At 41.2% G+C, this 251,019-nt stretch overlaps 2 protein-coding genes, 1 long non-coding RNA gene and 1 other non-coding gene across 4 annotated transcripts; all 4 read left to right on the top strand.

Annotated features, from left to right (window-relative positions):
• Positions 1-12,792: 12,792 nt before the first annotated feature.
• SNCAIP (synuclein alpha interacting protein) lies at positions 12,793-176,342 on the top strand. The gene is made up of 12 exons (XM_055549763.1): positions 12,793-13,001; positions 93,549-93,651; positions 109,155-109,227; positions 130,538-131,409; positions 133,010-133,189; positions 138,895-139,008; positions 149,805-149,930; positions 154,715-154,884; positions 160,907-160,999; positions 161,570-162,638; positions 163,902-163,972; positions 175,786-176,342. Exons 2-12 carry the CDS (start codon positions 93,595-93,597, stop codon positions 175,868-175,870), a joined length of 2,910 nt encoding a protein of 969 aa, XP_055405738.1. The 5' UTR covers positions 12,793-13,001; positions 93,549-93,594; the 3' UTR covers positions 175,871-176,342.
• LOC129642594 (small nucleolar RNA SNORD44) lies at positions 46,380-46,421 on the top strand. Its single transcript, XR_008709846.1, has one exon. It is a non-coding gene; the product is annotated as a small nucleolar RNA SNORD44 (small nucleolar RNA).
• Positions 78,521-79,492, top strand: LOC129629649 (neuropeptide Y receptor type 1-like). Its single transcript, XM_055549775.1, has one exon. The coding sequence runs from the start codon at positions 78,521-78,523 to the stop codon at positions 79,490-79,492; it is 972 nt and encodes a 323-aa protein (XP_055405750.1).
• Positions 176,343-181,071: 4,729 nt separating the features above from the next.
• Positions 181,072-213,226, top strand: LOC129629639 (uncharacterized). The gene is made up of 2 exons (XR_008703301.1): positions 181,072-181,451; positions 213,100-213,226. It is a non-coding gene; the product is annotated as an uncharacterized LOC129629639 (long non-coding RNA).
• The last annotated feature ends 37,793 nt before the right edge of the window (positions 213,227-251,019 follow it).

The raw sequence follows: 251,019 nt of genomic DNA, 5'->3' as shown, positions 1-251,019 counted from the left end.
TTTGAAAAATAGAAGAGTATAAAAATATATTGAGGGCATTTGTCATAGCACTAGTCTAACAGCAAAAGCAATGTAAAACAAAGAAAGTAGAGATAGACTAAATATTTGTCAATAATTGAAATATTGCATGTGTTATCATTCAGTCGTGTCTGACTCTTAGTGACCCCATGGACTGTAGCCCACCAGGCTCCTCTATCTATGGAATTCTCTAGGCAAGAATACTAGAGTGGGTTGCCATTTCCTTCTTCAGGGTATCTTCCCGACCCAGGAATTGAACCCTGGTCTCCTGCCTTCCAGGCAGACTCTTTACCAACTGAGCCACCAGGGAAGCCCTTTAATTGAAATATTAGTCATCAGCTAAATAAAATGATGTGGACCTTATGCTTTTGCATGAAAAGATGTGCACAGAATGTTTTTGTTTAAAAAGGAATTAATTTGGGAACCAGATGCATTACTTTGATTCCATTTTTGTTAAAAGCCAAAGAAATATTTTTTGAAGGTTGGGAAGAGTTTCTGGGAAAGTACATTTAAAGACACACTTGAAGGATAGGTTTGAAATGTAAGATTTGGATTTTTATTTTTAATGACTTCTTTACTAATGATTTTTAAAATGAGTATATATATTGTTTTATTAATTTTAAAAACCATCATTTTTTTTGTTTAAAAAATAGGGAAATGGTGAAATACAAAAAAAATATAAAATAAAAAATAAAGCTGAGAGGTATGATTTAAAAAACTGCACTTTTGCATTCAGACTACCTCCTATGCCAGAAATGGTTAATTTTATTGCAGTTATTTAGTTTGTGTTCAATTCTAGAGAGTGAGTTAAGATTGACAGAATTTCCATGAGTATAATTATGTGTGTGTAATTTCTGCTAATACATTTGAGAGAAAAGAGGAGAAATTACCTAATCATTTCCATTTTTCTTTTTTTTTTTCATTTTTGGAGGCCATTATTATGCTTTCTATTTTCTTTCCTTTCTCTTTTTTTTTTTACACAGTTTTTATTTGCACTCAAACATACTGTATTAGAATCTTTTGATTGTAACAGACAGAAACCCAGCTCAAACTAGATGATGCTGAAAAGAAAAGCTTAATGGGAATTTTGTGATCATATAAGTAAGAAATCTGGGGGGTTACATTTTTTCATCAAGATTTCTTTCCTTTTACATCTCTTAGTACTACTTTTCTCGATACTGCCTTCATTCTCAGTCAGGCTCTCTTCAGAGTAGCAAAGATGGCAGCCACAACTGCCCAAGTCTTACATCACCCTCAGCACTAACAGCCCCAAGAGAAGAAGAAGGAATGCTTCTTTTTCAATAGCCGCAACCAGTCCTCCCAAACCTACGGCCAAGAGGATGAGACGTTCTGATTGGCTCGTCTTAGTCACGTGCCCATTGCTATGGCCAGGGAGGCAGGTCAAGTGATAAACACATCTATCAGCTGAGGAAGGGAGTTTTCCCAGAAGAAAAGATAATAGTTGTTACAAGAAGGGAGAAAGTCTGCCAAGTAGGCTAAAACAACAGATATACACTAAACGTGTGATTTAAATTGTGTCGTTCTCCATAGTAAAAAGTAAAAGAGCCTCCCTCATCTTTTTGGTCTTCCTAAATTCTTGAAAATTTTTCCTCCTTAAGTTTCTACAAGTTCTGTGAAAAATCTCTCTGAATTGGGAGACAAGATTGCCTGTGTTTTTCTTCCCCTGTGTATCCTGTTATGATCAAAAGGTTCATGCTTTGGTTTACCCAACTGTCCTGCCATTTGCCTTCCAATGGTTTATCTCAAAAGGAAGCTGGTAAAATGAAAGATTTTGATTTTTAAAATACTTTATTTGAGTGGGGGTAGGGGGAGAAAACACTGTTTCAAATGAGGTTTTTAAAAGGCTTGAGTTGGCGAGTTGTTGCATAAAAATAACTTATGTTCTTTTCCCTGAGCCAGCAGTCCTTTAAAAAAAGCAGGTGTTCCGGATACTGGAGATGACAAACAGCTTTATAACTAACACAAGGAAGAGCAGAGAACAGGGAACTTTTCTGCCAAGTGTTAGAGCCAAGGGCAAAATATTCCAAAATGGACTTTTCTGTAACCATTTCAAAACAGAGGAAGCCAGAGGATTAGTAAAACAGTAAGTGTACAGTCTGGTCACTTTGAAGCCTGACATATTAGTCAGTTTGCTAAGGGAGTACATTTATGCAGATCTTTTCAAGGGAAAAGATTTTTCCTTCAGCCAAGTATGAAGACACAATAGTTTTTTTCTGTATCCTCAGTCATGCTAAGCATCATCAACATCTGTTGCATAATCTACATGGAGTGTGGCTATTGTCAAGAAGTTTGCAGAATACTCATTAGCTTAGAATACCTTAGCTTATTGATTGTAAAAGGCTTCTTTCTGCTTGTTTAGTTGCTGTATTAGAAGAAAGAAAGGAAGGTTCAATATAATTTTGGAGAATTATTCATGCTCCCTTTTTAAAAAAAATCTAAAGCAATCTGAAGGACAGTATATTCTGCACCCCCTCGTTCACTTGGCACAAGGATAAAACAGTGTTTTGTTTTATTTTTTACGCTCCTGGTTTCCTTCTTTGGGAACATCTACAGCACATCAATAAATATTGTCTAACACTTGTCGATGAGTTTTTCTACCAAGCATTAATTTTTCCAATACTGTGTAACCGTCACATCCATCTCTCACCTCCCATCCAAACCTGAAACTGGCTACCCTCCCTCTGACAACACTGCCATCCATTTTGATGGAACGGTTTAGGATGGATGCTGGGGAGCAGGTATGATGGGGTGATTTTTCACATTCCCTAGAACCGAGCTGTCCAATAGAAATATAATGCGAGAGAAATATTCATTTTTAAGTTTTGAAGTGGCTGGATTAAAAACAGATTACAGGTGACATTCATTTTCAACATATTATTTAACCCATATATTCCAACAGTACACAATTATTAATGGATATTCTACGTTCTTTTCTCTGCACTAAGACTTTGAGATCCAGGTGTCTATTATACTCACAGCACATGTCAGTCAGGACTAGCCATGGTTCAAGAGCTCAATAGCAACCTCTGACTAGTTGCTGCTGTATGGAGCAGTGTAGCTCTGGAAGGACCCTGTAGGTTATACTTAGAGCATCTGCTGTGGACCTGTTATGCTTTCAAATAATGTTATATAGTTCTGAGTATCAGGATACTGTGAGCAGTAGAATTTCTTCCCCCCACCCAAATCCTCATTTCCTCGATTCTGTACCAAGATTCCATGTTCTTTCCCCCTGGTCAGTGTAGCTTCTAAAAGCCATTGCCAAGGTCATGATGGTTCTAGAAAATGTGGAAAGTTAGAGTCCAGGAGAAGCGTTCCAAATTTATAGGTCACAATTCTTGTTAAATTCCATATAAGAAAACACAGTGTTTAAAATGCATCTACCTGATTATTTATGATTCTCATAGATTTTTTTTTCACCACCCTCATGATTTTCTGCTGACTTGCTCTTAAATGTGTTTTATGTTCCAGTCTCAATTCTCCAGTGTTTTGGAACAATTGACCTCTTTTCTGTTATACCTGGCCACACATTTCCACTAGCACTGCTTGATCCCCACACCAGGGAGTATGCTGTAGGAGGTTTGACTTTCTTTGAAGACTTGCTGTCTAGGAATTAGCACAATGTGGTTATATTGTTCTCACAGATGTTTTATAAGCACTTTAATAAGTCAACATATCCACTTGTGTTTCCCAAATACATGGTTAATGGTGGTATTGATGATAGATTTTGCTTTTGTATCTGTGTGTACCAGGCCAAGTGGTAGATGACGTGTGTGTGTGTGTGTGTGTGTGTGTGTGTGTGTGTGCATGCGCTCAGTCATATCCAACTCTTTGCAACTCCAGGAACTGTAGCCTGCCAGGCTCCTCTGTCCATAGAATTTTCTAGACAAGAATACTGAAGTAGGTTGCCATTTTCTCCTCCAGGAGATCTTCCCAACCCAAGGATCTAATCCATGTCTCTTGCATCTTCTGCAGTGGCAGGCAGGTTCTTTACCACTGAGCCATCTGGGAAGCCCCAACAGCCCTCCTTAAATCACTTAGTTATTTGATAATAACTCTTAACACTTGGTTTCTGCATGGTCAATGGATTGATACTGAGCAGTCTGGGCTGATTCTTCTACCTGGAACTTCTCTCACTGTTGGCATAGTTGTCCTTTTTTCTTTCTTCTAATTTCAGAGGCCTTCCCTGACTGCCCAATATTATAGTATATCCTCTTTGTTTTTCTTTTTTCCCCACAGTATTCTGTTTTTGCCTTCACAGGTCTTGGCAACACTGAAACATGCTTGTTTATTGACTACCTATAAGATCAGTCTAGTGTGTCTATTCTGTCCAATATCCTCAACAATTAACACAGTGCCTGCTGCTGCTGCTGCTGCTAAGTCGCTTCAGTCATGTCCGACTCTGTGCGACCCCATAGACGGCAGCCCACCAGGCTCCCCCGTCCCTGGGATTCTCCAGGCAAGAATACTGGAGTGGGTTGTCATTTCCTTCACCAATGCGTGAAAGTGAAAAGTGAAAGTTAAGTCGTTCAGTCGTGTCCAACTTTTAGCGACCCCGTGAACTGCAACCTACTACGCTCCTCCACCCATGGGTTTCCAGGCAAGAGTACTGGAGTGGGTAACACAGTGCCTAGTGCACAGCAAATGCTCAAATATTTGCATAAATATGTAACCAAGTATTTGCATTTTTCCAAGGACTGTATTTTTCCATTTATATGGCTATAGCGATAATATCTCAAAATCATATTGACAGCCCTAGAGTTAAATGTGGAAGATACTCCTCTCACTAAAAATGTTTCATTGTTAAAAGTATTTCCTCTTTGTCTATTTCTAAATTATTAGTCAAATCACCATTGGAGGTCTCAGTTGAATGTTAAATGCTATTTACAAACCAAAGTTAAATGTGAAATTGGAGGCTAAAAGTTTTTTTAAACTTTAAATTGTCAGAGAACCAATGGCAATACTAAAACATGAAATGAAAGGTTTTCTCAATGTCACATGATCTAGATGATTATAATAAAAGTAAGTTTGTGGACAACTATTCACATACCATATAGCAATCTAGAATGTACTATCATTGTAGTTTAAGAAAAAAAGAATTCTAGTGCTGTTTAATGCCATGACACAAGTAGAGAAATAGGGATATTTCCATCCAACAAAGCAGCAGTGAGCTCTAGGGTCCATTTTTTTCCAGTGAATTCACCCAGGTGCCATAGGTTTTCTAGAGTTCATTTATTTAACAAATACTGAATTCACCCAGGTGCCATAGGTTTTCTAGAGTTCATTTATTTAACAAATACAATTAAACTTTTAATTGTTTACTTTTAAGTCTTCTTAGAATATTAGCTTATTTAATGCTGATAACAATCTTTTGAGTAGGTACTACTAACCTCTCGTTTCATAGCTGTGAAAAGTAAGGCCTGGACACATGAAGTGACTTTGAAGGTGGTAAGAAGGGAAGCTGGGATTTAATCCCAGGAGGTCTGACTCCCAGATCAGGGTGCTTAACCTTTATACTGAGGGTTACTTTGGACTTTGAATTTAAAAGCATTCAGTCCATCAACAATTACATCTTTCTGTATTCTTCCCACAAGCCGCCTTTAAAACATTTCCCATGATTTACAAGGACCGTTTTTCATCAGCCATCAGCTTTTCTCATCCTGTCCAATATGCATTTAGCTTTTCTTTCCTTGATTTCTTCTAAAGAGGACCATATGTCCCCAGGATGAGGAATTGGAAACTGGAAGCTATAAATTTATAGAAGAAAGTAAAACTCGTAAGATAGTCATATCTAGGAAGACTGAATATCTTCCTTCATTTTCAGAACTGGACTTTCTGCACCAAAACTGTTTGGAAATAGGATTTATTCTGGTTTGGAACAGTAGGGATTATAATTATTATGCATTTCATTCACTGACAGCTTTCTTCTGTACTTAGAGGTAACAAATTCAAATGTCTTTGCATGACTTATCCAAGGGGGAAAACTTTCTGTTCTATTAATCCCTAGAAGCTGATTAAAGATCAAGTCAGAGACCAGTCTATTATAGTTTTAATCCTCATAAACTCTAAATCACTTTACTCCATCTCATAGCCATGGAAATCTGTAGAGCCATCCAGTTATCTCCAAATGCATGTTTCCAGTGCTGAGGTAGAATAGAGGAGAAAAAAAGGTGTATTACTCATAAAGACAGTAAAAACTCTGAATCCAAGCACATACATATCACAGCAATATTCAAAATACAGATTATGTGCATGCTAAGTTGCATCAGTCATGTCCGACTTTTTGTAACCCTATGAATTGTACTCCCCCTACTCCAGGCTCTTCTGTCCATGGGATTCTCTAGGCCAGAATACTGGTGAGGATTGCCATGTCCTCCTCCAAGGGTATCTGTCCAACCCAGAGTCTCTTGGTCTCCTGCATTGGCAGGCAGGTCCTTTACCACTAGCACCACCTGGGAAGCCCACAGATTATATACTGTAGTAAAATCTTGAAAACATAAAAGAGAGACATTAGAATAGATTCAACGTCAGTTTACATCAGTGACTGGAGTAGCTATTAATGAAGATGGGAGAGACTCTAGAATTTAAAAGGGGGAAAGGATGATTTTAAAGACAAAAAACAGACAAGTGAGAATGATTTTACTCAGGCTCTTGAAATAAGAACACCCCAACCCTGAGTACCAGAGTGTTTCTGATGGGTGATGTTGCATTAGAACTTTGTAGGGAAGGACAGACATGTTACAAGTGAGATGATTTACATTTGGGATGGTTGTAATCAGAGGAAGTCTAGGTCAGTTAGCTGAACAGGAAACGTTTCTCTCTGTGTCTAGGAAGTTTCAGAGGGACCCACAGTTGTAATCTCAGCTATTCATTCATGAGACAAAGAATGGGAAGTTGGAGAGTCTGGGTCTGATCTTGTCAGCACATTCAGGCAGAAAGGGGAAAATCTGTGTTTAGGCTTGTCCTGGGTAAACAAAGAATCATGTGCAAATCTTATGAAGTCATTAGAAAGAGTGGACCGTGGGTTTTATCAAAGTCACGGGGAGGAGGCTTTTTGTGGTAAGCCATTGCCCAGAACACAATAAGGTGGGTACACTTCTCAATGATTGTTAATTTGTGGGAGCACAGGGCTTAGGCAGTTTCACCATTGTCAATAGCAAACGGATTCAGAGCAGAGGCGTCAATGGACACATAGTGAGATGTGCGTATGCATTAGTAGCTTGGTTGTGTCCAACTCTTTGCAACCCCAAGGACTATAGTCCTTTAGATTCTTCTCTCCATGGAATTCTCCAGGCAAGAATATTGGAGTGTGTTGCCATTTCCTTCTCCAAAGGATCTTCCCAACCCAGGGATCAAACCTGGGTCTCCTGCATTGTAGGCAGATGCTTTACCATCTGAGCCATCAGGGAAACCCTATAGTGAGATGTGCTGTGACCCAAAGGAAGATCAATTCAAATAGATCTGAAGGCAACAAGCCGAGGGAAAAGGTTTTCCATAAAAAAGTATCCAGGAAAAAGGGACCTACTGAAGATGATGTAAGTGGAGTCCCTAGAAAAAGACCAGTCCACTGAACCCAGGTTGCTGCAGAAACATCACTTTTAAATCACAACTGTAGGTTTGCAGATGAAGCTTAAGAATGGGCAGTGTCTCTCAAGGCCAACATGAATAGTGCATCCAAAATCAACTATAGGTAGAATAAAGCACAAACCTACACAAATCTGACTATTGGGTTAAAGTAATTATAGTTAAATCTAGCCATGAATACTTGTATAAAGTTTGAATCCAGAGTTCCTCTAGGTATCTTTACACCAACTTTTGCACCCTGCTGGTAGCTCGTTATGGAAGAGGAACACAGGGGAAAGATCACAGTCCCAAATCAGTTGATTTACTGAAAACCCCTTAATGCCTCGTGGATAGTTGTTTGTTTGTTTTTGGTATGTTTTTGCCCCAGGTTGTCTCAGAACAAACGGCAAGACATTCATCTCCTAATTTTGTGCATGGTCTAATTTTTCCCATTTAAAAATCCCAACAATAAAATCGCCAATGATCTGTAAGGATGGGTAAAGTACAGTAACAGGATTAAATGGAATCTCATGATAATCTCAGCAAATCAGATTAACAATGCATAAAATTTCTCCTATACCTAATCTTCTACTGACATTGCAATATTATAAGCAGCTAAGCTGCTAGGCTTGAATTTCATCCCCCTCCCCAATTTTAACTTTATTAGAAGTGCTAAAATGAAGCAAAAGGCTAAAACTCGCTCCAAGAAGAGAAAAAAGAAGAAATATTGCAGGGAAAAAAATCACTAGACAGTGAAGACATGATCATAGATAGAAAACAGGTCAGGTGAGAATGCTAAATTCCTAATCAGACTCAGCTCAGGCATACAAATACCCATAAGTACAGACCTCCCACGTGACGCTAGTGGTAAAGAACCCGTCTGCCAATGCAGGACACGTAAGACACAGGTTTGATACCTGTTTTCATACCTGGGTCAAGAAGATCCCCTGGAATAGGAAACGGCAAGCCACACCAGTATTCTTGCCTGGAGAATTCCCATGGACAGAGGAGCCTGGAGGACTACAGTTCATGAGGTTGCAAAGAGTCGGACATGACAGAGCGACTAACACTTTCACAGCAAAGATAAGCTCTATCTAAAGAAGTTTAAAGTTTGTCTGAAGAAACTCAAAAATGTTCAAAAGTTCGGTTACTAATCATTCTTTGTCAGTCACATTTCTTTGCTCTTGATTTTGTGGTTATTTCAGAAGTTAGAACTGCTATAGAATTTATAGTTCTGTTCATCATCTATTTCTATACTTCAGCTCTATGGCTTTTTGTAAAATGCACAAAGACTTTTCTCCTGTTTTATAAGATCTACAGTCGGGTGTAGTACGTTCATACCTCCTCATCTTATTATTTACCAAATGTCTGGTCATATTGTAGGATGCACTTCCTTGTCCTCTTGTGAGAAGTGGAGCCACATGACTAGTTGTGGCCAATGAATTGTAAGCAGGAGTGACCTGTATAATTTCTGAGCTGGAGTATTTAATTTCCCATATAAGACCTTCAAGTTCACTTTCCCTCACTAGAGTGACCAGCAATATTGCTGTTAGTGGCTGTTTCATTAGGCTGGAGTCTTAAAGTGAAAAAGATATGAAGCAGAGATGCTGCTGATCTGGAATTACCATATAGTGAGAACAAGAAATGCATTTTTAATGAGCTGTGGAAGTTTTGGCTTCTTGTTGCCTGAATGTTTGTTACTATAGTATAACCTAGCCTATCATGACTGATACAATTACATTTGCAAGTGAAGTATAATCTGATTCTTGATACATTGTTGTTTAGATGCTAAGTCTTGTCAGACTCTTTGCAACCCCAGGAGGACTATACCCCTCCGGTTCCTCTGTCCATGAGATGTCCCAGGCAAGAATACTGGAATGGGTTCTGTTTCCTTCTCCAGGCGATCTTCCCAACCCAGAGATAGAACTCATGTCTCCTGCGTCTCTTGTATTGCAGGTGGACCCTTTACCCACTAAGCCACCTGGGAAGCCCAAAAGCATGGGCCCAACTGAATTATAGGTTCCAACCAGAAATCAGAAAGAACCCCAAACAGGGCTTTCTTCAGTGATTCACACTCTGCAATGAGAAATAAAAATCAGAGCTTTTAAGGCAGAGTTGGATGTCTTATTAAGCAAATCAACACTTAAAGAATGGGAAAAAGAAAAGAAAAAAGAATAGTTTCTATTTGATCGTTGGCAGTGTTGTAGCAGGTTTATTCAATTTTTGTAGCACAATAAAGATATATTATGGAAACTGGGTAAAAAGAAAGAGGCAGCTGTTTAATTGTAATAATTGAATGAATAATTAAATGGCAGCTCTTTGGCAGATGATTTACAGTGAAATGAATTTCTGTACTAATTATTTTCAGTAGCTAACTCTTGAATATAAAAATCTGCTTACTGATGAAGATCCAAATATGAGTAATATGAACTCCCTGGCATGAATGGAAACTGACAACTGAATAGTAGGGGAGAAGAAATGGACATGAAGCAGAAATAAGTGCTCTAAGAGTTGCACACTCCAAGCTGTGACAGGCCTGGGAGTTCTAAAAAGGGGTAAATGATCTAGTAGCTATGGCTGCTAAGCCATTCCATAGTTAGTACTAGCCTGTAGAGGCAGCTGCTTGAATAGAAAACTGAGTATCAGAGAGTAGTTGGTAGTAATAAGCCACTGAAGGAGTGGGCAGAGCAACTTATTAACTTGATAAAAAGTCAACATTATTTTGAGAAAGCCGGATTTCTTGCCATCCAATGTAAAATCTAGCAGCTCTATTTCAACTCCAATTACTTCACTACTTCCACACTTTGGTGTATCAGTTTGTGGTTTAGGATTTGGCAAGACTGTGCACAGGAGAAGCAAACCAACAAATGGTCCAAGTGAAAGCAAACTCATTGCCTGTGTGTATAAGCATAGGTTTAAGGCACAGTGTAAAAATAATCACAGGGAAACAATGGTAAATATGTAATCAAAAACATGTTAGAATGAACCATAACAAAAGAAATTTTTTTAAAAAAAGGAGAAATTTCCTGAAACAATGTCTCAAAGACTGCTTTTTTAGACTATAGCATGCTCTTCTTTCGCTACACAAAACCAATATTTTCTCTCCTCAGCAATGTTTTCTGTCCATGTAACAGGATCATACCCATTCTTTGTTGAACCGTTTACACTGAGGTAACCCTGGCTTACTTACTGTTAGATGTTTAAGGCAGTTGGAAGGAGATAGCCATGTATAACTCTTCAAAAAATTACTCCTTCAATGTTAACACTAGATTTTTCAAAAGCAGGCTGTCAAAATATTTAAGAGGATGGCAATAAAAGTGTGTTGTGTATAGAACATATCAAGGGTGACACCAACTCCATCCATATCTACTGGATGGAAGCAAGACGTGCTTTTCTGAGAGTTTATAGTAGGCAAAAAAAAAAAAAAAAAAAAAAAGAGGCATTTTTATTTTAACCAGATGTGAAAGAATTAAACCCAATATTTTCAAGTATTTTTTAGTGCCATATGATGTCATCTGATTTTATATTTTCTGAGGGATAGTGGGTATTTTCAAATTGTTAAGCCACTTTCCATGTATGTACTTAAAGTCTTATATATGATAAATTACAGTAAACAAATTACCACACCGGCAGAACATACTTTTGGCTGTTTATGTAAGACAGCAGAGAGAGAAATTTAGTTTCTCAATCGGAAATGGAATCAAAATCATGTGAAATGTCTTCTGCTGGCCTTCAAGACAGTCCTTATTTCAGAGACTATGTATTCCTCATCCAAAGAGGTCCAGGGCAGGGAGGGCTGGGTGTGTCCTCCGAACAGTACAAGGGCCTCTTCCCTGCAGTGCCAACACAGCAGCCCCCGGACCTCGTAGGCACTACACTAGTCATCCAGGCAACCACAGTTTTTAAACAACCATGCCCTTCCTTTTTTACTGGTAATATGTTTTCAGTGACAGCCTTACACATGCTATATCTCACCGCCACTAACCCAGATGGGGTCAAATTTCCCAGAATTGCTGCGCCACTCTTGTCCTCCAGAGTTGGCAAGGGAACCAGGCGGCCCCTAAGCAGACAGACGAGAGAACTTGCTTCCTCACACTTTTCTCTGGAGCAGCATCAGACAAGCGGCCACACCCAGGAGCAGGAGAGTGGCCCTCAAAGGCTTTGCTGAGTGAGCCATCTCTCCCGGGGTGGGGAAAGAGACTTCTTAAAAAACCATTTAAAGCTTTCCAAAGGGCAAGAGCGAGACGATCGCGAGCCAAGGTTAGCATCAGTGGTTCCACTCCTCCAGACTTCACTTCGGAAATAAGGAAGGAGTCAGTCACCAGTGCTGACTGACGGATGCCTCATCCAGCAGCTCCCCGCCCTCTCCCAGTTAAGACAGAGCTGCTGAGAGTAAAGTTAATATTACTAAAGGGCCGTCGTTGTATTAAACGTTGTTGAATTAGAAACACCATCAGTTCAGACCAAAGTCTCCTCCATCCACCACCCATACTCAAGCACGGAACATTCCGGGCAAAGACCCCCCAGCCTTCCTTCCTTGGCGAAGTCCTCGAGGGTAGGCGAGACCGGGTTGGGGGCGGGCGGGGAGGATTGGGGTTTAGGACTGTGCCAACGCAAAATCCTCTGCCAAGGGGCTCCCGAAGCAGGGCAGTTTCCCAGGACCGTGCCCACGTTCCGTCGCCCCCTCCCCGAGTGTCTCTGCCCGGCCGAGGCTGGAACCCTGGAATGGGTTGGGGACCAATGAGATGGCAGCGGTTGACGCAGGGATCACGGTGAGGGGCGATTTCATCTCCCGGGGGTGGAGGGGGAGAGGCCGCCCAGCGGGGGTGGGGGGCGGAGGAGAAAGGGGGTAAAAAGTGGGAGGGGAGGAGATCGGAGACAGCCAGTTGAGCAGTAAAGACCCAGAGGTGTGAGAGCCAAAGGTAAAGAAGAAAAGAGCAGGTTCGCGGACGAGGAGGCGGCGCGGCCAGGGCTGGGGGCTGCCGCGAGGAGGGCGCCGCGGGGAGGGCGGGGGAGGGTCGCCTTCAGTCAGGCCGAGCCGGGCTCGCGGGCCGGGGGGCGGGCGCCGGGCGCGCGGCAGCGGCGGGAGGGCGCGGCGGCCCGGGCCGTGGATACCGCGCCCCCGCCCGGCGGTGCGCTGCGCTCGGCGCTCCGCGTCCCTCAGCGCCAGCTCCGAGCCCGCCGCCCCGGGGCTGCCCTCCTCCCGCTGCCGCGCGCCCGTTGGGGGGCCCGGGGGGAAGAGGCGCCGGAGGCCCGGCCGCATTGTGACGTAGCGGGGCCGCGGCAGCGCCTCCGCCGCCCGCCGGCTCCCGCGGTTCCTGCTCCCGCCGCCGCCGTCCATCTGTCCGTCCGTCCGTCCGTTCGTCCGCATTTTTGAGCAGCCGCAGCGCCGGGCGCCCGGGGTGAGTCCAGGTCCCGGGGTGGACGCCGCGGGGAGACGGGGGTGGGGCGCGACGGCGCGAGCGACTGAGCCTTTCCAAGTTTGCACCGGGCGACCCGGGCGGGGGTCTCCCCCGCCCCGCCGCGAGCCCCGGGGGTGGGCCCCCTTTGTGCGGCGAGTCCCGGCGGTTCGAGTGGCGGCGGTGCCTCTGCAGAAAGGGTTTCGGGGGAGGTCTCTATAGTAACGTTGGCGGCGCCTGCCAAGCGGCTTCTCTTCTTCTTGAGGGAGGGGGGAGGAGCCCCCACCTCAGGTTCCAAAGGATTGCTCTTTTCCTTTGCCGGTTTCGTGTGGTTATTATTCTTCCTGCCACCTGGGATGGTGTGGGAGGCAGGGATGGGCAGTGCCGGGGCTCCTAAGAACTGAGGTAACCAGGGACGAAGTAATAGTAATAGAAACAGTACCAACAATAATAATAGTAATCGCAAAAGAGGGACGCCTGGGGTTGCCGCGCGGCCCAGGGGGAGCCCCTCGCTCTTGGGCACCGCGGCCCCCTGGCTGCCCGGTCCTCTAGGACTCCGACCACCACCCTCGGGCGCTGTCCTGTGTCCGCCGCTCGTCCGGGTCAATTGTAGCCAGGAGTGTTTCTCCCCTGGCCTCCTTTCGCGATGATGTCTCTCATCTGCAGGTGGTAAGCGAGGTGACTGGTAATTTGGCTATTGTCAAATGCCACGTTTTGTTTATTTCATTTTTACGAAAGGAAAAGAGGGAAAATTATGAGCCATTACTGGCAGCCATACAGTTTCCACAGGAAATACTAGCATTCTTTGAGGAACACGCTACTGCTTGCGGGGAAGAAAGTCTTTAGGAAACAAAAAGGCAACAGCATTGTTGCTCATTTTCAATGGACCGCTAGGAGAGGGGAAACGTGGTGTTTTTTCCTGTGGGAACAGGCTTGCCTTGGGAAAGTTAATTAAGGAAGCTTACTGTCGGTGGCCCGTTTTTCACTTGCTGGTGGCTGGACCCCACTCCTCCTGGCTATTACTGACAAGTGTCCATCAAAGAGCTGCGAGGAAGGGGAGAACCATTGCAGGACAGTCTCACCACACACCATGTGCTGCGGAGCCCAGCCAGGGTGCAGTGTGCAAAATGAAATAAGGGCTGTCTGGGGACGTTTATGAGGATTGCATGTGTGCAGAGTATGTCAGTTCTCCAAGGTGTCACTCTAAACACATCATTTTCAAGCATGGCTTTCCCTGCTGAATCTGCAGAAAGGCAAAAACCTATTTCTCTTATTATGGAGCAGACGTCCCAGTTGGGAATGGGTTGAAATATGTATTTCATTTGTATATATTGAAATTTTCAAAGGCAGAGAGGATAAGGTTTAGGAAAGCAGTATGCTAATGGGTTCACATCTAGAGAATGTCTGTTGGGTATTTCTGATGCATCTCAACGTTAAATTACGTTCAGCCTGGCTGGAATGAAGGGAGACAACCATCAGGTGCCCTTTATTTGAAAAAGTGTGACATTTTGTCCCCATTGCAGAAGTCTCTCTGGAAGGCAGTATTAACTGAAGATTACCCAAATATGTAGGAGTTTTAGGTCTAGACACAGAAAGAAGATGGTGCTTCTCTTAAGGATCTTTGGACATCTCAGTTAGAAATAAAATATAAAAAAAATAAATAATATAGCTTTGAACATAAACTTCATTTTATTTAGGGCAAGCATTTCATGAGGAAAGGTTACAATATGGTAGATCTGAAATGATGCTGCAGTTATTGATTTGACATTTACTACTGCGTATGGCATGCTGCGATTCATGGGGTCGCAAAGAGTCGGACATGACTGAGCGACTGAACTGAACTGAACTGTGTATGGATATCCAAAAGGAAGGGACTAAGGCAAATGAATTTCTCTGTCTACTGTGTCATAGCTCTGCTACTTTCAACTAGTTGTTCTTGTGCAGGTGTACAGTGGAAATTCAGAACAGAGGCCAAGAAACTTTCTGTGCACTGTTGTCTTGGAGGGAATTGCAGCAGTATTTTACTGCTCTTAAGAGGAGGAAAGCCCACATAAACATCTAATACAAACAAATGATCTTTGGTATTATCAGAGAAAGCCTGGAGTCATTTTTCTTGCCAGATTGAAGGCATTTCTTGTCAAAAGAGGAAATCTCCCAAGGAGCAGGTGCATCATTATAAGAAACACAAGGGAATTTTTCCTTTAAATGCAAAAATCTAATTGAATTGAATAGCAACAAGAGAATCAAGCGACACTCTTAGAATAGAAGGTTTGCTTTTGGCAGTCTGTCAGATTAGGGTTGCAAACCACATAGGAGAAATAGGTGTCTTGGGAGAAAAATAATTTCCTGGTGAAAATCAAACATTTGCTTCTGTGAAACTTTTACCTTTACATGCTTGTTTCCTTGTGCCCCTTAGATTGGTATGCAGATTCTACTTGCAAGAATTAATTTTCTGGAAATGATTCAATGAAGTGGGTTACTAATATATATACTATGCGTGATTTATGCCTATAGATAACTGGATTTTATATTTTATAATTTATATATCTTATCACTCCTTTTTTAAGCTTTTAAAATTATTGATCAAAATATGTGTTGAAATGATTAATTTTTTTATTTTTAATTGATATGATTGACAGCTGGGTCCTGGAAAAGTGCTGATTGATTACTAAATAGTCATTCCATATACACTTTGTACATACATGGGGTATAAAAATATAAAATGCAGAGTCTCTTCACGAAGAACTTACAAGGGGAAAAATAGGATACATGAAATATTAAGTAATGATACAGAGCATGAAGGAAGATATTTTATGATTAATTGCCTAAGACAGTGAGCAGTAAACGAAAAGGAATTCCCATGAGAAAGTAACCAAGTCAGCTTAGATGTTTTTTCAGTTATCCATTGCTGTGTAACAAACCATCCCCAAATCATTGCTTAAAATGACTGTATTGCTTGCAATTGTGTGGTTGGTAGTTCGAGTTGGGTTCAGCGAGGTGGTTCTGCTGCTGCTCTTGGCTGAGTTCCTCTGTTATCTTCAGTCACCTGGTAGTTTGGATGATCTAGGATGGCCTCATTTATGTCTGATAGTTATTAGGTCAGGTTAACAGGTAACTGTGGCATGGGCCTCCCATTCTCCAGCTGACTAGCCTGGGCCCGCTTGTCTATGTGACAGACAAGCAGTATTCCAAGAGCAGCAAAAGAACAAACCCCAGTTTAGGGTGATTTTTAAGCCTCTGCTTGCATTATATTTGCTATTCCTTCCTCTCAGCCAAATCAAATCACAGGGTCTCCCCAGATTCAAGATGGTATTGAAAGACTCCAGTTGCTGTCAGCGGGAGCTGCAAAAATCTGTGGCAATTTTTTTCAACCTAGTATGTGTATGAAAATAGTTGTTCCAGCCAATGTTTTTGTGCTGAGGGATAGTGTACTGTAAGCTAGTGTACTTGGAGACAGCCCAGAATTGAGGTTAGGGAATTGCCCTATAAATCATTGTCCTGTAATCTTTGTTCTGTAAACCACAGAAAGAAAAGGAATGACAACGATAATAAAATTTTAGCTATATCCTATGCTAGTGGTGTGAGGATGGTTTGGAGACAGTAGGCTGGTAGCAGAGTCAGCAATCCATTGTTGAAGGGTGAGGAAGGCTCTGACAAAGGTGGAGGCAGAGAGGAAGGAAAGGAAGGGATGGATCTGTGCATTTGGGCTAAGTTGTTCTGTCGTGTCCTGTCCAACCCTTTGTGATCCTATGGACTGTAGCCGGCCAGGCTCCTCTCTTCATGGGACTCTCCAGGCAAGAATACTGGAGTGGATTGCCATGCCCTCCTCCAGGGGATCTTCCCAACCCAGGGATCGAATCCGTATCTCTTTCATCTCCTGCATTGGCAGGTGGATTCTTTATCACTAGTGCCACATAGGAAGCAGGGATCGATCTGGGAGATCCCACATTTTGGATTAGGTGACTGATTATACAAGGTTAGCGAAAGCCTAGAGTCAGAATCATTATGAGATTTAAAAAAGCTTAAGTGACTGAAAGAATGATTGTGCTGTTGTGAGAAATAGAGAAATCAATAAGTGATTTATTTGGGGGGAGGTAAAAAATTCAGTGCCAGGAAGATTGATTAAAAGAGATAAATGAACGTGAGAATGCTTTATAAGCTGCAGAGTATACTATGAATGTTACAATTGCTTAGTGTTTAAATCACAGTGGATTGTGTACAGTTATGTTTCTCTAGTTGTAAAGCAACAGAAAACAAATGCAATCTGGAGGATATCCTGAGAGTCAAAGGGAAGTCAGAGCCATTCTCAGGATAGAAATGGAACTCCTCTTGGGCACTGGGGAGTAGAAACTGAAGGTCTTGTTCCTGAGGCACACAGCTGGCTGTCGGCCCTTGGAAGGCTCTGCCCTTGCGCTTAGCAAAGCAGGAAGAACTCCTTTGGCCTAGTTGGAGTGGCAGGCACACTGCTGAGCCAGAAGCGTTCATTGACAGCCCTGCTCAGATAGCACACAATGGGGCAGTAGGTGGGTGCTTCCTCAAAGGACTTGGGAGCACCGCTGTCAGAATTGAGAATGGACACAGGGTAGCAGAACCAACAAATCCCTGCCAGAGATGAACACTTGATGATTTCTTTGGGCCTGGCTACTGGGAGAAGAAGGAAATGACAACCCATTCCAGTATTCTTGCCTAAGAATCCTGTGGACAGAGGAGCCTGGTGGGCTGCTGTCCATAGGGTCGCACACAGTCGGACATGACTGAAGCAACTTAGCATGCGTGCATGCATTGGAGAAGGAAATGGCAACCCACTCCAGTGTTCTTGCCTGAAGAATCCCAGGAACAGAGGAGCCTGGTGGGCTGCTGTCTATGAGGTTGCACAGAGTCAGACACGACTGAAGCGACTTATCAGCAGTAGCAGCTACTGGGAAGTGGGCAGGGTAGGAGGTGACACTTTAGGCACATTTACATAGAGATACCATTGCTTTCGTGACAGTTAACACCCATGCTAGTGGCAGGAGAGAGCCAGCACGGTGTAGGCTCCTCTGTAAACGTCAGTGGATGTTTTATTAGAGGGGAGAGGAATGCAAAACATGTTCTTTTCTGTCTTTCACCTGAGGGTTCAGTGGAGGTGCTGCTTCACCAGCGTTGTTTTATAGGTGGCCTGTCTGAAATTCAGGTGGCCTCCCTACCATAGAGTGCAGCTGTCAGGCTGGCCTGAAACATCTGGCCTCGCTCATATCCCACAATTCGGCTCAGCAGCACACACAGCTGTGCTTTATGGAAGGGCCTGGGATGGACCAGCTCAAACCCGAGCCCACACTTTTTTATATCCCAGAAGATATTCCATAAACATTAGTGAGTGAATGTGCCATTATCTGCCACAGTAACATTTTCTAAAGCAGTCTGGTCTGGATTTTCATTATTCACAGAAGAATAGGCTATAAAGTCCCTAAATACCTTTTGTAGATTGAAATGTTTTAAGGTACTGGTGGTGCTGGTTTAGGTGCTCAGTCAGGCCTGACTCTCTGCCACTCCGTGGACTGTAGCCCGCCAGGCTCCTCTGTCCATGGGATTTCCCAGGCAAGAGTACTGGAATGGCTTCCCATTTCCTCTCTGGGATTTTCATTATTCACAGAAGAATTGGCTATCAAGTCCCCTAAATGCCTTTTGTATATTGAAATGTTTTAAGGTACTAGTGTCACAGAAATACAGGTTTTTATAATGCCAGTTACAAAAATAGACCCTGGGGTTTTTTTGAAACACAATTGTCTTTACTTTTTGTATCTGTCAGGACTCTTGGCAGCAAGTCACAGAAACCCAGTGTTCAAGTAGGAAGGAAGGGACATATCCTGGCTCCTATGTTGGAAAAGTTCAGGGAGGACCAAGTTCTGATTTTCTCTCTTCTTCATGGTGGTAAAATGTTCATCAGCAGCTTTAAACTTAATCCCTGTGGGAAAAGAGAATAATTCAGGATTAACTCTAATTAGACCACTTTGATCATATGCTCATGCCCAAACCAGTTTTTTTGGCCAGAGACGGAATATGCTCCTTGGCTCTGCCTTGATGATGGGCGCAGTCCTGTCCTGGAGCCTTCAGGAGCAGGAGGGGGAGTCTATGTGAGGGGTGGCTGGGTGCCAGGGAAGGTGCATGGGAGGGTGGGCAGGTTTATGGGGGAAGGGTGGTCAGTAAAGCCCTCCTAAACCCCGTGACCTGAGAGCAGGAAACGGGTGGGTTTTAAAGAGAAAATACTGAAAAGAAGAGAGTGGAGGCTGTGCAAGCAGAAGCAGCAGATACCTATTGTTCCATCTGTTTTCCCTGGAGGACATAGTGTATCTTGCTAAGCCACCAAGCCGTAAACCTGGAGATGGCCCTGGTCTGACCATCTTCCTTTTCACTTCCACCTAATCAGTCACCAGGGCCTCCAGATCCATCTCTCAGTCTTACTCTTTTCCCCTACGTCGGCTTAGATCAGCGATCCCCTACTTTTTTGGCACCAGGGACCAGTTTTGTGGAAGACAGTTTTTCCAAGGACTAGGGTCAGGGTAGGGGGGTGGTTGGTTTCAGGATGATTCAAGCACATAGCAATTATTGTGTGCTTTCTTTCTATTATTATTACATCAGCTCCACCTCTGATCATCAGGCATTAAATCCTGGAGGCTGAGAACCCCTGGTTTAGGTACTCACTGTTTTTAACTCCTTCACTCCTCACAAGTCACCTCTGAAATGCTGCTCCCAGTCTCTCCCTGCTGAGCTATTCTCCTTGCCACTACCTGAGAGTCCCTTCTAAAGAGCAAAGAGTTAAAATTGAACCACGTGTCCATGGCCAAATAGTACAAACTTCCAGCGGTAAAATAAAAGCCATGGGGCTATAATATACAGCCTGGTGACTATAGTTAATAATACTATATTGCATAGTTGAAAGTTGCTAAGAAAGTAGGTTTTAAAAACTCATCACAAGGAAAAATGTTGTAAGTTTGTGTGACAGATTTTAACTAGACTTCTTGTGATTATCATTTCATAATATATACAAATATCAAATCATTATATGGTGCACCTGGAACTATTGTAATGTTATATGTCAGCTGTATCTCAATTAAAAAAAAAAAAGAACCATTTGAAATTTCATAGCTCTGGGGAAGAAGTCCAAGCTCTTGACCATGAAGTCTGGGGTTCCCCACGATGTGTGCCCTGCCTCCTATTGAACACGGATGGATGGGAGGAGGGTGCACAGTGACTTCTAGCTGCCCACGAATTCCCCATGCTGTGATGACCTCTCTAGCACTCAAGGTCACCAAGTGTCCATTTTCTCTCTTGTTTTCATGCTTTTGCGTCTGTTGTGGTCTCTGTGGAGTATTGTTTCTCCTTTCTTGACCTAGTGAAAAGCTGCTCCTCCCTCCTGACACAACTCAAGTGTTATTCTTTCAAGAAACCTTTGCTGGTTCAAGGCCCTGCCTTGGACTTGACCCTGTGGGACAGCATTGGGTATACTTTCTGTCTGTGCCGTCACTCTGAACGTCTCGAGCCAGGCATTGCCTTTCCTCGGTCTTTGTATATTCCTGTGCTTAGTAACAGTGCCTCTCATAGGGATGTTTTTTTAATTGAATGAATGAGATATGTGTACTGAGTTGTTAACCTTCAGGTTTTTAAGGTGATTTTTTAGATCACCTTAACTTGATTCTGTTTCCTTTAACTTGATTCTCACATTTGCTTCTCGGAACATTGGACATGAAGACAGGTTACTTTTGAAAATGATGCTCAGACACTTTTCCGTCAGTTCTCCCAACTGCTTGTTTCCTACTTGGTCACTAAAAGCTACCTTAGAAAAGAGCTGTAAAAATGCAAGTGGCCCAAAGTGAATATCAAGGCTAGAATCTATGGCTCAGAGATCAGATGAGGAATATTTTTTCTTCCTACCATAAAGAGGCTATCTGTTAATTAATATCTGAGGTGCTTACTCTGTGTTGGGTACTTTCCAGCTCAGAGGCATTCCACTTATTCTTAGTGAATCCTCACAGAAGCTCTAGGAAGGAGGTACTAAGTGATCATCCTCTCTCTCCATCTGAGAAAACTAACATGTAAAGAGTTGAAGCAGCTTGCTTGCCACTAAGCTGTCCCTTCCTGGGGACTGAAAAGCTGCCAGACCCTCAGCTGGGCCATTGAGGAGTAGACCCCATCTCTGATTGGGCTCTTCTGAGTCATCTGTTATGATGCTTTCGTTGTTTCTCTAAAATGAAGTGACCACTTCCTAAGAGTAAAACATTCCAGCTGCCTCCCTTGGCCATCCGTTATGTCAGAAACACTGTGGGAAAAAGATGTGTTTAAAGAGGTAAGGACACCAGTTCTATAGGTAGTTGAAATCAAGATGAGTTTCTACCTCAGGTATTCCCATCATGTTCTTGTGCTTCTGCTGTGGCCAGACAATAGAGGCCTCTTACAGAGGTTGTCCTGTTGTGTGTAATGCGTAGGTCTCTTGAACAGGCATCGAAGAGGCTTCATTCTGAGAACCACACTGAAACATATACTAAGGATACACAAAATGAGCTAAAGATTTTGGAAGCCATAGAATGTTTCTTAACCTGTTTTGAGTCTGAGAGCCTTTTGAGGCTATGATGAAAGCGATAGATTCTTTCCTTAGAGAAAAAAGATGTACACACACACACACACTGTGTATCTGATTTCAAGAGTTTCCATCTGTGGATTTCCCCCGGCTCCATATACTCCAGGTTAAAAACCTGCTTAAAAGCTGTAATCTGGAAGAACGGTAATAGCCATTGTTGAGTGTTTACCATGTATCACATGCAACCATTTATTGTGCTCACCATGTGCCAGTCCTTTCTGAAAAGCACATCATAGCCAACCAGCCCCAGAGACGTGCATGATGAGCCCTGTTTTAAGCTGTCCTGAGTGAAGTTCAGAGAAGGAACTTATTCTTCACCCAGCTGCCAAGTGGTGAGGGTGGAATTAAAGGCTGAACCCCGATCTGCATCACTGCCCCTTCCTGCAGCCTCCACGCCCATTCCTCTTACTGTGTGAGACATGAAACCTGGCTAGGGAGACTCCCAGCCTCTGTCAGTCCTGACGGCCCTCAGCCTCTCTGTTGACAAAGTTGGTCTAGTGGCTGCTTCTGCCACGGGAGCCTCCTGTAATGCTGGAGCAGATGAAGGCTGGAAAGGGGGACACATAAGCAGAGTGGTTTCCTCCCAGGCCCCCTCTGCAGGTGAGAAGGCAGAGGGACCAGACGGCAAGCCACAGATGGAATGAAGACAGGCTGACTGGTCGGTCTGGTCCCAGTAGAGCATGGCTCCCTGGAAACCAGAGCCTGCTTCTCATTTATTGATGATGTGACTGTTGTCCTTGTTTTGGCCTTCATGTAGAGGTGTGTCTGCTGCAGATGAATTCGATGATAAGTGCTCTTCAGGGAGCACACACACCATCAACCTCTTCTCTTTGCAGCCCCTCATGAGGTCCCCTGTGTTTTCCCTTCTCTCATTCTATGGCTCCTTCTCTCCTCTCATCCGCAACACCCCAAGACAGCCTACTGGGTTTTCTCCTCAAGCGTCCGCTGGTGACCAGAACTGCCTGCTACAAGTAATAGAAGCCATGGTTTATTTCAGATTTTCCAGTAGACATGGTGGGAAAAGTAAAAGGAAACAGGTGAAATTAATGTTAATGTTTTATTTGGGCTTCCCTGGTGGCTCAGTGGTAAAGAATCCACCTGCCAGTGTAGGAGATGCAGGAGACTCAGATTCGATCCTTGGGTCATAAAGATCCCTTGGAGGAGGAAATGGCAACCCACTCTGGTACTCTTGCCTGGAAAGTCCCATGGACAGAGAAGCACGGAGGGCTACACAGTCCATGGGGTTGCAAAGAGTTGGACATGACTGAAGCTATTGAGAACATACGCAGAGCACACGTGCAATGTTTTACTTAACCCAGTATATCCAAAATATTAGCATTTCCCCATGTAACTGATATTTTTAAATATCATTAATCAGATTCTTTGCATTCCCAATCTCTTTGAAATTTGGATGTATTTTAAAAATGTTAATTCTTATTGAAATATAGTTGATTTACAATGCTGTGTTATTTTCAGGCATATCATGAAGTAATTCAGTTATACATATATTTACATTGTCTTCCATCATAGGTTATTACAAGATATTGAGTATAGTTGGGTGCACTTTATTCTTAACTCAGACCAGCCACATTTTCCATGCTCACTTGCCACGTGTGGCTTGTGGCTCCCACTGCAGCCTGCAGGCTTGGGCTCTGAAGAGGCCTTGGGAGCCCCAAGGGCAGACTCAGTCCCAACCACCAGCTGTGTCTCCCCAACACTTAGCTTCATCTCCTCTGTCACCCCATAAGAGGTGTTGTACTCGATTGCCTGCGCTCTTGAACCTGGGCCCTTGAGAGTAGGCAATGTGTTGATCGTCTCTCTGTCCCTGGTGTAGAGTGCAGTGTCTCAGAGTCCACAGTTGGCATTTGTGACCTTGAATGCATTAAAGGAGGGGGAGGTTGTATGTAATCTCAGGAACTGAAGAGACTGGTATATGAGGCTCACCTCCCAGCCCTGGCTCCTGCCTTTCAATCCCTGGTGCTTTCTGGTGCCACAGAACCACACTGGAGTCAGACCGAATGGACAGTCAGAAGGAACACTATAGCCTAGAATTGTGCTGTAAGCTACACCTCCTCTAGTATTGAATCCTAGGGGAACTTATTGCAGTCTAGCATGTTAAATCATAATGGTCTTATTTAACAGAAGGGGAAAGAAGACAGACAGACCAAATACCAAAACAAACCTCATCCACTGGACAAGCCTCCTACTGAGATTGCAAAGGCCAACTGACATCTAGAATATTAAATCCACAGAGAAGGGATAGGCTGCATCAGGGAGCTGTTGCAGTCGTGATGATGAGCTTTCTCTATGCTTCCAGTGGTTTGAGAGTCATGACCACGCCCCCTGAGAGAATGGGAGATTTATAGCCCAAGTTAGTGTGCCTTTGCACATACAGTATATAATTTTTGCAAGTGCTCCTAACCAACTAACATTCATACGCTTGTCTGTCTGCTTTACCCTAATGATAAATGCTGTGTAAAACAATTCATTCAACCAAGTCTCAAAGGTTGGTGCTGCCACAATACCATACAAACCACATATTCACATAAAGTCAAAAGTTTGAAAATGGGAGAAAATATTTGTGTTTGATCTATTAAGTCATATAATCATTTTAAGGACCTCTTGTCTCAGAAAAGAGTATGTTGCCTCAGAGCAACTCAAAGGGTGCATTGAAATAGAAAGTGGAATCAGGCCTAACCTCTGTCTTCCAGTTGATTCCCATTTTCAACCTGGAAAGCTCATTGACCTGCTGGCGGTTTTTGTTTCTCAGAGTGCATACAGGGAAAAGTAAATCCTGCTGTCACAGACTATGTAGGAGGAGGATGAATGAAGTCTAGAGAATGTTTTGAACAATTTCTCAAAAAAATTTTTATTTGGAACAGTTGGAGGGCAAAGTAGCTGCCAGTATTTTTGCAGAGTAAATTCTAAAGAACTAGAAACATCATAGCATACATCCTATTGTAGATAACCAAACACTAACCATGTTTAAGTAATTTGATGATCTCTTTTTAATAAGTCAAGGACGGTTCAGGACAGACAAAGCTTTTCATCTATTGGCTAGAGTTTTGGGAAGGCTGCTTTCATTTGCATGTCTTAAAAAGAACCCGTGGCTCTCCTTATCTGCAGTGTCCTTCATCCTACATGCGGCTCTGGTGTTGCTGTGTTGGTGTAATTGAAAACCTATAAAAGGCCGAGAGCTACTTTTGAATTGGCTCAGTGAACTTGGACTGGATTTGTCAAAGTGGTGAAAGGTTTAAAGGAATTTTCATAAATGAGGTCTCCAAGCTGTGTTTTAGCCATACAGTTCCAATGAACTCCAAGGCTCGTGAACTCGGAGAAAAGCGCCTCTGAGAAGGGCAGTCATATCAAGATGGAAATAAATGATTCATTTTTACTCCCTGAGTTCTGCAGACATAAGCACACTTAGCCGCTGATCATCATAATTTAACAGTCCTGTTGTGCACTAAAAATACAATTTAAAAGTCTAATCTTTAATTAAGTTGAGTACTTGCAGATTAACGTGGTTACAAATCTCGGGCCCTGAATGTAGCACAGTATTTACTCTTGTTGCTAGGAAATAACAGCTCTTTACAAGCTACAGATTGACTTGGTAAGAAGAGGGACATAAGCTTTTCCTACTAGGGGACTTGATCAGTTCTTCTTTGTTTCTGTCTCATAATGTATGTGAATGCATTTCATGCAGCAGAGGTCTTGCAACTTTTGTTGGCCACAGAAAGCCCAGGTATGCGCACTAAAGCAAACATTTCGAGGATGTTTGAAAGATCTTACCTAGAGCTCTTGGACAAAATAAGCCTCATCAAGTATTTGAGTTTTTAATGAAATGAATTTGTCCATTCATTAGAATTACCAAGGAAATAGATTGTTCTTTAATGTAGAATTATCACGCAGCTAATTGATGGCTTTGCATTCTCGCCATTAGTGGGAAGCTGTCAAATTAGAATCAGCATTTAATCCAAGTTGATGGTTTTCCAAAATCATTAAAACTTGCATGTAGGAAATCAACTCTGCTATTCCTTTTTCCCCTTTCCCTCTCTTTGGCAAACCTCACCGCGTGACACATTGTACAATAGTTTTTAAAAATGCAAAGCTAATGCTTGCACAGCATGAAAGGGGGTAGCGATGCCAGTTCATTTGCCTTGTTCCTGAAAAAGACGAAAGATTTCTATGTGCTATTTCAGTCAAGATTAGGCATGAAAGAATGGCCTCCCCAAGCTGAAAAGCAGAACTAAGAAAAAACCCACAGGGACGAATTTCTGTTTGATCTGTTGGAGGCAGGCCCTTTTACACAGGGCTGATGTTTCAAAGCAGAGGCCCTTCCTAAAAGATGGAAAATAGCAGAACACTTGTTTGTGTTGAGGAACAGCTTTTGATTGGCTTGTGCTTATTACAGGATTTTGCCCTAAATCCAAACTCAGAAGTATCTGGGGAGATTATATCTTTTGAGAAGGGTACTGCTGAGGGACAGGATCCTGACTGCACCCAGCGTATGTGCTCATGACCTCTCTTGGTGAGTGAGTGCATGCATACATAGTCGCTTCAGTTGTGTCCGACTCTTTGTGACCCCATAGACTGTAGCCTGCCAGGCTCCTCTGTCCATGGAATTCTCCAGGCAATAATACTGGAGTGGTTGCCATTTCCTCCTCCAGGGGACCTTCCCGATCCAGGGATCAAACTCGTCTCCTGCATTGCAGGCGGATTCTTTGCCACCTGAGAAGCCCTGCTCTTGGGGATTCAGTTCAGTTCAGTTCAGTCACTCAGTCGTGTCTGACGCTTTGTGACCCCATGAATTGCAGCACGCCAGGCCTCCCTGTCCATCACCAACTCCCAGAGTTCACTCAAACTCACGTCCATCGAGTCAGTGATGCCATCCAGCCATTACATCCTCTGTTGTCCCCTTCTCCTCCTGCCCCCAATCCCTCCCAGCATCAGAGTCTTTTCCAGTGAGTCAGTTCTTCACATGAGGTGGCCAAAGTACTGGAGTTTCAGCTTTAGCATCATTCCTTCCAAAGAACACCCAGGTCTTATCTCCTTTAGAATGGACTGGTTGGATCTCCTTGCAGTCCAAGGGACCACACTTTAAATTTCCCTCTGGATAATTAAGGGCTCATTTCTGTTAGAAAACCTCTGGTTGATTTTGGTAAAAATGTTTTCTCAGCCTGTGCAAGTACCTGGCACAGTTTTAGGTTCATACTTATGATTAATACATGCTGGCTGGATAAATGAGTCCTTCAGCATGTCTTGCAAGTAAATGTATCAATTATAAGACTGAAGGTTTACTTCAATGCAGTAAATAGAGGTTATAAACGCTTGTCTTCTCAAAAGATATCATTGTGTAACCTGTGTAATTTATGTTCAGAGTATCCCTCCGAAGCAGGATACTGTCAAACACTTGGGCAAAATACTATGTGATGGAAGGTCTCACTGCTCAGCCACTAGTTGGAATAGGGAAGGAATTGTAAGAGTCTTAAGACCTGCTTTTATGGAACTTTTGATGTTAAAAGGGAATTTGGAAATTTGATAGTAGTAAGATGGAGAGATAACAAAACTGGCACACAGGTTACAAGCTTCTAGAGGGTGTTGATTATTTTTTGTTATTCTCACTGTCACCTGAAACACCCAACAGCATGCTTATAAACGGCGTGGGTTGGAGATGGTGCGTGAAGGCAGACTGCTACACTGGTTACGAGTCTCAGAGCACAGGCTGGCTTAGTCTCTTACTGTGCGTGTGTGATCTGGGGCAGCTTACTGAACCTCTGGATATTTTGATATGATTTTATCTTTCACTACCAGATATCTGCTGATTATTTCACTTACTCTAAGTTTGGGATGATTGGTATCAAATAGATTCTAAGCCACTCTATTCCTTTCTCAGCCTACTCTGTGTGCTGAGATATTTGGACTGAATCAGCAGGCTTGTTTTCTGGTTTCTGATTGGGTTTGGTCAGTGAGAGGCATCAGCAGGAGATGAGCTCCTGGCACTTGAGCATCTCCCTAAGGCTACTTTCTGAATTCTGATAACTATGCCCTCCTGCGGCTACTTCATACTGATAACTGCTCCCCTTTGGTCTTATTAGCTTAGGGTACTACACCATCTCTTGTAGTTTCTTCAAACCCAGCCCACACCTTTGCAAATGGTCTCTTTATTAAAACACCCACAAACTGCATTTGATTGTGCCACTCGTTTCCTTGTGGGAACCTGGCACAAGTGGTTACCTGTTTCAGAGGTCATTGTAAGAATGACATGTTTTAGGTAGGATTTAAAACAATGACCAACTCATAATAAGTATTCAACAAGGTTAAATATGATTATCATCAGCAGTTGTTGTCTGTTACAAAATATTGGGTTTGTCATAGTCATTGTGATTATGATGTTTTCAAGTTTTTAAAAGACAAGAAGTAAATAACTACCATGTTCCAGATGTTAAAAGTGGAAAAAGTGAAACAGAAAAGTCAAGAGCTAAGGCACTTGCCGGGGTCCAGCCCTGGCTGATCCAGGGTATTCGAAGGAGAGACGGCGTAGGTGACCTATTTATTTAAATATTTATCAAAGATATAAAGAGTAATAGAATGAGGATAGCTCAGTAGGAAAATTCAGTGGAGAAAAGAGGCTGAGTAGCTTGGTTTACGCGGGAGACCAATAAAACTTCAAGACAAGAAGTTTGCACCACTTACGTAGGCCGCAGGCGTCCTTCCGTTCTCCCGAAGGAGAGGAGACACTGAGGCCTCCCCAGTCGGATCTTAGAAGCCCAGGCATAATTAGCAAGCATGGCGGGTTCCGCGCTCCAGATGGAAACTCAGCCAGAATTTGAGAGAGAGAGCGACATGGGGAGACCAAGTTTCAGTGAATAAGGCCCGCACTTTATTTTCCAAAGTAGTTTTTATACCTTAAGTTATGCATAGAGGATAATGGGGGAAGGGGTAGAGTCATGCAGTAAGCCAGGCTTTCTTCCTGCAAACTTATCATATGCAAAAGTTTAGGTGATTTGCGTCATCTTCTGGCCCAGAGGCCTGTTAACATTTTAAGACCCTTTCTTCAGAAAACTTATTTTTCTCTAAAGGTGATTGGTCAGGAGCCACCCTCCAAAAGCATTAGATAAAGTTGCATTCCTATAGGGCAAAGGTGTGGTGGGCTATAACAAGTAAAAGAATTAACTCAAGGGTCCGAGATTACAAACATTAAAGCTACTACTTACACCAATTATATTAATCAATACACTGCCAGGGACACAGCAGGTAAGGGATATGGAAACTTAGCAGCAAACATTGGCCCAACAAGTGAAAAACCCTTCACCAATACAATTTCTAATCAGTCTTTTAACTGCTCAAAGGAATCTGTATTCAGACAGTTTAGAACATCTCATGCTTCTCACAGTTGGGAGGCTCTGAACAATCACATGTGGCCAGAAAAACCTATTCAGGCAGGCTAGAGGACTTCCAAAGGAATTTGTAGGTTGAAGCACTGTCACACCCAGGAATTATTAACTGGAGCTGTAAGCTAACTCTTTTTTCAGAGAGAGGTAGTTGGGGACAGCCCCCCTGTAAAGTCAGAGGTGTAGGTGAGAACACAAAGCAGAAAGTAGGCAGACTCTGGTTTTGGGGGTAGATGCTCGAGAATTTCCAGGGGGACTCCTGAGGCTCAATCCCGCCTTTGCGTATGCCGAGCCTCCTTCCTCATGACCTTTGCCATGGGCGGAGCTCCTGCTCCTGGCAGTGATAGAATTCTAGTTGAACTATTCCAGATCCTGAAAGATGATGCTGTGCAAAGTGCTGCACTCAATATGCAATATGCAATATGCACTCAATATGCAATATACCGGCTCCCAGCAGGCACTCAGTGCTTCCATTCTAGAACTGAAGAAGTGAATTGAAGATTTTTGTCCTTGTTTCTTTGTACAGGGTACAGAGTCGCAATAGTGTCTGGAAAAGAAAGTTACAACTTCAAAGTATTTACTAACTTAAAATATAACCTATTTGGAGTAAATGGATATGCTAAATGTAATACAGCCTATTTGTGACCGCTAAATAATAATTGGGTTGAGTCATGGACACCTCAGCATCTTCACCTTAATTACTGTAAAAGCTGGGGCTCAGCATTTTCACATTTATACCCTCTTGGTGGTGTGAAGATACATGATCCTTAGCACTGAATTTCTTACAGACTCTTGAGGGTAGATCTATTTGTTTATACTCACAGCTGAATAAAAGACCAGCATTATGATGCTTGTATAGTACACATTTTTCTTTTCTTTCTTTTTTTTTTTTTTTTTTAAATTTAGAAGACAGAGGCAGCCCCGAAGGGAGCTAGGCTTCCTGGCTCCTTCCTGTCACAGACATCTCCCAAAGCAGAAAGAGAAAGCCCACATTTTTCTTACTACCATTGAAGTGTTCTCATTCCTAAGTCATATAAAATAGGCCACTCTGTGATAATTGGAGCCATCTCATCTTTAACTTATAGTACACTCATTACACTGTTTGGCAATAATGAAAACTAATGAATTCCCTGAAGGAGCAGTGATCAGTTTGAAAAACTAAACATCCTACAATGTCTTTCCATTTGTCATAGTTGTTGAAATTTCAGAACATGTGGATACATCTTTCAATATCCTGGAAAAATTGTATACGTATTCACTAAGAAATTAGAAAGAAAGTGAGTTTCAGAAATGTCTCTCTCTCTCCTTTTTTTTTTTTTTACAGTTAAGTAGAGTCAAGGAGAAGGCAATGGCACCCCACTCCAGTACTCTAGCCTGGAAAATCCCATGGACAGAGGAGCCTGGTAGGCTGCAGTCCATGGGGTCGCTAAGAGTCGGGCATGACTGAGTGACTTCACTTTCACTTTTCACTTTCATGCATTGGAGAAGGAAATGGCAACCCACTCTAGTGTTCTTGCCTGGAGAATCCAAGGGATGGCGGAGCCTGGTGGGCTTCCGTCTGTGGGGTCACACAGAGTCGGACACGACTGAAGTGACTTAGCAGTAGCAGCAGCAGTAGAGTCAAGGGGGAGAAGGCGATGGCACCCCACTCCAGTACTCTTGCCTGGAAAATCCCATGAGCGGAGGAGCCTGGTGGGCTGCAGTCCATGGAGTCGCTAAGAGTTGGACACGACTGAGCGACTTCACTTTCACTTTTCACTTTCATGCATTGGAGAAGGAAATGGCAACCCACTCCAGTGTTCTTGCCTGGAGAATCCCAGGGACGGGGGAGCCTGGTGGGCTGCCGTCTATGGGGTCACACAGAGTCGGACACGACTGAAGCAACTTAGCAGCAGCAGCAGCAGCAGAGTCAAGGGAGGGTTAGCAATCTGAAAGGCCTTTTGATGTCAGTCCATATGAGGATTTATAGATTCTCCCTTCTATTCAAGGAGCTAAGTGGCAAAAACAGATATCTTGTTCCCAGAGAGGCTAATGGTTCTAGAAGAAAGGATTGTTGTTTGAACATTTGGATCTCTTTTTATTCTTTAACATTTTCTTCAAAAGTGCATCCAGGTAAGATTGATGTTGTCTTTCTTTATAAAGAATATGCCTTTTATATATTGGGCACTTAACAAATGGAAACTTTCTCAACTATATGTTTATTTATTGTCTTAAGTTGTCCTTTATGGAGGAGACATCATATCCAAGTGCCATAGCGATCTCCCACTTGACCCTCATGAAGCCTCCCATTGCTTCCTTCCACCCATCTACTTCTGTTTAGATTTTCTCTCTTCCTATTTTTTTTTTCATATTGAGTGAAATACAGTGGCATAGTCACCAAGAGGAACTAGTAGTATATTCATTGTAGTTATTATTCTAAATGATAACAACTGTTTTCAGCACATCAGTTGTGTTGACATGCATACCAGCAGTGTGGGAATAAAAGTTCTTAGTAGATCATACTAAGTGATCTTAAAAATATCACAGTATACCCAAGAACCTTCCATGGCTGCTTGCCAAACAGATAAGTTGAGTAATGGATGGTGTTTGCAGATGAAGGACATGTTGCTTTACCCTCATTTGGTAAACATGCTTTAATACTCTTTGCTGGATAGAGGCAGTCATTTCCTTCTCTGAACTTTCTGTCTAGTGGAGGACATAATTGGCTATCAATCGTAGAGGCATAGGCCGAGTGGTGTAGTAGGAAGGGGTCGGGAGTAATGAAGTCCACCTAGAATCTGGAGGAAGGTGGTCAGATTATCAAGGTTTCTCAGGAAAATTGACATTTGGTTTAAGAGTTTAAGGCCAAGTGGGAGATCACCAAGCAGAAAACTTCAGGAAGAAACGCTCCTCAGCGTTGGGCACCATGTCTCATTCATGTCTGCCATATTCCCAGCACTTGTGTCTAGCTCATAGTTACAGCAAAATAATAGTGTTGACAAAGCACTCACTGTAGGCCAAGCAGGGTGCTAATTTATTTACATACATTCTCTTTTAAGGGAAAAAACAAAATCAAGCTATGATTTAGAGAAGGAATGTGGAAGAAAAGTAAAGATTGGGCAAGAGATTTGCTACAGGGAGTTCAGAAAAGACAGTATTTTATCAAAACAAGTAAGAATTGAAAAGATATCTATACTAGGGTAGGGCCTTCCCAGGTGGCGCTCGTGGTCAAGAACCCGCTTGCCAGTGCAGGAGATGTAAGAGATGAGGGTTCAATCCCTAGGTCGGGAAGATTCCCTGGAGGAGGGCCTGGCAACCCACTCCAGTATTCTTGCCTGGAGAATCCCCATGGACAGAGGGGGTCGCGCAGAGTTGGACATGACTGAAATGACTTAGCATACATGAACACGTGCACATATAAGAGTAGAGGCAGTAGAAATCCAGTGGAAAGAATTCTTCATAAGATGGTATGAAAAGCCCAAACAAAACTTTCTGGCCAGCCCAATGTTATAGTGATTCCTAGAGGTATTGAACGGATGGCTAGCTAGGTGACTGAATGGAAGAATAGAGAACCCAGCATGTGCTCCATACATAGAACCTGCTGTGAAACTTACTTTGTTTAACTTACAAGTCTGATAACTTTGGTGCAACAACTTCATTAGGATGAGAGGAAAAGATGTCTAGATGCAGAAGTAAGCTATGAGGCAACAGCCCGAGAGGAAACAAAGGTACAAGCAGACATATCCTGAGAGAGTAATTGTGATGGCTCTTAAAAGAGATATTTAAAATTAAATGTACACATACGATTATTAAATTAAGCCCAAAATTGCTCAGGTGTGGAAGTATGTAATGTAATTCAGAATTCTTTCAGGGTCAAAAAGTGAAGCTTCCAGTGGTCATTGTAAGCTGAAGGATTGTCAGTTGGGGTGTTGTTGTTCAGTCACCCAGTTGTGCCCAACTCTTTGTGACCCCGTGGACTGCAGCACACCAGGCTTCCCCATCCTTCACCATCTCCCAGAGTTTGCTCTGACTCATGGAAGTAATGGTTAAAAGTGAGGACCCTGGAATCAGAGTGCCTGGCTTGAGTTCTGGCTCAGTCATTTACCAGCTATAGGACCTGGAAGAAATGACTTTACCTCCAAAGTGGAGGTACTTTCTTTGTTGGGGTGTTTTAATGATTCAGTGAATAAAAGGAAGCATGTGCTTCTGGAGCGGGCTGGGCTGTAGCAAGCAATCAGTGAAGTGTGGGCTCAGCTCCGTGTAGACCCGCACGACTTAGTAAAGGTGGGAAAGGGAGCAGTGACTGTATTCGCACTTACACTCATGGATTTCAATGGGCTTTCATCATGTTTGGTAGATGTGTTAATATGGGTGAAGTGTTGCCTTGTTTCATATTTAAAATGACAATTTTGTTTCATAAGATACACTTCAAGGGACTTTGTTTTTGCTACGCTTCAGCCTAAGTGCACTTTGTTTTCCCACATACTTCCTGAAAATAGTTGATCAGGTGAACAATGAAAGTGATCAGTAATCATTTAAGACACAGTGTATGAAAATATGATACCTAGTTAAGTCCTTACGGTGGGCATTTTTGAGTTCATTGGTGTTGAATGTTCATTAAATAGTCCCTTTTACTATTCATTATTTTAGCTAATTAAACATCTTAATAGAAAAAATCCTTGAAATATGCTACTTTTCAAATGTTTCCTAAGATATAATTTATATATATTTCAAGATAAAAATATTGTGTCCTTAAGGAGAATTGCCCAGAAATAAATATATATTGATTTAATGACTAACTGATAATGAACACAGAATTAACCTGTAGGATCGACTTAACAAGTCTTTTCTAAATGTCTGCTTTTTATCTTCGTCTTCCTCAGTTTCTTTGATTGATGCAGACACAAAGCATTTGGTGCGTGTGCATGTAAGCTAAGTCGCTTCAGTCATGTCCAACTCTTTGTGACCCTGTGGACTGTAGCCTGCCAGGTTTCTCTGTCCATCGGATTCTCCAGGCAAGAATATTGGAGTGGGTTGTCATGCCCTTCTCCAGGGGATCTTCCCTACCCAAGGATCAGACCCACACCTTATGAGACCTGCACTGGCAGGCGGGTTCTTTACCACTAGAGCCACCTGGGAAGAACATAACATTTGGTGGCGCTTCTCAATCCACTGTCATTCTCTGTACCTTTACCTTATGTTATTTTTTGTGTTGTAGCACTTATCCCAACTTAACATAAACTAGCTTTATTTGCTTTTTATCATCCATCTCCCCAACCTGAATAGAAGTTGCTATGTGCAAGACTTTTATTTGTTCACTGCTATATTCCCCAAACCTACCATAATGCCTGGCAGAAATTCAGTAAATATTCGTTGAAAGAAGAAATGTACATATGTAAGTTTGTGCTTAGTCAAGACTCCTAGACAAGATTGTGCTGCTACGTGGATGTATTTTTGTAAACATTGTTTACTGAATATAATGTAATGCTTATTCACTAAAAACTCAAAACAAAATTTGGGAAATACAAGGAAATATCAATAAAAAAAATGTTAAATCATTCTCCAACCCTGAGAAAATGATGACATTTTGTTGTGTTATCCCCTTCATGTATTTGACGTCACATCATAATTATGTGCCATCCTGGATATATTATTTTGTATGCTGGATTTCTTTCACTTGTATTATATCATCAGCATCTTTCTATACTTTTACAAATATTTTCTAAAGACTTCTATTTTAAATAGTAGAGTTGAAATCCTTTTCTTCTACCTCCAAACAACATAAGTAATGAAAAAACAGAGAAGAAAATCCATCTGTGATGAAACAAGTCATTAGCAGCAACCCCAGAGCACAAACTTTGAAGTACACCTGCCAAGTCTATAACATATGGATACAGGTGACGGAAGACTTAAGATCATCTTGGACCTTGAACAAGGTGCAGATTTCCTTCAAATCAAGTACACTTCTATCCAAGACATCTCTGGTGTTTCCTTAATTAACCTAGAGCTGTAGATAGACTCTGGGAGAAGTTGGAGTGACTCTGTAAATATCCAGACATCACCACTGAAAGGTGGACAAGATGGAAACTAGAGGAGAAGCGATTCTGAGGTGCCATGTTCATTTTCCTCTCCCAACCTGCTAGCTGGGGGTGTCCAGTGGAAGTGAAGTGTGAGAAGGAGGGCGGGGAGGCAGCTGTAGCCTGTAGGGGGCCCACTGGGGCAAGCAGAGGGAGGAGCAGGGGGCAGCAGAAAGGAAAGGCTTTCTGCAAGAGCTTGCCAAGGCTTTTAGGGAAATGCGTTGCTTATTTCAGACTGAGAATGTACTGAGACACTGAATAATATTTGGTGAACTTAAAAGAGTGAATACTTTCTGCTTATCCTGTTTGATAGAGAGACACGGCCACTAGGGAGAAACTAACCCATTAAGATTAGAAATGAGAATGAAATAGCTGAGCTTGTGCAAACTTCATGTAGTTTACAGAAAGAGGTTAGCACAAAGATAAGGGCCATAAATCAAAGATTAGGCACAAAAGGGCATGTTTCTGCAGCTGTAAAATGAGCTTTGCAGCAAAAGGTGAAGCTGAGCTTTTCAAATTGCTGGAATGTCACTGTTTGTTTATGAGGCAAGATAAAACTCATTTTTAGATAAATGACTAAATTGAAATACCATAATACGTACCATTCAGGTGCCGTTATGGTTTAAAAATGTGACTATAAAAATGTCACTTTATTACAGAATCTATTTGTTGGTTGGGTATTTTCCAAGTCCTGTCTACTTAGTGTATTGACTCCCACTAGGTTTTACTGCTGCCCGCCTTGTGTAGCCAGTACACAGTAGCTATTATAAAAGCAAGATAGAGTTCTTTCTACCTCACAGAGCCCTGAAGAGTTTTGGGAACGTAGGCGAGAGCTCATGTTGTTGTTTATGGTATTAGATGGAGTAGAAATAAAGGCCCTTTGCTGACAAAGACCATACGTCATTTACAGAAAAGCAGTGGGTTCTTCAAAATTCAAGTTTGTATTTCATTTGAAACTTGAAAATCTTATATTCTAGTTGTTTCCCATTTCCCTTGCACAGCTCTGCCAGATTTAGGCAAGGCTGAGTTTACTATGTGAGTGTGCAAGCGCTTAGTCGTGTCTGACTCTTTGCGACCCCATGGACTGTAGCCCACCAGGCTCCTCTGTCCATGAGATTTCCCAGGCAAGAGTACTGGAGTGGGTTGCCATTTCCTTCTCCAGGGCATCTTCCCGACCTAGGGATCAAACCTGAGTCTCTTGCGTCTCCTGCATTGGCAGGCGGTTCTTGACCTGCCTGAGCTGGTAACTCACTAAAAAAAACCGTTGCGTGACTGCATGACAGTAGCAGGCTGCATTTTGTGTGCCTCGCTGGGTAGTCATGTTCACAAATTGCACTTTACATTTCATCATGCTACCAGTAAGGTTTTTGGAGATAGTTGGGAATAAGTCAGAAACAATGGGCAAGTGGAAGCTGTGTTTGGGTATGGAGGCCACTAGGAAGAGCAGGTTGATATGGAAAACTGAGCTTTGGGAAGCACAGAGCAGTGGATTAAGAGGGTAAGTCAGGTGATGGTATGAGAGGATGCTGTAACAGGCTTGCATCCTCTGAAGAGGTGATAAGAAGAATTCAAGGAAATGAAAATAAAGTGGCAAACTAGTAATAGTAAAGTTCAAACCATATGCAGGCACTGTCCTAGATGCTTTACAAATGTTAACTCACCTTCACCATAGCCCAGTGAGCTAGGAATGATTAACATCTCCACTGTATAGGTGGGGAAAAAAATTGAAGTGAAGGAAGTTTTAAAGCATTTTGCTCAAGTTACACAGTTAACAAGAGGCCCAGCTGGGATTTGAACCTGGCACCTCAGATCCAAGCCCATGCTCTTGGTCCTTATATTGCTTTGTCTCTCAGATATCTGTGACAAATTAAGATGCTTTGTAAAAGTTTAAGTGTTCACTGTACAGACAAATGAGTTGGCAGTTAGGTCTTTGTTCAAGGTCAGCATTTGATTCATATTTGAGACACTTTCAGGGTAGAAGTAATGAGTAAGAGTAGGCACACAGGGTCGTATCAGTGGACAGAAGTTAGTGAAATTTAAAGAGGAAAATATAGGGTGGATTAGAGAAATTATTGTAATAATGAAGCCTCATCTTCACACTGGGTTCATATTAGACAAATTGTTACATTTAGAAGTTCTAGTCTGTAACTGAAAAATTTCCTTTATTGAAAATATGCAAATATTGTACAGTTTTACATTTCTGTTGTTCAGTCACTAAACTGTGTTTGACTGTTTGCAACCCCATGAACTGCAGGCTTCCCTGACCTTAACTGTCTCCTAGAGTTTGTTCAAACTCACATAGTGTGCTTAAACTCATGTACTTTAGGGTAGTCCTAGAATAAACAGCATGTGAACTATTTCGTTGTCCCCTATGCAAATGAATTAGCCACAGAATTTAGGTAAGTGTCCAGTAATTAGTGGATTTTTCTTTTCAATTTAGGACACTTAGCCAAAAATTATGTTGACCCTCTTGGTGTGGATTTAGTTCAGTGTTTAGGAAGTATTATTAAATTGCCAGAGATATTATTAAATCACTATAGGTTTGGCCAGAATGTACTTTTAGATGTATTTGACAATGTGCCTTCACTTTTAACAACTAACACAATTAAAAGTGTAGGAGGAAGACTTTTAGGCAATTTAAATACATATTTTCAAGCATGTTTTTCCTGTTTCTTTTTTCTTGACAACCAAGATATTGTATAATTGTTTTTAAAATAAAAATAAAACCTAATGTTTTAAATTCATTTTTAGCAGAATGTATTTGTTAGGGAGAGCAGTTTTATAGACAAATTTCAGTTGAACAATTGTCAAAGAACCAAAGGATAGGCTTCTTTATATGCCATATGTAGGGCTGTGTCTTGACAATGTCAAAGCAACTGCTTAGTTCAATTAATGATTTGATTCTGGAATCAAATAAGAAAAACTAATTATTTGGTTAAACTAATCTGTTTTTGTTATTTTCTTTCATCTTCTTCAGTCAAAAGTACCCACTTGTAGTTGTAGAGAAGCTGATGCACCAGCTCTTACAAAAAATAAAAGGTGCTTCATTTATGATGTTGCAGGAAGCCTGACCCCAGTAACCTTTAATACTGGCTAGTTTTGGCAGATGGAGAAGGAAATGGCAACCCACTCCGGTACTCCTTCCTGGAAAATCCCAGGGACGGGGGAGACTGGTGGGCTGCCGTCTATGGGGTCGCACAGAGTCGGGCACGACTGAAGTGACTTAGCAGCAGCAGCAGTTTTGGCGGATGGTTACTCTGGACTGTAGCTGTTGTATTCTGGGACTCCTGGGAAGTAGACCGTATGCCGGAAGTTTATCAGAGAGTGCTCTTGGGGTCAACACCTGTGGAAGGGAGTGGGCAGGAGAAGCTAGGCTCTGATGCCCAGCTCTCACCAAAGGCCTCAGTCCATCAGCAGAGAGTGGAGGATCTCTCTTTAGCCAGGGGCGATTCCCAGAGAAGAGGACAGCTGAGGGCTGTCGGGCAACATCATTCCCAGCAACTGGGGATGATGTCCTTCCATCCTAAACTGGAAGCAACAGTGCCCTCTAGAATAAATGACTAAAATATTTTGAAATTTTAAGAAGGAAAAAAAAAATCTGCATCTTATCATTTACTTTCAAGTTATATATAGTGTTATCACAGAAGCCTCATTTTACAAGGAAATGAAACCAAGAAAAATTTTATTTGAAAAAGTCTTTTGCATAGAAAAGGGAAGTGGTCATATATTTAGTTACTGGTCATCAGAAGAATGTACTTGTGTGTGCAAGAGTGTGGAATAGATAAATAGGATGAGCCACTTTTAGTCTTGTGCACTGTATTAGGAGCTTGAAAGTGAAAGTGGTTCAGTCATGTCCGACTCTTTGTGACCCCATGGACTCTACAGTCCACGGAATTCTCCAGTCCAGGATACTGGAGTGGGTAGCCTTTCCCTTCTTCAAGGGATCTTCCCAACCCAGGAATCAAACCCAGGTCTCCCACTTTGCAGGTGGATTCTTTACCCGCTGAGCCACAAGGAAAGCCCTGTTAGGAGCTTAACCTATCATTTAATCTGTGGAACTCCTCTGTGAAGGAGGTACTGTTCTCTTGATGGTATTGGTAAATAAACAGACTCAGACAGGTTAAATGATGTCTGAGATCACACAGCTAGTTTGTGATATAGTCATGACTCGAAGCCAAGTTCATCCAAATCAAAGCCCTTTTTCAGATCCCATGCTATACTGTTAGTTCTAATCCTTTAACTCTAGCCAGAGATTTTCTGCTTCAGTGGTTAACTTTCTTCCCTTGTTTTAACCATGTCTCCTTATCCGGGTTTAGGTCCTCACAAATCCCAGAAATTTGCTTTTGACCCTTGAGACAACTTCTACTGGTAAAAGGCAAATATTTTTATCCTCCCTTATCAGGGCTGTAGTGTGGATGACAGTGGACCAGCATCCTATGAAAACGGGTCCCTTCTGGGATGATTTCTGCCCCGTACTTCTGTCCCCATTTAGTAGATGTGTTAGTGGGTAAAGGAAATTCACAATGCTAAAATATGCTTAGGAGTCAGAGGTGAAGCTGGGTGTACCAATTCCAAATCCCATGCTTGATCCCCGCTTCAGTGAGATTAATATGGGGAAGGAGGTGTGTGTGTGTGTGTGTATACAGTAAGTATAGAAACACTCCAAACTTTGAATGACCCCACATTATAAGCATTTCATTTATGATGAGGGGTTCTTGGAACCAGTAGAAAGAAATCACTTGGGGTACTGCTAGGAAAAATATAAATATATACACTTGCAAGTATATGCTTTTTGAAATGAATTTAAACCATTTAAATTAGAATAACTTCCTTTGGGCTTCTCATTTGATTAGAATGCCTGGACAGTGTTCTTTTACACTGTGTTCTGTATTTTGAGGAGCTATGGTTGACTGATCCCCACAGTTGAATCAGGTTACAAATGACACAAAATTTCCACTACTCCATGACAGTCGGCGTCCTCTGATTTGTTTTCGACAGCACAACTGAAGTAGGCAAGATTCTCTTGTTACTTTGCTTATTTGAGTAGAATACTGCTTGTGTCAGATAGTCCATGAGGACTTTAAGACATTTGTCAGATTTTCATATAATATTTCATCTTCTATAGTAAAAAAAGGAATAAGGCAAGTCATTGTAATATTTTCAGTCACATATATTCTTTGATAAAAGTAAATGACAATCTCAATCTGAAGTATTTTATGTCTTTTCTCAAGCAGTGATTACTTTATTTGTATGACTTTGGTTTCTACGCAAATCTTAATTTAATGGAGGATTTCAGGAACAGTTGAATGAAACAGATATTTCGACATGATTGATGCAGTGTCCCATATATATTGTATAACTGCATTATAAATTACTTGGGGCTTTAATATTGAAAACAGATGAAAGTATGTTTGCTTTTTGAAATGAGAAAAGAAGGATATTCGTATACAAACTTGTAGAGGTTTGACTATATCATGAATGCATGTCTTCATTAACAACCATAACTCAGCCTCCCAATTTATCAGCATTAATCTAAATGGCTGTAAACTTAATTATCAGTACTAGTGCGGCAGTCAAGACCAACTAAGAATTTATTATTTTTTTATTGTTCTGGGTATTAAAATGGTCACAGAACTACAGTAATACTGTTTCATATCTATCCCTACATATATTAAATTACGCTGATACTGATAATTTATAAAGTTTATGAATGAGAACCAAATTAAAGATGCCCTTTGAGTTCTCTTTTTCCCCCCATAGTGAAGTTAGGAATCAAGTAGTAATATAATATCTTGAGAATTCATATATAATGCACAAGGATTTAATGAAGACTTTCAGGTTTCACTGTTATTTTAGATCCCTATAGTATTTGAAGGTGGTTTTGTATGTCATTTGAATCTCTTGGCCTAAGTCTTCAAGGGAATGTTCATTTCCTAAAACCTCTTTATGGGATAAACATAAGCGTTTATAAAAGGATTCATGCACACCTCTGCTTCTAGGGTAGCCTAAAGGCGTGTGCATATACAGGCAGGAAGGAATCAGATACCAGGAGGGGGACTTGGGTCTTATACAGGGGGAAGGGGTGGCAGCTTGCGTATTGGTGTCCTGATCTGAAGGAAGCAACTGGGTTTGTGATCATTTTGAAAAGTAGTACCAATTTCTCTACATCTGATGTTCAAGAGAAGATAAAAATATGGATGTTTTTGTAAAATTCCTTAATTTTAGAACACTGAGAAGACCAAATCAATCCCTGATGTGGGCTGCATATGGCCCGAAGGCATCCAGTGTTCTCATTCCCATCTAAGTCGTGGGAAACTGGAATTCTGATTGTCTTCCATTGGACATACATGGAATGAAAGTTTGAGTAGGAAACTAAGTATCTTAATAGAATCTTCAAAATGAAATCAGAGCCAGCTTTGGATAGATTTAAATTTTCTTCTTCAAGTGTGAAAAATCCTCCAGTTTTCTAGGTTAAGCCACATATATTTTAGTCCAAAAAGGAGGTGGGGTATAGGAAGTTGGAATCCTGTTTCATTTGGGATACTGTCTTTTTATTGATTGGTCCAAAATTGAATACCCAATTTCCTCTTTCACATTTATATCTCAGCATGAGATTTCCTTTCCTGATTTAAGCCTTTGTGGCCAGTTTTTATCTGATCATTTGTCTGTCTGATACCCTTGATATGTTTTTGTAACATTTTTAACAGAAAATGTAAGTGCTATTTATGGAAAGCAAGCTGGTCGGCTGTGAGGGGTCTCTTGTGATTTCTCAGGTTGTTTTCACATTCGACTGATGCTGGCTTCTAGAACAGAAGTCTGGGAACTAACAATGAATGTTAGACCACTGAACATAGGTTTCTTTCCTTTCCAAGTCTGTCTGCAGGGGCAGAGAGAAAAGATGAATGAGAATGGAAAATATATGCATGTAGCTGAGCAGGAGGTTAATTATATTAATTTCAGACTCAACCCAGCCTGAAGACAATATAATAATCTTATAAAAAATGGAATGCCAGCAAGGAGCCAAACTTCTATTACCTTTTTCCTTTTAAGAGCACAATATGTTATAGCAATCAGGAACTCATAAATTGCCCTTACAAGCAGTTTAGAAAAAGTTACTGTGTGAAGCCTACTTAGAGTTGGAAACTGTGGAGAGAGTCTTTTCCCCCTTTGCACCTGAGGTGTTTTTTCCATGTGTTGAGTTTTGTTTCAGTTGTTCAGTAGAGAACATGGGAATTCTGCTGTGTTTCTCAAACATGTGATGGATGTGAAGGGGTCAAGCTGAAACTGAGTTACTTTGAATACTGAGGAGACAAATATAAATAGTACTCTGAAGTATGATTCCCTGAATATATATGTGAATACAGAGAACCATCCCATTTTCCTCTCCTTTGGACGAGGATCCCTGGTAAGAATGAAGTAGGGGATGAAGATGGGAATTCATGTAGGGAGAGATGAAATATTCTAGTGCCTTCCAACACAGACCTCTTCCTTACCTCACCAGGGAAGCTTCCGTTCCTTTCCTTCATCAATAAATACTAAGAATCACCGAGTAAAAAACCAGTGATTCAAAGTGTTGACACCTTGAAGTAGGGGAATGTTTTTCAAATAATTTACAGCAGCTATGAAAGTAATTTAAAAAGTTAATCTGCCCTTTAAGTATTCAGCTTTGTCAATTGTGCATAATATCTCAATATTTACTATTACTTTATGCTACAAACATAAACAATCATTTCAATGACCGTTTTTTATTAAAATATGTGAACACTTATATTTCATTATTTCAGAGAACCACATGAATCCCACAAGTCCGTGGAAATTTTAGAGTGCATTTTACTGCCTCGTCACCTGTGTCTAGACAAATTTATTAGGCACTTGCTGATGGTGAGTAATACCTGTTTATTAAGCTGGTTTTCAGGCTGCTTACATGAGAACTTCCATAAATTAGCTCTAGTAACCTTAGGATTTAAACTTAAATAGAGATTAGGCATTTATAAATTGATTCTAGCGATCATGAAGTAAGAGGGAAGATATATATTTTTAAATGCATTTTTGGCTTGAAACCCCTCCCTTACTTTCAACCCCAGGGGCCTGCTCTACCATAAAAAAGGACATATTTAAACATTAGAATCTCTAGTGCCAGAAATTTCCACTTTACGTCTTGGCTAACCAGTGAGGATAGTCAGCACCTTGTCTCTCTTAAAACTGACAGGGTACATTTTTAAAGTGTTGAAAGAGAAGTATACAGACTTTACAGGTTGAGCAGTCTCAGTTTCCTGGCCTCGATGAAGATTTTGAAAGTTAAGTTACTTTCAGTTGTCAGGATAACGCACTGTGGTCAGTAAATGAACTGGCTATTTAGTCATTGGCATTTTCTAGTTAACACATACAAATTGGTAGGGCATACTCTGAAATAACTTTCCTGGTCGCTCAAATGGTAAAGAATCTGCTTGCAATGCAGGAGACCCCGGTTTGGTCCTTGGGTCTGGAGGATCCCCTGGAGAAGGGAATGACAACCCACTCTAGTATTCTTGCCTGGAGAATCCATAGACAGAGGAGCCTGGCAAGCTACAGTCTTTGGTGTCACAAAGAGTCAGACATGACTAAGTGACTGACACTCCTCCAAGACTCTGAAATACAAAATCAACATTACTTATGGTTTTATGGTACCTTAATCCAAGGAACCATCTACTTCCCAGTACGCAATTTAGTGTATTAAGAAGGCAAACCATTTAAAGACTCAGATTTATTAATCTTTTGGGTATTAGCCCAGCCCCAAGTTTTAAATGAAATCTGCCTAAGTGTGGGCAAATGCAAAGAACCTCCAGGGTTTTGTTTTGTTTTTTAGCACTTTTATTTGCAAAACTGTAGGATTGTCTATTCCTCTTATCACTGTTTAGAACTTTGGTCTGTCTCGTACCTCCTCAGAAAAGCAATAAAACCCTTTGTCTCTTGGGGTTCTTTAGGAAACTGCATTGTTTGGGGAAAGGCTCTACCATTTTAAACCCACCTTTGGTATCTTGGTGTCATGACTTCCCTGGGAGCTCAGATGGTAAAGTGTCTGCCTACAATGTAGGAGGCCTGGGTTCGATCCCTGGGAAATGGCAACCCACTCCAGTACTCTTGCCTGGAAAATCCCGTGGACGGAGGAGCCTGGTAGGCTATAATTCATGAAGTCGCAAAGATTCGGACACGACTGAATGACTAAACTTTGACTTTTCACTTTGGTATCTTGGAGATGCTGGATAGGAGTTACATGGTGTGTCATGGGAATAGCCAGCACACAAAAATGAACAATACCCCATCCAAAATTTAGTTGTTTCTAAAATCCTTTGTCTCTCATATATTCACTTCTTGATTATGTTGCAGAATCAAAAGTTAAAGAAGTATTAAATAAACTGTGAGAAAGTTTAGCAAATTTCAGTAAAATACGCTGTCTTCTAGCCACCTCTTTCTCTAGGAGAGTAGAACTTCCATAGGTGGTGCTTCATGAGATGTTTTGTATTTTAGCTACATTTGCCCATCAGCTGCATGTTCTCACAGCAGTCAGGATATTGATTGCTAGCCATCGATATTAATACACCCAGAGTGATAATTTTGTGGTTTCTCCTTTTCTCCTACCTCTCCTCTCCTGCTATCTTATTATCCAAGTCACTCAGTCTAAGGGTAGAGAAAACTGAGATGGGTGAATTGGGGATGGAAGAATGGAACCAGAACTGCTCTGTGTCCCATCTTCCCAGTGGGAGTTACTACTCATTGCTCAGGTAGTATCCATAGGAAGGACAACTACATGTGTCCAGTGACCTCTGGCAAGCAACAAGCTGGCATCTCTCACAGTGACTCACATCACTGGACATGGATTTGGGTGCTGAAGAGAAGGCAGGACCATTTCAGTCCATACGCAGCTAGTTGTATCCATAATGCTGTCAGTAATTACCAAAGCTTTATGGAGTGCCCAGTCAAGCGCAGGTACTCTAGTATCTGTCTAGTTACTTAATCCTCATGACAGGGGGACTTTGATGACCATTTTTCCTGATTGACAGATAAAACAACTGGAGCTTATAGAGAGGCTAAGGAGCTTGCCATGGCCATTCTCCAGGTCAGTGGTGGTGAAAGGACTCAATCCTGGTCCCAAACCCATAGCTTTAAAACAGCCTGTGTGCTCCCAACTGTGTTCTTCACTCAGCAATATGTATAATGCATCCCACAGTGTGAGATTCTTCATTTGTCCCTTTTTTTCATGGTAACACTGTGATAAACAGGCTGTGTTCTTTTTCCAGTGGCAGAATGTTTAAGATATATTGTTCTTATCTTAGAGATGTATAGGGGATTTTTTCAGTTGATATGTGAAGATCTATCTCTATATTTTCCTTAAGTAAGAAACTAAATAGAATGTCTTTTTTCTTCCTTTTCCTCCTAACCTTGTGATTACACTTGCATTGGAAGAGATCCTATGGCAGATGGCATCTGAGAGTAGTTTTAACAAATATGTTCATTATAAACATTGTATGGCCTTCGTATCAACCAGGTTTTCTAATGACACAATAAAAACAGAACATTTTAATGTTGAAACCTACTTAGGTACTTAGCTGTCAAACTAAATGGACTGTAGCCCATGAGTCTCCTCTGTCCATGGGATTTCCCAGGCAAGAATGCTAGAGTGGGTTGCCATGCCTTCCTCTAGGGAATCTTCCCGACCAAGGGATCAAACCCACATCTCTTAGCTTTCCTGCATTGGCAGGTGAGTTCTTTACCACTCGCGCCACCTGGGAAGCCCTGCCAAACTAAATCAGCCAAGTATTATTTTCTGCTAGCCTCTTATGTGGATAGCTCAGTGTCCACTTCTGGAGTTTAACCCTTGCCAGTCAAGTCGTTTTTTCATGTCCCCCCTTCATCTCACTATCCTCCTAGCAATCACTACAGTCTAGTCTTTTTACTCAAGTGGAAACTTACCATTATATTAGGTACATTTTTTTAATTCAATAATTTTCACTGGAGACTGTTGAAATTAGTGCAAGTTTTAATTACTATTTGAAAGAATAGATAGCTTTTATATGTAAGCAGTTACTTAAACTGAACTAATGAAACATTAGTAATTATATCTTTATTTTTGCCTTAATGAATCACTGAAACTGTTTTGTAAGTAAACTCTGCAGAGATACTCTTTTTTTTTTAATTTTATTTTATTTTTAAACTTTACATAACTGTATTAGTTTTGCCAAATATCAAAATGAATCCTGGAAAATCCTATGGACTGAGAAGCCTGGTAGGCTACAGTCCATGGGGCTGCAAAGAGTTGGACATGACTGAGCAACTTCACTTTCCTGTGTGATGATAAGCAAATGCTGACTGAATATGAAGAGATACTCTTTAAAATGATATTGTTTGAAAATGTTTTTGGTTTTCTCTTAGGTGTAGGTATTGAGTATTTCGGAGAGGCCAAGCATGCTTCATCATATATGGCAAAGCCTTTCCTCCTTGGTTCTCCTGACATTTGGGGTCAGACCACTCATTGTTGTAGGGGCTGTCTGTGTGCATTGGGGGATATCGAGCTGTATCTTTGGCCTCTACCCATCACATGTGAATATGTAACCTCCTCCCAGATATGACAGTTAGAAATGTCCAGACATTGTCCCATGTCCTCTGGGGCAAAATCACCCCAGACTGAGCACTGTTGCTCTGTGGTTCTCCCGCTGAGAAGTCTTAGTTAGAGAGGGATCAAAATATCAGCTCTGGTGATGACCAAGCTACAGAAGATAAGGTGGCTAAGGTCTAAGACCAGGATAGGTTTCTTTTTCTTTTCTTTTCAGACACCTTTACCCAAGTGTCATCTTACCAGGCCTTCTCTAGTCACTCTGTTAAAAACTAGCACAACCCTATGACTCTCAGCCTCACTTGCTCTATTTATCTTCCTTGCACTGTAGTTATATATTGCTTGTTGTTTTTTTTTTTTTCCCTGTCAAAATGTAAGCTATAATTACCTTCAAGGCTCATTTCAGAAAATTTTAAATTGCCTTTTAAAAAAAAAATTTTTTTTAATGTAAGTTACATGAATGCAGGAAATTTGTGTTTTATTTAGTCCTATAAGTGCAGTACACAGACCCATATCTGACCCATAATTTGTAACCCGTGAGAAATTGTTGACTGAGTGAGTCAATTATTTAGAGACACTTTCTATAAAAAAATAGAGTGAGGATATTAAAGATCACTAATATAGCTGAAAATAAATTGAGAGAGTTGTTAATGGAAAAGAAGCACAACTTCAAGTATAATAAAATCTACCTAATGATTTTATAATTAATTGTTTCATAATTGAGATTTAGGTTTTTCCTTCATTTGATGGAATTAGTTGTACTAGAGTCCATTTTTCATGTCAACCAACAACGGCTTCAGATGAGAGAAAGCCTTGAGCTGTAAGGAAATGAGGAGAGAAAGTCCAGATGATGCATGAAGTCAGAAAACAGTTGGAAAATACCAACATTTCTTATACAAGCAACCATTGAAAAATGTGTCAATAAGCAAAAGCCTGTCATTAGACGGTTTCATTGGAAGGTATGGAAGAACAAATACAGCATTCCTTAAAATGCTTGTTTTGTAGTTTGAGAAGTAACAATTGAAGTTGGAATTTAAAGGAAATAATTTATTTATTGAGTTTAAAATTCTTATTCTGTATTTTAAAATCTTTTCTTGCTTTATGCTTACTTTTTCAGCTCCCTATTTTTAACCAATTGCAAATGTTTTTAAGTACCATTACACTCAGTCTTTTGAATTGAAGTAGTTGCCTTTAGTAGAAAATCTGAATTTCATCATAAAGATGGAACACAAAATCCTTGGCTTAAATATAAGGCTCAGAAATGAATGGGATAAAATGATGTCAGCTTAGCAAATGGTAAATATACACATTCCACCAAATGTGCTTTTGTCTTGAAGAATTATGGACATGTGTACCAGGCACTGTGAAGACTGCAGCCCCTTCAGGCTGTATAGTGAATACCACCTGAAATTTTATATGACAGGAATAGCCAACCTGGTCATAGGCAGACACCAGAATTCACTAGCATTATCAACAAAAGGTCTGTGACAATTGATCTTTCAAAAAAAGTGTTATTCTCAGATTTATTGCTGTTGGTTGATTAGGGTGCCCTCATGTGTTTCCTAATTATAGTACCTATTTAATTCTTTCAAAGTACCTATCAGTTCTTACTTTTAAACATAGGGTCAATATAATTAATGAAAATACTGGAATTTTTTTTCTCATACATGCTTCTTGAGATATATGTAAAGTCCTGAAGAGTCCAAGGCAGCTCTGGGTCAGTGGATTGGGCCCTGTTTATCATGAATTAGTTACAGAAGTAGAAGAACCAAAGGAACATTCGGTCCTATTCCTCTTGTTTGTTGCGGTTTGGAGGGGTGTTGGCTCACCTGGTCTTATGTAGTATGTGGGTGGTATGTCCTTGCCTGAGACCTTTCTCCGAGGCTCTCTGTCCAGTGTTATTCCCATCCTCCATTTGTGGCATAACGTGGTCGTATCTTATCCCTCATGGATTATAGCATAGCTCAACATCTGGAGCCAGAGGTTTTGGTTTTATAATAGAAATAGGATGAGTGGAGGTGACAGGAAACAAAGAGATTATAGAGTAGCCTTTCATTCCCTGAAATTCTGTCTGATAGTAGAACATTTTGGAAATGTGCGTGTGTGCATGCTCAGTCGCTTCAGTCATGTCTGGTTCTGGAAACCCATGAACTATAGCCCCTCTGGCGGCTCTGTCCATGGGATTTTCCAGGTAAGAGTGCTGGAGTGGGTTGCCATGCCCTCCTCCAGGGGATCTTCCTGACCCAGGGATTGAACCCACGTTTCCTGTAGCTCCTGCATTGCAGGTGGATTCTTTACCAGCAAACCACTGGGAAAGCCCCATTTTAGGAATTTACTCAATCAATGGACATATTAAGTTTCCATTACATGCAAAACATCCTGATGTGTGATGTGGGGGATACAGAGATGAGTATGAATTGCTTTTTTTCCTGCCCTCCAGGAAAGCATGTCCTCTAATGATTTCCTTCCTTGAGATGGTCTACTACAACCCATAGCTACAGGTCTTTCTGGAAGTGTTAGACATTCAGGAAAATCATGCTCTTGTGACTTTTGCACATCCAACAGGATGGCTTACATGTATCATTTGATAGCATTTTTGTACTTCTTTAGAATTCATCCTTGCAAGGACTTTTTTAAAACTTAAAAATGTATTTCATTTATCCCATGATTTGCTCTGTGTGGTTTTATATTTTCTAAGTACATTAGCATCACTAGAACATGTTAAAAGTAGAATTCCAGTGTTAAAGATGAGGGGATAGAGTTTGTCTCAAATAGCTGATGATGTTTCCAGAGTCAAAATAAAACTTCCTCTTTTCTCTTCATTCAAGTAGAAGGCAGTTTGACCAATGAACTCAATGTCTCTCTCCTGCAAAACATGGATTCATGGACTAATAGAGTTTTAAAGCTCTAAAATTATTAGAGGTAATTTCAGAGACAGCGAAATTAGTAGACACTGAAATACACATCTTCCTGCTAGTCACTGAGTAATAGGAATTTCACATTCTTATCTGCTTATCTGATCATTTCCTGGGGTTTAGGTGAATGAAAGTAGAGTTGATAAATGAGCTATTTGATCTATTTTTGGCATGTCCAGTGCCTAAGCATAAAGCTGAGAAGTCAATTCTAAAATCTTTTAGTAGTCACAAAAAAGTAATAATGTTGACTGCTGAGATATATTATGAACTGTGGGGTTGTTAAGAGACACTAATGACATGGATATAATTATGGATACAATGAAAGCAGTTGTCAGTGGATTTTGTAGGGTTTCTTTTAAAATCACATTAACAAGATTACCGAATAATTAGAACACAGTTTGAGGCAAGCTTTGCAGGAATGATTCCCAGATGTGAGTGAGCCAATTTTTATCACTAGATTAAACTCAGTATTTTAATGCAGCTGGAGCGAAAAACATATACTTCAGTAGGACTTACAGGAAGCCAGAGTTGTTTGACTTTCTTCATTTTACTCACAAATTATTTGAAAAGATAGACTGAGTTCTTTGTTATCCATAATATATTACAGCTTTCTGGAAGGTCTGTGTGAGTAGTGCTTTTCAAAGCTTGCTGGGATAAAGTGGTCATCACAGCATCTTTACCGCAAAGAACATCTGCTCACCAGCTCTGCTTTCTTTGGTTGTAGGAGTACTTTAGGAGATGATTTCTTTTTTGTCTCTTGACAGACTTCTGTGCTCGAGGCCTGACTGCAGAGATAACAATAGTGTGTGTGTGTGTTTGTGTGTGTGCACACAAGTATAGAGTATGCTAAAATCATAAGCCTGACCATATAAGAATTTGTTGTTTCTCCATGTATCCTGAAAGTTCTTGGTTCTTTCACATATGTGCAGATATTCTCAATTTGAAAAAAAATACTGATTTTCATTTGTCTCCCTTCTGATTATGCTCTCAATTTCTACAGATGTTTTACATTTTTAACTAAAATAACACATTCATCCTGGTACCTTGGAATGATGAGCATTGTATTCAAGCAGTTCTGTTTGTGTCTTACTTGTAGAATATTGTGAAAATAAATATCTAATGGTTTTTCATCTAAAATAGAACTGTGAAGTTTTTGTGGGAGAAAAAAGTTGAATTTGGCAAACGTTTATCCTGAATTTTCCTCTCATGCCATTGCTTATTAAAAACATAAAAATAAGTGCTTCCCTCCCTATTTCTCTTTTTCTCAGCCTTTGAATATTGAACATAATCAAACACATTATGAGCAAAGGAAACTACTTGTATTTTGTTTTTACCTCTTAAATTAATTTTCAATAAGTAAAAAATACCACAAATATTGATTATATTTATATTTTTCTCAAATTTCTGGGATCCTCCCATTATTTCCGATTCGGAGGGACATATATCTTTCATTCAAAATATATTAACAGTTGATATACAAATGGGAAAATCTTAATTTTCCAAGCATTTTATATGTTCCTTAAATAAATGTGGGACATAGAAACAATATAAAGTTTATTATCTCATATTTGTTAAGACATCTTTGTTCCTTAAAGGGAAAAAAGATATATGAACCTGGCTTTCAATTTCTGGAACATTATGGTCTAGAGTATTACTGTTGTTCATTACCTTGATGTTCTTAAATAATGTTCTGATAACAAGAGCCTTCATTGTCTAAGCCCTCACAGTTTGGTTACAAGGTGAACTATCATAAGAAGAAAATATTTACTGATGAAGTGACTGGTTATAAAAGTAGCCTTCTAAAATCTCACTAAGCTGATGTTTTTATTAATCAGTTTTGGGCTGATCATAAAATGCTTACAACAATGTAACATACAAAAGAAATGCAATGCTAAAAATATGGTACACATGCAATCCATATAACCAATTGATTGCAAGAATTCATTAATTCTTGGACTTCCCTGGTAGCTCAGTGGTAGAGAATCCACCTGCCAGTGCAGAAGACACAGGTTCGATCCCTTAACTGGTAAGATCCCACATGCCTTGGAGCAGCTAAGCCTGTGCACCCCAACTAGTGAGCCTATACTCTAGAGCTGGGAAGCCACAACAGCTGAGCCCACATGCCCTAACTCCTGAAGCCCCAGTGCCCTGGAGCCCATGCTCTGCAACAAGAGAAGCCACTGCAATGAGAAGCGCAAGCACCACAGCTGGAGGGTAGCCCTTGCTCGCCACAACTAGAGAAAAGCCCATGCAGCAGCAAAGATCCAGCACAGTCAAAAATAAATAAATAAATAAAATTATATATATAAAAAAAGAATTCATTAATTCAAAACAATTGATGTTGGAAAACTGCTTGAATCATATATAAATCCATTGATAAATGAGGATCCAGCAGAGTGAGACCAATGAACAATTAAAAATGAGAGAACAGAAATGGATGAGGACATAAGTAGATGCTTCATATGAAAATTATTTTAGAATCAAAGGGCAAGAGGAACCCCTGGGAAAATTGATGACATCTTTGAGTATTCTTTGAAATAATAGCTCTAGTTTAGGCTGAACTGTAGTGTAATTTTGTCAGGAAAGAAAAATTATGTCTACTTGCTTCAATCTTTACTCCAGTTCATTGCTGCAGTTATAGCTTAAAATTTTCCTTATGATATAATTTTAATGAATTTATTTAAGATAATAACCCAACATTATGTTTTTCACTATTTCAATGAAAAGTGGCTTAGCCTTTTCCTGTTACCAATTTTTGTCTGATAATGAAAGCCTCATGATAAAGTCACCTGAACTATTCATCACCAGATGGACTCTGAATTATCCATCACCAGTAATTATGAATAAAATGTGCCTCAATTGTTTCCTTCATTAAAAGCCCAAAGTATTTATTTGTTTCATCTCAAAATACTTATTTAGCACAGTAATTCTCAACTCTTGTCAGGCTTTAAAATGACTTACTCCCAGGGTCCACTCCAAGAACAGCTAAATCAGAATCTGAGGGTTGGAGCTTGAGAAAAACTTTTTTTGTTTGTTTTTAAGACTTCCTATGAGATTCTAGTGAGTACCACTGATAGTACATCAAAAGGTATTAACTTCCAATGATTCACTTTGCAGAATCAAAAAAAAATGAATATAGCTGTTTTCTTTCTGCTAGCACTGTTTTAATGTATTAAAAAAGTTCTTAAGTTTTCCCTTACATAAGTCAAATTTGAAAAAGTAATGGTAACCTGCTAGATATTGACAAGAAAGAGAGGATTCTTAACCATAATAACTCATTTCTGCATTTTGAACTATATATTTCTTTAATTTTTTTTTCTGCTATTAATTACTCCAAACACTCTCTTCCAACAACACAAAAGAAGACTCTACACATGGACATCACCAGATGGTCAACACCAAAATCAGATTGATTATATTCTTTGCAGCCAAAGATGGAGAAGCTCTATACAGTCAGCAAAAACAAGACCGGGAGCTGACTGTGGCTCAGATCATGAATTCCTTATTGCCAAATTCAGACTTAAATTGAAGAAAGTGGGGAAAACCACTAGACCATTCAGGTATGACCTAAATCAAATCCCTTATGATTATACAGTGGAAGTGAGAAATAGATTTAAGGGACTAGATTTGCTAGACAGAGTGCCTGATGAACTATGGACGGAGGTTTGTGACATTGTACAGGAGACAGGGATCAGGACCATCCACATGGAAAAGAAATGCAAAAAAGCAAAATGGCTGTCTGAGGAGGCCTTACAAATAGCTGTGAAAAGAAGAGAAGTGAAAAGCAAAGGAGAAAAAGATATAAGCATCTGAATGCAGAGTTCCAAAGAATAGCAAGGAAAGATAAGAAAGCCTTCCTCAGTGATCAATGCAAAGAAATAGAGGAAAACAACAGAATGGGAAAGACTAGCGATCTCTTAAAGAAAATGAGAGATACCAAGGGAACATTTCATGCAAAGATGGGCTCGATAAAGGACAGAAATGGTATGGACCTAACAGAAGCAGAAGATATTAAGAAGAGGTGGCAAGAATACACAGAAGAACTGTACAAAAAAGAGCTTCATGATCCAGATAATCGCTATGATGTGATCACTGACCTAGAGGCAGACCTCCTGGAATGTGAAGTCAAGTGGGCCTTAGAAAGCATCACCTCGAACAAAGCTAGTGGAGGTGATGGAATTCCAGTGGAGCTATTTCAAATCCTGAAAGATGATGCTATGAAAGTGTTGCACTCAATATGCCAGCATATTTGGAAAACTCAGCAGTGGCCACAGGACTGGAAAAGGTCAGTTTTCATTCCAATCCCAAAGAAAGGCAATGCCAAAGAATGCTGAAACTACCACACAATTGCACTCATCTCACACGCTAGTAAAGTAATGCTCAAAATTCTCCAAGCCAGGCTTCAGCAATACATGAACCGTGAACTTCCAGATGTTCAAGCTGGTTTTAGAAAAGGCAGAGGAACCAGAGATCAAATTGCCAACATCCCCTGGATCATGGAAAAAGCAAGAGAGTTCCAGAAAAACATCTATTTCTGCTTTATGGACTATGCCAAAGCCTTTGACTGTGTGGATCACAGTCAACTGTGGAAAATTCTGAAAGAGATGGGAATACCAGACCACCTGACCTGCCTCTTGAGAAACCTATATGCAGGTCAGGAAACAACAGTTAGAACTGGACATGGAACAACAGACTGGTTCCAAATAGGAAAAGGAGTACGTCAAGGCTGTATATTGTCACCCTACTTATTTAACTTATATGCAGAGTACCTCATGAGAAACGCTGGGCTGGAAGAAGCATAAGCTGGAATCAAGATTGCTGGGAGAAATATCAATAACCTCAGATATGCAGATGACACCACCCTTATGGCAGAAAGTGAAGAGGAACTAAAAAGCCTCTTGATGAAAGTGAAAGTGGAGAGTGAAAAAGTTGGCTTAAAGCTCAACATTCAGAAAACAAAGATCATGGCATCCAGTCCCATCACCTCATGGGAAATAGATGGGGAAACAGTGGAAACAGTGTCAGAATTTATTTTTGGGAGCTTCAAAATCACTGCCGATGGTAACTGCAGCCATGAAATTAAAAGACGCTTACTCCTTGGAAGAAAAGTTAAGACCAACCTAGATAGCATATTTATGAAAAGCAGACATTTTGCCAACAAAGTCCGTCTAGTCAAGGCTATGGTTTTTCCAGTGGTCATGTATGGATGTGAGAGTTGGACTGTGAAGAAGGCTGAGCACTGAAGAATTGATGCTTTTGAACTATGGTGTTGGAGAAGACTCTTGAGAGTCCCTTGGACTGCAAGGAGATCCAACCAGTCCATCCTAAAGGAGATCAGTCCTGGGTGTTCATTGGAAGGACTGACGCTAAAGCTGAAACTCCAGTACTTTGGCCACCTCATGCGAAGAGTTGACTCATTGGAAAAGACTGTGATGCTGGGAGGGATTGGGGGCAGGAGGAGAAGGGGATGACAGAGGATGAGATGGCTGGATGGCATCACCGGCCTGATGGACATGAGTTTGAGTGAACTCCCTGAGTTGGTGATGGACAGGGAGGCCTGGCGTGCTGCGATTCATGGGGTTGCAGAGTCAGACACAACTGAGCAACTGAACTGACTGAATTACTCTCTTTAAAGAAAACATCACAGTACTACTTGTGTTCCTGAGAGGTTGAGGATCTGGGAGGCAGGGCCTCTTCAGACTTGTCACACTTCACTTTCTCTATTCTTTTCTGCATCTTACTGTAGACACATAAGTGTACCCTGCAGGAGACCCTGGTTCAATTCCTGGGTCAGGAAGATCTGCTGGAGAAGGCATAGGCTACCCACTCCAGTATTCTTGGGCTTCCTTGTGCCTCAGCTGGTAAAGAATTTGCCTGCAATGTGGGAACCCTGGGTTCAATCCCTGAGTTGGGAAGATCCCCTGGAGAAGGGAAAGGCTACCCACTCTAGTATTCTGGCCTGGAGAATTCCATGGACTGCAGAATCCATGGGGTTGCAAAGAGTTGAATACAACTCAGCAACTTTCACTGATTCCCTAAATCTACAGTGGTGCCTCATTGAGCTGAAATACTTCTGATGGAACTGCCTTGCCTGTGACCATCCTGTTTGTCTGTCTACCTGACTTGCCTCCTCCCATCTTCACCAGCCTGTAGACCGCCTCTGAACTTCCACACCCTTCTGCTCCCCCATCAGCTGAATGGTCTTTAGAAAGAGCCACTATACTGTATTTCTCCCCATGTGAATAGTACAGTTTTCTCATATTAGATACACAGTAAGTTCTTAAGTTAGGAAATTATGGAAAAGGATCTAATGGCAGGGAGAATCTCAGTATTTCATTCAGCTGTAATAGAAGTTTATTCTGTACAGATTTATTTCAGGAATTGCATCTTCTTGATCATGGCACATTTCTACATTTGGAATAAGTTAAGCACAGCAGTATCTGAATTCATGAGTCCATCTCACCTGAAAGACTTGTAAATGCATAAATGTGTTTGCTGATTTTTATGTTTTAATAGAAAGAAATATGACAAATAATTTTGTAAGTTCCCATTAAAAATAGAAGATTTCTTCTTTTATTATAATTCAGTTTCTCAGAATTAGTTTCAGCTTATATAATTTTTAATTGGGATGACATGATTTTTAACATTATTGTTTTATTTCAGTACACTCTAAATAGATATTACAGTTGAGATTTCTGCATTTCTTTTGTCCACAAAGAATAATGCCTCACAAGATGTTTACAGTTAAAAGAGTTTTGCTTGAATCATTGTTCATTACTAGAAAAGTCTCAGAAATCACCTTTCTATACTTTAGCTCAGACTGACTCACTGCTCATTCCTGACCAACTTTAATTGCAAATGTTTGGGGGCTAAAACTGTGTTATTTTAGGGTTTTTGTGCTTATGTGTGCAACAAAGCCCAGGGATCATGGAAAGTATATGATGGGGTGGTCACGAGATGGACGTCCAAACCAGAGTCAGGGTGCTTCCTGGCAAAGCCAAAGAAAAATGTGGGTCCCAGATGAGAAGGTGAGATGAAAAGAAGGAAGATGAGATAACGGTGTTCACAAGAGATTGGGGTGGCACTGAGGGATTTCTTGAGGCTTAACTGAAACCAGAACACCAAAGACAATGTAATAACATTTAGTATTTATTCTTGCTAGTAGTCTTGAGTGCTGTTTACTTTCTTTGATCCTGAAGATCTTTGCTAGAAACATTAATTCTGTATCTAGGGCATCAGTTACTATAACCCAGATCTTATTTTACCTCTAACATTTTCTATTGATTCAGCATGTACACTTTGGTGTTCTTTTGGATATGAAAGTATTATCCTTTTTCATGCTTTTCTTTTTTTACCATAAGTTTTGTGGTGTCTTCTCTTCTCATTTTACATATTTCCCCCCATTAATAGATGTGCTTTTTGACTCCAGAGGAAAATTAAAAATGTCGACTGATTAAAGACATTATTTCGTCTGTAGTGGTTGTGTACTTGGCATGGTCAGTAAATATTTTTTTTTTTGTTTTGTGTTTGATGTCATTAGGACCTAAACAGGCCTGGACAAAGGGTACTAATCAGCAGCATGCAGCATCTCTGTGTTTGGACCCAGCCCTCTAAGTGGGATGTTTGTATTGACCTCATTGAGGAAGGCTGGCTGCTTAGCAAATTTAGCCAAGCCTGTCCCAAACTAGAAGAGTTTGTATACAATATGTGGGCTTTAAAGCAGAAAACCAGATGATGCCCTTCCTCAAAAGAAAGGATTTGTCAGTAATGATGACCTGTTGTTTCCCCAAAAGCAAGATACTGTGATCTCACCCACTGTTATCCTCTAGGAGGCAGGCATGTCTGATTCATCTAATGGCTGTATTGGAAGCAACCAGGCTTATGACAGATGGGCAAAGTGCAGTCTTGAAAATCTTGGGTGTTCAGCGTTTCTTTATGATGTTTTCACAAATGTATTAAGTTGGTACATGTAGTAATTTCTGTGAAAGTCATTAATTACTTTTATGCCTCTGCACCTCTTACTGGGTTTTATCCATTGCCTCCCAGAAAAATGAGTTCCTTGTATAACCAATTCTACCTTGTCATCGAAGATCACACTACTGCTTGCATTAAAGGCTCAGGGGTCTTTGCAAAATTTCCAGGAATGTTTTTAAACTATTTTTTTTTTTTTACTAAGATGTCTTTTTTAAAAATCCATAGATAAAATAGCTTTCTTTTAAATTATTGGAGTTTCCATTGGACCCTCATTAATAGGATTAAAGTCCAAGTTTCTGTTAAGTTATCTTCTCTGATTACTGAGCTTTCTTCTTCTCTTACTGAAGGACAGTTGTAAATATGGCATTATAGTGGGCTTTTTTTTGATTTGCCAGATTTTGTGGTAACATAAACATTAGAAACCTTTCTTCATGGTTCTATATAAGGATTAGAAAATAGTTCCTCACTACAGAAAAGGTTCTTGGAGGTTTTTAAAAAATGTTTTTTAACCTTTTTAAAACTTCATATACTTTTGTATTTATTGATTTGATATTAATGCATTGCATATTAATATAAAGGCCATATACTTTAATTTTGGGATAAGATTTGACCTCACAGACCTCCTGAGTCCTATTGTAATGAAGGACCAAACTTGGAAAGTAAATATTATTTGCCCTGTCTTATATTACCTGAGTCTGAAAACGGAATGAGAATTGTTAACATTTTAAAAAGTGTGCTCAATTTGATGGCCTGTTTCTTTGGTTTACTAATTAGCACTCTTATGTACAAAATCAAAGATTTTTATTTACTTTATTTTTGTTTTCTTAGATAGCAGAACTTTTTAAGGAAGTGCTTTATTTTGATCTTACTATATCTTTGATTATTTAAGAAAATAAGGCAAAAATTTCTCACTTATGAAAGAACTAAGTTTCTTTTTAGTTTTTTTGTGTCATTTCTGCTTATTTTTCAATGTTTTCTTGTTACCAAATATTGCTTGAAATTCATCTCTGATCCTAGCTCAATGAAGTGTCTACATTTTCTCTGAAAACTTTGGAATTTTGCTTTCCCAAATTCAGAACCTAAATGCAGAAAAGTAAAATAATAAATCACCAGGATATCTTTTACACCTAAAACAATTTTTGAGATTTCACAGATACTGGAATATCACAGAGATTTATACTTTCATCTTATAAAAAGAGAAGCGCTAGAAACAGTTTTGCTTGAAATGTTACTATTGTAAAAGTTTATAGGACGAGTAATGGCACCCCACTCCAGTACTCTTGCCTGGAAAATCCCATGGATGGAGGAGCCTGGTAGGCTGCAGTCCATGGGGTCGCTAAGAGTCGGACACAACTGAGCGACTTCACTTTCACTTTTCCCTTTCATGCATTGGAGAAGGAAATGGCAACCCACTCCACTGTTCTTGCCTGGAGAAACCCAAGGGACGGCGGAGCCTGGTGGGCTGTCGTCTATGGGGTCTCACAGAGTCAGACACGACTGAAGCGACTTAGCAGCAGCAGCAGCAGCATAGGAAGAGTTGTCTAATAAAAATAGACTCTCAGCCTTCCCTATGATACAACTGTATAAATTGTTATTAATATAAATATTAGTATAGAATTTCAGAAATTGCTTTATGGGAAGTTCCTGGATATTTGTCAATTCTCCCACTTTCATAATATTTTCAACAGCCTTTATTTGTGGAGCAATTTTTAATTCACAGCAAAATTGAGAAGAAGATATAGAGATTTCCTGTAGACCTCCTGCCCCTATCCCTACTTTCACAGCCTCCCCCATTATCAACATTCCTCACCAGAGTGGTACATTTGTTAAAACTGATGACCCTATATTTGCATAGTATTATCACCCAGCATTCATAGTGTACCTTGGTTTGTTCTCAGTGTTCTACAGGTGACAGATTTGCACAAGTGTATAAGGGCCTGTATCTGCCTTTCCAGTATCATACAGAGAGTTTCACTGCCCTTTAAATCCTCTGTGTTCTGCCTGTTCCTCCAGGCCTCCAGAACTTTTTCTCGCTCACCGTGAACCTTGTAAAGAGAATCAGTCTTTTTATTCCTCACAGTTACAAGCCAAGAAAAAAATCATTGTGAACAAATGACAACATAAAACAACTTTGGGTTCCTTGAAAAGAAGATATGAGTCCATATTTAAACAAATATTTCTTTTTGTTGTCTTTATGCATTTGAGTTGCAGGCTACTCACTTTATACCTTGCTTTACAGATAAATATATAGTTAACCAGAGTTGATACGCCATGGCTCTAAATGAACAGTTAATATAACTGTGGACTCTGGAAAGTTTGTCTAGAACAGATCTGGAATCACCACCAGTTTCCAGTTACTTATCACCAGTGGATGAAGAACCCCATCAACATGGAAAATCCTTTAATACACATTTAGACTAAGATGATATTGCCTAGGCTGTATCTGCTATGCTTCTGTTTATTCCTGAGATCAATTATATTGCCTTGGCTGTTTTCAAAAGTATTTTTCTTGTGTATTGCTTTAGTAGTTAGCATCATTAGAATTAGAGCTGGAAGGAATGAACAATTATACACACTATTATGGATGAATATTCCAAACAACAACGTGTTGAGCAGAAGAAAGCAGGTACAAGAGGATATACTTTGTGATTCCATTTATGTCAAGTTAGCAAGGCCAACCAGCCTGTTGTGCTAAAACTTAGGTAGTTGTCAGTTAGGATAGGGGAAGGGCAGTGACTGAGATGGGACAAGAGGGAGATGGACTCAGTTTGTGAAAATTCATTAAGCTGTACAATTATGATTTGTGTATTTTTTAACCAAAAGCTTGAAATAATTATAGCAGTTATAAGATAATTGAGGGGAAGAAACAGCTGCTGAGTTAAAGCAGGAATAGGAGGAGGGCCCAAGATGGGGATGGGGTGAGGCTGAGCCAGTGTGAAAACCACTGGTATAACCCAAGCACCATGTTTTGGAGCAAAGAAAAGAAGGGTTCCCCTAGAGACAAATTATACAGCTACTTGATGACAGCATTTATTAACGTATTTAATAACGCATGCATATTGAGCATGTACTGTGTCCTAGCTATGGGGCAGGATGCCTGTATATAGTTGAAAACCAGAGTGACCATGCCAGATCCTGCCCTTTTGGAGTTGCTTTATTTTTTTATTTTTTCAAAACAACTCATGATTGTCTTTATTCATTTATTTTACATTTTTATTGGAGTATAGTTGCTTTACAACATTGTTTTAGTTTCTGTTGTACAGAAAAGTAAATCTGCTGTATGTATACTTATATCTCCCCTCTTTTTTGGATTTCCTTCCCATTTAGGTCACCACAGAGCATTGAGTAGAGTTCCCTGTTCTGCATAGTATGTTCTCATTAGTTATCTATTTTATACATATTTTATACATAATGGGCTTCCCTTGTGGCTCAGCTGGTAAAGAATCTGCCTGCAATGCGGGAGACCTGGGTTCGATCCCTGGGTTGCTAAGATCCCCTGGAGAAGGGAAAGGCTACCCACTCCAGTATTCTGGCCTGGAGAATTTCATGCACTGTATAGTTCATGGGGTTGCAAAGAGTCAGACATGACTGAGAGACTTTCACTCCCTCACTTTTATATATCATAATGTATATATGTCAACCCCAATCTCCCAGTTCATCCCATCTACCCTCCTTTCCTCCTTGGTATTCATAGGTTTGTTTTCTATGTCTGTGTCTCTATTTCTGCTTTGTAAATAAGATCGTCTATACCATTTTTTTTTTTCGGATTCCACATGTAGACATTAATATACGATATTTGTTTTTCTCTTTCTGACTTAGAAGTCAGGTTTTCTAGCTGACTCATTTACATGACCCACCCTGCCTAGTAGACATTTGAGTTTGCACTTCCTTGGTTCACATTCACCTTTCTCTTTCAGAAAGCTGGGCATTTCATTTTGTTAAGGCACAGGCTAGAATTTCCATTTTTTTTCCTACTTGTTGCATGTTTTGTTGTGTTCAAGGAAGAATGTTCTGAGAATTGTGTTTAGTTTAATATTTTTTGCAAGAGACCCTGGTCTTCCAGAGAGGCTGTGATAGGGAGCAGAGAGAATTCTTGCTGCATCCTCCTCTTGGCCCATAGACTTGAGTCCCCATCATGTCTGTGTGGGTAAACTCATTCACAGCACTTGGCTCCCAGGCTTGTCATTTGATCAGGCTCTCATCTGCATGTCAATGAGGCTTAAAGCCCATGGAAAGAATTAACTGGTCTTGGATGTTTATGCAGCTTTTCAGCAAAGGCAATTGAAAGCAAAGTTGCCCTGACTGAGTTGATTGTCTTGGAGCAAATATATAGTGAAGTAATCATGTTAATATTATGTGACTAGGGTTATATGATATTTTCAATGATCAGCCTAGTAGGAGTTTAAACATGAGCAAAAACACAAACTAATCAAAAACAGTAAATGAAACATCCCTTTTAAAGCAGATCAACTGGCCTTTTATTTATTTTTATACTCTTTTTTCAGAGTAAAGCATAGGACAAACTCAGGTTTCTTTGGAGTTTATGAACCATGTTTTCTATTTTCTATTGCATTTTAAAACCAACAATATTAATTTCCAGTTGTATTTCTTTTCTGTTAAGTCTAATTAAAGAAAACATGTTTGTTTTTCTAGGCACATTCCCAAATTTGCAAGTGCCAGGATACAAATTCTGGTTTTATGTTCCAAAGGAATGTTTAGGCTTTGAGATCATACTACTCTTTAGTAGAATAAAAGTTAGTGTGTGAGGAGGGTAGATGCATTCTTTGTTCAAGAGTTTAACCTCATACCATAGACGTTTCTAGAGGGGTAAGCGAATTCCATGCAAAGACTTGTCTGTTCCTTCTCCACAGGTTATATAAACACACAACAGATTCAACTCAGATTTAAAATCGTGTTTCAGAGGCCATAAATTTATTAGGTAAGACACCTCAAAATTTGTACATTCTCTTTTGTTTGTGTTAATGTTTCTCATTTGTAGGATGGCCTCCCCTAAAAAAAAAAAATCTCAAGAAAGCTTGATTTTCAAGTTCTTTCAAACTGAGAGATAGCCATGTAAGATCCTTCATGATTTTCCTTCTGAGTAAAGTTGAAGCAACTTTGTGCCAATACATAATGGTATAGAGCAGTGGTCCCCAACCTTTTTGGCAACAGGGACCAGTTTTGTGGAAGACAGTTTTCCCATGGCTCAAGGGCCAGGGGTGGGGTGAGGAGAGGTGGTTCAAATGCATTACATTTATTATGCACTTTATTTCTATTATAATTATATCAGCTTTACCTCAGATCATCAAGCATTAGATCCTGGACACTGCAGACCCCCTGGTATAGAGTGAAGTCCTATTCTATAAAGTGATTAGGTTATAAACTTGGTGCGTGAGGCAGAAAATATGTCTAGTCACAATAACCCCTGAATGCCTGTTAAATTGCCCTTAAAATCCACCTTCCCATAAGCCCAGTGCTGTCAGTTTTTCCTCCAACATTGGAAACAGTGGTTTGTCTTTGCACATCAGATGATGTAGGGCCACATTATAGGGAAAAGTAACACTAGATCCTGCCTGACATGGTGGGATTCCCACAGCATGAAATGGAACCAAACCAATGGTTGGAACAGCCAATTTCCTATCTTGAGTCTCATGTTCATTTTCAGGCCCAGACTCGTTGAGGAGAATGGTGAGTAGAATTTCTCATGGTATGCCAATTGCCTTCCTTTCTTCCTCCCTCTCACTATAGAGCTGAATTTAAGTTAATGCCTATATACAATGATACCACTGTATCTGTGAGGCCCCTCTCGGGCTTTTTCTGTGCGTAACACACCAACAGACATGTCAGGGAAAATATGTTATCAATTCCAGGGTTAAACACTTGAAAACAATACAGTAATGAGAGGTTGAAGTGGTCTGAACCCCAACTCTCCTACTGGATAGCATATGATTATGGTTTAGAATAACTGGTTCTGAAGGTGGGTGGCATTTACGCATGTATAAATATATGTAGATTGTGTTTAATACTGTGCCAAAATGTATTTTGGCAACAATAGATGTTGTAAGAGCTGGCTTCCTTTTTAAAAGGTCATTACGCAGTTTATATGCCTAAAGTTCTTTCTGACTGGATTGGAATAATTGGGCATATTTTACTTACAATTTTATACACACACACACACACACAAACACACACACAGGCTTCCCGACATGTTGATAAGGGCTTTTATGGTTTGACTGCTTCTGAAGTTTGAGCACCATTTTTTTCTCACACTGTTCGACAGTTCAAATGGCACTCCATCCCCAGTGGCTGGTGATACCGGGATTAGCTCTACAGTTCCCTTTCAAATCAACCTCCTTGATTTCTTGCTTTCCTTTCTCTCACACACATGCACTTTCACCACCAATCATGCATCACCAAGGCCGGTTGGCCCCACCCCCTGAGCATGCTAGAGTCTGGCCCTGGTGTGGTCCTAGCCAAGCCACTGCAGCATCAGGCCTGACTCTGGGTTCCCTCCTGAGTGCTGTTTCTATTCTTCCATTCTTGCAGTTTGGTCTCTAATCAGCAGCTTGTCTGATCTCATTAAATGTAAATCAGCTCGTGATACTCTCACTGGTCGGAACCATTCACTGGCTTCCCTCCACCATCAGAGTAAACTTCAGACTCCTTTCCATGGCCATAAAGTCATGAAACCCCCACCCCTCCACCTGCTTCTCAAACTTGGTCTCCACAAACTTGCTTGCTCCTATTCTCCTCCACATTAGCCTTCCCACTCTTTGCTTCTGTTGCATTCCCTCTCACTGGAGATCTTTTGCACTTGCCGTTCCCTCTACTTAGAATCCTCTTCCCCTACATTTTGTGTGCCTTGATGTCTTTTGTTAAGAAAAAGCCCTTTCTTGATCCACCGTAATTTAAAAAGTCCATCCTCTCCCCCAGTCATCCTCAGCCTGCTTTTTCTCTTTGTTGCTCTTACCCAAACCTGAAAATACTTCATATACTTGTTTGTTTATTGTCTGATTAATCCATTGGAATTGTGCTGTCCTGTTTGGTAGCCATTAGTCACATGTGGTTATTTAAATTTAAACATAACAGATTAAAATGAAATAAAGTCTAAAACTGAGTTCTTCAGTTGCCATGGCCATCTTACAGGTGCTCAGTGGATACTAGCTGCTCGTGGCTACCTCATCAGACAATGTACATTTAGAGCATTCCCATTATCTATATGTATACACAATGAAATACTACTCAACCATAAAAAAGGAATAAAATAATACCATTTGCAGCAACATGGATGGACCTAGAGATTATCATACTGAGTGAAGTAAGTCAGACAGAGGAAAACAAATATCATATGATATCACCTATATGTGATATCTAAAAATATGATACAAAAGAACTTATTTATGAAAGAGACTCAGACATAGAAAACAAACTTTTGGTTCCCAAAGGAAGTAGACAGAGGAGGGATAAATTAGGAGTTTGAGATTAACAGATATATAGTACTATATATAAAATAGATAAACAAAAGAACCTATTGTATAACACAGGGAACTATATTTTAACAAATGAGTTTTCTTAGGGCAGTGAGCCTGTTCTTGCTTATTCACTGCTGAACGCTCAGTGGCTGTGTCTGACACATAATGCTCGATAAATGTGTGGCAGGAAGAAAGAAGAGAAGAAGGGAGAGGGAAGGAGGAAGGGAGAGAGGGAGGGAAGAAGGAGGGAAAGAAGAGCCTTGTATCTTTCAGGAAGAGATATCTTTATCACTTTAGTGTTTGTCTCCAGGCCTTCTGTATCCCAAAACAGGCTTAAATTTCAGGCTTACAAAATTTCTTTTTTATATATAAGGGAAGCCTTATATGCAATGGAATCCCTTCAAATTCCCCTGTGTTTGCCACCTTTTGTCTCTTCTTAGAGTCTCACTTTGGAGACTCCAGCCTACAAAGAGAGACATTATCAGACTTCCAGGAGAAACGCACATTTTTCCTGGTCTCTGTCTAGTATAATAAACCATTTTCCTTCCTTTATCTCTAGGATGTATGCACAATGTTTTTTTCTCTCAGGCTACAGTTCTCAAAAGTTAGAAATATGGAATGCGTGTACCTGCAGGTTATTTGTGTAACTTTTCTGAACTTACCTTGTGGAAACCATACTTCTGAGAGGTGTCTTGGCAATGTAAGAACTCGGCATCACACGGATTGGTGAGATGTTTAGCGTAAGGATTGTAGCTGAGTGTTGATTAAAAGCAGCACTTTCCTCCTGGCTTGCTTCAGAGCTAAGACCCTTATAAATTGTTGCTATGAACTTTTGAACTCAGAGAAACTTCTGGATGTATGTAATAAGACGTAAGGTGATCCAGAGCTAAGAATTTGTGTCTTCCTTGTAACAAATCACATCTATTAAAAATAAGTCTGATTCTTTGCTTTTTAAGATTTTGCTCTAACTTAATGTTTTAAAAATTATCTGAAACCTTTAAATACACTTTCTAAAGTGTTTTTTAAAGTTTTAGTTTTTAATATACAATTGTCTAGATAGGAAATGATGCCATATAGTTGATATAAAAATAAGAATGGTTTCAAAAACAGTACTTTGTCATTTTTGTTTTAAGACAGAGAAATCTATCATTTAAGCCCAGAATAATTTACTAAACTATGCTCTGAAGCCTAGATTCTAGTTAGATTTGAATTATCAAAATAATGTCACAGCGTTTAAATTTCTGAGTAGTTTCACATTGAATATTCTTTTGCCCTGAGTGACAACATGAGATGTTTAAATCTTAAACAGAACAAATACACTTTGCAGATTCTCTATGCCTTTCTTCACAAAGCTTACTGAATCAGTGAATACCTTTATTTAATAAGATCTTATGAGAGAAGTGTAATAGCTATTAGAAAGCCATATTAATTTAATTTTTTTTTTTGGAAAAAGGTAGAGCAGAATATGTCTTTAAAAGCCAAGTGCTCATCAGCCCATGAATCTGTAGTTTTAGAGATAAAGAGCTGGGTCTCTAGCATGTGTTGCTGTTATTTGTAGCCACACGTAATGGTGCCTTCAGCTTCTTAAGTGGAGGATCTGTGCTCATGGGATTCTTGGGTAAGGACATGCTGCAACTTGGAGAACCTGCTGGATTTTGAGCACCTCTTTATGCAGTCAGAGTTGATTTTTTTGTACTTGTGGCCGGGCTCTTTCATGCAGAAGTGGGAAAACATTGTTCCAGCGAGCACCTGTAAACACTTTCCCACCATGCTTTTTGAATTTTAACATTTGATGTCAAATTGCTTTTGGCTGCTTGAGACCTAAATATTTAGTAACATAGCCAGCCTTCCCCTTCAAAAGAGTATCCCACAACAAGCAAATGCCTGGAAGTGCTTCAGCTGTCTATAGCAGCACCAGTTGAACAGAATTCCTGGAGCCTCTTGGAGCTCTGGACCTTCTGTCTTCTCATCAGGCTAGTTGTTCAGCCAGTCCCAGAAATTAACATTGCAAGTGTCTTTCTCATGAAGATTGGTAATGAATAGGGTTATATTAGAGAGTGAGCTGAAAACTACTGGTTCCCACCAACTCCAGCATTCCGGCCTCAAGGCCGGAACACAATCTCCTCAGGGCCTTAGGAATATTATTCACTGTAGATTGTAATCCTTTCTCCAACAAGGACCTGCTTTGTAAACTAATAATTGGCACTTACCCCCATGTCTCAGTTTTCCTGTCTCTGAAACGGGGATGATTATAACTACTTTGCAGGGTGGTTATAAGTTTTACAAGTTAGGCATGTGAACTGCCTGGCAGGTGGAAGCTGCTCAAAAACAGTACTGTCTCTTTAGCTTCATGAAATTCGTTAGCTGGAACTCTACTTGAAGAAGAGAAATGGCTTTTTGGATCCCTTTCACTTAGCACTTAAGTTTTATTTTGTAATATCTCCAAGTATTCTCAGGAAAAAAAAGTATGATTATGTGTACCAGAGGCCCTTATTATCTGAGAATAATCAGGAGAGGAATAAAAGCCCGCTTAAAAAGTGAAGTCACTAAAAACTTGAACATGTTTTCATAGTAAATAGTAAAACACACAAACAAAATTCACATCATTCGAATCTCTCTTGAAAAATTAAATAGAAATTGTGGAAATAAGTCCATCTATGCCTCAGTCTGTATTTAATGAGACCTAGGTTAGATCTTTAGAATGAATTGCCTGTTAATTCTTTCAACAAAATTACACATTTATGTTACATGACATCCTTTATTTTGTGTTCGTCTTTGCAGTACATAATGATGGTCATTTTTGCAAAAAAAAAAAAAAAAAAGTCCTTGTGCTTCATCAAGTTACCCAAAGCCTTATCTTTACCTTTTACTCATCAAATCATTCTCTTGTGAAACATCTGTTACACCATCATCCTTGTTGATGTGTTTCTGGAATTATTAACCCCTCTAACGTTTTTCCAGTGACCTGATGTGTATTTTAAGCAGTTACTCAACACAATTTCAGACTTCATGGATCCTGATCTTTTGCAAGCTTTGCAGTTTTGCTTCCAGTCCACTTGCATTGTATTCCTGTTGCATTGAAGGAGGGTTGGAAACATCCCACAGCCCGTGTGGGACTGGTTTCCACAGATGTTGATTAATGGATAGAGAGAGATGCTGCTTGTAAGCAGAGTGGGATGTTGAGGGCAGAGTGGCTAAAGCAGCCCATTCATGAATATTTTCATATTATGATGACTTTTCTATCCCTCTGTAACCTGGAAACTGTGGGAAGTTGAATAATCAGGCCTCCTTGAGTGGAGTTATTGTCATCCCTTGATGAAGAGCTCTCTCACTGACCTTAAGGGCCTCCGCATGATCTTGTTCAGCATGTTTGCTCATGCTGTCCCCTGGGTTTTCCAGATCAGCTTTTCCATCAGTATCATTTGATCTTCTACTTCCACATAATCAGTTTCAAATGACAGACCAGACGTAGAAGACGAGAGAAAGATCTTTCATATTTCCTCAGCCCTATGTCAGCACAGTCAACTTCTAACCTTCTATAAAACTGGCTGGTAATGATTTTGAAAGGGTGACCCTTGTAATTTTCCAGCACTGAAAGATGGATACAGTTTGGGAACAATGGAAAATGGAGGGTAACATGTGTGAATGTTTTCAATTCCAGCTGCAGAATCCTGATTTCTTAATCATCACTGACCTTGATACATTGATTAATTTTTTTTATTATCACTGGGGATATTGTAGTAGATCTGTAGTGAAAATAATAATAAAAGCAATAACAACTAATTTCTGTTGAGCACTGTTCTGATGATCTTGCCTCTGTGATCTCATTAACTCTTTACAAAACCCTCAGAGTTACCATATGATCCAGCAATCTCACTCCTGGGAATATATCCAGATAAAACTCTAATGTGAAAGATACATGCACCCCAGCGTTCAGAGCAGCATTGTTTACAATAGCCAAGACATGTTAAGTAACCTAAATGTCCATGAATAGATGAGTGGATAAAGAAGAAGTGGTGTATATGTGTGTGTATATATATATATATATATATATATATATATATATAGGACTATTACTCAGCCATAAAAAGAATGAAATAATGCAATTTGCAGCAACATGGATAGACCTAGAGATTATCATACTAAGATAAGTAAGTCAGGCAGAGAAAGACAGATATCATATGATATTATTTATATGTGGAATATTTTTTAAATGATACAAATGAACGTATTTATAAACCAAAAATAGACACACAGATTTCAAAAACAAATACAGATACCAAAGGGGAAAAGGGAAAGGATAAATGAGGGATTTAGGATTAACATATACACACTACTATCTACAGGTTCCCTGGTGGCTCAGATGGTAAAACATCTGCCCACAATGCGGGAGACCCAGGTTTGATCCCTGGGTCGGGAAGATCCTCTGGAGAAGGAAACGGCAACCCACTCCAGTACTCTCACCTGGAAAATCCCATGGACAGAGGAGCGTGGTAGGCTACAGTCCATGGGGTCACAAAGAGTTGAACTACTATATACAAAACAGATAAACAACAAGGACTTACTGTATAGCATAGGGAACTATATTCAATATCTTGTAATAACCTATAATGGAAAAGAATCTGAAAAATGTGTATATATTCAGATACTTGTATATATAGCTAACTGAATCACTTTGCTGTATGTGGGCTAGGTGTGTGTTAGTCACTCAGTCGTGTCTGATTCTTTGCAACCCCGTGGACTAGGCCCTTCTGTCCTTGGGATTCTCAAGGCCAGAATACTGGGGTGGGTTGCCATTTCCTTCTCCAGGGGATCTTCCCAACCCAGGGATCGAACCTGGGTGTCCTGCATTGCAGGCAGATTCTTTACCATCTGAGCCACCAGGGAGGCCCTGTGTATCTGAAACTAACACAACATTGTATGTCAACAATACCTCAATTAAAAAAAAATTTTTTTTAAACCTCAGAGGTCAAATTCCTATTTACAGATGGAGATTTGAGTCTCTATCACTTACATGCCTGTGATCGTTGGATGATGGAGTAGAGATCTGTCAAGAGTGTGAGGTAAATATAAATGTCATTGTCCTCTGAGGTACAAGGATTACCACTATAAATCACCACAGGGGATATGTTGGAAATTCAGAAATCGGGGTATTTTTTGACCCCAGGAATGGAGCAGATGGTGGAGAGCCAGGTTTGTCCTCTGTGAAGCTCAAAGATGTGCAGGGAACTGCTGACTGAAGAGAACTGAAGTGAGTTAGAGCAGGGAAATTTTAAGGCTTATCAGTAGAAATGGAATGTGTAAAGTCAGAGAACTCATAGGAACGTATACTGGTTACCAAGTGCAGAATCAGCTTAAATGGGAGAGGAGGAAACTGGAGAATGTCGACATATGACTAGGTAATAAGGGAGCGAGCCAAGGACTCAATTGGAGCTTGACGAGTGAAGCAGCAGTCCAACTGAGGCTGAACTGAGCAAGAACCATGCTCAGAAGCCTTGGAAGTGCTCCCACCCACCCCACCCCACCCCCGCCACAATGATATAATGATAACAAAGGCATGCACATGAGTTGAATAATGTAGCAACTTGTGCTCCAACTATCTTCACCTTGGAGGATGGAGTTTGGAAAGTTTGATAAGGGTTTGAGTCACAGATGAACTATATGGTTGAGAGGAAAAGAAGTTATGTTTGAAACATTGAATTTCTAGGTACCATGGCTTCTCTTGTTTGTCTCCCTAATTTTGTTGCACTTACTGCCAACAGTTCAGGAAGTCACATATCCATGCTGTGTAGCCTGTTCTACCAGTTGTCATTGCTTCCCAGAAGGGACTCGGTGTGCAAGTGACAGAGTTCGTTCCCTGGGAGACTCTGTGGAAGGAGGCTGAGACTGACCAGGGCCCCGATGGTTGAAATTTGCTCCCTTCACCTCACCTGGAAGAGTCAAGCCCAGGAAAAGTGGAAACGAATGTGGAACTAGAAGTAAGCCTGAGTGTTTAAACTGAGGATCCAACATGACTTAAGTACAAAGGGGAAAAGGAAGAAAGAAAACATAATCCCTATTTGCCATAGCTCCTAGGATGGTGCAAGAAACTGGTGACGACTTGTAGTGCGTCTCTTGATTGATTTTAAATGATTTGAAGCTGAAAAATGTCCTAGAGCAACCCACCACTTTTAATTCATCTAAAAAAATAAGCATCTGTGTTCAACAACTTCTTGTTCAGATATTTGACATAGCTGTGAGACTTTTTTTTTTTTAATTGAAGTATAGTTGATTCACAATGTTGTATTAGTTTTTGGCATATAGCAATAGTGGACCAAAACCTTTGACCTAATTTTTTATTAGACCCTTAAAGGAAAAGGAGGAAGAATATCAGACAAGTCCAGGTGTTACTGGATTTAGTAGTAGAAGCTGACCTTAGAAGAAGTAGAAAGTTGTGGTGGGTTAAGAAGTAAAAAGAGACATGAATGCAGATGCCCTTCTTGAGATGTTCAGATGAAAGGAGAGAAGAGATGGGATGGAATCCAAAGCTGGGATGGGGTTTTTTGATTATTATTTATTTGGCTGTGCTGGGTCTTAGTTGCGGCACGGGGCATCTTCCATCTTAGTTGCAGTTGTGAACTCTTAGTTGCAGTTGTGAACTCTTAGTTGCAGTATGTGGGATCTAGTTCCCTGACCAGGAATTGAACCTGGGTCCCTTGCATTGAGACCACAGCGTCTTAGCCACTGGACCACCAGGAAAGTCCCTGGGATGGGTTATATTTGTCGGGTTGGTGAGACTTGAGGATGTGTGTGGTCAGGTGCAAAAAGACAAGAGTGATGGGTTTAATCCTTAGACAACAGAGTAGAGATATAGACCAAGGGACTTAGGGCTGGAGTCAAGCCGGGAGAGGGTGGGGGGAGTTTTCCACAACTGCCTGCCAAGGAACTGAGCTTAGGCTGCAGAGACAGTGCATTTGGAATTCCAGCCTTTGGCAAAGAGCCATGTAGCACCTTCCACTTACAAGCAGAAAGCACCTCTATGACTGTCTTACGATTTTAAGAAATAAGTACTCACAAAAACTGGCAGTTATACAAGACTTTGTAGCCTTCAGACTGGGTTCATGATTTCATTTGACCTATGCTAACCTTATTACACACACCATACACACACCTCATATGCATACAAACATATGGGTATGCTTGTTTATACACACACTTATATACATACACATAGAACTATATATATTTCATTGTCTCTAAAAGAAAGTGAAAGTCGCTCAGTCATGTCCTGCTCTTTGCAATGCCATGGACTTCCATGGAATTCTCCAGGCAGGAATACTGGAGTGGGTAGCCATTCCCAACCCAGGGATTGAACGCAAGTCTCCTGCATTGAAAACAAATTCTTTGCCAGCTGAGCCACCAGAGAACACCAATATATAAGTGTTAGTGAAAGTCATTCACTAACTAACTGAATTCATTAACTAACTAAGTCAATTCACCGGCTCTTTGCAACCCCATGGACTGTAGCCTGCCAGGCTCCTCTATCCATGGGATTCTCCAGGCTACCCACTCCAGTATTCTGGCCTGGAGAATTCCATGGACTGTATAGTCCATGGGGTCACGAAGAGTCGGACACGACTGAGCGACTTTCATTGTCTCTGGGAAACCTTTATTAGGAATCTGAGGCTAAGAGCAGATATGACCTGACAAACCTTTCACAGTCTGTTCATGATTTAACCCAGGTCTTATAGCTTTGGATTCCTAGAGACAGACTTTGCCGTTCTCAGAGGCTGGCCTAGGGAGTGTCGTGTGTAGGTTCCTAGGAACATGTTTGGATTCCCGCAGACAGACTTGGCCATTCTCACAGGCTGCCCCAGAGAGTAAAGTCCTGTGTAGGTACTGCCCGCTCCACTTTACTTCCTGCTTCTGCAGGCCTTTCAGCCTCAGACATGGGGGCCACTCTTCTCGGCCATGGCAGCTCCTCCCCTCCTAGCTTCCTACGTTCTGATGGGGAGGCTCCCCCAGATTCTGCCCACAAATCTTCCCCATCTTGGGCCCTTTCTTTCTACATGCAGCAGGAAAGACCCCCACCATAGTCCTCATTCCAGCAGACTGTTTCTTCACGGCCTGGTTCTCCAATTCTCTCAGCTTTCTCTGCTACCACATTTCTTTCAGCTTTGAATCCAGTATTTGTCCCCATTCCCGCTCAAGGCCCTGCCCACCCCCTGCTCTGTGGAGCCCCGTAACCCTGGTGGGACTCATGATTCAGTCAGGCACAACTGAAACCAAGCAGGCAAGTTCCTCAGCTCTACTGAAGCTAGCAATTCCTTTTCAGTTACTGAGAGGATTTGAGGAGAGAACATATGCAGAGGGTCCAGCTCAGTGCCAGGCTTAATCAATCCGAGCTCCCTTTCCCCACCAGAGTGGCCTGGAGCTCTTACCCGCATTTCCCAGCACTTAGCACACTAATATAATTAGCAACATTAGTATATCTAAAAGGCAATTACCATTTAATTGCTCTGGCCCCAGCCAGCCTGAAGTTGCTCTCCAGTCACTTCCAATTTGGAGCTAGGGTGTTTTCAGTCTTACCCAGGCCAATCACAAAATCACTGCCTTGGAGAGAATTGAAACAACCTACAGGCAGCCATTGATTACGAGATAAAGGATTTGGTAATTTCCTCCATTTCGTTCTATATAAAAATGCACATATCAATTTGTTCCTGGCCACAGACAGCTTCAAGCAGCATCTCTCTGTGACTTAGTGGATTATCCTGCTTGGCAAGAGCAGCGCCACCCTCCAGAAGGTGTGCCCTTCCCCCATACATGCTATACTGATCGTCACAATAAATCAGTGCCCTCCTGTAGATCCAGACTTAGAATCAAGTTTCAGGCATCTCTTCTTAAAAGACATTGATTTGTATTACATACTCAATTTAAAGGAGTAAATGCCCTTCCCTCAGCCTGCAAGATTTGTTTATCTTAGCGCTACTGTGAGAACTTAATGCCCAAATGAAGGCAGCGTGTTTTATTTCTTTTACTCCCACCCGACATTGCATAAAGTTAACAGCAGCCTCTAATCATGAGGAACCCAAAGTAAATACTCTGAGATTTCGAATCCAGATCTTTACTATTAGAATCGCACATGTGCGTTTGAGGAAACCTAGATTGCCTTAAGCCACACGGAAAGCATTTACATCTGAGCCACTTTACATGTGATTGCAAGTTAAAGTAAATTCTAAATAACTTTAGCAGTTTGCGATTTGGAAAACAGCCTGGGCCATATAAATTCTCCTTTAGTTCTTTTTCTGTTAAATCTTATGCCAAAGTAAATCGAAGCTGTAGAGAACCTTTGAACTCCTCAGTTCTCAAATGACCTCAGTGAAGTTGGATTGGCAGAGCCAGTGTTTAGTTTCCAAAGGAAACAGCTTTTTTTTTTTCTTTCCTCCTTGAAATGTACACAGGACGGTTACCTTCCTTAAGGGAGGATGCAGTCCTTGGAGGAGGAGGATAATAGGTGGGCTTCCTGGGCCCCCTGCTCTGGGCCCTATTCCTGCCTCTCAGAAAGGGGCTTTCTGCCGTCAGCAGCTCATCACTGCAGTTCCGGGGGAGCCTTGGGGTTGGCACCCAGGTTTCTTAACACCTCTGCTTCACAAGTCAGTCAGCTTTGCTTTCCCCCTTCCCTTTCTCTTTCAAAAAGATCTGTTGAAAGTAAAAGGTCTGAGGTTCTGTGCCACCTCTTCCTGCTGGGTCTCCACGCTTCAGTTTCCCTTCCTGTGAATTGGAGATTAAAAATGGATCTGGCCACAGGGGGTCTTCCCTTCTCTTGAGTGTTTTATTCTTGTACTCATGACCACACAGTTTATCACATTGTATTATTCATGATTTATTAGTTATTAGTAAATAATTTATTTAAATTTATTTTAAATAATAAATACGTGTGTGTGTGTATGTGTATATATAGTAGGTTTGAGTGTGTGTGTGCTAATTCGCTTCAGTCGTGTCCAATTCTTTGCGACCCCACGGACTGTAGCCCACCAGGTTCCTCTGTCCATGGGATTCTCCAGGCAATAATACTGGTGTGGGTTGCCATGCCTTTTTCCAGGGAATCTTCCCGACTGTGGGATCAAACCCACATCTCTAATGTCTTCTGCACTGGCAGGCAGGCAGGTTCTTTATCACTAGCACCACCTAGGAAGCCCCATTCATGTAATATAAACAATATATATTAACATAGCCTTAAACTTCAGTGTGTTCTTACAACTAGACCGCACACCTCTTGAAGGCAGGGACAGCGGCCTCCATTTCTGTGCATCACCCTTGGAGTCCAGTGCTGAGCTGGACACACAGTAGTTCTCGGTAGACGACCAAGTGAGCAGTCTTACAGAGGTGCCTCCTTAGCCATACTGTGCCATGGTTAACAAAAGCGTTATCCATCAGTCAAGACAACATTCACAAAGATCAGTTTTACTCCCCTTATATTTTAATGTGTGCTGTTTTTAATAGACACCCATCAAGATATATAAATAACCTTGAAGGGAAAAAATGACATTTATATTTTACACTTTTGCTGTGCTGCCAAGGAACATATTACATGTTTGCTAATCCTTTCAAAAACAAATGTTTATGTAAGCCTTTAGAGAAGGGGGTTTAAAAAACATTTTTACCCTTAGCCCTCAGCTCTGAGAGTATTTGCCATAAATTGTTACTATGTCAGCATATTTGAAAAATAGCATCACATAGACAATTTCTTAATTCCCTACTGCAAAATTACATCTTAAGGTGGCTGTATGTTGTCTGCTATTTAGGGTTGTTTTTCAAGAATCTACAGACTCACTCCAGGTGGTCATTGTGCCTCTGCTTAAATATGGTCAGGAATGGGGGCCTCTCTTCTGCTGGTACCAACCCTTTTCTCTTTCATGTAAGGCATCTTGAACTGGTGTACAGAATGTTTAAAGATCTTTAAACATTCAAGAGTGTAAATGATATTCAAGAGTGTAAATGCCCTTAATGTATGTTATTATTATTGAAGGAGAAGGGAGAAGACTGCTATCCAAAAAATCTACATGACTTGTGTATTATAAACCCAAGAAAACTCTTATCAAGAGGTGCATATTATGGGCTCTGTAGGTTGGGTATACCAATTGTAGATGATTAGGAAACTATCAAGAATCATCAACAGAAAACCCACAGTCTGACAGCACTGTGGAGAGGTGGTGGTTAAGAACCAGTGGTTTCAGAATCAGTCATACCTGACTTTGATTCCTGTATCTATTCATTACCAGCTTTGAGCAATTTGCTTTGCTCTCTGGTCTTTTACTTTCTCGTTAGTGAAATAAAAATGATATTAAGGATTAAATGAGATCACATTTATAAAGCAGAACACCAAAACAGTGTTTGGCCCAAATTTATGTTAAATGGCAACCAATATGAGCAGTATTATTGTGTTATTACTGTATTATTGTTATTATTATAAATTCAGAGGTGCCTGTTTGACTGCAGTTGACACTGAGGTAATGGGTATTTCTTAGGGAAGAAAAATGTGGTGTGGGGACTCTGAGTTGGCTACCTGTCTTAACAGCCAACTGGGGATAAGGAGTTTAATAGGAAGTGTCATCCCCCAAGCTTACCTCCCTTGGGTGGAATTGTAAGGTCCAACTTTCCTACTTGTTAACACTGCTATAAACTGCTTACACATACCCTTATTGAAAGGGTTCAGTTCAGTTCAGTCGCTCAGTCGTGTTTGACTCTTCACAACCCCATGGACTGCAGCATGCCAGGCTTCCCTGTCCCTCACCAACTCCTGGAGCTTGCTCAAACTCAGGTCCATTGAATCGGTGATGCCATCCAACCATCTCATCCTCTGTCAACCTGTTCTCCTCCTGCCTTCAATCTTTCCCAGCATCAAGGTCTTTTCTAATGAGTCAGTTCTTTGCATCAGGTGGCCAAAGTATTAGAGTTTCAGCTTCAGCATCAGTCCTTCCAATGAACACCCGTGACTGATCTCCTTTAGGATGGACGCGTTGGATTTCCTTGCAGTCCAAGGGACTCTCAAGGGTCTTCTCCAACACCACAGTTCAAAAGCATCCATTCTTCCATGCTCAGCTTTCTTTATGGTCCAACTCTCACATCCATACATGACTACTGGAAAAAACATAGCTAATACTGATCTTATCATTATGTAGGTAAAATACCAGCTCATATCTTATCACTCTATTCTGTATTTTTTGGTCAGGCCAGTATTGTCCTGGTGAAACAATTCCTCCCCCACCAAAAGCCCTGAGTTGCAGCATTTGCTGATTTCCATGGTGTAAATACTTTCGGGATATCCAGTTTCAAGCTTCCAAGCGACTGCTCCATAGTCGCTGAGCACAGAGTTGGGAAGAGATGCGCACAGTTGCTCAAGTCAGTGCAAGCTGGCTCCATAGCACCACTGGGTCAGAGGGAAGCATGTGATGCGACAGTACAAGATAGGATGATTTAAAGTGAAATTTACAAGCATATAGAATAGAGGGAAAATAGTTTGTCCTGGGAATGACCAACAGAATTCATCCAGAAAGTGATTACTTGAGCAGCATGTTTCACTGCCGTTTTTCCGTCCTTGCTCTGTACTCTGTAGTCATACTGAGGGCAGAAATCTTTTCCTAGCTGCTTGTGCTCAATTGGCAGTGGGGTACGGAGGTGCAGGGTTGAGTGGTGGGTCTCCCTAATGACTTCTGAACATCAGATTGTTTCTTTAACCAGTAGTTTAAAGATTTGGTCTTGGACATAGTGCCCACGTTTGTAAAAATGTCTCCCTTCTTCCCTTCCCTTCTCCCTTCCCTTCCCTTCTCCCTCCCTCCCTGTCTGCTTTATTCCCTTCCCTATGACCTCACAAGTATTTTCTATCATCTCTTTTGTAATCCTAACAACCCCCAAGAGATCATCAGAACAGGTAATACTACTCCTGTTCTGCAAAAATGGTAGAGACATTAGAAAACTGCTATACTTCATAAATTTCTATCATGTTATTAATGTCATCGGTAATACATAATTTTGTTATTTGGAAACCTTCATTGTTACTCAAACACCCCCACTTCAGTAGTATTTTTTGAGTCGAGAGGGTCATTTCAACCTCTGGCCACCTTTCCGTTGTTGTCACACAGTTAATTTTCTTCTCTCCCTCATGGTTGTTGGAAATTGTATCACGCTGTATCTAGGAAATTGCATTACAGTGCTATAAATACATTTCTGAGAACTTTTAATTAAGTGATGATACCTAGAACTTTCTCATTATAGTTAAATCCCTAGAGATGATAAAACAGAATCCTCTTGAGAAGCTGTTTTGTTTCCAGTGGCCCAGCACTGGAACAAACATAATTCTGTTACAAACCATCTCTGAACTATTAGAGTGACACCAGTGAAGGAGTGTGTCAATGTAGTGGCTTCAAAAAACCCAGGTCTTCTTACTAAAGACTTCTTCAAAGTTTTCCAAGTGCCTTATGACTCAAACTGAAGAAGAAGCCCATCTGAGCTCACTGACTCGCCATTTACCATGAAGTCCTCTGTGGATGTGCTTGAAATCATCACTTGCATCCTGCTAATCCTTGTGAGCTTTGTCGGAAACCTGTGTTTATTTTATTCTACAAGGAAGTGTATGACTGGGCGTCTAGAGACATCCTTTCTTCTGATTTTCAGTCTTATATTTGTCCACCTCATTAAGAACCTGGTGGTGAATGTCATGAAAATTGTTTATTCTTCTGGTTGTGTGTTGGATGCAGCTGGCTGCAAAGTTCTGCGCTTCACGGCAGCCCTGACGACATCCCTGGCCATCTGGTTCATGTTACACTTTGCATTGCTCTACCACCAGAAGCTGTACCAGACTGTCCACCCCTTGAGTGAGCCTCCAAACCCGGACCATCAGAAGCATTCCTTAAAGGTGGTTTCTGCACTTTGGGTGACAGGCGTGGCAGTATACCTCCCAGTTTTACTCTATACTAGAAAATCAGAATACCTGAATGCAGGAAATGATACAGACCCCTTGTCAACAAACAGGATTCACATGGATTGCCTAACTGACTTTGGAAACAAGCAAGTAGAGTTTTACTATGAGGAAGTGTTTTTGGTTCTGATTGATATTCTTCCTTTAGCCACCTTAGTCTTTGTCTGTTTCTGGATGTCTTTTCTGCTTTCAGAGAGAAAGAAGATGACATATGGTGACATCTGGATTGGAGACGATGATTCAGAAATTGAAATCCTTAGAGGGGCCAAGTTTAGTATTTTATTAATGTGGCTGATCACTCCACTTTGGATTTCTCATTTTATCTTAGTCTATTTCTTGAAAGGCTTGGCAGCCTGTGTCTTTTTTCCAGCTCTTCTCACAGCCCTCTCTTCAGGCTTCTCTGCGCTCAGTCCTTTCCTGCTTATGCTGGTGAATTACAGAATGAAGTTGGTGTCCTTCTGTGATGCCAAAGAGAAAAAATGCACACCACCGCCTGCAAATGTTATTCTCTCTCCATATGCTTAATGGCAAAAAAAAAACTCTGCTTTAACTTTGGGGAGTCAGACCAAACTTCCACAACCCTCATCAACAGATAATTTCTGAAAGAAGGACTAAAAGACTGACTTTTCCTCCAAAAAAGACTTCTGAGGGAAACAGTGCAAGAAGAAGATATTTGAACCTCAAGTTATTATAAGTTGAAGAAAAATAGTCATCTCAACATTGGTGATTTCAGACAGTACCACAGTTTTTAGTGTAGGACCCAACAATGATCATAGTCTGGAAGTGAACTCAACAGTGTATTAAGTATTTACTCTGTGTAAGATACTATGTTAAAAAGCAGCGTATTGTAAAAACTGAGGATTACACTGCGTAGCTGAATTCCTTTAAAGGTACTTAACAGTAATCTTGTGTTTTCATCTTGTGTTTTTTCTTGACATGCTATGACATATATTGGAAGTGCATTAGTTTAGTATACAGTGTTCATTTTTGCACTTTTAATCACGATACCTCACCTAAACTAGAAGCAGATTCTTTTCATTTGCCTTCCTCTAATTATCTTTAGTAAATTTGGCTTGAGAAAACCATTGGATGAAACAATCAGTGCTTGGTAAATCATATTCTTTCTGTATGTACAGATGTGCAAATATTTGGCTACTACAGACATTTAACCCACTCTTCCTTCTTAATCACCTTAACATGCAACTTTACTCCTCTTCAGAAAAAAAAGAGATATTTATTTTAATAGACTTTATTTCCTCTTTTGGTTATTAAGTTGGTACATTTTAATTGGAAGAATTGACAAGTATCCATAATAATCTATTTTTCTGAACTTGGATTTAATAAAAATAAGCACATTATAATTTAAAATACATGACCAGGATTTTATTTTTTACACTTAGCCAGTGTAGCCATTTGGACTGCTTCAGATTCAATAAATAATAATTTTATATATCTTATGAGGCATATATGTTGTATAAGCATTGAATTTTAAGTTAATTTTTACCCGATCCTTGCATTTCCTTTTCCTTCTTTATGAATAGACTTAACTTTATGAATAAGCATGGCTGCATATGGTTCTAGTGACTGGATGCCCCTACGTTGGGGTTCTTGCTCTGAAAAGGTTCCTTCTGAAGTTTTAAACCTGGATCTCATTAACAGGAGAAACGTAGAACATCTTTGTTGCCATGAAGTGCTATGGAGAAAGGAATTTGTAAAGTAACCAAGGCCCATATTTTGTAGGGTTCGGTAGGCCGATGTCTTGTCCCTTGCATAGCACTGAGAATTAAAATACACACACACACACAGACTGAAGACCTTCTGAGGTTTCTGGGTGGTCTTCATGGGAAATGCTTAGTTGAGTCCACTGAGGAAGTTTAATCAGAAGGGCACTATGCATGGATCCTATATAATGAAGTTAACATCTGTGGAGATGGGGGATGTGGGGAAGAGGTCACCATCTTTTAATTAAGTGCAGATGTAGCTGGGGCTGGGACCAGCCATTGATCTTAGGTAGTAGCTCTCAAATGTGGTTCTGGGACCAACAGTATCGGTATCATCTGGGAACTTGTTAGACATGTAAATTCTCAGGCCCCAGCCCAGAGCTACAGTTTGGGCAATTGGACCCAGCAACTTGTTTCTAATAAGCCTTCTGGTTGATTCTCATGCAGGCTGAACTTTTTGAGAACCACTGGCCTAGAGTTACTCAGAAGTTTAATCCTCACAATGAGAAGTGTGAGAAGGAAGCCAAGATGACGGACACCTGATGTAGTCTTTAGTGCTCCTGTACACATTGCTGTTATGTCTATTGCTCTCTAAAATGGGAATCAGGATTGTCATCTGTGTTGCATACATTCTCAATAACAATTGCCAAACAAATCCACTGTAAAAATCAAGCAATCTTTGCAGAATCAAGAGGAAAGCATGACCACTTCAGGTGTGCCAAAAATCTGGAACTTGGATTTGGAGAGTTTCCGGTGCATAACTGAGTAATGGATCTAGTTCCATAGTTTCTTTCCAGGAGTCAGTGTAAGACATGGCTGGCGGACACCCAGGCTGAACTTCCCAGTGCTGGAAATGTTTCCTTTTCCTCCTCAGACATTTTCTTTTGGTTTGGGCCTCATTAGGTCATAGTTTTGTCCTTGCAGAATTGATGTTTTCATGTACAACAGAGAGTAAATCATATTCTCACTGAATGAACCACATTCCAGTTCACTTTTAAAAATTATGTTCACTCTAACTCTCTGACTCTGTTTCGCTCTCCTCCTCTCCCTTAACCTCCACATTTCATCTACATTCTGGTAGGATCAGGATGATAGATGAAATAGGGTAGAAGTTCAACAAAGGTTGTCATGGCGGCACCTTGCAGAGGGCTCAGAGTTGGTCAGGACCATCCTGAGGTCTTGGTTTGGGCCTCACAGAATCTCTGACTTAGAAGGTCATCTGTCCCTTCTTTCAATGCAAGATTCTTGCCTTTCTCCCTCAGAGAATCCCTCCAAACCTCTGAATGAATGGTTTCTTTCTAGGGTGGTTGTGAACTTATCAAGGAGCCCGTTTCATTTATGCCCTTTGCAAACACCATTAGTAAGAAGTATTTACTGAGACTGGAATCCCTGAAACTTCTTAAAGAAGTTTCTTACCCTTGAAGGCAAGTCCTCCACTTACCTGACGGCTTTCTAGGTTCTTAGAGAGAGGAGTGCTTTTCTCTTCTCCCCGTTAGACATTTCTTTAGCCATGCCATGTGAGGCAGAGCTTGCCAGCTACTGGCTGTCATGACTTCCTCACTCTGTCTTGGTATATTCCAGTTTGCCTGTGGCCTTCTTAAGTAGTGGCAGCCAGCACTGAACACAATATATATTCTCTTGTATTTACATATGTTTATATTTTTTCTACATTCTTTTATCTTCTCCTGTGTAGGTACTGTGAGCATGGATTCTTCTCTTCCTCTTCCAAAAAGAATTTTAAATATTAAATTCACTTTAAATCCACCCCCCACCCCCACACACACACGCACACACACAAATACAAATTTAAAAGCACCATTGTGTTAGGGCTTAAAAATTAAGGTCTTTTCAGGCTCTAAAATTCTGCTATAAGTTAGTTCATTCTCAGTGTCAGATTTTAAAAATAATGAAATACCCCCAAATCATTTTCAAGAATTTTAAACTATAGGCTAGGGCTCAAAACTACAATAAGACCATATTTTAAATCAAATATACTTCATTTTATTTTTTAAAAAAACTACAAAGAAACACAGCCTATACAGTGGTGTTTTGCTTGCCTTTCCAATAAGACATAAGGAAAGATGGTCATCATCAAATTTTATTTGAAGATGAACTGGAAGTATTAAACCAACTGGCTATGGAATATAATGCTTTATAGGCCAGTTCAGGGATACCTGTGGATAGGTATGTTAGGTACACAAAGGTCTATATACTTTCCTTTAAAGATGATCATGCCTACCATTCTCTTTAGACTCTACTGGAGAGAGGAAAGAGCCAGTTCTTGCATACCCAAAGCAGTACAGCTCAGGACTGAGGATGCCTGTGGAATTCTGGCCTACATGGTTCAGAGACACAGTCATGTTTTAGGACAGTCTAAGATGCAAATCACTGCCGGTGGTGACTGCAGCCATGAAATTAAAAGACGCTTACTCCTTGGAAGGAAAGTTATGACCAACCTAGACAGCATATTAAAAAGCAGAGACATTAATTGCCAACAAAGGTCCATCTAGTCAAGGCTATGGTTTTTCCAGTAGTCATGTATGGATGTGAGAGTTGGACTATAAAGAAGGCTGAGCGCTGAAGAATTGATGCTTTTGAACTGTGGTGTTGGAGAAGACTCTTGAGAGTCCCTTGGACTGCAAGGAGATCCAACCAGTCCATCCTAAAGTAAATCAGTCCTGAATATTCACTGGAAGGACTGATGTTGAAGCTGAAAGTCCAGTACTTTGGCCTCCTGATGCAAAGAACTGACTCATTTGAAAAGACCCTGATGCTGGGAAAGATTGAAGGCGGGAGGAGAAGGGGACAACAGGATAAGATGGTTGGATAGCATCACTGACTCAATGGACGTGAGTTTGAGTAAACTCTGGCAGTTGGTGATGGACAGGCAGGCCTGGTGCGCTGCAGTCCATGGGGTCTCAAAGAGTCAGACACGACTGAGCAACTGAACTGAACTGAACTGGACTGAAGATGCAAATCAGAAGAGCTGTGGGCTTGATCCCAGGAAGTGGTTTGTCTGAGCTTGCTTGGTCCCTATCTATGTAGGAGTACATGGCCGAAACATTCCTGAGTTTTACCATCTTTAAAATTGGAAGGGTATGATTGCAAATTGTGATATACACCCTCTCTATCCCTCATGGACTTGTAATAAAGTCAGATAAAATATATTGAAGATTAAAATAAAAAGATATTGAAGGTGTTTTGAAAAAGTAAAATGTCTGATGCAAGTGAAGTGTTATTGGGTTGGCCAAAAAGTTTGTTCGAGTTTTTCTGTACAGTCTTGCAGCTAACCCCATACTTTACCCCTGCAGTTTGGGTAAGCTGAAATAAGGGAGAAAAAGCGAACTTACCACCAGAAGCCCTGGCTGCATGTGAGGCAGCCACAGCACCTCTCTGAGCCTTGGTTTCCTCTGTTCCATGAAGGAGATTGTAAAGATATTTGTCTCCTATGACTTTGGTGAACTGTGAGTGAGATAGTATATGTAAGAGCACCCAGACCTACCCCTGGTACAAAGTTTGGCTTCATAAATCTTTGTGGTTGTTCAAACTGGAAATGCAGCTCCCCTTTCTTGGAGCTGGAGCGGGCTCAATACATTACATTAAAACCTCCTGTTTGATAGCAAATACTTGCTTGTACTTTCTCCAGACATGCCAGAGAATTTGTTACTCCAGCACACGCTCTGTTTATACTCTGACTTTGGAAATATTCTCCTGCCCACTGTGCTTATTGACCCACCCCAGCTATCACCCTTCAAGACCCATTTTTTGAAGCAAAAACAGCAGCAAGTGTTAAATCTGTGTTACTCACCTTTCTGGAAATCCTGCTTCAGGATTCTTCTCACCTCCAGCCTCCACCCGTACAGCAGCTCTACCCAGAATGCTTCCTCCTGGCCCATCGACTCACTCACCATTTGAGCACTCACATTCTTCAGCTGTCAGCTTAGACCTCAGCTCTACTGCACACACTTCCCTTATCTACAAGGTCTCAGTTAGGTGACTCAGGCTCCTGTGTAATTTTTAAACAGCAAAACCATTTTGTATTGGGGTGTAGCCAATTAACAATGTTGTGGTAGTTTCAGGTGAATAGTGAAGGGACTCAGCCATACATACACATGTGTCCATTCTCCCCCAAACCCCCTTTCCCATCCAGGCCGGCACGTAACATTTAGCAGAGTTCCCTGTGCTATGCAATAGATCCTTGTTGGTTATCCATTTTAAATATAGCAGTGTGTACACAACCTTCACAATGTCCTTATCAATCCCTTCCCCACACCCTCCCGGTAACCCTGAGTTTGTTTTCTAAGTCTGTGAGTCTTTTCTGTTTCATTTAAGTATGTTCATTTGTATCATTTCTGTTTAGATTCCAGATATAAGGGGTGTCATGTGATATTTCTCCTTCTCTGTCTGACTTACTTCACTCAGTATGACACTCTCTAGTTCTACCTATGTTGCTGCAAATGTCCAGTGCTGTGTATTTATGTGTCCCAGCAAGGACCACAGTATATGGTAATGGCCCTTTTTTCTGCACTGTTCCCCCCCATACTGGCCTGGAGAGTAGTGTTGGTCTAACCTAATGTGTTCTTTCAGGAACATGCCGTAAATGAAGGCAAGGATGAGATCTACACAGCTTGTGCTTCCCTCCCCTTTCTCCCCATGTGTACTTCTTGGCTCTCCTTCAGTTACCTCTTTCCAGTAGAAATTTCTTGCCTCTATCATCTTTCTGCTTCAATACTAGGCATTCAGTGACTGCCATGCCTCTGGCCACTGTTGAATCAAAGGGTGAGAGAAACTGAATCCAACATTTGGAATGAGTTGCCTCCTTGCCAGCCAATCTACTGAGCCAACTGGGGACGACATTTCATATATTCTACTTTTTTCCACCCAAGCCTTCCAGTATGCAGTTTGTGATTTTTTTTGAACCCTTGTTATATGAGGGAAAGAAAGTTCAATATCTACGCCTAGGCTTTTAAACTGAGAATGTATCCCAGTACTAATTTGGCTGTGTATGTCAGGGTGTAGGCAAGTGCGGTGTTTTCCCAAGTTATTGGTGAATTAAAGACTAAAGAAAGAAGCTGTAATGCAAATCAACCAAGGTTACCTCATCACCAAGTGTACCCTGCTCATTTATTTTGACAAGCCCAACTTAACTTTTAATTACCAGGCCTCCTAGTACACTGGTAAAATGTAGCATTAGTGACTTTGGCATAAGAGGAGAAATCTGTGTAACATGAGCCTTCAGAATGAGTCCATGCTGACTCCTTGTAAAATGGAGTGAGGCAATTCATTTTAAGAAGAATTTCAGTAGAGCAGTTTATGTGATCTGTGACTATAGTCGCAAATCAGCGAGCCTTTTATGAGCCAAGCGCACCAGAATGTGTACATTAAATGAGGGTAGTTCCTCAAAGAAATTTTGTCGGCCACTCTAAGCCATTCATTACCCAACAGATTTTGTAAGTCTTCATTTGGAACTATTTTCAGAGTCAGTTTTCAAATCACTATTAAAAAAAAAGAAAAATTGAAAATGTCACTCGAAAGTCCTAATACTGGAGAGGGTAGGCTATTTTTTAGATTGATGCCTACTTTTTATTATTCCGTTGGACTCTTAGTTACTTGGAGCTCTTTCCTAAATTGAGTCTTCCCTTGAAGGAAGCAGTCGGGCCGTCACTGAGGTCGCCCATGAGAAGGTGACATGGCGTTGATAGACCTATTAGGGCCAGAGCCTCTGCTGTACATTTTAATAGGCACTGGAGGGACTTCTGTTCTTGGCAGTTTATCAAAACTCTGTGCAAGTAGGGAAAATCCTACAGATGTGCACAGTTGATGCTCATTACTGTGCTTCTTTAGTCTCTTCCCCTCTAACTGGCATCAGTTTGGAGTTTGGGTAAAGTTTCTCTGGTGCCTTGGACACATCAAGAGAAAGGGTGCTTCATGTCACCAGGAGCTTCTACATGGCACGTGGGTCCCATCCACCCAGTCCTGTGTCCCCACATCCTAATATTGGTTTTCCTTCCCTCTCTGTAATTTTTCCCACCCAGGGCAGTAGACTTAAGCCATTGGAAAATGTTTCCTTTCCCTTTCTCTGCTTTCCCACTCCTGCCCACTCTGCACCTTCACCTCTCCACCCTGCCCTAAAAGGAAAGCTGAAACACACGACATGCGTGCCTCAGTGCATAACAGGTTAAAACTCGCCCATGTCAGTGGAGAGAGAAGCCCAACTGACCTTGAAATGGAAGGATTTCAACCAGTCCGCAGTATCTGAGGGTAGACAGGTCTTGTAAGAGATGTGCTTGAGGGGAAAGAAGTGGGCAAAAGAGGGGAGAAGGAACCTGGGATTGCAGCTTGTAGGCTCAGGGCTGATGGGGTAAGGGTGCCATGCAAATTTATAAATGACTGGGCTCTGAGATCCCAGAGGGGTCCAGGGCCAACTATGATGTATAGCAATAAAAATCTCAAGTAAAGGCTTTTAGCTGGACTGCCCTTTCTGGGGAGGCTGAAAAATATTTTCCACTGAGGTGTCTGTCTACCCACTCTCGTTGGCCTGGAGCCGCTTGGCCCTCTTGGGTCCAAGCTGCCAGGCTGGCCACGCAGAGGATGGTCTTGGTCTCTTTTCTGGACTTGTCCTTGGCATAACTTCTGCCCTTCCCCCCAGTCACAGTAGTGAAGTGGCATCGTGTAACTGCACAACGTCAGTGACCACAAGGCAAGGACGTCTTCTTCCTCTGGTTGTAAAATGAAGGAAATGTAATCCCCGCCTCCTAACATTTTATTGTGTTGGTGAAGCTTTCCTTTCTTTAATACTAAGAGATGACATGGAGGCTGTGGAAAAGCACATATTGTAACATGCTGGTAGTTTATTTGTGAGAAATTGTGTTTTACTGCTGTTGTGGTATGAGAATTCAAAACAATCGTAGAATACAGTTTCAACCTTAGAATACAAATGAAGGAAATATCATTTGATGGGAGGCACCAATAAGAAAAGCAGGGAGGATGGCACTTAAGGTTTAATCCTGGATTCCTCTGAAGGGTCAAAGGCTGAAATGCCCCCAAGGCCAGGCAGGATGTGTGGATGAGCAGAACTGATGGGGGTTGAGGGGGGAAGCTGAGGAGCACATGTCCCCTAGACAGGGCAGCGGCAGCTCAGCTCTAGCCGATTATTTATTGTGGGGAACACAGACCTGTGCTGCCAGAGCTTCAGATATTTTTTAAGTGAAGCCAGAAATCTAGAGTTTTATGTGAAATCACCAAAGGTCTATAAGCTGGCAACAGAGTCTATTTTTTAGAAACACTGCTGGGGCCAAGCACATCACATCTGTGGGCCAGACTTGGCTCCTGGGCCTCGGGTGTGCCCTCTGTGGCTGTTCATCCCATCAGAGCCCGTGGGGCTGTCAGAACAGGGGGGCTCGCTGGCTTCCGCTGTGGCTGGTGGGATGGTGCCCAAAGAGCACAAGGAGGAAAGCACATCCCCAGCCCAGCTCAGTTTCCTTATTGTGTTGGATTAGTTGCAATGGCTGCTCTAAACCTGACTCTGTTCCCATCACATCCCTAATTCCTCAGAAGGGAGTGCTTGAGGGGCCTGTGTGCTCCGTGGAAGGGCAGATGGGGAAGGAAGAGACGATGTAATGACCACTGGGGCAACTGTGGGCTCACCCTCAGCTGAAAGATGGACTTGATGCTGGGAATGTGACCCGGATTTGGTGAACCACAGGGATTTCTCTACCTTATAAATGAGGATGTAATAATTCCAGAGTGGCCCCTTGAAAGAAAGAAGCATTGACACTCGACAGAAGGAATTGTGTTGAAGATGGCATTAGGTGTGTTAAAGGAGATGGCTACATGTGTGGGTCCATTGGGAAGCAAAGAAGAATACTGTATGCCTTGGACCACTTAATCTGAGGTGGGACCATTCAACCTACTGAGATAAATATGGCCTTCATGTAATGGGCTGGAACTGTTGTAACACTTATGTTCCAGTCTGTTAGAATAAAGAATCTCACTGTCAACCTCCAAGGCCAAATATAAAGATTTTCCCATTGTCATGATTTATATTATCCACTAGATATGTTCCGTTAGAATGTCTATGCTCAAATGCAAATTGTTCTTCACAATGTCAATAACACCTCAAAGGCTCAATGACTGTTAACGTTAGTTAAGATGTGATCATTTGCATTTTGCATTTAGTTTTGTATATTCATGTTTTGAAAGATCCACTTGTTCCCCAGCTTTGACTCATGCTTTTCCACTTCATCTCATGTTTCCACGCCTCTGGTGATACTGTGTTTGTCTGTACCCCATCCTAACACCCAGAATCATCTTTGTGTTCACCAAAGCCTTGGGAATAGAGTCTATAAGAGTCTATAAATCAACAGTTCATTGTGGAGTACAGATTTAGTGAAAAGAAATTGAATTGAAAGAAGATCTGTTAGTTGACAAGCTGGAATCCCAAGTCTGGATTGTCTCAGAATCCACCAGAATGGAAGGGAAAGTTATTTTGAGTAATTTGCAAGTATGAGTGTGCATGTTTTTCTCTGAAAAGCTTTTTGAGGCTTAAAGGAAAAGTGATACATTTTCATACCAAGCAATTTGCTTACAAACCAATTTTTAGATTTCTATAAATAATAAAATTGAATTTAGGCATCAAATACACATTGATTTTCTTTTTATTTTATACCTTCTGTGATTTCAGAAGAATTTTTAATATATATTCTAAATGGATAATCACATTTGTACATGGTAATAGCATCCTAATCCTTTCTTAGATCAACTCTGTGTCCACTATAAATTAAATATATATAAAAATGGTGTATTCATGTGTGAAGGGAAGAAAAGGAAAATTGAGTCCAGTGATGGATTTGAGGTATGGAACGAAGAGTGATTTTCTCTCTTTTGCTGCAACTATGCTATTTTTGTAGATTTTTTTTTTAAAACCTCAAAATGAGAAATCAGTGCCTTCAGAGTCAGAGTTTTCCTTTAAAAACCAGGTATGTTTACAATCTCAATCTTTTACTGATAAGTTCATTCTAATCAGCCTAGATTTATTTTCACTTTCCAATAATGTATTCCTTACTGTTTGGCAAGTTACCCCTTCATTAGAGATCTGAAAGAGGAGAAAATAAATTATTTAAGACTCTCAAGTCTGAGTGTATAAGACAGTTTTTGTAATAAGCAAAACAAGTTACAGGAAATGGAATCTTTTTCAGCATCTCAGAGTTTGCTCTGCAGAAGAGAACTGCCCAGCAAGGCACCGGCAGGAGATTTTTATTTCTATTCCTGACATCTGTAGGTGCCACTGCCACTGCCGATGGTGGTGATGATGAGTGATGGGGAATGAACTGGAGGTGCTATGTCTTCAAGACAGATTTAAAGAGTTGCTGCAGGCTACCCAGAGGCAAGTCCTGCCCAAGGACGCTCTGGCATCTGTGTCAGGTCCGTCTGGCTCTGGCAGGCAGAGCTGTTAGAGGCAGGGGGCGATGCAGTAACTCTGTGGTTTAAATCTGTGTTTAGATCCTTTTTATTGAGGGGTGAACTGGAGGTTGCCTTACAAATTCTGAAATATTCATTACTGTTGGTTAGTTAGTATCTGCCTTTAGTTCAGTTCAGTTCAGTCGCTCAGTCGTGTCCGACTCTTTGTGACCCCAAGAATCACAGCATGCCAGGCCTCCCTGTCCATCACCAACTCCCGAAGTTCACTCAGACTCACGTCCATCGAGTCAGTGATGCCATCCAGCCATCTCATCCTCTGTCATCCCCTTCTCCTCCTGCCCCCAATCCCTCCCAGCATCAGAGTCTTTTCCAAAGAGTCAACACTTCATATGAGGTGGTCAAAGTACTGGAGTTTCAGCTTCAGCGTCATTCCTTCCAAAGAAATCCCAGGGCTGATCTCCTTCAGAATGGACTGGTTGGATCTCCTTGCAGTCCAAGGGACTCTCAAGAGTCTTCTCCAACACCACAGTTCAAAAGCACCAATTCTTTGGCGCTCAGCCTTCTTCACAATCCAAGTCTCACACCATTACATGACCACTGGAAAAACCATAGCCTTGACTAGACGAACCTTTGTTGGCAAAGTAATGTCTCTGCTTTTGAATATGCTATCTAGGTTGGTCATAACTTTCCTTCCAAGGAGTAAGCATCTTTTAATTTCATGGCTGCAGTCACCATCTACAGTGATTTTAGAGCCCCCAAAAATAAAGTCTGACACTGTTTCCCCATCTATTTCCCATGAAGTGATGGGACCGGATGCCATGATCTTTGTTTTCTGAATGTTGAGCTGTAAGCCAACTTTTTCACTCTCCTCTTTCACTTTGATCAAGAGGCTTTTTAGTTCCTCTTCACTTTCTGCCATAAGGGTGGTGTCATCTGCGTATCTGAGGTTATTGATATTTCTCCCGGCAATCTTGATTCCAGCTTGTGTTTCTCATGGTGTACTCTGCATAGAAGTTAAATAAGCTGGGTGACAATATACAGGCTTGACGTACTCCTTTTCCTATTTGGAACCAGTCTGTTGTTCCATGTCCAGTTCTAACTGTTGCTTCCTGACCTGCATATAGATTTCTCAAGAGGTAGGTCAGGTGGTCTGGTATTCCCATCTCTTTCAGAATTTTCCACAGTTTATTGTGATCCACACAGTCAAAGGCTTTGGCATAGTCAATAAAGCAGAAATAGATGTTTTTCTGGAACTCTCTTGCTTTTTCCATGATCCAGTGGATATTGGCAATTTGATCTCTGGTTCCTCTGCCTTTTCTAAAACCAGCTTGAACATCTGGAAGTTCTTGGGTCATGTATTGCTGAAGCCTGGCTTGGAGAATTTTGAGCATTATTTTACTAGTGTGTGAGATGAGTGCAATTGTGCAGTAGTTTGAGCATTCCTTGGCATTGCCTTTCTTTGGGACTGGAATGAAAACTGACCTTTTCCAGTCCTGTGGCCACTGCTGAATTTTCCAAATTTGCTGGCATATTGAGTGTAGCACTTTCACAGCATTATCTTTCAGGATTTGAAATAGCTCAACTGGAATTCCATTACCTCCACTAGCTTTGTTCGTAGTGACGCTTTCTAAGGCCCACTTGACTTCACATTCCAGGAGGTCTGCCTCTAGGTCACTGATCACACCATCGTGATTATCTGGGTCGTTAAGATCTTTTTTGTACAGTTCTTCTGTGTATTCTTGTCACCTCTCCTTAATATCTTCTACTCCCTTAGGTCCACACCATTTCTGTCCTTTATTGAGCCCATCTTTGCATGAAATGTTCCTTTGGTATCTCTGATTTTCTTGAAGAGATCTCTAGTCTTTCCCATTCTGTTGTTTTCCTCTATTTCTTTGCATTGATCGCTGAGGAAGGTTTTCTTATCTCTTCTTGCTATTCTTTGGAATTCTGCATTCAGATGCTTTTATCTTTCCTTTCTCCTTTGCTTTTCGCTTCTCTTCTTTTCACAGCTATTTGTAAGGCCTCCCCAGACAGCCATTTTGCTTTTTTGCATTTCTTTTCCACGGGGAAGGTCTTGATCCCTGTCTCGTGTACAATGTCATGAACCTCCGTCCATAGTTCATCAGGCACTCTTATCTATCAGATCTAGTCCCTTAAATCTATTTCTCACTTCCACTGTATAATCATAAGGGATTTGATTTAGGTCATACCTGAATGGTCTAGTGGTTTTCCCTACTTTCTTGAATTTAAGTCTGAATTTGGTAATAAGGAGTTCATGATCTGAGCCACAGTCAGCTCCTGGTCTTGTTTTTGTGGACTGTATAGAGCTTCTCCATCTTTGGCTGCAAAGAATATAATCAATCTGATTTTGGTGTTGACCATCTGGTGATGTCCATGTGTAGAGTCTTCTCTTGTGTTGTTGGAAGAGGGTGTTTGTTATGATCAGTGCATTTTCTTGGCAAAACTCTATTAGTCTTTGCCCTGCTTCATTCCGTATTCCAAGGCCAAATTTGCCTGTTACTCCAGGTGTTTCTTGACTTCCTACTTTTGCATTCCAGTCCCCTATAATGAAAAGGACATCTTTTTTGGGTGTTAGTTCTAAAAAGTCTTGTAGGTCTTCATAGAACCGTTCAACTTCAGCTTCTTCAGCGTTACTGGTTGGGGCATAGACTTGGATTACTGTGATATTGAATGGTTTGCCTTGGAAACGAACAGAGCTCATTCTGTCTTTTTTGAGATTGCATCTAAGTACTGCATTTCGGACTCTTTTGTTGACCATGATGGCTACTCCATTTCTTCTGAGGGATTCCTTGTCACAGTAGTAGATATAATGGTCATCTGAGTTAAATTCACCCATTCCAGTTCATTTTAGTTTGCTGATTCCTAGAATGTCGACATTCACTCTTGCCATCTCTTGCTTGACCACTTCCAATTTGCCTTGATTCTTGGACCTGACATTCCAGTATCTGCCTTGTCCTCGTGTTATTACCATGGAGAGGCTGAATTCATTACTCCATTCCCAGGATCCAAGGATATGCCCACATAAACATTTGAATAGGGTTGTCCTCAGATTTTGAGCTTTGCTCCCCATCCTCAAAGCCCATACATTCCCCCATGGTGTAGTGTTGGATGTGGGCTGGATCTGCGTTAATCACAGGGGAAGAGTCTGACCTGAGTTACTATTCTGGCAAAGGCAAACAGGCACAAATGAAATACAGTGAAGGATGCATGGCTACCCGCTGGGGACCCTCCTGGGGAGCCTGGAGGAGCTGTGCTTACAGAGAGCCAGGCTGAGGACATTGGAAGCAAGCGGGAAAGTGTGCTCAAAGACAGCCCTTGTACCAGTTAACTTTTCTCATTTTTTTTGTCTAAATAAAATGTTTTCTGGTTATAAAGCAGCTAACCTTTTTGCTTTTCTCTTGTGCTTCGTTCTTGTCCAGGACTTTGTAAGTAGCTGACGTTACTCAAAATGTGCAAAGAAGAATAATGGAAGCCCCTGAATACCTTGATTTGGATGAAATTGACTTCAGTGATGACATCTCTGTAAGTATTGCTCCTTGCAAGCAGTGCTTTCAGGAAATTCTGCCTGAATCTATATGGGCTCCTTTCTCTGTTGTAGTCTGTACATTCTAAGCTCTTCCTACCACATTTAGAAATTGACAACAGAAATCCTGCTGCGGCAGACAAAGTGTGGTTTGGGGGCCTTCCTGACCAGGAAGTGAATGAATCCCACTTCATTTTGTGTGAGCTTGGATAATAAAGCATGTAACCTCGCTGGGCTTCCCCTTCCTAATCTGTTTCTTTCTTGTCACAGTTATTCATTGGGTAAATGTAATTAACCCGATTGGTGTAGATGTCCATAATGTACACAATTAGTCCCTTTTATATGCCTGGCTGTGCCACAGCCTGCGTGCACTAACATTCACAAGGACACAGACTAAAGGATGGCCAAGTTATTAGTCTTTGAACAGTATCTTTCAGTCACTGGAGCTTTCAAAACATGGGTTGGACACTTGTTGGGAATATTGAGGAAGAGTCATGTATTGCTAAGGACAGGACAGGCTGACCTCTGAGGCCCTGATTCATCCTGTAATACTGTGGAGTGATGAACTTCTTAATGTCCTCTGCACTCACGAACTTCCTGCTGCTTCCAGTCTGACTCTTGGCTGCTGTGAGTGGATGGTCTGCCTGCTTGCTCAGAGCTTCTTGTGACTCACCCTGGGCCACATGGTCTATTCTGCCAGAGGCCGGACAGCAATGTTAGACTCTCACACCCTAGCCCAGTTGGGCTTACTCTCAGAGTATGTGATGAGAAGGTGGCTTTTCTGAACAAGTTAAGTGCCTTTTCTTCTCAGGGCCAACACGGACCTACTTTCTGACCTTACTTTCCATTGATGTCTTGGTTTTTGGTCACCAGTGGCAACTGTCTCAAAAACATAGGCTTTCACATGCCTCTGGCAGCAGTGTTATTCTTCTACTTTACTCCTTCCCTTAAGTGAAATATGCATACTCGATGTAAGAATTGGATTCCTGGGGTGCATTTGATGAATCACCCATTTTATTCAGCCGTGGGTGAATCTGCCTACCTTTTCCTATATGTGAATTCAGCCTTTCCCTCTTTGAGCTTTCGGACAATTACTAGTCCTCATTAAGATGGATGTGAAGTGAGTGGTATCCCTCTCCCTTTTTAAATCACTGTGCATACATGCTCAATCACTTAGTCGTGCCCAACTTTTTGCAACCCCATCGACTATGGCCTACCAGGCTCCTCTGTCCATGGGATTTCCCGGGCAAGAATACTGGAGTGGGCTGCTATTTCCTCCTCCAGGGGATCTTCCTGACTCAGGGATGGAACCCACATCTCCTGTGGAGTCTTTACCACTGAGCCACCTGGGAAGCCCCATAATTAATGTGGATCACAGCCTGGTTCTTTTAAAACCACTCCCCTCCAGGTATCTTGAGTTGAATGGGGAAAAGCAAAGAAAGTGAATGATGATGTGAGTGGTGGGGGTAATGTAGAAAGTGTTTCAGAAAGGGACATGTGTTATGATTATCAGTTCAGGGTGGCGCGTAGGCTTTGAAGGCACCAGTGTGGGCTGCAGCCTCGTCCTGACCTTTGCTGGCTGTAGCACTGTAACTTTGCCTTGCTGAGATACCCACCTCATTTTTAAGATTGTTTCGAGGATTCAGTGAAATAGTAATATACGGAAAGCACTTATCTTGGCACACAGTAAGTTGCTCTTAAAAATGGTAGCTTTTGTTATTATTTCAATGAATGCTGCAATAATATTTATATGACCAATGGTGAAGAAAGAACTCCAGGGAAAAGACCAGGCATCATGTCAAGACTTTAAAAAAAAATACAATAGAGCAGTTGTGTTTATAGAAGAGTCATCTGGCAGAAGCCCATAATTTTGATGAATTAGGAATCTCCACTTGAAAGATAATAAAATATGTTAAGCAATAACTGAAGCTGTTTAGCAAATTAGGATTCAGAATTATGCAATAGTTGAGCTTCTATAGCCTGACCACTCTGAAACATAAGTAAAGATCTCCATCTGTGATTGTGTAACTGCACTCAAACTCACCCCCTTTAGATATATTCCTATTGTTTGGATCTTTAACCTGCATTTAAACTGAAACCAGAAGGGAAAAAATGAAATTGCATAGACTTGATAAACTAATAATGGTTAACATTGAGCACTTCCCAGGGGATACGCATTATCTTGTTTAATACTCACAATAATTCTCTGAAGAAGGGAAAATTATTATTTTCCTTTTATAGATGAGGAAACTGAGGTGTGAGATGTTGTTTAACTTGCCCAACGTCATCCACTGAATTAGGAGCACTGTCTTTGGAATATCTGCTTTTAGCCCCAGTACTTGGGGGGCAACTTTACCCTTCCCCCAGGGGACATTTAACAATACCTGGAGATGTTTTTGATTGTCATAACAGGAGGTATAACCAGCATTTAGTGGGTAGAGACTAGGGATGGATTTAAACATCCTGCAATGTCTAGGAAAATACCCTACCGGAAAGAATTATCTAGCCTAAGATGCTGGCAGTACTGAGGATGAACGATCCTGGTCTATTTCAATCCACTTAAAACTAAAGAAACTCTACTCTAACTGGCATCCTCTGTGACATGGTAGATTATTTTATAGTTGTTCCATCTCATCCAGGTTTAAGACCTTAAACATGTCAGAATATATTAGACTATATAATGTCTTCATGGGAAAAGAAGTGGACATAGCCTCTAAAATATTGAAATGATTGTTCTCAGTCTATTTAGGTAACCTAGGGGCAATAAATTTACATCTGCTTTAAGGGCTAAGTGGATATAATTCAAATGCTAACATTAGGGGAAAAAAAAACCCACAAAGATATGTTCAACTTGCTAATTCACTGGTATAACAAAAAAATGTGTGTGCATGCATACTCTCTCAGTCATGTCCAAGTCTGCGACCCCATGGGCTGTAGGCCACCAGACCCCTCTGTCCATGGAATTTTCCAAGCAAGAATAATGGAGTGGGTTGCCATTTCCTCTTCCAGAGAATCTTCACAACCCAGGGATCAAACCTACATCTCTTGTGTCTCTTGCATTGACAGGCGAATTCTTTATCATTGCACCAGGAAGGCCAACAAGAAATGTTGTCTCCCATAAACCTGCCTGTATTGTTGAAATTCTGTAAACAACCTTTTCTGACAGCCTTTATGCTTCTTTCCTGGTTTAGTGGTAGGAAGGGGGAAGGGGAATGCATAATACATTTGAAAAAGATGTTTATAAAAGAGATGCCCAAGTTTAAAACTCCTCTTCTTACTCTCCAACCATAGCCCTTTTACGTATTATAGGGTTTCTGTTTCATGATTTTCCCCCCTGGTCATGAGCCTAGTTCTTGTTTTAATTAAAGCACAAGCTGTATATTGGTACAGAAAAGCAAAGCTTTTTTGCCTGTACCTAATGAGACAAAACACAGAAGGCAATCAAATTATTTTGAAGTTTCCCAGACTCAAAAATAATGCTCATCTTTTGCAAAATGCAGAGTTTAAACTATACATTCTTGTAACCCTGCCATCTGAAAGGGCAGAACATTGTGCAGTGACTGAGGGTCTGTGAGGGCGAGACGACGACACACACAGACACAGGGGTTCAAAGCTGGACTTTTCTGTCACTGCAAATGGTTTACAGAGTTCCTCCTTTATTCCTATGGAAGCCAGCTCTCTCTATCTGAAAAAGGAAAAACGCTCTGGAATATTATTTTACCATAGAGTTCTTAGTAGCCATGATGTATATTTTATGAAGAGAGGCCAATTTGCTGTCCTCAAAAATAAGATTATACACAGGACTGAACAAAGCAGAGGCCAAACCGTGGATCCACTGCAGTGCTCCACTTGTGAGCCATCAAATGTTGGCTGTGCCACACACCACAATGAACTCTTTAAATCATTGGTCCTGGTTAATCCTCATATCAGCTCTGCAAGGCAGGCCCTATTTTTAATCCCCTGTCTGGCAGATGAAATAATGAGGCTTAGAGAGATAGTCTGACTTTCACAAGGTTACAGATAGATAAGTAGGAGGGTCAGGATTTCAAAACAGAACTGTTTGTGTTACTTTTTCTCTTTTGAGCAATTTGGTTGAATAAAATCCCCTCTGGACCAGTCATCTCACCCATCACTATCCCTAGCTGTCACTGAAGCGATTGTAGAGTGCTTATCAAAAGTAAAGGAGTTGATATACAGTGTAAATAAATATTAATAAAATAAAAGAAGCTAGGAGAACTTAAGCAACCCTCCTAATTTAATTGTTCCTCAGTTTTTCCATCTGTTAAGTCATAATAGTCCATCTCTACCTATTGTCCTGTATTTTATGGAGAAGATATGAAATGTATATTTATGTCCATACATAAACTCACACTTCTATTCATATGCAGACACAAGTGCATATACATGTATATGCATATATTTATACAAATACCTACATGTACATACAAACATGTATGCTGCTGCCGCCAAGTCGCTTCAGTCGTGTCCGACTCTGTGCGACCCCATGGACTGCAGCCTACCAGGCTTCTCCGTCCATGGGATTCTCCAGGCAAGAACACTGAAGTTGCCATTTTCTTCTCCAACATGTATACATACATGTAAATAGACACACACAGGCATGTGTGCACACGCACATAAATAGAACTAAGTACAATGCTTTATTCCTCAGCACAGGAATTTTTCTTGCTTTTCTGTATCACCATGACTGCAGCTTTGGTGAAAGTTGACATTTTTGGCAATCACATAGCGTATGTTTTGTGCAATCAGATGAGATCAAGGTCAATAAGTGTCCTTTCACTTTATTATCCCTTTTGACCCAAGCCCTTGCAGCCCAGGGTAATAGTACAGACTTAGGTGGATTCATTTTCCTAAAGTGCTTAAGGGGCTTCCCCAGTGGCTCAGGGGTAAAGAATCCACCTGCAGTGCAGGAGCCGCAGGAGATATGGGTTTGGGTCAGGAAGATCCCCTGGAAGAGGGCATGGCAACTGACTCCAGTAGTATTGTCTGAAGAATCCCATGGACAGAGGAGCCTGGTGAGCTATAAGAGTTGGTCGCAAAGAGTAGGACACGACTGAAGCGACTGAGCAAGCTAGCAAAGTGCTTAAACCACTGGTAGAAAAATACATTCTTACGGCAAATAAATCTCACTCTGAGTGAGTTTTCACATTTCCGTCCCATAGACTGGGCATCACTTACACTGAAATACCAGCCCCCCTGCCCCCTTCATGTGTACATCACCTTTTGCTCAACTCATCCCACTGACACTTTCCAGATTTCCTTACATTCTGACCAAGAAGTGCTTCAGGGTAGTGGGAGACCTTGAGAAAGGGCCTGAAGGGCTTATCACATGGACCAGGCACTGAGTCGGGGTGGGTAAGGAGTACAGCTTTTGTTCCAGTTTTAGGTGTGAAAAAAATCTTAGAAAGATACTCAAGGTACAGAGAACCTTGCTTGTCCCTCCTCTCTAGCACGGCTCTAAAACCCTGTTATCTTTCCTTGGTGCTTCCTAGAAGGTTACTAAGACGTTTAGGGGCCTCAGATAGCCTCCATCTCTTCGCTGTCTCTGCCCTTTCGAGCCATCACCCTGCTCTTATTTCTGTTCAAACTTCTCTAAAGTTCTTCTCAGTAGGATTTGTTTCACCGGCTCTTCAAAATGCCCCAACTTTGGCAGTGTTCTCTTTGTAGTGTCCTGTATCCAAGTCTCAATTACCTCTCATTGGTCCCTTCTCCAGCTCACCATATTATATATGTCTTACCATTTTCTTAATACCTGCCAGGAAAGGAATTAAAAATAATCTAATCCAGGCAAAATTTAATTTCAAATTTATGTCCCATAACTAGTGTTAGAGTGCAGGCCTAGAACCCAAGTCCCCAGATGCCAAACTTGGACCTGACTGACATCCCTACCTGAGAAGGTAGAGAGCAATCTTATAGATATGGAGTGATTTCCTAGCAGAATGAATAATTGGTTGATTTACTGTTTTGCCCTTCTCTTACTCTGGAAATAGTTTTCATCTTGCCCAAGTCATGACACTTATTAAGTTGACTATGCAGGTTATTTATGCAAACCGTTTACCATTTATGAACAAGTACATATTATACCAGTCTACTCAACAGGCATATATTAAACATTAACAGTGCACCAGGCATGGTTCTAGACTTGAGGTGAATGACACAGATGTGTCCTGTGTTCTCACAGAGTTTACCATACCCTGTGATAACAGTTGAGCATATTATGAAATGTCAGGTTAACTTAAATCGTAGGTCACAATTAATTATAGTATCAAACTCCATTCTTGAAGTCAGTCTTTATATTTTGGTAGTGATTGATTATTGGCTCACAATTAAAAGTACACAATCATTGAAGTCAAATAAGGCTTGTAGTTGGTCATCTGCTCTACTGTAAGATAACTTGCTTTCTAAATTTTTCATAGTTTGTAATTTTTGCCTCAATAGTTACCATTATTTTAGCTTCATTTCTAAGTGCTCATTTTTTATACTTTTTAATTAAATAATAATGATAACTAACAATTTTTGAACACATGCTATGCATCAGACACCATTCCTGATATTTTTCATTATTACCTCATAATCTTCACAGCCATATTCTGATGTAGATACCATTAGTACCTATTTTACAGAAACTTGTAATATGAGAGATTGAGTAACTAAGATTAATTAGCTGGAAAATGGTGAAGTCAGGCTATAACATGTGCAGTCTAGCTATAGAATCCAAGTATGTAACTACTGAATTGAAAAATGACTTCTGCTCAACCCCTTGGTCGCCTATAGCCACACTCATTCACCCACGTCCTTTCCCATCCATGACCACTCCCTGCAGTAGAAGAGGATCATTCAATTCTGTGGTCTCATCAATGTGGATTTTCATCTTTTGTCTGACTGTACATATTAACCTTACAATAGAGTCATTTCTGGTGTACTTCTAATATGGTCAGAGAGAATTACTGAATTTTCCCAAATACCAACCGCAAGCAGTGTTTTAGCATGGAAGAATTTGACACATCAATTTTTTAAATACCTCTTGGAACATAGGATAAAAACAAGGAGTAAGAGCAAAAATAAAATGCATTTAAAACAGGATAATTTATAATAATTTTCTTTAATAGAGTCTGAATGGTGGAAAGAATTATATATTTAAAACAGACTGAGATATATATGACTTCCCAGGTGGCTCAATGGTAAAGAATCCTCCTGCAATGCAGAACATGCAGGAAATGCAGGTTCAATCCCTGGATCAGGAAGATCCCCTGGAGAAGGCAATGGCGACCCACTCCAGTATTCTTGCCTGGGAAATCCCATGGACAGAGGAGCCTGGTGGGCTACATCCATGGGGTCACAAAGAGTCGGACGTGACTGAGCATGCACACATGGGATTTGTTTAGTCACTGAGTCATGTCCAACCCTATGTCTTTGTGACCCTGTGGACTGTGGCACACCAGGCTTCTCTGTCCTACACTATCTCCCAGAGTTTGTTCAAACTCATGTCCATGGAGTCAGTGATGACATCTAACCATCTTATCCTCTGTTGCCCCCTTCTCTTCCTGCCTTCAATCTTTCCCAGCATTAGGGTCTTTCCCAATGAGTCAGCGCTTCACATCAGGTGACCAAAGTTTGGGGGCTTCAGCTTCAGCATCAGTCCTTCCAATGAATATTCAGGGATTATTTCCTTTAGGATTACGTGGTTTGATCTCCTTGCTGTCCACGGGACTCTGAAGAGTCTTCTCCAGCACTACAATTCAAAAGCATCAGTTCTTCAGCACCCAGTCTTCTTTATGGTCCAACTCTTATATCCGTACATGACTACTGGATAAACCATAGCTTTGACTATATGGAACTTTGTCAGCAAAGTGATGTCTCTGCTTTCTAATAGGCTATTTAGGTTTGTCAGAGCTTTTCTTCTAAGGAGCAAGCATCTTTTAATTTCATGGTACAGTCACTGTCCATAGTGATTTTAGAGCCCAAGAAAAGAAAATCTGTCACCATTTCCACTTTTTCGCCATCTATTTATCATAAAGTAATGGGACCAGATGCCATGATCTTAGTTTTTGAATGTTGCATTTTAAACCAACTTTTTCACTTTTCTTTTTCACCCTCATCAAGAAGGTCTTTAGTTCCTCTTGACTTTCTGCCATTAGAGTGGTATCATCTGCCTATCTGAGGTTTTTGATATTTTTCCCCACAATCTCGATTCCAGCTTCTGATTCATCCAGCCCAGCATTTTGTATGATGTACTCTGCTTAGGTTGGTTCAATCACTCTGTTGTGTCCGACTCTTTGTGACCCCATGGACTGCACATGCATGGTGACAATATTCAGCTTTGATGTACTCCGTTCCCAATTTTAAACCAAACCGTTCCATGTCTGGTTCTAACTGTTACTTTTTGACCAGCATATAGGCTTCTTTGGAGGCAGGTAAGGTGATCTGGTATTCCATTCTCTTTAGGAATTTCCATGCACGGGATATATATATGAATATGTAGATGACCAGTGTCTATACTATGCAGAGCTAATGGTTGAAACTGTGGGAATCAGTAAGGTCACCTGAGAAGCATGGAATATGAAAAGGGAAGAATGTCCCAAGAAAGGAACTGTGCAGAAGTGTGTCCTGTGAGGGAGGAGGAAAAAGAAGCTTCTCCAAAGAAGACAGGAAAGAAGTTTTCAAAGATATAAGAGGAAACTCAGGGAGATAGAGGGGGAGGGATGATTTAAAGGACTACTTACAATGGTCAAGCGTGGGAAATAGGTCATTAGAAACAGCAATGCCTGAAAAGTGCCCCTGGATTTTCCAGTTAAAACTCATTGGTGGCCACAATAAGAGCAATGCCTGTGGGTGAGGGCACAAATACCACAGCGCTGTGGCTGGAGGGGTGAATGCAGAGCTGAGGAAGTGGAGACAGGAACCAAGGCAATTCTTTCAAAAACGATGGCTGTGAACACATGAGCAGGAAACTCCACCCATGACCAGCTGAGGAGGCAGTGTGTCTTGAGGCGGTGGGGGTGCTTGTTTAATTCTATAGGATCAGAAGAGAGAGCTGATGTTGAGAGAGTGGCTGGGAGAAGGAGAGAAGAGAGGGTGATGGCGGAGCATGAGTCCGAGGAGATGGGAGAGAATGAGTTCTGAGCCGTAACAGCAGGCTAGTGTGATGAAGGTGTGGAGTGAGTACCACATCCTCAGAGAAGGGAAAACAGAGCACGATCTGTTAGGGAGGGCGTGAAGTCAGGACGCTGCTCCCTTGAGTTGGGCCATTGGAGAGGAGGTCACAGTTTTAGGAAAATATTGCGCTTCTGAAAGTCTCTGTTCAGCTGTGTGCCTTTGCTTTCCCTACCAGCTTTGTACACATTTTTGTCATTTTTAGTGTGTGACTGTGTAGATGCCTGCTTAAATTTTGGAAAGCCACGTGAGAAACCATGAATTTCAGGATAGTTGTTTGGATGACTGGCCTAATTATTTCTTTTGGAAACTCAATGCGGCCTTAGTTGCTTAAAAGTCTCTAGCTTGAAAAGGTGTTAGGATTTTAGTTCTTTCATTTTCTGTGGCTCATGACCATTTGAGTAATGTCTGCTCATTCACCCAACTGGCTCCAGTTCTCAGGAGCAAGGGCCAAAGCTTTTCAGCCCTGAATAGTATGTAGGGTGGCCAGAGGTCCCCAAAGCCCAGTGTAGAAGTCACAGCCTGTAATTATGAATCCCATGCACGTTCAAACTGTTTTGCATGGCAGAGTGACAACATTGGGATGTGTAGGATCATCTTAACCTCATAGCAACTCTGTGTAGTTTGTGAAGCTGAGTTTCAGTGTCTGTTCTTGGGCATGGGTTCTCTTGGAAGGAAAGACCAAAGAAGTGAAATAAAGTGCTGAGACAGACTGGGCTGTCCTTCCTTTCCTTTCCAGTCCCAGCCTGGCCCCTCCTCTTCCTGGCTCATCAGTTCTCAAGTCTTGATCTCCTGAACTGCGAATCATGAGAGGCACAAAGATGAGGAGGGAAGAGCTGTGGTACACACAAGGAAGATGAATTAGAGAGAAGAGACCAGAACATTTCACACCATTTTATAGCTTGCAGATTCACTTACATGATCTCATCTGATTATCTGTGTTTTCTGAATAAAGAAACTGAGCTTCAGAGATTAGAAATAATTTCTCTGCCCAGAACTACAGAGTTAATAAATGTCAGAAGTAGGACTTGAATCCAGAGCTTCTGGCTCCAAATCCATTGTCTCTGTACGAAAGGCTAAGGCATCAGCTGCCATTCATGCTGTGAATATATTAGAAGTGTTTATTCTTTTAAATAAGTCCTGATTACATTGCTAGGCTGGTAGGTATGGCATTTTCTAAGATGATTAGTGCTATATAAATATTACTGAATACTACCAGTGGCTCAGAGGATAAAGAATCTGCCTGCAATGCAGAGACCTGGATTCCATCCCTGGGTCGGGAAGATTTGATCCCTGGTCCTTCTCCAGGGAAGATGCCCTGGAGAAGGAAATGGCAGCCCACTCCAGTATTCCTGCCTGGAAAATCCCATGGACAGAAGAGCCTGATGAGCTTGAGTCCATGGGGTTGCAAAGAGTTAGACACAACTGAGCGACTAACGTGCACGTCTTAAGATTAGTGCTATATAAATTAGCAATACCATTATTAGTATTAGTATTGCCACCAATATCATGAGCTACCTAGGAAAATTCATTTTACTCAGTTCAGTAAGTACCTAGTGTCTCTGGTAAATAAAATATTGTCCATACCCTCAGGAAGCAGAGAAAGACATTATGTAAAGGTATAGATGAAATGTCACATGATGGATTCTGTACTGAACATATGGCCAAGATAAAGAAATAAAGAACAGTGGTTCTTGAGCTTCACTAGGCATCAGAATCACCTGAATGGTTTGTAAAAACAGATTGCTGCTGTTGTTCAGTTGCTCAGTTGTGTCCCAGTCTTTATGACTCTATGGGCTGCAGCACGCCAGGCTTCCCTGTTCTCTGCTACCTTCTGGAGTTTGCTCAATCTCATGTTCATTGAGTTGATGATGCCACCCAGCCATCTTATCCTCTGCCGCCCCCTTGTCCCCCTGCTGTCAGTCTTTCCTGGATTGCTGGGCCCTGCCTTAGAGTTTCTGGAGTGGGGCCCAAGAATGTGAATTCCTAACAAGTTCCTAAATGGTGTTAATGCCATTGGTGTGGCTACCACACTTTGAAAGCTGAGGTAAGTTCCAGTTGGGAGGATCAGAGAAGATATTATGAGGGATCCACAAGAAACTTAGTATTACTGCAACCAGAAGAGGACAATGGTGAGAGATGAGTCTAAGCTCATGGAAGGCTGCCCATGCCATGCTAAGGCCTGTTGATCATTCTTCTAGGGGCAGGGCAGAGCCACTGAAGATTTGAAACTGAGAAGCACCCTAGTCAAACTTACATTTTAGAAAGCTAAGTAATTTTAGAGCAAGTACAGAAGCATGGAAGGAATTCCCACTTACAACCTAAATATGAAAGAACTTGCTTGATCGTCTATAATATTATGTCCCACGATTAATCACATGTGTGTATAGCTTAGCATTTCAGACCGTGAATAAGTTGTTGTGTGCCATCCATATATACTAAAGACATCATCCTTTCCCTCAGGCACATATGGGAGCCAAAACAGCACAGGGGAATGACAGAGCACACAACAAGGTTTTCTTTTCAAGGGCAGAAAAGCATCCCTTTCTGACTGACTTCACTTAGCATGGTAGTCCCTGAAAAGTGAAGTGAAGTCAAGTGGAAGTTGCTCAGTCATGTCCAACTCTTTGTGACCCCATGGGCTATAAAGTCTATGGAATTCTCCAGGCCAGAATACTGGAGTGGGTTGCCATTCCCTTCTCCAGGGGATCTTTCCAACCCAGGGATCAAACCCAGGTCTCCTGCATTTCAGGCAGATTCTTGACCAGCTGAGCCACCAGGGAAGCCCATGATAGTCCCTAGTTGCATCCATCTAAAACATGGCAGAAATGAACCTATCTATGAAACAGAAATAGAATCACAGACACAGAAAATAGACTGGTGGTTGCCAAGAGGGAGGGGGTTGGAAGAGGCTGGATTGGGAGTTTGGGATTAGCAGATGCAAACTGGTATATGTAGAATGGATAAACTACAAAGTCCTTGGCGGGAACTGTATTCAGTATCCTATGATAAACCACAATGGAAAAGAATATGAGAAAGAATGTGTATATATGTATATGTATAAAACTGAGTCACTTTGTTATACACAGCAGTAGTGAACACAGCATTGTAAGTCAACTATACTTCAATTTTAAATAATTAACTAATTTCTTCGGAAGAGTATGTTCAGTCAGGGCTGAAGCAATCAGGCAGGGTTTCACAGAGAATGTAGAACTCTGTGAAACCCTGGCCTTGAGGAACAGTAGCATTTGCCCGGCCAGAAGAAAGCGTTGCAGGCAAGGAGGCCCCCAGAGTAAAGGAACTGAAGGGAAACTAAACTTTGAATGCACAGGGACATGGAAGAAGTGGAGGCAACTGTTCAGTCTTTGGCAGGGGCTTTCCTTGGAGCATGCTGGAGGAGTGGAAAAGAAGTTTGAATCAAAAATATTGAATCAAAAAAAAAGGAAAAATTAGAATGCAACACAGAGATAGGAAATATAGTACTTTTCGGCCATCTCCAAGCCCCCTCTCCTCTCTTGTCACTCAAGGATAATAGGAATCAAGGGAACACAATATAAAGGCTTGGGTTGGGGTCAAGACACAGGAAAGATACAGGGCTTTGGTTCTCTTAGGGCCAAAATAATAGTCATGGCTACCCTGGGAGCTGGCCATTGTCCTGAGAATAGGTGGGCTGGTGACCTAACAGCTCCTTATAAAAAGCCATCTGTCCTGTGAACCTGGGTGACGTCCTGGGAAAGCTTTCCTCTCAGCTCCCAGATGGTATCACAGTGCCTTTGTGAAAGGAGATTTCCTGGGTTGTTTGCTTATTCCCAGATTTGCAGATATGAAAATTATTTTGTGTGTCAGTTTTGTGAATTTTGATTTCTGCTGTATCTCTTCATATCACAACTTAACCATCTGTATGGCACTCTCTTAAGTTTTATCTTGTATCCAAAGAGCAGGGTACTTGCTGAAACAAATCCACAAATTGATTTTTTTTTCCCTCGTGCATTCTTATAGATTTATTCACAGTGTAGGTTAGAGTCATTGCTGAATTTGACATTCCATATATTCTTTTAATTATCCAAAACTTTGATTTTCTGGCCAACACATCATCTTTGTCTTAGATTACTATTTATTTCCATGACCAGGAGCAAGCACATGACTTTTTCTACAATGCCATATTCCCAAAGAATTAAGATAGATACCTTCCCAAAAGTGACTTCCTGTGTGCCTGTGGGTGAGAGGCAGAGCCACCAGAAGTGAAACAGATCGAGGCAGTGGTTGGGGCTCAGCCAGGCTCATCTCCGGAGCTCAGTCCCTGTACCAACCAGGCATCCTGTGGGCTGTTAAAATGGAAACCTCATCAAATTAAAAGTGATTGCATACTGTGGACCTTTGCAATCACATCAGAGGAGCTGAAGGTACATTGCAATCACACTGGAGGAGCTGAAGGTGCAGCTAATAAATCGTAGGTTCTGACATTTCTGACGTGGGATGGGAGGTGGCAGTTAGGATACATGTGGCTGGAAATGCAGATAGCAGCATACCCAGTTAAATCAAATACTTACCATTAGGCCCACTGAGCAACTTATTGAATTTACCATTGACTATATTTAAACATGATCAATCTGAAATTTCCTGTCTGAGATTTTGCCTCGGAAGAACAGGGAAAAAAGAGAGAGAGGGTAAGACTTTGCCAAAGGGTGCTTTCATGGAGTTGATGGCAGCTGAAACAAAAGGCCCAGTTTTAATTGAATCACAGACTGTGTAATTATTTAACCTGTACCAGCTGGCCTCAGGAAGCTACCAGATTTCCTTAGAGAGCTTGTACTTGACCAGAAACAGAAGGTAACTTATTAGTAACAAGAAAAATGCTTCTGTACCTGTGTTACCTCCTACTCCCAGAGAACTTAACGTAAAAGGGGAAAAACTTCCTTGGAGTTCATTTTTGGCTTAAGAGGCCGTCCTCCTTCCCTGGAGGATGTGAACGGGTTTGCTAAAACACCTGTAGTCTCTGAGGAATAGCCAACATAAACAGGATGTTATTGCATCAGACAGGTAAGAGTCATTTCGCTAATTAGTCATCTGAGATTTCATTCTTCACATGGAAGTACTGGAAATTTAATTTGTTTGTGATGTGCAACTGGCAAACTGACAATAGCTCCAACTGCCCCTCCCTCTGTCTTGCTGTCCTGGTACTGCATGGAAAGTGCAGGGGTGGGACGTGGGGGAGCTCAGTGTAGACACTGCTTCATCCATCAACATCAAGCTAACTGCAGCGCCTTCCTATAGACGAATGTGTCCCAAATACACATCCCTCACTTGTAATGCTGGAATAATCCTAATGAGTTTCTCGTGATCATTTTTCTTTTAGATTAAATGTTTTTGTTTTTCTCAATCCCCCTCCCAGTTTTGCAACATGAAGTCATTCAGAATCCATGCTCATTTACATAAGAGCGTCGTTCTTAAAGGTGCAGAGTAAACTTTTTAGGAAGCTATATATTATGAATTAAAGTATGATTGAAGACAGTCCCTGACTTGGCCTTTGATTAAAGAAAGAGTTCATCCTATTTACATTGTTTTAAAACACCCTTCTCCAAAGAAAGATTAATTGGCATCAAATGTCATTCCTATACATTATAACTATTGATTTTACATTTGTTGTAGCTCCTCTGATTTTATGCCCCTTTATGTCATAATCTATCATCCTGATAGCAGCCCCTGAGTTGGTGCTGGGACAGAGCCTGAAGGGTGGTTTCTTTCAATTTAGACTAATCTATCTGTGAAACAGATGAGCTTTCAAACAGAACCATGCTCTTCTCGCTTTTCATAGCATTATCCTGATATTTCCCATGGAGATCATAGTATGATTTGTGGCAGCATTAGGGACATTTCTGTAGTTCAGGAGAGATGGATCCTGGCTACCCTGGATGCTGTAGGAAGCCGGGTGCTCCTCTTCTTGACTTTTTTTTTCCATACATAGATTCACTCTTAGGATTCAGAGTGCAAATATTATGGCCATCTTCTGGAAACTGTCAAGGTTCAGAAAAATCCATCTTCCACAAGTAGCAGAAGAAATAGAATATCTGCTGGCTACACCCCACCTCATTTGTTAAAGGACTGTCCAGACCTCTTTTTAATCTGCATCTACTTACATGTTTATAGGTAGAGTCTGGGCTATAGCCAGATCACCAAGCAACCCATTTAGTGTAAACTTAGGCTTTCTGGACACACATGTTGTACTCAAGTATCACTTCTTGTGTTTTGGTTTTCTGGCCAGTTGAGTGAATGTAATGCTCTTGTTTTAAATTGTTACTTTACACTCTTTTTCCTCTGGCTTCCTGTTCAGTATTCAGTCACATCACTCAAGACCATCCCGGAACTGTGCCGAAGATGTGATTCGCAAAACGAAGACAGATCAGGTAAGTTTCACTCATCTCTTTTTAACCTGCCTTTTAGAGTGTGGGGGACTCCTCCTGGAATCTCTTCCCCCATCAAATTGGTTGCTCCTGCTTTCTGTTTTCTTCTTCTTTTATGGCTTCTCCATTCACCACCCACCCCCAACAAACAGATGTTAGGTCATCCTCCAGAGACTAACTGGACAGGGAGGCCCTGATGAGGACCCAGTTGTATACAAATAAATGTAGGCGATCATCGTGGTGGCTCCAAACCACAGTATACGCAGCAATTTACTGCAAACCCGAGAAACCATTGGTGACAAAACATAATGATGCAGGCGCCAATGAAAAAATGTTGGATACGTTTACTACCCAGATGGCAAGCACCAACTTGGGGGATGGTGCTTTGCCAAAGTCTGAAATCCTATCAGGGATGCGACATGATAGAATCTGCAGTAAGGCATACTGTAACAGTTAAGATTAAAGCAAAGCTTTGGAGTTTAATAGTGTAAACTAAACAGAGAATTATGGCATATAGATGAAAACCAGCTGGCTGACCTTTTCTCCTTGCACCACCCCCCACCCTTGACCAAAATAAAAGTACATTCAGGATTGTTTTTCCTTCTGAAAATCAAATTAAGCCTCTCTGCTTTTCTCTCTGTGATGGGCAAAAAATGAAAATAAAAAAGGATATTGATGGGAATGATACCATAGCATTAAACTATGAAATGATGTTTGTTATTTTTCCAACTAATTACTCTAAGGCATCACCATTAACCTTGCCAAAGCGGGACCTCTGATAGTAACTAGAATCCTAAGAACCGCAGATGATGGGAGACTTAAGATAATCCTTGAATTAGGTGCATCGTGTTTGAAAATAAATAGATCGTCCTACCTATACAGCTATGAGAATTCTAGGCCTTTTGAACTGAAACGACTGTACAAAGCTTATTTACTTTTGTTCTGGATCGTTTGTTTACTATCGACAGTTTGTTTAGATGAGGTGGGAAAAATAATTCGTCTATCTAGGTTTGTTTATCTCTGTGTTTTTCTGTGTGAGTGAAAGTAATGTTTCATTGTCTGGGTCAGAATCGTCATAGAATATAGTTTGAAGTGCAAATAAAAGTTTTCACTTACCTCTATTAATTTTTTCTTTTTTTAATTTCAAGCACACTCAAGTTTCTATGGGGTTAACAGAGGCTTTGATCACAAGACTTACCAGAATGTGCCTCCTTAAAAGCCATCCCCAGATTCAGAGTTGAACCCTGTGATCAGTGACAAAGGCAGCAGATTCAGTGGACAGGCCCCCAGCCTCAGAGTCCAAGACCATCTGAGTCAGCATGCAGCGCTTTACCCTCTATCCCACCTTGAGCCTGTGACTCATTAGCTATAAAATAAAAAAAGAAACTTTTTCTGCCAGTGTTGCTAGGCTACTGTTAGTATCAAAATTAGGTGATGTATCCGAAGGTACTTTGGAGAAGATTTTCTTTCTTTCTTTCTTTTTTTAAAGTTGAAGATGGAGAGTAAGAAAGAAGACTTAATAGCAAACACTTCAGTAGTGCTTAATGTGCCAGGTACAACGGTAAGCCCTTTACTTGTGTTAACTCAATCCTAAAATCCCTGTGAACTAAGTACCATTAGGATGTTTGTATTATATAGATGGGCAAACTGAGGCACGGAGCAGAGAAGTTAATTATCTTGCCCAGAGTCACACAGCAATTACAATACGGAGTTGGGATTCAAACTCCAGGAAGTCTTTCTCTGGAGTCTGGTCTCTTATACATTCCTTATACTATCAGATAGCTAGACTTAGGAATAGTAATTTAATTTCAGGATATTTTAAAACTTTAAAAGCTAGCATTTTCCCTCACCAGTGAAGTGGAAAATTTGTTCTCTGTTAAATAGTTTCTCTTGCTTACCAAGTTAAGTGAATTAACCGAAGCTTTTAAAAATAATTTTCCTGGGGGTGGTTTATTCCATTTCTCTCCAGGTCATGTGCCTTGTAGCCACTTCCACAATAGGCGATGTTACAGATTTCTTCTGTGGTTGAGAAGGAGGCCAATTTCAAGTTCAGATGCCTTCAGACTCACCCAGAGCAAACATCTAATGCTCAAGGTAATCACCAATGATTAGACCTGACAAGAAATGAATGTTTCAGGGAAAAACTCAGGCCTCTTTAATGGAATCACATGTATACCTCCAATTTGATGGACCATTTGGAGGCTGGTAAAACACTTCCCCCAGAGCAAGAGCGATCTTAGAAAAACAAACACACGAAAAATCAATCTCTCCAAAGCACCACTGTAGAATTATCTGTGAACTCCTTTGAAAGAAATCTCAATATAGTACAGTTTTCACCTTCCCTTTCTGAAAGAACTGAGCCAGTCTCAATGAGTTCCATGGGCATTCAGATGTAGAAATAGTCCCCAGCTCCCCGCACTGCCCCCCTACCCCAGCCCCAGGTCTTTCTTGTTTCAACAACCTAGGAGGAGTTGGCTCCAGGAGCCCTTGCAGATCTCCGTTGTTATGATAATGCTTTCAAACCCATGGCAGCAGAAGACACATTGGCTCCTGAGAAAAGTCCACGTCTTCTGGATGGGGGAACCTTCCCCTAAACTTCTCGTGACTGTGAACATACCCCACCCAATAGAGACATGTCTCTTTACCTTTAAGTCTGCTAGGCACTTTCTGTGTAAGCCCTCAAATAGTAACATCCATCCTGGTATTAACAAGTCTTTGATGAGATAGATGTTCTTGGAGCCACTCATTCTTTTATTTATTCATTCCTCAAGTAACTTGTGTGTTTTCTGTCCTATGCACTGAAGGCAGGGTAATAAACAAGGTATAGACAAGGCCCTGTTCTTAAAGCACTTACATCCTGGGGGTTGACAGACAAAGGCAAGCAAATGAATATATAAACCAGATCATTCCCAATAGTGATGAGGTGATGCGAGGCTTGTGACAAAGTAACTTATAGTGGGGAAGAGAGAAGACTTTGGGGATCAGGGAGTGTTCCTAGGGCCCAGCCATGGGAAAGCCAGTGGAGAGCATTCAAGGCAGAGGAACTAGCAAGTACAGCACCTCTGAGTCAGAAATCAGCTTAGTGGATGCAGAAGAGAAAGAAAACCAATGTGGCTGTGGAGGGGTGGGGGAGCGATCAAAATGAGAATGAGGCCAGGGAGCCATTAAGGGAGGGTCAAACTCTACAGGGCCCTGTGAGTCAAGGAACATGGAGTTCAGGTTTTATGCTAAGACCTCTTAAGAGCACTGCCAACAGAATCCCAATTATTCTAAACTCCAATTACCGGGAAATAGAAATGCAAAAAAAAAACAGAAAAAGAAATGCAAAAAAGCAAAATGGCTGTCTGGGGAGGCCTTACAAATAGCTGTGAAAAGAAGAGAAGTGAAAAGCAAAGGAGAAAGGAAAGATATAAACATCTGAATGCAGAGTTCCAAAGAATAGCAAGAAGAGATAAGAAAGCCTTCTTCAGCGATCAATGCAAAGAAATAGAGGAAAACAACAGAATGGGAAAGACTAGAGATCTCTTCAAGAAAAGCAGAGATACCAAAGGAACATTTCATGCAAAGATGGGCTCGATAAAGGACAGAAATGGTATGGACCTAACAGAAGCAGAAGATATTAAGAAGAGGTGGCAAGAATACACAGAAGAACTGTACAAAAAAGATCTTCATGACCCAGATAATCACGATGGTGTGATCACAGACCTAGAGCCAGACATCCTGGAATGTGAAGTCCAGTGGGCCTTAGAAAGCATCACTACGAACAAAGCTAGTGGAGGTGATGCAATTCCAGTTGAGCTATTCCAAATCCTGAAAGATAATGCTGTGAAAGTGTTGCACTCAATATGCCAGCACATTTGGAAAACTCAGCAGTGGCCACAGGACTGGAAAAGGTCAGTTTTCATTCCAATCCCAAAGAAAGACAATGCCAAAGAATGCCCAAACTACCGCACAATTGTACTCATCTCACACGCTAGTAAAGTAATGCTCAAAATTCTCCAAGCCAGGCTTCAGCAATATGTGAACCGTGAACTTCCTGATGTTCAAGCTGGTTTTAGAAAAGGCAGAGGAACCAGAGATCAAATTGCCAACATCCACTGGATCATGGAAAAAGCAAGAGAGTTCCAGAAAAACATCTATTTCTGCTTTATTGACTATGCCAAAGCCTTTGACTGTGTGGATCACAATAAACTGTGGAAAATTCTGAAAGAGATGGGAATACCAGACCACCTGATCTGCCTCTTGAGAAATTTGTATGCAGGTCAGGAAGCAACAGTTAGAACTGGACATGGAACAACAGACTGGTTCCAAATAGGAAAAGGAGTACGTCAAGGCTGTATATTGTCACCCTGTTAATTTAACCTCTATGCAGAGTACATCATGAGAAACGCTGGACTGGAAACACAAGCTGGAATCAAGATTGCCGGGAAAAATATCAATAACCTCAGATATGCAGATGACACCACCCTTATGGCAGAAAGTGAAGAAGAACTAAAAAGCCTCTTGATGAAAGTGAAAGAGGAAAGTGAAAAAGTTGGCTTAAAGCTCAACATTCAGAAAACGAAGATCATGGCATCTGGTCCCATCACTTCATGGGAAATAGATGGGGAAACAGTGGAAATAGTGTCAGACTTTATTCTTCTGGGCTCTAAAATCACTGCAGATGGTGACTGCAGCCATGAAATTAAAAGACTCTTACTCCTTGGAAGGAAAGTTATGACCAACCTAGATAGCATATTCAAAAGCAGAGACATTACTTTGCCAACAAAGGGTTCGTCTGGTCAAGGCTATGGTTTTTCCTGTGGTCATGTATGGATGTGAGAGTTGGACTGTGAAGAAGGCTGAGCACCGAAGAATTGATGCTTTTGAACTGTGGTGTTGGAGAAGACTCTTGAGAGTCCCTTGGACTGCAAGGAGATCCAACCAGTCCATTCTGAAGGAGATCAGCCCTGGGATTTCTTTGGAAGGAATGATGCTAAAGCTGAAACTCCAGTACTTTGGCCACCTCGTGCTAAGAGTTGACTCATTGGAAAAGACTCTGATGCTGGGAGGGATTAGGGACAGGAGGAGAAGGGGATGCCAGAGGATGAGATGGCTGGATGGCATCACTGACTTGAAGGACCTGAGTCTGAGTGAACTCCGGGAGTTGGTGATGGACAGGGAGGCCTGGTGTGCTGCGATTCATGGGGTTGCAAAGAGTCGGACACGACTGATCGACTGATCTGATCTGATCTGATTACCTGGAAGGAAGCCTAGAGTCATAACTCTCAGTCAAAGAAGGATCCCTAAAAATCATCTAGTTTATAAAGGAGAGAAAGTGAAAAAGAGCAGATAATAAAAGCAGATGGGTACATTGTTGACAGTTGATGGATATGGGTAAAGAGTATACATGTGTTCTTTGTACTTTTTTTATTCTTTCAACTCTTCTTTAAATTTAAATGAAAAATGTTTTGATTATTTATAAGTGAGTTTTTAAAAGGCTAAAAGTAATACTACTGTAGTCCCAAATCCATCAGATCTTAGAAAGTGTTGGTTACTATGCTGATGGGATCATCCAAGCCTATACTCCATCATGTTAGTGACAGGGAGCTCACAGTCTCACAAAGCCACCTATTCACAGAGATTAGTTTTTGTTCAGCCAAAATCAGTGGTTAATTTTTGTTCAGCCAGAATCAGCAGCCCTCAGATGTCCATCCTGATACCTGATTTTTCCTTTGGAACCTTAGAGAAGGACCGTTCCTCCTGGGCAAGGGTGCTGCCACTAAGTGTTTGGAGATGGCAGTCACCCTTGGTTTTGTCTTCTCCAAACTAAAATTTCCCTCCCCAGTTTTGAGTGTATCCTGCTCAGGCTTCTTGCTTTCTTGTGGACGTTTCATTTATCAGCATCCCTCTTAAAAGTGGTGCACCCAGAACTGTACCTGAGGCCTCCCCACATGTGATCTGATCAGAACCTGTCAGCCCCACTGATCAGCCTCAGAACTTAGCACACACCTTTCCTGCCACCCCTAGTGGGCTGCAGAGGCACAACCAGTGCCTGTCCTTTCTGCCTGTTTTTCCAAGTGTTCCGAGAAGAGCAGGAGTTCAGATGAACCCTGTTGGTGGCCCTTGGAAGCTTCTCCATGAGACATACAGCCCAGGGTTACCCGCTTTTCATCCCTGGGCCCTGTGCCAGCTCCACATGGACTCTGAAAATGCAAATGGCCGAGTGCTGCCAGAGGTCTGGGGCAGGCTCCCTGCGCCTTCCATTTGCTCACTGACACCACGAGTCTGCTCTGAGTGCCCTTCCCATAGCCAAAGGCATGGATTCCTATTAAAATCTGTATTTTCCCTGACAGGGTAATACTGTCAACTGTGCTCCTCCTGGGGATCTTCCCAACCCAGAGATCAAACCCAGGTCTCCCACATTGTAGGCAGATTCTTTACAGTCTGAGCCACTGTATGACTAAACGGAATTTTTGTCAGCAAAAAACGTTTTGAAAAGAAATGTGAAGAAATTGCAGATACCAGAGGAAGGCAGGAGGAAGAAGAACAACTAGGGCTTAGACGCCTGAGAACAAACTTTGGTGTTTTCGGAGTTGTCCAGGTATTACTGAGCTTTCCCAGTATGTTTGAGGTGCTCAGTGTACCAGGTATTAGGCAAGGTCTTCTGTACACAGCTTATTTGTCCTCAGAATAATTCCCTGGTGGCTCAGACAGTGAAGAATCTGCCTGTGATGAGGAGACCCAGGTTTGATCCCGGGGTCAGGAAGATCCCCCTAGAGAAAGGAATGGCAACCCACTCCAGTATTCTTATGTGGAGAATTCCATGGACAGAGGAGCCTGATAGACTACAGCCCATAGGGTTGCAAAGATTTGCACATGACTGGTCAACAAACACTTTATACTTTTACTTTCAAAATAATTCTCACAGGAAAGACTATACTAATGGTCTTTTTATTGATAAGGAAAATAAATGCCCATTTTATTGACTAGGCAACTGAGACTCACAGAGAGCAAATACTTTGCCCAGAGTTCTGCATTTGAAGGCAAGTCTACTGACTGCAGAGCCCCTATGAAGTTTAACAGCTGAAGAATAGTTACGATCTGAGGAACCGTGCATGGCTAGTGGTGTGAGGCAAGGATTAGCACCAAGGATGTTATGTCTGAAAATTTTGAACCTATAAGAGAGAGTTATTTGTAAAACATTTGCATGTTTTCTCTGCTTAATCCCTGTTCCTCATGTAGGGAAGGACGACAAAACAAGGCATGGAGTGTTAACTCTGTTCTCCATTTCCTCCATATGAGGATTAAATGCATTAAATCAACATATGGTATTCAAATCAAATGTATTCAATTTCATTGACTTCGAGTTTCTTTTAATTAATTGGACACTCAAATACACATTTGTTTCAATTCATGGTTTAAACGTCTTGTGATTCTTACAAGTATGTATCTACTCAGTTCATATAATTTTCTTATGAAAGAAGGCAGATAAATATTAATGCAGTTTTGCATCTGAGAACTTAGTTGTGCTAAGGTTGGGAAACTTGGTTATGTAACAGTAATAAATGGCCTTGGGGTGTGTTTGAGAAGAGACACTGAAAGGATTTCAGTACCTAAATAGTAGAGAAGATCACTGGTATGACAATGAGTAAAGAAAAATCATACTTTTTAAAGTTCAGTTCAGTTCAGTCGCTTAGTCATGTCCCACTCTTTGCGACCCCATGAATCGCAGCACGCCAGGCCTCCCTGTCCATCACCAACTCCTGGAGTTCACTCAGACTCACGTCCATTGAGTCAGTGATGCCATCCAGACATCTCATCCTCTGTCGTCCCCTTCTCCTCCTGCCCCTAATCCCTCCCAGCATCAGAGTCTTTTCCAATGAGTCAACTCTTCGCATGAGGTGGCCAAAGTACCGGAGTTTCAGCTTTAGCATCATTCCTTCCAAAGAAATTCCAGGGCTGATCTCCTTCAGAATGGACTGGTTGGATCTCCTTGCAGTCCAAGGGACTCTCAAGAGTCTTCTCCAACACCACAGTTCAAAAGCATCAATTCTTCGGCGCTCAGCTTTCTTCACAGTCCAACTCTCACATCCATACATGACCACTGGAAAAACCATAGCCTTGACTAGATGGACCTTTGTTGGCAAAGTAATGTCTCTGCCTTTCAATATGCTATCTAGGTTGGTCATAACTTTCCTTCCAAGGAGTAAGAGTCTTTTAATTTCATGGCTGCAGTCACCATCCACAGTGATTTGGAGCCCAACAGTCTATCACTGTTTCCAATGTTTCCCCATCTATTTGCCATGAAGTAATGACTGGATGCCATGATCTTCGCTTTTTGAATGTTGAGTTTTAAGCCAGCTTTTTCACTCTCCTCTTTCACCTTCATCAAGAGGCGCTTTAGTTCCTCTTTGCTTTCTGCCATTAGGATGGTGTCATCTGCATATCTGAGGTTACTGATATTTCTCCCGGCAGTCTTGATTCCAGCTTGTGCTTCTTCCAGCCCAGTGTTTCTCATGATGTACTCTGCATAGAAGTTAAATAAGCAGGGTGACAATATACAGCCTTGACATACTCCTTTTCCTATTTGGAACCAGTTAGTATCTGGTAAAAGTCATTTTGGATGTTTATTTAGAAACCTTATGAATTTGCTATATTTTTAGCCTTTGTGCATGCAAATTTTATGAAGAAAAAAAAAAAAACCCTGAACATTTGAAAATCCATGGTTTTCTAAGACTTTTCAAGGATTTGGCTAGCACCAAAAATAATACATTGACATGAAATTTATCCTCTCAGTGCTGCTGTGGTATAGCTAATGATGCTAAATATATAAACCTCTTGTTTATATATTATTAAGGTTTCCCTAAAAGCATGAAAACGAAAGTTGGTACAAAAGTTTAAATTGAAAGCCTGCTGACTAATCCATTTCACATGGTCTAATATAAAATGAACTCAAAGAATTGCGAAACAGATTTGTTAAGATCTCAGGCAAGAAAATGAACACTTCAACCTGATACAGCAAAGAATCTAACATTTATGACAAATGTCTTGTTTAACCACAGTAAAAATTTACATACAGTAAAGCATATAGGTGAGCATGTTAGTCATTTTTTATTTTTCTTTAACAAAATTATAATTATAATGGTGACATAATTTATTTTTTAAATGGTAGGTAAAAGCTACAATTAACCATGCCACCAAAACAAAATCACTATATTTCTTTCTAGCATTTTTTCATGAGGTGTATTTTTTGTATGGTTGTCACCATGATGTAAGGGCCATTTTATCCACTGCTTTTTTCTGCTGTTACAAAATGTGTATGGCCATCACTTTGAATGAACCACAGATCTTAGGAAAACAGAGCTGCCCCCCTGTCTGCTTTTAATCCGTTAACACTTACAGATTAACACATAACCCCATATTTAGCTTATGTTTCTGAAAGAAAGAGTATGAAGTCAGTGCAGGGAAAGATAGGAACCAGGGGGTGATAGAGAAGTTAAAAATAAAACTCTTGTCAAAAATAATGTAAAGGGCTGGCAGTGGCAGAGATTAAATACATTGCATCTTTTCCCCGCTCTTTACTTGAATATTTCTTCCCTTTGCTTAGCCGCGGATATAAGCCCTGCAGCTCCCTGATTGTCTAGAAGGTTGTGCAGTTAAGAAAGTCAGGAATGAGGCATTGTCAGAGAGGGAGAAAACTTCAGGGCAGAGACCCAGTCTCCTCCCCATATTTTGGTTTTACTGAACTCAAAACTGGTGGAGAAATCTCCTCTTGGTAGAAATGAGTTCAAGGAAATCCCAGTAAGGAAGGGTGAGAACTCAGGGAGATAAGCATCATGGAGGGAGGTAGGGGAAGAAATGAAGCCCAGGGTGAAGGGAAAACTGGTACAGAACCTGAGTGCTTTTGACCTTGTGCAGCCCCCAGGTGACTTCCTCCTCAGAAGTCACTCTGTCATAAGGGAGGAGGGATTTTCCCTGCCCCGCCTTCCCAATCACAGCAATGGTATGACTGGGGAGGGGAGCATCATTACTGATTTTGGAGTTTCTCAGCATCTCAGAGACCACCCCACTTCTAGATGAGAGCTTATCCTTTTTCTTTAGTCTCCCAATGGGCTCTTTCTTCCTATTTAAAATGAACCGATGCGCTTTGTCCACTTAGCTCCTTTGCCCTGACTCTTCCCCTAAGAAAAAAATTTGAAAGTCATGTAATAGAAACAGGATACTAGAATCTCATAGTTGAAGGATTCTCAGAGGCAGTAAAGAATCATCTACAAAAATCCAGACCCTTCCACGGCACTGATTGCTTAGGCCCTTACGTCTCACGGTGCAATCTGGAGCCAGAACCAGCACGGTCAGCACCACCTGTAAGCCTGTTAGAAATGCGAACTTGGCCCTGCTCCAGACTCCCACATCAGAATCTGCATCCTACCAAGCTCTCCAGGCCAATCCTTTGTGCAGATGCAAGTTTGAGAAGGTGAAAGTGAAAGTCACTCAGTCATGTCCGACTCTTTGTGACCGAACCCTATGGACTATACAATGCATAGAATTCTTAAGCCAGAATACTGGAGTGGGTAGCCGTTCCCTTCACCAGGGGATCTTCCCAACCCAGTGATCAAACCCAGGTCTCCCGCATTGCGGATGGATTCTTTACCAGCTGAGCTACAAGGGAAGCCCTCAAGTTTGAGAAGCCCTGACTTAAGCCACCCTTACATTTCATCTGAATTAACAACCATGAACTAGTCTCACTTCTTTCTTCACCATCAATTCTACCATCCCACGTTTCCATCCCACGTTTCCAAGTAGGCACAAAGATGTATTTTTAAATATAAAGCTGGACTTCCCTGGTAAATAGTGGATAAGAATCTGCCTGCCAATGCAGGGGACAAGGATTCAATCCCTGGTCCAAGAAGATCCTAAATGCCACAGAGCAACTAAACCAGTGAGCTCCAACTACCAAGCCTGTGTGCTACCAGCTCGTGAAGCCTGTGTGCCTGGAGCCCTTGCTCCACAAGGGAAGCCACCACAATGAGAAGTCTGAGGACTGTGACGACAAAGAATAGCACCTGTTCTAGCAAAGCAGTGAAGACCCAGCACAGCCAATATATATAGATAAATAAATAAAATTATAAAAAAATGTAAAACAGACCCTTTTATTCTCTGTGGAACCCCCCTAAGAATACCCCATTTCACTTAAAATATAAACCAAACTCCTTTTTGTGGTCAATAAAACCCTCAAATGAGTTGGCCCCTGACAACCTTGCCTAGCTTCATCTTTGCTCTCCTTCACCCTGGCTCACTCTGCTCTAGATACGAGAACTATGAAACCCGCCAGATTCTGTCCGGCATCAGACATTTGAGGATGGGCTTCCTTCTACCCAGATCTACACAAAATCATCTTTTATCCTATATTTTCCCCTCAGGAGAAAGATGAGAATTGTAATTCTCATCTTACCCTCAAGTAATTGTCTTCTCATCCTCAGGTCTTGGCTTAGGACTTATCACTGCCATGATGAGGCTTCTCATCTGTTCTCTGTTCCATCAGAGCAACTTGCATTTTGTAATTTCTCATTCATCTGTGTACTTGCGTGCCTGTTGGCTTGGCCTCTGCGGACAATGATTATGTCTGTTTCATTCCCCTCTGAACCCCTAGAACCCTGCGCACAGAGAACATTCAACAGATGTTTGTAGAATGAATGGACCCTGTAAGAGCCTTTTAACATTCTACCAGTTACTTTAGCACTTCTAAATAAGTGTTATTCTATTCTTGTATCTCTTGCTTATACTGGAACGAAATTGCCACCTTTAACCAGTTGAAGGAATTGGCAGCCGAATTCAGAACTAATTCTCAGTGATAAGATGACTCTAAATTTAGGCTGATGCCACTAAAGATAAACAAATTAGGGAGATTCTTCCACTCAACTGTTTCTAAGAAAACTTATTAAAAGCCATTTTACTAATGTTACTTCATAGTCAGTGGTTACCAAAATCTATAGACAGAATGTACAGTTTGGGATTTAGACTAAAGTGAATTTGAAATGAGTACAACCAGGTTTTACTACTGGTGTTTAGGATTCCATTGCCCACATGTGACCCAAATAGAAAAAAAAAATGTGAATCGCATATTTAGGGGATGCTTTTCATTTTGATAAGGCAGTTCTGTGGTATTACGGAAAGAAAGTTGAAGTCAAGAATCTCGGTCCTGGTTGAGCAGTCAGCATAGTGTGTAACTTTCCATATAATGCTTAAAATTCTCTGAGTTCACATTTATTTTCAAGTGAAAGGAACAGAGGCACCAATCACCCTCTGCAGTTGCTATGAAAACATCTAGTGAAATCATACACTTGCCTTGTAGTCAGAAACATAGGAGGTTTTACACCAACATATTGTGTTAGCAATTTAAAGATGGAGGACATTTTAGGAAAGTTCTAATTAAGAAACTGGAGAGGTTTTTTATTTTCTGATAGTTTATAACAGTGCCTGAGAAGTGTGTGCTGAGCCACAGTGGACAGAGAGGAACGCGGCTCTGCTCGGCTTTCTCCTGGACGAGCCTCTGTCTGCTCTTTGCTGCATTCCCTGTACCTGCCCTGTTCTCTCCACAGCCTTGTAATGGAGAGCTCTGCAGGGGCCCCACCAGCTCAGGTGGGCAGACCCTAGTGAAAAGGGGGGCTGCAGGCCAGGCTAGTTCTTCCTCCCATTTCTCCACCCTTCCAGACCTTTAAGTGCTTCCCCCTCAAAATGGGACCAGAGTTCATACACTTAGCACTTTTTTCTGGAAAATAGAGTTCATTTAACATTTAGTTTTTAAAAAGTGGGAGAACACTCTTGCATCCTAAAGATGTGTACACCCTTTTCTCTTCTTGTATCTAAAGCTGTATTCCTAATGTGGATACGTGACTTCATACAGAGAAAACTTTACTGATGGCATTCTGGGAGCCAGCCATCTATTGGAGCTGTAGAGGGTAGAGGATGGGGATCTCTTTCAACCCCCATCCCCTGCCCTGCCCACCCCCTCTGCCTCTTGTTCTCTTAGCAAGGAGCAGTCTCTTGATGTTTCCTGGCCTTGACAGATCAGCACTGTAAAACATCGCCACCTTCAGTTAAAACTGGTAAGTGTGGTTCTGCACTTTCCAGAAACCATGCTGAGCAAGCTCTCCCCTGTCTCCACACTTCTCTGCTTGCTGAGCCTTTGTACCCTGCATGGATGTATATCTCTCTCTACAACTTAGCACTGAGAGAGGGGAAAAAAAGGAAACCTGGTAATGGGCCTAGAGTGGATACAAGAGTTAATCCACTCAAAAGGTTTTGCTGATGTCAGAGTGAAGGTCAACATGCTTTCCTATCAGACTCTTTGAGACCCCATGGAGCCCACCAGGCTCCTCTGTCCGTGGGATTTCCCAGGCAAGAATACTAGAGCAAGTTGCCATTTCCTTCTCCAGGGACCCTTCCAGACCCAGGGATCTTCCAGACCTGGGGATCAAACCTATGTCTGCTGCACTGGCAGGAGGTTCTTTTCCACTGAACTACCTGGGAAGCCCTTTTAGGTAACAGAATAACTAAAACTGTGTACTTTCTTGAGAATCACCCATTGCTCTTTTATAGGAACCATACTTTTAAAAGGTCCAAAGATTTTAAGTAGTAAAAATATTATGTCACATTTCATGATAGAACATACATCTTTGGAGAAGAAGTATCTTTTCTATCCAGGTAGTAAGGGATTTTGAGTATTCCTATGAGTTTTCACCCAACAAATAGATGTGTGCAGATGGGGCACAAAATGATGTGAGCAGGTCTTGACAGTTCAGGGCAGGGCTGGGAATTACAAAACTGGAATCTGACACTTTCTACAGCTGCTTGGTATCAGCAGCCACTTAAATTCAGGAAGTTGAGAACCAAATCAATGAATCTTTTCCATTAATATTTTAACTCTCAATGTGAATAAATTTTTGGTTGATATTTTTATAAGAAAATCTTCTGTACTGTCCCCTCAGCCTCACAGCATGCTTAATAAAGGGTCTGTGGCACCAGTGAAAGGAATGAGCAGACAACTCCATGGGGACATTCCAGAAACATGTGTTCCTCACTTCCACCAGCTCCACAAGCTCTTCCCATTGTGTCGTGGCCTGACACAATGCTCCAGATTCAGAGTTAACCCTTTCTTAGTTCAGGTTCCAATCTAGTCCCCACGGATGGTACAGAGAGTACTCAGCAAGTAATCTTCAGTCAGGCTCTGTATCCTTCTTCATTTGTCATGAGATGATGTAAGTCACCTGTCACCACTCTTTGGAACTTGACGTGTTTTTGATAAGTGGGCTCACGATGAATATCATTTACATTGGATTCAGGAAACTTGACTCTAGCATTGATCCTCCTGATCTTTCATTGATATCCCTCTCTTAGGTATAGAAGTGGAGGGAAATGGCCTCTTGGAGAACTTTGAAGTCATGTCCTTGAAGATGCCTGGGTTTCCAGTAGCTGTAGATGTGAAGGGCATTGTTGTGTACATGTTAAGGCAATTACAGCTAAAGCTGATTGTTTTGTTTCTCAAGGAAAATAGTATTCCTTTACCTTTTAACAATAAATAGCAAGAAAACAGTATTTTATCATAAAGATACCCCCTTTTTCTTCTTGATGTCTAAAGCTAATTTTCTAGTATGGACACATAACTCCATATTTAGAAGTAAAATAGACATTTTGGGAGCCAGCACTGACGTTCAGTCTCAAAAATTGGATCCACCGTTGCAATCGCAAACTGTACATTATCTTCCTAAGAAAATACTAATTTATCAGTCCCAAGAGCCAAAGAGTTGTTCTGTGTCAGCAATCAGCTTAGCCTCATAATTATAAATTTGTGAGGATCTGTTGAAAGACATGGATCCAGAAGAATTATAGTGTTCCACAGTGAGTCACTCAGAATAAAGAGCCCTGTTATTTGTAGACATTCCATACAGTCATAGAAATTTAGAGGTGGGTCAGGTCTTAGCCATCATGTGCCTAACCCCTTTATTTTACAGATGAAGCAATTTTGGCTTAGAACTTAGGAAATATTTGAAAATAATACATAGCACATCTTCAGTAGCTTTACCAAGACTGTCTTTGAAATATTCAACACATTCAGTGTGTCTAACGTGTGGGCAGGACTGGCTCACTGGGACAAGGCTCTCATGTATGTGGTCTGCTTTGCGTCTTTGGTCTAGCATGTTCTTTTGTACCTTTGTCCCCCCTGTGCAATGCCCTCTCTCCTCCCTTCATTCATTTATTCATTTTTTAAAAGGTTTAGTCCTTGGTCCCTGTATCTGTGACATGCTGTGCCTGAGAGAGGGCTGTTATAAACAGATTGGTTCATAAGCAGTCTTTGAGAGACTCTCAGTAGAGAAGGTGAGACAGATGCTTAAGTGAATGGTTGAAACAGAGCTTTATAAATGCCTGACTCTCAGTATGGGCAAGTCTATCTCAGGGCACTGAGAAGCAAGGGACAGCAGTTATCTGGGAAAGTCAGAGGAAGAGAACCAAGGAGGTAACACGTGAGGGGAATCTTGGCAGATGAGCTTCCATCTCAGGCAGAGAAGGCAGCAAAGGCATCATGGGGCAGGGGTGCTCGCCACAAGGAGGGAGAATGAAAGAAGGATATGGGACATGCAGAAAGGGTGAGTTTAGCAATGGAAAGGCAAAGGAAAGTGAGTGATGTGAGAATAATGGTGCTGAGATGAGAAGATAACTTAGAAAATAAAGAATGCTCAAGGATTTAGCTACTATCCCGAAAGTAGAAGGTTCGTCAAAACTTAGTTGGTTCAAGTTTAATTTCTGCAACATGGGTACATGTAAAGTTTTCTCTGCCATTTTTGTTTTACCTGTAAACCACTTGTATTATTATTTTAAACCTGTTTTTCTAAGACCACTTATTTTTAGCATATTTGTTTTTAAGAGAAACTTTAGGTCAGTGTTGTAAGTGGAAAATCGGTGTCATAGTAAATTCAAGGACATCATTAAAATGGGATAGAAATAAAGTGTTTATGTGAACTCTTTGCTAATGAAAGTCTTTGAGGTGAAGGCCCACAGTCTCATTATTCTGAAAGGAATTTGTAAGTTTGGGGGAGGAGTTAAAGTCATTGTAGCACTTAACTGAGAGTTCTTAAATTAAGAAGAAGAAAGAGTTGAAAAGTGAGAAGCTTGCTTATTCTTTAAATCAGGGGTATTTAGCATGGTTTCTGTGCACTGGGATATGCCTCCCCAGTAGGTGGGGGAATATTGTTTTAGGCAGTACAAGGCCACCTCAAAGTTTCTAAATTAAGAAGTGACAAAATCAGACTTATCTGAATAGGAGATCAAAAAGGAAAACCTAAGAAGTAGACAGAACCCTGCACAGACTATGGGAAGGTCTCAGTGTGGTCTAGTCAGTGTGATAAGATGAAGCAAGGGACCAAATTAGAGAAGGATTGAGGATCAGTAAGCCCTCACTGCCTAAGGGCTGAGGGGCAGGGATCATAAAAGAGAAGGGTCCTCATATAAGCGATATCATATGATATTTGTCTTTTACTTACTCTACTCAGTATGACAGGCTCTAGGTCCATCCATGTCACTGCAGATGGAGTTATTTCATTATTTTTTATGGTCATGTAATATTCCATTGCATGTATGTACCACATCTTCTTTATCCATTCGTCCATCAGTGGACATTTAGGTTTCTTCCATGTCCTGGCTATTGTAAATAGTTCGGCAGTGAACATTGGGGTATGTGTATCTTTTTGAATTATGGTTTTCTTCAGATATATGCACAGGAGTGGGATTGCTGGATCATGAAATCTAAAAGAAGAATGGTACAAATGAACTTATTTACAAAACAGAAATAGAGTCACGGATGTAGAAAACAAACTGGTTACCAAGAGGGAAAGGGAGGGAAGGATAGATTGGGAAATTGGGATTTGACATATATACATGTTATATGTGAAATAGATAGCTACTAAGAACCTACTGTATAGCACAGGGACCTCTACTTACTACTCTGCAATGACCTATATGGGAAAAGAATCTAAAAAAGAGTGGATATCGTATATGCACAACTGATTCATTTTGCTGTACAGCAGAAACTAACACAGCATTGTAAGCCAACTATACTCCAACAGAAGTTAATTTAAAAAAAGAAATAGAAAGATCAGTGATGCCTTGGAGGTGGTTTGCTTGGGAGCCAGCATACATGGTCGTATGATTCAGGAATACATTTAGAGAAGATGGAATAGAGAGAGAGAGAGAGGGTGTGTGTTGGATAAGGAAGTGGAAAGGAGAAAGCAGGCCAGTGTGGAAGGCGATTCAACCCCTGGGTCAGAACATTCTACCTGTTACACATACCTGCATGACGTGGGCTCACATTAGATGCTTGTTGAAGACATGGTGACCTGTAGATGGTCAGCAGGCAATTGGAAATACCATGCTGGAGATCGGAGACATTCCAAGTGCCAATTAGATTAGGAGAGGGAATTACGGCCTATAAGTCAGCCTCAAATGCACTTCCATTCACCTACTGACCATTTAGAAAATGTGTGCCATAATCAGGACTGGTTTAAGGTGTATTTTATGTGTTTCCTTTCATAAGATGTTGAAAATGAATCCACTGTACCAAAAAGTCACTGAGAACCTACTCGTATAAAGGAATTTCCTGGGTGCTTTGACGGATAGAGAGAAATTAGACACAGACTGTGTTCTTACAGAGCTTGTAAAGATCTCATAAGATAATAGATCAGATTTTCAGAGATTTAAAGTTTAACATGTGAATTGTTTATTCATGATTTCCAGGAAACAAATTTAGCCTCAAAGTCTTCCTAGTAACCATAGTTAGTCTGATTTTTGTTTCGATGCATTATAAGAACTTTATTATGGTGTTGGCATAGAACAACAGTATAAGTGGAGTTTTTGGTAGAGTTATCGAATTGGAAGTGAAAATCTTGTCAGTCATTAAGGGCAATGATGTTATGCTTAAAATGCCCATTTTCCCAGCTTAGGAGAAAGAAACTAATTGAGTTTTATCTTTTGTATATAAACAAAATTTTACTTCTCAGACAAGTATATGGTAATAAATGAGAGCATTCTCATGAAAACTTGTCATCTAATCCATTTTTTTCTAACTGGGCTTTTTTTTCCCAGGAAGTCAAGACAGAGACTAAAAAGCACAGATTTCACACTCAACCTAAAAAAAAAAAAATCATAGGTTTGAATAAGGAGGACAACAAGCCTAATGTTGATGCCCAGTCTTCAGTTTCTAGGCTCTTCTGTGGAAAGAAGTGTTTTCATAAGATTCAGACAGAATTCATTTCCATAGAGCATTCTTAATGGCTCCTGTCAGAAGAAAACAGCTGGGAAACATATGGTATCCATTTCCCTGTATCACTTGGAAAAAATTTCACATGTAAATAAAGCCAACATAAAAGAGTAGCCTTTTGAACCCACGACCTTATATGATACATAAATACATTGGTACAATGCTCTCGTTGTACTGGCCCACTAAGTTATGTGGCTTGAAAATTTTTTTATTACATCCTGAGATTCACATTATCAAGAAGTTCCAAAAACATGAAGGTAGTTGGCAATATATGAGCAAATGCTGTCCCTAATAATAAGTGTATATCTCAGAAATGTTAAGGAATATATATATATATATTCTACTATAAGCTTTTCAGATAATTGATGGATAAAATTAAAGGCATATTTACATATAATAAAATCTATGTCCACTGTTTCTCTGCTCTTTTAAAAAAGTAAGTAACCATGTGTTCTTGAAAGGAAGAGTTAAAGGCTTGGCAAGAATTGCTGGCAGGCATTAATTTTTTTAGCTTTACATTTTATAGGGCAAAAGGACATATAAAGGATAGAAAGACTTTGAAATTTATAATGGACCAGTTGGAATTAGTCTTTGCCTTTGCATATTTACATTTCATAAATAACTAGAAAATCCAGCTCTCGTTGGTGATTATTGCTCCTCTGAGTTTATTAAAAGGACTTTCGTTCCCTGTGAAATTAAGCTGTGAATCCCTCAGAAGATGCACTTTGGGCATTTTTAAAGAAATTTACTGTGTTATACAGAGTGAGATTCAAACTCAGATACTAGCATTTGTTAATTGTCTGCTCTGTGTCAAGAACTGTATACATATAAGAACCAGAGTTAGCTAAAGGCAGAGGAGCAGCAGCTTAAGAGCATCTAGATACCTCCCTTCCCTCTGGAATATTCTCAATTAACACCCGTTTCATCTGTCTATGATGTGGGAGACCTGGGTTCGATCCCTGGGTTGGGAAGATCCCTTGGAGAAGGAAATGGAAATCCACTCCAGTACTATTGCCTGGAAAATCCCATGGACAGAGGAGCCTGGTAGGCTACAGTCCATGGGGTTGCAAAGAGTCGGACACGACTGAGTGACTTCACGTTCTTATTAGACAGAATCCTGGCCTCACTCCACAGCTGACAGTGTTCTCGTAGGTTCCTGAAAGTCCTCAGAGAAGGATTGCTTTGTGCAGACCCTCTGAGACCACAAGCAAAGTTGTGGTCCACTTGGGGGGAAAACTCACCCACCGATAGGTATCCAGCATTCAGGCTTAGAACGCTCACTCTCATTTTGTTTTGACTCTGGAACTTACCGGAATCCTTTGAGAACACACTGTAGTAGGAAGAAGAATGGCCAGGTCTAAATCTGGGGAACTTTAAATCATCTGTATGCTACTTTCACCCCAAGAATCAGTGATAGCAGGGGCTATTGCAGAAGTTACAGTCCCAAATATACGTTCCTCTCAGGTTCCTTTAGTTTTTGGTTGTGCTGTGTGTGTGTGTGTACTCAGTCACTCCATCGTGTCCAACTCTTTGAGACCCCATGGACTGTAGCCTACCAGGCTCCTCTGTCCATGGGATTCTCCAGGCAAGAATACTGGACTGGGTTGCCATTTCTTCCCACAAGGGGTCTTCTCAACCCAGGAATCGAACCCCCATCTCTTGCGTCTCCTCTGTTGGCAGGTGGAATTCTTTACTACCGCACCACCTGGGAAGCCCATTTTTGGGTTGTGCTTGCTGGCAAAGAACAGACACACACAGGTGCTTTGGTTTAAACACTTCCCACCCGCTGCCGTTCTAGAGGAGACAGAGATGGGAGATGCTGAGTGGGAAGGCATATCCTGAAACCTCACCCCTTTGGTGGAGGATGGTATAAACTAAGTGGGAAAGAAGTAAAAGTCCATAAATCAGTGGCCTGCAAGTTACCGGGGTGCAGGGTCATCTGTCTAGTCAGAGCACTGTCCCAGAGAGGAAGCTGTATCATCGAGGCCGAGGGAGGAGGCCATTGCTCGGTCAGCCTCTGAGGGGAGGCAGGGGCAGCTGGTCATATGAGGCTCCCTGTGGAAGGAGGTGGTGCTTGTCTTTCACCTCTGATGTGTTGCTGTTTCACTTGACACGTCATCCCAACCAGACACTCGAACACAGACTATACAATCTTTATCTAAACTTTGCACAGAAATGAGAAGGGGGAAAAAAAATACTAGCCTGCCTGCTTCACCCTCCCTTTGCAACTTCCTCCTGTTATTTCCAGCTTTCCAAACGACGGAGGGCCGCAGTGACTCTAAAAGAGCATGCTCCCTTGTGGCGTGGCAGTGTGTTATGTTGCTGGTCATATGCCAGAAAGCACTGTCAAATGCCCACGAGCTATGGTTGACTTGGATACTAATCAGTCTAGGGTGGGATGAATTCCACTGTGCCTTATCTCCCACGGTCCAGCCAGTCCTGACCATTCCATGCCTTCCTGTTCTTTCCCTGATCCATCTAACAGATCACCTAGCGAATCACTCAATAGTTCTCAGTTTAAGTTTGCCCAGTATTAAATCATTTACCCCTTCTTTCTCCAAGACTTCATGAGCTCTAAGGGTATACCTATGTGTGTGTGCACAAATGCAGGTACATACCTTCTCTCCCTGAATTAGTTTGGAAGTTTATTAAACGCAAAGGATCCTATCCTCCAATTCTGTTTTTCAGAGTGGTGACAAGTATCAACATACTGTCAGGGAGGTGCAACCACTCAGGGAATAAAATAGAGTGTCTGTCTGGGTTTGTTTTCTTTTGCTGTTTGCTTCTACTATTATTACTACATGAATTAATTCTGAGCCAATACATGGTAACTTTCTTTTAGCATTCACTGTTTTTCGAGGGTAAGTACAAACTTTTATGGTCTACATTCTCTCTTAAATTGTTCCTTAATACCCAGACTTCCTTTGAGCACAACTTGAGAGCATCGTGTCTGCCTACATGGCCATGCTATTTTCAGGGTTTCAATTTAATAGTCCCCTCTCTTAATTTATTTTAAAACAGTGTCTAGCTCTGGCTGGAATTGTGGTGTCTCAACTCTTATTACAAACACGCAGAAGCCCACAGGAATCGCCGATGTGTATAGTAAGTTCCGCCCAGTGAAAAGAGTGTCCCCATTGAAACACCAGCCAGAGACTCTGGAGAACAATGAAAGTGATGACCAAAAGAACCAAAAGGCAGAGTACCAGAAAGGGAGTGATCCTGACCCAGGCCCCCAACCCGAGGAGCTCGGCCCCAGAGCTGTCGAGGGCAGCCCCCAAAGGAAGAGCACGGAACCCAGCACCCTGCTGGGGGAGCTGGAACATTATGACCTCGACATGGATGAGATTCTCGACGTGCCTTACATCAAATCCAGTCAGCAGCTCGCCTCTTTCACCAAGGCGACTTCGGAAAAAAGAATTTTGGGTTTATGCACAAGCATTAATGGCCTTTCCGGCAAAGCTTGCCCTACCGGAAGTGCCGAGAGCTCCCCGTCTAACATGACACCATTTTGTGTCCTTTCTCCTGTGAAAAGCCCTCACTTGAGAAAAGCATCCTCTGTTGTCCAGGACCAACAGAAGCTCTCCCCTGAAGAATCAGAGAGTTCTCCTCCTCTCGTTAAATGTGGCTCTGCTTATGAGCCTGAAAACCAGGGTAAGGACTTCCTACACAAGACCTTCAGTGATCCTCACAGTCGGAAAGTTGACAAGGCAATGGCACCAGATTGCCAGCTCAGGGCCTTCCATCTGCAATCCTCGGCAACAGACCCCAAACTAGAGGAGCAGATTGGTGGCATGAACTGGACCAGCTCCCAGGGACCCGAAGAAAGGAACGAGTACCTGAAAAAAGTAAAAAGCATCTTGAACATTGTTAAAGAAGGACAAATATCTCTCCTGGTGAGTATGAACTAATTCAATATACACCCTAACCATCTAGAACTCCAGTTCTATCAACTCCGTTCACCAGTAACAGAATGATGATGCTTTTGTTCCAGTTTTTGTTTAATCTCTGCTCATGGCTTTAGTTGGGCGATGTGACTTTGGAATTTTAAAATTAAAAGGTGTTTAATATAAGGAAAAACAAATGGCTATAGAGGGAGTATTATTTCACTTGAACTGTGCATGAATTCAACTGTAATAAGGACATGTACTCTAAAGTAAAAGCAAAACCCAAAAAAGCCCAGCACTTTTAAAAATATGAATGTTAATGTCTTTCCTTTTGCTTTTCAAATGGTTCCCAATGCTCTCACTGAGTTATTTGTGGGGATGTCAGTTCCTTGCTGATGGGGAATTGCCAGATATATGAACAGAGGGTCTTATGTTTTATCCTGATCATTATTCAGAAGACTTGGACCAGGATGTTTGAAAGCTTTTGCAGATAGAGACTTACCCTAGAGCTTGATTGCCCTCTGACCCACATGGAGTTTTTATTTAGTTCCAGGTCTGCATGTCTAGGGAGCATGAAGAAGCTTTTCCAGAGACTCTAGACACAGAGTAACATGATGTAAGAAAAGTCTGTTCTGCTTAGGCTCAGAGAAAACTAAACTGAAATCACATTCCATCTGCCTACATTGTTCTTTCCTGGCTTCCAGACATGGATCAAACAGTAGTAAACCTGAGCTGACACTGTGGTGTTAATTAAAGTCTCATTCAAGGAAAATCATCACATCTTGGCCATGTGATTCTACTCATGGTAAAGCTATGCATAGATAAATGTAATGCACTTGGTCTATTACCACAAATTTTAGTGTTATGATAGGATGATATCATTGAACAATTTTACTAAGTAAAGTAATTTTTTTTTTTGGGGGGCCTCTTGAAAATGTCTTTTCCATTTCTCCTGGCTCTTCTCTCTGGTTCATTCCTTTCTTTTATCTTTCCCATGTTTTTATGTTTCCCAAATGATAACACCTCTCAATTTACCCAACAGTCTTTATCAATGAGTCACATTCAGGGCACTGAACTTCACTCGAGGTGAAGAAACCAGAGTCCAAGTATAGCTTCCAGATGCCCATGAGTTTGTTTAGGGGTGAAAGTGTCTGGAGGTACCCGGGGGAGCACAGACTACAGCACCCATCATGAGGCTTGCCGTCAGAGCCAGCTCTCCAAAGCTCAAGTCAAAGCAGATGGTTAAGACAGGTAGTTCATTCATTCAGCAAACCTACCGCAGGGAATAAAGCAGAGTCTGGCCCTCAGAACATAGCAGGAATGGAGGAGACAGACAAGAAACCTGCTGGTTGCCATGAGTTGTTAGAAAGCTGGCTTGGAGCCTCTACAGACTCGTTGACTCATCTCTGTTGCCTGTCTCCCATGAAAGTAAGTCACTTGAGCATTCCTGTGCTTTCATAGCAAGGAATTCTGACTTATTACAACCCCGTGACTGTCACCAGGGCTTCTGGAAGTTCATCTCTTCTTCCCAAGGCCCAGAGCAAAACCCCCACAAGCTTCTCATTCTGTTTTATTGACTCAAGTTTTCCTCATCTTACTATGTGTACAGCCACACCTAGCTGCCGACAATCTAGACAAAATTCATGACGAAAGTGGAAACAATCTCTTACACGTTGCCGCATCGCAGGGACACGCAGAGTGCCTGCAGCACCTCACTTCTTTGATGGGAGAAGACTGCCTCAACGAGCGAAATGTGGAGAAGTTGACTCCCGCAGGCCTGGCCATCAAGGTATTGGTGGTTGGGGCTGGGCCTTCCACATGTTCCTGTCTTGTCAGATTTCTAGTAAACTCTTAGAGTGGAAAGAGAGAAGAGTGATGTTCCAAGCAAACAGCAAGTGAACCTATTGCATTTAAAAGGTTAACCATCTCAGTTGCTAACTGCTTTGAGATTTTGAGACTATATTCCAATTTAGGGTAAGCATCAAAAGAGAAAGGAAAGCTAATAAAGAGAAAGGAAAATGATCTGTTGCCATTTTAAGAACTTTTGTTATTCATGGTGACTGCAGTTTGGATTCTTAACCACCCCTGGATCTTTGTGAGGCTGTTTCATTTTTTTTTCCTAATGTGAGTATAAATGAGCAAGATGAATGGGGAAAAGGTGTATGGTAAGGCATGCTAGCCTAGCACTCAGGAGGATTTCAGAGAATAAAGTGGACCTCTAATGGATTACATCTGAAGTTGAAGTGTCTGCAATATCAGGAGTTCTTTAGAATATCGGTGCCGAGTTTGAGTTTGGCTCTCACAGAACACAGTATGTTATCTGTCAAAAACTAGGCAAATTAATGCCGACTGGGATAGAGTTAAAACCCAGAAACACTGATACAGGAAAATGTTGTTTTTTATAGCACTGTAGTGAGTGCCTCTGTAAAATGTAACACATCACTAGAAGGTTAGCTATTAAACTAAAATTACTTTTAAGATCTTTGGCAAATAAATGTGGAATTCAATCACATTTATTAAGAAGCCAGAAGTGAAATTTAGGGAAATATAATACATCTTGTGCTTCTGCATTTGTACTTTGCTTTGCTTAATAGTTATGGCTTCTAAAAGCTGAATAATCATAATTTTTACAAATAGAATTATATTGAAATATACTAGGGGAACTTGCTAGTTTAAAGTCTGTTTGTGAATTCACTAAGGAACATGTTATATTTGAAAAGCAATTTCCTTCCCCTGTATACCTCTTATGCAAATCTAAATTTTTGTATCTTCAATTTATTTATCATTCAGCAAAGTTTTACATTGTTAAAAAGTTGCTTTCTATTCTGTTTAATGTTACTCAGTGATTAGGTTTCTTGATCATATAAGAAATCCATGACCCCAGTGGATAGATATCATTTTTCCTTAGTTGTCAGTGATGCTATGTCAAATAAGAGCTGAACTGCCATCAAGAAAAAAGAAAAAACACATGTGAGTGAAAATTCAGTATAGTGAAGTTAAACAGTGTTTTTGAGTCCACCAGACATTGTTTTAAGGCGCTGGCAAAACAAATGTGAATGAGACATAGTCTCTTTTCTTAAGGAATTGATAGCCTGGTGGATAAGGCAGGTAAGTTACCAGTGCAGGATGGTGAATTCAGGATCTAGTCCCATGTCAGAATGCTGTGGGAAGGCAAGAATTGGGTTTGGTAATCAGTGGGAATGTCAGTCATGACTGAAATATTCTTTCAGTGCCAGTGACTGCTGACATCTACCTTGTCATTTCAGTATTTATAAAATACAGTGCTCATTAGTTTTACTCACTGGTGGTGGGTTTTGAATATATCTTACCTACATAATCGTAGTCAAGTCTTCCCTAGTGGCTCAGACAGTAAAGAGTGCCTGCAGCGTGGGAGACCCGGATTCAGTCCCTGGGTCAGGAAGAGCCCCTGGAGAAAGAAATGGCAACCCACTCCAGTATTCTTGCCTGGAAAAATCCCATGGACAGAGGAGCCTGGTGGGCTACAGTCCATAGAGTTGCAAAGAGTCAGACACGACTGAGAGACTAACACACACACATAATTGTATAAAATTTGTTAATTTGTGTGCCCAAATGCTTGTTTTGATAGAGTAAGAATCTTCAAAGTAGAAAGGTACCTAAGAAATTTAATGGTCATTAAGCCAACCCTGGGCAAACTCCTTTATGTTATTCATATTAAGTGTTCGTTTATTCTTAAACTCCTCCAGTCAATATAGGTTCTCTCTAATACAATCAGCATGCAAACTTAGTAATTTTTTTTTTTCTGCTTTAATGAAGAACATGCATCAAACCCATAGGACTCAAAAGCTCTTATAGTTTCGCAGTCTCAGGCTTTTCATATTTTACTTCTGGAAAATGATCTGAGAAATGGAAGTGTTCTTTTATTCCTTCATTTAATCTAGAATTTACAAAAGCGGTAAATACAAATATTTTATAACACGTGCCTTGCCTTCTGGCGATCCTGTCCTGATACATGTCCTGCCTCAGTCCATTAGTGTTTGGTGATGGACATTGATGAAATTGAGGGAGTCCCAAGAAGTCATCATTCTTCCATTTTAAGACTTTGTTTTGAACACTGGTAACTAACTGGTGGTGTTTCACCTCGTTCAGCACATTTTGGAGAGTCCTGCTGTCATTAAAGACAAACAGACTTGGTACAAATGGGCAGAAGTTGCTCAGATGATACAACTTGGCTGACAGGAAGCAGAGTCAGAGACAGGATATCAAATAAGAAGATTACATTAGAAAAGGGGCTCTGAAGTCATACCAAAGCTTAAGAACATCTCCCCCTACACTTAAACTCCTTAAATGGAACATCATAAATTCTTGGCAGCTCCATGCAAAATTTATTGAGTGCTTTCTCGGGGACCCAACACTAGATACTGTGGGAGTTCAAGGTATTATTAAGTGCCCTTTGGGAACAGTTAAACAAAATGATTGTAAAGAAAGTTTCAAAAAGGTGAAAATAATCTGTTTTCTAACATGGAGCCAGCACAAAAATTTAGAATCTAAACAGATTTATAATGAAATAACCTTAATTCTCTCTTAATTTCTGAATAAGCCCAAAGACAAAATGCTGGTCTGGTGAGAAAATACATAACCTACTGATTGTCCTTTTTAACATACAATGAGTGACCCAAAGCTCAGAGATGTTAGCAAGTCAAAATTTCCAGCTAGAACTTAATAAGATTTTTGTTTTGTTGGTAGTTCTATTAATGACAAGTGATATGGCTTTCAAACTCATGGTAATGATATAGTATTTCCTTTTGCCTCTCTGGCAACTTTTTATTTGTTTAAATGTTTCTTCTTCGATGAACTAAGCCTAACACATCAAACAGAACATTCTACCCAATAGCAGCAGAAACATGCATTTTTTTCAAGTGCACATGAAATATTCTCTCTTATAGACCATATGTTGGGTCATAAAACAGATCTCAATAAATTTAAAGTAATTAAAATGCAAAATGTTTGTCTTTAACTATAATGAAATGCAATCAGCTTTAATAACAGAAGGAGATTTAAGATATTCACAAGTATATAGAATTAAAACAGTCCAAAATAATCATTATATCAAAAGAGAAATTATAAGGAAAATTGTAAGCTGTTTGGAGATCAATGAAAATGCAACATACCTACATTTAAATATGCACCTAAAGCTTACTTAAAGGGAAATATATGTTTTGGTAAATGCCTGTGTTTAAAAAAGAAGGAGAAGGAGGAAGATCTCAAATTAATAGCCTAATCTACCTCACATAGAAAAATACTAAATTCAAAGCAAGCGGGAAGAATAAAATCTAAAACTTTTCAAGAAAAAATAAATGAAATAGACAATAGAAAAGCAATAGAAAGAATCAGCAAAACCAAATTTGTCTCATAAAAAGCTGCTTAAAAATTAGCAAACCTTTAGTTAGACTAACCAAAGACAGAGAAAAGACTCTAACTGCTATTACTAAAATCAGGACTATTGTCTCATATTTCTGCATTCTGTGTTAAAACACATTGATGTAGACTGTCTTGCTTATAGATGCTCAGCATGGTTCCTTTTCCTTTCTTCATTCAGAGGGAATGAAGCACATTGTATCCGTGGGTTGTTTTATTTTGTTTTTTAAGTTCTCCTAAGAAACACTGCATGCTCAAATTGTGTAATTTAAGGAGAGGCCATAATGAATGATTTATAAGCAAAAGGAGGGTGAATGGATGGGGTGTAGGTGTAGGGAGCATGTGAAGGACAGTACAATATATTGGGGTCAGTAACAACCAGAGCACATTTACCACCCCAGAGCCTAAAAGGGCAGGGGAAGGGCTTGAGATAGAGAGAATTGAGTAGAACTGCTGACTTTTGACCTTTGACTAGTTGGTAGGACTCAGCAGACCAGTGGCATCTCCATTAAGGGGGAGTCGGGAACAAAGGGAACCTTAAACACACTCTCTTTTCCTAGTTTCCTGCTACTGCTTTCCATCAGCCAAACCTAGTCAAAAGCCGGGGACCAAGGGCATCAACCCATAGAGATCAGCCTCCCTGGGCAGCAAGGAGGAAAGAAATGGGAGGAGATAGAGCTGAGTGGGGCACCGGGAAACTATTCAACAGGTACTAATCATGCTAGATGACTGTTCTACATGAGATTAGCTACAAGTTAACTACTTGAAATTCCAGAGTAAGTGAAGAATGAGCAGATTACTTCCCCTGTCTTATTTTCAGTATAGGCCTCCCTGACTTCACACTCACTGTAGTTCTTTTCTCTTGGGCTAAGATCCCACACTGTGTAAACCAGGAAAGCAGCTGAATGTCTTATTTGTCTTCTGGAGTTATTATGAGGATCTAAGACAGCATTTTAATATAGTATAAGATAACAGGTATTGTGTGCTTAGGAAGCTGACAGGCTTCGCCTCATTTAATCTTTACAGTAACTCCATAAGGTAGCTGCTACTAACCCCTGCTATTTCATAGATGAGAAAATTGAGTATCAGAGAGATGAAGAAGCTTATTCAAGGTCTTGTAACTAAGTGGTGGATTAAGGATTTAAATCCAGTCCAAAGTCTGGGTCTTAATCGCTAGGTTGTGTATATCACAGCAGTCTTCCTGGTTTGCACAGTGTGGGTTTGAACACAGGAGAAAAGGACTGTGAGCATCAGGGAAGAGAAGGCTCCTTCAGTGAATGTAGCATTGGGATTATTTCCCTTTTCTTTATTTTGGACTCCTCACATTCTAACTTATCAAGAGAAAAAGCCAGTTCTAAGAGTTAATGGATAAACAAATTGTAGTATATTCATACAGTGGAATACTTCTCAGCAATAAAAAGAAATAAGCTATCTCCAAGCAGTAGCTTATGTAGATAGAAGCATTATGCAGCCTACCAGGCTTCTCTGTCCATGAGATTTTCCAGGCAAGGATACTGGAGTGGGTTGCCATTTCCTTCTCCAGGGGATCTTCCCAACCCAGGGATTGAACCCAGGTCTCCTGCACTGCAGGCAGATTCTTTACTGACTGAGCTACAAGGGAAGCCCAGGTAGAAAGAAACTTGATGTTAAAGAGTGCATATTCTCTTCTGCTGTGATAGGAATCAGAGTGGTCATGTGGGCAAAGGTGAGCAGTATAAGAACAAAGGAGAACTAGAAATGGGGGGGCAAGGCTGGAGATGTTCTGTGTCTTTATTGGAGTTGTAGTTACCAGAGAATATACTTGTCAAAAATTCAAATTGTACTTTTAAAAGAGTACATTTTAGAGTTAGCAAATTATACTTTAATAAATTGATTTTTAAATAACTAATGAAATTATGAGAAAATATTTAAGTAAAGACTATGCAGTTGATTTAGAGTAGAAATTACTGATCACAAGTATGGTATACATTTATTGTAAATGAGTTAAGCCAGAAATAAAAGCTAAAATTCATGTAATTTTTTTTCTTGGTAAAAATGCCACCTGTGAGATAACTTTTAAACTTGAATTACCTTCATTTTTTTTTTTTTTAAATCTAGAATGGTCAGTTGGAGTGTGTACGCTGGATGGTGAGTGAAACAGAAGCCATTGCTGAATTGAGTTGTTCTAAGGATTTTCCAAGCCTTATTCATTACGCAGGTTGTTTTGGTCAGGTATGAAGAAAATTTTAATTATTTTCTCTTTGCATACTGTGTAATCTACTGCTTTTTAAAATTTTAATATATCAAAATCCAAACCTAAAAAATCATCAAAGATATATTCAAAGATTTATAGGCAATGATATTCATTGTAGCATTTTTTGTAGGAAAAAAATGTGTTAAACCTAGATATTTCATGATAGAATATTGGATAAATAATGAGACATTCATATGACAGAATTTTTCAGAAAAATACTCATTATATAATATTCAGTTAAAATATATGATACAAAACTGTTCCTGTAATTTGGCACCAACTTTGAATTTTGAAGAGAGAGAAAGAGAAATGAATAATAAGACTAGAAAAAAAAAAACTGTGTCTCCACATGTTTATAGTAATTATCACTCAGAATTATAAGTGACTTTTATTTTCTTTTTTTATGTTTTTCACTTCTTTCCAAATTTCCTATAATAAACAAATTTAACTTTTATGGAAAGGAAAAATGATATATTTTCTTGAACCCAAAATTAAAAAGCAAATCTTTAGTAAGACATTAATTGAGGAAGTCTTGCTCCATTAAAGATAAGCAAAGCAATCACTTACCTAAAATTTTCTTAAATATTTGTACATGTTTTCTTTTCCAAAACAGGCTGTTCATATTCAGTTAAACCATCTTTATTGGGATTTTAATTGTCATTGCTAAATTTTACTTTCAGATTAATTTGGTAATAATTACAACATTGAGTTTTTCTATTCATGTTTGTTTATGTATTCAAAGCTTGTTTTATCATCTTCAACAAAGAATTAGAGAATTAAAAAAAAAATAGATGAGCAATCATGCAAATGAAGTGAGTCTCAGTTACAGTCAGTTTCTACATTAGGAAATCCCAGTGTGAGTAATGATGTACACAGATTACAATCCAGTGTATACAGTAAAAAATCATCACTAACTCCCTTTGGGAAGGATGAGTATAAATAATCTTAAAAAAAACTGGAACCACAAAATGCCAATCTCAGCCTTAAGAAAATATAAATAAAGTCAGCAGTGCATTAAAATAGATTTAATCACATTTGTTTGTGGCAAAGAAAATTGCTTCTCATTCTTATAACCGTATCCCTTTGGCTTTGTAAACTTTCCCAGTGGCAGTAAATTGTGGTGTTGTCAACAAGAGATTATACTTTTTTGAGCATGAAAATCTCAAATTTATAAATAGACTCAGAATATTGCCACAGCCTTTCTTTAGTGGGGTTCATGTTAGGTGATACTTTATAATATGCCATGGTAACTTCAATTAATATATATATGTACTGTTTCCTATACATACCAAGCACCATGGCATTGGACTTTTGTGTACATTATCTGACTTAGTCTTTAAAACAACGTTATTGGATTCTGTTGTTTTTATCCCTAGTCTATAGATGAGGAGACTGAAGACAGAAAGTCGTTTAAGTGGTTGACATATGGTCTAGTGGCCGGTAAGAGCAAAGGCTGGATCTCAACTCAGGTCCTTTGACTTTGAGGCCAGATTCTGTTTTTTTCTCCATCCGTGTAAATTTGTGTAGCTTGTTTGCAATGGAACCGATATAGCTGCAGAAGTCCTTTTTTTTTTTTTTTAATAATTCTATCTAACAATATGTTGTGATATTTGGAGTATCTTAAACACAGCTCATGGTACTAAATTTATGGAATGAAGAAAGAAGCAAGAACATTTAAAATTTGTAAAAGCCACTGTCTTTGAAGTAATTGCTTCATTTTCTTTGTGTATTGCACTTATGAGCCCCAGCCTTGGTGTTCTATGAACTACCATAAGAATTAATAAGTATTTGCTAAAGATGCTCTTATTTGGCTTAGGCCAGCAGAGGGGAGAATAGTATTTTCAAATGACCACAAGAATTATGAAGACAAATAGTCCTCATAAATCATTCTCAATATAAGATGAAATTTTATTTATTCTCAAATTGTCTGAATAATTGTTTCACACCCCTGATTTCATTTGCTTATGTAAAGAGGAGTTTCAGATATCAGTGGAAAAGCTGACTGCAGTTTTGGAAGAGCTTGCCAAAGAAAAGGAGGGAAGGATTGCCTTGCTGTTCTGAGACTTTAAGTCAATAATAGGGCATCTGGTATTCTTTGTCCTGGGAAATGTTGCTTATAGGTGCCAGTTTCTCTCTTCAACTCTCACAGCAGGCGTCTCATAACTTTGAAGCCATTGGGATAAAACAAAAGAAAGTGCCATTTCTGGGATTTGGTCAGGTGACAGTGTGGTTTATTTGGCTGGAGTAGAGGAAAATACAGAAATTAGTGACCTTTGCGAAGAGCCATGTCAAACATTTGCTTCATGTTAGTATCAGTCTTCAGATTGTTATTTCAAGTTGATAAGCATTTTTAATGACCTCAAGTACAGCTCTGAGCAGAGTACCCAGCAGTGGCTTCAGGAGAGCATTCCTACCCAAGTGGAAAATGTAGACACCCATTAGGACTGCGAGCTCAGCGCAGCCATCCTACGTCCGCTGCAGCCACTTATGTAACAGATAACCCGTGGAGATGCTGAACTTGGAACCATCACAAGCCTAATATTTTCACAAGGAAGACTGTTACTGAACAGTTTTCTAATGGCTTCAGCACATGCAGGTTTTTCTACATGGAGCAGGCACTTGAGTGTGTTCTGCTTTTGTTTCTTCAGTAAATACCTTTTGGAAAGGATAGTACAGAGGAAAATTTCTCTCCTGGTTTATTTTAGTTACCCTCTGCCCCTCCTATAGATTCTTAAAAGAATGGGCTCCATTTGACTCACAGTTGGCATCCTTTTTCTGGTAAAAATTTAGCTGTAAGGACTCCAGAACCACGGGGTAGCCAGCAGTTTTTAGTGGTCTCCTGGAGTGATAGATCTTTGGGTAACAGGAATTGATTTTCCTCCTCTTGACACACAAAGTCTCAGAGGGGGCAGTTACTTCATTGTCTGATAGTGCCTAGCAGAACCAGCCACGGGGAGCATGAAGGTGAATGCATGAGGGACACTCAGGGAAAAAGAGGGGCACATGTTCAGATGGGCCTGCTTTGCTGTCCCGAGGGAGAGATGCTGCTGGTGAAACCATTGAGACAGAATGATCTCAAGTCAAAGCTACCGCCTGTGTAACTTGGACTGTTTTATTCAAATATGAAAGCTCAGATGGTCTCCTTCAGGGTCCCAGCGAAGCTCTCACACTCACATGCTTGGGGGCTCCGGCCTGTTTGGCGTGTTGGTCACTGTTTCACCATCAAATTTCTCATTTTGTTTCTAAACCTTTAATGTGACTTTTGGTCAAGAAGTTCTGCTATGGAAACAGCAGGCATCACAGCATTAAGCATTTACTAAGAAAGAGCACACTTGCCTATGTGGTGTTCATTCTCCATTTTAAATATTTGACCTGATCAGATTAAAAAAAATAAAAGTCACTTTTTCACAAGAGGCTCAGAATTCCTCCAAATGGTCATGAATGGTGACGGGCCTGCTGGTGAGGGGGTTGCTTCCACAGGCTGTGTCATAGTTTTTCCATAGTTTACTTTTAAAAGGAGAAGTATTCTGTTGACTTTATTATTTTGTTGTCATGGGGCAGAAATAAGTAAACAACACTGAAAGTGCTACGATTGCAGATGAAAGTGCATAGAAAAATCTTTGATCGGCACAAGCAAGAATCTGCTCTCCAAGGCCTTTGAAAAAGCATAACCAGCACAGAGCTCCACAACCCACAGACTGACAGGCAGTTAACGTGATTTCTGTGACCCAAGGGGTGCCAAAGGAGCACGTCCTTTATGGAGTCAGGGGTCATGGGTCATGAGCCATGGTGGATATTCATACACAGAAGACACAGGACGTTAGCTCCTCAGTCTGAGTTTAAATCCTAGCCCTACCCTTACTAGCCCAGGAGCCTTGTATATAGTTCTTTATTTTAAAAGAAAAGATAAGAAAATGTCTCCTGGACCTCAGTGTCCTCATCTTTAGAATGGAGATAATAGAACTTTCTTAACGGGTTGCTCTGAGATCCAAATGAGAAAAGTCACAGGAAGCCTGTAGTAGACACTAGGTAAATGTCAGCTATAATGGTTATTGGGTACCTTCCAAATTATGATTTTTATTGCTATAAATATTGTTTGTTTACCTATAAGTAAAGTATAAGTTTGGCAAAAAAAAATTTTCGGCCTAAACATCTTTGTGTGTGTGTTAATCACTCAGTCGTGTCTGACTCTGTGACCCCATGGACTGTAGCCCACCAGGCTCCTCTGTCCATGGAATTCTTAGGTAAGAATACTGAAGTGTGTTGCCATTCCCTTCTCCAGGGCATCTTCCCAACCCAGGGGTAGAACCTGGGTCTCCTGCTTTGGCAGGCAGATTCTTTACCGTCTGAGCCACCAGGGAAGTCCTAAACCTGTTCAATCAATTCTTAGATGTATTATTTTTTCACGTTTTACTGTCTCTAGATTCTACATTTATTTTACAATAAGTGACAATATGAAACTATTGCTGGCCTTTTTTTTTTTTCACATTTGAGCATCTCAAAAACTGGAATGAATCTTATAATTGATGGCTTGTTAGATTTGATGACATAATCACAGACAAAATTTCCTCCTTTAGAACTTACAGTTGTAACAAAACTATAGAGATTTTATTGATAGCAGTAATGTACCTGTCGGAGAAGGCAATGGCACCCCACTCCAGTACTCTTGCCTGGAAAATCCCATGGACGGAGGAGCCTGGTAGGCTGCAGTCCATGGGGTCGCTGAGAGTCGGACACGACTGAGCGACTTCACTTTCACTTTTCACTTTCATGTATTGGAGAAGGAAATGGCAACCCACTCCAGTGTTCTTGCCTGGAGAATCCCAGGGACGGGGGAGCCTGGTGGGCTGCCGTCTATGGGGTCACACAGAGTCAGACACGACTGAAGTGACTTAGCATAGCATAGCATGTACCTGTGGCATCCTTTTCAATTACATTTTTAACTAGACTGTCCAGCAAAGTTCATAAATTACATGTATTAATTGCCTCTATAAAAAAGTTCCATTGCCTTTAAGAATGCACAAAAAACATTAAAACAGGTTATCAAAAGAGCAGAAAATCCCCAGAAGAGGAAACTAGTACATAAAGTAAGTTTTCATTCATTAGATGAACATTGAATGGGTAGATATAATAGATATAGGTGATTGGATGGCATGTCAGTTGGAAAGGCATTCTGTAAAACAGAAATAATACAGAACTGCGTCATCCATGTGATTACATTGGGTGTTCTCTAAAAGCAATACCTATGGGAACATGAAGGTCTGAAGTTATATTCTTTAATATCCCACACCCGCGCTCTCTCTCTCTCTCTCTCTCACACACACACACACACACACACACACACGCAGGGGTGGGGTCACTGGGGAGGTGGGGAGAACACACTAAAGGTCTAAAAGAAGAGGTAGGCATCATGGATATATATTTATATGTGATATACATTCACAGGGTCTTCTTAGTTGGAGAAAGTAGCTGTATCTCTTCTCTTTACTGGATATTTGTCAAATAAGTCACTGTTTAAACTGTAGGACTGTGGGTCTCTGCAGGCATGTTTTCCAGAATCAGAGCAGAAAGCATTTCTAGGAGAGTGGATGCTAAACATTGTGCTTAGTCACTCAGCACATTATGTCCGACATTGTGTCTGACTCTGTGATCCCATGAACGGTAGCCCACCAGGCCCCTTTGTCCATGGGATTCTCCAAGCAAGAACACTGGAGTGGGTTGCTGTTTTTTTCTCCAGGATGCTAAACATGCTTTACCCAAACCAAGGGATTCTAACCATCTCCATGCCATCTCAGAAATCCTAAACTCTGGTTGTGAAACCAAGTGGATAATCAGCCAATCCCTTTGAGCAGTGCCTCTCTGCACAGTATCATAGGGGAGATGGTCATTTCCATATAACTTCTCAGTAAACAGGCCAGTTGCATAAAGTGAAAGTGAAGTTGTTCAGTCATGTCTGACTCTTGGTAACCCCATGGGTTGTAGCTCACCAGGCTCCTCCATCCATGGGATTTTCCAGACAAGAATACTGGAGTGGGTTGCCATTTCCTTCTCTAAGGGATCTTCCCAACCCAGGGATCAAACCCAGGTCTCCCACACTTCAGGCAGACTCTTTAGCATCTGAGCCACGAGGGACGGTGCGGCCAGTTGCATAGCTTATTAAAGTGTCCACTGCAGCATAGGAAACTGAATTTGACCTGCTGGGCAAAGACCTACATTGTTTTAAACAATAGGATAATGTTGTTGCTGCTGTTGTTCAGTCATTTAGATGTGTCCAACTCTTTATGACCCCATGGCCTGCAGCACACCAGGCTTCCCTGTCCTTCACTATCTCCCAGAGTTTGAGTTTCTTGAACAGAGGAGCCTGGTGGGCTACAATCCATGGGGTCACAAAGAGCCAGACACCACGGAGCAACTAACCTGAATTAAGATAATGGGTCTTCCTTGATTAAAGTCTTGCATATTGAATTTGGTAAGAATAATTATAAGGAAGAAATATCCAGGTCGTCCTAAGAAAAGCAGCAGGTTATCATAACAGTATGGACTACACTTGACTTGGAGAGCCCCAGGAGCCAAGGCACCTCCTGCCTTACACAGACTTTGTCCTGTTCTCCCAAGGCATCAAGCCCCTGTAAAGTCCAGGTCTCTATAGGTTCTTTCCCAGATTTCTATAAAGGGAAAATTCCTGCTCTTATGGAATGTAGTATTATATTTCCTCTAACTCTATTACTAAAAATATCAAACCTTGGATATGCAGATGACACCACTCTAATGGCAGAAAGAAAAGAGGAACTAAAGAGCTTCTTGATGAAGGTGAAAGAGGAGAGGGAAAAAGCTGGCCTAATACTCAACTTTCAAAAAACTAAGATCCTGGCATCTGGTCCCATCATTTAATGGCAAACAGATGGATAAAAAGTGGAAACAGTGACAGATTTTATTTTCTTGGGCTCCAAAATCACTACAGACAGTGATTGCACCCACAAAATTAAAAGACACTTAGTCCTTGGAAGAAAAGCTATGGCAGACATAGACAGCGTATTGAAAAGCAGAGACATCACTTTGCCAGCAAAGGTCCATATAGTCAAAGCTATGGTTTTTCCAGTAGTTATATCTGAACATGAGAGTTGAACCATAAAGAAGACTGACTGCCAAAGAATTGATGTTTTTGAATTGTGGTGCTAGAGAAGACTCTTGAGAGTCCCTTGGACTGCAAGGAGATCAACCCAGTCGATCCTAAAGGAAACCAGCCCTGAATTTTCATTGGAAGGACTGATGCTGAAGGTCCAATACTTTGGCCACCTGATGGGAAGAGCCAACTCACTGGAAAAGACTCTGGTGCTGGAAAAGATTGAAGGCAGGAGAAGGGGATGACAGAGCATGAGATGGTTCAATGGCATCACTGATTTCATGGACATGAATTTGAGCAAACTCTGGGAGACAGTGAAAGACAAAGAAGCCTGGTGTGCTGCAGTCCATGGAATCACAAGGAGTCAGAGATGATTTGGTGTCTGAGCAACAACAACAGAAGTCAAAACACTGTGAATTATAGTAAAGGGCATTTTCTGTGCATGTGGAGCACACACATATCCATTATGATATTTAATTGAGTCTGGAAAACATGAAAGTGTGCCTGACAAGAACGTACATATAAAGTATTTCTGATTATCTTGAACCCCTCTGAACTTTACTTGCTAAAGAAGCTGCTGGAATATCTGAGAATATCCAGTTGTTTTTTTCAGTTGTCTGATTTGTAAAATAAGAGTTTGAATTGGATGATTCGCTAAAATCTCTCCCACTTAACAATCTTAATGTTTAATATCATGGAGCAAACCATGTCACCACAAGCTTGCCAGTGACCATTGAAGATAGCAGGGCTGTCCTTTTCACCAGCAAAGGCACAGCAAATTGCCCTCTTGATATTTCTTAGACATTGACTTCTAACCAGTTGGTCATGTCATTGATCTTGAGATATACCCACTCATCCAGACCTTTCTAGGAGTTAAGATCACATGATTCAGATGCTGGAAAGATATGGAGAAGAGAACCCTCTTACACTGTTGGTGGGAATATAAGTTGATGCAGCCACTGTGGAGAACAGTATCGAGATTCTGAAGAAAACTAAAAGTACAACTACCATATGATCCAGCAATCCCACTCTTGGGATATACTCAGATAAAACCATAATTTAAAAAGATACATGCACCCCAGGGTTCACAGCAGCACCTATTTACATCAGCTAGGACATGGAAACAACCTAAATGTCTATCAACAGATGAATGGATAAAGAAGATGTGATACATATATACAATGAAATATGACTCAGCCACGAAAAGGAATGAAGTACTGCCATTTGCAGAGACATGGATAAACCTAGAGACAGTCATACAGAGTGAAGTAAATCAGAATGAGAAAAACAAGTATCATATAATATCATTTATATGTGGAATCTAGAAAAATGGTACAGATAACCTTATTTGCAAAACAAATAGAGACACAGATATAGAGAACAAACTTAATGGATACTAGGAAGGAGAGAGGATGAATTGGGGGTTTGGGGTTGACATATACTGCTGCTGCTGCTGCTAAGTCGCTTCAGTCGTGTCTGACTCTGTGCAACCCCATAGACGGTAGCCCACCATGCTCCGCTGTCCCTGGGATTCTCCAGGCAAGAACACTGGAGTGGGTTGCCATTTCGTTCTCCAAAGATGAAAGTGAAAAGTCAAAGTGAAGTCGCTCAGTCATGTCCCACTCTTCGAAACCCCATGGACTGCAGCCTACCAGGCTCCCCTGTCCATGGGATTCTCCAGGCAAGAACATACACTACTATGTATAAAATAGATAACTAATGAGAACCTACTGTATAGCATGGGACCGCTACTCAAGGCTCTGTGGTGACCTAAATAGGAAGGAAATCTTAGAAAGGGAATATACATATATGTATAACTGATTCATTCTGCTGAACAGTAGAAACTAACAACATTGTATAGCAACTGTACTTCAATAAAAATGAATTAGTCATCTGTCTCCAAATTAAGGTAATTCAGTTTTGTTTTGTTTTGTTTTTCCCCTAAAATAGGAAAAGTAACAGAAGTTGTTCTACCTTATCCATTTGAAACATCACTTGCTCTGGTATCAGTTTCAACTTTCTTTCTTTGTTTGCCTCTGAAGAAGAGAGCACATAGGCCTCTTTTTTATCCACCTCCAGCCACCCAGCCCTGGCCTTGGGGCTCTGCCCCACCTCATTCTCTCAGGACATGGAGGATTTCCCCTTCCTGCAAGGTCTGTCTGTTTTTGCAGCTAACACTCACCCTGCTTTGCCAGGGTACATTCTTGGTTGGTTGCAGCTATTGACTACATTTTCTCTTCTTTTTCTTTGGAGGGCTTACTTTCTGCTTGCTCCTGTGAAAAAAAGTGTGGTGCAAATATTCGGTCTCTCCCTGATATCACAGTTGCTTTCATAAACAGTGCCCCGTTCCCCACATGAGGGGAGAAACATGAAAGGAGTTGGCTGTTTTGATCCAACATTCCTTTAGCAGATTAGTTGGCATGTTCAGAAGGTGCAGGCAAATTTAATCCAGAAAAGTATAAAAGTTCATGACCAGTCCGAGCAAATAACTGGGAAAAAATCCTTTAAAAGGCTAAGGAGAGGTTCAAGGCTCTTTGAAAGGCATGATCATCTTTTTAAATGTCAAATTCCACCCACTAAATTTCATGCTGTTGTTTTTACCACTCTCGTATTTTTTTAGCATTATATTTAATTTTTCTATTTTAAAACCCTGAAATCCCATCCCCCTGCTTTCTCCTGAGACCAAGCATACCATGAAAATACCACAAAAGATTCAGTGGGTAAAATGCAAACAGGTTAGGACAACACGCACTGACTCTTCTGTGCCTTTGCTTTGGAAAGGTTCTGTTCAGAGGTTTGGTGCTCTTTAACATAGAAGAGAAAGCTTTACCTTTCAAATACCGCCACCATTTGATCAGAAAAATCAAGAGGGTCCCAGTTTCATTTCAGTGTGGTTATCTTATGCCTAACAACTTTATATGTGTCCCCTTTTTGGAAGCCTGTTGATTGAAAGGTGTGAGATTACAAAGTCATAGGTGAAGTGTGATTAACTTAAAGTAGAAACTAGTTATCTCAATAGTTCAAGGTTTTATAATATTCTTAAAGCTATCAGATAATTTAACAGACGAGCAGAAATATTGCCTTGAAATCAAAAGACTTGGATTCTGGTTCCAGCATTGACTCCGTCTCACTGTGTAACTTTGAGGAGATGCTCAAACTTTCTCTGAATCCGTTTTTCCACCTGAAGAATATGGAAGCAAAACAAGAGCATTTCTGAGATAACTTTCTGCTCTATGAATTCTCAGCACAATTCTCTTTCATTGACTTTAGTCAGAGATGCATCAATTTTCAGTTCATACAGAATGGAAATGTTCTCTTCATAGGGTAAGCTTGGCTATATCTAAGCTTCACATGTTGGAGTTTTATTTTCCTGTCTTTTTATTAGGCTTCTTTACATGTTGTTCAGCTGCTCAGTCATGTCTGACTCTTTGCAACCCCATGGACTGCAGCACACCAGGCTTCCCTGTCCTTCACCATCTCCTGGAGTTTCCTCAAACCATGTCCATTGAATTGGTGATGCCATCCAACCATTGCATCCTCTGTCACCCACTTCTCCTCCTACCTTTGATCTTTCCCAGCATCAGGGTCTTTTCCAATCATTTGGCTCTACATGACAGCCTAATTAATTCCAACTTGTCCTTGTGTTTATAGGAGAAGATTCTGCTGTGGCTTCTTCAGTTCATGCAAGAGCAGGGCATCTCGCTGGATGAAGTGGACCAAGATGGCAACAGTGCTGTTCATGTGGCCTCACAGCATGGCTACCTCGGGTGCATACAGGTACACGGGCCCTGCTTCTCTGGAGAAAAGAGTGCAACAAGCAGTAAAACAGAAAATGGGAATTTAGTTCCCTCGGAGAATGTCTAGATTAAATCAACTTTGTCTCTTTAGTGGATAATAAAAGAATCAAATTGATATATTTGTATTTCCAGAAATGCACACAAGCACTGGCATAAATAGCCGTCTGGGTCTCTCCTTGCGTGTCACAGGGTGTTGACAGGGTCTCTTCTTGCCCTTTCAGCCTTGCCTGAAAACCCCAGTGCTGAGGACAGTAGACGTTAAGCACCCTGTGTTCTCAAGATAGCAGAAAACCCCTGTCAGACGGACATCATTCAGACTGTCACATGGCAGGTGGCCATGCCTGCTGTCATTAGCACACTTTGCCTTCCCAAGTGTCTAAAAAACAGAACTGAATTTTCAGGAAACAATTAGAAAAATTCCTTAGAGCATCAAGCAGTATGACACAGTGGAGACACAAGAGACGCAAGTTGTGTCCCTCAGTGGGGAAGATCCCCTGGAGGAGAGCATGACAACCCACTCCAGCGTTTTTGCCAGGATAACCCCATAGATAAGGGAATCACAGAGTCTGGCTATAGTCCATGGGGTCGCAAAGAGTCAGACACGACTGAGTGACTAAACACACACACAGCAGGTAGTAGGCTGGGGAGAGAGGGTCCTGTGGTTTTCTCCCTTTCTTTGTAGTAGGACTGAGCTTCTTGAATACATTCAAAAAGCCCAGAACTGATTCTAGGAAGCCCTTGACATAGACCCCCTCAGCCCGAGGGCAGACTCGGCAGGGCCCTGATTGGCTAGCCAGTCCACCCAACAGGCTCAGGTGGCCTCACCCTTTTAGCCAAACATACCTGGAGAATTTTACTGTGTCTTATGTGTGTAGTGATGGAAAAAGGTTGGGGAGTGGAGCCATGGGAGGTGTCATCTCCCTGACCCAGCCACCTGAGGGGACCTCCAAGAGGACTGCTTAGAGAGTACAGGCTTCCTACGAGAAGAGGGGTTGGCATCTCATCCTGCAGCTGAACGCAGAGCTGCCCAGAGCTGAGCCACACCAGGGCTGCCACCCTCACAGCGCATGGCGGGGGGTCCTGAGAGGAGCACGTGAATGTGAAAACTGGGCAGGCCTCCTATATGTAATAGTTTAACATCTGCTAATCCCAAACTCCCAGGCCTTCCCTCTCCCACCTGCCTGTACAGCATGGGGAACTATTTTTAGTATCTTGTGATAAACCATAATGGAAAAGAACATATAAAAAAGAATACCTATATGTGTATAACTGAGTCACTTTGCTATATAGCAAAAAACGACACACCATTGTAAATCAACTATACTTCAATTTAAAAAAGTTTTTAAAAATAACTGGATAGGCCTTTTCAGCTAGAAGGTATAAGGCCCTGACTGACAAAACAATGAGAGAGGAGGGCTGAAGGGGAGGAGGGACAGTGATGGTGTAAGGAGAGGAAAAGCTTTGAATTGAAACAAAGTTTAGAACTGGCCTGGAATTTACTTTAGGAAAATAAATCATCATTACCAGAGTCTGACCAGTCACACCATTCTTATCATCGAAAATGACCCAACATCTATGGATTTGTTCCCACATCTGCCTGAAATGTAGGAAAAGAACGATTGACAATGTATGGGTGAAGGCCACGATTAAAGAAAATACTTTTACCTCACCAGATTCATACAGTTCAAAATATCTTATGTGTACTTGAGAACTCTAAGAAAACAGTGCTCTTTTGCACCATATTTGGTAATATTTCTTTTATTCCAAACTTAACAGGCACTTACCAAGGTTTTCCTGTGTGCTGGTAGACTGTATCTGAAAGAGAAAACTGGGCAGTGAGAACCAGTTGCTCAGAAAAGTAGAGAGGATTAGGAAATGACAGGAGAAGATATGCAAAAGCTGTAAATATGAGACAAGAGCTGAATAAAACCAGAATGCAGAGGCAATAGCAAAAAGATCTCTACACGGTCTCCTCACATGCAACTGCTCTGTGGAAAGCCGCATTAACAGGAAATATTCCAAGTGTCTGAGAAGTTTCCCCACTATTGTTGGCAAAGCATGCATCTTCTGATTTAAGACACCCAGTCGTGAAAGGAGTGATGAGAAATCAAAATGTATAGAAAAGAGAGAAATTTTAATTACTACCAGGGTCTGCAGAAAGATGAAAGGAGTAGCATTGCTTTTTGTGGAGGAAAAATAATTGAACGAAGACTGAAAACTTCATTTTTCTGTTTAACAAAACACTATCATATTTAATAGTCTCAAAGTAAAAAAGAGTAAACTTTTATCAGCTAATAAATGACTGCAAGCCAAAGAAAACTGGCTGATATCACTAATTCTGTTTGAGATTTCAATTTTTTTTTTTTTTTTTAAATATGTGAGGAGAGGCAGTCTGTCCTTTCAGCGTGTTCATCTCCACTTAACACAAATGATATTTTTGGCACTAGGCACCATGGATGTGGAAACTTGGATACTCTTGGAAGTAAGTCTCTCCACTGGGTGTGAGAAAAAGTAGGTACAAAGAGATTGGAAGTGGAAAAGGGAGTGAGCAAGTGTCGTTATGATGTGAGGAGGGAGCTGAGTATGGGAAACACTGGAAAGAAAACTGCAGAGGCCAGAGCCAAGCTAACAGTGTGTGTTTATGCTGTGTCTCTGGGAGCTCAGTGTGGGGTGGGGACGCTTTGTGAGCTGAGTGGCAGTAACTGTAGGGCACAGTGACTTTTCATGGCGAGTAATCCTAAACTGAGTGGAAAATGAAGCTCCTTTATGACCTCTGAGTCTGAGTAGTCTAGGAGTTTTAAAATAACAATTATTTCTTGTGGAGAAAACATTATCTATTACTAAAATAAATTCGGAGGTCTACAAACTCATCTTGATAGTGTCAAAAAAATATATCAGACTATGACAGTTGATTAATATTGATATGACAGCTTTTTGTGGAGTCTATTGTCACCACAGCATAAAAACTAAAGTTTTTATTTTTAAAAATTAATGATGTCAGGGAATTCCCTGATATACCGGTGGTTAGAACTCTTTGCTTTCATTGCTGAGGGCACAGGTTCAATCCCTGATCAGAGATCTAAGATCACACAAGCAAAGTACAGTAAAAAGAAAAAAAATTAACAGTCTCAACCATGCTCCTTCAAATCTTTCTCCCCTATATTAATGATACCTTGACAAGATTCCTTAACTTTTTGCCTTTGTTTGACTATTAACATATACTTCAAACCAATTGAACAATCTCAGTCTTATTTCTAATTCAAAGTATTCTCCTCCCCAAGCCAGATCAGCTCAGGGTTAAAGGAACAAGGTTGGGACAGAAGCTTGACTGGCTTGTTACACACCACCTTAGCTCCTATTCACCTCTTTCTCCTGGGATCCACTGTTGAGGACAAATAGGGAGTATGGAGAGAGAAAGTCAGCTGTCTCTTTGCTTAACTGGCAGGGGCCATGGCATCTCCCTGAAAGTTGTCTTGCTTCTTTAGCTCACTAAGGTTTGCCACTGATATCCTCGGGAGCAGCCTTCAGGAGCTGTGTCTCTGGTGGATGTGGTGGGTGGGGCCTTTGGAGGGTCCTTTAGAGCCTCCCCACTGCTACCTGACAGGGAGATGCGGCCCCGACCTTGCACTCTCCCCCCCCCCGTACAAGCCCCTCCACGGTGTTGCTTCCCACTGCCTCCTGCTGCTAAAGAACCTTTTCCATTTTCATCGGGTGATAATAAGCTCACAGCATGCTCCCTTCTACAACATCTGCTCAATCTATGGAGACACATCCTCGCCAGGGCACATGGTGAGAATATGGGCCCCTGCCATGACAGTTCTCTCCTGTTCTTTTTATCTCTGATTGGGTAGGTTCAGCGCCAGATCAAGTGTGCTGCCCAAAAAGGAACAGGTAAAAAAAGTTCCTTCTTTTTCTTAGGGGCATCCCTAAATTCATGAGCCCACCCACTGAAAGGGACAGAGCCTCTTACTGCAGACACGGCCCTGCTCATCTCATGAAGGAAAGGACTCCTAAGGACAACACATCCTCCTCCCCTTCCCAGTGTCCTTCTGAGGCTGGGTGGGGTTGATAGTAGGAAGGTTGGTCGGTTGCGTTGTTGTAGGTTCTGAAGGGAGGCATCTGATACTGACTGCTAAAATCTCACTAGAAGTTCTCTTTGTATGTGAGGCTCCTTGCCCCCACCCTGTCCTGCTGTGGACTCTGGTGACTGGTTTTGGAACAACAGGAGAAGTTCCATTCAACCTTCTGTTACAATCATTAAAAAGTAATGTTTATGAACATACCTAAAGAATATCATACTAAGTAAGTCAGAGAAAAGCAATTATATGATATCAGTTATGTGTGAAATCTAAAAAATAATACAAATTATTCTGTATACAGAAAGGAAACAGACTCACAAACATAGGAAACAAATTTATGGTTACCAAAAGGAAGAAGGAGGTGGGGGAGGGATACATTCGGGAGTATGAAAGTAATAGATGCTAACTACTGTACATAAAATAATAAGCAACAAGAGTTGACTGTGTAGCATGGGGAACTATATTCTATATTCAATATCTTGTAACAACCCATAATGGAAAGCAGCCTGGAAAAAAGAAATATATATATATATATATATATATATATATATATATAAAACTGAATCACTTTGCTGCATACCTGAAACTAACAAAATTGTAAATCAACTATACTTCAAAAAAAATTTTTTAAATAACATTTAGAGGGAAGTCCTGATGGATCACATGTCTGTGCCTCCTCTAACAGACCCTGGTTGAGTACGGAGCAAATGTCACTATGCAGAACCACGCTGGGGAGAAGCCCTCCCAGAGCGCCGAGCGCCATGGACACAGCCTGTGCTCCCGGTACCTGGTGGTGGTGGAGACCTGCATGTCGCTAGCCTCCCAGGTGGTGAAGCTCACCAAGCAGCTGAAGGAGTGAGTGACCTGCTTGTTCCATGAGAACCCAGTCTGGCTGGTCAGGTCGTGCTTAGGTGTCAGCCTGGTCCTCAGAAGGCTCCCTCGCGTGGGTGGTACTGGGAATGCCTAGTGTCCTCCTCATCTTCTTTTCTTCCCTCATTCCCAGTCCTCACAGCTGGTGTTCATGCTGAAGATGCCATCTCTGTGGAGGCAAAATGATATTTAAGCAAAAAAAGAATGCAGAGCAAGCTTCCTCAGCAGGAAACTTAAGCCACAGTGGACTAGGGGAGAGAGCCTCTCTCTGTCTTCACATCTTAGGGCCCCAGATGATGTAGTAGGCGCAGAAAGCACATGTGGGCATCATTCCAAACTTCTGTCCTTAATAGTTCAACAAATTATAAAGAATGTGAGAGAGAGAAAGGTTCAAGATGAGCCAGTTTCTCAGTTTTCTCAAAAAAGAAAAATGTATATTTAGGAAAGTATAGGTACCCTGGTAACCATTGCCGCAAATTTATTATAAAAATTAAGCAGACAATTCACAAATCCTCAGAATGAAAAATCCTCAGAATGTGAACTCAGTATGACATTACTTAAAACACTCTTTGTCTAGTTAAGCCCAGTTCTTTTTTTGATGAAATAATAAAGGTGGTACACATTGCATAACTAGATATCAGGGGAGCATGGCTGGGAAGTTGCCATGATGTGTTTGAAAAAAGGAGGGCCCAAGGAGAGGTCATCTGGGAGGGGTGGGGGTCAAGCGGGTTGAAGGACTAAGAGCTGAGGCCCCTCTAAGGGGACAGAGGTCAGCCCTTGGAGAACACATTGGCCAAATGACCATTGCCATACTGATAAGGGACTCATCGAAAATCAAGAATAGCACTCAAAGTAATGGTAACAGATTAGGAGAATAGACCTTAAAAATTAAGTTTTAGGGGAGAAAAGTAAAGTTTTACTTTAAAATTATAAAAAAAATAGTTTTTTCTTCTTTTCTTGTGAAAAAAAATCTGTAGTTGGTGGGAGGCCTTAACTGGTTAGAATTTAATTCATGCAACAGTGACAAGTCCTTAGATCCTCTGGCTCCTCACTAGACTTGGGAAACATTTCTCTCTCTGCTTCTGCTCTCGTGCCTTAGAGGTTAAGAGTTTCTGCACTCCTCCACCCTTCCTCTGTCAGTACCTAGAATACTGTCTCTAATGAGTTTAGGCTTTCACTAGAAAAAAATTTAAACTTAAAAATTAGAGGGGTTCCTTTCTCTCCAACAATCCTTTGCCCAGTTACACAAGACTCCCCTGGGGCAGATGAGCTGAGCAAGCTTTGAAGGTCTGGATGTAACTGAAGGGGATTCCTAATTCCTAATTCCAAATTCCTAATTCCCTTCAGGAAGTTATCTTGTCAAGGCAAACATACTGTACACATGCCTTTATGTACATGTATAGGTATTTCTGAAAAGAAGTTCCTAGAAAAGGAATTACCAGAACAAAGGTGCATACATGTGGATTTTTGTTGTTCAGCCACTAAGTCACGTCTGACTCTGTGACCCCATGGACTGCAGCACACCAAGCGTCTCTGTCCCCTCACTGTCTCCCAGAGTTTGCCCGAGTCATGTGCATAGAATCGGTGATGCTATCCAACCATCTCATCCTCTGCCACCTTCTTCTTCTTTGCCTTCAGTCTTTCCCAGCATCAGGGTCTTTTCCAGTGAGTCAGTTCTTCATATCAGGTGGCCAAAATACTGGAGCTTCAGCATCAGGCCTTCCAATGAGTATTCAGGGTTGATTTCCATTAGGATTGACTGGTTTGATCTCCTTGCTGTCATGATACTTGTAGACAGATGCTGCCTAATATCCTTCCAGAAATGTTGTACCAGTGGATACTCCCCTCAGTAGTGTATGCACATATCCGTCGAGAGGAACTTTATTTTTTTTTTTTATTTTTTTTTTTTTTTTTTTAACGAGAGGAACTTTAAATTAGTCCAATGGAATGTTTTTTTCTAAAGGTTTGTACTCAGAGAAAAGACTGAAAAACCTTCCCCTCAATCTCTCAGCACAGAGTTGGAGAGGCTTTCCTGAGCTGTAGTAGTTGCTTTATTGGTAGAACTCTTCAAGGTCAGGGTCTTGGCTGCTCTCTGTGCTGATGATCCTGGGATAAAACACACATGTACGCTAATAGACAGCAGTTATTCCACTGTTTCCAAGCTGAAGGCTGTAGACAGTTGCAGTCAAGCCAGTGAGAATATGAAATAAGAGAGGTTATGCTGGAGACCCTAGTTTTGTACTCAGTGTGTGTCTCAGTGAGACTGGCAAAACTAAAACAGAAATTCACTTACTCTATTTAGTCCACTGTACCCTTCAGACTCTAGGGCACCAACAACATCAAAAGGTGCACAAGGAAGGATGGAAAACACTAGTTTTTCAGTCCAAAATTGTGAGTGGGAGACAGTCTTGAGCGCCTTTTCCTCCCAGGATATTTTTACCAGTCCTTCATCAACATAGCTATTATTTAGAAATGGTACCCTTCAGCTCTCTTAGACATCCTGATCTATACGTGTAGGTGTCAATGGGTTGAATTGTGGCCTCATAAAATGATGTGTTGGAGTCCTAACCCCTAGGACTTTGGAATGTGAGCTTATCTGGAGATGGGTCTTTACAAAAGTAATCAAGTGAAAATTAAGTCATAGGATTGGGCCCAATCCAAGATGATTGGTGTCCTTGCAAAAGGGGAAAATCTGGACACAGAGACAGACACACACAAGGAGAAGATAATGTGAACAGGAAAGCAAAGATCAGGGTGATTCATTCAGAAGTCAGAGAATGCCAGAGATTGCTAGTGAACCACCAAATACTAGGAGAGAGGCAGAGGGTCAATTCTCCCTCACAGCCCTCCAAGGAACCAGCCTTGTCAACACCTCGGTTACAGACTGCTAGCCTCCAGAACTATGAGAAAATAAACTTCTGTTGTTTAAGGAAGGCAACTTGTGGTACTTTGTTAGAGCAGCCTAGCAGACATACTGGACAAATGCTCACATATTTTCACATATTCATATTTCACATGCTCATATATTATAAAGTTGATTAGTCCTTTCTGAGGGCTTTTTTAGAATCTAGATAATAGAGTCCTTTTTTTCTCCATCCATACCTGGGATTCCTGTCATCAGTCAACCTAATTGCCTCCAAATAGTTTTCTTGACTGTGTCATAATTCACATTGACACCTAAAAACCCTTTAAAAGGAGACTGTAATCTTGCTTCATCTATTTTAATCCCTCACCTAATGTTTTTCTAAAATACTTGACAGGCAATACCAAATTTCAAAGTAGGAAAAGTAGAAAGCTCCTGTATATTTTTTGTTTATTCTTTAGATTAGGGTCAGCAAACTATAGACTATACACTGAGGCCCAATTCACCCCACCACCTGTTGCTTTTTTTTTTCCACCACCTGTTTTTGTAAATAAAGTTTTATTGAAACAGAGCCATACACATTCTCTTACATATTACCAAGTGTTGATTTCACAACTACATCAGCTGAGTTGAGTAATTATGGCACAGAATTTGTGGTGTACAAGCCTAAAATATTTAATATTTGACCCTTTAGGAAAAAGTTTGCTGGCTTCTGCTTTATTTCAGTGTGTGAGTCACAGAATGAGCAAGATAAAATAAGATCACAGACTTCTTAAGTGTTGGGGATGGAATAGGAGAAGGCAATGGCACCCCACTCCAGTACTCTTGCCTAGTAAATCCCATGGACAGAGGAGCCTGGTAGGCTGCAGTCCATGGGGTTGCTAAGAGTCGGACATGACTGAGTGACTTCACTTTCACTTTTCACTTTCATGCATTGGAGAAGGAAATGGCAACCCACTCCAGTATTCTTGCTTGGAGAATCCCAGGGACGGTGGAGCCTGGTGGGCTGCCGTCTATGGGGTCGCACAGAGTCAGACACGACTGAAGCGACTTAGCAGCAGCAGCAGCAGGGATGGAATGTTAGTACTAAGACTGACCACTTCTGAGAAAAGGAGAATATCTGGGGCTGGTGGAAGAGTATTATGCAAATCTGATCTCTCAGAATTAAATTTAGGTAGCCGACAGCTGTTGAGGATGTGCAGTGACATTTGGCAAGGAGAAGACTGAACTTCCTCAAGCCAGCATCGAAGATTCAGCAGCTTTTTTAAGAAAACTTATAACTCATTGGTTTAGTTCTTCCTTCTGACTCATGGGAGCTGCTACCAGTTTTGATGCTTAGTTTTCTACTCCTGTAACAAATTACCACATACTTAGTGTTTTAAAACAATGGACATTTATCTCACAGTTCTGTAGGTCAGGATACCAGAATGAATTTCTCTAGATTAAAATCAGTGTGTTCACAGTCTGCTTTCCTTTCTGGAGACTCTCAGATGAAAGTCTGTTTCCTGCTCATTCAGGTCATGTAGCAGAATCAGTTTCTTGCTGAAGTCTCTGTTTTCTTGCTGTCAGCTGAGAGTCATTGCCAGCTCCTCGAGGCTACTGCATTGCTTGGCTCACAGCCGCTTCCTTCATCATCAAAGTCCCCAACCGCAGGTAGAGTCCTTACCACACTTTAAGTCCCTCTGATCTCCTTTTCTGCCTTCTCTTCACTGTTACTCATGTGGTGAGATTGGACCCACCCCATAGTCCAACCTTAATTCCCTTTTTATCACATAAGGTAACATAATCACATCTTTCAGGGATTAGGATATGATAGACATCTTTGGGGGGCAATGGGGAGTACCACAGGAATACTACAGAGATCAGTAAATACTGCTTACTTCTCTAAAATCAGAATCAGTGTAATTTACTTTTTCAAGTTCTATAATAATATGTGTTTTCTAAACAGATTTTACCTTAACTTATGGCTTTCAACCTATTTTCTTAACTTTAAATAAAGCACATTCTGATGCATATGCTTCTATGTCCAGAGTAAATCAGCTGTTGCCATACACAGTTTTCTCTTTATACAAAAAATACCAAGTTATTTACCTGGTAGCTCAGCTGGTAAAGAATCTGCCTGCAATGTAGGAAACCCTGGTTCGATTCCTGGGTCAGGAAGTTCCCCTGGAGAAGGGAAAGGCTATGCATTCCAATATTCTGGGGCTTCCCTGGTGGCCTAGACGGTAAAGAATTCGCGCAGTTCAGGTGACCTGAGTTCAGTTCCTTGTTGGGATGATACCCTGGAGGACAGCATGGCAACCCACTTAAGTATTTTTACCTGGAGAATCCCCCTGGACAGAGGAAACTGGTGGACTACAGTCCATGGGGTTGCAAAGAGTTGGACACGACTGAGTGACTAAGCACAGCACAGCATACCCAACTTGGAAGCAGTTTGCTTGCTTTGTTTTATTTAGCTTTTTTCTGATGGCTAAATTAACTCAATTAATTTATAAATTCAGACAATTTAGGGAGAGTGAGTAACATTTTGGAGTATATCCTTCTAGCTTGGGGTGTGGCTGGGGTTTGGGGAGAAAGAGAGATTTCTTAAAAATGAGATAATGAGATTATATTACACACAGCATTTTGTAACTTTATTTTTTAACTTAAGGAAAGTAAATTACACTCTGTGTGTGTGTGTGTCTGTGTCTGTTTATATAAATACACTTCATACTGTATACTTTATTTATATATATATATATATATACACACACACACGCATGTATTAAGGAAGCTTTTTCTATGTCACAAATATTCAGATATATTATCATTCTTAATAGCTGCCTTCCTAGAAATAATTATAAATTGATTTACTCAGTCTTAGTGATGAGCATTTATGTTACAGTTTTCTTACTAATGGGCTTCCCAGGTGGCGCTAGTGGTAAAGAACCTGCCTGCCATGTGAATAATAAATATCTTGTTGAGTACTTTTGATTGTATCCTTAGGAAAATTTCTGAATTATAAGGCTGAAGATTATGCACATTTGCAAAGCTTCTAGATTTATTGCAACTTATTGCAAATTATCATGAGAAAATGTATATCTATTAATTTATGGTAGTAGCCATGTGTCAGAGAACTTATTTGTTTTGATTTGTTTTTCCCAGACAGACAATGCAACGTGTCACACTGCAGAACCAGCTCCAACAACTTCTAGAAGCCCAGAAATCAGAGGGCAAGTCACTCCTTTCTTCACCCAGGTAATACCAGAAGTGGTGGTGGTTAGGATTGTTAAGTATTTTTAATCTCTGAGCCATTTTCTTGGACTTTCTTTTATTATCTTTTTAGAAGATAACAACAGAAGACATTTTATTTTTATAAAGAGGAATAAAAATGAGCTATCATAGGGAAGAAGGCACTGGATCTAGGGTCAGAAGACGTGAGTTTATCTCTGGCTCTGCCATTTCTTCTTACCATGACTATAAACAAGTCACTTACTCTTTTAGAGTCTTTTTTCCTTCATCTATGAAATGGAAATAAGGATATGTAGGCTCATAAGGTTATTGACAATGGGATTGGGAAAATTTGTGCAAAATTGATGTGTAAAAAAATGAAACAGTAGATACATTTGGTAGTTACAGCATAAGGTATGAGGCATCCCATTCTGGTTATGGTTGCCACCATGGAATGTTTGTAGTTTGACTGAAACAGACATTATTCTTATTTCAGTCTTAGTGATGTGGAAGTTATTCACAGCAGTAAAGCCACACAGTGGTTCATTATTTTAACCCAATAGGAGATCATCTCATATATTCTCCATCCTCTTTCAGTTCACCATCCTCTCCAGCTTGCAGAAAGTCCCAGTGGAAGTCCCCAGACACAGAGGATGAGTCTGTAGCCAAAAGCAAATCAGGAGTCCAGGAGGGGATTCAGGTTCTTGGAAGCCTGTCAGCATCCAGCCGGGCTAGGGCCAAAGTGAAAGACGAAGATTCTGATAAAATCCTACGTCAGTTATTAGGAAAAGATATTTCAGAGAATGTCTGCACCCAGGAAAAGCTGTCGTTGGAATTCCAGGATGCTCAGACTTCCTCGAAACATTCCAAAAAGATCCCCCTGGAGAAGAGGGAACTGAAGTTAGCGCGGCTGAAGCAGCTGATGCAGCGGCCACTGAGCGAGGCTGACACGGACTCCAACAACTCTGAGGACCCCAAGGGCACCCCTGTGAGGAAGGTTGACAGGCCCAGACCGCAGCCCATTGTGGAGAGTGTGGAGGGCGTGGACAGTGCAGAGAGCCTCCACTTGATGATCAAGAAACACACCTTGGCATCAGGACGCAGGTTTCCATTTAGTATCAAGGCCTCCAAATCCCTGGAGGGCCACAGCCCATCCCCCACCTCAGAGAGCAGTGAGCCGGACATGGAATCCCAGTGTCCAGGCTCAGGAAACACCCCCTCAAGCCAACCTTCTGGAGAAGCCCCTCAGCCCAGCCCTGACAGCACAGCCGCCCAGAAAGTAGCCACGAGTCCCAAGAGTGCCCTCAAGTCCCCGTCGTCCAAGCGCCGGACATCTCAGAACTCAAAACTCAGAGTGACCTTTGAGGAGCCGGTGGTGCAGATGGAGCAAACTAGCCTTGAACTAAACGGAGAAAAGGAGCGAGAAAAAGGCAGGACCCTCCAGCGGACGTCTGCTGCTAGCGAATCAGGGGATCAGCTCAAAAGGCCTTTTGGAACCTTCCGATCCATTATGGAGACGCTCAGTGGCAACCAGAACAATAATAATAACTATCAGGCATCCAACCAGTTGAAGACCTCCACCCTCCCCTTAACCTCCCTTGGGAGGAAGGTGACAGACAGTAAGGGAAACACCGGGAGCTCTGCTAGCAAAGGAAAAAATAAGGCGGTGAGTGCTGTTTGCAGAATGTCCCTTTTATTCCTTTAAATTAACTACACCACAGATTACAGCCCTTGGCCACCTTGAGGGAATCCCGCAAGAATTCTAAATGATGCATGGAAAAACAGACTCAAGCGTTTCTAATGAGATATGTTGTGTTAAGTACCTTTTACTCTTCCTTCGGAAATTGAGAGAGGATGATTAAACAGGTCCCAGGAGATTATATCCTGGCCCCTCAATTTCCCCAAGTAGTTTGATCATTGAGAATTAGGAGTTGTAGATGGGGAGGCATTTCTATAGGATTAGATTACAAAATCGATGTGAAATTAGGCCCCTCTTCATCCCTGATTCTGCCTCAGGAAGAGTTAGTTCTCCTCATGTGACTGGACAGTTTGTTCTTGAGCCCAATTAAACAGCATACAAATAGAAATTCTATTTCTAAAGACTTAAATACTCAGCTTTAGAAAGACCTTTGAAATGAATATGCCACAGGGACCTCCACATTGGCATTTTATGACACAAGCCCCTAAGGAAGCCCTAGTGGTCTACAGTGCTTGCCAGCACGCAGGGGATGGCAGAGTGTGTGCCATGAACTACATTCTGTAATTGCATTTATTGTAAAACCACATGTTATAATCTGGATTTAAATCCTGTGAATAAGAGATACGAACATCTTTATAAGTAATGTTTCCTGCATGCTTTGTGCCTGCTATGCCCTTAAAAACATGGTATAGCAGCCAAAATGTGAAACCCTCTGTGAGATAGAAGGACCCAGAATATCCTTCATGGTAACTAGAGAGTCAACACCTGCATAATTTATTATTTGTTATAAGGTACAACCCCATTCCGGTGAGGTCTAAGAACTTTCCAGACTCTTTTTGCAGTACCAAAATCAAATTTTACTTAATATCACTCCAATTAACAGCACACAAATTTTAATTGCACGTTGATTTCCACAGAGTTGTCTTTGTTATAAAAGACTTTAGCATGTATTTGCTTCAGCTTAGAAAAGTCACGTTTGTGCCCCCGAACACCAGGCCCTTTGGATTAAATATGTCCAGACTTACAGTGCTGGAATAAAACTCTTCCAGGTAACTTAACGGGTCCTCTCACTGAGGAGTCAAAGACCTCAGCAGCTCCCCACGCGCCGTAAAGTATGTCCGAAGCTTCTATCCTTTAACCTGTCTCCTGCATGCCTCCTGTTTATCGAGACGTGTGCACGTGCTGAGCTTGTTGCATGTGTTCAGATGATTTTTAATTGCACCTCTCTAGGAGATGTACGGCAGCTGCATCAATCTTTCCTCTAACACGCTGATTGAAGAGCATCTGCATAACTATGCACGGTATGTGGTGCTAGGGGTGTATCCACAGCAGTGCCAGGCCTTCGCTTTAAATTGCATGACCTTTTAAATTGTGGTCCTTTTGCAGGCGCTGACACCTAGGAAGTAGAAAATTCCGACTCCTCCCCCAAATAGAAGCTGGCAGATTTGTAACTGGTCCTTAGAAAGGGAGCAGGTACCCACCCTAATGGAGGGGCTTCATTCCAGTAGCAGAGGGCAGAGAAATCTCCTCAGATCACAGACAAGCTGTGCTTCCCAGCTGACCTTGACTTTCAGTCTTTGTTTTAATGGTGGGCTTCCCCGGTAGCTCAGATGGTAAAGAACCTGCCTGCCAATGCAGAAGAGCCAGGTTTGATCCCTGGATTGGGAAGATCATCTGGAGAAGGGAATGGCAACCCACTCCAGTATTCTTGCCTGGAGAATTCCATGGACAGAGGCGCCTGGTGGGCTGCAGTCCATCGGGTTGCAAAGAGTCAGAGAAGACTGAGCAACTAACACTTTCACTTTCTTTCACATGAGTAAGTATAGAAATGACACTTCCTGTCATGGGTGGAGTGAGTCAGCCTCCTATCATAATCAGAACTTTGAAACTGAGCTGAGGTTCTTCATTGCTGGTTGTAGACTGAAAGCTCCCGTAGTCAGCAGTCTGCTGCCCTCAGGAGCTGAGGTCCTGCCATGCTGCAGTTAGTTCAGTGTTGAGGACTGCAGTGCTGGTCCATAAGCCAGGCTGTGAGAACCCACCACCATCAACACCAAAAAAGGCCTTTCTTCAACACAATATTTGTGATTCAGAAGGCATGGACTGTGTATACAGAAGGATCATCTCCAAGGTCCCCCCTGACTCAGGCTGCTCCTTGAGCAAAGTCCTTCTTCGGCATAGCTTTCCTTCATCCCCGGGATACACACAACTCCCTAACAGAGCAGGAGACGGGAGTGCTTAGAAGAGAGCAACTGACAGGGAGGTACTGCAGTCAAGTGCCTCTTGACAGGCTTATTCCAGGAGAGATAAACCCCTAACCCCCTTTCAAAAGGACTAATCATCTAAATTAAGACTATGGCATGCCTTTTAGCACCCTTCCAAAATCCTCCAAAATGTTTGTGTGGAGTTGTGTTTATATATAATAATTACAGATACACAAATACAAGCGAATGTGTTGTGGATATAAATGTTAGTTCAGAATTCTAAGGTGTAAGAAATGTCACTCTCTTTTTCTTTCCCTCTAAATCAAATTTAATCCACTTCATGTCTCCGTTCAGGCTAGAGGAAAAGTAAATCTGTCATTTTACAGGGTCCCCCTAGGGATCTCATTAATTCCATACATAAGTTGAAGGAAGCCCCTTGGAGCTCTGGTATTTACGGGTCACCCTCATTCTGCTCAGGTCAGGCTCGCATGTTGCCTAAGTCTGGGCTGCTTCCCACCACACTGGGGCAGGGCGTCTTGGCCAGTGCTAACAGCCCAGTGCCTGGGTTGGGAAGGAAATAGAAAAAAAATACCCATCCCCTTCCCAGACATTGGTATCAGCCCACTTCTGTTTCTCCCAGCCTATCTTGACCCTCCTTGTACCCTTCTGTGTCCACATCTTAGGTTCTGTCTTCTAGTACCTGGAAAATTCTGACTTTGTCCTTAAAGGGAAATCACCAATAATACTCTAAGGCAAGGAAGCACACAGGCTTGGGGAACTCCTTTGAAGCAGGAGGGAAAATACCTCTCATTTCTTCCAGGCTCCCACAGCACCTGAAAACAAGATAATTAGTATCACAGTAGATTCTCCTGCTAGATATATTTCATCCTGTCTTCTTACAAGCAGGGAAACAAAGCTAACAATCTACTATAATAGGATTACAGAAATCAGAGCACAAAAGGAGGTTATGAGGCTACTCAGATATCTGACAACTGGGTTAACACTTTCCTTCTCAGTTAAAGGAACAGTCCTTCTGAAGACTCAGTTTTGAACCTATCAGATTCACTGGCTTTATGTATTAAGAGAGTTTTCTTTCAGTAATAAAGAGAAACCCCAAAATTATAATTATAATTCAGTGTATTTAGATAAACATCCAGACCCCCTCCCCCTCCCTATCATATAAAATCATTGTGTATTTTATCATGGTTTTAGTTTGACATGTGTCCCATGAAAAGTGAAAATGCACTAGTTTGTTCACCATCGAGTGAAAAGTTTTCTCCTATTCATTCACCACACACAGAGGTAGGGAGGACCAGCCTAGTTCACTCCTTAGATAAAGTAAGGATGGCTATATCTAGTTGAAATAAAGATCCCTCAAAGAAATAAGCTAGCATGGGAATGTGAACATGCGAAATACCTATTTATTCTTGTTTTGCCTTTGGGATCCATAGCATGGGCATCCCTCAGAAAGGGGGAAAAAAGGAAAAAGCTCAAGTGCCTATCTACCAGTGATGCCTTCAAAACTTGACCCAAGAATTTTCTTGAAGGCCACATGGTTCCTCTGGGGAGCAGGGACTGCCTGGGATCATGTAATTTTGGAAAGCAGTGGCAGTCATTGGGTTGAAGTTGGCTCTCAGCATTATGCCACTGGTGACCCTATCAGAATATCCCTGGGAGAAAGAGAGGGGCAATGGACCCTTCTTCCAGCCCTATCCTTGATCACGTTTTAGTTCCTAAGATTTTTTTTCAGTAAAGGAAAAATAGAGAATGAATACAACATTCTAATGTCAGCTCTGTGAGGGGGGTTCTGTTTGCTATTTATTTTTCCAAATTGGTCACAGTTTGATAGCAAAGAATCTAAATGTCTTTTCAATGCCCTTTAAAATTAGATTCAACTCTGTTACTTGGAATAGTTTTCCCAGTGTGTTTCAACTGCAGAGGATGACTTTGTTTATAACAGATTTATCTTTACTTTTTTTTTTTTTTATAAAGGACAAGTTGGTTTTAAATTATTACAACTCCAAGGGAATGTTGGCAGTTACTTATCTTAAAATGCCAATAAGACATTCATTTCCCAGAGTTTAAGTCTATGTGAGATCTGTAACACATAAAGTGAGCATCGATTCCAGTCCCTGATAGGCAGATGGCGTTAACCCCTGGCCACCACTAGTCATATCCTCTCTGACCACAGTGGCACCATGGCCTGAGGGGTTAGCATCAGGAAGCCCCTAATCCTATCACCAACATGAGAGCAGACTCCTTAAAAAGACATTAAGCAATAAACACCATTAGTGTGGGTTTTACTGCCAAGGAATTAGCCACGCTGGGACTTATACATCCGGAGCCAAGAGCTAGTAGCACATATTTCATATAGATGTCAAGATTGTTCAACAGCCACTTCAGAAAGAGTGGTAAATTTGGACTGAAATGATGTGAAATGATGTAAGGATATGGCAGTGGTCATCTGCTGTGCCCAGTTGGAGGTTAGAGTTCAGGGTACCCCTGCTATGCATGTGCATACACACACACACACACACACACACACACACACACAAACACAAACACATCTGTCCTTATTGCCAGGAAATATTACTAAACAGAAAAGTGAGCCAAAGACAGGGAAGACATTGGGAACGTAGAGGTGAGGCCCTGGCTGAAACCTGTCCTAGGCAGTGTATACCCTCGGCCCCACTGAACAGCATTCCAGAATCATGATAGAAGATGCAGGGAGAACAAAAAGGAATCTCTGATCCTGGTACTAAAGCATTTTTGCCATCATTTCTCTGGGTATAAATCAAATAACCACACCTTAATCTTAAAATTTCTGACCTGAAAGTATTTTCAACTTTTAGAGATTCTTGAAGGGATAATTACCTAGTCATAGGAGTGTGACCAAACCAGCTGAGATTATGTTGATTGCATAGTTCTAGACTGAATCGCTGAGAGCAGACTGAATTTGGTCTGATTGGTCTGAACTGGTAAATAAAAATTTACCAATTTAATAGTTCAGAAAAACTTGTTAGAGTGCTAGTACTAAAAGGGGGTTTGGTAACCCTGTAGACAGAGTTTCTGCCCCCATACTACAGTTTTATGTTCTAATCTCTGATGTGAAGTATATTTTTCTGTGTTTTTGCATCTGATATACTAGTTCTGGGGTCCAGAGCCTGGAGAAGTTGGTGTACCTGGGGTAACCACCTCTGCCTCAAAAATCCCTAGAACTCCTCTATTTCCTTTCCCTATAGCCTTCCCCACATTTGCCCAGTTTTCTCCTGCTCAGCTCTTGTCCCACCCACCCCCACCTCTGCCTCCCTAGGATTCACATTCATTTCATAGAGAAAACCTGTATTTCATACAGGTCCCTATGATGTGTCCCAATCTGGAACCATTTCTCCAGATTACATTCATTAAGTGACAGCATCTCCTTTGAAATGAGTCACAGTTCTGCATTGTTCTTGGCTGTTGCCTAGTAGAATCTTGTGTGTGGAGAAAAATGCCCATGTGATGGGGAATTGTTCACATGATCAGTTCTTTCCAGTGTCTGGGCACAACTTAGCAAACCCTTTATAAAATCTGCCAGAGTTTGCAAGATTCATGAGAGTGTGATTCACACATGGAGTTTTTATTCATAAGTTCCTTATACCCTCTGGGAAAAGGAGAAAGCATATTCTATCATAGGAAGACAGTAGAACAAGGTTTAGTATCAAAATGTGATGAGTTGAGATGTAGAAGAAGCTATTGCAAATAAGAATCCATGTTCTAGCTCAAAGCACTGCACTTGGAAGGCAAGAAACGAATGTGTGGAACACCTAGGAGCTTCAGGTAGGAGGGGACAGAGGGGAGATCTACCTTGGAAACCAAAATCCTCCCATCAGAAATACACTCTTTCAGCATACTCATCTGGTTTAAGTGTACTCCCAACAGTTATGAACAAACAGTTCCCTTCTCCCTCCTCCACCTTCCTTTCCTCTCCCTTTCCCTCCCCCACGGTCCGGTTTGGAATCGTATAACCTCCAAAGGGGACGAGTGTAGAACCAGTGTCGTATTTGCACCACACATGTGCCACTGCTATACTGTCTTTGCACGTTAAACAGTCTATAAACTCTCCTAAGCCCCTTTTAAAGAAGCCGTAAATCACTTGAGTTTTTAAAGTATCAGGTAGAGACTTTAGCCAAACATCTGGTATCTTCACTGAGAATCCCTGCTCCAACCACAGCCATCCAAGCTGTCCCTTCCCACCTGGAGGACAGTGTAGCTGTACGACTCTCCTGCATGTCAGATCCCTGGATTGCCAGTGTCCTTTGTTTCAATACTGTCGTTAGCAATTTTGCCGTGCCAGAATAAGGCATGTTCCTTCATTTAGCAAGAGAATAATCAAGAGAAAATTGAGAGGATGTAGTTAAAACATGGTCAACTCCATGAAAGGTGTAAGAACTTCCTGGGAGTGGTGACCCTAAGTAGCACCATCATACCCCAGTCTGTACCCCAGTGTCTAGTTTGGTGCCTGGCACAGGGTAGGGACTTTAGAATATATGAAGGAGAGGAAGCTAAAGAGAGAGAAAGGAGGAAGGAGAGGGGGAAAAAAAAGACCAAGCAAGCCTGTCATCCTGAAGAAAGAATGGTATGCTCTGTAGAAGCCTGCTGCTGCTAAGTTGCTTCAGTCGTGTCCGACTCTGTGCGACCCCATAGACGGCAGCCCACCAGGCTCCCCTGTCCCTGGGATTCTCCAGGCAAGAATACTGGAGTGGGTTGCCATGTCCTTCTCCAGTGCATGAAAGTGAAGAATGAAAGTGAAGTTGCTCAGTCATATCCAACTCTTAGCGACCCATGGACGGCAGCCCACCAGGCTCCTCCGCCCCTGGGATTTTCCAGGCAAGAGTACTGGAGTGGGTCGCCCTAGGCCTTTTGATTACAAGTCTACTCCCCTACAGTAAGTTTAATATTGACTATTTCAAGTATATATTTTTATTCTTTGAGCCAGAATCTCGTTTTTTAGAAGATAGGCATTTATAGATATGCTCTCAGTGAAGGTCTGAAGGAGATCACAGAAATAGCTAAGTCAATCTACCTATTTTGGCCATCAGTAGGAATATGTAGTGCATACTCATGGGCCATTTTAGACAGATTCTCTAAAATAACTTGCCATCTAGTCACCCTGGGCTGTAGAAATATGGAATCCAGGCACAGATGAGTCAGCAGGTTAGATTACTTGAAAAACTGTTACTTAAATTTAAGCCTTCTTTCCAATTTTGGTCACAGAGAATGTGATTTTATATCCAAAAATGAAATCAAGAGCAGCAAATTATCTGAATAACTCATGCCAGAATTACCCAAATACTTTTGCTTTTTAAAAAAAATTTGAATACTGGTTATTCAGGACTAAGTAATTGAAGGGTTCAGGGAGTCTTGAATCATCCTGATATTATTCAGATAAAAGCCTCAAATTAACATTTTACTTGGTATTGACTCAACTCTAATCATGCTGGGTTTTGTTCTGCACAAAGTGCTTTTAGTGTCTTTAAACAAAACACCCCTTATATTAAAGTAGAAATACTCCCTCAGTGTCTAAATTATGATGATATCCTTAGACTTTTTTTTAAAGTTTTATTGATTTTTATATTTTTTTGTCCAAGTGCTATAGGTATGTGATAGTAACACCATATAACAAAAACTGGCTGCCCATGTGTCCAACCTCCCCTGTTCTCATTCCTACTCCCCTGAATCAGACATTTGCTTTGCTTTTAGGTGTTTTAACTAGTATTCTGTATTTCTCAATAATGCGCTTATATGGACTTTCAATTTTAGATATTATCTTTGTTGTCTATTGGCATCTTACTGTAGAAGATAAAAATGATAGCTGCCACTTATAAAGCACTTACAATGTACCAAAGAATATTCCAGGTACTTCATGCATATTGACTTTTAATCTTCACAATGAATGACACAATATGGTAGATATTATTATTTATCCAAATTTTCCAGATTGGAAACCAAGACACAGAGAAATTATACATCTTGCCCAAGATTACACAGTACCAGTGGTAATAAATTATGTATCCAAGGTTTCAGCTCAGTTTGGTTCCAAAATCCATGTTCTCAACAATGAACCAAATTTGGCCAGCTCTGTTTGGACAAATTTGGCAACCAGCACTGCCCCCCATTTCAACACACACACATATACACACCTGCTTCCTCTTCCCACCGTCAATATAGTTGTATCACTCTTGGGAGTTAAATCAGTATTTGGCGTTTATTATTATTCAGTTCAGTTCAGTCGCTCAGTCATGTCCGACTCTTTGCGACCCCATGAATCGCAGCGTGCCCCGCCTCCCTGTCCATCACCAATTCCCAGAGTTTACTCAAACGCATGTCCATCGAGTCGGTGATGCCATCCAGCCATCTCATCCTCTGTCGTCCCCTTCTCCTCCTGCCCCCAATCCCTCCCAGCATCAGAGTCTTTTCCAATGAGTCAACTCTTCGCATGAGGTGGCCAAAGTACTGGAGTTTCAGCTTTAGCATCAGTCCTTCCAATGAACAGCCAGGACTGATCTCATTTAGAATGGATTGGTTGGATCTCCTTGCAGTCCAAGGGACTCTCAAGAGTCTTCTCCAACACCACAGTTCAAAAGCATCAATTCTTCGGCACTCAGCTTTCTTCACAGTCCAACTCTCACATCCATACATGACCACTGGAAAAACCATAGCCTTGACTAGATGGACCTTTGTTGGCAAAGTAATGTCTCTGCTTTTGAATATGCTATCTAGGTTGGTCATAACTTTCCTTCCAAGGAATAAGCATCTTTTAATTTCATGGCTACAATCACCATCTCCAGTGATTTTAGAGCACAAAAAAATAAAGTCTGACACTGTTTCCACTGTTTCCCCATCTATTTCCCATGAAGTGATGGGACCAGATGCCATGATCTTAGTTTTCTGAATGTTGAGCTTTAAGCCAACTTTTTCACTCTCCACTTTCACTTTCATCAAGAGGCTTTGTAGTTCTTCTTCACTTTCTGCCATAAGGGTAGTGTCATCTGCTTATCTGAGGTTATTGATATTTTTCCCAGCAATCTTGATTCCAGCTTGTGCTTCTTCCAGCCCAGCGTTTCTCATGATATACTCTGCATAAAAGTTAAATAAGCAGGGTGACAATATATAGCCTTGACATACTCCTTTTCCTATTTGGAACCAGCCTGTTGTTCCATGTCCAGTTCTAACTGTTGCTTCCTGACCTGCATATAGGTTTCTCAAGAGGCAGATCAGGTGGTCTGGTATTGCCATCTCTTTCAGAATTTTCCACAGTTTATTGTGATCCACACAGTCAAAGGCTTTGGCATAGTCAATAAAGCAGAAATAGATGATTTTCTGGAACTCTCTTGCTTTTTCCATGATCCAACAGATGTTGGCAATTTGATCTCTGGTTCCTATGCCTTTTCTGAAACCATCTTGAACATTTGGAAGTTCATGGTTCACATATTGCTGAAGCCTAGCTTGGAGAATTTTGAGCATTACTTTACTAGCGTGTGAGATGAGTGCAATTGTGCGGTAGTTTGAGCATTCTTTGTCATTGCCTTTCTTTGGGATTGGAATGAAAACTGACCTTTTATTATTATTATGGCTATCTAAATAGTTATTACAGTAGATATGTGCAATGTACTGTTGCATTTATTTATGTAACTTTGTTTTCCTTGAAGATAATAATTTTGATTTTTAAGTATATAATTTCTGAACACTCTACTAGAGACAAAAACCCTTCTTTCAGTGCATTCAGACAAATCAGGTACCTCTCTGTTTCAGTCTATTCATGGAGACACCGTCTTTCCTTTGCCCCAGTCTAGATTGCTGCTATCTGGCAGTGCTACACAGCTGTAACCCTGCAGTTTCTTATATATATTATCCTGGGAATTGCCTTTGGCTTTTCCCCTGTGATTTCCTGAATCTGTCTTTTCCCTTTTTGTCAGTCTATATGCTTTCTTTGGTAAAGACAATTTGCATCCTGTGGAGGTGAAGGGATGCTAAAGGTTTTGAGGCCTTGCCTGCCTGAAAATAGTTTCCTTTTGCCCTCATATGGATTAGCACTATTTGGCTGGGTATAGAACTCTTGACAGAAAACTATTTTCCCTTAGAATCTTGAATAGATTATTTCATTTTCCTCTTGCTTCTAATGTGTCTGTCAAGAAGCTCAGCTTCTCCCTAATTTCTAATCCGTTGGAAGCTTTTATGATTTTTCTCTTTATCCCCAGTATTTTGATTTCATGGTACTTTGCCATGATTCTATTCTCATTTCTGGGGTGTGAACGTTCAGCAGGCTTTTTCAATCTGGAAATCTATATGCTTTGGTACTGGGAAGTGATTTTGTACAATTTTATCCCCTACTGCTTTTCTGTTCATTTTTCTGAAAATACTGTTAATCTGATGTTCAACACACTGAACTGATCCTTTTCTAACTTTTTTCTATTTTTCTAAGTATTGTCTAACTATATTTCTCCTATTTTTATCCATACTTTTGCTTTTTCTAAAAATTCTTTCTAGGATATTTACTCAACTTTACTTTTCAATTTCTAACTTTTTATTTCTTTGATTATTGTGTTAATATTCAGTAGCATTTTATTGGTTTTCTCTTTGTTTTTTTTTTCATAGCACTAAGTATGCAAGACTTATTTAAATTTTATACTCAAATACAAATACAAATGTATATGTTTATCTTTCCTTCCTTTTTACAATAAAGATGGCATCCTTTACACATAGTCTTGCTTCTTGCTTTTTTTCATCTATCATTTTAGAGGTCTTTATGTATTCATTAAAGAGAGCCTCTTCATTCTTTTACATAGATATGTATTCTTTATTTGTATGAATGTATTATTTTTAATTCTTTCTACATTTTTGTTGAGATTCTGGTCTTGTTGATTTGTAGCAGCTCTTTATGTATTATAAATTATAAAAATTAGCCCTTTGTGATACATATAGCAAACGTTTTCCTCAGTTTTTCTTGTTACAGTTTTTTGAAGTTCTTACCACCCTTTATATTATCTCTATTCACTTTGACTGCTGTTTCTCTATTTATCCTGGTCTCTGTCTGTCATAGTAGCACTTTTCTCAAACATCTGGTGATCTCTAACTCATTCATATTTAAGAATAAGACACTAAAACTGAACAGAAGCTATGGCTTGTTGACTGGTAGGTATTGCATCACACAGACTGGTTAAGTACTAGGCTCTTTGGCTGAGAAACTCACTGTCAGTATTTGTAGGACTTTTCTTTTGGCAGTTGACTTCTCAAGATAAGGAAACTCCAGTCTCCTCCTAGGATCTATTAACCTACCTTCCAGGAGTCTTTGGGTTAAAGTAACAGGGGTGGGTTGACAATTGTGTTTTATAACTTTCACCTAATCCTATGGTTTTCACCCCTTCAGCTGAATTTAGAGTCTCTCTGGTCCATGCCTTGCAAATTGTAACCTGCGGTCTCTCTTCACATTGGGAAAGGGACAGTCAACTGGCTGCATTAGGTCAGGAAGGTAATCTGGGTATGAACTGGTACTTCCAAAAAGTTTTAAAATAGTCTTCCTATTTTCAGCACTCATACAGCACCCACTGCGACTTTCAGAAGTACGTAGGGTTTCTAGTTCCTGCATCATGAACATCAGTTTGTTGGGTTCCCTGACTGTAGGCTTAGATTTCTGCTTTTCCTGCCTGCTCTGCTAAATCAATTCCACATGTTCATCCATTTTCCTGTTTCTGAAATGTTATTGGCATTTTGTGTGTGTTTTCATCTCCTCTTCCATTTCCCTTATTCATTTAGGTTGATGCCTTTTCTATTCATTTGCATGTTCTTTTGTAAGAAAGGGATGATTAATACTATGTTTTCAGTCTATCATGCTTAATTGGAAGTTCCTAGAACATCTTTTAACCAACCAGGTTTTTCTTTCACACTCTTCCCTTTCTTTCCCGTGAACATCTCTCTAAAGTTCTGTTCAGATGAACTTTAAATAAAAATAAAAATTACAACTTTCAGACAGTGATGATGATTGTTATTAACCAGTCTAAGAATAAACTACATGATCTTTGTAAGCAAGCGTGATTTTGAGGGCCATAAAGCCATGCTTGGAGTTCTCCATTCAAATGTGGCCTCATGTGAGCAAGTACCATTCCCAGAAACAGTTTGTTTTTGTCTGGCCTAGCAACAAGAAGGAATTTAGTAGGATGCACACTTGCTCACACTCAGAAGATAACTCCTGTCTGGGAGATTTTACACCCAGAATGGGACTAATATTTCAATGAAAATGAGTGCTTCTTCCCAGGGGAAATTCACATAAAAAGCAAAACTGTTCCCAGACTTGAGCTGGTACTTCTTTCCATAGATTTACAAGGTATTGAGTATTGAAGGGAAAACAGCACTATTGTTCCCTAGGCTCTTCTTTTTCCTATAGATATACCTACTTGTATTTTTCCACCATGCTACTACTCAGTAATCACACACCCAGAGCAAAAGCATTTCCTTTAAACTATTAATACTCAAGCTTACTGGAGAATAAAAAGTGTCACCAGTGAACCCCATGAATAAAATATAAATATCCCTTGTTTCAATTTAACAAGCAGTACTACTCTGCCTATTTTGTTTGACTGATAAAATTCATTTGACTGTAGAATTTTACTTGGATTCCAATCGGCATGATTGAGTAATTACTTCCGGGGCCAAATTTTAAAGTATCCATATAGTATGTTATTACATGACTATTCCTTTTATTTAAAGAGTGGTTTATATGAAAAAAAAAATAATTTGCATTCTGGAATGAAGTGTTCTTCAGTGTGGTTTGTGTGAGGATAATTTCCATTTTGGGTGAGCTGTTTAGTGGCATTGTATTGTAACTTGACCATAGTTTTATCTAATTTTGGCCTTGTGGTTTGTCTTCCACTTAGGCATGATGACATCAGTAGAAAAATGAAGAAATCCTACAATACAAAGCATGTTGCTGAGCCAGAATCAAAAGAACTCTTCTTATAAATCACTTTTTTATTATCTCTCATTGCTGCCCTTTGGACACCGTTGGAAATTTCTGGACTGTCCTCTGTGGAAATAGAATCATGAGAACAATGCCTCACCAGCAGAAGACCAGACGATTAGGATGCCTTAAATTTATAGCACTAGCGTATATAAGACTCATTTTGGGGTGATATTTGTATATATAACTTGTTTTTAAAGAGATGCAGTTTGAAAGCATGATTGGGCAAACGTATGTTTTTTAAGATTGATTCAACCTCCCCACAGGACATCCACCAGCCACTGACACCACTGTGTCTCATCAGTTGCATGGGTGTTTGCTGATGCTGGTTGAACCTCCCTTTCCCCATAATACGGGCAATTTGGGCTCAGCTTCTCCAGGAGACCAGATCAGTGCTGTTGTTTTCTGTCGAGTGTTTTTTTCTGTCATTTCTACTTTTTGTATAAAGGAAATAAAACAATGTTAACAACCACCTGTAAGCTTGGGGCACTTACTTTCTAATAAGTCTGTGATGTTCTGATTTCTAAGGGGCTTTAAGCATATTTTGACTGCTGGTATTTTATTTCAGGAACAAACTGCTCAGTTGAGCTGCTTTCCCATAGGGGTAAAATAAAACATTCTACTTTTCACTAAAGTACTAAAGGATCAAACGGGTATATAAAGTAAGTCAATTCCTTCTGTCTTATCAAATCTCAGTGTTGACAAGAGAAAATACTAATGACAGCTAAGGATTTAGCCCCTTCTTGGGTCTCTGTTTTTCTGCCTCCAACACATGATGAGGCCTGTCTAATCCCTTTAGGAGACAGTGTGGAGCCTGAGTTCAGAACAGCCCTATTGTTGATGCAGCTCTTTGAATCCATGTAAGAGTAAGTTCCAGATGGTTTTGTCCTATCGTGTGAAAATGTATTTCTGTTGCAACTTCAAGAGTTTTATTTTCAAAGCGTTGGCATGGTCTGTAAGAGGCCTGTCAAGTTTTAGTTTGAAAGTAGTATGTATTCTTATCAGAAGAAGGGAGCAGTGTATGCTATTAGCAATTACTAGCAATGTTTCTGCCATCAATTGTGGACCATTCTGTGTCCTGGTGGGCAAAATAGGTCAAGGTACTGAATTAATAGGCAATTTTGAAAAGGTGGGTCATTCAACAAACTTGGGCTTGATGACACGCAATGACGTTTAGGAGAAGGAGGTAATGGTTAAGTGCCTTTTATGTACCAGCCATGCTTATGTGAAGGTATTATGACTTTCATTTTATAGATTAGAAAATTAAACTTCAGAAAGTATAAATTCCGTGTCCAAGGCACCACCACTAGCAGTAGCAGACTTGGCTTTGGTACACGTTTGTTCGTTGTCCTCACTTCACTGTCCATCTGTCCTGCACAACACTATCTTCTTAGTGCATGGACCACTGGACTACCACACAGGAAGCTTATGGTGCTGTGGTGTTGGCTCTGGTCCTGGACACCCTGTTAGTCTTGGGCGAGGGACACTGCCGCCTTAATAAATCTGGGGAGAGGAGGAGACTGGCATACCCATCCAGGAGGTAGGTTCCTTCCAGCTTATAGAGCAGTGTGTCTGCGAACGTCAGCCAGTCTGCACTGTCCTCATTCGCGTCCTGTGAGAGCCTGGTGCTGCATGTGGTTCTACGTTCCCCACATTGTCTTCTCCTCCAATGAGATGCCCTGTTCTGACTGTGGCCCTTGACCTCACATGCCCTGTTGGTTTGCTTCCTCACATTTCACTGCTCTGTCCTCGTGTGTAAGATTCTAACTGAGAATATATGGCAGGCGTACGTGAGAAGTGGATTCCTGTGCTTTCTGTTCAGTGCAGAGGGGGTGATCCTGGAGTCATAATTGAGCCAACCTTCGGGACTTATCCCTCGAAAGGGGTCTACAAAGGAAGGAGATCCAGAGAGTGCTGTCTCTGCCTGCCCTCCCCTGCACTTGCAGAGGCCCCCATTTTGTTCTTAGGCTGTGTTTTTAAACTCAAAAGTTAAAGGGGGCTGGACATTCTGCAGAGATTTTATGAGCCAGACACAGAGTTTCCAATTAAACACAGCAAAGGAAGTGTAAGGAGTTTGAAAGAAAGAGATGCTACCTTGACCTAGAACATTCTGGCAATCTGATTGTTTGTTGAAACTATCATTTTAGATACCACAGTACTAACCACAGAAGAACAAAGAATTTTTTTAAAAAAGGTAAAATAGGCAAGTCGAACGGATTCAGATGAGCCAGATCATGAGACAATGCAGGCTATGTTTAACGATGTTTCTAGGACACTAAAAATGCTGGTCTTAAATCACACGTGTACAATATCTTCACTGTCCAAGTTCCTTATGACATGGGTGAGTTATGTGTGCTTGAAATTGGTAGACATGATGTTTTCCTTACCACAAACTTAGTTTTGTGCAGAATTTTAAAACTGAAGACACAAACTCTTTATATCCTTATAGAAATCAAGACACACTTCCATGTTGCAGAAAGAGTGTTTCGTTTTAGTAAGCACAGCTTTGGGGCCCCAGCCCCCACTCCCTTCCTCCCATCGGACTAGTAAACGAGTGAAGCTCTATCTGCATGCCTAATTACATGCAGGGAACTCAGCTCCGCTGTAAAAAAAAACTATCACAACATCTGTCAGCATCTTTTAAAGTCTGGCTGCTTTTATGTCACTAAAGGGACTTGTATTGCCAAAGTTCAACACATCAAATTAAGAACGTTTGTTAGAAAAGATAACAAGATACCAAACCTTCACCACTATGAATGGATTGAATTCCCATTATTTATTCTCACAAAACCTTGTGTCAAGACCTCCACCCTAATAAGAAAGTTCTAGATGTATATCATGGTGTTGGGAGTGTGGGGAGACTCTGGAAAGGGTATCTTAAAGAAGTGTATTCTTAGAAGTTTGTTTTTTCAAAGTGAATATTCATAAACCACATCCTGGTTGGTACAGGCTGGAGGAAATGAATATAAAGTAGATATTTAAATAATTTCCCTGAAAGACTCGCTGATGAAAGATGGGTTAAATGTTATTTGTTCAGTAGCCTCCTATAAGCTTAATATTAACTTGATAAAGCAAAGTAAGAATAAGGAATTTATTACAACAGGATTGATAAAGTTTCCCCACATAAAATGGAGTTTGTGCTCTCTGTTGCCTGTAACTCTCATTTGTTGATCTATCTATGTGTTATCTTCTGGTCACACATTATTCTTTAACAACTGCATAGCTTTCTATAACTTTTCAAGCATTTCATTTGTGTCTGCTAATGAGACCATAAATTTGTTGATCTCAATAGTCTTTGTTGTTGATCTCAGTAGAACCACCTCTCATAGACGGTGGTTAGTGAATATCTACTAGCAACTTTTCAATACTGTTCTATTCTTCTCACTTCTCCCACATTCATCATATTCTGCCCATTTCTCATCATATTTTTGTCTCCAGTTCCTCCCTTGCTGTCTCTCCTTCCTCTTTACTGTCATCTTCTCACCCTTTTCTTCTCTCTTCTCTACGCTCAGTTCTCAAGATCTCAAAGCCTTTTATATATGATCTTCCTTGGAAGAAACCTGGCAAAGAAACTGCAGTAAGTAGAAATGTGTTGGACCCATGTTTTCAATGAAAAGTAATCACCTCTCCCTTCACCTAAGCATATCAGTAGAACACTCATCCTTCTATATGCTGAGTAGTCAACAATCTATGACTGATCCATGCCAAGAATCAAGCCCTGTGCTAGGCACTCTCCTTGAGTTAAAAGAGACCCAGAAGTCCGTATCAACTGTAGAGGGCCATACAAGGAGACAGAAGTCTACCAAACTGTATTTAGAGGGACCTACAGAAAAGAGTCTTCTCATTCATTTATCGCAGTAGTTCACAAACTTTGCTGCACTTTAGAATCACCTGGGCAAGCTTTTCAAAATCCGATGCCCAAATCAAACCTTGAAAACAAATCCAACTTCTTGGATAGAACCAAGCATCAGCATTTATAAAATCTCCCCCTGGACTCCAAAAGTCCAAAAGCGCAGTCAAGTTTTGAAACCAGTGCCTTACTACCAAAGTGTCATTGGGTACCATCAGTATTGGCCTCAACTACGAGCATACTAGAAATGCAAAATCTTCCTTCTGGCATTTACCATGGCCTCCATTTTTAATTTTGTTATGGATGCTCTGTACTATCTATTGAGACAATATCTGAGAAGATAAGTTGACAGAAAAAGACCCTTCCTCAAGGAGAGGGAAAGAATGACATACCCCTACACCTGGGATAGGTATGGAGAAAAGATTATTAGGTCTAGGGAAGTATCACTGGGGTCCTTGCACTGTTAGGTTTAATATGCCTGTAAACTGAAAATCATATTCAATACTATAGTTGCCTATGTAGGAAATTTATAAATCATATAATTATAGAAAGCAAGGCTTCTTTTCTGATTCACATAGAAGACAGAACAAGAACTTTTCCATAAAGGATGGGGTCTTTGCCCTGTTATGCTTAATCATAATGTGGCTAGCTTTTCAATTGTTATTTCCCCTAATTTCCTAAAATCCTTGTTTATAGAAATCAAATCATCAGAAAGCTACCCATCTGGCAGTGGCAATCACCAAGATAAAACACAATGAAGCAAAGACTAAAACCCAGTCCCCCAACCACTACTGCAGGGCCTCCTCATAACGTGCCAGCAAGATGCATGTGTTTTATGAGCTCACTCCCCAGTACAGTGCTGTATCGTGTGCCAGATATGTTCCTTTGTTTACACAACACACACTGACACCTATCACGTATACAACTCTGTCCCTAACAGTGGAACTACAACCATAAATCTATGGTAATATATGCATAGTTGCTTTTGATGTAATGTGCAAAATGTGAGTTAAACTTAAATTTGAAAAGTATAGCAATCTGTTGTGCTGTCATCTTACTTGTATTTTAAAAATATATATTTTTTTGTTCTTTCTGTGGAATGAGTTTCTGGAGTCGTTCGGCCAGTCAGGAACAAGGAATGAAGAAGTTAAACTATTTTTTGTGGCAAGACTATTCCCGTCTCAGTATCCTTTCTCCCTTTTTCCTAATTAAGAGAAGTCAAATGTGCTGCAGTAAAATTACTTTCCCTGATGCCTGTGAAATTAGGAATGACCATGTGACTCTGTTCTAGCCAATGAAACGTCAGTAGAAATCAAGCGTGCATGCGTGGGTGCGTAGTCGTGTCTGACCCTTTGCTACCCAGTGGCCTGTAGCCCACCAGGCTCCTCTGTCCGTGGGATTTCCCAGGCAGGAATCCTCGAGTGGGTTGCCATTTGCTCCTCCAGGGGACCTTCCCCACCCGAAGGAAACCGCATCTCTTGTGTCTGCTGCATTGGCATATGGATTCTTCACCATTGGCACCTCCTGAGAAGTTCCAAAATGGTGAAGTGGAGCTTTAGAGAATGGTGTGAAGGAAGACGTTTGTCTGGCACTTGTCTTTGCCCCAGTACTTTTCCCTCTATGGTAGAGCAGTGCCTCACAGCCCTGAGAACAAAGTCACGTGCCAAGGATGAAAGAGAAGGAAAGAGATGCAGCCACCATGTAAGCCCTGGAGTGTCCTGCATATTACCCAGGTGAGCAAAATAAGTTCTTTTCATTGACTAAATCACTGATACCTGGCTTCTGGTAGTACTAGCCAAAAAGAAGACCTAATTGATGTACTCATCGTGTGAAATAAGGAGTATACATCCAGTTCATTGGGATAAAGGAACATTTCACAAATTGTATTCTCTCCACCACTAGGTCTAGATGTTTGGCTGCACTTCAGGATTAAAGTAGGTTTTGCTAGTTTGGTAAACTGTGCATACAAAATCTCATAACATGTTGTAATGCACTGCCTTCAGAAACAGAGGATTTATTCTCCCAGCTGCTGGCAGTATTCCTGGGCCAGAGACCTCAGGCATGAGCCCTCTCTGGAGAGTGCCCTCAGCTGAAGAGAGGCACGTTGCCCAAGGGCATGCCCCTTTCCAGGGCACCTGTATCTAAGGACTGTTCAGTGTTGGGATAGATAAACTCAACCCCACACCCAACTTGAAACAACTCCAAAAAGCCATTCTAGCACCAGAGCTCCCCATGGGCTTGGCCCAGCTTTTTCCCCTGCCTTATTCGGTACCCCCAACTCCCCTTCCCTGTTAATCCCAAGAACCATTTATAAGAGACTTCCTGCCCACTAATCTCCAGGTCAAACCCCACGTACCAGGGAACTCAGACTATGACAGGATATTATTAGTCTGCTCAAACTTTGAAGAATCTCAGAGTACAAAGGAAACATGTTTAAATATGTTATGTATCTAAATTGATTGGTAAACCAGGGGACTGTTAGAACACTTTTCACATCCTCTGGAGCAATTTCTCTTAATATGAGTTTGGGACTTACTGGAATCAATTCTAAATCATTGTGTGTACATAGCATTTAGACTATTATGACAAAATTGTTTAGTCGCCAAATCATGTCCAACTGTTTTGTGACCCCATGGACTGTAGCCTGCCAAGCCCCTCTGACCTTGTGATTTCCCAGGCAAGAATACTGGAGTGGGTTGCCATTTCCATCTCCAGGGTATTTTCCCAGACCAGGGATCGAACCAGCACCTCCTGCATTGGCATGTGGATTCTTTACCACTGAGCCAGCAGGGAAGCCCATATTATGACCCAATGTCAAATCAGAATGCTTATGCCATGGTAGAACTATTTAGCCAAATTTCAAAGAAGTGCAACCAAAGTTATACTCTAGTTGAATACAACTTTGTTTACCAATCATATCAAGTTGATACTTAATATAGTAGCCTGTGGTCATTATTATGTAAAGTACCTTTCTTAGGGTCCTTCTATAGGCTATGGCCCCAGATGAAATCCATCAACCTTATTTCACTGCTGATGGCTGAACTACATCTTAAGTCCCCAAAGAAATGTCATCTCTGAACTATGGCATTTCTCAAAAATTAATATAAGAAATCGCCATAAAGAAAAAAGTTTCTATGTATTTTTTTTTTTCAGAGCAAAGTCATTTTTATTGTAATGAAATTTTAAAAGGCAGTTCCATTAGTTACACATATACACAACTGACTTAATAACTGTTAGTCATAGAGAACATTCAAGAAATACAAATGATTTATCCACAGCACGGTTCACATTCATAAGAAGAAAGGTTATTTTTATAAAATTCTTATTGAAACCATCATACATTTAAAAAGTCAATGGCTCTGTTAGGGGCCATAAAATAAATTCTTCTTAGAGTTAGTGTTAGGAAAAAATCTACTTCTATAGAAAAACTGGCATGCTTCTTTTTATTAGCTAATAAGAACCTTATATAACTTGTGTTTTCCTTTTTGTCTTGCCTGCCAGGAAAAGGTCAAAAGTAAAGTTTGCATTCCACCTCAGTAGCAGTCCTTAGCTTATTTTTCTCTAGTAGATTCTTGCCTAGATGTCCACTTAGGATTGGTTACTGGACCCGCCATAGATACCAAAGCCCACAGATGCTAATGTCCCATAGTTGGCTCTCTATGTTCATGGGTTCTGCATTCTCAGATTCATTTGACTGTGGCTGGTAACTCAGTACACGATCTGCAGTTGGTGAAACCCATGACCATGGAGGGCCAGCTGTATATAGCTTTTCTCACCTCTACCTTCATTCTTTGGTCTTACATCTTTATCCTTTTTTAATAGTTGTGCCATATCACTACTATAAGCCACCCTAGATCTTCTGAAAATAAGTAGGCTGAAATAAATATAAATGTGCCTATTGTTCTTTGCACAACTTACCTACCCCTGGTCTCCCCAATCCTGTCCATTCATTTTCTCTAACTGCGGTTGAAACTTACACCAACTGTGTGCAAGGCAATACTGATTCAAAGAATAAGAGAAACTGTCACCTCGAGTGTCTCATTGTTGATCTAGGACAAGAGAGACCACACACACACACACACACATGTATGTAAAGTGCAAGACGAAACAATGTGTGTGTGCTGGGGGTCGGGGGGAGGTGGTGCTCCACAGCCACTGTTGTTGAAAGCAGGGAGAACTCACTCTTGGTTTGGCTGAGGCCAGGCTTGTGCCCTGTGAGTTCCCATTCAGTAGAAGCAGACAGATATCCTCAGGTACAGTGATTGGCTACCCAGTCCCCATGCTGTGTATCAAGGGTCAAAATGTGAATCACATATTTGAACACAGCAGTGCGTGTCCACAGCCAAATGGTCTTACTGGTAGTTTATCTGACTCAGAATCATGGCAAACGTTCAGTCAGCCCTTAACTTGGTCAAGCAATGTATGTTTTCTAACACAGAGACAGGTAGGCAGAGCTTCAGAAATGGAGCTCTATTTTCTTCACCTTCTTGGGACCTGAATCCTAGCTGCTCAGAGCCTTCATTGCAGGCACTCCTGGGTCAGCACCATGGAAGCCCCCTGGTGGTGGCCATGCAGTTAACCCTGCCGGGCTCCATTCAAGATGCCCTGCTGTGCAGAGCTCCTTCAGCTCACCTGTGGCCCCACTTCCCTGTGCTTTCTTAGCTGGAGACTGAGCACAGCGAAGGCATCAGAGTCAGAGCATCTCTTTCTGCCCGGGAGCCCCTCTTAGGGCAGGCTGTGGCCTAAGACTCCCCTCACCTGGCCAGATCTTCCTCCAGAATGTTCTGCAGTCTGAGGCTTTCCTCGCCTCTCTCCCTCCATAGGTGTCAGCCCTATGTGCCAGTCTGAAGGCTCTCTCTGCCTGCTACTGCTCCAACCCCCTTCATCCTTCCCAGGCCTGCCCCTCAATGACTCCTTGCCCATCTAATCCCATTTTGACGGCTGCCTGAGATACTCCTTGACCTTTATCCCTAGAGCCTCCCCTTTTTACTCTTTCACCCTCTTCAAGGTTCAGCCTCCTCTTGGGGTAAGCATTCAGCTTGGGATTTTCTTTCCTTTTTAACTCTCTTTACTCCCCCTGCCTAGGGAGAGTGGGACAGTGGGGGCAGGATGGTGTGTAGAATCCTGTGGGTGGAAGTGAGGAGGGGCATAGGTCTTTCCTTGGCAAAGATGAACTTGGTGCTGGTATGTTTCAATATGTCTCCTGTAACTTGTCCTGAAAGAGTCTATTCCCTTCTCTGCCTTGAGTTATATCACAAAAAGCCATGTTCTGTTCCCTTAAGCTGGTGGGACAGGGAGAGGTAATATGTCAGTTCAGTTCAGTTCAGTTCAGTTGCTCAGTCGTGTCCGACTCTTTGCGACCCCATGAATCGCAGCATGCCGGGCCTCCCTGTCCATCACCAACTCCCGGAGTTCACTCAGACTCATGTCCATCGATCAGTGATGCCATCCAGCCATCTCATCCTCTGTCATCCCCTTCTCCTCCTGCCCCCAATCCCTCCCAGCATCAGAGTCTTTTCCAGTGAGTCAGCTCTTCACATGAGGTGGCCAAAGTACTGGAGTTTCAGCTTTAGCATCATTCCCTCCAAAGAAATCCCAGGGCTGATCTCCTTCAGAATGGACTGGTTGGATCTCCTTGCAGTCCAAGGGACTCTCAAGAGTCTTCCCCAACACCACAGTTCAAAAGCATCAATTCTTTGGCACTCAGCCTTCTTCAGAGTCCAACTCTCACATCCATACATGACCACAGGAAAAACCATAGCCTTGATTAGATGGACCTTTGTTGGCAAAGTAATGTCTCTGCTTTTGAATATGCTATCTAGGTTGGTCATAACTTTCCTTCCAAGGAGTAAGTGTCTTTTAATCTCATGGCTGCAGTAAACATCTGCAGTGATTTTGGAGCCAAGAAAAATAAAGTCTGACACTGTTTCCACTGTTTCCCCAACTATTTCCCATGAAGTGATGGGACCGGATGCCATGATCTTCGTTTTCTGAATGTTGAGCTTTAAGCCAACTATTTCACTCTCCACTTTCACTTTCATCAAGAGACTTTTTAGTTCCTCTTCACTTTCTGCCAGAGGGTGGTGTCATCTGCATATCTGAGGTTATTGATATTTCTCCTGGCAATCTTGATTCCAGCTTGTGTTTCTTCCAGTCCAGCGTTTCTCATGATGTACTCTGCATATAAGTTAAATAAGCAGGGTGACAATATACAGCCTTGACGCACTCCTTTTCCCATTTGGAACCAGTCTGTTGTTCCATGTCCAGTTCTAACTGTTGCTTCCTGACCTGCATACAGATTTCTCGAGAGGCTGGTCAGGTGGTCTGGTATTCCCATCTCTGTCAGAATTTTCCACAGTTTATTGTGATCCACACAGTCAAAGGCTTTGGCATAGTCAATAAAGCAAAAATAGATGATTTTCTGGAACTCTCTTGCTTTTTCCATGATCCAACAGATGTTGGCAATTTGATCTCTGGTTCCTCTGCCTTTTCTAAAACCAGCTTGAACATCTGGAAGTTCACGGTTCACGTATTGCTGAAGCCTAGCTTGGAGAATTTTGAACATTACTTTACTAGCATGTGAGATGAGTGCAATTGTGCGGTAGTTTGAGCATTCTTTGGCATTGCCTTTCTTTGCGAATGGAATGAAAACTGAACAACTCACCCTGTAACACAGGTAAAACATGTCACCTGAGTTCAAAGAAAAAAATTATCAAAAAGAACTGGAAAAGAGTTTCCATCCTGCGTTAAGCTCCAGCCTCCTTTTTTGCATCTCTTATCTCTTATGCAAAAGTTTTGCTGCTCACAGGTGAATAATTCACACTTCCCTTCTCTCACCCCAGTTTTTGCTTTCACATTTTCCATATTTGAGTTAATTTAACACAAAGAACATGCCAACAAATAACTCAACTTATCTCTTGTTATTTGTAGCATTGATTTCCCTTAAATTCGTCTCTGTTGAGAGAGATGTACTTATAAAGCTATTTAAAATTTTCCTAAGTTGGTTACAGGCAGTGTGTAGCAGATACAGGGAATAAATAATAAGTTAGATTGAAAGTTACTCATCATTATGTTATTGATGGTGGTTGCCTCTTGGTGGGGGGCGGCAGGCACCTTTTCAGGCAGGATTTATTGTCACAGCCAATCTCTAAAACCTGTGAAGACTTCAAGGAGACAGGAACCATTCTGCTGTAGCCTGTCTAAATGGAGTCCTGACATCATGGCTGCAAACCCTCCCTGTTTATCTGGATCTGCAGACACATCTGCAAGGCAAATCCCGTGATTTCACATTCCGAGCAATTGCTGGGTTGTAATGATGTCTCCAGGAGGAAGCAATTCATCCTTAAGCTTCAGAGTCATCAGAAGGGAATGGAAAGTGCTTCCTTCTTCCTGTATGTACAAGAGCAGCATTCCACATGAATTCTTGAGCAAAATCACACCTCTGATTTTAGAACCATTTTACCAGAATTTATCTTGGCATGTGGACACTTAAAATCCTTACTTTGTTTGCACTTCCTTCAGCCTCCTCCTAGACATTTTAAATGGCTGGGCATCCTCTCGTGCGCCCCTTTTGTTTTCCAGACACACCACAAACCATAAGGAGCACATGGACTGCAGTCCACCCAGTGCTCAGTCACTGGGTTTCTTGATTGGCTACCTAATTAAGTAAATCTCCTTGCCTGGAGGAAACTAAGTTAAAATAACATTTGAGGTCCATCCCTAAGCCCACAAGAGAGAAGAAAATTTAAAACCAGGGCTGAAAATTTCCTCTGTTGTGCAATGAGTATTGCAGAATGGCTGTCAGATGGAGTTTCAAGAACATATTAACATTTTCCTAAACAGGAGTTCAGACCCCACAGTCTCCTAAATGTTGCAGGTTTGGCTGACTTTAGTTCCTGAAGGATTACCCTGCTGGAAACCATCCGCCAAGCTTGACTCTACCCACTCTGTCTGTTAGTGTGTGTGTGTGTGTGTGTGTGTGTGTGTGTGTGTCACTTCAGTCACGTCTAACTCTTGAGACCCTATGGACTGTAGCCTGCCAGGTTCCTCTGTCCATGGGATTCTGCTTTCAAGGATACTGGAGTGGGTTGCCATTTCCTTCTCTAGGGGATCCTCCAAATCTAGGGATCAACTCTGTGTCTCTTATGTTTCCTGCACTGACAGGTGGGTTCTTTACCACTAGTGCCACCTGGGAAGCACCCTGCCTGCTATTAGATCTTCTTATTCTGGTTAGAGAGCCCTTTCTTCTGCTTTTCAGTAATAAACACATCAAAAAGCAGAGTGAAATCAGAGAAAAACAAATATCATATATTAATGTGTATTTGTGGACTCTGAAAAAACTGGTATAGATGATCTTATTTACAAAGCAGAAATAGAGACAGATGTAGAGAAGAAACCAGGCGGGTAATACCAGGTGGGTAATCAGAGGAGACGGAGAAGGCAATGGCACCCCACTCCAGTACTCTTGCCTGGAAAATCCCATGGATGGAGGAGCCTGGTGGGCTACAGTCCATGGCGTCGCTGAGAGTCGGACACGACTGAATGACTTCACTTTCACTTTTGTCATGCATTGGAGAAGGAAATGGCAACCCACTCCAGTGTTCTTGCCTTGAGAATCCCAGGGACAGGGGAGCCTGGTGGGCTGCCGTCTCTGGGGTCGCACAGAGTCGGACACGACTGAAGCGACTTAGCAGCAGCAATCAGAGGAGATGGGACGAATTGGGAGTTTGGGATTGACAAGTATACACTATTGATACTATCAATAAAAATTAATAACTAATGAGAACCTACTGTGTAGCACAGGGAACTCTGCTTATTGCTCTGTGGTGACCTAAATGGGAAGGAAATCCAAAAAAGAGGGGACATATATATAGGCTTCCCTGGTGGCTCAGACTGTAAAGAATTCGCCAGCAGTGCAGGAGACCTGGGTTTAATCCCTGGGTCAGAATGATCCTATGGAGAAGGGAATGGCAACCCACTCCAGTATTCTTGCCTAGAGAATCCCACGGACAGAGGAGCCTGGCGGGCTAGAGTCCATGGGGTCGCAGACAGTCAGACATGACTGAGAGACTAACACATGTATATTTATAACTGATTCACTTTGCTGCACAGTAGAAACAAACACAACATTATAGAGCAACTATATGCCAATAAATTAAAAAAAAAAGAAAAGAAAAGTATGGTATGCTGGGCAGAGAACTGAGAGACCCTTTGCCTCCCAGTGCTTGCTAGACGTAGCACAAGGGTACCATTCCAAACAGAAGAAAATGTGTATTTCTTTAATAAACCTCCAGAGAATGAGATGCCACAATCCCTGTCAGTAACTATTTTTAGGTTGGGACAACCATTAATGCCAGGCCTTTCTTCCTCCAGGCCTACTCATTTCTGTGGGCCTACCTTCCCAGAAATGGTCCTTTTAGGACTAAGCCTGTTGACCATGACAAGGATCTGATCCAGTGCAAATATAAAAAGAGGGCAAAGAGTCAGCTTCTGAAGCAGATAATAGTAAAAAGGAATTAGATACTACTTCAAGTGCTAAGTGTAAGAACTGGCACTTCATTTTTTAACCGTAAAACTATATATCCCCTCATAAACTCATGTTTTATTGGTATGTATGTGGTTTAATATGAGAACCACTTTAAAAGTAATAAATTGCTCATGTTTCCCTTAACCTATGGAATAAATACTCATGAATAAATACCTATGAAGGGCAGACTTCTTGGGGTCATCCATCATCTTGTTAGTGTATTTGTAATAATTTGATGTTTAAGGCATAACACCAACACAGCTAATTCTTAATGAAAGATTAATACCCAATAGCTAGCACTATCAGACCACTGGTGACAGAGAGCCCAGAATAAATTTACTGCAGTACATCTAAAATCTAGTTTAAGTACACCTCTCTTCCCCCCCAACCTCTAAAAAATCTATTACATGGGGAGTGCCTGGTTTATTTCCATGTTAGTGTGTGATATTTAATATGGCTTGTTAACATGGCTTACCATATTTTCTGGGCATGAGTATTTATGAGAAAAACTTCAGATTTATACAAGGTTTTGGACATGTGTCTCATATAAACTGGAATAAGAGCATTGTTGCTAAAACCTGGGGCTTGCTTTGAAGCCTCATCATACTGGTTTCTTGTGAAACCATTAAGCAAAATGCCCTGAAGGGTAGGAAAAATTGCATTGAGCAATAAAATGTCAACAAACTGCAGAATCTGAACATCAGGCACTTTCATCTAAACATACCCTTCTCTCCTTTCACTTGGCAGGGGTTTGGTTTTTAAAAAGTAATAAACTCTAGCACTCCAGTTGACCTGGGATGTGTTTAAGAAATTAAACCCTAGAGCCAGAAGCACTTTGACCTTTAATGTGGACTCCCTACCTCAGAAAAACCATAGAATAAAAAATATTAACAGAAAAGGAGAACAGAAATTTATGTCTCAATTGTCTTGGTTTGGTTTTGTTTTTGTTTTTGTTTTTTTAAAAAAAGCACACAGTGAAACTATTGGCCAGAAGGAACAGTCTTAAATCTGTTTAAACAGGTGTCCAGTACTTACCATCTCATGAACAGCAAACTAACACAATCACAGCACAATTTTAAAAGGATATGAACAAGGAAAACCTATTCCTAAGCCTATATAACTTTTATAAACCTGGAGCAGACATAGTTTGATCTTGGAACCGGGTTGCAGTCAAGAAATATATTCCCACAGCCAAAAGTAATTTCAAAATAACTCGAACCCTTATGTTTCTTAAAAACCATAAAGCATATCCAAATTCGAAGACCATAACAACAGTTATTAAAACCGTCTTTCGTCTTCCACCCCACCCTCCTCACACTTGCTGCCAGGGCAGAGCATTTCAATCCACAATTCCTCATAACTTCTCTGAATACACCATTTTCCTTTTCTCTGCCTTTCCCCTCTTCTCCACATTACTTTATGATATAGATTGACCTGACCTCTCTAATAGAAGAAAAGAATCAGGAAATTGATCTGGTCAATTGATAATTCTCTTTGGCTGAGTAAAGTATGGAAATAGGGAACATCCCACATTAATCATTTGATCCCAATGTAATTGCATCATGAATGAACGATATGTTTGCAGAGTTCTAAAGAAACTAGAAAAACCTAGAAAAACTTGTTTATTAAATCATAGAGAAGAAGATCTCTGTTCTGAATCTCAGAAAAGTGAAGTTTCCTTTTGGAAGTATTGATTAAAATCTGATAGGTTACCAGATGGAGGTCTAGAATTTCTTGGAGAAGGAAGTAGGAGATAAAATATTAGTCACGGACACTAGGAAATTTCAATGCCTGCATGCAGACACCACGTAACAATGCTTTGGGATGGTAAATCAGCATACACCTATACATGGCCACCATGCAAAATTTATAGGCTTAGGCCCAAGAAAAAGTCATTATTAAAACAGGAAACTGCCTTGAAAGAGGATACCTAATAGTTTCACTATTTTACCTTTACCTAATAGTTTCACTTACAGAAAATTATACAAAGAAAAAACCTAGTTGCACAAAGATTATTATATGAAAACAGTTATCAAAACAATTTGCAACCGAAAAATCGGAAACAACCAAGTTATCCAATAATAGAATCTTGGTTTGCATAAGTGTTGTATGATACATCCATAGTATGTAAAACTATGCACATTAAAACAAAATAATGCTGCAAAAATTATTTAATGGAAAGATGTTCTTGATAATTATTGTTGCAAAGCAAGTAACATACAAATAATTCTATTTTCTTATGTTTATATTTGAGGCTTCTAGGTAACGCTAGTGGTAAAGAATTTGACTGCCCATTCAGGAGACGTAAGAGACCTGGGTTCGAAACCTGGGTTGGGAAGAACCCTTCAAGGCAGGCATGGTAACCCACTCTAGTTTTCTTGCCTGGAGAATCCCATGGACAGAGGAGTTTGGCGGGTTATAGTCCATAGGGTCGCAAAGAGTCAGACACTTAAGCAACTTAGCATGCAGGCACATGTTTATATTTATATTACTGAAAAGCAAACAACCCCCAAAAAGGCAAGATATTTGAACCAATATTTCACAAAAGAAGATATATACATAGCTAACACTTGAAAAAAATCCTCAACACCATTAGTCATCAGGAAAATCCAAATTAGAACAAGACACCACATAATCACTGGAAAGGCTAAAATTAAATAGAATGACAAAACCAAGTGTTCTAAAGGTTCTGCTGGTGGGAATGCAAAATGGTACAGAAAATGGACAATTTCTTACAACGTTAAGCATGTACCAACTGCATGAGCCAGCAGTTCTGTTGTTGGGTATTTACTCAAGAGAAATGAAAACTTGTATCCACAAAAAGCTTGGAAAAAAGCATAGAAAACATTTATGGAAACTTTATTCATAATAGCACAAAACTGGAAAAGTCCCACGTGTCCATCCACATTCATACAATGGAATACTACTGAGAAATAGAAAGGAAAAAACTACTCATAGATGTAGTTTAATCTCAAGAACATTATCCTGAGCAAAAAGAGCCTGACAGAAAAGACTATATACTGTGTGATTCCTTTATATAAATTCCAAAACCAGACAAAACTAAATTGATGCAAACAAGAATAGGGGTTGTGGGGAGTGTGGATCCAGACAGTAAGAGGACTAACTGCATAGAAAATGCATGTAGAAAATGTTACATCTGTTGGAAATGTTCTATAGCTTGATTAGGATGTTATACAGATGAATACATTTTTTCAAAATTCACCAAACTGTTTAATAAAAGTTATGCATTTTACTGTATGTAAATGATACCTCAGTGCGTTCAATAAATTGATTTTAAAAAATCATTTGCTAAAGGCTGTCCCACTCCTGCCCCACCGCTATGCAAGACCCTGTGTGTGCTGTAAGCCCCTGCTGCAAACTCATGCAGAACCTTTCCCGAGGGAACATAGTCCCTATGATTCTAGGAATCAACACACACATTCCCCAGCCCTTGTCCGCTCCCCAGCCACATCTGGCTGTGCATCACAATCACCTGGGGTGTTCATTAGAAATGCAGATTTGGGGGCCTTTTCCTGAGAAATTCTGGCCTTAGATCTACTTTACATCCAAGACAAATGCCACAGTGCTTTGTGCTGTGTTCACCGCCCACACCCCAGCCACACTGGATTTTGAGTCACTGCTCCAAGGCTCTGTTGTCGCTTAGCTGCCCAGTCATGTCTGACTCTTTTGGTGACCCCATGGACTGTAGCCCCCCAGGCTCCTCTGTTCATGGGATTTCCCAGGCAAGAATACTGAAGTGGGTTGCCATTTCCTGCTCTGTACTGAAATTCAATTCCTCCTCATGTCCAGGGCTGCCACTGGGCACTGGTCTCACTTTTTAAAGAACTGCCTTTTTTCAAATGTAAGGATCTTGAAAGACAAATGATGTCACTTTTATCATCCCAGGGCTCTGTGACACATTAAACTCCAGTCTTTTCGTAGGCCCTCTCCCCTCAGTCATTTCAAAACTCTCCAGGAGAGGTTACATAGATGCAAAATCCGTCCTACTCATCATCCCACTTGTCCCCGGGATCCAGGATGAGGGATGATATTCCTCATTCTCGTGAGTGAGAATGAGGATCTCTACTCTGGCAGCATGTCAAGGTGACTTCTAAGGGACTGTTACTAAATTATCCTGTGAAATCACAGAGTACATTTTTCTGTAGTCTGTTCTATAAGACCATAAAAATTGCAATGGTTAGGAGATCCTTTTCTCTGAAAGCCATTATTTGCTCATTTGGTCTGATTAGAAAAACGTCAAAGACTGTATCTTCAAACCCATGAATATCAGGATATATATGAGCATGTATATGCTACTCTTAGCGTGTAGATGGCCGTTATTGGTCACTTGGGATTTATACCAAGGCAAGCCTATATTTACTGTTCTTGCCTGGAGAATCCCAGGGACGGGAGCCTCGTGGGCTGCCGTCTATGGGGTCGCACAGAGTCGGACACGACTGAAGCGACTTAGCAGCAGCAGCAGCAGCAACCTGAAGAGTAATTTAAACAGGGGAATAGGGTGTGTGTGTGTGTGTGTAAGACACATATATGTAAGATGGCATTCCTAATTCCATGAATTTCAGGTCCTAGAAAAACCAGGAAGACATTAGATCATTTTTTCAAATTTCAGGTTTTCTTTAGGTCCTATTGACCATTTAATATAAAAGTTTTTAATCAACTGGGCTACCAGGAGAACCAGGGAATTGGAATTCTTTTTGGTTGAGAAAGAAAGACAAATCCAAAGATAAATCTTTGTCCAGTCAGAAAGGGGGAAGCTTTAGAAGGCAAATGGCAGCAGGAGGAAATTCAGTAGCTAGAGTACAATAAATGGGGTGAAGAGTGGACTCAGAAAGGAAGAGGTGGATTGGAATGCAGATCTCTAGTCTGACCTTCTCTACAACTCTGCCCACAGCCCTGGTGATGGTTGTTAACTCTTAAACTTCTCTCCACATTGACCAGCGGGGGCACTTTGGAAAGCATAGAGCACACCTACCATCATTTAGCCCAGTTTCCTTCTGAAAACACTCTGATTCTTTTTTCTGTCTTCCTGACTCCAGTGGAAAAGAAAAAAAGAGACACAAGCTTATTACTTCCCTAAACATTCTCTCTTGTCAATACGATATTGATGGAATTCCCCTAGTCTAGGATCTCATAGGGATTCCCAAGACATCCTATTTCATTAAATTGATGACAATTCTAAGATCTTAAAGACATGTAAAAGTTTATAACTAGAGAAGACATTGGAAATTATCTAGTTCCAACTCTTAATTTGAGGCATTTAATGATTTATGCAAGAATAGATAATGTTAAGCCCCTGCTATAAGCCAGGAATCAAAAAGAGCCAGAAACTTGCCCTGAAATACCACGTCTTTTTGTCTACCTACTCTCTAAGCTGGTGGCCATAAATTTTTCTCATTGTGGGGTTGTGTTCTTTAGGTAACTACATGCTGCTGCTGCTAAATCGCTTCAGTCGTGTCCGACCCTGTGCAAACCCATAGACAGCAGCCCACCAGGCTCCTCTGTCCCTGGGATTCTCCAGGCAAGAATACTGGAGTGCGTTGCCATTTCCTCCTCCAAGGTATGCATGCATGCTAAGTCGCTTCAGTCGTGTCTGACTCTGTGCGACTCTATGGACAGCAGCCCACCAGGCTCTTCCATCCACAAGATTCTCTAGGCAAGAATACTGGAGTGGGTTGCCATTTCCTTCTCCAGGTAACTACCTACTATATCCTTTATATTAACCCTTTAAACTGTAGCTAAATTTACCTCTTTGGGGCCCTAGAGATACAATACTAGAAACACAGAGGTAGGTAAAACAGAAAACTCCTGCTTAGGTGAACTTATATTCCAGAGAAGAAAATAATACATTCTATAATATCAAATAGGCTTCCCAGGTGATGCGATGGTAGAGAATCTGCCTACCAATGCAGGAAACACAGGAGTCCAGTCCCTGGGTCAGGAAGATCCCCTGGAGTAGAATCCATTCCTGTATTCTTGCCTGGAAAATTCCATGGACAGAGGAGCCTGGTGGGCTACAGTCCAGGGTGTCGCAGAGTCAGACACAACCAGGCATGCACACATACATGTAACATCAGATGAGTGATAGTCGCTCAGTGGTGTCCAGTTGTTTGCAACCCTGTGGGCTGTAGCCCGCCAGGCTCCTCTGTCCATGGAATTCTCCAGGCAAGAATACTGGGGTGAGTTGCCATTTCCTTCTCCAGGGAACATCAGATAGTGATATCAAAGAAGAAAAGTTAAGATGCTAGAGAATGGGTCTGAGACTGGTGACGTGCCTAGACAGAGTGGTTACAAAAGGCTTCTCTGAGGTGGTGATAGCTGAACTGCTGCTGCTGCTGCTGCTAAGTCACTTCAGTCGTGTCCGACTCTGTGCGACCCCAGAGATGGCAGCCCACCAGGCTCCCCCGTCCCTGGGATTCTCCTGGCAAGAACTCTGGAGTGGGTTGCCATTTCCTTCTCCAATACATGAAAGTGAAAAGTGAAAGTGAAGTCGCTCAGTCGTATCCGACTCGTAGCGACCCCATGGACTGCAGCCTACCAGGCTCCTCTATCCATGGGATTTTCCAGGCAGGAGTACTGGAGTGGGGTGCCATTGCCTTCTCCGGATAGCTGAACTGGACACCTAAATGAAGTAAGACAGTGAACTAGGTAGAAACTTGGGAACAGTGTTCCAGATGACAGCAACAACAACAACCAAAAAAACCCTCTGACTTGGAAATTAGCTTGGCATTTTTAAGGAACATAAAGTAAAGCCCTGTGACTAATATTGAGTGGATGAGGCAGAGTGATAGGAGGAGAGGCCAGAGATAAACGAGGAACAAATCATGCAGAGTTACAGTGCCTTGAAGGAAATGGAGAAACAATTTAAGTGATTTTCCAAGGACAGAGGTATAATTTGTCCTGTCCACCGCCCCCCCGCCATACTCCACAGAAGGTTTTCAAGGTAGCTTAGAGTCCCCCTACATTTCTGAAATCGAAGACTGTCTTTATGACATTGTACTTTCCCAGTATCAAACATAAAGTAGACCACCAGAGTAAAAGCAGATTGCAAGCAGGATTAGTCATCTTCAAAATGAATAGGATGACTAATACAATTTGGAGAGAAAAGTACAAAATGAGAGACATAATTGTAATTTTTAAAACCATGGAATATGTGATAGGGTTGCAATGGAATTACCTATCATTGGGAGACCAGTCACTTGTGAGCAATTCCTAAATAGTGAACCCTCGGAATGGCCAGAGAGGAGCCCAGAGCAACTGGCCCTGGTACCTCCAAAGGCTATACCCAGTTGCTCAGCCAACAGGGCAGAAAACACTGAAAAGAAAACATAATACCTATTAATTCGGGTTGCCATCCAGATCACAGATCATGATGGCAAAATATAAATAGGTCCCGCTTTTCACAAAGTATACAACTTCTCAAGTAGACTGTAAATACTACTCTTATCAGAGGGCTGTCTGCCCATCACAACTGCACCAGAGAGCTGTTTACTAAGAATAAGGGATTGTTTTATCATCTAAAGTTTAGATAACAGGCTTCCCAAGAAATCAGTCCAAAAGGGGGAAATTCTAAGGCAACAGAAAATAAGTAATCTTACCTACTTCACATATGATCAAGTCTTAATTTTGAGCACTAAAAAAAAAAATTACACAACTTGTATTAATAAAAAATCAATAATTCCCCACTCCTCTGAGTAAAGGTCAAACAAATACACAAAGAATATATTATTACCCAGTCATAAAAAGGAACGAAACTGGGTCATTTGTAGAGACATGGATGGACCTAGAGTTTGTTATACAGAGTGAAGTAAGTCAGAAAGAGAAAAACAAATATCGTATGTTAATGAATGAGTGTGGAATCTAGAAAAGTGGAATAGATGAACCTATTCACAGGACAGCAATAGAGACAAAGATATAGAGAAAGAGGAAGGGGGGACAAATTGGGAGATTAGGGTCGATATGTATATACACCACCATGTGTAAGACAGATGGCTAGCAGGAACCTGCTATATAGCACAAGGAGCTCAGCTCAGCCAGCGCTCTGTGGTGACCTAGAGGGGTGGGTTGGGCCGGGATAATGGGAGGAAGGGTCACGAGGGAGCGGATATGTGTATACATACAGCTGATTCACTTTGTTGTACAGCAGAAACTAACACAGCAGTGTAAAGCAACTATACCCAATTGAAAAAAAAAAAAGAATATATCATTTGAAGGAATTCCAAATTATTGACCTCACACAGAGCCTCGCATTGATGGGTCCAGGCTTGCTATCATCTCATTTTCTAGGAACATCCTCCTTCTTCTTGCCCTAAATGGAAATAAAGACTGGATCCCAATAGATTCTGAAAACCTATGAATATTCAGGCAAGAAGCAACAGTGCCAGCCAATAGGTACATGAAATATTTGGCCGTGTTTTTCTTCATATGAGAACTGGAATGTTTTAGATGTTCAGAGATGAATCTGAGAGTCCAAAAGAGGTAAACTTAGGAACCATATAAGGAACTACTACTTCCACAGCAGGTAGTGAGAGAAATTGCTGGCTTCCACCTTAGGGTGGGTAAGCAAGGGCATGTCTCAGCTCTTTGGTTGCCTTTGGGGAAGATAGCTGTGCCCCTTTCCTAGATGTATTTTGGTGTTTTCATCAGACATGGAATACTCACTACATAGGCAAATCTTAAGCCTATGATCTAAAAGTACACATTTTAAGACACTAAGAGGCAATGGGCTTTATTGCCGTTCATTAGCTTGATATTTCAAGGAGCTCAGAAGAGAACTGTAGCAACTCAGAGGAATTCATGTTTGGTAGACTATTTCCTAATGAGTGTTTATCTCTTAGAAATACTTGTTTTTGGCTAAACTGAGACCTCTGTTTCTACTCACTGCTTAGCATTTCGTATATCTCTCCATGTTTACCTTAAGGAGCTTTCTCTGAATAACCCATGTCCTGGAATCTTCTCTAAATTCCTAAAGAATTATCTGTGGCCCTCATTTGTCATTTAACATATGCTATTTCATAGGATCCTTTCTTCCTGCCTCCCTGCCTCCTTTTCTCCCCTCTTCTTCCCTCTGCTTCCTCCTCTTCTAAAATCTGTTACTGTAACCACTTACTCTATGTGAGCATTGTTCTCATCTCTTTTCAGTCAATTTTCTAGTTTAATCTTATCAATAGATCTATTATTTATTCTCTCCCAATTAGTTTCTCTACTTCTTGGGTACCCAGATTGTCTTATATTCCTCTTTAGGTACCAGGTATGCCACACTCATATTCTTCCAAAGAAATAAAACTTTAACCAAAATCTGTGTGCAACTGAAGAGTACACTTATGTTTGACTTGTGACTCACTCCCATGTAATTAAACAATTAATTTTGCCATTCTTACTTCAGTTATTATGTCCTAAGCCGGTACGTATCATTATGCATAGCTGGTCCTAGAGCAAATAGAAAGGTGTTTATAGAGAGGGAAAGGGCAGGTGGGGAGAGAAAAGAGGGAAGGGAATGACTCACATGTTACCTCATATTGATAAACCACAAATATTGTCTCCTCTTTCTATGCCTCCTTCCACTTCCCTTTTCTTAGAAATTGGTCAATAGAAGAATGTTCATTTCTTGAAGGATGCTTTTCAATGTCATTGTATTAAAATCATCATAACTTCAAAATGAGAGAGAAAGTGAAGAGAATATGAGGTGAATGGAGGGAAAGAAGGAACATTCCTTAAACCCTGATCAGCAAGGCTAAAAGGTCATTTTCTTAAAATTATAACTTATTCCAAGAAATAGTTTCCTCTTCACAATCCATTTTAAAACTCTACTACTAAATCACCCTGCATCTGTGCCGAGCCCTGAATCCCAAAGGCTGTGGATTCAAACCTTGGCTTCAGGAACTATCAGTGACTTATATGCCTATACTGAGAAGTCAAGGAGGCAGTTCAAACCCCAGAGCCGGCTGTAACAAGACTGAAGTCTCTTATGCCCACAGGGCTGCTGATCCCATTCTACAGGAATGCTGAAAACAGCAGCTTTCCCAGAGAGAGACTCCAAACTATACTCTTAGGTGATACAACCCAAGCCAAGCTCCTTTACATGGCCAGAGACAGAGCCAAGGAAATTCCTGTCAGTTCCACAGTTCTTTTTGAACTCTTTAGTCACCAGACATCTGGAATTACAACCAAAAAAATTTAGGAAAATTCATAGAGGACTCAAATGGTAATAATAGCGGCCTTTTGAAGATATTCCACACAACAGGAATTAATCAACCATATAATTTTCCAGTTATTTTACCAGCCATAGAAAATATTTTATGGACAAGGATACTGGGATTCAGAGATCCTAAAAAACTTAATAAGTAGCAGAACCAGGATTAGAATGCAGGTCCACCTGAGTGTTTCTCAAAAAGGGACAATGTTGCCCCCTACAGAATATTTACTAATATTAAATTATTAATGACTCCAGATAGTACCTGGGCATTTTGAGTTGCTGTACCTAGAGGGAGAGCAGTGGTCGTCGAGTGGGTAGAGGTCAGGGACGCTGCTAAACCTCCTGCCATGTACAGGACCACCCCCACCGCATAGAATCACCCAGCCCAAAATGTCAGTATTGCTGAAGCTGAGAATCTGCCCCACCCACCCCCCCACCTCCCCACTTATCTGACTCTAAACCTGACTTCAAGCTTTGCAAAGCATTTGGCATCTATATATACAGAGAAACACAGATGAGACTGCAAAGGTGTAGCTTGGGGCTGAAGAGGATGAAAGGGAATGGAACTTATTGAGATGCAGATCTCCATTCATTTGTAATGAAGAGATGGGAGTGAACAGGCCACAGAATTCAAGTCAAAAAACTCCATGCATCATTCAAAGGAACTGTTAGGATTTCCCTGGTGGCCCAGTTGTTAGGACTCCATGCTTCCAGTGCAGGGGGCACAGGTTCCATCCCCAGTTGGGAAAGATCTTGCATGTCACATGTGGAACCAACCACCATGCCCCCCTCAGAAAAAGGAAAAAACAAAAACAAGTAACCATCCCCTTTGTTAGCTGAGGAACACTGCCCAGCATAGCGGAGAATACTGAAGATATCAATGGCTCTGGACAAAACCAAGCATTCCAGTCCAGGGAACCTTTTGTCCTGGCTGCCTTCTGACCCTTGTCTGCCTGCCTGCCCTGGGGTTGTTGGGGTAACCCTCTTATCCCAGCTCCCCATGGCTGGCTGGGAGTGAACTCTGCCATGTCTACTTCATCAGAGGCCCAGGCTCAGGCTATCAGCACCTGGATCTGAGCCAACAGGGGACTGAGCAGGGCTGCTGGTACCAGACACCCAGGCCTGTTCTCTGTCCTCCCCCTCCTAATAAATGGCTTTCTGGGCTCTGCTTGTGCATGTATCATGGCCTCCCTGTTAGCAAGATAGCCATTTATCTATGCCTGATAGGAGTATGAAAAACAGAAGCTTTCTTGGATTGTAGTTTAGTGGACATGCTCACTCATCCATTTTCTCCATCATGAACCAGTGATAAATCTACTAGGCAATGTCTGCATCTCTCAGTGGAGATGTCCTCAGCCCCTCCAGATGTAGGCAGTGTTGGAGGAATTGCACAAGGATTTCAGGAAGAGCCTTTATGTCTGCCCCAGCACACGCTCTCCTCTGCTCCCAACAAGAGATGTAGCCCCTGTGCTCTTCGCACAGATCTGTTTTCTTCCCCAGCAGGGCACTCACCTCTCTGTATCCAATTCCAAATCCAATTCCTGGCTGGCTGGCTGGCTTCTGAGCTTGCTCCAAGCTCTCCTTGCCCATAGTTACATTCCCAATGCTTAACAGGGGGGCTGATCCTACTGGGTGGATCAGATTCTATTAGTTAAGGGAATAAATGAGATGCTATTTGTATAGATATCCTTACAGCAGTTTATTTTATTTACTGCATTGTCACTTTTAAGATACCCGGCTCATCAAAAAACAGAAAACTCCTTGAAGGCTGGGGCCATGTATTCTCAATGCCTGGTCCATTTTAGGAGCTAAATGATTGAATGAGTGAAAAGAATTAATTGAAACAATCGAGGTTTGAGATTATTTTTTCTTTTTAAATTGAAGTCTCACTGATTTATGGACTGTCCCCAGTGACTCCCTGGTAAAGAATCCACCTGCAACTCAGGAGACTAGGGTTTGATCCCTGGGCCAGGAAAATTCCTTAGAGGAGGAAATGGTAACCCACTCCAGTATTCTTGCCAGGAAAATCCCAGACAGACAGAGGAGCCTGGTGGGCTACAGTCCATAGGATCACAAAGAGTCAGACAGGGCTGACCAACCGAACACAAATGCATGCATCATTGATTTACAATGTTGTGTTAATTTCTTCTCTACAGTAAAGTGATTCAGTTATACATATATATACATTCTCTTTTACATTCGCTTCCATTGCTGTGTATCACAGGATATTAAATATAGTTCCCTGTGAGATACAACAGGACCTTGTTTATCCATCCTATATACAATAGTTTGTGTCTGCTAGCCCCATATTCCCACTTCATCTCTCCCCCACTCACCCCTCCCCTGGCAACCACACTCTGTTCTTTTATGCCTGTGAGTCTGTTCATATTCATAGATAAGTTTGTGTCATAGTTTAGATTCCATGCACACATAATATCATATCATATCTGTCTTCCTTTTTCTGATTTACTTCACTTAGTATTGTTAGGTAGTTAGAACAGGAAAAAGGAGTCCAGAATGGCAGTGACTAAAAGACAAAAGAAGGGAAAAGCCCACGAAAACAGAACAAAGGAAGGTCCGAGGACTGGAGTGAGGACCTCAGGTGACGCAAACAGCCTCCTGGCTAGCCCACTTTACATAGGGCAGGCTCAGGGAGAGGAGAAAAAAATACAGAAAAAGAGGAGCCAAAATTGAGTCTCGGGCCTCTCTTCTCTTCACGTCTTCTGGGTCAGCCTGTCTTCAAGTCTCGAGGGTGTATTTTCCTTTGCTTGCCAAATAAAACTGAGCTGTAACACTGATCCGCTGGTCACTTCATATTTTTGCTGCAGCGAGACATATCCGAGGAAATTACAAACTCCCCTGACAGTACGATAATCTCTAAGTCTATCCATGTTACTGCAGATCGCAAATTTTCATTCTTTTTTATGGCTGAGTAGTATTCCATTGTAAATGTATATGCCACATCTTTATCCAGTCATCTGTCAATGGACATTTAGGTTGTTTCCATGTCTTGGCTGTTGTGAATAGTGCTGCTATGAACATAGGGGTGCATGTATCTTTTTGAATTATAGTTTTGTCTGGATACATGCCTCAGAGTGAGATTGCTGGACTATACGACAACTCAATTTTTAGTTTTCTGAGGAATCTCCATACTGTTTTCCATAGCAGCTGTACCAATTTACATTCCCACCAGCAGTATAGGAGGGTTCCCTTTTCTCCATACCCTTTCCAACATTTGGTATTTGTAGACTTTTTAGTGATGGCCATTCTGACCAGTGCGAGGAGGTGTCTCATTGTAGTTTTGATTTGCATTTCTCTAATAATTGATGCTTTTGAACTGTGGTGTTGGAGAAGACTCTTGAGAGTCCCTTGGACTGCAAGGAGATCCAACCAGTCCATTTTGAAGGAGATCAGCCCTGGGATTTCTTTGGAGGGAATGATGCTAAAGCTGAAACTCCAGTACTTTGGACACCTCATGCAAAGAGTTGACTCATTGGAACAGACCGGATGCTGGGAGGGATTGGGGGCAGGAAGAGAAGGGGACGACTGTTGGGGGCCGGCATGAGGCACTCCGCCCATGGCAAAGGTCATGAGGAAGGAGGCTCGACATACGCAAAGGCGGGATCGAGCCTCAGGAGTCCCCCTGGAAATCCTCGAGCATCTACCCCCATAACCAGAGCCTGCCTACTTTACTACTTTGTGCTCTCACCTACACCTCTGACTTTACGGGGGGCTGTCCCCCACCACCTCTTTCGGAGAAGGAGTTAACTTAAAGCTCCAGTTGATAAAAACCCCTGGGCGTGACAAGAGTGTTTTAACCTACAAACTCCTCTGAAGGTTCTCTAGCCTGCCTGACAGGCTTGTCCGGCCACATGTGATTGCTCACAGCCTCCCAACCATGAGAGGCACAAGATGCTTTAAACCTTCTAAAAACAGGTTCTTTAGAAAAGTTAGAAAATTATTAGTATAAGTATAATGGGCTGATTAGAAATCATATTGGTGAAGGGTTTTTCATTTGTTGAGCCAATGTTTACTGCTAAGTCTCCACATCCCCTGCCCTTATACACATTAATGAATATATAGAAGAAATAAGTATTAACCTTTGATATTAATCACGTTAGACCTTAGGCTAAGTAAATTCTTTCCTTAACTAAAACCCACTACACCCTCACCCTATAGGAATGTAACTTTATTTGGGTGGCGTCTGTTTTAAGAATAATCACCCCTGGAGAAATAAGTGTCCTGGTTGACTGACCGCTGTCACAAGGAGAGGGTCGTAAATTGTCAGCAGGCCCCCTGGCCAGAAGATGATGTAACACCCCTAAGACCTCTGTATACATTTGTATGAAGCACCTGACTTTGATAAAAGTCAGGACTGCTGACCCCACGTGACTTTTGCATAACACCTCAGTGTATAAAAGTAGACCATGGAAAATAAAGAATGGGGATCAGTTCCTCGAAAGACTGGTCTCCCCATGTCTCTCTCTCTCTCTCACTCTGGTTGAGTCTCCATCTGGAGCGCGGAACCCACCATGCTTACTAATTATGCCTGGGCTTCTAAGATCCGACCGGGGAGGCCTCAGTGTCTCCTCTCCTTTGGGAGAACGGAAGGACGCCTGCGGCCTACGTAAGTGGTGCAAGCTTCTTGTCTTGAAGTTTTATTGGTCCCCCGCGTAAACCAAGCTACTCAGCCTCTTTTCTCCACTGAATTTTCCTACTGAGCTATCCTTATTCTATTCCTTAATTAACGTTTAATTAAGCAGTTGTTCCCTGACCCTCGCCTAGCCGTCTCTCCTTCGAATACCCTGGATCAGCTGGGGCTGGACCCCGGCAGGTGGCGCCCGAGACAGGATATTCCAAGGTAAGCTCCCTGCAATTAGGGTCATCAGCTCTATTGCTCCCCCGTTCTCGGAACAACTGGGTCATCAGCCCTCTTGTTCCCCCACGGAGCAGTTTGGGTCATCAGCTCTACTGCTTCTCCCTCGGAACAGTTTTGGGTCATCAGCCCGCTGTTCCCCCCCCGGGACAATCTGGGTCATCAGCCCAATTGTTCTTCCAGTTCGGGACGGCTAGGACCCCACTCAAGGGTGCCGCGGACCCCCCTGTAGGATAGACAGGGCGAGAGGAGTGGGAAGTGTTGAAAGTGTTGAAGAGTTAGAGAGAAAAAACGGTTTCTAAAAAGGCTGACAAGAAAGGCCTGATCTTTTGATAGCTAAAAGCAAAATCTATTATACTTAATTTTCTGACATGGGTAACACTGAAACTAAGAATGGCAACTCTTTATACAAGTAATCTTGAAACTGTTAAAGAGGCTACTGTTAATTTAGATACTTGGGTGAAGGTAAAAAACCAACTAAAAACTTATCCTATAAATATGATTCAAAATGTTCTGGACCCTCGTCATGAGGCTGTGGGATAACCTATGGGAGAGGCTATAGCGGTGGATGGTAGTGGGTCTCCACCTTCTGCGCAGATCATATTTTCTGCCATTGATGAGGAAAAGGAGGGAGACTGTGCTCTACCTCCCGAGGAGTGAGAGGGCTTACAGGACGCTGCGGCCGGGCGCCCTGGTGAGCCCCCTCTCCCTCTACACAAACCTTTAAAAATTTATCCAACAATTTCTGATTTAAGGCGACTACTCCACCTCCGCTTGCACCTCCCAGGGCCTAAGAATTCCCCAGTTTACATCCAAAGCCTCCCAGAGCATTGCCTAAGGTTGAAAAAGATTAAAAGTTTTCTTTTAAACAAAGTAGCTTTTAAAGAATACACAATATACAGAGCCTGCTCCTTGCAAAAAACCCCCTCAGGGGGGCCTCACCCAAGCAAAAAAAAAAAAAAGAGAAAAAGAAAAAAGTGAAAAAGAAAAAAGGAAAGAAAACAGAGAAAGATCTAAAGATAAAAAAAAAGAACTAAAGAGTGAAAAGGAGAGAGGAACGGAGAAATAAGGAATCAGGGAATGCAGCAAGATAGAAAAAGGAAAAAAGGAAGTTAGAAAAAGAGATACAGAGAGAAAGAGAGGGGGAGAGAGAAAGAAAGTAAAAAGGACGAAGGGAGAATGAAAGAGGGAAACAGGAAGGAAATGATAGAAAGTAAAAGAGAAAAAAAAAAGGAGAAAGGAAAGAAGATAGAGTGAGGGAAAGAAAACTTGAGAAAGATTTAGAGAAGAAGGAAAAAAAAATCAGCAGAGGAGAGAGGAGAGGACTTACAGGACACTGTTGCCAGACGCCCTGGCGAGCTACCTCCCCCTCTGCGCAAACTTTAAAAAAAAAACTTATCCACCACTTTCTGATTTGGGGCGATAGCCGCCGCCTCCGTTTGCGCCTTCCAGGGCCCAAGAGTTCCCCACTTTGCCCCCAAAGCCTCTCAAAGTGTTGCCTAAGCCTGAAAAAGATAAAAAGTTTTTTAAACAGTGGAGCTTTTAAAACAGACTGCATGCACAATATGCAAAGGTGCTCCTTGGAGAAAACCCCCTCAGGGGGGTCTCACCCAGGCTAAGAGAAAAGCAGAAAGGTAAGGGGATTTAGCAACAATATTAACCCTTGACAAGCCGGTTACTCCAATTCCAATGGGAGTGGCTGGCCCCCTACCTGAGGGCATTGTAGGACTTGTGCTAGGGCGTAGCTCGCTTTCTGGAAAAAAAAAAAAAGAGAGAGAAAAGAAAAATTTCGGTGGTGCATGGTGTAGTCGATTCTGATTATATTGGAGAAATTAAAGTTTTGATCTCGCTGCCTACCAAAACTGTGCAAATTAATAAAGGTCAAAGAATAACACAGTTTTTGCTTTTACCTTATCAGACAGGAAAAAATTTGACTTCTCAAGCTAAGAGCCACAGAGCGTTTAGATTTAGTGATCTAGCTTTTTGGGTGCAGGAAATTACAGCTCCAAGGCCTTTAAAAGATCTTTTAATTCAAGAAAATAAAATGTCAGGGCTATTAGACACAAGAACAGACATCTCTTAACATTGCTGGAAAAAACTGGCCCAGTTCCTGGCCCACGCATACTACTGAAAATGAGTTGGTGGGATTAGAGAAAGTGGTATGCAGGGTGGGAATGCTGTAGAAAAAAAGGTGAGGGAGAGTTTAAAACCTTGAGGAGTAGTGAGTTCCCCATTGCTGGAAGTATTCAAGCAAAGATTAGATGGTTGCTTGTCATCTAAAAAGCTATAGACCAGATTTAGGTTACAAAATGATAACTGGAAAAGCTTATAAAGATGTTGTACAACACCTCTTTATTTGCTTCTCATATTTAAGTCTGCCAAAAGTTTTAAAAACTGCCCCTTTGAAGCGGAGAGATTGTTTACTAACTTTAAATGATTTCCAAAATTATTAGGAGACATTAATTGGATACGCCCACATTTAAAACTGACTACTGCAGATTTAAAGCCTTTGTTTGATTACTTAAAAAGCGATCCTAATTCCAGTTCTAAGAAAAAGTTGATTAACGAGACAGAGACAGCTCTTGTTAAAGTAGATGAGACTTTAAATGATCAGTTAATTAGGATTAATAATACCAAAAGATGAGATTAAATTATTCTTGCCACAAAACATACACCTACAGGGTGCTTGTGACAAAAAGGCCCATTGGTTCCATCTACCAGTGACCCCAAGAAAAATAGTTTTATCTTATCCCAGCTTGGTTGCACAATTAAGTATAAAAGGAGGAAAAAAGAAGTATGGAACCTTTTAGAAAAGAAGTAGCAAATATAGTAATTCCATTCAATAAGGATCAACTGCAAGTCTTTTACAAGATAGTGATCATTGGCAAGTTGCCCTGATAGATTTCAGGGATCAAATTTTGTTTCATTTGCCCTCAAGCCCCCATAGTAGTTAAAAGTTCAAAGATGTTAGATTGGCAGTTTGAGGATACCTGTGGAACTTTCCAACCCTATGTAGTTCCTACGCTCCCCTTTACCCTATGGGGGAGGGACGTGCTGTCTCAAATAGGAGATACTCAGAGAAGGGTTTTCTCAATTTCTTAGTTATCAACAGGCGGTACAATTAACAATACTATATATATTATTATTATAAATACATAATATAAATATATTTGCCTAATTGCAGTTTGCCTAATTAGATATGGGTATACATAATTCTATTTATAGATCTATACTTAACTAATTTGTATATAAATTAAAATGTATACTATATATGCATATTATATATATACTGTATAATTAAATGTATATTGCAGTAATATAATGTGTGTGTGGCTGATTGATGCTGTGATGATATATGTTCTATATACTGTATAATTATATTATATATGTGTGACATATATTATTGCAGTACATTGGTTTGTGTTGGTTGGTATTAGCTGTGTACGTATTGTATTGCTTTAATATATATTAATTAATAATTATAAAGATTAATTCAAGTATATTGATTTATATATATTAGATGTCAATAAGTTTATACTTGTTGCCATATATAAATACATATATAAATACATTTTGCATTTAGGCATATTTATATACCAAAATGAGATAAGGAGTTTATACATTTGTTATTTAAATTTATACAGAGACCTAAACTAAACATTAGACCTAAATTAACATATCCCTAAATTTATGTTGTTAAAATGTAAATTTTAAAAATTTAAAAAATTAAATTGACAACTGCTTGACAATTCCTTTACCATGAAACCCCCATAGGTGTAATTGGGGTAGCCAGACAAAAAATTGGTTCTATGGCAAAACGGCCCCCTAGAGTGGGTCCATCTTCCCGCTCAAACTAAAAAAGTAGTGGCTTCTTATCCAGGATTGATAGCTACTTTGATATTAAAAGAAAAAAGCGGAACATTAAATTATTTGGTAAAGAGACATCAGAAATTGTAATTCCATATAATAAGAAACAACTTGATGCTCTTCTAATGTTTGAAAATTGGCAGATTGCTATAGGGAACTATTTTGGTCAAATTTTTGCATCATTTACCTTCACATGTTTTGTTGAATTTTATATCCAGACATCCAGTTATTTTTCCTGTCAGATGTAAACAATCTCCTATTCCAAATGCCCAGATAGTTTTTACTGATGGGTCAGCAAATGGTAAAGCCTCCATAGTCACTAAAAATCACCAAAAGGTTTTAGAAACATGGGAAACTTCAGGTCAAAGAGCTGAAATAACAGCAGTCGTAGAGGCTTTTGCTATGTTTGCAGATGAGGAATTTAATCTTTATTCTGATTCTCAGTATATTGTCAGGTTGTTTCCACATATTGAAACTGTGGTTTTGCTGAAAATAAAACTACCATATTTCATTTGTTAAGTAAATTACAGCAACAAATTTGGAAAAAGAAAATATTTTTTATTGGACACATTTGGGCTCATTCCGGATTGCCCGGCCCTTTAAATGCCTTTAATGATTTGGCTGACTTGTTAACCAGAAATACAGTGGCTACTGTGATTGAGGAGGCCAGAGCCTCTCACTCACTTCATCATCAATATGCTACTGCTTTAAGATATCAATTCCAAATTCCCAGAGAAACTGCTAGGGAGATTGTGCGCTCTTGCTTACACTGCCCCACTGTTTATAATAGTTTACCTATGGGAGTTAATCCTTGCGGTCTCAAACCTAACGTACTCTGGCAAATGGATGTTAACTCATGTCTCTTCATTTGGAAAACTGTCCTTTGTTCATGTAACTGTAGATACCTTTTCTCACGTTATTATTGCAACTGCTCGTACAGGGGAAGTAGTTAAAGATGTGATACAACATCTCTTTACTTGTTTTTCATATTTGGGCCTGCCAAAAGCTCTAAAAAACTGACAACGCTCCTGCTTACACTTCTAAGTCTTTTCAGGAATTTTGTATAAAGTTTCAAATTAAACATAATACTGTCATCCCTTATAATCCCCAGGGACAGGCCATTGTTGAAAGAGCGCATCAAACATTAAAAATCCAAATTCAAAAACTAAAAGAAGGGGAGTTTAAGTATAGCTCTCCCCATCAAATCTCCCCATCAAACATGCTCTTTTTGTAATAAATATTCTAAATACTGATCTGGCTGGAACTACTGCAATGCTTCGTCATTGGTGCCTAGAGCAATTAAATGCAAAACCATTAGTCAAATGGAAGGACCTCTTCTCAGGACAATGGGAGGGTCCTGACCCATTATTAACTAGCGGTCGAGGATGTGCTTGTATTTTTCCACAGGACGCAGATTCACCAATTTGGGTTCCAGACAGGCCAGGTTCACGGCCGCATTCGCTCGCCCCGCCCACCAGGCAGCTCTCGCCTCCGCGCTTCCAGCCTCGCCCTGCACTCTCCTCGCTGCACCCCACGACCTAGAGCAAAGAAGTTTGTGCAGCAAGTGAGGGCCAGAGAGGAGAGCGCACCCGCAAAGTGCCATCCAGACCAGCGCAGCGCCCGCCAGCAGGGGAGATAAGATAAACATCGAGATCCCGGCGAGACTGACAGGGCTGCTGCAGCGTGAACTCCAACCAAAAAATAATTCTACTTATTCTGTTTTAGCTTGTCTACCCTCGCCTTATGTTTTCCTTTTTACTAATGACTCCAACAAACTTAATGTATTCATGAATTATTCAGGTGGACCTAACGTGGTAACTTGTGAACAATGTATGCTTTCATCTTGTTTAAACCCTCAATGTAATGTTTGCTCCTTTGTGGTGTTACAATGCCCATCCTATCTTATGGTGCCTATATGATAGCTATGGTCTTGCCGTGTTACAGCAACTACAGGATTTAATGCGATCGCGACGGTTTGTGGGCCTACTTATTTTAGGAATATCAGCTTTAATAGCAGCAATTAGTTCTGTTACTGCGGCAGCAATATCATTGACTCAACAAGTGCATACTGCCCAATATGTTGATACTATGTCTAAAAATGTCTCTTTAACTCTAGCAACACAGGAAGTTATAGATAGAAATTTAGAGATGAGAGTAGACGCCTAAGATGCCTTAGAAGAGGCAATAATGCATAGTGGCACTGAGTTACAGGCTTTAAAGGTGAAGATGGCTTTGACATGCCACGCTGATTACAGGTGGATATGCGTGACATCTTTGAAGGTAAACGAGACAGATTATGAATGGGAAAAGATTAAAAATCATATCTCAGGTGTTTGGAATAGTTCTGATATTGGCCTGGACTTAGGGAAACTTCATAATCAAATACAGACCTTGGAACACTCTCGACTGGATTTTACCGCCGCTGGAGCAGCTAATGACTTTTTTCACACCTTCTCTAACTTTATTTCTGGAAAAAATATTCTGTCTAATATCCCTAGTTATGCTGTCGTTGGTGCTCAAATCCTACTTCTCATAAACATTCTTCCTTGTATTGTCAGGATTCTTCGGCAGAGCATTCGGAAGCTCTCGACTGAGCTGCATCTGGCTGTTTTAAGAAATAAAAAAGGGGGAGATGTTGGGGGCCGGCATGAGGCACTCCGCCCATGGCAAAGGTCATGAGGAAGGAGGCTCGACATACGCAAAGGCGGGATCGAGCCTCAGGAGTCCCCCTGGAAATCCTCGAGCATCTACCCCCATAACCAGAGCCTGCCTACTTTACTACTTTGTGCTCTCACCTACACCTCTGACTTTACGGGGGGCTGTCCCCCACCACCTCTTTCGGAGAAGGAGTTAACTTAAAGCTCCAGTTGATAAAAACCCCTGGGCGTGACAAGAGTGTTTTAACCTACAAACTCCTCTGAAGGTTCTCTAGCCTGCCTGACAGGCTTGTCCGGCCACATGTGATTGCTCACAGCCTCCCAACCATGAGAGGCACAAGATGCTTTAAACCTTCTAAAAACAGGTTCTTTAGAAAAGTTAGAAAATTATTAGTATAAGTATAATGGGCTGATTAGAAATCATATTGGTGAAGGGTTTTTCATTTGTTGAGCCAATGTTTACTGCTAAGTCTCCACATCCCCTGCCCTTATACACATTAATGAATATATAGAAGAAATAAGTATTAACCTTTGATATTAATCACGTTAGACCTTAGGCTAAGTAAATTCTTTCCTTAACTAAAACCCACTACACCCTCACCCTATAGGAATGTAACTTTATTTGGGTGGCGTCTGTTTTAAGAATAATCACCCCTGGAGAAATAAGTGTCCTGGTTGACTGACCGCTGTCACAAGGAGAGGGTCGTAAATTGTCAGCAGGCCCCCTGGCCAGAAGATGATGTAACACCCCTAAGACCTCTGTATACATTTGTATGAAGCACCTGACTTTGATAAAAGTCAGGACTGCTGACCCCACGTGACTTTTGCATAACACCTCAGTGTATAAAAGTAGACCATGGAAAATAAAGAATGGGGATCAGTTCCTCGAAAGACTGGTCTCCCCATGTCTCTCTCTCTCTCTCACTCTGGTTGAGTCTCCATCTGGAGCGCGGAACCCACCATGCTTACTAATTATGCCTGGGCTTCTAAGATCCGACCGGGGAGGCCTCAGTGTCTCCTCTCCTTTGGGAGAACGGAAGGACGCCTGCGGCCTACGTAAGTGGTGCAAGCTTCTTGTCTTGAAGTTTTATTGGTCCCCCGCGTAAACCAAGCTACTCAGCCTCTTTTCTCCACTGAATTTTCCTACTGAGCTATCCTTATTCTATTCCTTAATTAACGTTTAATTAAGCAGTTGTTCCCTGACCCTCGCCTAGCCGTCTCTCCTTCGAATACCCTGGATCAGCTGGGGCTGGACCCCGGCAGACGACAGAGGATGAGATGGCTGGATGGCATCACTGACTCGATGGACGTGAGTCTGAGTGAACTCCGGGAGTTGGTGATGGACAGGGAGGCCTGGCGTGCTGCGATTCATGGGGTCGCAAAGAGTTGGACATGACTGAGCAACTGAACTGATCTGAACTGAATAATTAGCAATGTTGAGCGTATTTTCATGTGCCTGCTGGCCACCTGTATGTGAGACAGTAAACTGTCTTTGTATTAATATTTGATTTATGACATCAAACTGACATAGAGGTCACATAGCTGTGTGTGTTTATCAAAACTCATAGAGCTATACACAAAACAGGGTGAATTTTGCTCTGTACAAATTCAGTTTAAGTTTTTAATGAAAAATAAAATTTTAAACATACCATGAAAAATAAATCACTTTTCTCTAGTATGTAATCATGATCATTATAAAAATGTTAAAGCAGCTCTCTCCCTTAAAAATATTATATAAGAAAAGATGCAGGTTGTTACAGAAGCATGACTTCATCATCATAGAAATGAACATTTCATAACTATCTTCAGAATGTCAAAGTAATCTTATTTCATATACAGACTCTTGGTAAAAATGAGGCATTTCCAGTTCCTCAAAGTCAACATTCAGCTACAGATATGTTTTCAGAGAGTAAATGTTGTTTTAGCAGATGTCACTCTTGTAGATTTTTTTTAAATGATATGTGCTAAAACTCCTGAGTTTTGAAAATATATTTTGCCTCAAGGATTTATTTACCTCTATCCCAACATCATAAAGTAACATGCATAAACTACCAGGAACAGCTTTCTAAGGACAGAGAGACTTAATAGGGCCCTATATTAGCAGAATATTTCCAAAATTACAAATATTTCATAATTAAAAAAAAAACAATTTAATAATGGGAAGGGTGAGTAGTAAACAGAACACCAGAGAGCATGTCTTTGGTGCAAAGCAACTGGATTATCATGGTCTTTCTTCTTTCAGTCTTCCAGGATTCCCCAAGCTGACATCAAAACCACCCATCTCTCGATTCTTTTGGCGCTTTCTGTTTATATCTTTGGAGACTGGGATCATCGGCCTAAGGCAGACTCCATCTGGGCCACGTGTAGAATGAATACAGTATGAGTTTTGTGTGTGTGTGTTCTTTTGTTTGACTTGTGGTTTTTGAAAGTTTTGAATTTGTTTTGAACATTTCCAAAATTGGCAAATTTCCTGTATACATCCACTGTTCCAGTTTCTCTTGCAAAATCGGAAAGATCTGGCAATGCCCCATCCACGCTTCCATGTGGCCGGAGCCGAGTGGTGGCTGCTTTCTATAGAAGGAGCCTGTGCCCTGTGGTTTTCCAGTGTCTCTACAACCCCCTGTGTTACCTCTCTGGTCCTGGAGACTTTGGATACACCACCCAGGCCTAAGGAAGAACCAGCCCTATGGAACTCTGTACAAACCACTTAACATGGTAAGCAGGCGGAGGTCATTGCAGAGACTCTCCCAACCAGTGCTGAATCAAAGAATGAGCTTATGGGTGTGGTCAAAGCCAAGAAGATAGAGCGAAGCTCCGCAGGCTTTAGAGGACCAGGGACGTCGCCATGGAAGTTGCAGTTGGCTTTGGGACGGTCTGACTGACAGTGGACAGGGATTCCCCAGGATGGCAGTGCTGTGCAACGACTGGTATCGTCGGGGAAGGGACCCCCATGACGTGACTGTGGCAGTCTATGCAGTGGCAGTTTCCTTGCACAAAAGTACCAGAACCACAGGAAAGCAGGGATCCCGTGGGAGTTCCACCTTTATTCAAGGGCTCCGAGTGCTCATCAATGCCACTGCTGTTGAACAAGGCAGGGGCAGGGGCTCTGGCTTCGGAAACCTTCACAGTGGCCTCATTTTGACCAGCCACTCCTATCCTCTCTTGTATTGATTTGCAATATCTACTTTATCTCTTCAGTTAGACAGTTACTTTCTGTGGACTGGGGAAATACCAGGTTGGCCAAAAAGTTCGCTTGGGTTTTTCCATGCCATCTTACAGAAAAACCCAAACCTTTTCGGCCAACCCAATACGTTATGTTTCTCTTGTTACCTTCTAAGACCGACTGCTATATGTTAGACAAACAGCTTGTACTCCTTATTTGTTCTAAATTGAATCAGCGTGCTGTCTTCAGTATCCTAAGTAAGATCATACAAACGGCTGAGCGGTCGTGGCAGGAACTACACTGCGGTCATAGGACCTTCCACTTGGCCCCTGCCTTGCTGTCTGTGTTATTAGCCTGGACCTGTTTGACCCCTGCCAGGCTGGAGCATCCACAGAGTGTAAAAACTCTCTAAGCTATATATCGAGAAGCATTCCAAAGTACTGTTCAATAGTAATGGGAGTGGTCTGCAGGCTCACCTGATTACACCTGGGAACAGGTATTACATGGCTATTGTATTCTCTGTGGGATTTTGAGGTTAAAAGATTTCAGAGCGCAGATCTTCTCTCTGAAGACTGTACGGTTTCAAACAGCAACCAGCCAACTGTCAAGAGGGATGTGTACCTACACTCACATAGGATTCTAGTGGAAATGAGCTCAGGCATCTATGAAAAGGAAGAGTCCTCTGTTACTGTAAACACGGCTTCATTAGCCTTGCCTCTCTTTAGTTTACACCCCGCCTTCTAATTATGCCCTAATTTGGATGGTACAAACATCTAACAATTCCTCCACCAACAGCTTTTCCAATTAGTAAGAAAATCAGTGGCAGATGTGAAATCCGTGGGATGCTGAATGTAAAATGTTAATTAATTTTAAAAAACTGTAAAGCCTCTGGAAAACCTTTTCTGAAAAAACTTCGTATGGTGGTCTCATTAACACAGACCATGGAATAGCTTTTTCTTTTATCATGCTACCCTTTGAGTCTGATTCTTAGCATTTCCAGATTCTTCTCTGAGTCTGAAGCTGTTTGGGAAATTTATTAACTCTTCAATCACTGGCTAAGTGACCCTGGAATTGGTTACTCTGATATCTTTGACCAAGTATCTGACTGTCCTGTCTGGCGATCAACAAGGTCCTGCCCCCTGCCCCCCGACTCCTACCTTTACCACATAGCAATGTGAGAAAAGCCACAGAGTCAATGAGGGTAAATGATGAGGGTCTGGGTCTCTCCTTAGGGGGTTTATCTTATATTCCAAAAGGTCTCAAGACCCTCAGGTTACCCCTGAGAATTTGTGCAACAGAATTGTCCCCAAAGATGGTATAAATGAGAACAATGTCTCTGCCTCCTGGTTTATTGGGTTTCATGCTTTCAGGGACCAGCTGGGGACCAGCTGGTCAGTAAGTCAGTCTATCTAAGTGGAAAAAGGAGTTACAAGACTTAAAAATGGAGAGGGTCATTTTTAGTCACCCCTACAAAAAAAAAATTGATAGAAATTAATTCATATGCTTGGAACCCAGTGTTGCCAAGGCGCTCACCTCATGGCATATGAAGTTCTCCTCTGAGGCAAGGCTGCAACTCCGCCTGCATTTTTTTCCTGCAGCGTCCCCTGCTGTCACTTTGGAGGATACCAGCTGGCCTTGACGTGACTTGGCTTTCTCTTCCTAGCTTGATCTCAGCCACGGCATCCTTCCAACACTTCTACTGAATTTAAAGAAGGGTCCTTGTTGCAGGGGTATAAGAATTCTCCCAATTCACTATCTTCATTTTTTATTATGCAACCCCTTTGATTGTAGTCACTTTTGTTTTAATTAAATTTTCCTTTCTTAAGACCTAAAAATGTTTTTTCATAGCTGGATCAGAAATAATGAAAATATTAACACTGAATGTGTTCCTCAGCATTTCTCAGACACTATTCAAAGAACTTGACATTGTTTATTATTTTTAAGCCTCTCAACAACTCCGTGGAGTGAGTGGTATCTGTTATTGCCATTTCACAGATGGGAAAACTGAGGCACTGACAGATTGAGTGGCATGCCCAAATCACATAGTAAGTGGCCAAAGGGGGATTCAAACTCAGGTTCATCAGGCTCCAGAGTCCATACTCTGGGCTGGAAAACAAGACAAGGGACACTTGAAGTTACACTCAAAGCCTCCCTCCTCTAATTGCTGATTGTGTCCCTAGACTCGCTGGATATGTTCTCCCTCTCTCATCGGGGTGATGTCTTTCTGTGTAGAAGTGCAGACCTCTATAGCTGGAGAGGGAGCCCTTGCTTGCTGCACACCCCTCACCACCCTCAAACCCTCCCTCACCGGAGATACTCATTCCTGGGGTCTGGCCCCATTATTCCCAAATGAGCTCTGGGCCTCAAACAAATAGAACACCAGTGGCTTCCCTCCAAAATCCCTTAGCACAAAGAAAGAGGTGGAATCTTCCCAGGGATGCCCACCCCACCCCTTCCCCGAGTTCCTTCATGTATTTCAGAAGACTCTTCCCTTTATTTACATTTCTTATTTTCTTTTCTAAAAAATGTATTTATTTTAATTGTAGAATAATTACGATATTGTGTTGATTTCTGGCATACATCAGCATGAATCAGCTACAGGCATATATATGTCCCCTCCCTCTTGAGCCTCCCTCCCACCTCCCACCCCATCCCACCCCTCTAGGTTGTCACAGAGCACCGGATTTGAGCTCCCTGGGTCACACAGAAAATTCCCACTAGCTGTCTGTTCTACATATGGTAATGTATATGTTTCAGTGCTACTCTCTCAACGCATTCCACCCTCTCCTTCCTCCACTGTTCTTTATGTTTCCATCTCCTTTGCTGCCCTGCAATTAAGTTCCTCAGTGACTCTTCCCTTTAAAAGCTTCCTTTCGTGTTGGCTGTTGACTTGGGTTGTACGTGTGTGTACCAATGACCCCACATTTTGGATCTCCAGAGCATGGCGCGGGACTTTTGCCTTCTGTGTAAGTGAAAGTGTAAGGGGATTTCAAAGAGAATGGAGGCAGGTTTACGGCCCTGAAGAGCATTACAATCGACAGAACTACTTGGTGGGACTTCAAAGTCTGTTCCCATTGTTTTCTGATCCTTGAACGTCAGTCAAGCTGCTCTGGTTTCAAACATTCTTGGTTCTTAAATTGCTTTTTAGCTTGTACTCCTTAGCAGATTTTGTATGAGGTGCAAAAAAAAAAAAACAAAAAAAACCAGGAAGAGAATCCAACATCATGCAGGTGGTATGTTGAAATACTCTTAATATTAAAACAATGGCCCCCAGCCTTGGCTAACACACTGCCATCATTTGGAGAGCTTTTATAAACCTCAGTGTCAAGCCACACCCCAGGTCAATTACATCAGGACCTCTGAGGGTGAGCCCGATTTTGACACTTTTTAAAGGTCCCTAAACAATTCCAATATGCAGTTAATTCTGAAAACCACATTTTTTGTAAAGAAAGCAGGCTTCGTTTCTGCTAAACCCCATTGCTTCTGAAATTACTCTGCAGTTAGCAAGGTTTCTCCCTTGACGCTGGGCTCAGTCTTCCTCTGAGGGTGAAAAGCTCAGCTTGGAATGGTGTTGATAATATGTAACACAGATTGAGTGTTTCCTCTGCATACTTATTTACTGGGTGCTTCCTATGGATGGTCTCGTTTAAGTCCATCAGTCCCAAGAACACTGTGGGCATGGAGAGTGATCTTACTCCTGTTTTATGGAGGAGGAGACCAAGGCTCAGCAAAGTCAAATCTGCCCAAAGTCAAACAAACTGAAAAGTTATGGGATCAGGATTTGGCCTAAAGAGTAAGACTCCAGAATCTCCCTGAGATAGAAGCTTCTAAATCCTTCTAGTGACTAAGATCTGGGGAATTTTTATGTTGTTTTTTTTTCTTTTGTGCCACTTATGATATGACTTTAAAATATGAGCTGTGAATTCCTACAAGGAAACTTGACTCCTATTATACACACCCTCATCCTTTCATAGCTAACACTTCCTTGCAGATGCCTGGCTTCTCAGGAAGCCATCTCCCTCATCCATCCCAGTCCAGTTCCTCTGACCAGCACCTCTGCAGCATATGGTCGCTGTGCTGGGCACAGTGCAAGTGCTGATGGGGAGTCTCTCAACCACTCCTCGTAAGACCTCTGCTTCCTGCAGCTCTCCGCTTCGTGGTCCAGACGAGGAAACAGGCGTAGAGAGTTTCAGTGATGCACAGGATACCTCATGGTAAACTGTGGAGCTGACCTTCAACCTGAGGCATGTGCCATTCATTATGGGTGTTCCACAGCCGCCCCAGCTGAAACTCCCATCCGAGTCTTGGAAAGGAAAGAATGAGCATTTTTATCAATGGAGTTTCAGCTTCTCAGAAAAACAAGGATGGCCGCAGCCTTTGCAGAAGTCCGAAGACAGTTAAGAGTGGCCACCAGAGGGAGACAGAGCTTGAGAGACCCCCCCCATCTCTTCTAATTCAACACCTTAACACTCAGCGAAGTGCAGAGCTGGGAGGAAAACAGCTCCGTGTGTTTGGAACCCTTTGTTTGGGTTTAATTTCTTGTGTGATCAGTTCCTCTCCTTTTTCCCCCCTTCCCTCTGCTCCATTTCCTTGCCTGTTTCTAAGTGGTAAGGAACAGCTTTATCAGAGTATACAATACAAAATCAGTCTCTTTACTCTGCCCAGAGCCTCAGTACCTGATATCTGAGAAAACGCTGCTTTCTGCGTGAAAAGGCACCAATATACAGTTTTCATAGCTACTGCGTCAGATTCTGGGGCCCTGGACAGAAATACAAAAGCAATACTAGATAAATTTTTTGAGCAAAGAAATTAAACACTGCCAAGGCAAAGGAAAGTTTGATGTGCAACTTTTTTTTTATTGCCATAAAACTTTAAGTTGGATTTTTAAATATCCAATAATTCTATATCAATAATGGATATGTGAAATTATATGCATACCATCAGAAGTCTTCTTTTTAGAGATCTGATTATCTAATTTCTAAATTTTAAAATATCTCAAGGCTTCTTATTAGAATATTTGCCATAGTTTAAAAAGGAAGGGTTTTTTTGTCATTTATAGAATTAAAATGAAATTTGCTCTTGAATCACAGGCCTGATTAAAGAAGATGTTTAGCCTAATGGCATCAGGCTCCTACAGAGAAGAGACTTGTTTTGTTTTGTTTTGGCTGCGCTGGGTCTTTGTTGCGGCATGCAGGATCTTTAGTTGCGGCAGATGGACTCTTAATTTCAGTACGTGGGATCTAGTTCCCTGACCAGGGATCGCACCCAGGCCCCCCTGCAGTGGGAGCTCAAAGTCTTAACCGTGGACCACCAGGGAAGTCCTGAGACTTGGCTTTATTATTTAGGCATCTTCAGTGCATCTCCAGGTGTGTCAGCTCAAGAAAGGTGCTCTCTAAATATTTATGAAACTGAATTATGAAGGAAAAATTCATGGTTAGCTGGTTTCTTCAGCACAGACCCCACAGCTTGGGGAAAAAAGGCAGATCCTTGTCGCACCACCAGGTGGCGCATCTGAGACGTCAGGTTTGTGAAAGCCGGGCTCAGACGCCACAGTAAGGAGCCCGGCGCAGCCGGTATTCTTCTATGTTTGCCCACCCATTTGTCCTAGTCAGGGGTTACTTGGTTAAATATATCAGAACCCCACTCCACCTAGGCTAAAGGGAAGGGAGGTGATGACACTGGAAGGACTTAGGTTCCTTCACAGACTCAAGGGCGGGGACAGGAGAGCAGTTAGGAACCGAGGCAACTTCAGACCACCCCCTGCTTCTCGCCCTCCTGCCAAATGATCTGTCTTCTCACGACACATCTGCTTTTCTCTTTTCTTCTCTCTTTTCTTCACTTTTCTAAAAGAAAAAGTGAAATAAAGAGGCTTTATATGCTGTACTGGGGGCGGGGGGGCAGTCCTAGACAAGCCTACATGTCCTACATGAACTCAAAGTCCTGACTGGCACTGCATCCCCAAACAGAGAATCTGGCCAAGGTCAGATCACACGCTCACCTTTGATCTAAAGAAGTGTGGCCCACGGAATGAGATTATTTCCCCTTCAACTCATTCAGGGGCTATCCCCCCACCCTCCTAAGCACAGCACTCTCTGTCCATGAGCTTCCCATGGGCAGATGCTCTTGTCCATGGGCCTAAAGGGTACACTTCCCTCTGAACTAGTCAACGTTGATGGAATAGTGTTAAAACACCAAGGAAAAGGATTCAGGAATTCTAAGTGTCTCCAATGGAAGCCCCTGTATTTAACATCACAAGGGTGACTCAAAAATTTATTCCTGCAAGCAGATGGTTCAGTCGATGCTAATTTTGCAGTGTGAAACTCAATTGCATATGAACACATTTGGCAATATCTGTAAGCATGTTTCAAGTTTCATGTTTCAAGTCAAGCCTGTGACTCTGTATCTCTTGTGCAAATTCCATTTCTGGATGTGATCACACATCCAGAATGTGTGATCACAAAATTACCACTTCGGAAGGAGTGTGAGTCTCTTCTCGGGTGGGAAGTCTTGAGTGAGAAAGCAACAGTAGGAAAATATGTGAAGTGCAGCAAAGCCAGACAGAACAGATCTTTGATGGCTGTTTGATGAGATTCAGGTTCAAGGTGGTGGCATGTTTGGTTAACACTGAAGCGGTCCTGTACTAAAATCCTCCTCTGTGTGGTTATGCACAAATATTATGATGAACCCCAGGAAAGTAGAGCGCGCAGGAGTCATAAATCACTGTCATCCAATTTGATGATCATACTAATCCAATGACAATGACAAAGATCATTGAAAATTTGACCCAGGTGAACATTCAAGTATAAAATAAAGGCCACATTTCTGTAGCCCATCTTATAGCCCAGACATTGTGCCATTGGTATGCTGTCTTATGACCACATTTCTGTGTGAATGGTGTTTCAAGGCAGGATTTTGCAAGTTCTTCATCACCAAACCCAGGGATAGTGTACCGTCACAATATTCAAATGCCAGTAGTAAAGTAGTTTGCAATCATCAAAAATCGTGAGCTATAATGTCTATAAAATCTTGTTTTATTAATCACCCAGTAAGGTATAATATTGGGCTTCCCAGGTGGCTCAGATGGTAAAGAATCTACCTGCAATTCAGGAGACCCGGGTTCGGTCCCTGGGTCAGGAAGATTCCCTGGAGAAGGGAATGGCTACCCACTCCAGTATTCTTGCCTGGAAAATTCCATGGGCAGAGGATCCTGATGGTTCATGGGGTCGCAGAGTTGGGCACAGCTGAGCAACTTTCACTTTCAAGGCATAATGAGTAACAACTTTTGAGACATCTCAATGATTTTACTTATTTAATAAACATTTGTATTTCTCAGCATTTATAAAGCAATAACAATATTCAAACAGCCTTATTAATGGGTAGTATTATTAATCCTATTTAGCAGATGAGGAAACTGAAGACAAATGGATGGATGGGCAGCCTCTATCCCTCTTCTCTATCCACTCACCCTGTCATGAAATGCTATGTTGGAAAACCCACTCCAGCAGAGAGGGATAGATAGAAAAAGTGGATTAAGGAGATGGGATAGAGACAGATGTCCTAGATTATGATGGTAGTCCTGGAAGTGATGGCAGAAGCGTTAGAGTGGAGCTCCCATCCAAGCTGGGGACCTGTTTCGTTTCCCACTGTAGACAGTGGTTCTTTGGAAGGAGCTAAAGGTCCAGCAAGACCATTCTCGGATGAGGGATCACAGCATTGTCTTCACATAGGCTCTTCTTCGGTTCCCCCACTTTATCGTTCATTTGTTCAGCCAGCAGATTTTGATCATCTACTGTGTGCCAGGAGTTGGGCTCTTAGAGATTAAAACGTGATCTAGACTGCTCTCAGAGTGTTCATAGTTTTTAAAAGAAGGATACTATATATCGCAGGAAGTGCTCCTGGGACGTTACGGAGGTCTGACTCTTAAGGAGCAGATCCTCAAGGCTGAGACACTCACAGAGTGTGTGTACATCTATCACAGACCAAGAGCTGAGACTGGAGATAAACAATATTTATGATGAGCTTTGGTTTTTCCACAGTTATTAGATCACTGGCTTTTCCAAACAATTTTTATGACTCTGAAAACAAATTTTAAAGGCATTCTAGCCAGCATGTCTGGTTTAATTCTTGTCTCATTTGTGTTCTGACTCTTCAGATAAGCCTTAGCAATATTGCATTCACATTTAGCTAACTAAATATCATTTGCCGAAATCCAGGTCTCTTTATGTGAGAAGTACTCATGATTATGTCAGTGCCTCCTGTTCTTGGTTGTTTATATGTTTATCTGACGCCCTTTATCCTCCATATATAGAGCTATTTACTTTGCTGTCGTTTCAGTGTCTCTGGAGATATTTTTTATCTCCTGCTCTTCATCAGTAGGCAAGTGCCTGCCTGGCATAAACCTTTCTGTATGGCCTCATATAACTACTCAGCTCTGGAATCTTAAGTAACATTTATACCTCCTTTGCCCCTGGTGGAATTTTTCCAGTAATTGAAAGGAATGATTTCTCCATCCTCATCTTGTTTCAGATCCACACTCTAGACCCAATTCATGGTTTATCATTTGGCTTATTTGACTTTTTCTAAGATGAAAGGCCAATGCTACACCTGATAATGTTTTAATCCAAACTGGAGAACCTTTCCTAAAGGGAATCAGAAGCTTTCTCCAGGCCTGTGAGAGGCTGGTGTTAGCTCTGTGGAAATATCAGGTAGTGATGGCCGTGACCTTGACTGCAAGCTACTGGTGACAAAAACCTATGCCATCGTCTTGCACCATCTGCACCTTGGCCCCGAGACTGGCATGTGGTATACATGCCACTGTGTACTGAATTGGCTGTAATATATATACACACACACACATGCCTCATACACACGTATACACACATGAGTTAGATTTAGTTTGAAATATCTTCCAAAACAAGATTCCACCTCTGATACAAGAAGAGGATTCCTGTAGCTTCATCATTCTGTTAGATGTCATCAGACACATTGTTGATAGACAGGTTTCTGTTTTTAGGAAGACTTTCTGCTTTGAGATTTTTCTCAAGTTTGAAAGTAAAATATTCACTTCTGTGTCCTGAAGGAAATCAGGCAATCAATAACTAGTTTTTGCCCCTGGGAAAGGTGAAATGCAGCTTTCATATTTGTTAGATAAGCAAAGTCTAGATTTCTCCAAGTCCAATCGGTGAGCTTTTCAATTGAATAATTGCACAACCCTCCTGGGCAGTAAAGAAAATGAGTCACTCTTAGGAAGTACTTAATATTCATAACATTAATAATAGTACTAAATGGAGAAGGCAGGAAGAGTGCTGGATTGGAGTTTGTTCAAATGCCTGCGCTCAACCAGATATTCCAAGGTCTAGTTTCCCCAAGTCTTTACCTTCTCCAGAGTCAAGAAGGTAGTGGATGGTCATGAAATGGAATGATTTTGAAGGTTATTTCTGAATACAGGTGGGAAGAAGGGCCAAGGAGAAGGAGCAAAGAAGGAGACTGGCTCTTTGGGCCGCATGCCTTCCCCACTCACTGACTGACGCTGCCCATGCCTTGCTTGCCCCAGCGCGTGCGCCGGCTCCCAGCCACTTCTGACTCCCTACAGCCCCCTCCTGCAGCTCGCCTGCTGCAGGCCTGGCACTCACCGACTTCCTGCTTAGAACACTCTTCCTGTGGTATCCCCAGGCTCATCTCCTATACTTCACTCGGGTCTCTTCCCAAATGCCGTTTTCCCAGAGAAGACTTCCCTGTCAAAAAAAGAAGAAGAAGCTTGTCCTCTGTTAAAAACAGTGCCCCTCACTGCCTCAAAGCACTTACTCTGCTTTGTCTTCACAGCACATCACTCCAGATATGTTCTAGCTTGTAAGTTTAGCATCTGTCTCTCCCAGCTAGATGGTGGGGTCTCAGAGAGCTGGGAGCTCTTTCATTCACTCCTGAATCCCCAAGGATGTGGATCAGTGCCCAGCATATAGTAGCTGTGCAATTAATTTTTGTTAAATAAATGAATGATGCTTGCTTTGTGCCAAATGCAGAGACCCCAGTTTCCATTTAATATCCTCTAGAACCCCCACAAGAATTGGCAGGAGAGATCTTGTTATCATTATCCCTATTTTGGGGTTGTAGAACTCAAAGAAATTAATAAATTGCCTAAGACTGTCTAGCAAGAAAGTGACTGATGGGGCTATGAGCCCAGAACTGTCTCAGTCTGTGCCCTTAGCCAGTTGACCTCTTTGGATGAAATGATTACACAAATTCAGTCAGCCTTGATGTAGCTACAAAACTCCTGTTGACCTGTATATATCAGTAGGACTTTGCCTGGTCCCATTGGTGAAAATGCCACCTAAGTAAGACAGAAAACCACATCTGGCTGCTACTGGCAGATTCTATCAGGGCTGTAATGGAGTTCCTTTCCTCTCTGGAACCTGGAACCCTACCTTCTTTTCAGGAAAAGAGCTACCAAGGAAAAGTTTTGGTGAATTTTCTCTAATCTGAAAATAAAGGGCAAAACAGCAACCTCTCTTGGTAATTGCAAGAGGATCGATGGGGGAAATGTTTAAAATGACAGGTTTGTTTCCAGTGCCAGGAGAAGGCTGATGATTCTAGCATTACTGAGGGCAGGTGATTGGCACTGGGGATGAAATGCCAAGCAATCAGATTCTCATGCTAGAAAGCCTGTGAGTGCCTGATCTGTGGAAGCAAGTGAGGAGATTAGAGAGCTCGGACTGGTCCTGAGAACATAGTGGCATAGTTTTGGTGTTTGTTCTAGCGACTGTATTATTAATTCTTGCTGTCTGAGTGGTAGGCACCACGCAGTACACACGTACACACAATGTCTCCTTAAACCCTCAGTGAAGCGGGAACTTGACCGTCGGTGTGTCCATCATTTAGTAACACCAACAGTTGCTCATAGTATTAAACAATGAGTATGTAGTAGTCACTGAACACTGTCTATTTGACCTCTGGAGTCAGATTCCAAGAGCTTCTGGATTTCCCCCCTGGAGAACGTATCTGGTTTCTGTGATATATGTAGAAGCACAAAGCTTAGGTGAAGTCAGATGTGGTGTCAAGGGCTCAGATTGACTCAGCAGAGCGGAGATAAGAGGGCCTTGCATCAGATGTTCAAACTGGATTTAGAAAAGGCAAAGGAACCAGACCAGAGATCAAATGGCCAACATCCACTGGATCATAGAAAAGGCAAGAGAATTCCAGAAAAACATCTGCTTCACTGACTATGCCAAAGCCTTTGACTATGTGGATCACAACAAACTGTGGAAAATTCTTAAAAGATGGGAATACCAGACCAACTTACCTGCCTCCTGAGAAACCTTTATGCAGGTCAAGAAGCAACAATTAGAACCAGACATGGAAAAACAGACTGATTCCAAATTGGGAAAGGAATGTGTCAAGGCTGTATATTGTCATCCTGTTTATTTAACTTATATGCAGAGTACATCATGCAAAATGTTGAGCTGGATGAATCACAAGCTGGAATCAAGACTGCTAGGAGAAATATCAATAACCTCAGATATGCAGATGACACCACCCTTATGGCAGAAAGCGAAGAGGAAGTAAAGAGTCTATTGACGAAGGTAAAAGAGGAGAATGAAAAAACTGGCTTAAAGCTCAACATTCAGAAAAGTAAGATCATGGCATCTGGTTCCATCACTTCATGGCATATAGATGGGGAAACAATGGAATCGGTGAAAGACTTTATTTTCTTGGGCTCCAAAATAACTGACGGTGACTACAGCCATGAAATTAAAAGATGCTTGCTCCTTGGAAGAAAAGCTATGACAAACCTAGGCAGTGTATTAAAAAGCAGAGACGTTACTTTGGACATTACTTTGGAGTTTCAGCTTCAACATCAGTCCTCCCAATGAAAATTCAGGACTGATTTCCTTTAGGATGGACTGGTTGGATCTCCTTGCAGTCCAAGGGATTCGCAAGAGTCTTCTTAAACACCACAGTTCAAAAGCATCAGTTCTTCGGTGCTCAGCCTTCTTTATGGTCCAATTCTCACACCTATGCCTGACTACTGGAAAAACCATAGCTTTGACTATACAGACCTTTGTTAGCAAAACTCTGTTAGCATTTGCCCTGCTTCATTTTGTACTCCAAGGCCAAACTTTTCTGTTATTCCAGGTATCTCTTGACCTCCTACTTTTGTATTTCAGTTCCCTATGATGAAAAGGACATCTTTTTAAGAGGGGCCTGGAAGAGCATGTTAGAACCCCCTAAGACTGGGTCCATGCCCGTCTGAGTAGGGTCACAAGGTTTATAAAGACCAACAGTAACTTTCTTGTAATAACATAAATGAGAGACATAAGGGTGCCCCCCCCTTTTTTTTTTAATGAAGGAGGGAGGCGTCGGTAATCAAACTCTGCTGAGAAGGAAAGTCCTAACAGCCAGAGAGCCACGTTCAGTTCTCTTTGAGGCCAGCAGAGGGAGCTATTGTCACGCACATGGGATGGTTCATGTCCGGCCTGTCTAAGCTTCAAGTTTAGTCTTCCCAGAAAAAGATTTGATACAGTGAGGACTGTTTAGGTTAAGAGAAAAAGCACTAGACTCAGAATCAGGAGGTTTAAGTTTCAACACCCACGGTGCCCCTTGGCAAGTCACTCTCTGTGAATCAGTTAGAGGTGTATCGAATGAGGGGTGGGCTGGATAGTAACATTTTCCATTCCTGAGTACTTCCTTTATGCCAGACCCCTGCCAGACCCTTCCATCAACAGGGGTTCAAATCCTACCTCTAAAGCACATATAGTATCTGGCTGATTTGGGGAAAGTTACTTAATCTCTTTAAACCTCAGTTTCCTTACCTACAAATTAGAAATAGCAAATCCTCGGGCTTATTCTAAGGATTAAATTAAGTAAGTGTATATAAAGCACTAAAGAGCCACTTGATTAAAGTGAAAGGGGAAAGTGAAAAAGTTGGCTTAAAGCTCAACATTCAGAAAACTAAGATCATGGCATCGAGTCCTATCACTTCATGGCAAATAGATGGGGAAACAATGGAAACAGTGACAGACTTTATTTTGAGGGGCTCCAAAATCACTGCAGATGGTGACTGCAGCCTTGAAATTAAAAGACTCTCGCTCCTTGGAAGAAAAGGTATGACCACCCTAGATAGCATATTGAAAAGCAGAGACATTACTTTGCCAACAAAGGTCCATCTAGTCAGAGCTATGGTTTTTCCAGTAGTCATGTATGGATGTAAGAGTTGGACTATAAAGAAAGCTGAGCACCGAAGAATTGATGCTGTTGAACTGTGGTGTTGGAGAAGACTCTTGAGAGTCCCTTGGACTGCAAGGAGATCCAACCAGTCCATTCTGAAGGAAATCAGTCCTGAATATTCATTGGAAGGACTGATGCTGAAGCTGAAACTCCAATATTTTGGCCACCTGATGTGAAGAACTGACTCATTGGAAAAGACCCTGATGCTGGGAAAGATTGAGAGCAGGAGAAGGGGATGACAGAGGATGAGATGGCTGGATGGCATCACGGACTGGATGGACATGAGTTTGAGCAAGCTCCAGGAGTTGGTGATGGACAGGGAAGCCTGGCGTGCTGCAGTCCATGGGGTCGCAAAGAGTCGGACACGACTGAGAAACTAAACTAAACTGATATAAAGGACTTGGCACAGCATCTGGCACACACGTGTCAATAAATGGCAGCTCCCATGGTTTACTAATTTCATTTCATCTTCACAGCAATCCTGCCAGGTAGTTAGTACGTTTTTTTTTGTTGTTGTTGTTGTTTGTTTGTTTGTTTTTTCTAATATAAAAGTGAGGAAACGGGCTCAGAGAGGTTCAGAATGTAGCTATGTTGAGCCAGTTTAAAAGTAGCATCGCCTGGATCTGAATCCAGCTATGCTCTTTCTACTACACTATGCCAAGCATTCTCGGATACTACACACTGTATTTCTTCTGGTCCATCATTTGGAGGATAATCCAACAGTGGAAATAACCCACTTGGAAGCAGAGACAGGCTGGCATTCACAAGATATCCAAAGCTAAGCAAGCCTCCTCGCCTAGGATCAGACAAGCTTGCAATGAAAGGATTGGTGCTAAAACTTGCAGTTCATTATCAGCTGCTGTAAATTTGAGCTCTTAGGCGCTCTTTCTTGTTTTGGCCCACTTTCTTTCCACCCTTCCAAGTCTGCGTTGAAACTAACTCTTAAAGAGGATATATGCTATGCTTAGTCATTCAGTCGTGTTTGGCTCTTTGTGGCCCCGTGGGCTGTAGCCCGCCAGGCTCCTCTGTCCGTGGGGATTCTCCAGGCAAGAATACTGGAGTGGGTAACCATGCGCTCCTCCAGGGGATCTTCCCAACTCAGGGACTGAACCCAGGTCTCCCACACTGTGGGCAAATTCTTTACTGTCTGAGCCACCAGCCACCTTTTTTCTAAAGATCTCTAAAGGAGTTGTGTTAAATCAAGGGCTGTTGGATAAAGTCTGACCAAGTGCCATTCAGAAAGTTTCTGCTCCACCACTGGACTTGCCACTGAGTTAGATGGAATCTCACACATAGGCGGGACCCCCCACTGCTGGAGGGAGTCATGCCTGACTCCTCACCTCAGGAACAACCAAGGCCATCGTATCTGCTGCCGTGTTCCAAACTCTCTGCTCAATACCCAGCGTGTATTGTTTTCAATTCTCTCAGCAACCAATGCTGCAGTGTTTATATTTTCTTCCCTGTTTGACAGTTAAGGAAATAGGAGCCGGGAAAAGTGGTGAGCCCTGTGATTCAGTTGGGGATCGGAATTCAGTATTGCTGGGCTCCATAATCCACTGCCCCTCCACCACTCAATTTCACGTCCTGACTTGACTTTGAAGGCAAATTCTATTCTGTACCTTCAGCTACCCTATTCTTTTGGACAGCCCTTGGCTTGCATATGGTTCAGTTTGGTTTGTTTTTTTGCAATCAGCATTCATTCTCACTGCCTCCTCCACCTCCCCCCCCCTTTAATGCTTTCTAGTAGAAGCCTGGGGTGCATTTCTTTGCATTCTCTAGCTCTGGATCACATTTGCACTCTGGATGCCATGAGATGCATTCATTGGATTTAGAAAGTGAATGTCATTCTTCCCCTGCTATGGTGACAAAAGAGGCACGGGCTGCAAAGAGAAGTTTCTGCAGCAGTCTCCATGCCCACCCAGTGGCCAAGGCTGAGATGGATCGGGGAGGTTGCAAAGAGTTCTCTGCAGATCCTTGTCCTCTGGGTGGTGGCAACAGCCCTCTGAAGCTGCACCACAGCTGTGGCAGCTAGGAGCAGAGAGCCAGTCTTTCCAGTAATTTCATAAGAACCTAAATCTCTGGTGGCTTCCCTGGTGGCTCAGATTGTAAAGAATCTGCCTGCAATGTAGGAGACCTGGGTTTGACCCTTGGGTCAGGAAGATCCCCTGGAGAATCCCTAGGTCTGGAAGATCCACTGGAGAAGGGCATGGCTACCCACTCCAATATTCTTGCCTGGAGAATTCCATGGATGGTGGAGCCTGATGGGCTACAGTCCATGGGGACGCAAAGAGTCACACAGGATTGAGCAACTAAAACTTTCACTTTCAAATCTCTTCTTGAAATACTTCAAGTTATTTTTCATTTCTACTCTGTACCCAGACCAGTATTACTCTTAGCTTCTTCTGCATCCTCTTTTCTTCTAAATGCTCCCTAAATATACTCTTAGATTCCAGACCCACCCTTCTTTTTTTTTAATATAAATTTATTTATTTTAATTGAAGGCTAATTACTTTACAATATTGTAGTGGTTTTGCCATACATTGACATGAATCCGCCATGAGTGTACATGTGTTCCCCATCCTGAACCCCCCTCCCACCTCTCTCCCCTTCCCATCCCTCTGGGTCATCCCAGCGCACCAGCCCCGAGCATCCTGCATCATGCATCGAACCCGGACTGGTGATTCATTTCACATATGATAATATATGTTTCAATGCCATTCTCTCAAATCATCCCACCCTTGCTCTCTCCCACAGAGTCCAAAAGACTGTTCTATACATCTGTGTCTCTTTTGCTGTCTCGCTTACAGGGTTATCGTTACCATCTTTCTAAATTCCATATATATGCATTAGTATACTGTATTGGTGTTTTTCTTTCTGGCTTACTTCATTCTGTATAATAGGCTCCAGTTTCATCCACCTCATCAGAACTGATTCAAATGTATTCTTTTTAATGGCTGAGTAATACTCCATTGTGTATATGTACCACAGCTTTCTTATCCATTCATCTGCTGATGGACATCTAGGTTGCTTCCATGTCCTGGCTATTATAAACAGTGCTGCGATGAACATTGGGGTACACGTGTCTCTTTCCCTTCTGGTTTCCTCAGTGTGTATGCCCAGCAGTGGGATTGCTGGATCATAAGGCAGGTCTATTTCCAGTTTTTTAAGGAATCTCCACACTGTTCTCCATAGTGGCTGTACTAGTTTGCATTCCCACCAACAGTGTAAGAGGGTTCCCTTTTCTCCACACCCTCTCCAGCATTTATTGTTTGTAGACTTTTTTATAGCAGCCATTCTGACTGGCGTGAGATGGTACCTCATTGTGGTTTTGATTTGCATTTCTCTGATGAGTGATGGTGAGCATCTTTTCATGTGTTTGTTAGCCATCTGTATGTCTTCTTTGGAGAAACGTCTGTTTAGTTCTTTGGCCCATTTTTTGACTGGGTCGTTTATTTTTCTGGAATTGAGCTGCAGGAGTTACTTGTATATTTTTGAGATTAGTTGTTTGTCAGTTGCTTCGTTTGCTATTATTTTCTCCCATTCTGAAGGCTGTCTTTTCACCTTGCTTGTAGTTTCCTTTGTTGTGCAAAAGCTTTTAAGTTTAATTAGGTCCCATTTGTTTATTTTTGCTTTTATTTCCAATATTCTGAGAGATGCAGACCCACCCTTCTTATCTTCTTACTTAAGACACTTCCTAAGAGAGCCCCTGTATTGATAATCTTCAGTGATAATCTATATTTTGATGATGCTCAGTTCAACATTTCCAGCTGAACCTGAGCTGTGAGCTCCAGTACACACAGCCAGCTCTGCACTGGACCTATTCAGGTGAATCTCTGTCACACAAATTGTTCCAGGTACTAACAAGCTAGCCTAAAATGTAGTGGTGTAAAACAACTGCTTTATGATGCTCACAGATTTTGTGGGTCAGGATTTCAAAGATGACACCACAGGAATAGCTGATCTGTAATACAGTATGTCAGGGACCTCTACTGGGAAGAGTCAAGGTTGGGACAGCTTGTCAGTTTGGACATGGAATTATCCAGATATGTTTTCATTCGCATATCTGGTGGTTGATGTTCCTGTTGGCTGGGACCTCAGCTGGGCTGTTGTCTAGATCACCAGCACAGGGCATCTCCATGTGGTCTTTCTAGCTGGTACCAGTTGGACTTCCTTACAATATGGCAGCTGGGTCCTGCGAGTAAGCATCCCAAGACAGCAAGGCACAAAATGCATGAAATTTTTATGATGCAGCCTTAGAAGCCACTTAGTGTCACCTCTGTCATATTCTTTTGGTCTTGGCAGTCACAAAGGCCCACCCATATTTAGGGAGAAGGAACATAGACTCTCAGTGGTGGACATATTAGAGTCACATTGTTATAAGAGCATGTGGTGCATGAGATAAGGTTGGGATAATCTCTGGACATATGACCTACCTCACAACAGAAACTTGGTGTGTTCAAAACCAAAATCACCATCTTTCCTGCCCTTCAAACCTGCCTGCTCTTTATTATTTATCTTAGTGGATGACACTACTGTCCCTCAGTTGCTTAAACCAGAAACTTGGGAGTCATTCTAGAATCAGACCCTACCCAGCAGATATATCCCTCAGCTAAGCCTGCTTGATTTGTTTCCCAGTTCTTCCACTCTTGCCTTCTCAAAACCCATCTCCTCCTTTTATCCCTACAGCCTCAGTTCTGGGCATAAGATTAGGCCCCATCTTTCTCCTTGTTCTGAAGAAGAAAACAGCAATCCACTCCAGTATTCCTGCCTGGAAAATCCCATGGACAGAGGAGTCCATGGGGTGGCAAAGAGACATGACTGAAGTGACTGAACACTTCATACTTTCTCTCCTTGTTCAGCTTGCCCCTCTCCACCAACCTCTAACCTCAAACCCATGCCCTGAGGTGCTGTCAAGATCTTTTTCTAAAATTCAGATCTGATCAAGATACCCTTCTGCTGCAAACTCTTCCCTGGATCCTTGGATTCCTGAATTAGCTGTGCCAAACCCTCTGCATGGGCTCCTTCTGCACCTCCACGTGCCCTGATCACCCTGGCAGAGCCATCTCTGCCCTCCACCGACAGCATTTCCAGCTGCCCCACCCCCCAGATTCTCCGAGGACTCTTCCCTGCTGCAGCTCCCTCCTGCGTGGTGCTCCCCCCGCTTTCCTTTGTCCACCTCCTCCCTGTCCTTCAAGACTCCGCTAAGTAACCCCCTCCCCCAGGAAGCCTTCCCAGCATTTCTTCCCCCAGGCTGAGTAGGGAGAGCTTACGTTTTGGTTTTTGCTCACTTTATATTTGGCCAAACCATTAGTTCCCTTGGATGTTAGCTACCTTCCAATTCTGATCCCTCTGAGGAAATTGTAAGAAGGAAGGAATCTCAGCAAACATGTAGGCTGCTTCTCCTCTGAAGCAGGCCTCTCATAGTCTGCATCCTTAGCGCCTCAGTGCCTGATACAGAGTAGGTATTGGCTGTCTCATTAAACAAATGTCCAAACTTTTCTACCCAAAGCTGGATGTTATAGTTTTGGAAACCATGACAGTTGTTAATCTGATTGGAGTCTAGAAGGAGGCAGGTTGAGAACTTTCCCTTTGGACCTCTGGGAAGACATACCCCTCTCCACCAGGGATAAAGGAGAGAAGCAGATTTTTTGGCCTTTCAAAGGTTTTCAGTTTTCCCTTACTGGTTTTTCCAATGAAAACATAATTCATGAACAATGCAGCCATTTACTTTCTTCCTTCTTTCCAGTTTTGTCTTATTTTATGTCTTCTGCCTAAAACAAGAAAAAAAAGAAAAAATGACAGGCTTTACGGTATCAACTGCAGGCATCCAAACTAAATAAGATCTTATTTTCTCTCCTCTTCTCGAGAGTATTTAATTTCTCCTTTTATTTTATATGTTCCAAGGCAGTATTTTATATGTTCCAAGAAAACCATAGCATTTCTTCAAGATAAATGTAGATGTTTTCATATTTTATGAACTAGTCATCTAACATCCCTTATAGATAAAACTTTCATAAGCTTTAAAATTGCACATCTAGGTCTTTAATCTAAAAATGTTCCTGGCAGAACTCAAGGTGTTTTATATAGTAATGTGATGGTTTTTGCCCTCCAGAGTGAAGAAGAGACTAAATGTGAGAAATAGAAGGGAAATGGTGGCAAGGTAAAAGCTGCCACTTACTTTCCTCTTCTATATAGAAAAAAAAAAGCAAGGATCATTTCTGTTGTGACCACCAGCATTTATCAGGTTGCCGGCTGTCACTGCAGTGATGTATAGGGTTCTAAAAGGAGAATCCTCAGAAAATGCTTAGACCACTTTCTCCAGTAGGATGAAGTAAGGGCTGACATCTCTGCTATCCTACGTTGAGTTCCAGCTATGCTTTAAATAAAATGTGTAAAAATAATGTTTAATTCTTGTGAGCAGGGAAGGAAAGAACAAGAAGTATAATAGCGGCTTTTAAAAATATTTTAACAACTGAACCTTTGTAAGACAAAAATAACACCTGCACATTGTAGAAATTTTAGAATTTATTAATAACAAACAAAAATCTCCAATAATCTCACCACTCAGAGATAATTATTGTTAATATTTTAGTGCATATTCTGTCAATCTCTGTCCCTCTCTCTCTCCCACCTTGCCATCTCCCCTCTCTCTCTGTCTCCCTAATGAGTTTGTTAAACATGGATACAGTTACATGTGTTAACAAAATAAGATCATACCCTATATATTGCTTTATAACCTGGGTTTTAACCTATTTTTGGTAAACACTTTTCTATAATCACATTTAATGAAAACGTAGTATTGAGAAAAGGCAGAGGATCTAGCCGGTTTTCTCTTGTTGTGCTATGGTGACATAATGATAGAATTTTCAGCATCAGTGACTGGCCCAGTTGGGAGCTGGGAGTTGGGAGGAGACTAAGCAGCTCAGTGGTACAAAAATCTAGTCCTTTCTGCTCAGCCTGGACTCCCCAAGGGGGTGTTTCTTTGTCAGAGCTCTTGCTTATGCTGGTGGAGCCTTGGTCAGGTTGACATCGCCGTCTGACGGCTCCCCATCCAACCCTGTTTTCTCCCTTTTCCTTTCACAGGCCTTCCTGTGTCCTAAATCTTTGCCCTCCTAACTCTGCCTCAGCATCCTCTTCTTGAGAACCACTGAGACGTTCCCTCTTTTGAGTTCCAAGAGAGTTCATATTCTCATTTGACTTATGCATAGGATTCCCAAATAAAATACAGGACACCCACTTAAATGTGAATTTCAGATAAGGAACAAATAATTTTTTAAGTATAAGTATGTCATGCAACATCTGGAACATACTTATACTAACAGAAATCATTCCTTGCTTGTCTAAAATTCACATTTAACTGAAAATCTGTTTGTTTTTTTAATTTGCTTAATCTAGGAAATTCCTTCTAGAATCATCTTTGTGCTTAACTTGCCTCGTCAAGTATATCATAAGATTCCTGTGAGTATGAACTCCAGGTCTGAGAATTCCTTGTTTCCCCAGAGGCTCTTCATGGGGCAGAATTTCTCACTGGGGGGTCCTTGAACAGATCCAGGAGGCCCACACACCTCCCTGAAGATGAAAACAATGTTTGTGTCATGTAGACAAAAATTCACATGTACCATCGTTGGTGATGGACAGGGAGGCCTAGCGTGCTGCGATTCATGGGGTCGCAAAGAGTCGGACACGACTGAGCGACTGATCTGATCTGATCTGATTGTTTATGATTCCCTCAGTACTCCCTGGTTCCCACAAAACCCTCCGAAGCCTCCTCAGGGGGAAAAAAAGTACTGCTCTTCCTATTTTACAGGTTAAAAATAAATTAATTAATTAATTAAACTTAAAAAAATTAAAAAAAATTAGATGGAAGATATGCATAGTATAATATAGAAGGTGAACCAACTATTTAGGCATGTTCTTAGGCATTGAAATTCTGCAGTCCTCTCTACAGGAAGCACATAATGTAATTTTCTCAATTGGAAGTTGCCTATAAGTTAGCTTTAATGTAGAAACAAGCCTGTTGTGAAAAGTATATGACAGAAAATAGTGTTCATTTGTGTGGGAAACCCACATGGACACTTCCAAGCTGACTGGAGAAAAATGGTGAGTGTTATGGATTAGTTGTGTCCCTTCCAAATTCATGTGTAGAAGTCCTAACCCCTCACTGTGATGGGGTTAGGAGATAAGCCCTTGGGAGGTAATTAGTGTTGGATGAGATCATGAAGGTGGGGACCCCATGATGGGATTAGTTAGAATAGGAAGAGACACCAAAGCATTCTCTTTCTCTCCCTTCGACTCTGTCTCTTTCTCTTTCTCCATACCGTATGAGGATAGAGCAAGAAGCAAGCCAGGAGAAAGGTCTTCACCAAGAACTGAATCTGCCCACACCTTGATTATGGATGTCCCAGACTGTAAGACAATGAGAAAAAAATGCTCATTATTCAAGTCACGCAGTCTGTGTGTTTTGTTCTAACACCCTAAGGTGCTAAGACAGTGAGTTTCTGATTATCTCTGGGTCTTGACCATCACAAAGTGAAAGTGAAAATGTTAGTCACTCAGTCGTGTCTGACTCTTTATGACCCCATGGACTGTAGCCCGCCAGGCTCCTCTGTCCATGGAATTCTCCAGACAAGTATAGTGCCACCTGGTAAGCCCAGCATTGGAGCATATGACCTCCGTGGGGAGTAAAATAAAGATTAAATAACTAAGTTTAAGATAAGGTTTTTTTTTTTTTTAAATCTGGCTTCCCTTGTAGCTCAAATGGTAAAGAATCTGCCTACAATGCAGGAGACCTGGGTTCGATCCCTGGGCTGGGAAGATCCTGAGTCAAAAGAAGGAAGTGGCAACCCACTCCAGTATTCTTGCCTGGAGAAGCCCATGGACAGAGGAGCTTGGCGGGTTACAGACCACGGGGTCACAGACCACGGGGTCACAGAGTCAGACATGACTGAGGCATCACTAACACACTGTTAAGTCTAGCCATGCGCAGATTGGGCTATTTGCCAGAAGTCCACTTTAAGGCCAGCTCTGCCTTGGCATCCCTGGGATTTCTTCTAGTTACGCCTCATTTTCTAGCTGATAAGAAGTCAGGGGAAGCAGTCCTGCTGGCACAGCCCTGCCACAAGTTTCAGTCCTGCCCGCTAGGACTTAGCCTCGTCTGGTCTGTTCAGACTGTCTGACTCTGTTGTCAGCATTACTGCAGAAAAAGAGAATTTCTTCCTTCCTTATAAATACAAAGTGCCCCATTAAAAAAATAGCCTCAATAGACAAAAGCATGAACTCATAAAACATAAAGTGGGAGATGACTATTTACATTGCAAAAGGATTCTTTGTTTATATCACTCCCTGCCAGAAAGTCTTCCAAGTGCCCCGGCTCTTGATACAAACCCCCTTTATCTGGCATTAGGGCCTTTGCAATCAGTTTTCTTCAGGACTCCCACCTCCCAAATGCCCAGTATCCTGTATTCAAACTACAGTCCATTGCTAATTTTGTTCTTTAGAAATACCACAAAAGATTAGATCTCAATTACAGGAGAAAAACTATTAAAAAATCCAACATATGGAGGCTGAACAACACGCTGCTGAATAACCAACAAATCACAGAAGAAATCAAAAAAGAAATCAAAATTTGCATAGAAACGAATGAAAATGAAAACACAACAACCCAAAACCTGTGGGACACGGTAAAAGCAGTCCTAAGGGGAAAGTTCATAGCAATACAGGCACACCTCAAGAAACAAGAAAAAAGTCAAATAAATAACCTAACTCTACACCTAAAGCAACTAGAAAAGGAAGAAATGAAGAACCCCAGGGTTAGTAGAAGGAAAGAAATCTTAAAAATTAGAGCAGAAATAAATGCAAAAGAAACAAAAGAGACCATAGCAAAAATCAACAAAACCAAAAGCTGGTTTTTTGAAAGGATAAATAAAATTGACAAACCATTAGCCAGACTCATCAAGAAACAAAGGGAGAAAAATCAAATCAATAAAATTAGAAATGAAAATGGAGAGATCACAACAGACAACACAGAAATACAAAGGATCATAAGAGACTACTATCAACAATTATATGCCAATAAAATGGACAACGAGGAAGAAATGGACAAATTCTTAGAAAAGTACAACTTTCCAAAACTCGATCAGGAAGAAATAGAAAATCTTAACAGACCCATCACAAGCACGGAAATTGAAACTGTAATAAAAAATCTTCCAGCAAACAAAAGCCCAGGTCCAGACGGCTTCACAGCTGAATTCTACCAAAAATTTAGAGAAGAGCTAACACCTATCCTGCTCAAACTCTTCCAGAAAATTGCAGAGGATGGTAAACTTCCAAACTCATTCTATGAGGCCACCATCACCCTAATACCAAAACCTGACAAAGATCCCACAAAAAAAGAAAACTACAGGCCAATATCACTGATGAACATAGATGCAAAAATCCTTAACAAAATTCTAGCAATCAGAATCCAACAACACATTAAAAAGATCATACACCATGACCAAGTGGGCTTTATCCCAGGGATGCAAGGATTCTTCAATATCCGCAAATCAATCAATGTAATACACCACATTAACAAATTGAAAAATAAAAACCATATGATTATCTCAATAGATGCAGAGAAAGCCTTTGACAAAATTCAACATCCATTCATGATAAAAACTCTCCAGAAAGCAGGAATAGAAGGAACATACCTCAACATAATCAAAGCTATATATGACAAACCCACAGCAAACATTATCCTCAATGGTGAAAAATTGAAAGCATTTCCTCTAAAGTCAGGAACAAGACAAGGGTGCCCACTTTCACCATTACTATTCAACATAGTTTTGGAAGTTTTGGCCACAGCAATCAGAGCAGAAAAAGAAATAAAAGGAATCCAAATTGGAAAAGAAGAAGTAAAGCTCTCACTGTTTGCAGATGACATGATCCTCTACATAGAAAACCCTAAAGACTCCACCAGAAAATTACTAGAACTAATCAATGACTATAGTAAAGTTGCAGGATATAAAATCAACACACAGAAATCCCTTGCATTCCTATACACTAATAATGAGAAAACAGAAAGAGAAATTAAGGAAACAATTCCATTCACCATTGCAACAAAAAGAATAAAATACTTAGGAATATATCTACCTAAAGAAACTAAAGACCTATATATAGAAAACTATAAAACACTGGTGAAAGAAATCAAAGAGGACACTAACAGATGGAGAAATATACCATGTTCATGGATTGGAAGAATCAATGTAGTGAAAATGAGTATACTACCCAAAGCAATCTATAGATTCAATGCAATCCCTATCAAGCTACCAACAGCATTCTTCACAGAGCTAGAACAAATAATTTCACAATTTGTATGGAAAAACAAAAAACCTCGAATAGCCAAAGCGATCTTGAGAAAGAAGAATGGAACAGGAGGAATCAACCTACCTGACTTCAGGCTCTACTACAAAGCCACAGTTATCAAGACAGTATGGTACTGGCACAAAGACAGAAATATAGATCAATGGAACAAAATAGAAAGCCCAGAGATAAATCCACGCACATATGGACACCTTATCTTCGACAAAGGAGGCAAGAATATACAATGGATTAAAGACAATCTCTTTAACAAGTGGTGCTGGGAACTCTGGTCAACCACTTGTAAAAGAATGAAACTAGAACACTTTCTAACACCATACACAAAAATAAACTCAAAATGGATTAAAGATCTCAACGTAAGACCAGAAACTATAAAACTCCTAGAGGAGAACATAGGCAAAACACTCTCTGACATACATCACAGCAGGATCCTCTATGACCCACCTCCCAGAATAATGGAAATAAAAGCAAAAATAAACAAATGGGACCTAATTAACCTTAAAAGCTTCTGCACATCAAAGGAAACTATTAGCAAGGTGAAAAGACAGCCTTCAGAATGGGAGAAGATAATAGCAAATGAATCAACTGACAAACAACTAATCTCCAGAATATACAAGCAACTCCTACAGCTCAACTCCAGAAAAATAAATGACCCAATCAAAAAATGGGCCAAAGAACTAAATAGACATTTCTCCAAAGAAGACATACAGATGGCTAACAAACACATGAAAAGATGACAATTTTTTTAATTTTGTATTTTCCAAGTGTGCATATTGTACACTTTTTGGGGATATGCTTAGTAATGCTATGTGTGATTTTTCTGGAGGTTGATAACTTTGCTTGCAGTAGATTTTCTTTAAAAGAATGGGCAGTTACATGCATACTTCAAAAGTATTTTTCCTGTACAAAAAAAAAGTTATATAGGTTTTGTTTGCTATCTTAATTTTGGTTGTATTCTTTGATGTTAACACATTTTGTATAATTGTATCGTATAGCTGTATTGAATCATGTAGTATCAAATATTAGATGTGATTTAATAGTGTTAATCAATTTAAACCCATTTTAGTCACTTTTTCTTTTCCGAAAAATACTGCCAGATGCTGATGTTCAGTGTAATTTCTTTGCCTGTTGAGTTACAGAAAGTGGTGCTCAGTCGTAGAATGTATTGTACCTTTTAACACCTGATGTGTACATCCCGTGTAACAGAAAGGGCAACAATAAAATAGCAGTCCTACAGAAAGAATATGGCAGAAAAAGATCTGTAAGCACAGTCTTATTTCCTTTTGTTGTCCAGAATAATTACAGTTCTTGAGCCTCCCAGAAATTGGAAGCTAAATAAAGCAACTCAAGTTTCCTTTATTTTGCACTCAATTACAGTGACTTGTGATTAAAGCGATGCATGGATATTTTAATAACTTCCCACATGTACTGAATTTTGAAAGAGTAGGTAACAGGCACCCCGAGTTAAGGAACTACCTCAGAGTACCCCGCACTGGGCCCGCTGGTAACAGGATTTTGGTTTTAGCTCCCCCAGCAAACGCGTGACTGAAGCGGTTGTGCCCGGCCTGTGTGTGTTTCTCAAGGTAAGGTGTCACCTGGCAGGGGGCGCAAGCAGAGGGGAGACCAGGCATTTCCACTGCTCAGGCCGCCTTCAGGGCAGCGCCCGCAGGTCCTCACTGGTCTAACAGGAAACGCTAAGGTTATTGGCTGTTTGGTTGGAGAGCCTTGGTTCCTCCATCTAGTGGACTCTGCCAATGTCAGCACGTTGTAGCAGTTGAACGCCAGCAGCTTCCTTCCTTCCGTGCTTCTCAATGGATAGTGAGTGCAGACTGGCAAGGTGATTCGGTTATTAAGAAAACTGTACTCAGTGAGTACTTGACCTCTCATGTTGTGACCTCTTAAATGTACCATTATAATTTCTGGAATTTACTTAGAGTCAAATATCAGACTCGTGAGACTATTTTATAAACTGCCATGATACAGCAAAATCCCATTTATTCAAAATGCAAACATACTGTATGTCTTTGTGCTGTATGCTCGACTCTGCAGAGTAACTGACAGGCTAGCTTATACCAGTGATTCAGGTACAAGACAGACGTCCAGGACACCATCAGGTCCAGAACACAGCCCTGTCTCTCTCAGCTTCTCCATCGGTCCTGTCCAGGAGGATTGGCGATCTAATGACAGGGACCCTGTGGCCCTCCGGAATTTTGAAGTGCCTTCTGAATCATAAATGAAAAATTTAACTTGAGACACTTTTTTTTGTTGTTGTTCAGAATCTGTTATCCATTGAGTAGTTTGATGGAACTGAGTTAATCAGAAGACCCAGCTGTTCTCTGGATAAGCCAGGCTTTGCTGTATCTGGCAGTCAGGAGAGAGGTAAGCCTGCGGTGGATGTCCCCTGCAAAGCTGAGCACCCCAGCGCGAACCTGTCCTGCTTTGCCTAGACCTGGGGCAGAGGCCTCCACCGCTGCCCGCGACTTGGTGCCCGTGTGTCCCTCCCCACCATCGGGTCAGCAGTCCCCCGAGGGGCTGTGTTGGGTCACGCCCTCACCCAGCGCTGTGCCACACTGGAGCCTGGTCCTGGCGTCATCCTCAGGACTCCTGCCCAAGGGCCCGCGGCGAGACAAGACTTAGGCCGTGGGGACATCTCCCAGCGGCTGCAAGAGCCATGCCATGACCCTGAGTTGGAGGGAGGTTCTTCTTCCTCTGTGCCTTGACCCCTTGGGGATGCCTTCCGTCATCTCTTCTGTCCCTTTCTGTCTCTGAGTGGAATAGCCATTGCTCCCGTTAACTCTTCTGTGTTTTCACGTGTTTTTCTCTCAAGCTGCAGAGTTAATTTCTGAAAGGAATTTCATTGGGCGTTTGAAGCAAGTTTAACGCCCGAGTTCCTCCTTGACATAGCACTCTGAATTTACAATAGTTGCGTAGGACACGAGTGAGTGACAGCTTATAGAGGTAGTTCTCAGCGGGTGTAACAACACCCATTCTGCTTGTGGTTAGAATTTATAATTTTGCTGAAGATGTAATCTACTAAAATTTGAAATGGTGTTCTAACAGTCGATTGTCTTGATTAATCTGATTTATAAGTAATACTGATACATATTTTCTTACATCTGAGCTGAAATAAATGCATGTTTCTAGCATATGTAATATAAAAACTTCAGAGGGTAAGTTTACATTTAACAAGATGTTGTTTTCTATTTTTGGATTTCTTATATTATTTTCCCCCCTTTTTTGGTGGTGGGGGTTTAGGGGGAAGCATAGTATTTGTATAAAGAACTGTCACCCCAGAGTGACATCTATTTTCCAAGGTGACCTTGAGCTCGCTGTTGGTTTCATACGGTGTGTGTGCTGTACCTAGATTCAAGGCCTGTGGATTTGAGGGAAATGGAGATTTTTTTTTTTTAATTTGGTTTTCATGTACATTCTTTTAAATGTCAGTTATTTTGTTAAATTTGAGTAAAATGAAAACCATTGCGATACTCAAAAAAAAAAAAAAAAAAAAAAAAAAAAAAAAGAAATACCACAAACATTTTTGCCTTTGTTCTTGCTGCCTTCTATGTCTTATCTCCTTTTGTTTGCTCCAAGAAGAACACTCCCCCTCACCCTTTAAACACAGCTTGGTGTGTGTGTGTGTGTGTGTGTGTGTGTGCGTGTAGTAAAGAATTTAGCTTTGTCCAAAGAGAGGGTCTGAAAGCTTCAGCTTCTCAGAGGCAACCTCTGGGGCCTTGTAAGAGACATATGTGGCAGGAGCACCTTTGCTTGCCTGGGGCTTTTAGATCAGGCCACATAGTCTAAGAGTGTGATTTAGGGTGGAGGTTGGCCACACCAGATAGTATTAAGAGTTGGGAGTGATCAGAAAGACCAAAAGGAGAGAGAGTGGAGTTTGTGAGTAAAGTGGTATCAGTTGCCTTGGAAACTGAGATCAACCATGTGAGCAACTGACCAGTTAGTCAATCAAGCCTACCTGATGGAGCGAGCCCCAGTAAAAGCTCTGCCAAGGCAGTCATCTGCATCACACATCAGTATGGTCACACATCAGTCCTTAAAGAGTGAGACTGTCTGCAGCTCAACAGGAGAGAACAATGGCATGGCGCATTTGGTACTTCTAACTCTTCCCTAGTGTTTCTTCCCTTGGCTGATTTTAACGTGCCTTTCCCCTGTCATAAAGTATAAGCATGAGCACAGCAGCTCTCAGGAGGTCTGTGAAGCCTTCTGGAGAATTATCAAACTCAGAGCAGCTTAGGGAACTCCCTGGACTTAGAGTTGTGTCAGAAGTGAGGTCTAGTGTGGATGGCCCCTCCGCTAACTTCACAGGTGAATAGCTCCCACAGAGTGGGCTCCTCCAAAGAGACTCTCCTGGGGGACTTCCCTGGTGGTCCAGTGGTTAAGAATCCGCCTGCCAATGTAAGGGATGAGGGTTTGATCCCTGGTCAGGGAACTAAGATCCCACATGCCATGGGGCAACTAAGCCTGTGTGCCCCAATGAAGAGCCCAGGCAACCAAAGAAACAGCCAAACTAAAAACCACACACAACTGGCCTCCAGAGAGACTCTCTTATTCCTCCAAGCTCCTCCTCATGGGCACCATGTTTTTTCATACAGCTTAATGAAGCAATATATTAAACCAGGATTCATGTTTAATTAGTTTCCTATTGCTGCTGCATCACCACCAATTTAGTAATTTAAAGCAACACTTTTATTATCTTACAGTTCTGGAGGTCAGAATTCCAAAATAGGTTTCATCAGGCTAAAGTCAAGGTGTCAGCAGGGCTGTGTTTCTTCTAGAGACTATTGAGGAGAATCTGTTCCTTTGTCTTTTCCTGCTTCTGGAGGTTAACTACAATCCTTAGCTTGTGGCTTCTTCCTTCACCTTCAAAGCCAGCAGCATAGCATCTTCCTGTTTCCCGCCTTTTCTCATAACCCTTCCACCCTTTTCTTATAAGGACACTTGTGATTTGGGGGCATGTGCACAGATGCTGCAGGATCACCTTCCTATCTCAAGATCCTTAACTCAGTCATATCTGCAATGACCCTTTCACCACGCAAGGTAACATATTCACAGGTTTGGGGAATTAGAACATTAATGTCTTTGGGGGAGGGCCATCACTTTGCCTATAATACTCTTGATTTGTTTTACCCAAAATTCATCTCAAAGTTTAAGTATCATAAATCCCCTACTTGTATGGATTTTTGTTATTAATGCAAGGATTATAACCATTGACTTCAGAATTATAGCTGGGATCCCTTTCTGTCTTGATAATGGCAGATATATTTATTGGCAATTAATAATAATAACTAGAGGGTCACTGTGAAGGTCAGCTGAAACAATTCATGTAAACCACTGAAAACAGAGTCTGGTGCAGAGAAACGATACAAATAATGTTTCATTGCTATTATTTTGCTGTTGTTGTTATCATTACTATTATGTATATATCTGATCTGTGACAACAGGACACAGTATAGTAAAGGTCAGAATGTCTTTTTGAAAGAGAAGAAATGTTATCTGTTTATGATAGATTTTCAGAGGATATAAGAAGTGATAAGGGCCTTGAGAAGGGAAGAATGACAATAAGTTGGAAGCATTTTATGCAGAAAGAATCTCACCTTTGAATATTTATCCATATGTAACATATATATAGGGCTTCCCAGGTGGTGTGGGGGTAAAGAACCTGCCTGCCAAAGCAGGAGAGGAAAGAGACCTACATTTGGTATCTGGGTTGGGAAGATACCCTGGAGGAGGGCATGGCAACCCACTGCAGTATTCTTGCCTGGAAAATTCCATGGATAGAGGAGCCTGGCGGGCTACAGTCAGTCCATGTTGCCGCAAAGAGTAGGTCACAATGGGGCAGCTGAGCATACACAATGTATGTGGATTATTTAGGGCACTTTGGAACCAACACTGAAGGAAAAGAGAAGGTGGAGGGACACAGAATGTTACTCGGGGCCTTAGTGAAAGGAGGAGCTTGCCACTCCAGTGTTCTTGCCTGGAGAATCCCGGGGACGGGGGAGCCTGGTGGGCTTCCGTCTATGGGGTCGCACAGAGTCGGACATGACTGAAGCGACTTAGCAGCAGCAGCAGCCCCGCCGGATGGTCGCGAACACAAGCAATTCTCCCGGAGCTTCTCTGAAGCTCAGCCAGGACCAGCAGTTACTGTGGACCTCACTGCCTGTTCACAGTCCAGGGGCGGAGTGAGTAGGGATGATGATGTGAAAGTAAATACAATGCACCCGTAATTACTTTTAGGTGCTGCCCTTTCATAAAATCTAATAAAATTGGACTTTAAATGTCTATCTTCATAATGCAGCTGTGATATGTTTGTTCTAGTATTACTTTTTAGTCTGTCTTGAATTTTTTTAAAAAGGTACATTTCAGGGAAACAGTACATTTTTTATTTTAAGTGGAATAGAAAAAAATTGATTTTTTTTTCCTAAGCCCTAATTGCAAACATGTCAAATAACATGTCACATTTAAAGACTGTCATGGGAGCCAAACAGTGTAATTGTATATGGACAGTGCTATCTAATTTAGCTGGGTTAGTATGATTTACTAGGATGTTTTGCTATTGGTTGCATTATTTAGATCTTTGATAATCTCTTTCTTTTCCTTGGTAATCTAAATCTGAAAATGGTTCTTTTTTTTCTCTTCATCGGGAGGTCTTTTTTGTCAGATTATCAGGATGTGCAACAGGAACTGTCTAAAAACAGGAGGTGAAGAAAAGAGAGCCCAAGCAGATTTAGAGTTTACAAAGCAGGAACTGGTGTTCTGGGTGCAGAAATAAATGGCCTAGTCAGAGCTTTCATGGGTTTGTTTGCGTGCATTTTGTGGAATTCTGTGGTTGCAGGAAAAAGTCATGGCCCATTTTTTTCCCCCTCATGAAGCCCTTTTCTGTCCCTTTGTTTCTTAATATAATAAAAATTCAGGTCAAAGCACTAGTTTTCCAAACTTAGATGGGGTCGTGTCCTTTTCAACATGATGTGTTTTCAGTGAGAATTGAGAGTGAACTGTTACCAAGTCACTTCTCTGTAGTCTACTAGATAAGTTTCAAAATCTTTGAAGCTGATTAGTGTGAATGTGCTACTGTGTTTATGGGCCTACTTCCCTATGAGGAGTCCTCCAGACTCATGAACTGAAAGTATCTTTGCCACAGTTGAGGTGCTCATGAAATGCAGTCATGCTGATGGCTGTGGCTTGGGACTCTTCACAAGAGGTCGTCCATATCCCCTTTTCTCAATTCCAAGCTTCAGTCACATCCAGGATAGGAATGAACTTCAAAATCCACTATCTGAGGAAAAAGCAACAGCTTCGTCAAAAGCAGCTGGTACTTCATGAAAAATGCTGTAAAAACATCTCATAAATCATTGGCTTATGATACATACTGTAGCTACTAAGATTCCTTCTTCCATCCTAATTGTGGTGGCCTTTCTGACTAGGAGAAGGGGACGACAGAGGATGAGATGGCTGGATGGCATCACTGACTTGATGGACGTGAGTCTGAGTGAACTCCGGGAGTTGGTGTTGGACAGGGAGGCCTGGCGTGCTGCAATTCATACGGTTGCAAAGAGTCAGACACGACTGAGCGACTGATCTGATCTGATCTGATCTTCTGACTAGAAAGTGTTACATTGTCCACAAATGTTTTCTCATGATGATTCCTAAACTGGAAACTGGCTCTTATAGTAGCTAGATTGTTACGGCTGCAACAGCTTGAAAAGGTGTTGGTTTCTTTTTCTGAAGGAGAAAAAGTGGTTTCTGAAAGGAAGTCCCTGAGAAAATTGGGTAATATGGTTCTGGACATCATGTAGCTCTCATCCTCTTTGTTGAGACACACACTTTGGAAAAGAGAGAGTCTAGTTCTATTCCACTAGGAAGGCTATCAATAGGTACCACATGATGATCAACAGCTCCTCAAAAGGAGAAAAAGTAGAATACAATACAATTAATTGAAAAAGTGGAGCCAGGCTGTACTTTATCTCAGGACAGTTTTTCAAAACAACCATGTGTCAAGACTGCGAGACTTTGACTACTCTGTCTTTGGAATCCTTACTCAGGGTTGTTTATGCAACAACTTCGGGAGGTGAGGTAACATCTCCCCCTGGGCGACGAGCAGGCTTGCTTGCTGCTCATCATAAAGAGGTAGATTTCCCAGCTCCAGTGTTCCTCTGCTGCAGTACAAACCAAACCCAGTGTTGCCTCAGCTGGGCCTATCACATTGCCCTTGCGAGACTTGCAAACAAGAGGAACTAATGCAAATACACTGATGCTCCTGTTGTTCACTGTGCCACGAGTAACAGTGCTTTGTCTCTGACCCAAGTTTTCTGCCTCTGCCAGCATCCATGAAACAATAACTGGATAATTTATAGCTTCTAAGCAGGGTAAAAATCAAATCTCAAACCTAACAACCCTCGGTTAGATTATAGCTCAACTGGTAGTTTTGAAAATAAACAAAGGTATTATTATAGGTTAACTCCATGCATTTGAAGTACAGTGGACTTCAATCAGAATGTTGATTTTTCAGTGGAAAGAAAACAGGATTATTCTAGTTAAGCTGGTTATGTACAAGTCAGCACCTACCATGTGAATAAATTTTAAGAAAAGTAAATGAGTTAAACCTGGTTGTTGCTGCTGTTGTTTAGTCACTAAGTCACTAAGGAGAAAATATTTTATGTTCATAAAATGCTGTAAGTAGTTGAAAAGAAGCAAAAAAATCCCATTTTCCTAATAGTTTAGTTTTATTTTACTCAGTGGAAAACTGTGATTTTAAATAGAGAAAATGTTACTGGTGGTTGACTCCTGCATTTACATTGTCACCTGTGACTCTTTTGTGAGTTCATGGACAATAGCCCACCGGACTCCTCTGTCCATGGGATTATCCTGGCAAGAATACTGGAGTGTGTAGCCATTTCCTTCTTCAGAGGATCTTCCTGACCCAGGGATCAAACCTGCATCTCCTGAATTGGCAGGCAGATTCTTTACCTCTGTGCCACATGGGAAGCCCCAAAGCTGTTTACATACTATAAACAATGATCATCATGAAAGGGGGCGGTAACTGTATGACTGATACATAAAGTAAGATTTGTGAATATGAACTATATAAAAGAAAATTAAATGTACTCTCCTATCGCTGTAGTAGTCATATAATAATAGATGATTCTTTATATATTTTTCTAGGAGAACTAGGCAGCCATACACTAAGATTTTCAGGAGTATTAACAATCCAGTCATGCCATGGGTCACTTGCTTGATCATCTCCATTTGATTCTTACTAGATATTTCTCTCTCTCTCACACACACACACACACAATACACACAAAAACTTTTGACAATGTAAATTCAGGAGTCAACCACCAAACATTTCCTCTATTTAAAATCACCAGTTTTTCATTGAATAAAATGATACTAAACTCTGAGGAAAATAAAAAGGGATTTTTTGCTTCTTTCCAACTACTTACAGCATTTTATGAACATAAAATATTTCCTCCTTCTATTGAAAGTATCCGTCACTTCTGGATGCCATCAACACTCTTCACCATGAAATTGTACACATTTAACTTGATTTGTATAATATCAAAATTATAAATTTTAGGTATTAATTGCGAATGTTTTATGTACAAATTGTAGAAAAGAAAGACTATCCAGAACAGTTCAAAGAGGGAAATTAAAATTATCAATGATGTCCAACAACTAGAATGGTCACTGAAACTTTGCTACGTATTTAGGTTGTTTCTAGCTATTTGCCATTGTTTAAAAAGTTGCATATTAAAGTAGCAGTATAACAAATAAACCCCTTAAGTCTCAACAGATTTCACACAATAGTGCTTATTTATTGCTCATGTACAGTGCAAACCAGTGTTTCTGTAACCAGGTAGCTTTCCTTCAAATGGTGATTCAGGAATGAAATATCCTTCCATATTATGGCTCCATCATCTTTAACATGATGCTTCCAAGGTCATCATGGAAAGGAAAAGAGCATAATTACCAGTGAGACTGAAAGTGACTCACATCACACATCACTTCTGTTCACATTCCACTGGGTAGAACTCAAACGTCCATCTCTAACCACAAGGGAATCTGGGAAATGTTTGTTAGCTGTGTGACCTAGAAAATGAGGAGAGGGAATTGGGGATTAGTTAATAGTTCCTGCTATATAGTATTTAAAGATAATCCTTGTGCATAAATCTTCTCACATTCATGATTATTTTTAAGAGAAACTTCCAGAAATGAAAATAATTTTATTGTTTTATAAGGATTTGTACACATGGCAGACTTTTCACTTTTCATTGCAGCCCTAAGAGATACAAAGTTTAAATATGGTAGTATTCCTTTCAGGAAACTTGTCTTAATTGATTGTTGGAAAAAGTCATGAATCTGCAGATTCTATGCCCTGTGATCATTTCCCTAATAATATGCTATTCAGAAAAAGCTAGACTTTTTTAGATTAGTGTTTATGCATACTTTTATGCATAGTTTGTATGCACACTTATGTATGTGTACTTATGTATGCCAGAGCATAGCTAAATATAATTTGCAGTTAAGTTTCCATTATTTTTAGAGACATATTCGTGTTTCTACACCACAAAAAAAAATTTGCAAAATTTGGATATTAGAGAATTGTTTTCTTAAACATAAATTTCTTCCAAAAATCATCCAAGTGTTTATTCTAAGATAACTTAAAGGTTCAAATAATACATTTTTTGAATTTTATCATTTCTTATTCACACAGACCAGAAGTTACTTCCCAACTTTTTTCTATTTACTACTTACTTCTCTTGCCATTCATAATCAACAAAAATGACCAAAAAGTAAGGAAAATTATAATTAAAGTGAATAATTCCCTGCAATCTAAAATATAAGCAGATGTTAGCAGTACTTAATGTATATTTGCTTGCTTGTTTCCCCTCCCATCCCATGGAATCAGTTCATTCTACATGAAATTTACAGCTTCCTCACGGTGATCTGCACTGGTTCCCCTGTAGTTTCTTAGTTGTTCACAAATTTGATTATTATATTTTCCTCTTTTGACAGTTTTTTCTTGCTTTGCTTTAAATAATTGTTTATTTATAAAATGCATATTTTTCATACATTTTGCAACATACTTTTCTTATTTATACTCAGTGCTAACTATGGCATTAACTTCCCTTCTGTATTTCCTCTTTAAAGGGATGGTTAACAACAATAATCCTGTCTTGAAACAGAAAATATGGTTCAGAGACTTGAACCAAATGAAATATCGATTCAGGTTGGAGAATATTTTGATGTTTTAGTTTTGTTACAGTTCAGTTGTTTTAGAAAATATGTAGGTTTGGATTCAGTTCAGACTGGTTCACTGGGTTTTTTGTTTTTAATGGATTTGATTTATAGTTCTGTAAAATGTTTAATATTGGGTTTAGGTCAGAGAGGACACATTCAGCAAAATAGTTGTTTGTTTCCAATTTTGGTTCATGGGTCATTACAAGGCCTCTGTGCCGTAACTATTTCCAGAGCCACAGCGTGAAGTTTGCACCTCCCTGTGGCGTCTTCCTCCAAGAGGACAATAGATGCCATTCAGTCCCGGCAGAATTGGGACCACTCACTGGCGACCTGATGGTGTACGCCCTGTGTGAGATACAGGGAAAACAGATTGCATGTCAAGGGATTATTTGAGTCTTAAACTACGACAGCATTTTCTTTTGATGTTCCTACATATGAGTAAGAGGGTTCCTATAAACCTCAAATTTTAAAATTTAAATTTAGTCTTTACAGACTAAGTTTTAAGTTGTTTTCTTCTCTTTGAATTATGTTAGTTATTTATGTTAGTTAGTTAATTATGTTAGTTAGTGAGCTCTGCTTTTAGAATTATTGCAGATTTTTAGGAGACTCAAGTGAAAGGCTCAAACTCTAAACAATTCCATCTTTTGTCTCTTATTTTAGTGGCAAAATGTGGTGAAGGATTATCAAGTTATGGAGTATAGTTGTAATAGTTTTACAGCTTGGGAGATTTTTTTTTTTAACTACACTTTAAAATATTGGTGGGGTTGTCATTGGGTATAACAATACTTAAGGTGAAGAAAGAAGGCAAAATCCTCTCACTAGAAAAACTCTTTAAAGCCTGGATAAATAGTAAGGAGTGTGTTTAATACAACTAATTTATAGATAAATGTGGTGCCAGGCTAGAATACATTAACAAGGTAAGGCTTCAGGGTCTCTAGGTAAGATAATATATTGCTTTCATTAAAAAGCAATCTGCATGGACGATATCCACCACCACTGGAAAGTCTGCAGCTGCCACCTTTATCAGGGGAACGAGAGCAAGCCACTACATTTTAATCACTGGAGTTTGTCAGGAACGAAAAACAGCCAGCTTCCCACAAATCAACAGACATGTATCCTGATAAGGCAAGTGCCCGGGAAAAGGACAGCTACATACCACATGACACC

The sequence above is a fragment of the Bubalus kerabau genome, chromosome 1 (assembly GCF_029407905.1).
Source record: "Bubalus kerabau isolate K-KA32 ecotype Philippines breed swamp buffalo chromosome 1, PCC_UOA_SB_1v2, whole genome shotgun sequence".
In the NCBI taxonomy this organism is placed as follows: domain Eukaryota; kingdom Metazoa; phylum Chordata; class Mammalia; order Artiodactyla; family Bovidae; genus Bubalus; species Bubalus kerabau.
The sequence above is the reverse complement of the archived record's forward strand: the minus strand, read 5'-3'. Positions and strand labels throughout refer to the sequence as shown.

What these genes read in the sequence shown, in the direction of transcription:
- LOC129629649 (XM_055549775.1), top strand. Translation starts at nt 78,521, where the DNA reads ATGAAGTCCTCTGTGGATGTGCTTGAAATCATCACTTGCATCCTGCTA.
- SNCAIP (XM_055549763.1), top strand. Translation starts at nt 93,595, where the DNA reads ATGGAAGCCCCTGAATACCTTGATTTGGATGAAATTGACTTCAGTGAT. An exon ending in ACTTCAGTGATGACATCTCT is followed by an intron (nt 93,652 to 109,154) that starts GTAAGTATTGCT and finishes CTTCCTGTTCAG; the next exon opens with TATTCAGTCACATCACTCAA. An exon ending in TCACTCCTTTCTTCACCCAG is followed by an intron (nt 161,000 to 161,569) that starts GTAATACCAGAA and finishes ATCCTCTTTCAG; the next exon opens with TTCACCATCCTCTCCAGCTT.